Genomic DNA, 285,127 nt, shown 5'->3' on the forward strand with positions numbered 1-285,127 from the left:
TCCACCGAAGTATTTGAAAATACCATGATATGACTTTCTTTTTTTTCCAAAGTTTTTTTTTTAAATTATTAATACAGTGTTCTGCCCACATGTATGCCTGCCTACCACAAGAAGGCACCAGATCTCATTACAGGTGGTTGTGAGCCACCATGTGGTTGCTGGGAATGGAACTCAGGACCTTTGGAAGAGCAGACGGTGTTCTTAACCTCTGAGCCATCTCTCCAGCCCCAGATAAATGACTTTCTTAAAACAGCAAATACTCCACGAAACTGGGCAATATAGTTGTGGGAACTGATTTAGTGTTCTTGGACCATGATCACTATACTTAGTTCTGTAATAAACTCGGGGTGAGAGATGTGTGGTTTACGCTTTTTGTAAAGAAGTATGATTAAATTTGAAGATACAAGTAGAAAACGAAAAACTCTAAAGTAATGGGACTAACTAGTGTTTCCTGGCTGGGCTGGAGGAAATCCAGCGACTGTGGAGGCCTGGTTGAGGCTAAAAATAATTGCCACTCAAGTCAGAGCGACTTAAAACCATTACCCTCGGAAGAGCTGGGCGAGGACCGCTTCCGTTTGTGCTGTCAGGTGATGGGTTCTAGCTTTGCAGTCCCCAGCCCCCTGGGACGCGTGGCGGCGCAGCTGGACTACCTGCACTGAGCGGCGGTGTCACCGCCCCCCAACCCCGCCTACTCCCGCCAACCCGCGCCATTGCAGTGCGCGTGCGCACCTCTTCCTTCGATGCGCAGCTGCGCAGAGGTTCCGGTCATTTGCTTTCCGCCGTCTAGACAACCCCTCCTTCCCCGCGCGCAGGCGCCTGCGCAGACGGCGGCGTCCGCTCCGTCACCATGGCAGCGCGCGCTGGAGGCCCGGGTAAGTGTGAAGAGTTAGACGGGCACCTTCCATTGCTTTCCTTGTTCTGGTATTCGGGTTGTAAATGTGTGTGCCTGCCGGGTGTGGAGGGTTCAAGTATGCTCAAGGCGTTAAGGAGGCCTGGTGGCTGAATTTACAAAGGCCAGAGTGAATATCTCTTTAGGATAATTTGCTTGTTTCAACACAAAATGAAAACTAACCCTTAAAAACTAACCCAAAATTAACGCTTAATATGAAGAGCTCAAAATGGTCCAGGAGGGTCTATGCATTTCCCCCGCAGGCTGCGTGTTCCTCGGTGGGTCCTGGAAACGTCTTATGTACATACCACATACACTACTACCATCGCTTTCCCTTTCCCTTTTTAACACACGCTAAATGTGTGTGTGTGTGTGTGTGTGTGTGTGTGTGCATTAACTGTTATAATTAAAGATTAAAGGTAATGATAGATGGAAGAAGCCGGGCAGCAGATGTTATGTTGTATGGAGTTTATTAAATGAGCATGGGTGGGGGGTACCGGGGGGGGGGAGGGAGAGAGAGAGAGAGAGAGAGAGAGAGAGAGAAAGAGAGAGAGAGAGAGAGAGAAGAGAGGGGGAGGGAGAGAGACCATGTGGAGGTGCTGTCTTTTATAAGGTCCTGGCCAGGGCCACGCCCTCCCCCCCCCTCCGTGGCAGGGCAGCTGACTGAAGCAGAATCCTAACATTAACCTTTTGAGGATTTTATACAATGGATTTTGATCATATTTCTCCTTGCCCCTCTCCCATCTCACAGATCCAACCAAACCTCTCTCCAACTTTGTGTCTGTCTCTTTTGTGTGTGTGTGTGTGTGTGTGTGTGTGTGTGTGTGTGTGTGTGTGTGTGTGTTTTCAAGACAGTGTTTCTCTTGTAGCCCTGGCTGTCCTGGACTTGCTTTGTAGAACAGGCTGGCCTCGAACTCACAGAGATCCGCCTGCTTCTGCCCCCGAGTGATGGGATTAAAGGTGTGCGCCACCACGTCCAGGTATTCACATATTTTTATCAAGCCTCAAAGAGGGAATAAAGTAGGCTACACCGAGGCTGGGCGCCTCCCTCTGGTTTTACACTGCAGATTTTAAGGGCGTTTTTGTGAATGCAACCGTGAGAGCCAGAGTTCTATCCACAGAACATATGTGAAAACCAGCAACCCGGCCACTGTCCACTCTGGGGAAATGGAGACAGGTGGATCCCTGGGGTTAGCCTGCAAGTCAGCCAGACTTGTCTACTTGGTGAGCCCCAGGCCAGCAAACCTCTCTTTCTCAAAACACAAGGTGGGCGTTCCCAAAGAATGGCATCTGAGGTTGTCCTCTGGCCTCCACATTCAGGTGCACACACAGGCACGCCACGATACAACATGGTGATTGACATTGGGTCTTTGGAGGATGCAGACCCTTCCCTAGTGCACAAGCGCCCTGATGTCTCTTAGTTTCTGATACAAAGGAAACAGCCTAACATAAAACCACAAGAGGGACATTCTGACAGGAAACACAGCTACTACACGTACATGCATGTACATGCAGTGTTCCAGTTCCGTCCATGTGGCATCAGAAGTCTGAACCAGATCTCACAGGGCTAAACACACCAGGCTTCCTGAACTGTGTTTCTCGAGGCGTGGGTAACAGCGTACTTGCCTTTCTGGCTCCTTGACTGACAGACTCTCTTCCTGCACCTCTCAAGCCAGAAATGCCTTGTTGAGTTCCTCTCACTACATCACCCCAACTTTTACTGGCCTTCCTATAGATGTATAAGGACTTTGTTATTAAATTTTGCACCACAGGGCTGGAGAGATGGCTCAGAGGTTAAGAGCACTGGCTGCTCCTCCAAAGGTCCTGAGTTCAATTCCCAGCAACCACATGGTGGTTCACAACCATCTATAATGTGATCTGGTGCCCTCTTCTGGCTTGCAGGTGTACATGCAGGCAGAACACTGTATACATAACAAATAAGTAAATATTTAAAGAAAAAAGTTTTTTGCACATATAAACAAACATGCTCCTGTCTCAACGTCCTTTGATTGGCAACACTAATGCCAGTTGGAATTAAGATATCGCATGCCCTCACTTATATTAAATCTAAGAATGAAAACGTGAGTTTGCAAAGATGCTGAAGGCATCTGGCTAGCTGACTTAATTGCTTCTTTGCTGTGTAAGGTGTTGACAGGACCCCATTATTCCTCCTGCTAGAGAAGCCCCATTGCTCTCCACGCTCCCTTCATTCCTACCTCCCAAACTCAATGTATGTATGTGCGTACAGTTGCTTCGTTCATTTTAAGGGGTCCACGATTGTCCATATTTAGTGTTGACAGACACTTGAAGTTTCACTCTTCTGCTACTACAGACAGTGCGTTACATTTCTTGAATGGAATGTATTCTCCCAAATGAGCTTCTCTGTCTATGGAATAAATCAACAGAAATAGAATTTCTCAGCCAAAGGACAGCTGTCCTTTGTGGTGGTTTGAATGAGGATGCCCCTGGACCATTCTCCTACGTTCCAGTGCTTGGTCCCTAGTTGGTGGAATGGTTTGAGAAGGATTAGGAGGCGTGGCCTTGTTAGAGCAGCCCCATGACAGGCTCAACCCCCCACGTTGCCTTCAAGTTTAAATAAGATGTAAGCTCTTAGCTACTGCCCCAGTACCGTGCCTGCCTTCCTGCCTGCCTGCCTTCTCCCTGCTGTGAGGGTTATGGGCTCACCCCCTGAAACTATAAGCAAGCCCCTAGTTAAATGCTTGCCTTTAGAAGTTTCCTTGGTCATTACAAACATTTTAAAGTAGACTGTGGTGAGCTGTGATGCTTAGTAGGTGTGTTGGATGTAGCGTGAGGTGGAATATTTTATAAGTCACTAAGTACAGAGCAGCAGTCTGCACGAGGAGAATGTGTTGGCATGCCCAAAGGGGCTGCGTCACTGCGTCTTGTTACAAATCTGTAAGGCGCCTTTATAGAGACTCCGGATGCAGATTGAAGACAGCTGAATGGTTGCCATGGCAAAACCTAATATGTTTCACCGTTTATAAATACCCAGGTTAGTATTCAGGGGGAGGAGGTCCCCCACAACCACAGTCATAGGGAAGGGGGATTGGGGTGAAAGTGGGAGGGAGGGAGGAATGGGAGGATGCATGGGATGGGATAGAAAATGAGATGTAATATGAATTATTTTATTTTTCAACAAAAATGTGTTATTAAAAAAATAAATAAATACCCAGGTTAGTCCTGTCAACGTACGTGCCAGGAAAGAATGTCACTTTTCTAAGTCATTTGATCTCTGTCTATCTGTCCTTCCTCATCTCATTTTAGGCAGAGTTCTGCTGTGTAGTCTAGGCTGGATTTGAACTCATAATCTTCCTGTCTTGAGCTTCTTAGCTGTGAGATTCATGTGTCCAAAGACACATTTATTATGTGTTCTATCATGAAAGTGTCCTATGATTTGATTGCTTTTTAATTTGGCATTTGTCATAACTAAGAATTAATGTTCCATCTAAAATGAGTAACTTGAATGTTTAAAAAATATGATTTTGCATACACTTGCACATATGAACAGGGCCCTGTGTTTCGTGGGGGCACTGCTAGTGGGCAGTGGGTCTTCAGCCAAGTCTCCCTCCTTTAGGCAGAGGGCTTCCTAAACCACAGGATATCAGACATTATATTTGTTGTCCCTCTATTTTCTGACTAAAGGAGTGGTTTATAATTTGGTATGTACAATATACCCACATGCTGGGGTGGAAAGACTTCTTGGTGGTTACAACCACTTGCAGAGGACCTGGGTTCAGTTCCCAGCACCCAATTGGCAGCTCACAGCTGTCTGTGGCTCCAGTTGCAGGATCCAAGGCTGTCTTCTGGCCTCTGCAGACAATACACACACACATGGTTGACATACAAATAGACAAAACACTCAGACACATAAATAAATCTTAAAAAATAAATCCTTGTTTATGAGAGATACATGTAGTTGGATCAAAATAAACAGACGTAGTTCAAAATGAAAGTTCGGGGTTTTTGTGTGTTTGTGTTTTTTTTTCTGACCAAAGATTACTTCCCCATATAAGATTTGTTTACTTTTTACTTGTATTTTATCTGTGTGAGTGTTTGCTTGCATGTGAGTCTGTGCTTCACATGCACGCAGGGCCCGTGAAGGCTAGAAGAGGGAGTTGTTCCCCCTGGGGAACTGGAGTTAAAGATTATGAAGCATTTATGGAGGTGCTGGGAATCAAACCTGGGTCCTCTGAAAGAGCAGGCAGTGCTGCTAACCACAGAGTCATCTCTCCAGCCTCCTACTTTTCCTAATATTTTACTGGCAGTGTGTGATAGCCTCTTTTAAGGCTTTTAACTGTTGTCAGGAAGATCTAAGCCAACAGTTGGCAGAGGGCAGACTCCGATGCATGCAACGTGGGTAGGCACTGCACCACATAACAAGACTTAGGGAAATCTGCTATGCCCTAAGCAACTGGCGGATATATGCGTTGCTTGAAACTGTGCGTGCCAGCTGAACCTGTGACTGCTGCCCTGAGTTCAAGTGCTCAGCTGCGTGGCGTCATGGTCTGAAGGCAGGCATGTCATGAAGGAGATGGAACCACCCTCAGTGTTTTCATACGGCTGTGACTCTATGCAGAGGACCTGGGTTCTCAGAGGACATGATACCGAGCTCAGTCTTCTGAGTGCCTGATTCGTAACAATTGTGCTCTCTTCCTACATGCCTTTAACACTTCAGATCTCTAGACCGCACCGCATGGCTACTAATTATAGCAAGATGTATGTTTATATGCATTGCCGACCAACATATCACATACACGTTCCGTTTTCTAAATCAGTTTTGCCCAATTACTTGGTTTTCCTCCTTGAATATATCTTTTTTTTTTCTTTTTTCTTTTTCTCTCTTTTTCTTTTTTCTTTTATTTTTTGATTTTGGTTTTTTGAGACAGGGTTTCTCTGTGTAGCCTTGACTGTCCTTGACTCACATTGTAGACTAGGCTGGCCTCGAACTTACAGAGATCCGCCTGCCTCTACCTCCCGAGTGCTGGGAAGAAAGGTGTGCACCACCACCACCTGGCACTCAATATATCTTTTACCCCTTTATATAAAACATTTTGACTCTATAACCCTCGCAGTTACCCCACCCCCAGCCCTGCACATACCCATGGAAGGGAAACTACCTTGTAAATGAATGTCTGTGAACATTATTCACAACAGCTGAGGCACGGAAGTCACCCAAGTCTACAATGACAGACTAACAGATCAAGAAGATGTGGTATGTGTTGTCAGTAAATAGTATTCCACTCTAACAAAGGCCCTGCTGGTAGCCACACATATAAGCCTGGAAGAGATTATTATGCTTAGTGAAGTAAGCCAGCCACAGAAAGAAAAACTTGCATGGCTTCGTGTATTTGTAGAATTTGAAAAGTTTCAATTATGTAGAAATAGAGAACATGGCACTGGCTGTTCACAGGAGAGAAGAGAAGTGTTGATCAAAGGATGACGAGCAGATATGTAGGATGAGTGAATCTAGAGATCAGATGTGCGTCCTGAGGACTATTGGTAGTGGAAATGTACTGTATATGAGATGCATGCTAGTGAGATTCTAGCTGTTATACATGCACATGGGAGCACGCGTGCACGCGCACACACATACACACACGCACGCGCACACACACACACACACACCCCAAAACCAAGAAATGATTACCAATGGGATGATGGGTATGTTTATCTGCCTCCACATAGAACTATCTTCTTGCCGTGTGTCTCACAACACGGGCCAGAGTGAGCCCGATGGGATCTCTACTGTTCAACTCAGGGTGTTGAAATCCCACTACCAGTCCTTAAGACCCACTCAAGGACTTGAGATGGAACAATGCTCAAGGGGGGAATGGGAGGGCCGGACATTGCCAAAATGCTCTTCGCTGGAGTCATGTGGCCTCCACAGACACCAGCCAGTCCCAGCTGGAGTCATGTAGCCACAGACAGGGTTCCCCTAGAAGCCTTTAAAAGAAGCTGCCAGCGCCTCCTCAGGGTCCCCGCCATTTTGTGTGGTTGGCTGACCCGTGCATGCGGGCTGGTTTTGTACAATAAACACTCTTTGTTTTTATATACTGTTTGAGTGATTTTTTGGGCCCTTATACCTTAACCATATGCCTCATCAAAAACAATCTTCTTTTCATGGAAATATTGTTATCTTAGGATCCTGGAGTGAAAATATACTGGACTATTTTCTGAGAAACAACCAGATCACGACAGAAGATGGCGCCGAGATCGTCTGGTATCACGCAGCCAACCACAAGTCCCAGATGCACGAGGCGCTGAAGAGTAAGCGGCTTTGACAGCTTCTACAAAAAAAGCATTGTCTTATTTCCATTCATTTATTTTATCTTATTTTTGAAGCAGTCTTTGACAATGTAGCCCAGGCTGTCCTCAAACTTGTGATCCTCCTGCCTCAGCCTTCCAAGTGCTGGGATTCCAGATATGAGTTGCCACACCTGACCACTGCAATTTACTTTGGGAAATGTATTGACTGAGTACGTGTTTTGAAATCCAAGCAAAATGCCGTGAGCAGTGAGTGGCTGGCTCAGGAGCCGGTCAGGCAGAGGGCGCACGGTTCCCCCTGGGGGAGGGGCAGCAGCTGTGCGGATGCTCTGGAGCTTGGCTCTGGGGACAGACTCTGTTCCAGAGCTTGGACCCGAGATGATTGCTGCAATTAGAAATTATCGGGGCCCATTTCACTCTCAGCTACGCCGTGCCATTTGTCCTAGCTTCATGCTGATGCAAGTAGGTAGTTTGGCAGCCACCTGCCACACTGCTGCTTTGCTCCTTAGCGTTCGTGTGAAGGGTGGGGGCCATTTCTTGGAGCCTCCAAACCATCTTACTGACCTGCAAACCTCACCCAAGCTCGCTAATATCTTATGTTCACCTGGCATGGTTCTGATAGTCCTCTTTGCTGGCTTTCCAGCTCCTCGTACTGCTGTGTATCTGCTGGCCTCACACTGACTGCCTTCTTTCTAGGGATATGTGGTTTGCTGGTGTTGACCACAGGCCCTCGAACATCTTGGGCAAGCACTAACGCCAAGCTATGTCCCAGCATTCTTTTTACTTTAGTTTTCTTTTCTTTTCTTTTTTTCTTTCTTTCTTTCTTTTTTTTTTTTTTTTGCATTTTTCAATTTTAAATTCATTTATTTTATGTGTATGAGTGTTTTGCTTGCATGTATGTCTATGTACCATGGGTACACTTGGTGTCTAGCATCTGGAACAAGGTGCTGGGAATTCCCTGGGACTGGAGTTACAGACAATTATGAGCCACCATGTGGGTGCTTGGAATTAGACACAAGTTCGTTTGAAAGAGAAGTGAGAACTCTTAACTGCTCCAGCCCATCTTTATATTTTTCATGAAACATTCTCTGTAGTCTAAGCCAGTTGTGATTGAACTGTCTCTTGCCTCAGGCTCCTAGGCAGTGCGAATTACAGAGTAGCATCACCAGGCCAGGCCTGATTAACACCCCATACTAACTTTAGCATCAGTTGAATTGCCATTTCTTAAAAGTAAGCAGCAGTTTCTGAGCCCAGAATCAAACCCTTGGCCCCATGGCCCTGCATGCATCTCCTTGCCTCCTAGCTTCTGTGTCGCTGCTTTTGGTGAGTGTGTTTCTGAGGTTTGCTGATGTTCTGGGAAGGATCTCTGCTGCATTGTTTGTTTCTTTGTTTTGTTTTTTGGCACACAAAGGACTGCATTGTATCCACAGAGCACAATTGATCTGCTCAGTTACTCCAAAGTTAAACCTTTAAGTTACTCCATTGTTTGCTACTGTAAAGACTGTTACTGTCTGCCTTGTGAACTGGCACACAGGAGGCCAGCAGCACATGTGCTAGAAAGAAATTAGCAGACATGAACAGACAAGGAGAAACGTTATTGAAATACACCAAGGAAAAGCAGTGGGTGAATTCCCAGAGATGGGATGGCACTCTGTGTGTGTGTGTGTGTGTGTGTGTGTGTGTGTGTGTGTGTGTGTGTGTAAAACCCTCTTTAAAGGCAAGAGTGAGGAGGAACAGTGTCACTGTAGGATGCCTGAGCAGGCTTGAACCTGATGGCACAGGCTCTCATTATATTGTTAAGGAGTAAACTTTACAGTGCAAGTTGGTTCTCTCAAGGCTGACCATTTGAGGAAGCTTCTGTGAGCCATAAGAGGTTAGTCTCCAGATGTCTGTGTAAGATGTCACAAGTTACTAGGAGCCAAGCCACAAGAGCATAAGGCTGGGCAGTGGTGATGCACGCCTTTAATCCCAGTACTTGGGAGGCAGAGACAGGCAGATTACTGTGAGTTCGAGGCCAGCCTGGTCTACAAAGCGAGTCCAGGACAGTCAAGGCTACACAGAGAGACCCTGTCTCGAAAAACAAAAAAACAAAAACAAAAACAAAAAAAGCTTATGGGGACATGACTTTTCTGGGGGAGCTATTGTCTTTGCACATCAACATTCATCTATAAGTTTTGAGGGGTGTGCTTTTCGCTGTATTGTATGGCAAGCACAGGAATGACTAATCTGAATTTTGCAACATTTTAGGGAAACGTCTGCATTTCCAAATGTCTTGTCCTCTTTTCTATTCCCACTGCTAGTGAGGGTAGAGTTCTAGTGTCCTCACATCTCTGGCCAGCACCCAGTGGGGTACAAATCAGTATATGTCACTGCAGCTTAGATTTGTGCTTCCTAAGAGGCTAAATGCCCTGGATGGGCTGGCAGAGTGGCCCAAAGGATAAAGGTGGTTGCCACCAAGCCTGACAGTGTGAGTGAGACCCCAGGGACACACGTGGTGATGAAAGGAGAGAAGCAACTTCCACAGTGTTCACTGCCCTCCACGTGTGTGCTGTGGCATGCCCACGACCCCATAAACAAATGAGATATGTAATAATTTTTGAAAGGGAAGTATCCCTGATATTTCTGGGGGTACGCCTTGGGGGAAGTGGCCCATGTCTGCAGCTGATTCTGTTTCCCAGACCAATGCCTGATTGCGAAATTTGGGGAACCACAAACTTCTCTCTTGTGCATGTATCTCCCATCAACATGTGGGCTTCGTTTTCACGATTTATTTAATAACTGTCTGTGTCTGAGTGTTCTGTCTGTCTGTCTGTCTGTCAAGTGCTAGTGTATTGGCTGCAGAGGCCAGAAGGGCATTGGGTCTCCTGGAACCAGAGTTAGAAATAGCTGTGAGCTGGCCATCTGGGTGCTGCTGGGAACTGAGCCCAGAGGCTCAGCAAGGTCAGCCAGGGCTGCTAACCACTGAGCCGTCTCTCTAGGCCCAGCTTGCGGGTTTATTGCATACCAAATTATAAACCACTCCTTTAGTCAAAAGCCACAAACGCAGGCTGCTTGGTGGTGGTCTCCACTCCGGGTTGGTTGACTCGGGTTTGGTTCCTGTGGAGGAGATACGCTCTTTGCCTTCTAAATTCTCTCCACCCAGTTGTGTGGGGGCAGCTTTCCTCCTGGGGTTTCATAAGGGGCCTTGCAGCTGCCATGTTGCCTGTGTTGGCGCTGAAGTTATACTTTGTTGTACTTTGATTCGAAAGTGTGTCTTCTCCAAACTCATATTTAAATGTCATTTCTAACGGAGCTGTATGGAAGGTGAGGTCTCTAGGGAGGTATTTGGGTCTAAGCCGGAAACATTCCTTACTATGCTACTAAAAGGCCCAGCAGTTAATTACTTATCTTCTTTCTTCTCATTATTATCAGAGGCTGTTAAAAGAATCCAGTAGACACTTTGAGTAGCCCCTAGGAACCACCTGCAGCAGCTCCACAAATTCATTCCGCGTTCTCTCCATCCTCTCCCCTTATGCAAGTAACAGTGTTGCCAGTTTTACTCTTGCATGAAACAGATGCGGCCACCCAGATTGCTCAGAGGGTACAGATGCTCGCTACCAAGCCTGACAAGTTAAGTGCAATAACCCAGACCCTCGTGGTAGGAGAAAACCAACGCTTGTACCTGGTCTTCTGCCTTCCACGTGCGCCCCGTGCCATACATGCCCATGCACACAGACACATATACACGCAAAAATAACTAAATAAATATAAAAGTAAGACAGATGTCTGTTATTGGGCTACAGATAATTCCCATGCTGTTTGTCCTTGAACGGTTCTCTCCTTACCTTTTTAAGGCTTTCTTGGGTCTCAATGCTATATTTCAGGGTTTTGTTAGGACAACATCCACTTCCAGATGTCTGTTTCTGTTTATCTCCTGGTAGCAGATGTCCAGAGCTGAGGGCGGCAGTGCATACCTGTAATCCCAGCTGGAGGCCGGAGTAACACAGGTGCAAGTTAGAGCCCAGCCTGGACTAGGTGGTCATAGCCTGTCCCACAAAACAAGTCACTTTTGGAAAGTTTCACTGGCTATTCTTCTAGAGGTCTTGAGTTCAGTTCCCAGCAACCTCATAGTGGTTCATAACCATCTATAATGAGATCTGGTGCCCTCTTCTGGCCCATAGGAGTGCATGCAGGCAGAACATTGTATACATAATAAATAAATACATCTTTTAAAAACGAACAAGTTTCCAAGCTTCTAATCAAAGACATTAATTTTTATGTAGAGTTTCAGACATGAACAATGAATGTCCACAAATTTAATTTAAATGTCAAAAGATAATACAAGCATGTGTCTGTGTATCTCTCCCTCTTCTCTGTGTATCAGTGTGTGTGTCTGTGTGTGTCTGTGTATCTGGGTGTGTGCCTGTGTGTGTGTGTGTGTGTGTGTGTGTGTGTGTGTGTATCTCTGTGTGTGCTGATGTGTATGTATCTGGGTGTGTGGTACTAGAGGTAGAACCAAGCCTTGTCCATACTACGAGGCAAGCACCTCCTTTGAGGGGCGTTCTCTGCTCTAATATACTAATTTTTTTGTTACTAGAAAACTCCCAGGAACACTTAGTAGGCCTTCCTTCCTTTCCATACTCGCTTCGCTATTTACTAGAAAGGATCCGTAGGCAGGATACTGGCGTAGGAGCTGTGTGATGCAAGGATAGCGTGTGCGCCTCGTACAGTGCCTGGCATCCAGCAGTTACGTGGGAAACGTAGTGACATAAGCTCTCTTCCTCGGGCAGGTGCTGCCCACATGATAGAGGCTGATGTCCTTCTCCCTAGCGACGGCTCAGAGCATGGCCAGCCAATCATGGCCCATCCTCCCGAGACAAGCAGTGATAACACTCTGCAGGAGTGGCTGGCTGAGGTCCTGCAGAGCAACAAGGGCATCAAGTTGGACTTCAAGAGGTAATTTTACAAATGTGCTTCTTTTATTGTTACAGAGTTCACTTTCAGGAAAAACGTTAGCGCATGCATCTCTGCCTTTGGCTACCTATTCTTATACCTTCTCCAAGCTGAAAAATGACATTTTAGGCCAGCACCCGCATATTCAATCTGATTTTGTTTTACGTTAATAAAGAGGCTTGTCTGAAAGTCTTCAATAATCAAAGCACACTTTAAAATACGATTTTGTAGGAATTGACTGTGTGAGCGGCAATGAGTGTAGTCTCCCGCCCAGTGGGCTGTCACAGGGGATTTTCCTCTTCGGGCACCTGCCATGTACAAGGGGTTTTACCACAAGCTCTCAGCAGCCACTGCCATTCACACCCAGAATCGGTGCCAACCCCACCCCATCTCTAAATCCTCAGTGTGAAGTTATCTTGAGCTAGAGAGGCAGCTCAGCAGTTAAGAGCTTGCTGCTCTTCCAGAGGACCCAGCAGCCTCCTTCAGACACCTGCACCCATGCAGCACACACACATAAATAAAGATTAAAGGCGTGTAATAAGGAAGGATTTGAAAAGCCTGTAGGATTATTAAGATGACCTAACCGTTTGTAGGTTAATGCCCCGCAAGCTTTATCACTTTGCTGTGACAAATAGCTCTGTAGAACTCGGATGTACAGGCATCTGGGTTGACAAGGGCTATGAGTTAATGAATCATTTAAAGACCAGACAGCTGTATGGGCAGTGAGTGGTTCATCTGTTTTACTGGCAGTCTTAGTCCCAGAGTGGCTAAGGTTCACCTGAGGATGACTGCTGAGCCTCCTCGGCTCCCATGACTCCTGGGGCCAGGGCAGTCTTCTCGGTACACGAAACACTAAGCTCTCCTCTTCCGTGTGTGCAGTGTTTTGAGTGTTTGCTGTTGTTTACCATGCCACCTTTGGCCCTTCCTCACAGATTAGCTTGTGCATTTGTAAGTTCTAGCTGCTAATTTAGTGATTCAGGCTACTTTAATAGGCCATAGAAGGGCCAGGCCACTAAAAAATGTATTTTATAAGCATTAATTTTTTCAATGTGTGATGGTCACCTTGTGATGGACATACTGTGGTAGCCACTTTGTGCTGGTGACACTGTGGTGGTCCTTTTATAGTGGCTGTCGTGTGAGTACCACTGTGTGTAATGCCCACTGTGCTGGTAACTTTCTTGTGGATACTGTGTTATGATCACTGTGATGCCCACCATTTATCTGCCACTATGCAACGGCCACTGCGGGCTGGCCATATCACAATGGCCCCTGTGGGATGGCCAACGGTGTGATGCTCACTGAAAAATGTTCACTACGTATGGCCACAAAGTGATGGACCTTGTGTTATGGATACGTGTGATGGCCAGTGTGATTGCAACAATTTGATGGCCACTGTATACTGCTCGCTGTGTGATGGCCCCTTCTGTGTTAGCCACCGTGGTGGACACTGTGTGATGGCCATTGTATAATGACCACTGAGTGATGGCCACTGTGTGACTGTAAGTGTGCAGCGCCACTGTGAGATGAAATCTGTGTGACGGGTAGTATACAGCCATCGCTTTGTTATGGCCACAGTGCGATTGCTACTAAGGAATGGCCACTGTGTGCAGGCCATGGTTTGATGGCCACCGTGTGTGATAACTACTGTCCTCACTCCTACATTATGGGGAACATGAGATGGCCACTATGAGCTGGCCATGCTGTGATGGCCACCGTGTGATGACCATTGTGTAGAGGCCTCCATGTTACGGCCACAATGTGATGGCCATAATTTGAGGGCCACAGTCCTATGTATCCTGTGTGATGATCTTTAGGCGGGTTGGGTGGAGGCTGAGTCTGGAGGGGAAGTCTTTTTATCTCAGAGGAACACTGGGAGCTAATTGTATGTAAATGCTCCTGTGATTGCTGGCAGGTGTCATTCCCATAACGCAGAGAGAAGGGTCACCTAGGAGACAAGTTCTCATACAGACCATCATTAATTGCAGAATATACATTATTACATATAGAATAGGGCATTAGTTTTGTCCTTACATTAACAGTGTCACAGCATGGGCCCTGAGCTCTCAGCATGAGCCTCTCAGGAGCACTCAGAGTCTGACCTTACATACTGTGCTGCCATATTTACTGTTATGTCAGAAATTGTCGCTCAGAGACCACCACTCACACATACAATCGTGGCAAGAGTGTTTTTATCTCTCAAAAGTAAGAATCCTGCATGCAGGAATCAGCCACTTATAAAATGGTGGCACTGGATGTTAGCTCACAGGCCTTTTTATGGGTAAAGAGGGGGAATTCCAGAAAAAGTGAGGTAATCTAAAATCTGATCAGTGGGCAACAAGGCAGTTACATGGGTCAGTTTTTGATTGGCTCCGGCTGGACCAGGTTGCCAGCAGACCTCATTCTTTTGTTGTTGTTGTTGTTTGGAACAGGGCTTCTCTATTACACAGAGCCCTGGCTGTCTCTTTGTAGACTAGGCTGGCCTCAAACTCACAGAGATCCTCCTACCTCTGCCTCCTGAGTATTGAGATTAAAGGCGTGCACCACTACGCCCAGCTTAGATCGAGCTTTTGTGTCATGAATGTTTAACCACAAGATGAAATACCAAACCATATAAGGGTGCCAAGCACAGATGGCTAGGCTTGGGATAAGATTTCTCCATCCTTTTATGAGTATTGCCTAGCTGCTCCTTTCTCTGATTGGCTGCCTCTTGGGTGAGGGATGACTTTTGGATGGAACTGATGACTTTTCAGGATCCAGCCTAGGTCAGGCCTGGTCCTATAATGGAGACAAAGCTCCAAATGGAGTCAAAATTCTCCTTTTATTTACTATAGTAAATAGTAAACACTTTGTAGTATTTGTTGCTGTTGTCCATTTGTTTAGTTTTGGTTTTTGGGTCAAGATCTTGAGCTGATTCATACAGACCAGGCTGGCTCCAACTCATGGCACCAGCCTCCCTTTTGCTAGGATTACAGGCATGTGCCACCTCTCTCCAACTGTATGCTTTGAGATCAGGTGTTGTAATGCATCTGGCTTTGCTCTTCATTTTGTTTTGGTTTTGATCTTTAAGATAGGGTTTCCTTGTGTAGCCCTGGCTGCCCTAGAACTCACTTTGTAGTCCAGGCTGGCCTTGAATTCAGAGATCCACCTATCTCTGCCTCCAAGGGGGGGAGGCTTTGTTTTATTGTCCTTAGGATTTCTGCTGATTTGGGGTCTTTTGTGGTTCCCTATGGATTTTAGAAGGCAGGAAGCATTACAGAGAAATAAAAGCATCTAAATTAGAACCTGCAGAGTCCTGTCTAAGGTGTAGTTATTCATCCACTAAAATCTAGGATGTCCACTTCAGGGACAGGATATGCAAGGTAAAGGAGACGGGAGGCCAAGGGCCACATGTCTCTGGTTTCAGCGCATGATTTAATAACATTTCTCTCCTTAAAGTAGGAGGTATAGGAGAGAAGCACAGATGGACACACCCATCCTTAGGAAGAGCAGATGTCTGTCCCATGCCCACGGTTCTCAGCCTACATCACAGTAGCGCAGGAGCTGTTCTTCTTGGTGAACTTTTCTAAAGGGGCAGAAGGGTTCATCTTAAAGGTTGAAAGACACTTTAGAAGTAGTGAAGTTTTCCAGTTAAGATGTATGTGCATGTATGTATGTGCACATGCGTACATGCTTATGTCTGAAACAGTAAGACAGACAGACAGACAGACAGACAGACACACACACACACACACACACACACACACACACACACATGTACAAACTGATATAACTAACCCTACTGGTTTGCAAACTGGGCGTGGTGTTGCATACCTTTAACCAGGGCTCGGAGGCAGAAGCAGGGTGATTTCTGAGTTTGAGGCCAGTCTGCACTACATAGCAAGTTTCAGGCCAGTCAAAGAAAGGTACATAGTGAGACCTTGTCTCAAAAAACAACAGACAAACAAACAACAATAGCAAAAGCCTTTACCGTCTTGAAATCTGTGGGTGTAAAAGTCATAGGGTAGACAGTCCACTCTTCAAGCAGGACTAAAATATCCACAGAAGTGCTGACAATACGGGAGGAATCTGAGCTTGTACTAGCTTTAGGAAATATATTTTTTAAATTTATTTTTATTTCATGTTCATTGCTGTTTTGCCTGCATGTGTGTCTGCATGAGGGTGTCAGATCCCCTAGAACTGGAGTTCTGGACGGCTGTGAGCTGCCAGGTGGGTGCTGGGAACTGAACCTGTGTCCTCTGGAAGAGCAGCCAAAGCTCTTACCTGCTGAGCTGTCTCTCCAGCCCCAAGGAAATGTGTTTTTATGTTTTCCGGCACTTAAAGAAATTTGTTTAGGCTCCAAAGTCACTGAATCATGCATGAAGGAAAAGAGACCTTTTCTCCCCCAAAAGACTGAGTGTTAGAGTCAATGTTATCAAAGGCTGATGGTGGCATGGACTCTCAGACCATGCCTGCTTGCTCCTGTTACTTCCTGAGTGTGGCTGGAACTCCTTTTATGAAAAAGAAGAGTGCGTTCATCTCCCCGTCTGGTCCCATATGACTTTTTATTTTTAATTTGAGAGCAGGCCCACTCCCAGGCCACAAACTCTTTTTTTCAGTCTGGCGGCCGTCCGAGCGTCCATGCCGTTCCTGGAAGACCTGAAGCAGGACCTTCAGCGTCCTGTGTGGATGAACGCGGACATCCTCCCCGGGCCGAATGGGAGCAGCAAAGTAGTGGATGCCGGAGCCTTCCTAGACACCGTGACAGCCTTCTTTCCAGATGTGACCTTCTCCTTGGGTTGGACAACAGGATGGCATCCTGAGAAAGTCAACGAAGGTGGTAATTCTAGTCACATGTTTACCGTTGGTTAAATTAAAATATCCAGCTGTTGTAATACAGAGCTTTAAAAAAATAATCCCCAAACTATTGCACTAACCAAGGACAATACAATAGTAAACATCGAACCGCTACTCTGATCTACCCAATGGACAGGACATTCTCCACAGTTATGTGGAGAGTGGGGACTGACTATGACATGAACTCTGGTGCTCTGTATTTGACCACCTCCCCTTGGTGGGGAGGCCTGGTGGCACTCAAAGGAAGAATAAGCAGGCTACCAAGATGAGACTTGATAGCCTATGACCATATAGTGGGGGAGGAGGTCCCCCTCAGTCATAGACCTTGGGGAGGGGAATAGGGTGAAAGCAGGAGGAATGGGAGGATACAAGTGATCAGACACCAATTGAGTTATAATCTGAATAAATTAATAAAATTTAAAAATCATCCCACATAGTCTGAAGGCCTAAAGGAAGGACCTGACCCTCTGGGTGTGTGTGCCCTCCCTTGTGTTACTCCACCCAGACCCTGATGACATCTGTCCACAAGCTTCCATGGGAATTGTTTATTTGCAAGATGCCGAACTAAAGTTGTGTCTTTACCGGCTTTGAGTGAAACCCACGTTGGTCTTTGCAAATATGTGAAACGTTCTAGGCTCATTTTTCTGTAGTGTATAGAGCAAATTAATGTCAGCTGAAGCTCATACGAGCTTTTCAGGAAGAGGCCAGAGGAGTGAATGTGGCTGCAAACTACAGCTCTGTCCCTAACATTTCATTGTCGCTGGGTGGTGTCTTAGTTAGGGCTTTTATTGCTGTGAAGAGGCATCATGACCTCGTTAACTCTTATAAAAGAAAACATTTAACTGGGGCTGGCTTACAGTTCAGAGGTTTAGTCCATTATCATCATGGCAGGAAGCATGGCGGCGTGCAGGCAGACATGGGGCTGGAGAAGGAGCTGAGAGTTCTGCATCTTGATCTGCAGGCAGCAGCAGGAGACTGTGAGCCACACTGGGTGGAGCTTGAGCATTGGAGACCTCAGAGCCCGCCCCCACAGTGACGCACTTCCTCCAACCAGGCCACACCTCCTAATAGTGCCTCTCCCTATAGGTCAAGCTTTCAAACGCATGAGTCTATGGGGCCAAACCTGTTCAAACCACCACAGGTGGCTTAGTGATGGAGTCCTTACTTGGCATGCCCAAGACCTTGGGCTCCAGCCAGCACCACTGAAAGCAAAAACCAAAGTAACCTTCCTTGTACTGTGATTCACACCGAACTCGGTGGCAAGTTCTTGACCTTTCCAGGCTCATCTGTAAGTTGCTGACAGAGTTGCCTTTTCCTGGGTGATCTGTGTTTTTAGTTCATTGATCGCCAAGGTTCCAATCAGAAACTTACATTCCTTTCTTCTCACCCCAGGCTACAGTTGGTCGATGGTGAAAGAGATGGAGTACGTGTGCAGTGGGCTAACCCAGCCGGTCACGTTCCCTGTCAGGGCAGCTTTAGTCAGACAGTCTTGCTCTCAGTTGCTCTGGCTATTGAAGAAGTCAAACAGGTATGAATCGTCAGCATGCCTGAGTGTGGCTGAGTGGACACGAAAGAGAGAGGGGATGTGACAATGTCTCAGGGCATGCCTGCAGTCCCAGCACTGGGGAGCAGAAACAGACGGGTTAGGAATCCAAGGTCATTCTCAGCTACACAGGGACTTGAAGTCTAGCCTGGACTACATGGGACTCTGTCTTTAAAAAGAAAAAAAAAAAGCCATGATATAATAATTACATTGGCTTTACCCAGCCCTCCACAGTGTCCGCACACAGCAGTTCAGAGGAAATGCTGTCATTTTAGTTATAAGTAGAAAAGGGAGTTTATCTTCGAATACTACCATTACAGAAATATTTTAATACAAAATTTTAATATTTTGATATACAGTGAAAAATTAACTGGGGCTGGCCAAGATGGCCTAGCAAGTCCATATGTCTTCCATGAAAGCCTGGTAACCTGCTCTCCTTCCCTGGGACCCATGTAAATATGAAAAGAGAGAACTGACTCCACATGGTGTCCTCTGACCTCCATACATGAGCCATGATACATGCATGCATGTGTGCATGAGTATACACACAAACAACAGCAACAACACACACAAAAAAAACACGTTTTGGGGCCTGGAGAGATGACGCAGTGTTAAGAGCATGTGCTCCTCTTGCAGAGGACCTGAGTTCAGTTCCCAGCACCCATGTCAGGTGGCTCTCAGCTGCCTGTAGCCTGAGCTCTGGGGGAGCCACACCTTGAAGGGCAAGTGCCTACACACACAAACACACGTACACATACTTCAAAGTAAAATATTTTTAAAAATAGTAAATTTTTATACCATATATTAAATGTTGAAGTGTACTCTAAAGGTACAATTATTAAAACAGTTTGGGTACTATTTTTGTAGGGCATTAGAAAGCCCAGAAGTCACAGAACTTAGAGAGGGTGTCAGCTGGCATTGCAGCTATCAAAGCAAAGTAACTATGCTGTGCTCATAGTTTTTTTTTTTTCAAATATATTCCCATTGAATTAACACTTGAATATCAAATTGTCAAAGCACGAAGAACAGACTAGGGTGGCTTTTTAGAAAAGATTTATATTATTTCTGTGTATGAGTGCTTGTATGTGTGGTGCTCACAGAGGTCAGAAGACGGTATCAGATCCCCTGGGATTAGAGGTACAGGGTGGTTTTGAGCCACCTGTGGGCGCTGGGAACCTGGGAACCGAGCCTATGTCCTCTGCAAGAGCAGCAAGTGTTCTTAGCCACAGAGCCATCTCTCCAGTCCCAAGGTCAGATTTTAACATAGTTTCAAAATAGAAGACTTTTCTTGGTGTTAAAGGCATCACTTCTAGAAGCCATGAAAGAAGATTTGCTACATTTGTAGATAAGAATCAGAAAGTCAGCCGGGCGTGGTGGCACTCGCCTTTAATCCCAGCACTTGGGAGGCAGAGACAGGCGGATCGCTGTGAGTTCGAGGCCAGCCTGGTCTACAAAGCAAGTCCAGGACAGCCAAGGCTACACAGAGAGACCCTGTCTCGAAAAACCAAAACAAACAAACAAAGAATCAGAAAGTCTGGTAAAAAATTATATTATGATACTTGTCAGAGAGATATAAAGAATTCTAGCCCCCCAAAATTTTACAGCATCTGGCAAAAGGCTCAGCTTAATAATTCACCAGGTTGGAGAGAGCAGAGGAAGCAGGCACGTTGAACGTTATAGATGTACACCGGCTGATTTCCTTAAAGAGAGATTTGGCATGTTCGTGGATTTTTGTCAGTAAGGGAGAAATTCGTGTAGCACAGAGAGGGTACTAGCAGAGCTTCAAAACATCGCTGGTAACTCTAAAGGACGTGAACTGTCCCAAACTGGCCAGGTATAGTATAGGATACACTCATGGTAAACTGTTAATACTAAGCATAGGTCATGCTATAGGCTTGCTGTCTTAGTGTGGACAAATCTCTGACATAACTCTGTTAAGTGGAAAACATTAAAGGGCAGAACGGTTTGTGTAGTACGATTGTGCTTGCATGGAGAAACTGAATTGTAAAGTATTTGGAAATGAATTAAGCCTCAAGTTGTTTGAGTAGTTGTAGCCACCACTATGGTGAAAGAGAGACACTAGATGTTACCAGACAGTACATGAGTCAGGCAAATAGCTGAATCCCATTCTGGCTAACAAGCAGGAAAGAGATCTGTCGAGCTAATGAGGAGATCATTATTTTTATAGTGTTCAGTGTTCTCTTGGGCAGGCATGTCATTTATTATCAACTCTTGTTATCATTAACACTGCTTCTAGTTTTGTTTGTTTTCATTAGTGTTGGAGAATTACTCTGATGCCAACTAGCTCACTATATTAATTTTTAAAGATTATTATTTATGTTATAGCACTGAATCAAATTATAAAAATTGGATTCTCATGCAGAACTCTAGCTTCTGAACCTATCTCCGTACAGCCCTGTTTGAGAGGCATTCGCGGTATACACAGATTCTTTTCATGGGTAGAGGCCATAGTGACCACATTTATAAGCAACGTGAGGTGAGAGCCGCAGCTGGGAGGAAGCCTGGCCAGTGCAGCACTTGGTCCATGTGCAGTTCACGGTATTTCCACTGACTTGTTACGATGTCCCATCCTGCAGAATATGCACCTCACAGAAGCACCTGCTAACCCAAGAGCCCACAGTCAGAAATAAGCCTTCCAAACGTAATCCTGGCGGGCCTTGTAATATGTGAGCTAGAAAGACCCACACACACGCCGGGCTGCTCTGTGCGATGACGTCTGAGAACTTTTGGGATGTTTTGTTGTTAAGCAGAAACTGCATATTTCTTAGTTTTTTAAACTAAAAGTGGTGGGTTACATATGAATGATGTTTTCTATGGTTTTACACAGGAGGTAGGTTGTGGCAAAAAGCTACTTCAATGATCTAGACAATTCTGTACAGTAAGTTAACAGTAAATTTTTAAAGGTTTTTTTGTTTTGTTTGGTTTGGTTTTTTGAAACAGGGTTTCTCTGTGTAGCCCTGACTGTCCTAGATTCTCTAGTAGACCAGGCTGGCCTTGAACTCAGAGATCCACCTGCCTCTGCCTCCTTGAGTGCTGTTATTAAAGGCGTATGCCACCATGCCCAGCTAAAGATAAATATTTTTAAGGACACTGAACAATTATTTTTATCCTTCCTCCTCAGTTTGTATCTCAACGTTAGAGAAATACCAACAGTTAATTTACCCATGACCCATCTTTTCACAGTAAGGACAATGCTGAGAAGTATTTTTCTAAGTTCTAGTGACATAAGCAGCAGAACCTACCAACATCTAAAATATTGCTCTTGAGTCATATGTAAATTAAGCTTATATACAAACAATCTTTTAAAAATGGTCAGGAAAAGTCAGGACTACGGTACACCTTAGGTTGTCATTGGAGATACCACTGGTCACATCATGTCTCATAAATGCTAAATTGCATTGTATTTCACTGTCTGTTCCTATTGATGGACTAAATGCTGTTTTCATTTTTTACCAAGGAGCTGTCTTAGCATGTATTTGTGTGTGTGATGGGCTTGTGTGTTAGGAAAACCCTTCCCTGAATGCAAGTGCTGTGTATAAAGTGGCCTGAGGCCTAGAAGACCGTGGGAGCTAGGGTCACTATTTAGTGATAGGACACAAACCTTCTAAAGATTAGGTGCGGGGAACACAGTGGGTGGGTCAGCTGTGAGCCCCTAGCCCCCTGCCTCCCTCTGGCTGCCATACCTCCCCACCAGCATGGAACCATGAGCCAAACTAAGTCACTCTTGATCCTGGTGCTGTATCCCAGTCACAGAACCATAATAACACAGGTGCGTCGGTGGATTTCATTGGTTGCTTTGTGTATGGTGGATGGATGAACAGTGTGGGATCTTCCAACCCCTAAGCAGGTCTATACACATCACCTTCAGTATCGCCTATTAGTCGGTGCTCTCTCTGCTGTGCAGGAACTTTCTCATTTTATTAATCCCTTTGTCAAATCTGGCTTTATTCCCATGCGATTACAGCTCTCTTTGAAAGGTCCTTGCCTGTGCCTGTGTTCCCTGTGGTTTTCTCTGGTGGTTTCAGGGGCTGCTTCCTGTTAGAACTGCCTTAGCTGTAGCCCAGGGTTTCAGGGAGTCATGGTGTCATGCTCGCTTGATTCTAGTTTTTTAAATTCCTCTCTGTTTTATTATTCAGTGGCTTGCTGTTCATTCAAAAGTGTGTTTCTCGGGCTGTGAATGTTGGCAGAGTGCTTGCCTATTGCACAGAAGTTATGGATTTGACCCTTAGAAGTGAATAAGTAAACTAAATAGCAAAGTGCATAATTCGTTCTGAATGTTGGCTTAGTTTCTGTGGTTTTTCTTGCTGTTGATTTATATTTTTAGTTCAGTATAATAAGATGCATTATTAGGAAGTATTTCAATTTTATTAAGGATGGCTTTGTGGCCTATAATTTGATTTTTAGAGAAGATTTCATCTGCCAACAAGCAATATTTGTTCTGCAGCTATTTCTTGATATCAGTGGCATAATTTAGCTCTGACATTTATTTGCTAATTTTTTTTTTTTTTTTTTTGGCCTGGAGGACGCACCTAAGAGTAAGAGTTGGATACTGAAGTCCCTCACTATTGCAGCCAGGGCCTGTCTTACTGCTCATGTCTGTCGTATAAAGCTGAGAGTCCTAAAATTCAGTGTATAAATGCTTCTAATTGTCTTCTCCTTTCTCTATGGTTTGTTCCTTCTGAACATGTAGAAGGCTTCTCCGTCTCCTCTGATGAGGTTTGGTTTCCAAGGCAGATAGGGCTGGGGACCATTCTCCTGTGTTGCAGTGACATGTCTTCCTCTTGTACTCACTGACTGTCACTGTCTGTGTCTACCCCCAGAAGCAGGTGAGGATGGGAAATGTGACTCTTGTTTATATAATTTTGTGTAGACAGAATGAAGGGGGGGAAAAGGTGGGGGCTTGAAAAATGCCACAGTTTCGTGTAGTGTTTAACTCTTGCCTTTTCATTTTCCCGTGGGTGACTTTAAATTTAATTTCTCTCTCTCTCTCTCTCTCTCTCTCTCTCTCTCTCTCTCTCTCTCTCTCTCTCTCTCTCTCTCTTTCTGAGACAGGGTTTCTCTGTGTAGCCTTGACTGTCCTAGACTCGCTTTTGTAGACCAGGCTGGCCTTGAACTCACAGCGATCCGCCTACCTCTGCCTCCCAAGTGCTGGGATTAAAGACACGTGCCACCACTGCCTGGCTTAAATTTAATTTCTCAATCATTGATGCATGAGTTCAAAAACCAAATGAAAGCAAAGGGTCGCTGTGGAAGCCTGCCTCTGCCCCTGCAGTCCTCCCCAACCATAGGCATGAATGTCTCATTAATGAGCTACCAGCTTCTTTATGTAAATATGAATAAAGATAAATGCCTTCCTCCTTTTTCATCCTTTTACGTGAAAACATTTGTTTTTGCATACCCTGCTTCCCAAAGTAAGAGGAAAAGAACAGGTGAGAAAACAGGGTCCAAGGACAAGCTATGACGATGCAGGGACACAGATTCCCCCCCTGGCCACCCACAGTTTCTTGCCTTGTGTTTTGGTTATACTGACATTCACTTTATAATAATTGCTTAGCAAATCTACATTTGTGATTTATATACCATCTGTGGTTTCTCACAAAAAAAATGTTTAAAAAAATATAGCCTGAGAGTTGATTTAAATGAATACAGTTTAAGATACCCTTTAACAACCTTATATATCCCATTTCAGTTTTAATAAAATAGAGAGCTATTTAATGAGGCAGAAATGACCTGGGAAGTTCCTGTTTCAACCTAAATGATCATATCTGTGCCTTGTTATAAGGGCCATTACCATAGTACCCAGATAAAGTAATTAACTTTATCTGAAAAAAACAAAACAAAGCAAAAAACAAACCATAGAGGTAAAAGCTAATATCCACTTTCTTCTTTTCTGTGACCTATACCATTGTTTAGAACTACTTTCCGGTGTGTCATGTGTCACCGCTGGGAGCTAAGTCTGAAGTCTGTCTCGCAGTTCTGTTTCTTTACGCTCACATCATCTCGTCAGGACAGGAGCGTCACAGGTCATGCTCCCTTACCTTGTGTCATCACTAGTAGCAGAAATGTTTTAGAAATGTCTTAGCTCTCCTGGCTTCTGACAAGTTCATGGGCAAAGTAGGACTGCTGAGAGTGTCGTGTTTCCCAGGCCTGGTGCCTGATACGGCCTTGCCAATAAAAAGGGAAATGGAACAAATCATCTTCAAATTCTGCTATGTTCATGCGTATGTAAAAATTTGCCTATATGCTTATTTTTAAAATTGATTGTTCGCCTTTAATCCCTGCACTCTGGAGGCAGAGGCAGGCGGATCTCTGTGAGTTTGGGGCCAGCCTGGTCTACAGAGTGAGGCCAGGACAATCAAGGCTACCTAGAGAAACCCTGTCTCGAAAAACAAAAAAACAAACAAACAAAATTGATCTTTTTTCTTTGTATTTATGTAGTTTATGTGTGGTGAAGGGCACACGCAGGCGCCTCGCAGTGTGCGTGCAGAGGCCAGAGGACAGCTTGCAAGAGCTGGGTCTCTCACCGTTGGGTCTCAGGATTGAGCTCAGCTCATCAAGCTCAGCAATGGGTGCTTTTGCCGGGCCTCTCACCAACCTGTTCGCTTCTTTTTTGGTTTTTCAAGACAAGGTTTCTCTGTGTAGCCCTGGCTGTCCTGGACTCACTTTGTATGGGGTTCTATCCGCGGCCAGGTCGGTTGTAGAATCTAGTTTTCCCTCAGCCTTCACTCTTCTGAGCTCTGGGGAGGCCAGCTGGGAAGGCTTGCCTGGCAAACAGGTAATGCAGAGGGCTGAGAATCAAAGGGAGGTGGGTGTGGCCACCAGGCCGCCCCAGGCGCTCTCAGAAGGAGGGAGTCCAGGTCCTCACCCTCCTCTGCAGGGACAGAGCTCTCCGCTCCAGTACCGAGGGCTTTAGAAAGCACAAGGTAGCTGCGCACTTAGCCGAAAATGAGACACCAGGAGTCTGTGTCTCTTTCAGGGGTGTGTCTCTCCATTTGGGGTGCATCTCTTTCAGCAGGGGGAAGGGAGCCCGGGACTTAAAAGAGGACCAGAAACCCGAGCACGCTTGCCGAAAGACGAAGAGCTCAGTTTTAATTCACGCACAGAGTCCTATATATCTCATCTAGAAACGAGCGTCCGAGCTAAGCTAACCAAAGCAAAGCTTCTAAGAATGGAGAAAGAGGCTTGGGGTCCGGAGGGCAGAGAGGAGGGGATGAGAGAGAGAGCCAGCCCTCAACGGAGACCTCTGGTTTTAAAGCCTCTGCCTTGTAAAAGGGACAGACAGCCCCAGGAAATCTGCGGGGCACCTGCCTCTGGGATGGATTTGAAGTGTCCTTTTGAAAAGAGCCAAGCCAATAATACCTTTTGGCCCAAGTTGGTGTTTTTTGTTTTTTGTTTTTTGTTTGTTTTTGGGTTTTTTTGGTCTGCTTTGAAATATGCCTCTGAAAGGAGCAGCCTTTTGGTCTGAGGCCCTTGTGAACTGCCACCAGCAGTGGCAGCTCTGGAAGCTGGCTTACCGGAAGGATATGTAGCTCTGGACCTCTGCTGACTGGCCACAGCCCACAGCTTTGTAGACCAGGCTGGCCTCGAACTTACTGAGATCCCCTGCCTCCTGAGAACCGGGATTTCAGGTGTGCACCACTACGCCCAGCTTTTGTTAATGACATGTCTTCGCACTCTGTCCTTCATAAGAAAACCTCAAAGGCATAGTGGGTCATCTTAGTGACTGCATGTTGGAAATGGCAGTGACACTTGGCCATTTCAGTCTCTTCCCATCATGCTTTTCGTTTCACTCTGTCCAGGCGACTAAGAAAACCCAGGTTTATAGTTGTAATTTTATTTGACAGGCGGAGTCTTTGATCTGCAGCAAAATCTTTCATCAGCTCCTTTTACAAACCGTGACTCGTTTCCAGTGCTGCCGTGTGGGTTTCTAAGCCTCTGAACATTCTTGTAATTGAAATATATTAGTTACAGGGTTTCCATGGCAGCAGTGGGGCTCCGATCTGCCTCTGGTCTTTGATGCCGATGAAGGACTGAGGCAGGGCCGTGGGGTGAGACCGCACAGCAGGCTTTGGGCAAGTTCCCTTCGGCTTCTTATATTTCCCTTTTACCTATAGACTTCTGTTTTAACACAGGTACACCCTGACTGTTTGGACTGGAAAAGATGACATTTATTCCACTGAAGATTTACTTTACATTCGAGACTACTTTAATAAAACCCAAGTTTTCTATGATGTTTTGGAACCACAAAACCACGAATTTAAACAAGCCGTTGGAATCCGAGCCACTCTCTAAGAATACAGTTCTTTTTTAAAAAAAGGATACAGTTCTTCTAAAGCATTTCCTTTTTGGTTTCATGATCCTTCTCTGCATGGCCTGAGTTAATGGCTGTGTTGGTTGTGATTTTTCGCTTATGCTAAATGTGTGGACTCAAGACAGCTTCTGTGCGTGTACCCTCACTTTACACTGTCTTATGGCGGCACACATCTGTAAAAGACTTTACCAACGGAAATAAAAGTGTTTTCAAATTAGAGAAAAACTGTTCAAGCTGGGTGTGGTGGCATGGGCTTATAACCATAGTGTTTGTGGGACTAAAATAGGAAGATCAAGAGTTCAAGGCTAGCCTGGACTACACTGTGACATTCTGTCTCAAAGGCAAATTTTTTATAACTTCCTTATAGTCATCATGCATTAATTTTATAAAGAAAACTTGACTTAATAAATGAACTACTTTTTGATGAAATTACAAGTACAATATATTTGTCGAGAACTAAGTTCTTCCTATTCAACCCTTCTTCTTGAAAAGCTTTTCTACATTAATTAATTAATTAATTTCTTTATTGTATGTGACTGTGCGATGGTGAGTGTGTAGAGGTCAGGAAAACATGGAGAAGTCTGTTTTTTCCTTCCACCGTGTGCATTCTGGAGATCAAACTCTGGCTCAACAGTCTTAAGACAATTGTGTATAATGATTAAGTGACATTCAAGAAGCTGCCACTTAGATTAATGTATAAAGGGACTTAAGCCATTCTAAGAAACAAAAGTACTTAGAACTGTGAGGTTTGTTCTTCTGCAAAGCACATTCTGACTGTGCCGCGAGCCATTGGCGTGGGGACATCCAGTAGGCACGTGGGCTTTCTGGAAGGTCGTCCAGGCCTTCTGTAAGGTCTGTGCCATACACAGGTCACCCCAGAACGGCTTCCACTCCCTGACAGCCCTTCGCCCCTCTGTGCTGCTGCTTCTCTCACTTCTGGCATGGTGCGAGCCCTCACTCTGTGGGTATTTACCCACTATGACTGAACAGACTTCCTATGGGATCTTTATGAAGATGCCCTGCTGTTCAGATGAACTAATTCCTGACGATGGGAGTCCTGGTTTGATTTAGACGATTTTAGAAGTTCAAAAGTTAACAGACACTTTGCGGCTGCCGTAAATACTCTTGTGGACCTCCAGATCCTCACTAGGAGACAGGCTTGAGACAGATTTGTGGCTTCAGATATGCTTTCACTCTAGTGATGGCACTGTGAATCCTGGTATGCACCGTACATATAGGCAAGTTGGCTTGAACTTACCATGAACCCAGAATATAATGGGGCTACCAAGAAAAGTCTGAATTAAACACAAACCTTATTATCAAAATATACAAACTGTTTCTTGTGATTCCTTATACCTTGTTAGCTTATGGCATAAAATACTGTCACTCTGAATTTACTTTGTGCCTTGGAATGAAAGACAGATAAAATTATTGTCCTGAACTCACTATAAACTAAGAGATATCTGGAAAATGTGTAGCCATATCAGTCCTAATTGAAAGGGCTTATATTCAAGCCATGTGCGGTGGCGCACGCCTTTAGTCCCAGCACTTGGGAGGCAGAGGCAGAGGCAGGCGGATTGCTGTGAGTTCGAGGCTATCCTGGTCTGCAAAGTGAGTCTAGGACAGCCAAGGCTACACAGAGCAACCCTGTCTCAAAAAACCAAAAAACAAACAAACAAACCCCTGCCCAAAGAAAGAAAGAAAGAGAGAGAAAGAGAGAGAAAAGGCATATATTCTTGTAACCTCTTGGACCCTGTTAACTTTTAGGCCTTGCCAACCTCTGTCATTCTGAACTCACTATGAACTTATGTAATGGATACATAGATAAGAAATGTTGAGTTTTAATGAAAAAAAAAAAAACCATGTAGCCTGTTGTATTTTTTAATTCATCTGTTTTTGTGATTAATTGCCCTTTTGACTATGAGATAATTTCTTTTATGATGTAGAGGGCTTTGTCTCAGAAGCATAAAATTGTGACCAGACAAGAAATGGGGTTGAAGTTTTTAACTTCATCCACCTTCTCTTGAATGCTTGTGTGTGAGTGGTCTAGTCTCATCTCCCTCCCTCCCTCTCTCCCTCCCTCTTCTCTCCTCCTCCTCCTTCCTTCTCCTCCTCCTCCTCCTCTTCTTCTTCTTCTTTTCTCCCCCCCCCCGCCCTAAGACCCAGCCATCCTACCCATAAGCACGAAGTCAAGGAGTCCCTGTGCTCACAGACACGTTTGGGGGAGAATGACAGTGGCAGTTATATCCTGGGCCCCTAATTAGAAACAACACTTTTCCATCCACAAGAGAACTGCGAAATATAATGATCTTACTACACAGCGCTAAAGAGTTTCACCCACCTGAGCTGTCACAGAGTCAGGATAATAGTAAACACAGTGCAGAAGGGACAGGGGCAAGTGAGCACGAAGTCCAAGGGCACCCGAAACTAATATGTGGCAACAGAGAATCAGAAAGATGGTTAATTGTGGTAGAGTACTGGATGAGCCATGGGACAACTTAGAGAAGTGATGAAAACACCCTTGGCTGTGCCAACATGCACATGTGTCATAAGTTAAACATATCAGTCTTTGATAGTCTTTTCACAGACTTTGCTATATAAAAATACATAGGATGCTAACAGCTTTCGTTAATGTGGAAAGATGTGGTGGGTTGCAAAACAGCATTGTGGGACAGAATTCTATGCAAAGTTGTATGCATTCACACGCACAGAAAAATTCTGGAAAGAAGTTCAAACACCAAATCCTTGACTTTTCCACGTTCCCAAGCCTAAGTTGTCAGTGTTGCCATCCCATAGCATTGGAGTTCTGCTCCCTGTGACTTACAAGACCCTTCCATTGACAAGAGATTTGATTGTTCCAAAATTCACAGCCTTTCAAATGTGCAATCGCTGTGGTCCTGTGAGAGTGCTGTAACTGCTCATTAGCTGTTCTGTGGTGATTTCTCCAGTGGGAAATTATTAAAAGTAATTTGGAACAGTTTGTGATTTGCTTGGTATCTTAGTTTTCCGGCTTTTTACTCCCTGTAATCAGCATCTAGTGGATTCATGGCAAGGTACTGTACCTCTCGCCTTGTTATTGTCAATGTGAGCCTGCCTATGAGGAGCTTTCAAGTTCATGAACAAAGGCAACAATAGTTGAGTGTTAAAAAAGAAAGGTACAGAGCTGGGCGTGGTGGTGCCTACCTTTAATCCCAGCACTCAGGGAGGTAGAGGCAGGCGGATCTCTGTGAGTTGGAGGGCAGCCTGGTCAGCCAAGGCTACACAAAGAAACCTCTCTCAAAAAAGAAAAGAAGAAAGAGAGAGAGAGAGAGAGAGAGAGAGAGAGAGAGAGAGAGAGAGAAAGAGAGAAAGAGAGAGAGAGGGAAGTGCTGAAGTTCTTTCTGTAGAAAATGGGATTGACTGAGTCCGCCAGCCCAATAGAGAGGCCTGCAGAGGAACAGGGGCTACTGTTCTGGTGGCTACATTAATGTTGCTCTTCTACTTGGCACCTCATCACCTCTCTCCTCTTTATACCCATCAGCCTTGTGCCTGGGACCACAATTTGACCTGCCACATGGTTTTTGAAGAAGCCCATGAAGTTTCCTGGGGCTCGGAGAAGAAGCAATGGAACACACATCTGATCACCATGTGCTGCGACTCTGCAGGCATTTCCCTGTGACCCCCCATGTCAAGACTCCATCCGGGTTATGCTGAGGGCCCCAGGCGGCTGAGAGGAAACCTTGAGGTAACCGTTGGGGGGGGGGGGGTGGGTTCTCCAGGGACCATAGCCCATCTGTAAGCAGAGAGGCGTTACGGCCAGTTTGGAGTGTTAGGAAGGCAGGGAGAGCCAACCGGGAGACTGGGGATTTCTTCTCAAAAAGAAGGCCCAAAGTCAGGGTGATGGGAGGGAAAGAGGCTCAAGAAACAGGAGACACGGTCCACAGGGCTGCAGTTCTGATACTAGCCCCTGAAGGAGCAGAGAGAAGCCTCGATGACTGACAGGGAGCATGGCTGATGGGGGCGGGACAGGAAAGACGCCAGCTACAGCTTCATTTCCCAGAGGGTCGCCGATGTGACTTCATACCAGTGTGGAAGGAAGAATAAAAACCTCCGTTAATTCTGGACTTAGTTTCCACCCCAAGAAAGACATTCTTTAAGTAACACTGTTTTCTACACACTCCACCTCATCCACCTCCACAGGGATTTCCTGTGGAGCGTGAGAGCAGGGGGTGTGGGTGGTTATCCAGTCTCCAGGAGCTTCCCCACTGCCGTTGTTTCTGTGCCTGGGATGCTACTTGGTCCCTGAGCCATCTGGGGTTAATTGCTACTGTCCCCACTCACCCACCTCATTCCTTTCTTGGAGTGAAATAAAAGTCCTTTTTTTTTTTTTTTGAGACAGGGTTTCTCTGTGTAGCCTTGGCTGTCTCCCGAACTCACTTTGTAGACTAGGCTGGCCTGGAACTCACAGAGCTCTGCCTACCTCTGCCTCCCAGAGAACAAAAATCCAAATTTTTAATTAAGATATTTATTTGGCTATTGCTGCTATGTCAGCTCAGGGGCTAATTAAAAAAAGAACACAAGGGCTGGGCGTGGTGGTGCACACCTTTAATCCCAGCACTCGGGAGGCAGAGGCAGGTGGATCGTTGTGAGTTCGAGGCCAGCCTGGTCTACAAAGCGAGTCCATGACGGGCAAAGCTACATAGAGAAACCCTTTCTCAAGACAGAACAAAACAAAACAAAACCAAAGAAGAAGAAGAAGAAGAAGAAAGAACGAAAACTCTGGGGCCCAAGACAGAGCAATTGTCTAGTGTGTGTTGGTTACACTTCTGTTGCCTGATAAAGCACCGGGAACAAAGGCAACTTAAGGGGAATTTATTTTGGGGTACAGTTCCAAGGGACGAGTCTAACATGGTGGCTCAGAGGCATGGTAGCGGGCAGCCTTCAACAGCAAACCAGAAGTATGCGCAGCAAGCTAGAAGCAGATCTCAAAACTCCTTCAGGCATGCACACAGGCGTGCAGACCACACACACGCACACACGCATGCACACAGAGTTCCTATTGTACCCCCAACTTGCACTCTTCGGTGTCTGGTGGCCTTGGAGGTCCTACCTGTATAGGACTGTAATAACTTACTTTACCACTGGCCACGGTAATTTAAGAGCTTCACCCAGCCAGCCCTTTGTGTTCCAGCACCTTCTTTCCAGCTGCTTTTGTCTGCCTGCTATAGGAAAAGCTCACATCTGCACTGGCTAGCATGTTACCTAACTTGAGGCAGCTTCCACACGTCCCGCGGCCGGAAGTGATTCTTTTCCTTTATTCCAAGTTCTCAGTACCAGGAAGGACCCACAGTTGCGGGAGTCAACTAGTAAGTGGTTTTCAGTTGGAGAAAATGGAATGGCAATATTTTGCTAGGCAATCAAAACCTGTACCGTCCCAACCAACACCGACTGAACGCGGAAACAAAACGAAAATATGTGCGCGTGATTGAAATTCCAGTCTGCTTTCACTTTGTCCTAGTTAGTCTAGAACTGTTAACAAGACAATCTCAAAGAACCTTCTGGCTGAAACAATTTCAAAGATCGTCAAGTAGGAGGCGCTCTTGTTCAATGGCTGATCAACAGCCACCCCTTTGTGCATTTTCCAGGAGTGGCACCCTAGTGGCTCCCTAGGTCAAGCTTCTCCACAGATTGACAGCCCTAGTGGAAATACTGAAGTAGCTTCGTTTTCTAGTCATGTTTGACTTCGTCACAGAGACTCTGGGCTAAGTCATATCATCATTCATTTCGGCATTTAAGGTCGGCCATCCAAATCTCACTTGACTCTTCTTCAGCTAAACACTATTTCTTTTACATACTTTTAAATATCGTTTTTCCAGAACCTTTATCATCTTTTTTTTCATCTCCTTGCAGTGATTAATTTTGAATCAGTGTGACAGAACATCTTAAGGAGAGAAAGCTTTATTTGGGGGCATGGTTTCAGAGGTTTTCAGTCAGTCCACCATGGGATGGGATGCTCGGCAGTGGAAGCATATGTGACAGGGGCTGCTCGCTGCACAGCAAACGGTGTTAAAAACTGGCCCAGAACCAGGAGTCATATGATAGCCTGCAAAAGCACACACCAAGTGACTTCAAAAGGTTCCAGCCTCACAAAAATAGTGTGTCACCAGCCTGGGGAACAAGTGTTCAGGACAGGAGCCTACGGGGGACATTTTCAACTCAAACCTCAACTCCTTCTCCTCCTCCTCCTCCTCCTCCTCCCCTTCCTCTTCCTCCTCCTCCTTCTTAGATTTATTTATTATGTATACAGTGTTTTACCTGCTTATTCCCCTGCACGCCAGAAGAGGGCACCAGATCTCATTCTAGATGCTTGTGAGCCACCACAATTGGGAATTGAACTCAGGACCTCTGGAAGGGCAGACAGGGCTCTTAACCCTATGAGCCATCACCCCCAGCCCCACCACAGCTCTGTGTACATTCTGGTTTAAATGCCATCCCCAGAACCAGATTTTCACAGCTGATCAAGGAGTGTGGAATCAGTAGACGCAGATCATGTGATCTAGCCCCAGCAGCAGTTCCAGAACACAGACTCATTGACCAGCCTATGCCTATGCAACTGTGTTCCTAACTGCTAAGTTCCTCATTACGGACTTGGTTTCCGTATCATGGCAGACTGGAGTCCTTCTGCGCTTTCTGTTATCTGCAGTGCCTCTTTCCCAGCCTTCCTTTTCCTTTCCTTCCCTTTAATTATAGACTTTTAGAAAAGGTTTACAATGACAGGGTGTCAACTTGGGAAGCTAGCAGGTGAGCCTACCATATCTGACAGATTTGCTATGCTCTGGCCCTCCCAGAAACTTGGACACGTGATCAAAAGCCAGCTGTGGGTGGGTAAGATACACTGTATATATGCATGAAATCATCAAAGAATAGTAGCCAGCTGTGGTTGTACATACCTGTTATTCCAGCATTCCAGAGGCTGATACAAGACAGTTTCCAGTCCAAGGCCAGCCTGAGCTATACAGTGAGACACTTCCTCATCAAAATAAAGTAAATGTGATCTAAAGAATGCTGGTAGTAAACAAGGCTATATAGACACAATTATAAATCTATTAAGAATCATGGCTTCTGACTGGACTAAGCCTTGTATTAAAATAGGTTTTAAGCCAAGCACAGAGTATTGCCTGCAGGCCCAGCTCCTTGGTAGTCTGAGACAGGTGGATCACTTGAGTCCAGAAGTTCTGGGTCAACCTAGAAAATGTAGGGAGACTCCAGGAGAGTGTGGAGAGAGAGAGAAGGAGAGTTGGAGAAATAGAGAGAGAGAGAGAGAGAGAGAGAGAGAGAGAGAGAGAGAGAGGGAGAGGGAGGGAGGAAGGAAGGAATGGAGAGTTGATTTTGAAAAGCATTGCTGAGTGTGGTGGCAGACCCCTTTAATCCCAGCACTCAGGACACAGAGGCAGGCAAGTGAGTTCAAGGCTAGCTGGTCTACAAAGCTAGTTTCAGGGCAACCAGAGCTACACAGAGAAATCCTGTCTCAAAATAAAACAAAACCCTCCAAACTGTCATTTCCTAAAAGTAGGTGGGGTAACCCACACCATTAGCACCACCCAGGGCAGCTAGGGTTGCCCGGGAGGCAGAGAAAGAAAAGGGACGAGATGGTAAAAGATGCTCTTCAAATGTATTTTTATTTTGAATAATTAATTAGCATATATCTATCATACAAAATGATGTGTGTCATTACGTAACTGGCCCGGAGACCTTAGCACAACTGACGCCATGTTAAAGGTGCCGTTCTGACCTTACAGCCGGGCACAGAGGCCCCTACAACTGCCAAAATGGGAAGAAACTAATCCATCAAATAACCACCTAGTCCGTAGTTCAGGGTTGGGGAAGGCCCCTAAATGTACTGACCTTGATATTTTGGTTTCGTAGTTTCGCTTCTCGCTAACTGTTCTTGCTAACTAAAGTGCATCAACCAGCATGTGGTTTTTGTGCATAAAAGTTGAAAGAATGCTGAGGCTGAGGGCTGCATGATGTGGGCCAGAATACAGACTTTCTAAATTCGGCTTTAGGGTATCCATGCGTTCCTTGGTGGAATCACCTTGCAGTAATTATAACAGCTATTTGTATGTTTGTATGTACGTACGTACGTGTGTACGTGCGCACATGCATGGGTATACACAAGCCAGAGGTCAACCTTGCATGTCGTCCTTTATTGCTCTCTATTTGATTTTTTGAGACAAAGTCTCTCACTAAACTTGGAACTTGTGTGGCAGCCTAGCCACAAGCCCCCGGGCTTTTGCCTCTGCCTCACTAGTACTGGGATTACAGATGCTCATAGCCACGCTTAGCTTTTATATGAGTGCTGGAGATCCGAACTCACGTCTCCATGCTTGTGCACCAAGTGTTTATCCACCAAACCATCACTCTAGCTTCGCTTTAATATATTCATGCAGGAAATCATATCTTTGCTCATATCTAACCCTCTCCCCAGTACCGATTATGTTTCTGTAACATAGCCATATTAAAATATATATTTAAATGTAGATTCCACATGACAAAGTATGTGTTTATCTCAGTCCAGTATGTTTTGCTTAACACGATGGTATCTATTTCTATTAGTTTTCCTGCAAATGATACAATCGTATTCTTTGCTGTGGGACCCTACTGGAAGGTCTAGGCCTGGCATGTCTGGTTAGCCTCTGAGCTGGCACAATGGGGACAGACTCCCTCTCTCAGTGGAGTCCCCTCTTCGCCTAGATCCCCTAAGGAGTGTCACACAGCCCTCGGGGAAGATTTCAGGCCCTAAGAAACCTGTACAGCAAGCACCTGGGGATTCCTGGAGATGCCCACACTATGCTAATGAGATGTCTTGGTGTCTTGGCTTTGAACCATTGACCTTTAACCTTACCTGGAGATTCTCCCCCTCTCAGAGGTTAATGAAGTACTGCATTTCGCTCTTATGATAGGGCTGTTTTGTTACACGTAGATTAAGTATCCCTGGCACCTCTAGCCCCAGCGAATCAAGCACGTTCACCCTCAACCCCCTCCCCACTGCTGAAGGTTTATACATCCCTGATTCACTAGTAAAGGTAGTTTGGCTTGTTCTCTCGCTCTATCCCCCACCATGACCATCCAAGCCTCATCATTTATTCTGGGGAAGAACGGTTGCTGGACACCCAGGGCTTGGACAGTGATGGCGGAACTGCCGTGGCAGCCAATGAAGCCCGCTCTATTGTGGCAAAATCAGATCAGTGCTGACCATGGGTGAAGCACCTGCCAGGCCTGAGTCTCACCACACCTGCCTTCTGCTTGGTTTTGGGCATCTGCCCGCCACATCCTCTGTCTTGCTTAGCAGTACAGCTTTACAAAGGGCTTTAACACCTTTGGTATCACGGTGGAGTTTTGCAACTCTCGAGTTTCCACTGCCATCTGTTGCCAGCAATTTCCATGCCTGGCTAGCAGTCTCATTTCAAAAGAACCAGCTGGCCTGGTGGTGGTGGCGCACGCCTTTAATCCCAGCACTTGGGAGGCAGAGGTAGGCGGATCGCTGTGAGTTCAAGGCCAGGCTGGTCTCCAAAGCGAGTCCAGGACAGTCAAGGCTACACAGAGAAACCCTGTCTGGAAAAACTAAAATAAATAAATAAATAAAAGAGTCAAGTGTCACACCCAGTGGAAAAGTCATTTCCACCTCCCCCAGTGAGACCTCCTAGCTCATAGGCCTTGCCCTGAGCTCTAAGCTGCCCAAATGAGAAACAGGATCTTTGATCTCAAGGTCCCCCTGTTGCTGTCCAGAAGCAAACAGTGCCTGGACAGGCCACAGCGGGATGCAGAGCAACACTTTGTGACTGACTGACTGGCCTGTGCGTGTTGAAGCTGGTGGGCAAGACTGGGACAGCTGACTAATTGGCTCCCTCTGGCATTCCTAGACACTCTTTCATCACCTGCAGAAATGCAGACTCTCTGGAAAGCAAATGCAGGGATCAAATTATTAGGGAACAGAATGAGCTTGGCAATGGGGTCTGTTCCTCACTGCCTGACTGCACATGTCCACCAAGGACACACTGTGCAAGGGTCACGGCCTTCTCTGGATAGCAATGTCAAACCCATCTTAGTAACGAGGCCTGTCCTGTCGCCTCTAAATGACTCTGTCCCTGAGTCTGTAGTAACTATTCTAGGAAACTAAGGAACTGGGACTAAGAATGGGACCTGTAAAGCCCATAAGCCAAGTATTATTTAACCTTTAAGTTAAAGTTAAATCAAACTCTACGTGAAGTTCAAGTATAAATGTAACACACACACACACACACACACACACACACACAGTCCTGTAGGTAACACTGGACATTCATCATGAGCGCCCAGTGTCAACATGCCACCTGGTGCACTAAAAAGCCTGGTGGAATTGGCTTTGCAACTAGACTCTAACAACCTGGGTATCTAAAATGTGCTTAGGACTTCCAGAAGGTTAAAAATTCTGATGATGGTCAACAAAATTTTAATCATGTTAAACTATGTTTTCATGTTGGGAAGACAATAGGTTATTCTTATTTTTTTGTTGTTGTTGTTGTTACTTAAAGCACACCTGTGGCACAATTCCTCTTAGAACTATGTTGAAGTATTTACTATTAGTATTTGAGGGAGAAATAAAACAGTCAAAATGATACTTTAAATCTTTATTGATACCATCTTAATAATGAATTACTCTATTTACATGTCCTTCCAAACTGTGTCCTTACCGTGTGAGGTCAAGTACTTTTTGCGATATTAAAACTTGTGAAAGGAATTCAGCTACTTATAAACAGCAATACAATTTTAATTTCTCAATAAAAAATATTTCTAATGTAGTTAACATTTTCTTCAAAATATTAAATGGAAAAACCTGCAATTAGTGTCTTAAAATAAAAGCCACAGATAAGTAAATAATTTCTATGTACATTTTTAAAGTGCTTATATCAAATTACCAAGAAAGGCATTGTGCCACCTGTTGGGCAAAGAAATAAAGCTGTGGATGATGTCATTAGATTCAGACCCATGGGTTTTCTAGAGTTTCAATTAGTCTTTACTTCATAACTGCTAGAGTGAAGAAGTCTTTGAACACTGTACTTTGAAGTCATGTAGGTAATATTGTCATTTCTTAAAACATCTTATAATAATGTGTATTTTGTTAAAAGTTATTCATAGACCCTAAAATACTAGATGGTTCAGTGTCACACCAAGGACGTTATCTTTATGTATCCTTATATGACTGTCTAAAAACTACATATCAGAAATAAAGAGATTGCTTAGTAGTGACCCAGCAATACATTTTATGATTAAGTTTCTACTTGGCTTGTGTAATTTTAGCTAAACTAAACTAATCTATTAATCAATTTTTTTTAAAAGATGAAGCAAGCATTTAATTTCCATTTAATACCAAACTTTTTGCCTCCCCCACCTCATTTTGGGTGTTTCTTTGGGGAAGACAATAATAATAATAAGTCAAGATGAATCTTTTTTAATTTTTATATTATTCTGATATTGGGAACATATGGATTAAATACTCAAAAGTAACAGGAGGAGTACTTCCATAAGACAACATGATTGGTAAATTCGTCAGAAAGCAACATACAGTGCAAAACCAACAGGATTTGGCATATGGCTTGCTGCCCTGCCCTGCCAGTCTGGAGGGTGGGGAGTCTGGCTGTCAGAGGACCTCCATTGGTGGTAGTCATCCCTTGCCCCATTGTTTGAGACAGGATCTCTTAACCTTAGTGTAGACAAGCCATCTGAGTCAGGAGCATCTGAGGAGTCTAGCCCTGCTGCTCATCTCCCTACAGGGAATGCTGGGATTACAGACACTTGCACTACTGGGTCTAGTTGACATATGGATTCTGGGAATCCAAACTCAGGTATTCAGGCTCACACAGCCAGTGAGTTCCCTCCTCAGCCCCTCAGCTGCCATTACAAACCGTGATTGCTCAGCCTAACTCGTTTTTCATGTTTTAAAATTCTAAATAAGACCTTTACCTTCCTGAGTCAACATTTCTGCAGAATCTGTTTATTTTTCCTTTCTAGTGTAGCTTCACTGATGTCGGTGTTTTCTCTGGTGATTTTGGCAACATGGGAAATTACAACCTGCTTGACATAAAGTGTTGGCCAAAATTACTGACGTGAGAGCATTGTTTCATAACAGAACTTGAAGCCAAGCTAAAGTTTTAAGACCCGTTTCAAAACAGGCCACTTTCTTTCTTGGAGACTTGCTGTTTAGATGGAAAACTTGGACCACATGTAAGTTGATAAGTATTGGACATTTTGAGAACAGCTTTCCTTTTGTTAGAATTCCCTCAGAAGCTACATATTAAGGTGTGGTCACAGTACCTAATACAAAATACACTATATTTTGATCTGCCTAGCCGCAATGCACTAGCTAAGACTTAAAAGGATACAGTTAAGATTTCTTCTCTAAGTCTATGTGTTTCTGAGACAGACATTTGGACATAATGTGTTTTCTAATCGCCTCTTAAAAATTTACTAATTGCTTAATTTGTTCTGTCTGCAGTGACTGCCTCCTTAGCAGCATCTTTTTGCTTTTGAATTCTTTCGGGAAAATAGGGCCCGTTGGCATAAGCATTTTTTGGCCACATGAAAGCAGGCTGCACAGCTTGTTGTTGACGCCGACGACGTCTGTGGTGGGAGGGTGAGGAGGATTCACATTTAAGGGTGGCAGAAACCCAGGTCTGCTCTGCATGAGACTGTGCTCTATGGGGAAAGCTCCAGAGCCACGCCTTTCCAAAATCGCATGGTTTCTCCTGCTCAGAGGACCCGGAGGGACAGTCTCCACTAATTCTTTGGAACTTGATGGCAAGGAAGGTGATGGCGCGAAGAGCCTTTTCTTTGCAGGTTTGCCCTCTTCTGGGGTTGGAGGGGTAACACTGTCAGAGAGCTGCGAATCAGAGCTATAATGATTGGCCCCCGAGTTTTGCTTTTGAACTATACTTTTTAAAGTGGAGGCAAAGATCTGGTTAGAATCTGGGTCCTGGTCAGTGGGAGTTTCCATGCACGGCTGGTTTCCTTCAGGAAACAAAGAATGGTAATTTATTTCATCATATGACATCTTCCTTGAGTTGACCTGGTCAAAGGCCCTGAGCAAGTGTGCAGTGTCTTTTACATCAATGCTCTGGTGCCTAGTAATGAAGCGCTTAGAAAGCGCCAGCGCGCTGGTTTTGTAGGCTATTTCTTCTTCTGGAGTGATATCTTGGAGCTCCTCTTGCAAGGAGGCCACCCTGGCCTGGTGCTTTAATGATGGGGCACTCTTGATCCAGGCTGGAGCCTGAGAGAGCTTGGGCCCGTTAGTGGTCATCACAGGCTTCATCCGAGGAGAGTCTAGGTCCCACGCATTATCACTGCTTCCAGACAACTCCTTATCTTTAAAGCCAAAAAGCGTCAGGTCCGACTCCGAAGAGTAAGAGAGCGGCAACGAGGCTGTTTTGATGTCGATTTCTGAAGGCGTGGCCGGCGGGTGGCTCTCATCCAAGTCTGCCGGAGGCATGTTTAGATACTGCTGGGTGGTGTGCCTCCCAGAGGGCGATTTTGCTGTCGTTATGATGATGACCTCTTTCCCTTTTGCCTGGCAAGCACTAAGGAGGACTTTGAGCGTGTCTCTGTCTTCTGCGTTTATAGCATAAACCAGAGCTGAGTAACCAGAGTGGTCCTGCAAGCTGAGGTCCGCCCCGCTCTTGAGGAGCAAGGAGACCACCTCCGGGCCGGCTCTTTCTAAGCATGCGTGCATCAGAGCGCTTTTCCCAGATTTGTCCTGTATGTTCGGGTCGGCGCTGTTCTCTAGAAGGTATTTAACCATCTTGGCTCTACCGACGCTCTGCGGGTCTACGTGTTTGGTCTTACAGGCAATCATTAAAGGTGTTTCCCCACGGTCGTTGCTCTCGTTGATGTAGGCACCACCTTCTAGCAAAAGTCTCGTGAGGCGAAGCCGGCTTTGATGGACCGCTTTGATCAAAGAATTTCCATCAGTCGAAACCTCTGTGCCTTCATCCATCTTGAAAAGTCAGAAATCAATACCTGGTAATCAAAGAAATTGAAGATCAGTCAGAATCGATGTCCAACTTGTATTCATTTTGTCATTTTGTCTATTTCTTAATTACATATAAAGGGAATCTAAATTGCAAAAATAAAAATTTTAGAATAATAGTGACCTTTATGGAATTGTGGGTTAAAACGTTTCTTTAAAGTCTTCCTCGAAGAATGAAGTACCAACTTAGAATTTTCCTAAATCTCACATTTAACAATAATCTACTTATTTTCTGCTCTTAAAGAAATATTTTAGCTGGGCATGGTGGTGCATGCCTTTAATCCCAGCACTCGGGAGGCAGAGGCAGGCAGATTGCTGTGAGTTCGAGGTCAGCCTGGTCTACAGAGTGAGTCCAGGACAGCCAAGGCTACACAGAGAAACCCTGTCTTGGGGGAAAAAGAAAAGAAAAGATTTTAAATATTAATATGAAAAAAGCAAATCTGGGTTAGAGAAATGGCTCAGCAGGTAAGGGAGCTTGCTATGGAGGCATGAGAATTTGAGTTTGACTCTGTAGCACCCCTGTAAAAGCCAGGTATGGGCCTGTAATTCAACGGTCGGAGAGGCGGATACGTAGGCAATATTTTTTGGTCTATTTGGAAGGAGTGTGTTCCTTAATACCTCTACCTCCCTTCCAACGCCCTGACCCTCGGTAGGTGAGAAAGAAGGTTAGAAGGGACAAGGAGTGTAGCCCTCTTTAGACTTACTTCCCGATGGTTAGGGTCGTTGGGTTCTTTGGGAAAATACCAATCTCAGTCGCCAGGATATCGAGGAGTGCAGCAATGGCAAATGGCAAACACAGCAGGACAAAGAAGCAGCCTTCTTCCTCCCCTGTCTGTCTCCTCAAAGCCCCCTCCTCTCTCTCTCTCTCTGGGCTCTGATATTTATACCCTCCCAGAGTCCTCAGAATTCCACTAACTCCAGCTGCCATAGACCACGGCCTGCATGAGGTAATTATCAGCCGGGGACAAACTAAAGCAGTCCAATAGCTCAGACTTGGTATTAAAACAAAAACATATTTGCATAATATAACTTGAGTTTTAAAAGAAACCAAAACTCCCACTACACAGGTAGATTCCAGGAGCTAGCCCAGCTGCAAAGGTGAGTTTTAGGTTTAGTGAGAGACCTTGTGTCAACGGTACAAGGCAGAAAGCAATAGTTAGAGGCCCTCTAGTCACCTTGTGTGGTTGTAGTAGTGCAAGTCTGGGCATCTCCCCAGCCACACACATGTGCACATGCACAAACACCCACCTAAATAAAAATAAATCCTAAGGAAAAATGATTTTAAAAAACAAAACAAAACTGGAGAGATGGCTCAGTCATTAAGAGCACTGGCTGTTCTTCCAGAGGATCCAGGTTCAATTCTCAGTGCCCTCCTGGTAGCTCAAAGCTGTAACTTCCGTTCCAGTGGGTGTGATACCTTTTTCTGGTCTCCTCAGGAACCATCCAAATCGTACTCAGACATACAAGCAGGAAAAACATGCAAATATACACATATATACATATAAAATAATATTAAGAAAATAGAAAGTAACTCCAAAAGGAGCCATGCAGGCTTTGTAAACACTTAATTTTTACCATTGACACTAAAAGTACTTGTTTAGTTTATTTAAATATATCTGATTCAGACTTCCTCAATAGACCATTTCATTAGGAGTAATAATTATCACTTCATATTGAGCTAAGAGTAAAATCTGCCTGTCAATACTGCTTACAGTAGGAGATAAGGATCAGATAAGTATTATAAATATGGTATGTATTACATGTAGATATAATTTGCATTGTTTTTGAAAAGTATTGTTTCTCCTAGTCACAGTTTTTTCATTATTTAGAGCATATTTTATTAGTTGCTGAGGTCAATCCTACATAGATAAGACTCCGTATTTCATACAGAGCATTACCCTTGTACAAATGAAAACTACAAATTATTTCTGGGCCATTATAGTTGTTCATTTCTATTCATTGCCAACCTAGCACAGTAAACTGGCTAATCGTCGATTTTAAAATGTAAGATTATGACCCCCAGCATGGTGGATCGCTCCTGTAATCCTGACCTGAGAGGTTCAGGCAAGAGGATCACCATGAGTTGGAGGTCAGTCTGATCTTCATAATTAAGATATTTAAGGCCAGTGTGGGAGCTACAGGGTGAGACCTCAAAATTAAATAAATAAAAGGGGTAAAGACTTGCGGGGCATGGACCTCTGTTGATAATAGGATGGGTGGGTAAAACACTAGTCTCCTACTAGAAGTAAAACATGCACGCAGAGCGCAGAAAGGGGGAGGGGAAAGACAAAGGCGGCATGCCCAGAAATGAATTCATCGTTGACATATGTAAGTGCCTCATAGGGTCCGGGCAGAGCTGCCAAGATACCAGCCTGTCCCAAGGAACTCACAGAGACTTCGGAAGATTGTGTATAGAGCCGGTTACAGTAAAAGTCAGGAAATTTAAACAGCTTTAGTATTTTAGGGACAAAAAAAAAAGGGCTTTGCATAAGCCAGACATTTGGAGCTTCTTTCTGAAGATTGTGTAAGAATTTAGCTGGGCGTGGTGGCGCACGCCTTTAATCCCAGCACTTGGGAGGCAGAGGCAGGTGGATCGCTGTGAGTTCGAGGCCAGCCTGGTCTACAGAGTGAGTCCAGAACAGCCAGGGCTACACAGAGAGACCCTGTTTTTAAACCCTACCCCACCCCCAAAAAAAGGAATTTAGAAGGCTGGGCTAAGAGTGTGGTTCACTGGTAGAGCGTTTGCCTAGCACATGAAAGGCCCTCGGTTCTGTCCCCAGAACCAACCAACAAACAAATACAATTAAGGGGCCAATGAGAAGCCTAGGTAAATAAAGGCGCTTGCTCTGCAGCCCAATGACCTGGGTTTGACTCCTAGGCCCTATATAAAGGGGGGAAAAGAAAACCAACTGCAGGAACTTGTCCTCCAACCTTACATGCGCACCATGGCATGCATCTACTCGTACATCACACTGCAATAATAAAAAAAAATATTTGGGGGCTGGAGAGATGGCTCAGAGGTTAAGAGCACTGTCTGTTCTAACAGAGGTCCTGAGTTCAATTCCCAGCAACCATATGGTGGCTCAGAACCATCTGTAATGTGATCTGATACCCGCTTCTGGCCTGCAGGTGTACATGGAGCCAGAGCGCTGTATATATAAAAATAAATCAATAAATCTTTTTAAAAATTTTTAAAAATTAACATTAAATTTTTTTTACAAAGACTTTTACAGGCAGACAAAAGAGGAAGGGAGACGCTGAAGCCTAAAGTGCAATTATATGGGATGACAGGCTCTGTTTATAGGGGCAGAACCAAACTCGCAAAATATCATGGTAGATGGCTAGGGTTAGGGCTTATAAGGCAAAATGCACACGACTTATTTTGCTCCCTCTGGAAACCGCCCCAAAATAAATAGCTTTAAAAAAAAAAAAACATTCATTCACAAAGCCAGAGAAAAAACCAGGAAAGACAGCAGCATCCTGGGAGCCCCAGAGCAGAGGAACCAGCTCAAGAAAGCTAAGCCCCAACCCCATGTTCAACAAGGAATCTTTAAAGCAGGCAGTTTTAGAACTGGGGTCTCAAAATAAGGAGGGGCAGGTCAAAAAGTGCTCGGAGGTGGGGTGGGGTGGGAGGGCAAAGCCTTTGCTGCTCGGGTAAACACATACCCTGAGTTTGAGAATTTATCCCCAGCCATTATATCAGCCCAACCTTTGCCCAGATCCCTGAGCAACGCTGGTACGTGAAAGCTTGGGAAATGTGAACAACGGATGGTCCCTTGAGCTCCAGGCCTCCAGGAAGAGTGAGTTCCTGTTTCCACCCTGGGACCACCCAGGGGTCTGTTCTCTGAAAGTGGTCTTTGGACTGAAGATTGCTTAATGACCACTGTTTGAGAAAAGCTGAAGTCTACCCCACCTTTCACGACAGCTGCATAAAGGTTGACAGTGAAACCCGACCCCTTGGGTGTAAGCTGCTCAGGTGTGCGTTCAGCAGCTGGGCCTGCCTGCGAGAATACCACAGGATTCACAGGCCACCAGAGTTCCTCAGTGAGGCTCACAGGTGACAAAGTGTCACCCATGTGCTCCAGCCATCTCTCTGGTCTTTTTTCATCTAGTCCTTTAGTCTTGAGCCTAGTCAACACAAAACCCTGAAAGCAAATAAAAAAAAATCTCCCTGCATTGAAGACAGAGGCCAGGACGAACAGAGAAAGGCAAACGGGAGGGGAAAGACGGTAGTCAGGAAAATAAAAACCTAAAAGCTCAGTATCTTCCAAGGAATAAGAAAATGTAATAAGCATGAAATAAGAGCAAGAGTGAGTCCGAAGAAGACTATTCGGAGACCGTGGACTCTCAGCACGAAAGAAGCCCGCATAATGCAATAGAAAATATGGATGTTGCTGGTGATGAGACTCTCAAACACAGTGAAGGAAAAAGGAAAGAAAAAAGCTGGGCTTCGTGGCATCTGCCTGTAATCCCAGAACTTGGGAAGTAGAAGCCAGAAGTTCAAAGTCAGCCTCACAGAGAGACCCTTCCCACAAATCAGAAATAAGTGACAACAGAAAAACGAACAAACAAACAAACAAACCAAAATCTATTCCAGGAACTCCAGCAGTCAATATTTCTACTAAGAAAAAATGATAGACTAGTCCTGGTCAACATCAACCGTCACCCTGACAGCCTAGAGTCACCTGAGAAGAAAGACTTGATTTAGAAACTGCCGAGATCAGGCTGGTCTGTGGGCAAATGTCTGGATTAGTAACTGAGGCAGAGGGGCCCAGCCCACTGTGGACCGCGCCATTGCTAAGCAGGTGCTCCTGGGGCGTATAAGAAAGCTAGTCCACATGAACCTGTGAGGAAGGCAGAGAGTGAGCCAGCAGGCCATTCCTCCAGGCTACCTCCATGCTTCCTGCCCCGACTTCCCTCAGCGGCTATGAGCTGGAAAGTGGAAGCCACGTATAGCCTCTCTCCTCCAAGTTCCTCTCAGCCAGAGGATTTTATCACTGCGTCGTCGGCAAGGAAACCATATCAAAGCGGGGAGCAGGAGAAGCAATCTTCAATGAAAGCAGGGATGTCCCAGCCCTGGAGATTAAAGAGTTATCAAATGGAGGAGGGCCCAATCAGAGCATGGCACTATGAGTGAAACAGTGCACGCCCATAACATGCCAGTCAGTTTCCAGCACAAAGCCCAGAAGATTCCACTGTCTTGATGGGATAGCAAGGAGGGGGGGCAGAGGGCGGAGGGAAGTGGCCCTTGGGTGTGGGGAATAAGTCATATACCAAGGGATCAAAAAATGAGTATAGATTCAGGCACATCAACAATAGCAACAAGACACGATGCAGAAGTGTCCTCAAGTACCTGGAGGAGAAATGACCCTCTGCTTAGAATTCTATATTTAGCCAAACCTTCAGGCAAGAATTGGGACACGGTCTCCAGGATTAACCAAAGGATGGAATCTACCAAGATGAAACGGCAAACGACGAACAGAGCAGGTGGAAGACGGAGGCTGAAGATCACGGAAGAGAGGCACCCCAAGCCCCCAGGAAAACGCTGGAGGGACCTTCCAGGTTAATGGATATACACAGACATCCTCAATACTGCTACCCCACCACACTGCATCTGTCAACTGAAGACCAAAGCACACAGCAGCCTGCCTTCAGCTCTTGTCTCTACTTGCTATGTCCTGGCGTTCCTCTCTCTTCCCCTCCGGCCCTGCTTCTGTGGTCCCAAGCAGTGCTCATTTTAGCTCTGGCCCCTCACTCAGCTCTGACACCCTGAGGTTAAGTCCTGGTGGGTTTGAGGGAGAAATGCTCAACAGCCCTGCTCCCTTTGGGTACTGGTCACTTCTCTGCACCAGGTCCAGGCCAGAGGCCATGTTGCCATGAACCAGATGGATCCTAGGACTCAAACCCGACCCTGCCTAGAGGCCTTCATGAAGGCTTCATAAACCCTGGCCCCGCTTACCTCCCGAGACTTTTACCACACACAGTCACTGTCTCTCTTCATGTGTCTAGCTTTGTGCTTGTTATCTAGTTATAAGTCATTTTTTTTCTTAGGAGTCAGTTATAAATGGGGGACAACAATGAAAACAAAAGGGATAACTGACAAGCATCCAAAGGGACACTGGCTGTGAGTGGAGGAGGCCTCGAAAGTCCCAGTGAGGCTCCATTTTTCAACTGGGTGTTGTATTTAGAGGTACCTATTATTTTTTTCCCATTTTTAAAATTAATTCAGTCATATTACATCTCAATAGTTATCCCATCCCTTGTATCCTCCCATTCCTCCCTCCCTCCCTCTTGCTTTCCCCCTACTCCCTCCTCTATAACTGTGACTGAGGGGGACCTCCTCCCCCTGTATATGCTCATAGGGTATCAAGTCTCTTGGTAGCTTGCTGAGTGCCACCAGGCCTCCCCATCCAGGGGACATGGTCAAATATGGGGCACCAGAGTACGTGTGAAAGTCAGACCCCACTCTTCACTCAACTGTGGAGAATGTCCTGTCCAGTGGCCAGATCTGGGTAGGGGTTTGAAGTTCACTGCACTCCGTCTGCACACGCTCTTCCTTACAGCACTGTTCTCAGTATCATAGAACCCTGTGCACAGAAAAGGTCAGGGTATGCAAAGGTGGCTCGTACGAGGCCTTCCTTCCGCAACACGGCTCAGTTCGCATGGCACTGTTGATAGCATCTGTTGTCAAGCGTTCCATTGGCATTGCCGTGAATAAGCTCATAAAGGCAGTACTCCAAATTGAACTGCCTCCATTTTTACATCATCCGTGATGCACAGCCAAGCACTCCGGGGATGCATTTATAACCTGAAGGAAAGCGGATGCTTTGATTTTATGTCCCTATGGTCATAGCCTAGAAAAGGCATCAAAACATACCTGAAACTTAGGGTGCAGGAGTTAAGATGACAGTGCTGGTCCCAGCTGGGGCAGGTCTACCCTGGAAGGAAAGTATTTGAAAGTTCACATGTAAACACCAAAGAAACCACTTCTTTGCAGTTTTCATATTCAATTTGGTTTAATATGAGAGGAAATGAGGAGGCTTTGGAACATTGTATCAAATACAGAAAGCATTGAGTAAGCCCAGCCAAGAAATGATACAGTAGCAATCACAAAAAAACAAAATAAAACAAACAAACAAAACACACAAGTCCTCAAGCCATGCTTGAGAAACAGACACTGAAATAAAAACTAGTTACCATGTACTGACTGCCTTTTTTTGTTTGTTTGTTTGTTTTTTCTAAGACAAGGTCTATATGTATGTAGCTCTGGCTGTCCTGGAACTCACAATGTAGATCAGGCCGGGCCTTGAACTCATAGAGATCCAATGGCCTCTGCCCCCAGTACTGGGACTCAAGGCTCATGCCACCATGCCCTACTCTGACTTTCAATATTACACTTTTCCATGGTTTCTAGAACTTGAACTCTTATTTGGTTGGTCTCATTCTTAAGTCTAAGAACCTTGAAGTGTGGAAAGACGGAAAGACATTAGGTTAAACACAACACAACACACACACACACATACACACACACACACACACACACACACACACACACACACACACACACACACACACACCGCCCTTCTCTACAACATTAAACCTGAGCACTTATGAGCACAACTTTTCTCTCACCCAGGCTGGGATCAGGAGGCTCTAAGAGAGTGAATTGGCAGTGAACTAGAGACTGCGGTATATGAGAGGGGCAGTGGCCTCTTCTCCATCCTACAGAAATGGAGATGCTGTGGATTGCAGGGTACCAATTGGCTGTCTCCTCTGTTTGTTATGTATCAGATGGGGAACCTCCCCAGAGGCCTGGAGATTTACGAGAGAAAAAAAAAAGAGTCCAGGAGGCTTACTTTTTCTGTTTCTAGATCACTGTTACATGTAGGTGCATGTTCACTGGGGTGGGGGCACACTTGTGTGTAGCCCGAGGTCAATCTCCAGTGTCCTTCAGGAGTTGCCCACCTTGTTATCTAAGACAGTCTCTTACCAGGACCTAGGGCATCTCTGATAAGACTAAGTTTAGCTGGGCAAGGAGCCCATGGCTCTGGCTGACGCTGCTTCCCAGTGCTGAGATTAAAAGTGTGCACCATCTATGTGGCCTGGAGAGCAAGCTCAAGTCCTCACAGTTGCATGGTAAGCATTTCACTGAAGGAGCTAGCCCCCAGCCCTTCAAATTACACTAGGACGCTCAGACTGGCCTGACTACCTGGGCTCCAGCTATCTATCCGTGTGCCTCAGTTTCCAGAGACTCTATGGCCATAGGCACGTGCTTGCACATCGAGCTAAAATGGCTTCTGACTCTGCTACCATTTTAATATGTCATGGGTTCATTCTGGTACTGGTGATACTTGGATGTTTTAGAAGAGGATTGTCAGAAACTTCGTTTCCCGGGGGCTCCCAGCACCTCACTTTGTAGTCGCTGCCTTACCATAACAATCATGTTTTTAGGCCTCCACCCTCTTTGGGGAGTTCTTTCATCCTGCCAGAGCGCTCTGTGAACCACAAATCCTGATGTCTGAATCTGATTTACTTTTTGCAGAGTATTTGGTGAAGACTGCTTCTCTCACCTGAAATGACCTTTCCTCCTGTGGGAAGCACCCTGAGAACCCAGGGCTGGTACCACATGGGCACTCGGTCAGCCCCTTTGCTAGTCTACTTTCCTGATACGTTCTCAATGTTGCTGTGCCTTCCATGCAGGTCACAGTTCAACTGGAACAGGTTCAGACTCACACAGACCCAGAATTCAATCTTAATTTTCTGATGTGTTAGCTGTTACTCCCTAGTCAAGCCCCGGCCTCTTGAAGTGTTGGTGCCCTCAGCTGTGGAATGCCAGTCTTAACAATCCTTACAAAATCAAATCATACTTGAAGGAAGCTTTCCTATTGTGCCTTCGGCTTGATTTACTCTTCTTCTCAATTTTATCTCAGAATTTAACCTTCTCTTTCTATCACATCCTACGTCAAAAGCCTTTTACAGAGCTGGGAAGAGGGCTTGGTGGGTAAAGCACCCACATTGTAAGCATGAGACCCAGAAACCATGCTAAAAAAAAAACCCTATGGACATGGTGGTGCATGCCTGGATCCCCATCACTCAAGAAGCAGAAACAGGTAGATCTCTGGGCCTCACTGGCCACTTAGCCTAGCCTACTCAGTGAGTTCCTAGTTAGTGAAGGACATTAAAAAAAAAAAATGGTAAAAGCTAGGGAGGTGTCTTAGTCCGTGAAGCCATTACCATGCAAGGGTGAGGACCAGAATTCAGACTCCAGCATCTACATAAATGTGGGTGTGACAGCCAGTCTGTAATTCCAGAACATGGAAAGTGAAGACAGACCAGCTGAATCGGTGAGCTCTAAGCTAAGGGAGAGACCCCGCCTCAATAAAAAACAAAAAGGTGGAGAGCAACTGAGGAAGACGTTCAACCTCAACTTCTGGCCATCATGCATGTGTGCTCACATGGCACACGTGTGCACACACATACACATGTATACACACCTACCTGTAAACCTACATGTGCTCACACAAGAGCAGTGTGCATATATATATATATACATAAACAGCATGCGCATGCGCGCGCGCGCGCGCACACACACACACACACACACACACACACACAACCAGACAGACTGCCTGAGAATAAAGGCAAGGTTGTACCCCAGCCACCATATACATAAAAGTACGTGCATCTGCACACACATGAACACATACAAGTGTACACTAAATAAATAACTTTAGGTTACAGATAGACTATTGGAATTGATTTTTTTTTTTACTCCATAAATAACGATTCATCCTCTTGAGTGGAATCTAGTAAGAATTTACTAGATTTTCCTTATGGGTCTCTATATTATTAGAAGATTTTAATGATTAAATAGCTGTATAAACCCTCTGTCTATTTTATTTCTTTTTAAGTTTTAGTTTATGTGTATGAATGCTTGCCTGCATGTATGTCTGTGCTGGTGCCCTCAGGCACCCGAAAAGGACATCAGATCCCTTGGAACCAGAGTTACAGGTGGTTGTAAGGGGCCAGGTGGGTGCTGGGAATTGAACCTCAGTCCAACTGGAAGAGAAGCCAGTGCTCTTAATAGCTGAGCCATCGCTCCAGCCCCAGTCCGCGTTGAAATTAGAAGTCTTTAACTTTAGTTAGAGTGCATCACTGTGCACTTTTCCCACTGGTAAGCCTCCACTCAATTTATTTACTCCTCTTCCCTGCCTTTTTAGGCTTAAGTGTACTTCCAAGAACAAAAAAACAACTGAAGAAAAGACGTTATCAAATGAACAATGTCAAATAAGCTTTGGAGGGAGAGGAGAGCAGTAAGAGTGGTGAATGCCACTGGTGTATATGACCCTTGACCTGCAGGCCCAAGTAGTCCCAGGCACCACACAAAATGGTAATGAGGTGCAGGGCAGGAAAACAGGTGCGGCTTGAAAATCTGTGGACAGATCATCTGCATCTCCAATGCTGCCCTCACCCCAAGCAGCTGACAAGCAGTTTCTTGGGAAAGAGACCCAAGACCGAGCGTCCGAATAAATTGCTCGGAAAGAACGCAGAGAGTGGGGGCAGCAGATAGTGAGGAGCGAGGGACAGTTTGCAGGCTCACACTGGGACCCCCCAGGTCTCTACTGTGCTACCAGGAAAATAGAAGACAGAGGCAAAGCATGGCATGCTTAGAATCAGGAGCCCTTGGGAAAAAATATCTGTTGACAAATGGAGCAAAACATACCTACACTCGCCCTCCCAGACACCCACTCTGAATGGAAATAGAAGTTACCTGAAAACATTATTCCTAATGTCATACTTGATTTTTGTCTTGTCTCTCCCCGGGTGAGTTTTCTGTCAGCCAGCTGTCAGCGCCTACCAAAAGAAATCAAAGCTATTCAGAAGCACATAAACACTGACGGTTTGTTGTCTGCATCTCTGCTATTTGGAGTTGAGTTTTTTTAATTCCTTGTTTAGAAATCCCTACAGTGTTCGGTTTATCACATTTCACTGACTACGAGTTTGTAAATGAGTCTGGAATGGATCCCACGCACAGCAACCTAGCTCAAGTCTGTCTGCAGGCGGGCGAGCCCACCCCACGAGGCCTGCCAGAGTTGATGGGGGGGGGGCTTGGTGTTCATCTGCTTCTGTCCACACTTTGTACAGGAGAATGGGAAAGGCAGCTGGACCCTCCCAAAGTCATTCCTCTTATCTGCCTGCCTGGAGCTAAATTCTAACTTCTGTGTACTCTATCTCAATACCTCTTAGACTTCCCAAGGCAGGGCCCAGTTGAGGGGTGGGGGGCTTCCTGATTTGTGTGGTAACCAACGTGGCAGTTTGGTAAGACTAAGATGCTTAGAAAGGCATCTTAGAGATGATGGTCCCCCTATTCCCTCTGTCCTCTTACCATGCCCAGCTTTCTGTTCATTAGGACAGGTCAGTGATTTTCCTTTGTGCTGCCTCTTATTAAACAGTTGTCTGACTATGGGGCCAAAAAAAAGTGGGTATATGACTCTAAAGCTCAGAACAGTCCTTTCTCTTGTCTTGGTTCCGGCCCTAATGTGGAAGAGGTGGCAGGAAACCTGTGTGTGTGTGTGTGTGTGTGTGTGTGTGTGTGTGTGTGTGTGTCTCGGGCGAGGTGGGGGGGGGGGCGGAGCACAATATCTACACTGCAGCAGATGACCGTGAGGAGTTTAAGAATCGGGATGCATTTACTGCTTAGGAATTCAGCATTAGGTCCCACACATGCATCACCCGATACAGGTCCTGTATATGAGTCCCCCTAGGCTGGCGGGACCTGGCGGAGAGATGCCATGTTTCATGCACCAATGGCACCTCAATCTTTTCTTAGTTCCAGAATCATGGCGGCCTTTAAGAAAGACTCCTCACTCCTTTTTGTTTCCTGGCTGCTTCCAAGCCCTGCATTGAGCTGCCTCCTCCACCCATCGTCCCCAAGCGGGTTTGACGATCAGATCAATTTCCTTGCAGGGGTGAAGGGCAGAGGTAGTTGCCACAGCCCAGAAGAGGATTAGGGAGCCCACAGATACCAGAGAACAGTACTATCCTGAGCTTGAATCAAGCAGAACCAGAGACTTGCAGCCTTTCCCTTCCCAATCAGGTCTTAAAAACCATAGTCCTGACGGGCCGTGCAAGAGAGCAGACAGCAATTGGAATGAGGCCAGCCAGAGGTCAGAAGCAAAATGTGGCTCTTCCAGCAAGGAGAGTCTGAGCCAAGCAAAAGATGCAATGGCTGGCCAGGAAAAGTCGGCTTGGTTGAGTCTCCTCCAGTCTTCCAAGAAATATACTCAGAAACTGCCCAAGGGAAGGAGTTAATTGATAAGATCTGCTTTTTCCTCACACAGAGCTACAAAGCTGGGATGTCTTTTTAGTTACCTATGAGCTCCTCCCTGGGCTCTGGGGCTAGGTTATGGGTTACCTAGATTCCAACTTCTCTCCTAAGACTCCCCTTCCTCAGCAAAGACAGAGACGGGGGATGGGGGTAGAAACGGCAAACCTGCCCCTCCAAAGTGTCTGGGAAGCAGCGAGGTACCAAGGTGACTGGATTTCCAGCTTGTTGAGTATGCAGGCGGCGTTCTCCAAGGTCCCTGCCCGGTTCCCTCAGATTTTCCCCAGTTCAGGAGAGAGAGCAAGTCCAAGGTGCTGTCGGAGAAGGGCAAAGGAAGGTGACTGGGGCGACAGCGCTGGGGCGCGGATGGGGGCGGGGTGCTCAATTCGTCGCCACCACTCCAAGCCAGGGCAGGCAGCTGTCCACGAAAAGGGCTTGTGCCAGGAGGCCCTAGGCAGTGGTCCCAGCGTAGCCGGCCAGCCTAGCACGCGGCCCTCACTGGGGAGATGGCGCGCCAGAGAGCGGGCAGCACTAGTCAATCCCCCCCAGTACCCACCTCGCTCCCAGGCAGGCGCCACTCTGCAGCCCACTCTCCGCTGAGGGGGTCTGGGTGCCTGGTGCCAAGGATGTGCGCACTAGGGAGCCGCAGGGACCGGACTGCCCACCCGGCGACCCTGATTTCTGCAACCCGAGCTTGCAATCGGCTGCGCGGCCCCAGCCGGCGCTCCGCACCTCCACTGCCCAGCGGCCACGGGCACCTGCGGCCACGCGCTCCAGCCGGACCCCGCGACCCGCGCGCTCCACCGGTCGAGCGCGCGCCGCTCCCGCCGCGGGGCCGCCACCCCGCAGCCTGGGCCCTGGGCCGCTCCGCACACGCCGCGAGGCCCGAAGGCGGCGAATCCGCAGCCCCGCGGGGTCCGGGAGCGAGCCGCCAACGGGGGTTAGAGACCTGCGGGGACCCGGAGGCGCGCGGCGGGGCACGGAAGGGCGGGAGGCTCTCGGGAGGCCCCTGAAGCCCGTTGGCTCTCGGTGGCCCGCAGTGGTCCGCGGTAACAAGGTCTCGGTTCCCGCCCTGGCAGCTGCGGTGTCAGATGCGTGGCAGGTGCCGGTTCACGGGGCGCACCGAGGCCACACGGCCTCGCGACCCTCGGTGCTGTCCTCTTGCGGCCGTCACCGCATCCCAAAGTTTCCCCAAGTGCAGCGGGCGGACTGACCTGGGACGCGCTGTCGGATCCGTAGTGGTCCTTCCCTCACCTTCGCGATCGGCTCCTGCTCGGACGCGCCGTCCGAGCTGAGTGACTGTCCACGATTCCGCGACGACTTCGAGCTCAGTCCCCGGTCGGTGCCGCCGGGCCCCCGCCCCGGCTCTGCAGATACAGGCGGGCCACGAAGCGCTGGAGCGGGAGCCGCGAGGCGCGCACCTCGCCAGACGCCGGGCTGGCGCTTCCGCTGGGAGTGACGCGCCCGCGCTCCGCCGCGCTGCAGGTGGGGGCGGCGGGCCAGTCCAGGCCCGGGGGGCCAGAAGATGCTCTCCGAGGCTCCGCCTTCGCTCCTAAGCCCCGCCCCGTCTCCCCTCCAGGCCCCTGAGCTTTGACAGCTGCGACTGGTGCGGAGGAAAAGGGACAGAAGCTTAGCGTGGACAGATAAAGACGACCCCCGAGTGCCCTTGGTCCTAGTCTGTGTCCTCATTCCCTTCCATCTCATAACCATCTTGTTGGTCTGAGATTCAGCTTTCACAGGTCCCTTTGCCCACTGTTCCTTCCCCCACTTTAGGTAAAGGCAGAACCACACATCAGGATTGATCGTTTATGGGAGCAACCAGTTTGTTTTTATTTTTATGAACTTATAACGTCATTATACTCTAATTAAGACTTAATAGAATGGCTAACAAAATTTCGCAAAATAAATTTGAGTTATTGAGCTCCAATGAGATACTAAGAAAAAAAAGGAAATTAAGTTGATGAAAGGGTTTCAGCTCTTCACATATCTTGAAGGATGTCAACCAAATGTCAAGGATGCAAACCAAAACTAGTTTGCAGGGGGCCAGGCTGGTGACACTCACTTGCAATCCTAGCACTGGGAAGGAGTCGAGAATTCAAGGCCAAACTGTGAACCATTCTTGCCTAAAAGCAAATTAGTTTGTAGTTTTGACATCTCCAAAGGGGAAGAGAATATACCCTTGGGCAGGTTTCCTTTATTTAAACAAAATCCCTGTGATATGGTCCCCTAAGTAAATATTTGTCACACATTCACAGGGCATGTCGCACCAGAGGCAGCGCCCTAAGAAGGTAGACTCCCTGGGGTGGGTCACCGTTTGTTTACACACATTCATTTGGAGGGTCCCAGAAAGGACAGAACAAACTTCTCCCAAGGCATGGGTCTTCTCCCCTTCATCCCTCTCTTTTTTTAAAAAACAGTATTTAAAACAGTTTTATTAATGCATACATAGCATACATATTAAAAGGTGTGGACCACAAGTTCAGCGGTTTTTGTGCAAACTGAGGCATCGTGAAGATCAAGAGACAAAAATGTATTACCAGCATCCCCAAAGGTCCCCTGTATCTCCACCTTGGGAGGACTGGTGGCTTTTGTCAGCACAGAACTGTTTTGCTGTTTGTGTGTTTTCTAACATCATGTTGCCTGGCTTCCCACCCTCCCCCACTGAACCCCCAGCCCCGCTCAGTGTTACATTTCAGACAATATGCTGTGTATGGCTGTGGTTTTCTCATCCTTTTAGAAGTGTAGTATTCCACTGTGTCTCCGTTTATTTTGCTCCTAGTAGACACTGGGCTATTCTCAGGCTTGGGAAAGTCCAAAGATGCTTCTATGAACCCAGCAGGAGACATCTCGGGTCCACCTACCTATACGCACATTTCTGTGGGATACATACCCGGGAGTGGAGCCATGACTCATGAGGTCAGCGTGTGTGTGCAGCTTCTGTGGAGGCTACCAAACTTCAAAGTTATCCAGTTTTCACTCTTACCTTATTACCTTCCATATCGATTGTTGTCGCAAAGAAACCACGGCAATGAGATCTTAAAACAGTGGGAATGTATTTACTGATTATAGTTATGGAGGCCAGAAGTCCAAACGTTGCTTTAATGCTTCTAAAATCAGCAGCGTTGTGGGGCTGTGTTTGTTCTGGAGGGCTGTAGGAGAGAATCTGTTTTCCCTGCTTCCTGTGGCCTTCAGGGGATCCCTCAAATTCCTTGGCTAGTGGTTTCTTCCATCACATTCAGATGCCTCTGTGCCTGCCTGTCGCCCTGTGTGGCTCTGCTATCTCTGTCTGTCTCTGTCTCTTCCTCTGTGTTTTTGTCTCTGTCTATCTCTGTCTCTGTCTGTCTCTCTGTCTCTACCCCTGTCTGTGTTTTTATCTCTGTCTCTGTCTGCCTCTCTGTCTGCGTCTCTGCCTCCCTGTGTACCTCTGTTCCTCTCTGTCTCCGTCTCTCCTTTCTTTTCCTTTACTCCTCTGCCCTTGACTTTTTCTCCGTGTGCCCCGCTGCTTCTCTCTAGCCCTCTGGCCACCCTGCCTCATTTTGTGATTGCACCGGGTTCCCTTGGATCGTCTGCCCTCTCAAGATTCATAATTTCCTCACACTTACAAAGTTCGTTTTACCACATAGCATAACATATTCATAGGCTCCAGAAACGCGGCTGTGAACTTCTGTGGCAGGCTATCATTTGGCTTGCTACACCCACCACTGAAACCTTGGAAGCATGTTCCCTAAGAGACAAGAGACGCTTGGGGTGGGGGGATGGAGACGACAAAGCCTGGAGGGTTTTCCTGTCGGCTTGGTCCTTGCCAGGTCAGGAGAGGGGGATGGTGATGGGGTCACTTCCGGCTACCAACTCCCAGGGGCTTTTATAGAATGAGAGTCCAGGCTGCTTTGGGCTGAGTGAAAGGTTAGACAAGGCAGGCCTGCTTCATCCGAGTGTTGGGATGCTGTGGTCTGGATGTGCTCGCCCCCGCCCCCCACCGGTGATGTGTTGAAATGCAATTGCATTTCTTCATCCGCATCTCTTTAGAGGTGGAGTGCTCGGGAGCTGATGAGTCAATCAGCTCAATCAACAACCCACCCTTAGGATGGGTTAGCAGCCTAGAGAAAGGACTCAAGCAGGTAAGTTGGTGTCTGTGTACCCTCCGCCATGTGAAGGTCAGTGCTCATACTCTCCAAAAGATGGCCCAGCAGCATCACTTGAAACCACAAGAGTGGGGCTGGAGAGATGGCTCAGAGGTTAAGAGCATGGTCTGCTCTTCCAAAGGTCCTGAGTTCAATTCCCAGCAACCGCATGGTGGCTCACAACCATCCAATACTGAGACTTGGTGCCCTCTTCTGGCCTGCAGGTGTACATGCAGGTGAAACACTGTATCCATAATAAATAAATAAATAAATCTTAAAAGAAAAGAAAAGAAACCACAAGAAAGGCTGCCCTGTCTAGATACTGAGCTACTGGACTTGGTGGCCTTTAGAACCCTGAGAAGGTATTTTCAATTGTCCCCAAGCTCCCCAGTCTGTGGTGTTTTGCTAGTGCAGTGTTAATAAACATTAATAAACACCGGGACACTGGGCTAGGGACAGTAAGCAAACAGTGGCTAATACATCCCATTTGCACCTTGGGCAAGGTCCTGTAGGCAGTGGGAAGTGCCCCTGCACCGGGCTGTGCCACTTCTCATGGGTCCAGCTCTTGGTTTCAGGACCCATGGAGGAATCATGGGGACTGACTTGCCACAGTAGCCAAGGTGAGGTAAGGGCAGGAAGAGATGATCTCTGTCCTACTGGTCCCCAAAGACACATAGCTTGAGTTTCTAGATTAAACCCAGTTACAGCAGCCAAAGCTAAGATGGGGGTAGGTTGGATGCTGTAGCTCTGTCGTCTTCCAGCGAGACCACCAGGGCCCCAGGGTAGTCTTAGGAGGGGACTTTGGAACAGGAAGATCTTTGTGACTCTTCCTGATGTCCTTTGTGCCACCCTATGTGGTAAGGAGGCTCCCCAAGACCCGAAGGAAGGAGATCCGAGGAGGTGGGACAGGGCGAGGGCTGAAAAGCTTACTGAAGGCATCATACACTGTGAGTGACAACGTGGGTCATTTAGAATGCAAGCCTCCCTGGCCTCATGGTTTCATGCCATTCAAAGTGTGTCTTAACACAGATGTAAGTGGCGGACAGCTCGGTCATTATGGGGGTCCCCCAATAAGGGGGATGTGGGCTGACTCTGACGTGGACTCTGTTGCCTGCTTTTTGATCACTTCACCCTGGTGAGGCCGAGCCACAGGGGATGAGGATAAGCTCAGTCCTAATGGACTTGATATTCTGGGGTGGGGGTGGGGCTGCCCTTCTCTGAGGAGTAGAGAAAGGGGAGATAGGGGAAACAGGGAGGGAGGATGGGACCAGGAGGAGAGAGGGAGGGGGCTATGACCGGGATGTAAGTGGATAGTTAACAAAATAAAAAAATAAGAAAAGTAAAGGAAGCCGGGCGTGGTGGCGCACGCCTTTAATCCCAGGACTTGGGAGGCAGAGGCAGGTTGAAGGCCAGCCTGGTCTACAAAGCGAGTCCAGGACAGCCAAGGCTACACAGAGAAACCCTGTCTCAAAAAACAAAAACAAAAACAACAAAAAAAGAAAAGTAAAGGTAGATGTTTGGTTCTGGTGAGCATCTTTATCATAAATTCCTCAATCTACTTCTGTCTTCTAGAGATAAATTGGGAATATTGGTGTGTTGATAGGAGGACTAGCTGGGCGTGGTGGCACACAACGTTAATCCCAGCACTTGGGAGGCAGAGGCTGGTAGATCGCTGTGAGTTCGAGGCCAGCCTGGTCTACAAAGCGAGTCCAGGACAGCTATGGCTATTACATAGAGAAACCCTGTCTTGAAAAACCAAAATAAATAAATAAAATAAAATAAAATAGGGGGAATGCCACAAGTTTGTGGTCAGGCTAGGCTACACAGCAAGATTCTGTCTCATAGCAGAACAAAACCCCAAAAGCAATCAGAGTAAATGGGACAAAAGTTCCAGAAAGGTTAGTAGTGAAAGCTTATGCCACGTTCCAAAGGTTGTACTTAAAGCCAGAGCCCAGGTCAGTTAACAAAGCATCTACCTGGTGTGTGTGAAGCCCTGGATTCCATGCCCAGCACTGACCCCACACGCCTACCCACAAATCCCAAGCCAGCATTGCTCTGTCTCCCCAAGCCACAGCGTCCTGTACACTCTGCTGAGGTGCCCACCACTCTGTTGTGGAAAAGAAAGGTGTCCAGAAAAAACAAGCTGGCTTCATAACAGCCTTTGGAGCTTTCCCAAACAGCTTCTTCCTTTCTTCCCAAACAGCAACGAGATACAAATTTTATGTCCAATCCTTGGTCCACGGGCCAAGAATTGTTTGGCTTAGGTATGTCGCTGGGTCTCTGTGATGCAGTGTTGCCAGCAGGTGAGTGGTATTGTGGCTCTTGGGGCTTGAAAACTGTTCTTCAGAAGCTAGAGGTCCAGATATTTCTTTTTTCTGCTAGTACATGGCTTGGTTCTGTTTGTTTGTTTGTTTGATTTTTCAAGATAGGGTTTCTCTGTGTAGCCTTGGCTGTCCTAGACTCGCTTTGTAGACCAGGCTGGCCTCGAACTCACAGGAATTCACCTGCCTCTGCCTCCAGAGTGCTGGGATTAAAGGCGTGCGCCACCACGCCAGGCCTGTTTGACTGTATTAAAAAGCTCTCATTTCCCAACATTTGAATGCTTCCTTTCTTGGTCTTTATAAGTTGCTGAGATGGTAAGCTGAAGGTATCTGATTTCACACACGTCTTTGTTTTGACCCCGCTCCTTCAGGCCTGCGCTGTGGATATGATACCAAAAAGTTAAGCAACCATTTTGTGAACATGAGACCTAAGCTACTAAGGATGTGGAGACTCCAGGCTGTGTTTTCAGATTGGTGAGTTGATGGGTGGAGAGGTTGGGAGGAGGACAGGCAGGCTTAAGGACGGAGAGGGTGACCCTGAAGAGGGGCAACTGACCTAAAAATTCTGCAATTTCTAGGAGCAGACCCTATTAAATATCAGTTAAAGGGGCTGGAGACATGGCTCAGAGGTTAAGCACACTGACTGCTCTTCCGGAGGTCCTGAGTTCAATTCCCAGCAACCACATGGTGGCTCACAACCATCTCTAATGTGATCTGGTGCCCTCTTCTGGCCTGCAGGTGTACATGCAGGCAGAACACTGTATACATAATAAATAAATAAATCTTTAAAAAGATATCAGTTAAAATAGGTTTAAACCCCCTCTGTAAGTCTGGGGTGGATGCAGCTAGCTTCTTCCTTTCTTCCATTCTTTCCGGGTTGGATGCAGTTTCCTTCCTTCCTTCCTTCCTTCCTTCCTTCCTTCCTTCCTTCCTTCCTTCCTTCCTTCCTCTTTTTAAAAAAGATTTATTAGCCGAGTGATGCACACCTTTAATCCCAGCACTTGAGAGGCAGAGGCAGGCAGATCTTTGTGAGTTCGAGGCCAGCCTAGTCTACAAAGCAAGTCCAGGACAGCCAAGGCTACATAGAGAAACTGTCTCAAAAACAGGGGGGGAGGGGGCTGGAGAGATGGCTCAGGGGTTAAGAGCACTGGCTATTCTTCCAAAGGTCCTGAGTTCAATTCCCAGCAACCACATGGTGGATCATAACCATTTGTAATGAGATCTGGTGCACTCTGAATACTGTATAAATAATGAATAAATATTTTTTTTAAAACGGGGGGGGGGGGAGGATGTGTTTATTTATTATGTACATATGCCTGTGTGTCACAAGAGGGACCCAGATGTGGTCGCTGGGAATTGAACTCAGGACCTTTTGACCTCTGAGCCATCTCTGCAGGGCATCCCAACTGGCTTCTTTTTCAATCATATTTAGTAGCTTAGGTCTCATGTTCACAAAATGGTTGCTTAACTTCTTGGTATCATATCCACAGCGCAGGCCTGAAGGGGCCGGGTCAAAACGAAGAAAATGAACGGCAATGGTATCTCCGTTGTTTAATCAGAAAAGCGGTACATTTCCTGGGTTCCTGCCTTGCTTGTGGTTTCTACTCACAGGGACTGGGCTCATCTGGGCCAGACTGTCTCTACCTTTAATAGAAGCAAAAATGATTTTCTCTTCCTTCTCTCTGTTTTTTTTTTTTTCTTCTTCTTTTCTTTGCAAACAGAATTTGTGGACAAAAAGGGCAGAATAGCATATGTTGCCCACTGTGACCCAGGACAACTATCTAACCTCTCTTTGCTGTTTTCTCACCAGTTCATAGTAGTTCCTAAACCAGAGGGTTACTTTGACTATTGATGCGTTCATTTTCACGACGCACAGTAGCACTAGGGAAGGATTTGTTAAGTCCATCAGTGAAGCGGAGCCTACATCCACGGTTCTGCAGTAAGTATGGCCAGTCACTAAACATGGCTGCGCCGATGGTGTTTCTCTTTTCCAAGTGTGCGCCTGTAAACACTATAATCTGATAGTTGCTGTGCCTGTGAGGATTTGGAGCAGAGCTGGGGCTTTTGGGTGACAGAGCATGCGGCAGAAGCGTGGGACGGATTCCCACAGTGCCTTGCGTCTTGGTCTGCGGTTCCTGGGACTGAGTCCCACAATGCCTTGCGTCTTGGTCTGGGGTTCCTGGGACTGAGTCCCACAATGCCTTGCGTCTTGGTCTGGGGTTCCTGGGACTGAGTCCCACAGTGCCTTGCGTCTTGGTCTCGGCTTAAGAATCTTCCTGGTTGTGCTAGATAAACTGCCAGAGGAGGAACAGAGAGAGAAAGCGCGGCCATGGTTTATTTCTCAGCTACCCCAGCATTAATTACTGTGCCTCGTGCTTAAGATCGTATCCATAGATGGCGGTGCACGGGGAAACCTGCACCTTCTCCCCTTCTCGCCTCTGATGGCAGGAGCGGTGGTAACAGAAGCATCTCTGAGACTGTGGCAAAACAGTAAGAGAGGCCTGACTCCTGGGTGACTTGGTGGTACGGAGCTGAGCACTGATCCCGTACACCTACCCTAGACTTAAAGGGGAAAGATCTCCATATGCGGTCTTTCCGGTCTAGCACTTTCCATTCTACCCTTTTATCTCAACTAATATAACCAGATTCATAATTTAAAAAAAAACACATTTGCTTATAACATGTGTGAAGTATTTCCAAAAATAAGCATAGAAAATTTAATTATAGGCTCTATATGGCGATGGGAACTGAAGGGAGTGAGGCATGCTTTTTTGTTTGTTTATATTCCGTATCTATTTAGACTCATTTAGGTTTGAACAATGTAAATGTAACGCTTATTTAAGAAATGAACAGTAATTCAAAGTGCCGACCTAGCACCGCGTAGCTTGGGCGTCTTCATGCTGGTGAGCGGTTGGCCTGCCTTGGAGTCCCGTATCTCCTGATCCCACGGCCTGCAGAAGGAGAAAGGTGACGGATAAGGCTGGAAGAGGTGGGAGTAGGCCGGCGCAAGGCTGAATGACGCAGGCCTGCAGTGCCCTGCCCGGCACAGCTCCTCTGGGCGCTGGCATCTGCATGGCTCATATCCCATCAGACTCCTGCGTCTGCTTGCGGGAGATGATCATTGCATGCAGATTAATGGCCCTCCCGTTTCCTGAGCATCCCGCGGTCCAAGATGCTTATCTTTTAATAATAACGCACTCTGGAGCAATTCGCCCTGAATTTTTGATCGAGCCACACAGCGTTCTGCAGCCACCTGACGAAAATTCAGTGTCCGTCCTTGAAACATGAGTAGATGTTCTTGCCCCTTATGTTGAAATGAGTGATTTATTATTTTCCTGCTCATGATTTTCAAAAAGACTTCCACTTCAAGGCCAAACGTATAATCTTCAGTTATTTTCTCCTGAAGCACAGAACGGAGGTTTTTTATTTAATGTGGATAGAGGGATGCATTGGGAGAGGGATAGGAGTCCCAAATCTAATGAATATTGAAATGGTTCCCTTATTCTTGCTTCCATGCGATGGCTCGTTTTGTATGCCAGGAATCCTGGGAAGCACAGAACCGCTTTGCTGGAATACACCACAACACGTGCCCCTCTTAGAAGTCCTTGGGTCCCGTTTTCTTTGCCACCAGTGGTTGCGATGTGGACCGTTTGGTAAATTAGAGAGAGAGAGAAAAAAAAAAAGATCTCGAGTGCTTCAGAGGGACCATTTTTTATTGATTTCCAAGTTGAACCATCCAGGAATGATGCATTAACATAAACTCCTACGAGCTGATGACATCAAAGCAGAAACAAAACTGGGGAGCAAAAGGGGCAGATGGGAGGGACAGGGGGAAAGAGGGAAGGTGGTGAGATATGAGGGGAGATGCTCCAAGAATATTATATTCTTACCTGAAGATGTTCTGTGTAACACTCTATAGTAATAGTGAGAAACTTAGGTGTCATTGGCATTACTCATTTGAATTATCCCTGAGGTCTTGGCTGCCCACCACACTGGAATTTATGGTGGCCCCTGCTACAGCCTGGCCAGACCTTCCTAGCCATCCTATGGCACTGTGACATTCATCCTAGGATGAATTTATGGAGCGGGACTAGATGCTGATCCCTGGGTGTGTCCAGCACTTGCATGTTTCATGCCTCCCGAATACCAGGTGTTATTATGAACTATATCCGCGTCCCCTAACCCAGAGGCTGCCATTGCTGGGTGCTCATTCCCTGAGGAACGCACCACTGCCAGTCCTGTGCTGAAGTTATGAGAAGCCATGCCACAGGAACCCAGGGCTTAGCTACTTCCGCCATCTGGCCCACTGCCGGCACACAGTAGGGTCTTGTGGCTACAGATTGCATCAAATATGCTAAAGGGGAAAAAAAATGAATGAACTAAAGAGGAGGATTCGTCTTTGTAAAAAATGGCTCTCTGACAGAGATTGGCAAACTATAGCCCAGGAGCCAAGGTTAGACCATGGACCAAATCCAGTCTAATTTTGTAAGGCCTGTCATTAAGCTTGCATTTGTATCTTTAAATAATTGTAGAAAAATGAGTATAATATGGCACATGGAGATTATATAAAATTGAAATTTCAATGACTATGAGTAAACTTGTACTTAAGTAGCCTATACTCATTAGTTTACATAAAGCTTATTTTTACTTTTGGACTATCAGGAAGGGTTGAGTAACAAATTCTCTTTTTCTTTTCTTTTTTAGTTTATTCATTCATTTATTTGGGTTTTTTTCCCCTTTGCTTGTTTATTTATTGACACTATCCACATAGCCCAGCATTGAACTCTTCCCCCTCACTCTCCTAAATCCTGAGATTACAAGTGTGTCACCCACTATGCCTAGGGCAAAGCATTTATTATTTTTATCACTTTACAGAAAATGTTTTGTTGACCCCTCCCTACCAGCCGAGTTTCTCCCAGTGGAGATGTTTGTCCTTGTTCAGTTCTAGATGCTAGTAGAAAGAGTGGCCGCCATTTCTCTTTGTTGCTTTTGATTCAATCTAATCTCTGAGCGTCAGTTATGAATATGTTCCTGTTACTTGTGAGCAACTCAACACATCCAGTGCCTGTGACATGTGGGTGACGGAGATGCTGTCTGGGCACGTGGTGTGGAGAAACACAAACACAGGCTCCACCCCGTGGGCTAACTCTGATGTGGGGGGACAAGGACCCCAGAGAGCTGAGAAGATGCCCAGGGGACAGCAGAGCAGTCTCAGCTCGTCCAGGGGGCATCGGGGGGGGGGGGGGAGAGACTTCTCATAAGAGGCAGAGCTTTCTGTGACGTCTGAAGGGCAGTAGGTGTCCTGGCAGTGACAGATGGGGAGATGTTTACATGTAACAAAACACACTTCTATCTTAACTAGGCCACTGAAGAGTCTGTTACACACAGTCTAACCTGTACGATCAGTCATAGCATAAAAAAGCCCAGTGTATTCTTAGCAGGGAAACACCATGTCTTCCCTTGACCCCGGGATGTGGGAGTGGGGTGTGTGATGAGAAACTGGGGCCTGAGGTAGAGGACCCGATTGTTGGCTGTGCGCTTCTCTGCTTTGGTGGATCCCTGAATTTTCTTAGGAAACAAAATAGGCCTTCTGTGTGAAGCTACAGCACCATTCAGCGAGTCCCTCTGTCAGGTTAACATTTCCTATGGAGACCATCTCTTCAGTAAGAGAGACTTAGACATTTTTGAGCTACCTTTCAGGTAAGCTGGACTTTATGCCTCATGTCATGTGACACCCTATTGACACATCTAGACTGTTGCAGCAGAGAGGCCGGCTCCCAGTGCAACCCCTTGACAGAACTGAGAGCCAGATAAATTTCTTTTCTTTATTATTAAAAAAAAAAGGCAAAAGAATTCTAGGTATCTCGGCTATCTAACTGTATTAGTCTGGATTCTCTATAGGTTCATAGCCAGTAGGATGCGTGTGTGCTATAAATGAGTGGTTACATGTGATTGCTGATTGTCCAGAGACCCAGGTTCGATTCCTAGCTCTCATATGGAAGGCAGCTCACAATCTTCTGTTAATTCCAGTTAGAGGGGACCTGACATCTTCTTCTGCCTCTCCAGGCACCAGGCATGCACGTGGTTCATAGACAATCCTAGCAGGAAGGACAGCCATATACATAAAATGAGATTTTTCTAAAAACTATAAAAATGAATATGTAGAGAACAAATATTTATTGTATTTTGTATGTTCGTAACATACGGAGACATATGATATAGCATGTGTGTGGAGCTCAGAGAGCAACTTTCAGGAGTTGACTATCTCCTTATGTAAGTCTTGGGGATTGAACTCAGGACACCAGGCTTGATGGTAAGCATCTATACCCACTGAGCCATCTCTATGGCCCTCCAGTGTTTGGTTGTTTTTTTAAAGATTTATTTATTTATTATGTATACAGTGTTCTGCCTGCATGTACACCTGCTCGCCAGAAGAGGGACCAGATCTCATTATAGATGGTTGTGAGCCACCATGTGGCTGCTGGGAGTTGAACTCAGGACCTTTGGAGGAGAAGCCAGTGCTCTTAACCTCTGAGCCATTGCTCCAGTCCCTGGCCCTCCAGTGTTTATTGGATTGGCTTCTGAGATACGATGCTGAGTGTGGCTTTTGCACTGTCATAGGGCCAACAATGGCTCCACAGAGCCTGAAAGCCAAGAGGTGCTCAGACCATCTGGAAGCCTCAGAGGTCTCAGTATGACCCAGAGAAGGATGGCAGCAACAGGAGCAGCGACAGGGTAGACACAGTCAGCAGCAAGGAGTGACCGCAGGCAGGCCACACTTCTTTCCCACCAGAAGATGCTGCCCAGTCTATGGGGGGAGCTTCCCTCTCAGTTAATTCTTTCTGGAAATGCCCATGAGGCATGTCTCTTAGTTCACCCCAGAACCAATCAAACTGACAATCCAGATAAGCCACCACACCTACAGATACCTAAATCACAGTGCACTGTCATGGGAGAGTAATATCAGCTTAGCTCAGGACTGGGTACCGGGTAGAGTCAAGGGCAACCTGTACTCAGAAGACGGTTTCCCCCCTTCTTCTGATGACTCATTATTTATTCTAAATATTCATCTTGTCATGCAGAGGATGCATGTAATGCTGGCCTGATAAATTAGTCACTATACTGATGGATATGTTTTCACTAGCCAGAGCACCTAGCGATCCGGTGAGTCAATGAGGAGATGAAGGAGGCTGGGATAACTGCTCAGCCACAAGCCTGCTTGTGATGTCATTAAAGCTCCATGGTGAGTGAAATTTTGCAATCATAAGTGAGGAAGCTGTGAAGCGAGCAGTTGTCAGTTCTGGCCGCCCAGCACCCAAACTTCTTTTCTGTTTTGGCAAATTCAAGACGAGGAGAAGCCAGGATGCTGCCCCTGTGTGAATGTGCCTGCTCCAACGGCTGCTGATTCCTCATGGCGAGTACTTTGAGCTAAGGGAGAACACAAAGCCTTAAAAGCAGATCTCCTCGTTGGCCTCCTCTTCCCACCTTTCACTCTCCTCTCCCCCTCAGAGCAGGTCACAGAAACCAGAATTCTTCTCTTCCAAGATGAGTAAGAGAAACTAGAACCTTTCTCTATCAGACTGAGCCATAAAACCCAGGAAGGGCCCTCGCTTATCCTGCGGAGACCCTCGCTCCATACAGGTCCTGCCCTATGCCTAGGAGGAAGGGAAGACACAAAGGGAAGCCAACAGGGTCTGAGCAGGCAAATACTGGTGACTTCTCCTCAGGCTATTCCTGGTGGGTTTTCATTTTTATGCTTGCGTGTGTGCATGCATGCGTGCGTGTTCATGTGGAGGTCCAAGATTGGTGTTAGGGATTTCTCACTACCATTCCTACACTTACTCACTGAGGCAGGGTCTCTCAGTCTAAGCCCCCACCATGGCAATACGGCTACTCTTGTTAGCCAGTTTGCTCCAGAGACCCCATTATCTCCACCTTCTGAGGATGAGGCCACCACACCCTTGCACCCGTGGCATTTTCTGTGGATCCCAGGGAGCCAAACTCCTGTTCTTACACTGTGCTGCAGACCCAGGCTTTCCTGCTTATCCAATCCTATTGTTACACAGCTGTGGATGCTTCCAGACAATTTCTGGGGGAGATGATTGCCCTGGGGTCTCTGGGTCTTCACTTCCAAAGGTGCTTATGTCAGGTAGAGCTTTTGAATAAATCTGTCATGCCGTTTGTATATTAGCCTGTCTTGTGTTACGGGACACCATTCATGAGTTTCTGCTAAGTGAGAAAAGCTAGCATGCCTTTCTGCTTTCACCTTCCTGATCCTGGAGCTGAAGCAGAGAAAAATACTCCTCCATCTCAGGAGCCTTTAACACGTGCAGTTAGACACCCTTTCCTGGACTCTCAGATCTTCAGGAAGTGGCTCAAAGGACAGAGGTGGCCAGAAATCCCTTGGTGTGGCTGGGAGGAGCTGAGACCTCTTGGAGAGTGGTGAGCGTCTGGCTGTGGCTGGAGAAGTTGAGGCCAGCATTCCGCAGTGACTGTGCCTCTGATAAAAACTATCTGACTGCTGCGGGCACTGGAGCTAATTCTCTCGTCTGCTGAAGATTTTTTTTTAGGCCCTGGTATTCTCTCTCTTTCTTTAATTCTTTTTTTTTCTTTCTTTCCCTCCCTCCTTTACTTCTTTCTCTTTCTTTCTTTCTTTCTTTCTTTCTTTCTTTCTTTCTTTCTTTCTTTCTTTTTGTCTTTCTGTGTAAGTTATTCAGTGCTGGCTTTTTTGTTTGGGGAAACAGAACCTGTTTCACACTCTATGAGAACATGAGTGTGGTATTACGTGAGAAGAAAAGAGTTGATTCTGGATTTGGCTCAGTTCTAGATCATTCTTTTGGTCTGAGTGTGATGTGTGTCTGTTATGGTTATTTTTAATAAAACAGTGTTTATTTCTCTTAGCTGATTTCTTAACCTGGATATCACACAAATAATTGAGACTCTTTGATAATACAAGGCCTCACAACACAATCGTAAGCAGTTTAAGTCTGTTTTTAATCCTCTACGCTATGCTTACTCCCAGCAAACATCCCAGCAACACTTGCACTCTGTAGCTTTCCTTGGCTCCAGCTCCTGCCTCCTGATCTTCCTTGGCCCTCCACCCCTGGCTGAATCCCCTACTTCCTCTCCTAACTGCCCCTCCCCCCACTTGCTGGCAGGAAGTCCAGCCCTTTCCTCTCCCCTGCTCATCAAGTGGCTGTAAGCTGCTTAACTGACATATCAGGAGGATAATTCGGGAGCAGAGTTTACACATCTAAATAGATAGGAAATCAGAATTTCAGCTACATAGCAACTGTATTCCTACATGTATCCTTGAGGCCTGTGTGCTCCAACACTTGATCACCATCTAATGACACTTCTGAAAGACTGTGGAACCTTTAAGAGGTGGGGCCTTCCTAGAGGAAGTGAATCTCTGGGGCTCAGGTTCTAAGACTATGGCCCTGCTGGACACTCAGCTGAGCCCTCTCTGCTCCCTGACTGCTAAAGCCTTGTAACGAGCCACCTGGCACTAGGGCTGCTCTGACTGTGAGCACCTCCTGGCTCCATGATGAACTGACTACTCTGAACCATCAGTCAGAATAAACCCTTCCTGTTTCTTTTAGGTGTTTTTTCCCCACAGTGAAAAGAAAAGAAATAACATAGCCAGGAAGGACTATTTTGAACCTGTAGTTACTGTACGAGTCTAACTGACATGAAAGCATGAGATTATTCAGCCCATCCAATTGTTAGTTGCCCTTCTGTGGACCATGGACCAATCACAGACAGGCTGTAGCCTCCAAGGACCAATCAGGGACAGGCCACAGTCTCCAAGATTCAGAGTGCAGTAATATTTTCTAATTCAATGAGACCGGTGAAAGCATTTCATCCAAACTTTTCATTTTACAAACCGGAAAACTGGGCACAGCTAGCCCGTCAGAGAATAAGGAGACGATAGCCAGTCTCTTGTGGGAACGAGGGTTGGCAAGAAAAGCAGGGTAGGAACCGGAGGTGAGGGGCAAGAAAACCGCCTACTTAGCAGAAATGAAGTCATGAAGTGTCTGGTCAGCTGGGCACGGTAGCACAGATCCATATTCAACCCCAGCTACATGGGAGGCCGAGGCAAGAGAACTAAAAATGGGCCAGCCTGGGCAAATTTAGTGAGACTCTGCCTCAAAAATTAAAACGGGGGTGGGGTGGGGGTGGGGACTGAAGTGTTGTTAGGAACAAGTAAAAGAAACTTATTCTAAGCACTACCATTTCATTTTCAAACACCATTTAATCATATGGAGAAACTAAATTCAAGGTCCTAGGCTCTAGGGGAGCTGGGAACTTCCCAATATCTGAACAGCTTCTCTTCTAAACAGCTGTCTGAGTCCAGGCATCTCAGGGACAATTCCTAAGGAGACAATTGTCTGAGTCCAGCCTTTTCAAGGACAACATCTCCATCTTGCTGGTAGGGTCACCTAAATTTACCTTCCTAGGCCCAGGAACCTACTCCTATCCTGATTGGTGGAAACTCCCTTGCCTAACTCCTTAAGTCAACATATGATTGGATAGAGCCACAGCCCACCCTGCCCCCTCTTGCTTTATAGCTGCATCCTGTAAATTTTCTGTACAATGTCCCTTCTGGGTCACAGTTCAGCACCCAAGTCTGTTCGGTGGCTCTGACTGACCAGTAGCAGCTTGATTATAATAATTTTTTATCACCTGCATTGACCTGCTGCTTGAGTTCTGTTGGATTTAAGTGGACCCCACTGCAGTGGAACTCATTGGTATAGCATGTTTCTAGTGTTCATGAAGTCTTAGATTCAGTTCATAACACCAGAACCAAAATGAAACCAACCAACAACCACACAGGAGGCCAAGGAAGTCACAGAAACAAGTCCTGGGGTCAGAGTGCAGCCATAAAAAAGGGCTAAGCAGGTGCTCAGCTGGGATGCATGATCAGAGAAACAGGGTGGTGTCAAAGGCAGGGACAAATGGAATTCCTTGTCTCCACATATGTGTGGATAAGAGCCTTAGAATTTATCTCATTCACTGTGTGTGTGTGTGTTGTATCTATTTTTGTGTACAGGTGTGTGTGAAGGTACCTATACAAATTTGTGTGTGTTTGTGTGTGTGTTCAGAAGATGATACCAAGTCAGTCTCCCTCCCTCCCTCCCTCTCTCTCTCTCTCTCTCTCTCTCTCTCTCTCTCTCTCTCTCTCTCTCTCCCTCTCTCTCTCTCCCTCCCTCCCTCCCTCCCTCCCTCCCTCCCTTCCTCCAGGGTCTCTCACCGAGTCTGGAGTTCCCTGGTTTGGCTAGGCTGCTTGGCCAGAGAGCTCTAGGGCCATCGTCTCCCAAGAGCTGGTATCAAAGATGCACACTGCCGTGTGTGGCTTCTTTTTACGTGTGTGCTAGGTTTCTGAGCTCAGATCTTCTTCGTGTTTGTACAGCAACAACTTCCCTGAGTGAGCTATCATCTCTCAAGCCTGTCTGACTTTGCAGGAGTAGCTTGTTTTTCTAAAACTTGGAAGAACTCAACTGAGTCTTAGGGAACTTTGACCCTCTTCCTCTACTTCGGTTGCAACTGGGCACATCAGGGGAGAGTACCACACTCCGGCCATCAGATGAACACATCCTACAGTTTGAAGGCCATACACAGGTCTAGATGGTGTGTACATGGATCCCTCTAGAGAACTAAAACAATTATTTGGAAGGAGGGTACTTAACTTATTTAGACACAAAAAGAGAAGTTTTTAAACAAAACCACTTAAAAAAAATAAATCTCTTTTTGGTTTATTTATTATGTATACAGTGCACATCAGATCATATTATAGGTGGTTGTGAGCCACCATGTGGTTGCTGGGAATTGAACTCAGGACCTCTGAAAGAATAGCCAGTTGAAGATTTGTTTATTTATTATTATGTATACAGTGCTCGGTCTGCATGTACACCTTCAGGCCTGAAGAGGGCATCTGATCACATTATAGATGCCTGTGAACCACCATGTGGTTGCTGGGAATTGAACTCAGGACCTTTGGAAGAGCAGTCAGTGCTCTTAACCTCTGAGCCATCTCTCTAGCCCCTTGAAATGGGTCTTAATGGAGAAGTTCAACATCTTATTCCAGGATTAAGGGTTCATGTGGGAATCATTCCTATGAGTCATAGCTTCTACTTAGTAGGATGGAGAAGAAGAAAAAAGAAAAAGTTAAGAAGTGGTAAGTGCACGGAGCTGTGGTGTTAATGTGGCTGTGATAAACACAGGCCTTTCATCTCAGCACTTGGGGGCCTGACTGAGGCAGGAGGATGATGAGTTTGAGGCCAGTCTGGAATGCCTAGTCATACTTGGTCTCAAAGCAAACAGAACATAATATTTATAGATTGTGTTTTCAAGACTTTGAAAGATTTGGAGAGTGTTTACATCATAGTACGATGAAAAGGTATAATTAGTGCAATCCGTATTACTATAATATTTAGCTTATGATAATTCATCACTGTATGATAGGATAATTTAATGTTTTAAAGGTTTAGAGGAATGTTTTACTTATTGGGGATTGGGGAAAATAAGAATTAGAAATTAATTAATAATTGATGTAACTTGTAATTTTGCTCCTAACACAAAGGAAATCATTTTATGCATGAAATGCAAAAAAAATATAAAAAAGGATTATAAGGACTTCATATTATGTAATATGATATGTGTTTCTAAAGTTTGTGGAAATATCTGTGTGGCTAGGGTTCTTTGAAAAAACAAAAACCGGGGGCTGGAGAGATGGCTCAGTGGTTAAGAGCACTGCCTGCTCTTCCAAAGGACCCGGGTTCAATTCCCAGCACCCACATGGCGGCTCACAACTGTCTGTAACTCCAAGATCTGACACCCCCACACCAATGCACATAAACTAAAATTAAAATAAAATATTAAAAAACAAACAACAACAACAACAACAAAAAACCCAAAAACCACCCTTTTGTCTCCCTTCCCCCATTAGAGATCCTGACTGGTAGCTGACTTCATTTGATTTTCGAACCTTCTGGAGACTGCTAACAATCTCCCTATTCCCCTCCCCTGTGATTGTGACTGAGGGGGACCTCCTCCCCCTCTATATGGTCATAGGCTATCAAGTCTCATCTTGGTAGCCTGCTATCCTTCCTCTGAGTGCCACCGCAATGTGTAAATTATAATACGCAAACCCGCATTCTGGTTTGTGAGCTTTCACTCAGGTTGGTAATCCTAGCACTCAGGGGAGCTGAGACAGGAGGTCTGCCTGGATTACAGAGTGAGTTCTAGGCTAGTCTGGGTACTTTAGCAAGACCATGTCTCAAAACAAAAAAAGGAAAGTCCTGGGGGAGTATGGCTTAGTAGTAGAATGCTTGCTTAGCTCAGCCTCCAGAACAGCAAGAACAGACCCCAGGAGCCAAAAAGCCACAGCCTACCATTTCAAGCACACAAAAGCAAAGGTGTTGGTCCAGCCTCGACCCCCTACCTGTACCATTTCAGCCATCGTTTATGTTCATGCGGATTTCCTGGGGAGGGGGCCCACCTGCTCTTCTCTAAAGCAGCCCCACATTCATCCTCTGCTTCTCTCTCTCTCTCTCTCTCTCTCTCTCTCTCTCTCTCTCTCTCTCTCTCTCTCTCTCCACCCTGTCTCGGGATTTGCTTAAGAGACCAGCCATGCGATCATGGTAGCCTCTGAAGGCAGCATTAGAGAGGGTGGCTGGGTTTCTGGGACCACAAACCCAACTCAAGACAGCTTAGGCAGGAAGGGGCGGTTCCTGGTTCATAGAGATTTTGAAGGACAGGATGCAAATGGATGCAAATGGCCCTCTGCGGTGTCTATATCCAGGAGCTCCACGCCCCTTCTCCATTTCTCATCCCTGTTTTCTGTCGCATGATGACTCTTGGGGGGCGGGGAGAGAACAGACAGAAGAAACCACATGGAGAACGGGGACACTTTCATGTTTCTGCTTCCAGATCCAGTCTGAGGCTCTTTTCTGCATTTCTTGAGATAACTTTAGGCCCTCCAAAAGAGCTCCTCAGTTTCTTTTGGTATGGGGTGGCTTCTGTCACAGGGTGCAAACACACACACACACACACACACACACACACACACACAATGAGATGAGGCCTTCAGATGTAATTAGAATAGAAAAATGACAATGATTTCTTGATACCAGGAATGGAGCCTGAGGCTTGAGGGGCCTCCGGGTTGGCTCACGTGGCTTGGGAAGCTTTTACAAGACCCACTAGGACGGAGGGAGGTTCTAGGTGTGTGGACCTAGCATATACCTGAGGAGGCTCGTGTCTCATTCCCCTGGCTGCCTCCGGTGGTTTCAGCCAGTCTCCTATGACCTAACAGCCATTTGAGAATGTACCCTTTAAAGGGCCTTTTCCTCCCCTCCTCCTCTTCCTCCTCCTCCCTCCCTCCCTCCCTTGCCCCTCTTCCCCCCTCCACCCCCCCCCCTTTGCTTTTCTCCACCACTTCTGATGTTTTGCATCCCAGGATAGCATCCCCAATACGTTATCTACTTCCTGGCCTTGTTTTGGTCCTGTCTGGTAGGAACCTCAAGCTAAGAGTCATATTCTTCACAAGATAGGATGTTTCCCATAAGGACCTTATGTGTTTACAGAGTATTTGGACAAATATTCTCGGAAATCAGTAAGACGAAAATAAAAAATAGGTTCTAGTTAATCCATACAAGAAAAGCACAGATTCCAGTTGAAATGGATTTGACTACATTTTAGTTACAAGTCTAATCAGTAAAATTTGATCCTTCTAAAATTACTATTTCTCCTTCTATTTGATTAGTCTCCTATCTCGCCGAGGCACCCTGTTCTCTGCTAAGCAGGAAGAGGTGGGGTTGAGTACACTTTGTGCCATATCCTGAGTGATCTCTAATTATATTCTGTCACTCAAGTGCTCCCCTATTCAACTCTACACAGCTTAAGCATCCCTTAGCATTTTACACCCTCCTAATACCACATGGAACAGTTAGGTCCTCATAACATTGTATGGTAAAATGTCAGGAGGGTAAACAAAATGAATTAAGGCTGTGATTTTTTTTTTTTTTAAACTCGGTGCCTAGTATCTTAAAGGAAATAATTTCATTTTAAAATTGTAAAACCATCCAATAGAAACAGACCACCGAACACTTTAATTTTAGGATTATTGCGACTGGCTGCTTAATAGTTACATTTGTGTGTATGAAATTGTAAACTTGGCAAAATTTATCAACGGGGGATAGTTTGAACTTTAGAGCTTCATCATGAAAAAATCCACTAGTTCTATGTAGTATTCTCAAAGTATATGCAGCCAATTGATACCATGGCTTAAATGTGCCTCCCTTAGAATGCAGATTCTGCCTGGGTAATGGTGTTAGAGTCTCGATCTAAAATGTCTCCTTTAGGCTCATGTCTTAAATTCGTACTTCTCAGTTGATGATGTTGTTTCGGCATGTTCTGGGAAATTTGAGATACGGGACCAATCTGATGGAAATGCTATGCCGAGATTACTCAGATTGCGAGACCCCCAAAAAAGACCACCAGGGCTCGATTCTGATGCAATATACACAGAGTCCTTTATTACGGGCTCAGAGCTTCGGATCACAATCCTTCCTGACGCAACAGGATAGGAGAGTGATACCGGAGCTTCAAGGGCAATGGGTTTATAAGGGAAAAACTGTAATTGGGGGTTGGGAGGTCACAGGGAAGTAAGGAAAAAACCATAAGCGAGGGTCGTGAGTCTCAGGAATGTCAACCTTCAGGCAGGTTGGGTGGAGGCTGGCTCTCCAGGGAAGTTGTTTTATCTCAGAGGATCACTGGGTGTTGATTGTATCTGATTGTTCCGGTGGAGTTTCTGGAGAGTGCTGGCAGGTGTCATTCCCAGCACACAGGGAGGAGTGGGGTCACCTGGAGGACAACTTCTCACAGACCACGGCATTAATTGTAGAATATACATTACATATAGGATGTGGCATTAATTTTGCCCCTACAGAAATAGGTCACTGGGATAGGTCATGCCCCCCCCCATACTTCTTGGTCATTGTGGTGCAAAACAAATATTTTCTGGCACATATTCCTGCCACAATGCCTTTATTCCTTTATTGCTAGGATAAGATGAAACCCTCCCCAACAGTGAGCCAAAATAAACCCTTTCCTCTCCTAAGCTCCGGTCAGGCACTTTGTAACAGTGACTCAAAAATAACAGCTACTCATGTTATTAAGAGGCAAGTCCTTAAGAGGGAGGTGGGGCACCGTGGGCTCTTTCTTATCCACGAAATTGGAATTTAGATGAAAGAGGTATCATGCAGCGATGAGAGAGCTTGTGCCCCTACTTTCCACCATGTGAGCTTGTACCAGGGAAGCCTTGTTAAAACAAGCCAGGCTCCTGGACTTCACCTCCAGAACAGAGAGAGATGCATTTCTGTCCCTTACAAATCACTCAGAGTCCAGGGAGCTGGCCTTTATCTACTACTAGGAAGAGTCACGAGGGTTGGGGGGGGCATGGATGGGGGATGGGGGGTGGGGGATGGGGGGGTGGGGGATGGAGGGTGGGGAGTGGGGGCAGGGCACCTTGTCCTCTTGATCACCTTTCTCCACTCCCCTGGTTTCCGAGGTCTGCTTAAATCAGAGGTTGTTAATTGCCATGCTTATAAAAGACATAACTACATACTTTCTTAAAATACTAAGCTGTTTTCGACAGTTTAATAATTTTTTCCTTAAATATTAATTGAAGAGTAGTTAGTGTGTGTCAGGAAAGTGGGACATCATTTGTATTATTTCAGAGTCTGAGATCCTTTTTGAGATCTATGTTTTGATTTTTATTTCCTTCTAAGCCCTACAAATAATATACATTTTTCCTCAGAGACAATGAAGATTTACCTTTTGATTTACCTTGTGCTTTCTGTTGTGCTTTCAGTGATAGGACCTTTTATGAAGAATGTTCTTGTTTTATAATTCTAAGAATTTTTCTTGTGTCTTTTCTGGGTAATTAAATTTTTTTCATTTACTGTTTTTTTCTTGAATTTTCTACTTTGGCATGTTAATATTTTAATCATATGCACAATATGATTTTTCCCATTATTCATGGATGAGGTGTTTATGTTTTTCTACTTTTAGTAAGATTGCATCAGACTTACTTTTCAACTGCATAAAGGATTTACTAAAATGTTATATTTCTTAATTTCTAAGACCTCTTTGTTGGCGTCAGAATATTTGTGTGTGGCATAATCCACTCCTTTCACAGATACAAAGTTTTCTTTGATCTCTTTGAGACTATCAATAAAATCATGTGAGGCAGAACATATACCTACAATGCTAACACCCACAAGCTAGAGGCAGGAAGACCCTGAGTTTCAGGCAGGCTTAGGCTTCCTGGCAAGAACCTACATAAGCTTAATTGGAACAAGTCTCCTCTTGTTCTCATTACGTTTGAATCCATAGTTTCTGTGTCATAGTCTCAAAATCTCAAACCTATTGGAAGACGAACTCTTCAAAAAATTAAGTGTTAAGTTTGGTGTGGTGGGGCCGGGCGTGGTAGCGCATGCCTTTAATCCCAGCACTCAGGAGACAGAGGCAGGCGGATCGCTGTGAGTTCGAGGCCAGCCTGGTCTACAAAGTGAGTCCAGGACAGCCAAGGCTACACAGAGAGACTCTGTCTCGAAAAACAAAACAAAACAAAAAAAAAAGTTTGGTGTGGTGGCACGTGTCTTCAATTCTAGGACTTGTTAGGCAAAGGCAGGTGGACCTCTGTCAGTTCAAGACCAACCTGATCTACATAATGAGTTCCAAGCTCTGTCTTAACATTTTTTAAAAGTAATAATCGAGTATTTAATTCCACGGACTGATTGGCTTAACATCCTTGAAGCAGGCACTGCACAGGGAAACCACAGTTGCCATGGTTTTCTTGTTGGTTTGGAGCAGATTGTCATTCTCCTGTGACACTGACTGAGGAGGCAACCCCACTAGGACTGTCCGAAAAGACAAACCTTTCAAAATAAATTAAGACACTGTCAGTAAACAAATCCCAAGATGCACGTCCTAAGAAGAACATACATAACTTGACATAGGACCTGGTACAAAGATTTCATCTGGCTGATTTCAAGCCAGTGTTTAAATGCTGATAGTACCTCCTAGTTACTCACAAGGTCAAAGCACCCACATATATTCCAAGGCAACATGGCTTCTTTGAAAAGATAAAAAAGACTCATTTATTTTATGTGTATATTTGCCTGTATATTTGTATATACACCATGTGTGTTCCTAGTGCCCATGGAGGCCAAAAGACAGCACTGGGTCCCCTAGAGTGACAGCTGGTTGTGAGCTGCCTCTTTGGCTTCTAAGATTATTTACTAAGTCACATCAGAAACAGCAAGCTGGACAAAAAGCTACTTGGTGGCTGTGGTGATTTGAGTGAAAAAACGGGGCTCATAGGGAATGACGCTAGTAGGAGGCGTGGCCTTTTGGAGTAGGTGTGGCCTTGCTGTAGGAAGTGTGTCACAAGGGGTGGGCTTTGAAGTTTTAAATATTCAAGCCAGGCCCAGTGTCGTTCTCTCTTTTTGCCGTCTGCTGATTTGGATGGAGCACTCTCAGCTACCTCTCCAGCACCAGTCTCTCTGTGTGAAGCCATGCTTTCTGCCATGATGATAATTAATTAAACCTCTCAACTGTAATCCAGTCCCAATCCAATGCTTTCCTTTGTAAGAGTTGCCTTGGGTCGTGGCTTCTCATGACAGCTATAGAAACCCTAACTAAGACAGGAGTTTTTAGAGGTTATATTAATAGTAGGTGACACCTCACTTTTATATAATTGCCCGGGAAGCCAGTTTGGAGTCCATTTAATGGATGTCACACAACATGTAGAGTGTCCTGTGTCCTGTGGGGACACCAGAAAAGTATCTTGAAATGATTTCCAGTTGAAAAAGTTGTGGTCTTTTATGATTGCAGATCAGAGGCCGTCCGTGGAGCTGCCATGGAGTTTTTTTGAAAAGCCTACACTGGCGCTGACATTTGTTTTTATAATGCAGCAGTGGAAAAACTAGGAAACATTTACAGAACAAAGGTTAAGGCTGAACTTTATCAGGGCAGTGTTTATAGAGCATAAATCTGTACTGTAAGAGATTTATCATTACGCTCAAGGGCAGCATCTGTTGTGTGTGTTTAAACCCCAATGTAAAAGAAAATGGATTCACTGAGAAGGAAGGGAGAGAGAGGGGAAGAGGGGGGCCAGTGACCCTTCTTTGGAGCTTATTTTTTGTTTTGATTTTGCGTCTTGAGGCCGGGACTCACCCCCTAGCTCTAGCTGCCTTCAAGCACAGGAGCCTCCTGCTTCAGCCCCTTTTGTGTTGGGATCACCATGTGCTCCCACACCTGGCTGAGGGAAGTTCTTCTTCTGTGCCCTGGCACTTGCTGGCTCCAGACCGTGTTCGCCTGTTTTCATTGTGAATATTTGCAGACATGAAGAAAAGCTTGCAGAACAGGGTGGCGGCATTTGTATATCCTCGGTATTCATTTCTCCAAAGCGACAGAACCAATAATGTGACCTGAGACCTGACTGGTGGTTGGATTTGAATTGGTTCATTGAATCGCAGAGTCTGTCAGAGTGTGAAGACCACCACAGGCAGCCATCAAGCTGGAGAGCTCAGATAACCTTTGAGTTCTGTTTAGTCTGAGCTCAAAGGCTCAAGAACTGGGAGAAGGTCAGACTTCTCTATTCTGGCTGCCAGCTGGTTGGACAAAGCCCGCTCACGTTGGCATGGACAACTTGTTTTACCCAGCATTCTGATCTACATGTTAATGTCATTCAAAAACATCCTTACATGAGTGCTCAGAATTTTTACTGAGCCTCTGCACCCCCGTGACCGGAGTTGTCACATAATAATAACCGCCACATTGGTTATTAGTTGGGTATTGCTGCACAGCAATATAACTAAAAATGCTGCAGCCTAGAGACGATGCACATTTATTATTTCACAAGGGTTTGTGTGTCAGGATTCTGGTATGGCTTAGCTACATTCTGTTCTTGGGACCTCACAGGACTGCACAAGGTATCGTCCTGGTCTGTGGTCCATCTCTGGCTAGGCAGGGGAAGGAGCATCATGATTCACTCCTTCATGTTGGTGGAATGGAAGGTTTTGATGTCTTTCTGGCTGACAGCTAGTCAGCAAGGATTGGTCCACAGTCCTTGGAGGACATTTGTACTCTCTAAGAGAGACACGCCATGGACACAGTCGCTATGGTCCTCCTAGGTGACCTCATCACACAGTCCTGTGCACATAGTGAGTTTGAGGCCAGATGAGATACAGAGTAAAACGCTGTCTCAAAACAAAACAAAACGCAGCCCAAGGAACAACCCATACGCAAACAAGCAAACAACAACCCTGCACTTGTTTGCTGAAACCACAACCATTGTGTATTCTTAGTACACTATTCTGGGTTTATCACAGGAGAAACCATGGTGCTGCCTGGGTATTTTTTTCTACAAAAACACTGGGATGTACGTGGGTTGTTTTTTTCAGTGCTGGAGATAAGAACCCGGGATCACCCACATGGCAGACAAGTCCTTTGCCACTGAGTCACAGCCCCAGGCCAATTTACCAATTATTTTTGTACCAAATATTCACACGTTGACTGGCATACTCTGTACATGTTACTGTTAAATATGTGCTGGTCTGTCCTTCATGTGTCCGTGGCCCCTGGGCAGCTCTGTATGATCGTTGCTGATTCCGAAGCTCACGTCTTTTCAGGCATGTGCTCCTCCTCTTCCTCCTCCTCCTCCTCAAATAACTTTGCCCTATGCCTCTCTATTCACAGGGATTTAAACTCCACATACAAACTACATCATCTGGGTCTAGATACGTCTTCTCTTCCTTCACCCACTGAGAGAGCAGGTCACCATTCAGGCAGCCCCATTGCCTTTCACTGCAGCCCTCAGGGTTTCTCCTCTCTTTCTCTTATGTACTTCCATCTTCTGCCCCCCCCCCCAAAAAAACTCCCTTTTAGCCAATCTACAAATACAAATGGTTTTTTGTTTTTGTTTTTGGTTCTGGTTTTTGGTTTAGGCATAGAAGAGCTGTTTCTCCAGACAGTCTCTTTAGAGACCAGCAAGAATACGAGGAAGCAAAGGGAATTACAGACCCTGCAGAAACCTCACAGATCCTAAGAGGGACGGCCTGGAATTGGTGTTTTCAAGGAATAGCCACCGCTCAGGGGATGGACATGCCCGCGCAGGAGAGAGAGAGAGAGAGAGAGAGAGAGAGAGAGAGAGAGAGAGAGAGAGAGAGAGAGAGAGTGAGTGCACAAGGGGACTCTGAAATATTGAAACTACAGTATCTTAAGCCTGCGCTGATAAATTGTTAGTAAGATAAGCACCAGCCATCGTTCTTGGGAAGAGTGACTTTTCCTGTCTCTGACTGAGTACACTCCCAAATGGGAGGAATGAGGCTGACCCGCTAGTCTTAGGGGTGGCAGGTTTTGCCTTGCATTTTCAGCACGTCTCTCTGCCATGCCCCTAGTCCCCAGCTGGGCTCCCTCGCCCTCTGATAGATCTCTCCATTGCCGTGCTCCTCTCCCCTTGACCTGTGCTCGGCTGCTCCCACGACCTGATGACAGCATGGCTGCCAGCCTCCTAGACTGAGCAACATGCCTGTGCACCCCACTGCAGAGCCAGAGAAGCTCTGCCCAGACCAGGTGCACAGCAGATGCCGCCTGTTCGAGGGGGTGGGGAAGCAGGGCAGCTCTCACCTTCCCTCTTGCTTGTGCCCTGAGCTCCTTTGCTGGGATTCAGAAGCTCTCTCTTCAGTGTCTGAACCAGGGACCTGGGTGTGAAGTAGCCTCTCTGGCACCAACCCCCCGCTCCCGCTCCCGCTGGCCCCCGGAGACCTTCACCTTCCAATTTGGGTCTGCATCTGCATTGCCAATGCTGACCTGCAAAGTCATGAGCTCCTGATTGTAGTGTTTGTCACTTACAACTAAAGATTTTAGCAAAGTACTCCAAGGATGGAGCCAAGATGGGAACCCATGCCTTTGCTTCTATTTCTTGCCTTCTGGGTTACTCACTCTCTCTCTCTCCCTCTGTCTCTGGTTTCATCCCTTTCCCATCCAGCCCTGCCTTGCTCTATCTTGTTATCAAGAATGCCTTTTTGTTGTTGTTAAAGATTTATTTATTTATTATGCATACAATGCTCTGCCTGCATGTACACCTGCTTGCCAGATGAGGGCACCAGATCTCATTATAGATGGTTGTGAACTGCCACGTGGTTGCTGGGACTTGAACTCAGGACCTCTGGAAGAGCAGGCAGTGCTCTTAACCTCTGAGCCATCTCTCCAGCCCCAGAATGCTTATTCTTTTTGTTTGTTTGTTTGTTTTTGTTTTTGTTTTTTGAGACAGGGTTTCTCTGTGTAGCCTTGGCTGTCCTGGACCTGCTTTGTAGAATGCTTATTCTTAAAAGTAAATTTGAAAGCGTTTACTAACTGTAATTAGTTGAGTCCTGCAAAGTCTTCATGGAATCCTATGGGACTCCTTGCAAGGCTTCAGGACTCTCTAGGACATGTCTAACTTCTCTTTCCTATATTCCTGTTTAAGCCTCCTGTTGTAGAGATTCTATAGTGTCCCTTTCTGCTTCCCAGGATTCACCATCACCTCTCCAATTTCCGTGCTTTGCATCTTCTTAGCTCAGAAGCCCCAGCTCTTCCCGACCCTGCTGTCTTCTGTGGGTTGAGCTTGACAAACTCCTTAACTTCCAAGTTGGCCTCAGTCGTAAGCTCCCCTGGGAGTCCTTCCTCTGACTGCCCCAGCCAAGCAGAGGTCCCATTTCCAATACCAGGCTCCCCGTGCCCTAATGTCTCCCACTACCGCCAGCTCGGAAGCTAGTCAGCTAGCTTTACTTACTCAGCGTAAGGTAGGAAACGTTGTCTTATCTAGCTTGGTTGTCTAGTGCTGGTATGACTTGCAGTACATCATCAACAGATGCTCAGTCAATGACAGAACACGCTTAACATGGACTCTCTGGGTAGGAAGTTTACAAACTGATCTTGTTTAATCTTGCCCTGTCAAATCCACCAATCAGGGCAGACAGCGATCACTTGTGTGCACCTCCGTTATCCTTGTTGCCGAACGCCTGGAAAAAGAGCAGTAGATGCTGTATAGCCTTAGCTGCTGATGTAGAATGCCTTGGGCAGAGTGGCTGCGACCCTTAGGTTATTTCCTGAGAATTTCAGCTAAGAGAGAGAACATGTTGGTAAGATGCTGAACACATGCTTGGAGGCAGAAGGCTGCAGCGGCAATGCGGCATGGGGGGGGGGGAGCCATCTGGGAGATCTTAGCTGACTCCTGCAGCACCCCACCCCCCACTCACCCCCCAACTCAGCTTCCAAAGCCCTTCGCCTGTAGGTTCCAGTTTAAGCATCATCAGCACTGGCAATGCTCTGCCCTCCAAACCTGAAAGCTGATGGTGCCAGTGTCGGTCTCTAGCAATAGAAAGTTTTGAAGCACACTCCAAGATGGACCCAGGAAACCTATGCCTTCTGTCTGATCCCACAGCCCTTTCTGCTGACTCGGGGGCTGTGGACATTGCCTTGATAGAGATTTCAACAGCAAGCCATACCCATCCCCCCAACATGTACACATTTAATGTATTTTAATGACAACAAAGAAAGCTGTAATTGTGAATTGAGTGGGAAGAATCAGCCAGTGAGGCAAACCAAATCCCCTCTCAATTTAAGCTAAGCCAGTAGGAGGGTCCCAAGACACCAAAAATAGGTCCTGATAGGGTGCTTATTTGCACAGTCCTTTGTCTTCAGTGTTCTTGAGTCCGTAGGAGTCTGGCTATCTCCTCCCACCATTTTCCCCTGTTGTCCTGTTAGCCAGGGAGGGCTGGAGAGGGAGAGGCAGGTAGTCACACAGCACGTGGCTTTCTGCACCTCAAGTCTCAAGGCTGCTAGGTTACCGAGAATGCAAAGATAATGGCGTCTATCTGCATGTGGCCTTTTGACACGCAAGCTAATGAATATATTCCAGGTACAAATTGTTCTTCGCCACGAGCTGTTCCGCAGGTCTCCAGGCAGACAATTACTCCGTTCCACTCAGAATGGCTCAAGGACAGAGTGGAAGGCTGGCTTGCTTCAAAGCCTGTCTGTTTTCCTGATTTTGCTTGCTCCCCCCCCCCCTCTCTCTCTTGCATTTGTGTTGAAAGGTAAGCTACAAAACCACCTAAGCTCCCCTGCTAGCCTACCCCACACACCTGACTGCGGGGGCTGCCTGTGTTCCTGCTTTTGGAAGATCAGGCGATGCTTTCATGTGCCAAACAGGCAGGTTCAGTCCGCACAGGAACAATGGCCAGCCCAGAGGGTTCACCACCCCTCACCTCTCTGAAAGAAGGTTCTGCTTGACAGCATACTATCTGGGGGTCAACTTCAAAATCCACTGGAAGTACCTTGTAATCAGCGTTTCCCAGAAATCACTCACAAGTCACAGTCCATGGAAAGAAACAGATTCTGACAGACTGCATTCAGTGGACATGATTGTTCCAAGCTCACAGCGCTAAAGGCCAGCCATTTGATTCTGTCCAGATGTGATCTTTGAGAGAAATGCTGAGGAAAAGGTAAGAGCCAGATATGCTATTTGAGTTGGAATTTCAAAGGCATAGGAGGGACTGTCTTAAAAGTTAGATGTCACAGCCCTGCATGGTGGCACACACCTTTAATCCCAGCCCTCAGGAGACAGAGGCAGATGGATCTCTGAGTTTGAGGCCAGCCTAGTCTACAAAGTGAGTTCCAGGACAGTTAGAGCTACACAGAGAAACCCTGTCTGGAAAAACAACACACACACACACACACACACACACACACACACACACACACAAATGTAGACTTTACTTTTCATCTGTGACCCCTGCTTGAAGAAAATCAGTGAAAAATGGAGAAGGAGGTGACTTTTACGGTCCAGTTATAAACCAGAAAGCTCCAGGATATGGTTGTCATTCGGTTTAGATTGGAGCACGGCATCCATCTTTGCAAGAAGTATCCTGTAGGCTGGGGAAAGCGGCTCAGCAGGCAGGGTGCTTGTTTAGGGTGATTGAAGCCCAGGCTTCAACCTTCAGCACTGTGCAAAAGGGGAGTGGTGTCTGCACCTGTAATCCTAACACTTGGGAGATGGAAGGCATGAAGAGCATGAATTCGAGGCCAGCCTGGCCTACATAGAAGACCCTATATCAAAAAACAAGCAAGCACTTCCCTCTGTTTGTTTTGAGACAGGCTCTTTCCATGAAGCCCTGGCTAGCCTGGAACTCACTATGTAAACCAGGCTGGCCTTGAACTCACACAGTGATCATTTGCTTCTGCCTCCTGAGTTCTGGGATCAAAGGCATGCACCTCTACATATAGCTGGTTTTCATATTTCATATCAGTTCCTGGGTGAGTTTCCAGGCTGCTGGCCTGCTGTACGCATGTCACGCTTGCCAGCCTGCACAACTGTATGTGCTAGTTCTTTAAAAAAAAAACATGTCACGCCGGGCAGTGGTGGAGCATTGCCTTTAATCCCAGCACTCAGGAGGCAGAGGCAGGCAGATTGCTGTGAGTTCGAGGCCAGCCTGGTCTACAAAGTGAGTCCAGGACAGCCAAGGCTACACAGAGAAACCCTATCTCAAAAAAACAAAACAAAACAAAAAACCAAAAAAACAAAAACAAAAACAAAAAAAACTCACCAAACAACAACAACAACAAACCCAAACATGTCACATTGGTTCTGTTTCCATAGAAAATTACGACCAGTGCAATGATATTTATGTACCAGAGTCTTTTTAATTTGTTCCCCTCCCCCAGGGCTAGAGATTGAACCCAGGGCCTTGAATGTGCTAGCTGAGGGCTTGACTGTTGAGTTCTCGCTATGTTGGTTTGTTTATCTTGCTTGTAGCTCTCTGCTCTAGAACCTACTCTGAAGACCAGGCTGGCCTCCAACTTACAGAGCTCTACCTACCTCTGTCTCTTGAGTGCTGGGACTAAGGATGTGCACTGCCCCTCCTGGCTCCCCTTGTTTATTATTAGGATTTTAAAGTGAAAATTTAGAACTGTTCAATAGCAGCGAGCCAGCTTACTGTCCCTCTGTGAGTTTGAACTTGGTAGGTGGAAAGCAAGCATAATTTTAATCCCTGTTTCCCCAAATGTTGGAAAAGTGATGGCCTGAGGATGTTCACAGAAGCACGTGGGTGACGGCGTTGACTATGAGCATACACACTGTGTAACCTGTAAGCCCAAAGCAAATGTTTAATGGTATACAATGGTTTGTTCATTTGGTTCTTCCTTCTTCCCCTCCCCTCCCCTTCCTCTTCTCCCTCTTCTCTTCGTTCTCCTCTCTCTCTCTCTCTCTCTCTCTCTCTCTCTCTCTCTCTCTCTCTGAATCAATGCCTTACTCTGTAGCCCAGGCTGTCTAGAAATCACTATGTAATCTAGGCTGGCCTGGAACTGTGAAGGAAGCCTTTCAGTCCCTAATGCTGGGTGTGCAGTCAGGAGCTCACCATAACACACACACACACACACACATACACACACACACACACACACACAGGCACACTTTTAAATTAAAACTCACTGTATCTTTAATCAAATGCACATGTGTGAGTCTGTGTGTGAATAGCTGTAAAAAAAGGGTGCTGGGAATTGAACTCAGGTCCTCTGAAAGAGTGGTATGTGCTTTTAACCAAAGAGCCATCTTTCTAGCCCTTACATATATATATTTTTTTAAATGCTCTACATAATGAAATTATTTCTCTGTGGCAAGCACAAGACTACATGTTCTGTGCTTTGTAAGAGAGATCTCATCTGCACGGAAGTGCAGACCAGATGTGGAATTCTTTCCTCGGGAGCTGGAACTCTGCCTGTACTCCTCACACCCGTTAGAGAGCAATTAGCATTGCTTTTAAATACCTCGCGGACCATCGCTGCAAGCAAGATGAATTCCAAGAGCGTCAAAACTCTTCATCTCCCAGCAAAGAGTCAAGAAGTTGTAGATGAATTGTAGGCCAGGCCAGGGCACTTTCTCCTTGTGGCTGTGACGGAACCTGGCTAGCTGTTCACGCCTCCTGGTTTCAGCTTTTCCTGCCCCACGGCTGGACTGCCTTTCCCAGCCTCTGGCAATCGGCGTGGTTGTGTGACACAGGTTTGGCCCCAGTCTTCCCACCACGTCAGCGCGCCCATGTACGCTCCTCCACGGTTTCCTCTGGGAGGAATAGCCTGGGGCATTCCTTGTTGAGGGGCAGATTCCACAACATGGAAGACACCTGGGTCTCTCAATTGCCACCTTGGAAGGGTTGTGTCGGAGAGAAGCAGAGAGGGCTTGTGGGAAAGGTGCAATTAAGATTTAGGTAAGGTTTTGAGGGCCAGGTAGACTTTCAGTTGAAGGAAGCAGGAGTCAGGACTTATTGCAGAGAGAAGGGCTTAAGGAAGGGTGTTGACATGGCCTGTCCACTGCTGAAAAGCTAAGGTGGTTTATGTGAAATGCACAGGGCATAGGGATGGGACATGGCAGAGCTAGAGATAGTGGAGCCTCTCGAGGCCAAAGTGAAGGTTAGCCTGATCTGGTTGAGCATTGAGGAGTCAAGACAGTGGTAGAATCAGAGTACAGTTCAGAAAGACCGTCTTTGTGGTTAATTAGTGTGGATTGTTAAGGAGGAGATCAGAGACTGAAAACCCACAAGCTAGGCTACACCACAGTCTCAGTGAGAGAAGGCAATGCCGTGACTATGCGTGCTTATAAAAGAGAACAGTTCAAAGATGTATTAAAAGTGATGGGAGTGCTTGGCATTTGATGGAGAGCCCTGGTAACAACACTCCAACTTGGTTAGAATTTGTGCTGGCTTCGGAATCTGAGACAAGGCTCATGGCTGTAGAGCAAATAGTTCTCCCATGGTCTCCTGAGTAAACCGCAAGATTCTCAGCCATTATGTAACAAGTATTACACTGATCCCTCATCCATTTTGTCAAGCGTACTCTTCGCTTGAGATGAAAATGTTCTCTCTGTGCTGGCAAGTCTTGAACTCCTGCGTTCAAGTGATCCCATTTCACTTGATGGTGTGTCAGCCGGCAGGACAACAGCCACATGATGCCATGCATGGCTCTTGAGCATACCTTAAAGCAGTTCAAAGTCACTTACAACGCCGACAGTAACAAATGCTGTGGGAGCGGCTGTCATAGCAATGGCAGCATTCTACAGGAATGACAAGAACAGTGCTGCCTCACCCTTAGGATACGTGCAGCCACTGTGGGGCTAAGCACACAGCACGTTGTCTGCCGTTGCTTAGATTAGCAGACGTGGAGTCCATGGATATGTATCTGCTTTGCCCTGACCGTTAGGTACCACCTCTTTAGCGGGGTTCAAATCTCACCTCAACAGAGTTCATGGGTCCATCAAGAAGAGAAGGGATAAACAACTGGCACAGCTGTTTAGTGAAATATTACTACTTAAGTAAAATGACGTGGAGACTAGATGTTTAAATTCTCTGAACAGTGAAGTTAGTGAAACCATGGTTACAGCCTTGATCTTCCTTGATTTGCAAGCAGAATCTAGACTTAAGGGGAGCTATTCCTTATAAATAGCCACATTAAAGAAAAGGGAAGTTGAGAGTCAACTAGTGAGAAGCCACTAATTAACTTATATAACAAAGAATGTTCCATGGGATAGACCACACAAAGCAACCAGAGCATGTAGCCAAGTGGCATTAACCTATCAAAGAGTCTTCCAATTATTTTTTCGTTGCTGGGCTTTGGTTATTGATTAACACTAAGAAAATAAAATAGGAACAAATTATCGGTAAAGCAACAATGGGTAGAAAATAAATCACCCCGGGGTGAAGTGAGCACAACCTGTTTGATTCCGGTCACAGGAAGATCAGAGCAAGAAAGTGACCCTGACCTGATAGTAAGAAACCAAAACAACTCCAAATAGGACTTTCTCTGAGAGGTAGAGGTGAGTGGGACTGGACCAGAGAAAGAGGCTGGAAAGGGAAATGAGCCGAAAGACAGAGGCTTGGACTATGAAGATGTATGCTTCTGTCAAGATTTGTGGAAATAAACTTAAGATGTGTATTTTCTTTTCCAAGACAGGGTTCTTGGTTGTCCTGGTCTCACTTTGTAGACCAGGTTGGCCTCGAACTCACCACAGTGATCCACCTGCCTCTGCCTCCCAAATGCTGAGATTAAAGGTGTGTGCCACCACGCCCTGTTAAAATGTGCATTTTGTTAAGTAAATATCTTCCAAAAAGCAAACAAGAGTGAACGGCAGTTAATAATATGCAGGAATAAATGATGCCTAGAGAAAACTTTGAAATGAAGCAAAATATCAGATGGGCTGGGTGGGCGTGGTGGCGCACGCCTTTAATCTCAGCACTTAGGAGGCAGAGGCAGTAGAGCTTTGTGAGTTTGAGGCCATCCCGGTCTACTTAGCAACTTCAGGACAGCCAAAACTACATAATAGAGAAACCCTGTCTATACACACACACACACACACACACACACACACACACACACACAGAGAGAGAGAGAGAGAGAGAGAGAGAGAGAGAGAATATGTATGTATATGTTATATACACATGTAATAAATATTGTATATCTATTATAGTATTATTATATACATATACTAGGTTTAATACATATTATGATAAGTATCATATATAACGGATGGAGGCAAATGTGTGATAAGGCGGTGAGAGGAAGGGGTCACTGGTAGAATCTAGTTGCTGGATAAACAAGCACTCATATAAACCCTTCAATTGTTATTAAATGCTAGAAAGACTTTTCCCAGTCTTAGCAAGAGTTAGAGCCGGCAGGGGCAGGCTACTGGCTGTAGTTTCTCCATGTCAGGTTGAGTTCTTTTCCCCTTTGAAGCAGATTATGACCATGTTCTGTAGAAGTAGCTGGCTCACGCAGGCTCTCTTCCCTAAATGATTTTGCTGTGGGTGCTGTAGGAAATCTCTTCTTCCCCCAGCTTTTCCTGAGGTCAGAATCCTCTTTACTCCTTCCTGTTCCTTCAGGGTCCTAGTGAGGTGTCCTATGGCTCAGGGATGGACGACAGCAATAGCACCTAAAACCCCGCCTCTGATCATTTTGCTTTGTGTTACTAAGTACCAGGTTATTTGAAATACCACATACCGATCTAATTTGTTCTCCATTTTTGTTCCAAGAAGAAAGCGGTTTAACAGAAATGTCAATGTATTATCAGAGAAACACGTGCCGTCTCCAGGGGAACAGAAAGGGCAGGAGTGGATCCACAGAGCTCTCTAGTGTGCCTCAGGAATAGAGCAACACGGGGCAACCGCAGGTGTCTCTCCTGTTTGGCCAGACGCTCCATTGAGAGTAAAAAGCATTTTTACCATAAAGTCTCAAGTTCTATTCCTGGTAACTCATTCAATTATGCATTTGTTTTCTCCTCCATGACCCAGCTGGAACATCCTTAGTCACAAGGTTCAAGCTTTCAGAGGTAATTATTTTTTAAAAATCGTTCCAGCAGCTCGCCAGCCACATGTAACCTCACAAAGTCACACACTTAATCAGGCTATGTGCTTAGTTGATTTTTATTTATTAACAAGTAATTAATCAATTTATTTATCTAAATCTATCTATCTAAATCTCTACCTATCATCTATCTGTGTGCCTGTAAATATTATTTATTTAATTAAAATTTTTTTGGTGTATGCCACGCGTGTATGGGTACCTGCTAAGGCCAGAGGATGTTATCAGATTCTGTGGGAAGATGTGACCTCCAGACTGCTGGAAAAGCACTTGGGTTGTCTGGAAGAGCAGCACATGCTCTTGACCACCAAGCCTTCTCTCCAACCCATCATTTACATAATTAATAAATGAGTGATTAGAATGCATTTTGCTACAGGACATCTATCATTAGTTTTTACTATGTATATGAGTTACTCATCAAAAATACTTTTATGTATATTTTATTATATATTTATGAAGTGAAAGGTCTTTAGGTTCAAAATCAGCAATATGTAAATCTAATCTGCGCAACTTTATCTTCTTCCGTATTACACTGTGGCTTGTACTTTGCATGATTTTCTGTATTGCTTCCTTTGAAAGTCCTGGGAATGGGAAACAGTTGTGTTGGGCCCCATGGCCGAATCTGTCAGCCCTCTGAGGCCTTGAGGACAGAACCGAACCTGGCTCGAGTTTCAGCAACAGTCTGGTAAATACTTCCGCATAGGAATGACTCAGCATGGTCCATCCGGGTACATTTCTGGTGCTAACCCTGCCTACCAACAGCCACGTAAGACAAACCAATTGGTCCCACAATATCAGGCCACTTTACGTCATATCCCCCTGACACCTTATGCCCCGCCCACTCCCTCTATATATAAGAGGAAACCCGCCATAATAAAGTAGGAGGAGGATGGGTCGACGCTCACCATCCGGGTAAGCCCCCAAAGAGAGGACCCCCTCCCGTTCCAGCCCTACCTGCTGGCGTAAAAGACCCGGCAACCTTTTCTTCTTCCATATGACACAGTGGCTTGTACTTTCCATGATTTTCTGTATTGCTTCCTTTGAAAGTCCTAGGAATGGGAAACAGTGACAGTTCCTCTAACCCCTTTGAGGGGGGGCAACCACCTTCTAAATCAGTAGCAAGAAACCCAGGCAGCGTCTAGGTGCCCGGCGTCGCCCCCAGCCTTGCTTCTCTGTCAGTCCTTGGCATTCTAGCTTCCGAATCTTCTGGGGGTGTTTATTTAAAAGGCAGATTCCAGGACCCATCCCTGCTGCAGGTGTAATGGGAACATTTTGGCGAATGGCTTACGAGGAAGTGGGTATTACATAATTCTAACCCGACAGAAGCATATAATGCGCTACCCGTGTGTGTTTAGAACATACGAAGTTTGTCACTTTCATCTTTGCTTTAAGTCCTCATCTTACTGTGATAGTTCGGAGGTCATCCTGGAAAAAGGAGGCTGCATTCCTACGGAAGAGCAGGGCAGGTGCTGCAGGAAAAAGCCCAGTGTTTTCCTGACAGTCTGTGAGCTTTTGTGTGACCACAGCTAGTTGTTTTTTTCAGCTGACTATAGACTAATAAGGAATAAGGCCTTCAATGTTTCCATGGGCAAAGAGTAGCAGGTTCTTCCTGCAGTATGTAGCTTATTTTATTCATGTGTAATAATATAAATGTATATGCTAAAATTAAAAAAATAAGAGTAACAGGCTAGCCCTTGTGAAGAAGTGCAGCTTCTTACTAAGAAAAATGAAAGGAAAATGTCCTGAGGCTAGGGAGGAGACTTGTAAAATGCTTTGTCAGTCAGTGTGAGCACTGACTTCAGATCTTCAGAAACCACCTGCATGGCACAACATGCCAACCGTCCCATCAGTGGGAGGCAGGGACAGGAGGATCCCTGGAGCTTGCTGGCCAGTGAGCACAGCCTTTTTGGGGAGCCTCAGGTCTGGGAGCCCCCATCTAACCCTCCCCAATTGTCTAAAGTGCCAACTTGTAACCTTTAGAAGCTTTTCCTGTTTGTTTTTCTCAGATAATTGACATTTTCTTGATTGTTTTGTCTTAGACAAGCTTCCAGCTGCTATGGGCCAAGGAGCTACTCAGCCCACTGTGTCCGTATAGTTCACTGCTGAGAAACAGCCTTTAAATTTCCTTTCTTGTATTCCATTCCCCAAAATTGATTGCCAAATTGTGTGACTGCCAGCCTTTCTATATTTGCTTTGTCTTGAGAGAACTCTCCAAATGCTCCAGATCTGTCATCCACCCATTATTATTTTTTACTGTTTTGTTTCCTAAGCCAGCTACAGAGCAGGCTTCCCATCTTTTGAGTCATATTTCCTAGATCCTAGCTACCATTTCTTTTTCTTTCTTGGTTTTTTGTTTTTTGTTTTTTGTTTTTTTTGCTTGGGCACCTCCTCTAGCAGCTTTCTAAGAAGTGATACATGAAGAGGACCCACGCTCATTTTGTCTCTGAGTGAGGGTAGGTTTATTAGTTGAAAATAATTTCCTTTTCAGAATTTTGAAGGTGCATTTCTATTGTTTTTCTTTTATTTCTTTCTTACTTTCTTAAGCTCAGTGAGTCTAAAATCGAATTCAAAGTCCACCAGAAACCTCTACTTCTATTTTTTTGAAATAAAGATTTATTTATTACATATACAGTGTTCTGCCTGCTTGTACACCTGTACACCAGAAGAGGGAACCAGATCTCATGATAGATGGTTGTGAGCCACCATGTGGTTGCTGGGAATTGAACTCAGGATCTCTGGGAGAGCAGACGGTGCTCATAAGCCCTGAGCCATCTCTCCAGCCCTGAAACCTCTACTTCTAATGTTAAAACAGATCATGTTTCTCAATATGCACGATGCTCTGGTGTAAGCTATCACATTTTTACCCCAGCCTCTGACTTATATTCCAAATAAATTGCTGGGCTGTCCACATTTTTTTAAATGTAGAATGTGGCAGAAACATGTGTTGAATATTTTTTTCACTCATGTTAGCCGCTTTTTGTTGCAAACACTTGGGACGTTGGCAGCTGGAGTGTGTTCAGTTTACACAGAACAAAAGCTGGCAACTTGGAACATCCCTCAGCTGATGACTGGAGCCCTATGTACTGCAACTTTCTTCCCTCAATTTCCCAGGCTTATCAGCTCGCCAATGAGAACTTTCTTACTGACCTTGAACCAGGTCTCTTGCTTTCCTGGTGCTTTCTGGTACGACCCACTACACAGACCACTTCTACTGAAATGTTTCAGAGTACGCTTTGGAGAGAACTCATCCTAAAACAGTAGTACACTAATTCCCTTGCCTCTAGATTTCCAGGCTGCTTTTAGCTTCTCATTGTCACATGTGTGAGGTTTTCTCCTGGCCTTTGTCCACTGTGAAACTGCTGTGTTCATGAGTGTTCACACCCTCATCCTTAGGAAGTATCAGTATCACTGAAGTCTGACAACGGCGAGAAAGTCACGTGGAATTTCCCCGTGTTCCCCTCCTTTCTAGTGGAAGGTTTAACCTCTGTATGTATTTATTGGCCACTTCGATTTCTTCTTTAAACAACTTTCTTTTTGGGTTGAGCAGAAGCTACTATTTGAATGATAGTTGCTTGGCTCTCCTCCCCTCAGATCCTTACCAGCAAATTCTCACGTGTTCAAAATGACATGGTGTAAACCTTCCCTCCCCAATTGACCCTGATTGGCAAATAAAGTTGCCTGCTCCTGGGCTGGGCAGGAGAGAGGTAGGCGGAGCCAAGGTTCCCAGGCTTGTGGGTTACAGAAGACCACAAGGAGAGGAGAGGCTGCCCTGGGTTAGATTAACTTGAAACACTGGCGGAGACCAGCTTGCTCCGAGTACTGCCCTGATGGGGAGACACGGCCCAAACGGAGACCATGTGCAAGCCCACTGGGGCTTATTAAAGATCTAGCGGGTTTCTGTGTCTTTTATGTAATAGCACGTTAAGGAATAACTGCCACCTTAATAATTGTGTGAATCAATATTAGATATTAAAATCATTCAACACAACTTGTTTCTTTTCCTGTTCTAATCACAGAGGCCCTCACATTCTGGATACTGGCAGTTTTCAGGTTATAGTCACTGCAAGAAACACCATTATTCCTGTAGCTGATCCCTTTCCTCTGTGCAGTCTGGCCCCTCTCCCCTGATGGAAGACTTTTGATGCTCTGTACCCTCATTTCCTGTTGAAAACAAAGGCTGTGACTTAACAGCTTAAATAATTTTGCTTAAAATATAGTTTCCAAAAATCCTAATCATGGAAGACAAACTGAAACAGAAAATTGCACTATTGTCAACTATTTATAATATATATTATTCAGAGACATGCTAATACTAGATTATTTCGTGTGTGTGTGTGTGTGTGTGTGTGTGTGTGTGTGTTTCATTATACTTTGTTTCTTTTACTTAAGCATTTCCTGCTAGGGCCACATCCTTTGCAAGTGCTGCAATATATTGTATTTTATAGACATAGTAACTATTCATTTCTTTGACATTTAGGCTTCTGCAAATTTAAAAGATAATGCTGTAACAACTTTCCTTTGGATTCTCTTCGTGTGTGATGTGTATTATTGGGGTGTGTGCATATGTGCTTGACTATGGAGGTTAATGTGAGGTGTCTTCTATTACTCTCTAAGTTTCCAAGTTAGTGTTTCTCACTGTACTGGGTACTTACTAATTAGGTCGCCTGGGTTGCCAATAAACTGCCCATCTCTCCCCTACTGCACCGTTGCTGGGGTCACACACATATGCCACTGTACTTGGCTTCTTACATGGGCATCAACGATCTAAATCATTGTATAACACTTCCTGGAGAGACATGAGCCAAGTATCTACTGATCCCAGACATGGAAGCCCAAAGGAACAATGCCATCAGCTTGGTGAACCAATGCATTTTATTGGGGTTATTACAGGAGCAGAAATGACTCAACGACAGTTTTATCACCAAAAGCCTATGCTAGCATGGCTCAACAGGTTGGAGTGCACTTTCCAGGTGGTTCCGAGGGCCCAAGCCTCTTCTGGATAGCTCAGCTTGTCTCGGAGTCCTTTAGTAATCATTGGTTATATATGCTTGGGGAGGGAGGAGTCTACATCAGGTCAGTTTTAAGAACTTTCTAAAGCCTCTTGAGTTGTGCACGTCCTGAGCTTAAGGAACTTCCCTTCAGGATGGAGTGCTTCGCCTCCCCTTAGAATATCCTGTTGTACCTCCTCTCTAACATCTTGTGTGAGAACAGCTTCCTTCCAAGACAGAGCTTAATGTTAGAGATAACCGCTATACAACAGAAACTCAGGTTTTCACGCTTTATAGGGAACGAACTCAGCTGTCTCCCTGGCTCCTTGAGTCCATATCTCTGTTCAAGATTATCAGGTAGTATTTCTGGATCCCAACCTAGAATATTGTGAGTTTAAACTGACTATTAACTTACATTCAAAAGACTGTATCTACAGTATGGGTTATCCAAAACTAAGAATGTATGAGAAAACAAAATAGCCCACTGCTTTGTAAGGTAATTGTAACTAAAGAAAAAAGTTTGAATGGAGGTACTCTATACATTGGTTAATGATGGTTATTAAATATAGACACACATTGGTCTTGGTTGCCCGCTATAGGTAGAAGGCACAACACATTTTTGGTTGCAAGACATAGAGAAATCAATCTGGAACTGACTTGCAAATTTCCTCCTTACCTGCTAGCTTTCACAGTGCCAGAAGGTGCTTTGCGTATCACCAGGGGAGAAAGATCATGAATGGACTTGCCTAGTGGTGGGTCCTGCATTGATATTGAGAGATATTTCTCTACCGGTACAAGAGTGGCACGGCAGCTACCGTGGCAACCAACTGCTTTCTAATTAGCTCTGAAGCCTGCTCCACAGGTGAGGATTTGTGTGCAGTGTAAAACCGGTCAAATGCCCAGGACTACCACAGCCATGGGGAGCTCTAAAGGGGAACACACTACTGTTGTTTTGCTAAATGGATAGGTTTTCAAAGTGCCTTCTAAAAATCTGTATTTATACTTTGGATTAGTACTGCTCTCAATGCCAGTCAGAGAAGAAGTTCCTTTTTGCAGTGGACAGCAGTCAGTGTAAAGACTCATAACTGATAAAAATCAGAGAAATCAGTGACTGTGTGTAACATCCAGCTCTGATTTTATCTTATGCCAGCACCCTTGTCAAAGGCTCAGGGAGCAGCGAGGAAGAAGTGGTGGGAAGAAGGTAAGGTCTGAAGGATAGCAAAGAGTGCTGTAGATAGAAGGCTGTCTTCAGCACATAACACGGCACTGCACTCACAAGCCCACAGCAGCTATGGTTACATGCGGATCAAGCCAGGCAGTTTTCCAGCATGGATGGAAGAGCTTCGCATGGCTGTACCCATAGTTGAAGGGTTATTGGCAACTGATGGCTGCCGGATGTGTGTGGCCACTGGTAGGCTGCCCGTACTCGAGTGGGTGGCCCACACCTAGGAACATGTAGAAAGCATTAACTGCTTTCAGTGGGTTATGAAAAATAAAAAAGATATGAAGGTGGCAGAGGGAGTAGGAGGGGGGGTTTGGATCTGCTGTGCCTAAGATACATTGTAAATACATATAAAATTGTAAAGAAAAAAAAAAAGAAAGATCATATGGGGGTGGTGGTACTGGAGAGATGGCTTAGTGGTTAAGAGCACTAACTGTTCTTCCAGAGGACCTGAGTTCAATTCCCAGCACTCACATGGCAGCTCACAAGTGTCTGCAACTCTAAGATTTGACACCCTCACACAGACAGATATGCAGACAAACCACAAATGCACATTAAATAAAAACAAATAAAAATTGTATTAATTTACAAGGCATGGCAGAAAATACTTTTTTTTTTGACCTAATGATATAAACCCTGCTGAGATGATAGGAAAAATATTTGAATTCTCATTTTTTTCATTGTTATAAAGTTTAGTTTCTAACTTATTAATTTTTCATTCCAAGTACTACCCATCCTCGATTCATTATCTCTGAGTTCTTAACAGTAGCTATTATCCTTGCTATTACTTAAGTTTTTTTCCTTGCAGAAAGCAGCCTATTCTTGTCCTGTCGCTGCAATATCCCCTGGAATCTCACTGAAGATGAGAAACAGAAAATTTAAATGTTTCAGGCCTTACATAATCTTCCACCTGCCCCATCTCTATGGAACACAATGGAGTTTTCAATATACTGATTTTCTGTCTGAGTGAACAGAACTTTGCTGAGAGTGTGATGTGCACAGAATAATTGAGTCTCTACTTTGATCTAATTTTCTTTTAAAGTCTGAGTTCCAGCTCTGCTGTTTAAAACCTATTTCCACTCTTTGGAGTTATCTGTCTATTCCTTTCTCTGTGAGGCCCATACCAGTTCATGCTCCCACAGGCCCTATGCTTTTTTTGGGGTGTGTGTGTCTCTGTATACCCACAGTTCTGTGCATCTGCTGGGAAGCCAGTTGAGGCCTCACGGGAGGGGCATTGAGACCTTTACATCAAGCGATATTTCTTAAAGCATATTTAATATAACTTAGATTAATGGGGAATGAAAACATACTGTTTAGCGTTATGTAGGGGCTGGAGGTGGGGGATGACTCAGCAGTACAGCCTTTGCCCAGCATGCACAGGGCATCTGGGCTTCCATCTCCAGAACCATAGAACAAACACTTGCTCCCAACTACCCCTCCCTAAGGAAATAATTACTCATGAAATGCAAAATTTTAGGAGGAAAGCAGTAGAACTTGAAGGCAACCAGAAAGCATCTTCCCATTAGTCTTTCTTCTCATACACTTCAAACTTATACTTGATGCCCTCTTCCTCCTGGACCTCAGAAAGGACACCTGGGTACCTGGAAAAGAGAAAGAATCACAATTCGATTCAGCATCCACTGAAAACAGAATGGCTTCCTTGACTTCTCAGCCAAGGGCATTAATACCGTGGCAAGTGAGAAAGGTGCCACCTCCTGGTTTTTTTCTTCAAAGTGGCTCCTAGCGTCATACACATAACACAAGGTGACAGAAGGAAAACAGCACACTATATAAAGCTAGAAAATGCAAAGTCCTATATCTTCTTTATTTTTGGTCCCTATTTTTTCCTCAAAAATGAACCCCAGCTCCCTATTCCTCTTCTATCTTCCCACTCTACCGATGAGCTAGTTGGCAATTTCTTAGGAAAGGAAAACCAAATTATCTGTAGCTGCTTAGAACTGAAGGCGTGTGCCTGGACCTTGGCAGATTCTTGGTTGCTGTTGGCTTATCGACACGGTATGGCTCTACTGGCCTGGCAACATGTGGCATTCTGTGACTGCTGTGTTAGAACTACAGTACACCTGATCTCTCCAGCCCCTAAGTCTCACTTAGGGCTCTGCTCAGGCGCTCTGGCCACTCAGATAGATCCCACTGAGCATGCCCACACCCCTACAATTGCCCCTCAGAAGTTGATAATGCCTCACTATTGTGCAGGCCTCATGGCAGCCTACAAGAGAGGGCCCAGGAGCTGCTGTTTTCATCTTTGGTTCTCCTGTGTATACCTGCCTGTCTGACATGGTAAGTATTCCACAAACACTCCTTTCTAGTGTTAGGTATTACTCTAAGTTCACTGTTGGCAAAGATGCTTCAGAAAACTTTAAAATGTCTTGTGACACATAATGCACTGATGAGAAATAACAGACGTTAGTTACAATATGGAAACATTCATGTCAAAATAAGCTCTCCTATTTGCTAACCATTTTCTAGCCTCTCTAGTGCTTCTGCCTTTAAACAACTGATTTTATTAGGCTAATTTTCAACTACAATATTTTTTTTGGAATGAGTTAAGAAAAGCCACATTTGCATAATGTGTGTGTGTGCATAAAATTTAGCATCAGGACTGCCAGTCACTAAGACAAAGCAGGGCACCAAGGGCTTCTTCCTAAAGCCAAGAACAATAACATCTGATAACGACCTGCTCAGTAGCCAGGGTTTTAATGACAATTTTGCTGTGAAACTAAAACCGAACTTTCCTTAAATCCAGTTTCTTTTCTTCTACTATCATTTGGTGTTTTTAATAATGGCTATAATTATAGCTACAATTCTAAGCTTTTTTGGTTTTGGCATAGGCTCTCATTCTGTATTTCAGTCTGGCTTTGAACTTGCAGACTCCTGAGTGCTGAGATTACAGTTGTGAACTACCACCCCAACTTAATTCCAAACAAACACTATACTTAGGCTGTGTGTGCCTGTGTGTGGCCTATGTACATGTTCCTGTGAGTGCACTCACCTGGGGGTCACAGTCGGTTCCCCGACTCTATCTGCCAACACTGCAGGTACTTTTAAGTAAACCATCTTCCCAGGCCAGGACTTGGATCCTAGAGCTCAAGGCCCACAGGAATTGGTGTACTACCTATTCTTAGGCTTCACCCACACTTCCTCCTATTTAGGATCTTGAAGCATTAAGAGTCAGAATAAACAGCTCTGAAATAATAAAAGACTATAGCAATCCGGAGATGATTTGGTAGAAGCTCTCAGAGACAAACAGAATTTGAAACAGTTTTCCGTAAGAGAACGAACTGCAACTAAAATAAAATGGGTATTGTATCAGAAGAGGAGGCTCTAGTGGAAGGTCTGGGCAAGCATGGCGGCATCCTGAAAAGTCAAAGAGAAGGCACAGGGCCTCGAACATCTACCCTGTGGTGTTCCCCGATGGGTCCTGGCTTTGGAACCAACTACCAACTCTGCTGTGGTGTGGGAGGGTTTGTCTTCTAAGGTATTATGTGTTCAAAGCCTCGTTCTGTGCGATGCCGTGGGAGGCTGTGGCGGACCTTTAAGCGGGACCTAGGTTAATGGGAAGTGTGCCCTGAGAAGGGCCCAGGAGACTCCAGTCTCTCTGTCTTCCTGATCCCAAGTGTGATTGCTCCTAGGCATGCTCGTCATTGTGAGCCACCTGCTATGAGGTCTTCACCAGGAGCAGTGCTGAGGCGTGTAGCACACCTTTGAGGCTCCAGAGCTCTGCCTCTTTTCTAAAGTTCTATTACAGTGATGAAAAACACAGACTAGCACAGCTTCTAATGCCCTCCCCCCCCCCTTTTTTTTTTAGCTCATTAAACAGAATACTACTGATCTAAAACTTTTGGGCCTGCTGGTTTGGTTAAGATCTCATGAAATTTGAGACAGAAAAATTTCTTCCAAGCAAGATGAATGAGAACAGAGCTGTATGGGATGGGCTGTCTCGGTGCTGCTGAAGGAACAATTGCATAGGCAAGGACTTTAAAGGAAGAAAGGCCCCAGGACCACCTGCCCATGAGGACCACCACCCACAATGGGCTGGGTCCACTCATGTCAATTACCACACAGATAATACGGGCCAATTTGATGGGAACATTTTCTTGATAAGATTCTTCGTTTCCAGTGGGGGAAAACCACTGTTTCATTCATATGAACTTCTGATCTTAGGCTCTTGGGATGTGATGCTTCATCCATTTTCTAACGCATTCTCTACTCACAGCAGTCCGTGCTTTTATCTTTATTTCATTACAGTAGTGATAAAAAGAGAAAAAAAGAGGGAAAGAAAGAACAAAAGAAAGAAAGGAAAAACGCCCAAAATCTATGTAGTGTCATGTCAATGAGTGTTTGAAAGGAAACGTGTATGAACCTAAGAGTAATAGCCAGCTAATGGAGACAATGGGGCTCAAAACGAGTGCTAATGAGCTCGTCACTCATCCACATAAAAACATCAGCTGTGGTGCCAAGGACATGCGTCAATGCTGTGGTGGTAGAGACAGGAGGTGCTTGGGATCTGCTGGCCAGACTGAGTGAATTCCAGGCAAGGAGACCAGTCTCCAAGAGGACAGTCCTCCTGAGGAAGGTGGAATAAATCCATTCCTCCCCAAGTTGCTCTTTTGGTCATTATGTTTTAGCACAGGGTAGGAATCCCAACTAAGACACTAACTGTCTAGAGGAAGACAGACCTGCTTAATGTCCTGCCCCCCCAATTAGGAGATTCCCCCTACTCTGAGTTAAGGAGGCTACTGTGATGTTAATGCAGGTCAGAGAACAGGTGGCTACTAACTGCTGCAATGGAACAGGCATTCTGTTTGTGTGGAGTGTCGTTTAGAATGTCCATGTCACAGCAACGGTCTTTTCCTGTCTAGGTCCACTCACCGCAAACGCCTGTGATGGGGAAGGACCAGCGCCCGCTCCTTAGCTTTTCTAACAAGCAGGAGACAGCACTTCCTGACTCCCCCTGCAAGTCAGCACAGCCTGATTCCACGACCAGCTGAACATTGATTGGTAAGTCATATATCAATGTCTCTTAGGGATACAAATGCAAAAATCTTTAATAAAACGTAGCACGCTGACTCTGCCAACATATGAAAAATATCACATACAATCACCATGTAGAACTGACCTCAGAAATGCAAGTTTAGTTTAATAGAAAAAAACCCGCTCAAACTAAGGCACCAGCCAAGGACAATACAGGAGGTAAACATTAAACCCCTACCCAGATCTAGCCAATGGACAGAACATTATCCACAGCAGAGTGGAGAGTGGGATATTACTTTCTCACATACTTTGGTGCCTCACCTTTGACCATGTCCCCTGGAGGGGGAGAGCTGGTGGCACTCAGAGGAAGGACAGCAGGTTACCAAGAAGAGACTTGATACCCTATGAGCATATACAGGGGGAGGTAATCCCCCTCAGGAACAGTCATAGGGGAGGGGAATAAGGGGAAAAGAGGAGGGAGGGAAGAATGGGAGGATACAAGGGATGGGATAACCATTGAGATGTAACAAGAATAAATTAATAAAGGGGAAAAAAAAAGAGAGTAACAAGGATCATGTAGACATGAAAACGGAAAATAAAGTCCCTGGGCTGAGAGAATCAGGAAAAAAAAAAAAAAAAAAAAAAAAAAGAAAAAAAAGAAAAGAAAAAAGAAAAACAAACCACGTAAAATACAGTATTAATAGTGCCAAATGGGTCAGAAAGATTATGTAGCAAAATCCAACAGTCTTTCATGATCAAAGCACTTAGTGAACTAAAAGTTGAAGGGACCGTCCTCAGTGTGATAAAGTCACGTGCTTTTCTACTAGGGCCACGAACAAGACAAGTAAGATCTTTGCTCTAACTTCCTAGTCACCCTGCTGGAGATTCTGGAGCAGATAATTAGGTAAGAGAAAGTAATAGCAGACATCTGACCAAAAGGAGGAAGTAAAGCGGGAGACGACTCTAAGCATGGGACAGTTCTTACTTTCATCTTTATTTTGCTATACTACTGCTAAGAGTGTACTATAGCTATTAATTCTAGCTTTAATTAATTTATTAAATTAAATTGATAATTTAATTAATGTAATTATCACTATTAATTCTAGCTTTAGAGTTACAGGCTACCAGATGAGTATGTTGCATAACTGTCAACAAATATAGACAATAATTGTCTATATAAGCTCCAACTGTGAGGTCACAGGGCATCAGATACAGTGATTTGTAGTTTTATACACTGGCACGAACAGTCTGCAAACAAAACAATACCATCAAAATGAATGAAATAACTCAGTGCGGCACAAGACACTGGGTGCTGTTAAGCATTACTTAGCACAAGAGAGTAACCATCTCCCTAGGTGAAAACCTCCGCCATGCTCAGGGCTTAGGACTTCATGCTGTTTAGAGACGGCCACTCTTCAGAGCGCTCTGTGGGCACAACACCTATGAGAATCCCAGCTTGCTTTCTATCAGAAACTGGCCTGTGATATAAAATCCATAGAAATCCAAGGCACCCAGAGCAGTAAAAAGCAATCCTGCAACAGAACAGAGCCTCAAGGTTTATGCTTCCTGATTACGAGTTAGAATTCTTGATGGTTATATGCAGTCAGCCAAATGAAGGAGCTACGTAATTCTAGCCCCTGGGAAATGGAAGCAGGCGGCCATCCTTGGCTCGCTAGCCAGTCCCAGGCCAGCCTGGGCTTCACGGGACTCAGTCAAAAGCAAGCAAGGTGGTGCAGCAGTGGCAGAATGATACACACAGACCAGTGGAAAAGAAATGAGAGTGCAGAAAAAGACCTTCCCACTTAGAATCAGCTGAAATTGTGATGATGTATGGATAAACGTTAGCAAGAGTCACTCAGTCTCAACAGGTGAATGCGGGCCTATGTCAGCAAAGGGGGTTTGTCTTTTAAGTCAGAGATGCACATTTATTTTAAGTTGTCAAGGAGCATCAAGGGTCAGTGCCTTGGAAAAGTTCTGATTAGAACCAGTAAGCCTTAGAAAGGTATTTAAATGAAGCTGATTATAAGCAGTCTGTTCCTATTGTTAGTAGCAGAAAAAGAAACAAGAACGGAGAGCCAAGGCTTATGCTCACATAATGTGAGAACTCACAATTTATGTAGAATAAAAAATACACAGGGTGTGCTTTTTACATAAGCATTTTATCAAATGACCAACTGTGGTCTTCATCTGTCACTTTAGGAGCCTAAGCAAAGCCTGTACTTTCGCTGCTACTGGCTCTTGTGATTTTCTGTTTGTTTAGAATTAGGAGCCCAAGGAAAATGCTGGAGTTATGTGATCTAAGACTGTCATTCCATAGGGTAACAAGACTGTTACTCTAAAGCTTGACAACCCATTTACCCAGACTAAGTTGTTATGTTTCTTTAGGGAATGTGTAAGAAACAAAATCACACTCAAAGGATAATTACTGAACACAGTTGAGACTATCTGGAAAAAACGTAAGAAGTGGTCTAAAAGTGCTGATATAATTCACTTTCCATAGCGAACAGTTTCAAGTGTCTATAGGCTAAGATGCTCTAAGGTTTCCTAACTAGGGAGCTTCCCGCTGGAATCACAAGGGAAGCCTTTCTTCTGCCTCTTCACCACTGTGGCCACCTTAACCTATGACCCCTCTTCCTTCGTCCACACCACACTCCTCTGGTTCTTCTCTAGTGCATTTGCCGCAGCAGCCGGGACAATGTCCCCACTTGAGAATTCTCTAAGCCAGCACTTGGTCTGAGTCATTGGCCTCCTCCTGGCTCACAGAACAGGCACCCTCATCTTTGCCTCAGGCTCCCCACTCCTGCTTCTGGATTGCCCTTCCTGCTCTTGTGTGGCTGTTCCTTGTCATCTTGATCTCAGTGTAGATGGCTCTCTGCGTAGAGGACCTCTCACACTCAACATCCAGACCCCACGGTCTCATGCTTGTCACTTACCCCCTAGCCCAACCTCACTTTAAAAAAGCTGTCTCCAGGGTGGGCAGGCAGAATCAGCACCATATTTACAGTGCCGAAGACAGGCCTGATTCCCCGAGAGTGAACTGGTGACAACTGCTGGCTGCCACTAAGATCATTAAAGCCTGCATATTTCCAAGTCTATTAAAGTAGATTTCAAACCTCTATTCCAGATAGGGCACTGGCAACAGAACAAAAGCTGCATCCCTGGAGCCCTGTGCACAGCTGGCAGGCAGCTCAGCTGGCCAGTCTCTTCTCCCCAGCAGCTGTCATCACTCGTATAACCTCTAGGGAGGGCCTTGTCACTCCTAAGCACGAGGAGCTCCCGGTAGCTTGTAAACTGAATTTACTTCCTAAGTCTTAAACCTTTTCTCCTTCCCCTAGGAGGGGATGTTTCAGTTCAGAAGAAAAAGCCACATTACACCAGCTGAAGAAAGTTTTCTTAAAGACATGAATATTGGCAAGCCCTGTAACTCATCTGTGTAGTTTATGTTAAGCCCCTGAGCATAAAATTAATTAAGCATACATTATGTGAAAAAAAGGCATGATATTCTTATGCCGTAGGACACGGAGAAATCTTAGCTGGCACTCAAGTTAGAAGCTTCATTCCTGTTGGCTAGCATTCACCAGTCTCACCTACTTTGAACTCTGTGAGCTACAATAGCAACTTGCCTGCAAGATATGCTCAGTGGCTTAACAGTGGCATGCATGTATGGGAGCAACTAGCTGCTCAACTTCTGTCTCTCTTCTCTCTCTCTCTCTCTCTCAACCTACTACGGTTATGCTGCTAACTTAACACAGCAATAAAATGAACCTCAATAATATGTTGCTATCCTCATAGATGCTCAACTCTCACCAGAGACTGTTCTTCTTGCAGTTGATGGCTACTAACACGGAAACACACAAATGGTCAACATGTTGGGATCGCAGCTCTAAGTGTGATGTCTACATTGCACACACTCTTTCCCTTAAGGCTCAGTGATCTACATAGAAAAGGAGTAGAAAAAATTTAAGAGCCAAAGGTGGTGGGTGACTTCAAGGAAACAGTGTTTTCCAGATACAATATGGGGGATGCACCGATGCGCCCACAGTGACTGTATGCACAAGAGCTGCATAAGCTCAAGCCAAATCAACTCCTGGCATGACGAGTGGGGAGTGGGTACAAATCCCACCTTAACCAAGGAGCTGCTGGTAACTGACAGCTGCCAGGAGAGGGAAGGTTAGTTTTCTTCAATAGAGTCCCACTGTCCAGTCAACAGCCAGCGCAGACTGAGATCCATGATTTTTGTTTTTGTTCTTAAAGAGAGAGAGAAAACATGACCTGGAAGAATGTGGGGAAGTGGAATGACTGTGATCCAAATACAGGGTATGAAATAAAACAAAAACTTTTATAAAGTATCTTTCTATATAACACACTATCACTTCAAGTCTGAGGAAAGTTACTTTTCTCTATAATTCTTTCCCCTCTTTTTTTTTTTTATTAGTTTCTTTTATTTAATAGCCATGGGTTCTGTTGTGACATGTTTATTTTCATAATATGTCATTATTCTTTCTTCTTATTAGCTCCCACCACTTTTTTCCTGTCCATAAAGTGCTTCTGAATAATTGATAATTTTATACTTACTCTGGGAGAAGTTTATATTTCTCCAAATCAATTTCTGGGAAAAATGTGTCACTTTCAAATTCCTGCATGATCCTTGTCACAAAGAGTCTGAGATGGCCTGGCTGATTCATGGCTTCCTTTAAAACAAAACAAAACAAGAAGTGTTATTCTCCTTTACCTGTGTTCAAAGACAGAGACTAGAAGATTCTTTCTTTAGTTAAGTTTATGCCAAGCATTAAATGCATGTTTACTGCTGTTCAAACTTACTATATATAAACTATTTTGAAAAAAGATTCATTTATATTATTTTAAATGACGTGTGTATGTAACTCCTCTTTGTGTGGGTCTGGTTATATGAGGACAGGTACCTGTGGAGGCCAGAGGAGCTGTAGTTACAGGCGGTTGTGAGCCACCTGATGTGGATGCTGCACGCTGAACTCAAGTCCTCTGAAAAAGCATCAAGTGCTTTCTCTTAATCACTGGCCCACCTCTCCAGCACCCTCAAACTACTATATAAACCCCGTACTCTAAAACCTCAGCTACCCTGAGGATAGCACTAGCCATAATTAGCAATTATGAAAATATATTCTGCCTCTAGTTTATTAAAATAATTCTTTTTAATGTAAGCATTTGGTTAGGCTGTTTTTCTTAGGTTGTTCTTTTCAGGGCTCATCCCTCATTACCCAGTTGCTTTTCCAAAGAGAAGTTTGCGTCTGCACACGTGAACGAGAGTATTTCTGTGAGATCGTCAAGGTTGAAAACACCAGAGGAACACACAGTTCACCATTTCTACGAAAGGGTTTATTTACTTATTTGTGTGCCTCTGTGGGTGAGTGTGCCTGTGTGCACAGGCCAGAGGAGATGACTGAATTGCTCAGAGTTGGAGCTGTGGGAGTTTACAGGATGCCTGCTTGCTGTGTGGGTGCCGGGATCTGAACCCTGGTGCTCATGATTGTGCAGCGAGAGCTAACTGCTGAGCCATGGCTCCAGCCCCATCAGCGTACTTTCATTACTGCCTCTACCTAAAAATGGCCCCATTGCTCTGTAGCCAGGGCATTTCCCGAATGGCATTCACTCACTGGTTAGACACTTTTCTAACCAGTGTCTATAATGTTAATTGGACAGTTTTTATAGACAAAATTGCCTTGGAAGAAACAGCTTATTTTTTTTAATGGAAAGAATGACCCTTAAGTGCAGATCCAAGAAAGCATTGATAACTATCAATCTTTAAACACATATAGGAAGAAAAAAATACATACATATATATAATTTCAAGTTGCTATTCTAAAATTCCAAATGCAAGCATGGAGCACGTTTTCCTTTCAGTATTTCAGCTTATGTTAAATCATTTATTATCACTGTTGCAATCAAATAAATATTCTACTAACCACTCTGCACCTGTGGCTCTCCATCAAGGCAGGGTGAGCTTTCCATAAAGGGAGTATACTGACATATAGTGAGTATTTCAGGCTTGAAGGGCCACAGGCTTCTTGCTCTTATGGTACAAAAGTGAGCACCGGAATTCTCCACTTCAGCACCTGGCCCAGGACACAGGCCGAAAGCACTACCACATGCTGCCTGTTACCTGTAGGCCTGTACATCCTTAATGTAGAGCCAATTATAAGTGCATTCAGTCCTTAGTGTCTACAGAATATGCTTCAATGAGACAATGTTACAGAAACAGGAGTGTGAGATACAGAGGGCTTATGATCAGCTTAGGAAGCCGCAGTGCTCCTTTCTCAAAGCATTTCTGTGCATATATGTTAACATATGCCTCAAAGGGGTAGGAGTAATTTTTCTTCCTCATAAACGTTAATCTTTCCAAAGAATATCCAAACAAACAAACAAACAAACAAACACACAGACTGGAAGTGATTGGTACCAAATGACAGCAGAATAGAAATAGCTTTTGCTTTACACACTTTTTCCCACTGTAATACGAAACCATGCCACTCTCCCCTGCTGCCCTCATGCTGCACGGTGGTGGCTGAGGAAAAGTTTCCAATGTTTGCCTGTGCTCACTGAACCTTCTCAGCACGGCCTTCATCCTGGAGGCAAAGGTACAACACACCCAGGGCACACCTGAGGAGTCAAATGCCATACCATGTCAGCACTGTGCTCAAGAAATCAGACCGATTCTGAAACTGGAAATAAGTAGCACTTTGAACTGAAAATGACTGGCACGTGGGAAGAACACAAGATCCCAGTCACACAGGAAGAGTAAGATCTCAGGACCTTACTCTTACTACCGCTGCATGGTGGCTGTGGCTAGGGCGAGTATCCTACTGCGCTTCTGCCATTGCTGGGCGTTGACTTTAAGTGTTCTCATCACAAAAAAGAAGCAGGTGACATATCTCAGCTGAGCCACTCTGCAAATGAACACGCTTCAGGCCCTCTGAGTATTTGCCAGCTTACAAACAGACTTAGAAATAAGGCACCGGAAGTTGATGGGACAGGGTGAGCTGGGGTGTGTGGGAAGGGGGAGTGGACAGTGGGAGCAGTGAATATGAATAAAGCACATGAAATATGTAGCAACACCATAATGAAACACGATTTTATACATAGAACATATAAATAAAAAGAGCAGATTGCTATAAACGATGATTTTGACATTGACCTTAGTATGTGCTTTGCACGACAGTGTAAGTTACTTTGACCCGTGTTTAGTTTGCAGTAGGGATGGATGCTGCTGCTTCCCAAGCTTAGGGCTGAAAGCAGGGAAGGACATTTCTTCCTATTTACAAATAATTCTACTTACCTTATAAACAGAACTGCCCCCAACTATCCAAACCATGTCTGTTGTATTTGCTAACTCGGGCTGTTCAATAAGTTTTAAGGCATCATCCAGACTTTTAGCAAGAAAATGAGCTCCTTGTGGTGGTTCCCTGAGGTTGAAAAAAAAAAAAAATTTAAGGTTTTTGTAAAAGCCTTCCCACACTAGTCAAATAATCTGACTCAGAAGCAAACTATGAAACTAACTATGAAGCTAAGAAATAAACTATGAAAACCAATTCTTTTAACACAAAGTACTTAGTATGTATGGCCAGTGTTCAACATCCACTCCACATTTTGTGACTGCATGGTACTTGCAAATCAAAACACTGAGCCGTATGTGATACCTCATGGTATCTATAGTGGAAAACAACCTGAACATTAGCTGTCTCTGCTGTGGTGGTGTGAAGGTTACCTAGGGGAGACTGGGGGACTCTCAGGAGGTTTAGTAGGGTTACATAGGCAAAAATCTTTGTCAACACTTGGCTAATGTGCATCTCATTGCGTGAGCATCTACCACAGCAACACAGGACCCTGGCTAACGACACACTGGAAATGTGCTCGCTCTGCCCTTTATTTCAAAATGTGCCAACAAACAACACCAACCAGATAGATGACAATGGTGGCAAAACCAGCACCGTTAACATTGATGGCGGAATCTAGGTGGTGGGTACGCAGCTGTTTATGCACAGCTCTTTCTGTCAGTCTGCAAACTGTCACGCTTAAACATGAGACAGAGAACATGCAGGTGACCAGAAACATTTGAGCAGCACGCAGACTGTAAATGTACGTGGAGAAAGAACGTGCATATTTCGAACAGTACAGAAAGGAGAGAAAGTATTTGACAATGAGCTTGTTATCAGTTACATAATTAATACTCAGGAAAATGTTAAATAAGCTTACTGCCTATGTCAACTAGCTCAAATTTCGGGTCTCTTATTTTTTGATGGTTAGGGGAGTTGCAATTCCCTTTATAAATGAAAAGATTGAAACAACTAGGCTTTCACAGTGATCAGAGGCAGAACAGAAATTATTAATTAATTCAATGTCAAGTTCTTGGCTGGTGCTTTAAAAGGATTGCTTACATAATTGTCTTTGAACTGGTAGTTGAAACAATGATTAATCAGGAACTAATGGGGACAATTCACTTTCTTTGTGGCATTCTCCCTCTCTTCTGATTTCTATTTTACTTTTCCACTCTTTGTCCTATGTAAGGGAATTAGGATAGAACAAAGCATATATCTGGACTTATGCTGGGAAAATCAAACCAACAACGCAGGCCAAGGTGAGTTAAATGACGTGATATATCACCAGAGGTCATCAGGGTAACTGCAGGGACGAGACTGGCTATGACAGTGTTCAAGGACAGACTATGAGCTAGAAGTAATAAAGACTTAGAGCAATGGAGATGATTTAGCTGATGGTCAGTGGTTCCAGTGATAGAAGCTGGAGTGAGGATGGTGGTGAAGCATAGAAGATGGCGACCAAGGAGCTGATACACACAATCTGAAAGTAGGAACCCTAGAGAAAGAAAATGTGGTGCCATCCAGTAATATTTGTGTACTTGATTAGTTAATTTACCCTGTTGAGCAAACTCAACTCCTTTACTTCCCAAACAACTCCTCCATAACTGCTCGAAGGCACAGTAGCTCTGATGCCTTCCTGGTACCTTGTGCTTTTCCAGGAGGTTCCAAGTAACTGTTGCTTGACATTCTTATGCACAGGCAGGTGTCTTAACCACAACCGACCTATCCAGGTTACCACAGTCAGTTCTTCATCTAACGAGGGGCTCTTTTCTATCTGTGGGTCAATCTGGCTCTTTATTTTAGAACATGTTCTTGGTCATAGTAACTCTTAAGGCAAGTTTTCAGGATAAAATGAACCTAATTGTAATTAAATGATAGTCTTGTCATAGATTGGAAGACAATGAAAAGAAACAACACATGTGCAATATTGAATTAGATTCTAAAATAATAGAAGAGCAATGGAAGAACTAGTGAAATTAGAACAAACTCTTTGGTTTACTTAAAAAACCAAAACATAACAAAACAAAAACATGAAAATAAACAGTTGGTGTGGGCTTGAAAAAAAAGGGGGGGCAATCATACACATTCTGTGTCAAGAATTGTGTGGACATGGTTGGTATTATGTTTCTCATCCTCCGAGAATTCAGAGGATTAAAAGAAACAATGTGTTTAAATAGGTACTCCATTTAGAAACAATGTGTAAGTAAGAAGTCCATTTAGTAGAACCCGTGTAGCTATTAAACTAATTTAGTTTCTAGTATACCAAGTGGGGAAATGCAGACTATTTTATAATTTCTAATGTACAAAATAGTTGTCAGGAGGATGTTCCTATCTTTAGGAAACCCAAAGACCACTTATTCTGTGAAGAGCTCTCAACTTCTAGGCTGGCAGTAAAGGTTAAAAACCAACAGTCCTTCCACCTAACAGGGTAAGATGGTAATCAGCGACATACTCCAGGGATGGCCAAAAAGCATGAAGGCAGAACATGAAGATGTGCAAGGATCTGAGTCCAGACATGGTGATGCTTTGTGGTGGGGCAATGTCAGACATTCCTTGGCTGAGTGTCAAGAGAGGTAAAACATGCCGAAAAACGCGGAAAGGGTATACTTCCTGAGAGGTTGCTGTAGGCTACAGTCAAGTTACTTAACACATGGAAGCTCAGAGGAAGTTGAAGGTAGGAAAAAAAAAGAACTTAAGGCGAGGTTCAAAATATGAATGAGGACAATAGGGCGGTCTTTAGTCACCTGGAATAAAGGAGAGAGTACAAATTTGTTTAGGTAGGAGAGACTTACTCATGTCTTAGTATTCAAGAAAAAAAAAAAAGTGATTTGCTAAGGTGAAAAGTGAGCATCCTGGGCTGGGTGTGGTGGCGCATGCTTTAATCCCAGCATGCGGGAGGCAGAGGCAGGCGGATCACTGTGAGTTCGAGGCCAGCCTGGTCTACAAAGAGAGTTCCAGGACAGCCAGGGCTATTACACAGAGAAACCCTGTCTTGAATCATCCCCTCCCAAAAGAGTGAGACCATAAGCTTATTCACCGTCATCCCATTAATGTTAAAAGGTAAGATTTATGTACTACAAAGAGAAATCAAATACCACAAATGTCTATTTTTATGGTGCTAGGGCACAAACCCAGGGCCTTACACTATGCTCCTCCCCCTGCTCCTAATATTAATATTTTCTGTAAGCTACAAGGCAGTGAGGTGGTGTCTATGAGTACTGTGTTGGGTTATTTCTTCTAGCTGTGACAAAAAACTTGAGCAAATCAACTTAGGGCTGGAGAGAGTTAGTTTGGCCCACTACTTTGCGCTATGCTTTACTAGCTCCATTGCTTTGGGCCTGAGGTAAAGAAGAGCAGCCATGCTAGCAAACAAGTGGTAGAGCCAAGAGGCTCACCTCATAGTAGATAGGAAGCAGATTTCGTTCCAAAGCTATGCTCTAAATACCCATTTCCCTGAATCAGACACCATCTACTAATATACATTCAACTGTGAACTTATCTATCAATCCACCGATAAAGTTAGTTTGAACTATCATAATCACCCCTAAAAAGTCCATCCGCTGGTAGCTAAGCTTTTTACACAGGAGCTTTCTGGGGACATTTAAAAGTGCAAACCATAACAAGTACATCTCTAAAAGTCAGAAACTTAACATACAAAATTCAATGAATCCTGAAAAATCATCCTAAGAGCTGCTCTTATCAATCTCAATTAGTAGATAATACAGTTGAGGCTCAGCAAGCTTTACTCATGACCTTGCCAAATCCCAAAGCTACCTGGAGCCAGGGCAGGAAGGAGAGGCCCAGTAACCGAGTCCTTAATGGGCTGCGTGTGTGGATCAGAGGGAAAGGCTTTAAGAAGAGGAAACTGTCTTCAGTAGAAAAAATGTGGTAGAGGAATCATAAAAAAAATCACTGCACCATGAAACTTGGAATGACTGTTCTGGAGATGATGTGCAGTGTGTTATGTCACGGGGACAACTGGGATGTCCCAGTGATAATCTCACAGATACAGCATTGATGTGAACCTTTATTTAATTTTTGGATACCAAAGGCATTCATTGATTCATACATATATTTTTTGTTGCTGTTATTTGAGATAGTCTCACTCTATAGCCCAGCATGATATTAATCTCAAGAGCTTCATGACAAAGCCTTGTAGGTGATAGTATTATGTGTCTGTGCCCTTATGTCCCATGCTACTCCCCTCAAGTAAATCAATGCATCCTTCTGAAGTACAGAAATCAGTGACTTCTGGTGTGCTCTGAGTCATGCAACTATTATCACCACCTCATAACTGTCAGCAGGTCTCACTATCCCCACTTCAGTTCTGCTAAGTTTGACTGCCTAGAAAAGCTTTACAAGAAGTATCTCTTCTCCACACCTTAGTGACTTTTGGGGTTACCTTAAGGAGTTATGTTGCAGGATAATTAATCACATTGTGAACCCCGAGATTGTGAACTAGGAAAGCTTGTTTCTTGTTGTGGTGTGGCTCAGCCCTAGCACATACTTTTAACCTAAGAGCTTTCTGTAAACAAGGGCTCAATAAAGCCAACCATGGGCCAATAGGAAGAACAAGCAGGCAATTGACAGGGCGAGGACTAAGAAAACACAGGAAGGAGCGACATTGAGTTGAAGGGTATTTAGACAGCAATGAGGAGAAGGGTTTTCCTTCTGGGATAGCAGGCTGCATTGGAAGGTCAGCTAGATGCTTTCTCTGCCTCTCTGAGCTCCCAGGCTTTCACCCCAGCATCTGGCTCCTGAGTCTTTATTAGTAAAATTGAACATTTGGAATTTTGTTTTTTAAAAAACAACAGGGTTAGAGGCTAAAAACCAAGTTCTAGTAAAAGCCTGCATAAGCAATACTGACTGCCGTGTGTAATGCCTATCCTGTGATACAGGACCCAGTTCTGACTATCTGTAAGGTGACAATTGAGTGGAGAAGCTGGAAACAGAAGAAAAAAATGAACCTTACTAAAATCTTTTGCTAATTGACATTCCAACTTCTCTAGCATGCCCAATAATAAAGACTTTAAAAATTTTCAGCCTTAAAAACAAAAACAAAGCATTCCACTCAATGTTATATATAAATACACGTAAAGCAACAAAATCCAATTACATACTCCGTAGGGGGGTCATAAAGAAGAAATTAGACTCATCATTTGAGAAGCAGTGTTGGTTCAACCTCATATCTCCCCCACTGAGATTCCTTTATGTTTATTTTAGCTCAAGCTGGCCATAAATAAATTTGAGTAGTATTCAAGAATATGTTATTAAAAAGTTCCTGGGAATGGGAATATAGCCTGTGAACGCTGATTTTTTTTTTCCCAAGGAGAGTGATATTCAGAATATCCTAGCAACCAAGAAGGGAGCAGCGTGAAGATGGAGGCAGATGGTGAGAGGTATGTCACATATTCCCCATCACCAGAGGCAACCAATGTTGTAAAACCTTCTAGTTTTTAACCTATGCCATCGTAGGAGGGGTGTGGGAGAAACCCTACATGAGACTCTCTTAGCATGCAGCTATGGAAAGTGTTTTCTCTCCCTCCCAGGGCTGTTCCAACTTCCCTTCACTCAGATACTTGTGGATGTAATGACATCTATGAGGACTTTGGTGCAAACCACTGAAAGGCCCTAAGAGTAGAGCTGAGATTTCCCAGAAGCAACTGGGGCACCTACTGGAAAGTTCCAGCCTGCTCCCCTGACAGTGTGCTCGCCACTGTAACCACACCTCAGAACTGCGAGAACCAATCCTCACCATGAAGCTATTTCACGACTATGGCTTCTTGCCGCTGCCTCTCTGGGTGGATCGTGAATAAACACATGGGGATGACATTCTTGACTACTGTTCAACCATGCAGTGCCGGTGCTGCAGGGCGCTGCATTGTTTCTGGTGACTACGCATTAATTTAATGAATAATAGTCAATATCCTGAACCCTAACTTTCTAGTAGGCTGTAATCATCTGCCGACCCAAAAATCCAAAGTAAAACAGACCCCTGTAAGACTCAGGAAGTTATTTTAGTAAGTAAAGATTAGTAACGACAATATCAAAGTCACGGTCAAGGTCAAGCTACTGGATTTGACTTCTAGACAATCTTATCCACCTACTCCGCCACCTCCAGTTCTTTAAAACTATTATTGATTTTATGTGCTTAAGTGTTTGCATAGATGAGTGTCTATGCACCATGCACATGCATGCCTGGTGCTTTGGAAGCCAGAACGCATTGGATTCCTAGCAGTTGGTTGTGAGCTGCCATGTGGGTGTTGGGAATGAAACTCAGGTCCTGTGGAAGAGCAGGTAGCTTTCTTAACTAACCACTGAGCCATCTCTCCAGCCCCAACCACCTCAGGTTCTTAAGACATTTCCAGTCACAAGGAAGGAACTATTTATTCAAATGTTAGTTTGGGGGACAAGAAAAATCTTAGCAGAAGCCCAATTACAGATATTTCTGCCTCTAGAAGCTTCCTGGGCCACTTCAATACTTTGAAATATTTTACTTTCTGACACACTGTATAAAGAACCCAAAGTGTCTGGGTGCTGTGGCTAGCTAGAGATAACAGAGTTCTTGACCATGACCAGTTTCTGAATGTCCTTCAGGTCTTATTGTATTTAGAGTTGATTCCAAAAATGGAACAACCACTTAAATTTGCTGAAACTCAAAACATAGGCTTTTTTTTTTTTTTTTTTTTTTTTGGTGAAACCAGAAACAAGTTATCAATCACATTATATAACTGAGGAGGCTGGCTAGGTCTATAAAAGAATGGCTTAAGGGACCTTGTAGAACTGTTACCATATTTTTTCCTCTAATTCTTAAGGTGATAAAATCAACTACTTAAGGGACAGAATTAAGTCACCACATGGTATAACTGCCCATTCAGCTTCTGTTGCCCCTCTGACAGTACAATATTCAGTTCGGCAGTGTGGCTGCGTGGCCTAAGTTGGTAGAGTAAGGCTCTAGTATTTTTAGGGTGTTGGGTTGAATTCTGATGGGGACAGCCTGTGTGGATTGTGAGTCATTTATTAGGGGTCAGGGAGATAGCACAGTAAAGTATCTGCTGTGCAGGAGTGAGGACTTGAGTTTGATTCCTAGCACGTGGTTGGAAAAGAAAAAAGCTTGGCTTGAGTATGTACTTGTAACGCCATCAGTGGATCAGCAGGGACAGAAGGATTCTAGGATCTTACTGGTCAACTAACCTCGCCTTACAGTCCTGGATCCCAGTGAGAGACCCTGTCTCAAGAAAATAAGGTAGAGAGATCCTCAGGGAGGACAATGTTCACCTTTGTATGCATGGCTGCACACATGTGTGCGTGCATACACACAAACACACACACACACACACACACCAACTTGACTTTATACTGCCTCGTTTTACTATGTACTCATTTGTGCCCTGGGAAAGATACCACAGTTTTCTTGTGGTGGGCTCAGCACTTACTTGAGTTCTCTACTGAGAACTATATTAATTCTGTCCTTCAGAGGTCGATTCTTCTCAGGAATGGAGAACCAGGTTTTCTTACCCATAATTACCAGATTCTGTTTACCTATAAAATCAAGCAGAAAGGACAGCTTTGAAAATACACACATATTTTCAGTGACATATACACAGGCAAGATGATTGTCACAGTGACATCTAGTGGATATCCTTTAGAAAGATTAAGACAAATGGCTTTATCCAAAATTCAGATTAAGTAAGTACTCATTAACTAAATATAGCACGGTTTCAGTTCAAAGTGCTCAGGTTGATTGGATTTTTCATCCACTAGACAACCATTTATGCTTTAATAAACCTAAGATGGAGAAAAGAACAGTTTCTACTCCTAGAATTCTTGAGATGAAAGACTCAGAACATTTCTGTGTTCACCATCGAGAACACCTGCACTCTGGGTCATCTGTACCAGAGCAATCTAGACCTATGTTCAGAGGTCAGGGACCATTGCGGAAGATGGGGCGGATAGCATGTATGAGTTGGTAGAAGGGGAAGAAAGACGGGAAAGGCCGACCTCTGGCCAAGACGCGGCCGATGTATGTATAGATCTGCTCATAGCAGCATTGGGACCTGCACACGATCAAGCCAGTCAAAATGGCAGCATGGAGGAGGGGTTCCTGAGGCCCCACCCATAGTGGATCACTACTGGCAGTTGATGGCCTCTGGGAGGGAAGTCAGTCATTGTTTGGGGTCTGGGTTGACTGTACTTTGCTCACACTCCAGTTGATGGCCACATGCGGCGTTATTAATAATAAGTAGAACATGAATTCGGGAGGGAGAAGGGCGCACAAGGAGGAGCGAGAAGGTAAATGGATGCGTTCAACATATGCTGCATAAATATATAAAACATTTTTTCCCCCAGAGACAGGGTTGCTCTGTGTAGCCGTGGCTGTCCTGGACTTGCTTTGTAGACCAGGCTGGTCTCGAACTCATAGCTATCCGCCCGCCTCTGCCTTCCAAGTGCTGGGATTAGAGGCGTGTCCTACCACACCCTCTTTTAAAGAATAAAAAATACATTTAAAAAGTACTGTTATGGACGCCGGGCATGGTAGTGCACACCTTTAATCCCAGTACTCAGGAGGCAGATGGCTGTGAGTTCAAGGCCAGGCTGGTCTACAAAGTGAGTCCAGGATAGCCAAGGCTACACAGAGAGACCCTGTCTCAAAAACCAAACCAAAGTACTGTTATGGAAACTTTATTCATATAGCTTCTATCTTTTATTTAATTAGTTGGGGAAAAAAACCTTGAATTTCAGACATGTAGATCAAAGGAATAGTAACAATTACCATGTTATATTTAGGGTTCCCTAAAAAAATGATTTGGGGTGGCTAGAGAGATGGTTTAGCTGTTAAAAGCACAGTAGAGGTCCTGTGCTTGGTTCTCACCTCCACATGCAGAGGCTCACAGTTGCTTTTTACTCTAGTTTTAGGGAACTGACACCCTTTTCTGGCCTCTGTGGGGACCAACACACACGTTTTGTACCTACAGGTATACAGGCACTCTTAAAACACAAGTTTAAAATAAAAATAAATACAACTTGAAAAAATTATTTTTTATTGTGTGCATACTGTGCACCCATATGCACAGGCCAGGCCACACAGTGAGTGAAGCTGGTGTCTTCACCTTATTTTCTTGAGACAAGGTTCCTCACTGAACCTGGAGCCTGCAAATCTGACTAGAGAACACGCCCCAGGGATCTTCCTGTCTCTGCCTACAGATGTGTGCCACTGTGTCCAGCTTTTTATTTGGGGTGCTGGGATTTGAACTCGGGACCTCAGAGCCATTTTCCCCAGCCCTGACACTTAGATTCTTGAGAGCTGACTGTTAGGACGGCGTTTGCCAACTTGTCTACCAGTGACCTACTAACGTTGTTCAACGCCTGCACTGCTGCTGACTTCTGTTTCCCGTCTGCTCTGCCATTCCCCTCCTACCATGATAAGCAGACACGTCTGTTAGGGAGAAATTACACCGAATGTCCTCCGGGCAACTGGAAACGGCCTTATTGTTAGTGCCCAGTGTTTCCCGTTCTCTGACTTCAAGTCAGTCACCCCGACTGCCCCACCGAAGACTATAACCTTCATCTCACCAAGCCTTCCTGCCTCCAGAAATCCAACAGGGTATCATATCACAGAAATGTGTTCTAGTCTCTTCTCGCCTGCATTCTTCTCCATTTATTCAAGTCTTATGTCTCCCAGCAACAATTCTGCCCAGTTATATTCGTGTTATATGCGCTTGCTAACACATTTTCAAATTTGTGTATTTAAAAAGGATGTTTAAGCCGGGCGTGGTGCGTCAACGCCTTTAATTCTAGCACTTAGATGGCAGAGACAGCCTGGTCTACAAACTGAGCCCAGGACAGCCAGGACTACAAGAGAAACCCTGTCTCGAAAAGCAAAACAAACAAAACAACAAAAAAGGGGGTTTAATAAAGTTTGGGAGTCGTACAAAAAGTTTCTGGCAAGACACAAATGCCCCAGAATCCCAAGGGAGACTTCCCACTTACACGTCTACATTGGAAATCTTGCTTCAAGCAAGCACGACTTAATAACCCCGTTACCTTCCACGGAAGAGGTTGTGGTCATTCTTTGGAAGTACTTGAACTCCTTCCTGAAAGTTAAGAGAAACACTGCTTTAACCCCTGTCACGTGTTTTCAGGCTCCAGCGAGGCCACGAACAGTGCAAACCCCGGGGTGGGGGTGGGGTGCTGCCCAGTGGCCAGACTTTGCTCCCGGCTAGGGCGCCTCAGGGCAAAGGCTGGCACGGCAGGGGATCGCCGCGGGCATCGGCAGCTTGGCCTCTCGCTGAGGCTCGCAGTGCCTACCGGCTCACCGATGTATAAACAGGTCGGCCTGCGCGTCCCTGCCAGGTACCCGACCCTACTCAAAAGAAACCCCTGGGTTTCCCGAACCCAGCCTGGCCAGTACCTGAGCGGAGGCCAGGGCAGGTCTCCGTTCTTGCCGATGCCCATATTCTGGGAAACCGCGACGATGCAGTTCAGCGGTCGAACCATGACGGCAGCGGCGATCACCTCTCTGGCAGCCCGCACACTGAGAATCTGGTCAAGTTTGGCGCGAAATTGCGGCCACTAGGAGCTGCGTACCACTTGTGCAGCAGAGCTCCCGCCCCAAGCCACGCCCCCTACCCTATCTGTGCAGCAGAGACCCCGCCCCCAAGTCGCGCCACGCCCCTTGTCTTATTTGTGCAGCAGAGACCTCGCCCCCTAGGCCCCGTCCCTTATCCTATTTGTGCAGCAGAGGCCCCGCCCCCACAGGCCGCGACGTGCGCACGTGTGCGCAGGCGCGGGGAAGTGCGGCCGCGCGCTCCCGGCGGTCCGGCTCTTCTGCACCCCGTTATGCCCCGCACGAAATCCGCGTCGGGAGAGTCTAATGGCGCCGGCCCAGTCCCGGGGAGGCAAGCGGTTCTGAGTCGGTTCTTCAGGTCTGCGGGAAGCCTGAAAGCCACCACATCCCCCACGGAGCCTGCGGAGAAGGTAGAGGACGGCTCTGCAGCGCCCCCAGCGCTCACTGTCCCGCCTTGACGGCGGCCGCCCGGGGCGGGTTCTGTCCGCGACGGGGCGGGGCCAAGTGGCGGGGCGGGACCAGGCGGTCAGGGGCGGGGCCAGGGCGGGGTTAGGGCGGGCGCGTTGGTGTCGCGGCCGGAAGCAGAGGCTGTCCAGAGAAGCCTGCGTGTAGTGGGAAGGACTAAGAAGAGGCGGAGCCGGGGAAGGAGGTGGTTGTGACTACTGTGGGTCCTTGTTTTAGTAGAAAGACTTTATAACTAGGTTAGAAGTTAGAGATTTGAGGGCTTGGTGCCTCCAGGACATTAGCCGTAACCTGAGGCGGAAACTTCTATTTTGGTGAGTGGCCCCGGCTGGCAGGTCCAGGATGCGTGTTTTAATGTCAGTCGTCCCTACTTTCCTTTACATTTTCCCTACTAGATTGAGGATTGACGAACTGTGTATGCACTTGCTTGGCTGGCTGAAAGAGAACTGTCTTTAAGGCTAGTTTCTCAGAATTCAAAAGCATTGCTCTGTATTTTAGATCACTCGTCAGAATCCCGTTCTACTGTGCCCCTTCTCAGTGTAAGCATTTGGGTGGATGAAGCTTCTGTAGACGCTGATAGTTGGTTACTTTCTGTTGCTTGCAGCCCTTCAACAAGTACAAAGCAAAACAACTCCCAAGCCCGTAGTGATATTGCCGCAATTGCAGCCCCAAGTGTGAGCTAGGTCCCTGGGGTTCCCCTTTATATTTCCCACACAAGCTGGGGATGTGTCACGCTTGCCCAAGGTGCGTTAAAGACTTGGTCACTTCCCAGCTGGAGGGTGTAGAAGGTGATTATAACTGGCTCTAGTTATCTACCATATTTTTATGCAGGTGCAAATCGGTTTAAGAATCTTATCCTCACCAGGCGTGGTGGCTCAAGCCTTTCGTCCCAGCACTTGGGAGGCAGAGGCAGGTGGATCGCTTTGAGTTCGAGGCCAGCCTGGTCTACAAAGTGAGTCCAGGACAGTCAAGGCCACACAGAGAAACCCTGTCTCGAAAACACACACACACACACACACACACACACACACAGAATCATATCCTCTTTTATTTATATTCCTCCCCTTTCCTGATTGATACTGTCATTCCTCTTTTCTTGAGGATGATTTACATTTTCATGAGTTTACCAAGATTTTTTTTCACTCACCACTGAGAGAGTATTGGGCAAAAGTTTTAATATTTTTCAGATTACCTGCCAACAAATAGTCCTAGGACATCTTTTAATAGTGGAATTTAAGCTTCAAAACAGGAAATACATTGTTTATTATCTCCTTTACCCCCATAATTTTATATTTTGAAAATAGGTTATTTTTGTTTCTCTTGTGAAGGGCTTTTATTTAACATAGGAGAATAGGAAAGATGGAGAGCGCCCCTTAATTTCAGCAGGATGTGCCAGGATAAGAGATTGCTTTTGCCAGGTTCTGTCTCTGATGGCAAAAACATGACCCTCAAAGCCTTTCCGCAGTCAAAGTAGATGACTTTTACTTGAAGAGTGGAAGGCAAAGAGCCTAACTGTCATTCTGATGCAAGGCTAAATGACTTCAGAGACTTCAGCCTTAGAGTAGCGTCAACACCATTTCCCTCCTTCCCGATACAGGTGACAGATGGTGACAGCAGGAAGAGATCACTGGGGAATGATGGGCCCATTAAGAAGAAAGCGAAGAAAGTTCCAGAGAAGGAAGGAGAAAATACCCCAGTAACATCTGGCAACCCTGGTAAGTGCTAGGGAATGCTTTTCTCAGCTTGGGTTCCCCAGAAGGCAGAGGAGACCTTTGGAGCAGTGAGCCTTGGTTTCCTGTGTGTGTAGAGGGGAGGCTCTCCGATGTGTCTGAGCTGGTGTTGGGAGGCTAGCATCACAGTGGAGCTGAGTCCTCTAATTTGGCTGTAGTTCTTCCAACTTTCTCTTTGTTCACTTTTGGGGTGTGTGTGTGCATGTGTGTGTGTGTGTTATGAATATAGATGCCTGCAGAGGCATGAGGCATGGAATCTTCCTGGAGCTGGAGCCACAGGTGGTTATAAGCCATCTGATGTGGTGGCTGGGAATTGAACCCAGGTTCTCTGATGAAAGAGCAGTGTGTGCACTTAACCGCCGAGCCATCTCTCCAGCCTCGTTATCTGTCTCAGATCTTGGTTATAAAGATGAAACATTTGCTAATGCTTTATTATTTATTTGTCTGTGTGCATGCATCATTGTCCATGGGTAGAAGAGGTCAGGGGTCAGTTGGCAGGAATTAGTTCTCTCCCTCCATTGCATGGGTTTAGGCTTTGAACTTGGTTATAAGGCTTGATGGCTGGTGTCCTTACCCAGGGAGACATCTTACAGCTCCCAGATGCACCCTTTTGTTATCCATCCCAAGTCTTTCATGTTTCACTTCTTTTTTTTTTTTTTTTTTTCCGAGACAAGGTTTCTCTGTGTAGCCTTGGCTGTCGTAGACTTGCTTTGTAGACCAGGCTGGCCTCGAACTCACAGCGATCCGCCTGCCTCTGTCTCCCAAGTGCTGGGATTAAAGGTGTGCGCCACCACGCCTGGCTTCATGTTTCACTTCTAAAACACTGTACTGGTCAGTGGAAGGCCTCCATTTCCCATAGCTCCAGCCCTTGGCCACCTTGTCTTCTGCGTCTACCACTGTGCCTTCTCTAGAGTCATCCCTTTTATTTCTGGCAGTGCTCCATTACGTAGATTTACCTTGTTTCTAGACTCATCCACTTCCAAGTTCTTTCTTTTTTTTTCTTTTTCCTTTTTTTATACCTGGGATACGGAACAGAAGGAGAGTCTTAACACTCACAAGGAAACCTATATGTACATTTAAAAAAGGGGTAAAATATGCACTGTAAAAGATAATTCAAAATTCATTTTCAGAATAAGATAAGCACACTAAATACAGTGAATTATATTGGGACAAGTCAGAAATTAAGAAGAGAGTTTTTCTTCAAGAATTCTTAGTCATGGGTGGGAGATGTAGCTTTGTTAGTGGAGTTTGTCTAGGGTCCGTGAAGACCCGGGTTGGCATAAACTGGGAGTGATGACCCATGCCTGTAATTCCAGCATGCAGTAAGTGGAGACAGGAACATGAGGAGTTCTGGGTCATCCTCAGCAACGTAGTGAGTTCACATACTGGAGGCCTTGGCTCACGAACACAGAACGAACGAGCGCACAGACAGGTATCTTAGCCACTGTTATCAGATCAAGTATTGGCGGTGGTTGGTTTAGTTATAGACTGTGGGGAGCGGGGGGCGAGGGGACTTTAAGATTATTCTTTCTCTTACTCACCGTCTCATACATTTCTGGGCCTTCCCCTAGTTTTTAAGTTAGTGAGTTAGTTTTTTAGTCCTAGTTGGGACTTGTTTAGAACTTTTTGGATCGGTGAGATTTTTGTTCTTGTAAAGTTTAGAAACCTCTCTCTTGTCCAGTCATTTCTCAAATGCTTTGTGTGTGCTCTCCCTCCCCTGCCCCTCCTCCTCATTCTTCTCATCCTCATCCTCCTTGCCCTTCTCATCCTCATCCTCGTCCTCGGCCTCCTCAGAGTTCCTTAGAGCATTGCTGTTGACTGTCCCTCAAGTCACAGAAGCGCTCCTTCGTTTTCACTCTCACTTGTCCTTGCGCTGTACTTTGGATAGGTTGTGTGGCCCTATTTCCTACTTCAGTGCTCTTTCTTTTACACTGTCAACGTTGCTGTAAGTCTCCGGGAAATGTTCATTTTACATTTTTATACAGATCTTTTCTAGAAGTTTCATTTTTTGACTTTTTTTCTTTTTTTAAAACTAACTCTTTTTCTCTCTCTCATACACACACACACACACACACACACACACACACACACACACACACAAACCCCAAATGAATTATATCTTACTAAAATTGTTAATAGAAAAACTGTTTAACCTTCAATCAGATACTTAAAAGATTTGAACACACATTTTCCCAGCTGTGAGACTCATGAGAGACATGATGAACTATATACCCTTAAAGCTTTTATGGAAGCCTGACCACAGATTAACAAAGCCCAACTCTTGCCCTCTGCGTTTCTGCTTTAACAAAGAAGGTAAAGACAGAGATGACCATGGATGTAAACCCCAGCTCTCCTGTACTAGCAGCAGCTGCCTAATGGTATTGCTAAGGGATGAAATACTGTGTCCTAACACATAGCAGAATGTGTAGATGACAGTCTCTTTTCATACTAAGTGCTTGCTTATAAATACCAGATAATGAACAATTGCTTAAAGTCACTGCTCATAATGGTGAGAGGCGCTGGAGAGAGTTATGGTCTTGTAGGAACACAGGGAGAGAGGGAGAGACTATGAAGATGGAGCATACACTCAGGGGTTTATGGGAAAGGTAGTTTTGTGATGGGTTCATGGGAAGGGTAGTTTTGGGATGGGGCTTGAGAAAGAATACGTTTCAGATGTTGCATGGGAAAGCTTGAGAGGCAAGAAAGCGAGTACGTCTGACCTGGGTGACTCCTTCAAGCTGGTAAGATTGCCCAGCCAAGAGTCATCTGGCTTACATCTTAGAAGAGGGCTCTGGGTACCTGAGTCTTTTCAAGGTCAAGGTCTCAGCATCCAGCCAGCTTTGGCTCCTGTCATTTTCCTGGGAGAGTTTATAACCATATCACACCCTTCTAGGGAAATCTCTAGTCTGTGCCGAGTGAGAGAAAGGCCCTCAGAGCTTAAAGGATGGGAAGAATATAGGCTCAGTCCACTTTGAATCAGTCCTTTTTATTTCAGAACTTTCCAGACTCAATGCTGCCCCAATTCCAGAGTCTTGAGCATTTTGTGTTGCAAATGGAGTTGGTCCTTACTTTTCTGAGGACTGGGTGTGAACCTCCTGAGCTGAGTTAGCGGCTGAGCGCAGCTTTGTTTAGCTTCAGGTACCTCAGCTGCAGCTGTCATCACCCCTGCCCAGTCCGTCATTATACCCAAAGAAAGAGAAGCAAGGCTCCACTGTAGTGCTGTTTTGACACATTAAAATGCCATCGTTTGTTTGCTTATTTGTTGTGTGTGTCTGTGTATCTGTGCTCGGGGTGCATATGTGTGTGTAGGTCAGAGGACTGCTTGAGGGAGCTGGTTCTCTCCAACCTTGCTGTATCTGGGCACTGAGCTTATGTCACCGACTTGGCGGCAGCAGTAGTCCTGCCGAGCCGTCCTTCGCTGTAGTTCTCAGTGGATTCATCTGCGAACAGAAGTATATGTACCTTTACCTTGAACACCGTGTTCTTTATCACATCATAGCTAGGGTCAGTGCTCTACTGGGAATGTCCTGAAAAATTCTAAGCAGGTTATGAATTGACATAACAAAGCCGAAATACTATTGGTGTGTTTTCTTCTTATTTTCCAAGAGGCAAAGAAATGCATGAGGCCCAGGATTGTTTTAAAGTCCCTGGAAAAGTTGAAGGAATTCTGCTGTGATTCTGCCCTCCCTCAAAACAGAGTCCAGTCTGAACCTCTTCGGGAGAGACTTGCAGTTCTGCCAAAATGTACTGATTTTGAAGACATCACTCTGCAACGAGCGAAGAATGCACTTTTGTCTGAAGACTCCAAATCTCAGGCTAATCAGAAAGTATGTAACTGCTGGGCTCTGAAGTACTTTGGGGGCCTAGTCAGGGAAATAAGTGGTTTCCACATGTAGCTGACCATCCCTGCTAGCTGAAGGAATATTTGTTTTTTAGATATTTTTTCTTTTTAATATTTAAGAGTTTTACTATTTATTTGGGAGAGATTAGTTGGTTTGTATTAAAACAAGACATAATACCCACAGGCAATCCTGCTGTACTTATGTAGGTTAGGAGCATTGACTTGGGGGTGTTTCTTTTTCTTTTTCTTTCTTTCTTTCTTTCTTTCTTTTTTTTTTTTTTTAAGAATTATTTATTTTTATTTTATGTGCAGTGATGTTTTGTCTGTGTAAGGGTGTTGGATCCCCTGGAATTGGAGTTACAGTCATATGGGTGCTGGGAATTGAAGTCAGGTCCTCTTGAAGATCAGCCAGTGCTCTTAACTGCTAGGCCATCTCTCCAGCCCAGGGGTGTTTCTCATTAATAGTTTTATAATTTGCATGGGAAATCCTGGTGGGCAGGATATGGATGTGGGGTTTTTCCGCTGAAATCTTGGCAGGAAGAATCAGTTTAGAGGTAGAGTGAGTGAGTACAGGTTTCTATTTCTTCGGCTGTGAACTTTGTGACTCAGTAGTGTTTTTATTATTGCAAAAACATGGAAATTTACGTTTTGTTCCACCACCTAAATCCATTCATAGATAACCAAAATAATCTGTAGAACTTTTGAAAAAGCCCTAAACTGGCGTTCAGAACCTTTCTTCAGAATTATATTTAGTTGCTTGTCACAGAGAATTGGGAGTGGACAATTTGTTTGTTTGTTTATCCATTTATGTTTTTCGAGACAGAGCTTCTCTGTGTAACAGTCCTGGCTGTCCTGGAACTCGATTTGTAGACCAGGCTGTCCGCGAACTTACAGAGATCCAGCCTTCCAAGTGCTGAATTAAAGGAGTGCACCACCAAGGGAATGGACAGTGTTAAAAAGCTTTCTCTTTAATATGTAGATATGATTAATGCCATTGAGTTAGAGAGATGGTTACACACACCACACACAATTTCTTTAGACATGGAAACTCTAATGTATTTTTCCTAGAAAAATGCTCAGGACAATAAAGTTTTAGCCAGTGGTTTTGGAAGTTCACACCTCCTCCCACAAAGTCTAGATTCTTGAGCTCTCTCAGCCAGAGACAGAGAGTTGGTTGACTTGTCAAATATAAACTGAAAACATTTTGCTTTTTGTGTTTTAATACTCAGAGGCAGTTAGTTCATCTAGGTACAATGACTATAGTGTACGGAAATGACAAAAATCAGTTGATTCAAGTTCACTTCTCATGGGGCATGTTAACACCGGCTCCTCTATGGAGCCCACTTTCTGTTGCTTATACAGACAGTGACCAGCCCTGTATTGCTACAGTGTTGGGTCCCGGCCCACTGGAAAAATCAAATCAGGGTTCACTTGAAAGAGGGAGTGGGGATTGAAAGTAGGATACAGAGACGCGAGAAATAACGAATCAAGTCAGGAAATTTCTGATCAAGATTCACTTTAATGCCAAGTAGCAGGAACATATACAGGGCAAGGTCAATAGGATCTATTCTAATCTCACTCACCCTCGCCCCTGGGCAAGAATGCAGTAGCCTAAATAGCTCCCTGTAAAACTTTCTAGTTCTCTGGGTAACTCTCTGTAAGAACTTCTTTGATCCTCTGGGCGGTTCCAAGCTGGACTTCCCTACTTCTTTCAAAGGTAAATAGTCCAAGGATGGCCTAGAACACAAGACCTCTTGAGGTAAAGGTCAGCAACTTGAAGGTCACAACATACAGCCTAAATACAGGATTTCTGACATGGAAGAATTTGACATGGGTCCCCACACTACAGTGTTGGGAACTAGAGCTGACGAGACAGAAGGGTTCCCTGGAAGCAGTAAGTGGACGGTGTTACAGGTGGCAAGTCATCGCTGTTGTAGTTTCTTTGAGACAGGGTCTCACATGCTGCCCTGGCTGCCCTTGAGCTAACAGAGGTCTGTTGATCTCTGTCTCCTAAGTGCTGGGGTTAAAGGTGTGGGTCACCATGCCCGTGGTGATAGTCTGTTTGAAGTCACAGGACTCACAGGAGTGGTAAAATGTCCTCAAGTTGTGGGCCTGTCAGTGCAGAGCCAGTTCCACCAGGACTCGTGAGAGGCTTCTGCATTCACAGTTGAGTCCACTGGATACAAAAGAGAGCATTAGCAGCCTGAGGAATATTTCTACCTTCACAGTTTTTAAAACTGCTTAATATCAGTTTGTTAGTATCACATATAGTTAAATTTTTTCCCCTTGAAGTCTGTCTTATTCCATAAATGAATAAAGGAATAATTCTTTTTCCAGAAAATGTAATTTTATGAATGTGAATTAAATTTCACATTATATTATATACAGATTTATATAAAACCATAGAAACAAAAGGGAAAAATCTCATAAAAATTAAAGATAATTGCATTTTCCGACCTGATACAATAAGCCACATTTCTCTTGCCACAAGTCTGCTCTCCTTCACTCTGTAGGCTTTTGTGTGGACTAACGGCATTTCTTGTTGCTGAGATAAACTGACAAAATCAGCTTAGGAAAGAGTTTACTTTTGCTCACAGTCTGAGGGTGTGAGCCATCAGCAGGGAAGGCAGGTGGCTGGGTGCGAGCCACCTGGGTGAGCTGAATCTACAGTCCTCTGGGATCAGGAGCAGGGCAAATCCTGGTGCTTGCCTGGCTCTCCTCCTTCTTTTATTTAGCACATGGGATGGTGCTGCTCACGTCCAAGGCTGGTTAGATGTCAGCAAGTTTCCTAACTGCCCGACATACATGCCCTGTGCTCTTTCCTGCCCAACACTCCTGGGAATAAACAATAAGATATTAGTAGATTTATGAAATTAAAGATGTAAAAACACACAGAACATTAAAGTATTTAGACTCTCAGTATACTTATTTACATAGCTTATTTTGGCTTTCTACTTGTATTTATTTATTTATGGTTTTTTGAGACAGGGTTTCTTTGTGTAGCCTTGATTGTCCTAGACTCACTTTGCAGTCTAGGCTGGCCTCCAACTCACAGCAATCTGCCTGCCTCTGCCTCCCTAGTACTGGGTCTAAAGGTGTGTGCCACCTTCTTTATTTAAATTTTAAAGTTAGCATACGGAGCAATTGTTCCCTTTTCATCTTGATGGCACGTGTCATTATGCTTCATTCTCACTTGTATCCCTCCCCCCACTCCTCTCTCCTGTGTCTTAAATTTCATTTTGAAAAAAAAAAAAGTGAAACCCACGATAGCTTGGCCTCAGTATCCCCTTAGAATATGCAGTCTGTCCTCAGAAAACTCCCATGTGGAGTCACCAGGTGTTAGCTTTTTGCTGGACTTGCCTTGCCACTGAGAGCTCAGCAGTTCAGCCGGTGCTTTCTAAAGTGGGTAAATCTTTGAGTTTCCAGGACAGTGAGTTTGAACCATGCCCTGAACATCTCCAGAAGGCGTCCAGCTCCAAGGCTCTTAAACGATCCAAAAGCGTGTATACACCCCTGGAGCAGCAGTACCTGGACGTGAAGCTACAGCACAAGGATGCGGTCCTGTGTGTGGAGTGTGGATACAAGTACAGATTCTTTGGGGAAGATGCAGAGGTAAGGTGTTTCCTTGTCCTTCTTCCTTCCCCTTTCTTTAAGCACAGGCTCATGCTGTGCTGTCTAGACGGCCTTTGAACTTGTGAACTACTTTAGCCACCCCTCACCCCCAAATTCTGGGATTACAGATGTTCACCACCAGGTCTGCTTCTAAGTTGTGTCTTCAAATACTAACTGATATTTTTGTTATCTAGCCATAGACTCTTACTCTTTTAATATGTTTTATTTTCTGTCTTAAAATATTTTGTTTTAAAAATGTATTTATTTAATCCGTGTGTATATATGTGCGCGCTCTCTCTCTCTCTCTCTCTCTCTCTCTCTCTCTCTCTCTCTCTCTCTCTCTCTCTGTGTGTGTGTGTGTGTGTGTGTGTGTGTGGACAGCTTTGAGGAGTTAGTTTTCTTCCACCATATGGGTCTGTGCTGGCTAATTTAATATCAATTTGACACAAACTAGAGTCATTGGAAAGGAGAGAGCCTCAAATGAGAAAAATGCCTCCATAAGATCAGTCTGTAGGCAAGCTTGTAGGGCATTAAAAAAAAACAAAAACAAAAACATATTAGCTGGGTGGTGGTGGCACATGCCTTTAATCCCAGCACTCAGGAGGTAGAGGTAGGTAGATCTTTGAATTCAAGGCCAGCCTGATCTACAGAGCAAGTTCCAGGACAGCCAGTGCTACAGAGAAACCGTGTCTTGAAACTCCCCCTGCCCCACCCCCCAGTTTTTAAAATCAATTTCATAATTGATGGGGGAGAGCTCCTTGTAGGTGGGACCACTCCTGAGGTGGAGGTCCCGGGTTTGTAGGAAGGTAGGCTGAGTGAGGTGTCCCGGCCCATGGGACGAATCGAACCAGAGTTCACCTGAAAGAGGGAGTAGGGATTGAAAGTGGGGTACAGAGACTCGAGAAATTGTCTGGAAATTTCTGATCAAGATTCACCTTAATGCGGACAAGTAAGACTTTATATAGTGAGGTCAATAGGATCTATTCTGATCCCTCTCTCCCTAGCTCCCAGGCAAGAAGAACACAATAGCCGGAATAGCTCCCTGTAAGAACTTTTTGTTACTGACTAGCTCTCTGAAAGGATTTCCTTAACCCTCTGGGTGTTTCTCAGTAGGGACTTCCCTACTTTGAAAGCATTAAGTTGAGGCTGCCTTAACAGTTTCAGAGGTTCACGCCATTGTCCTCATGGTGGGAAGCGTGGCAGCATGCAGCAGACATGATGCTGGAGAGGAGCCGAGAGTTCTGCATCCTCATCTGCAGGCAGCGGGAAGGCAGAGTGATATTGGTCTTGGCTTGAACATCTGAAACCTTAAAGCCCACCCCACGTGACACACTTCTTAGTCCTTCCCAAACACTTCTGTCAACTAGGGACCAAGCACTCAAACACGAGTTCCTCTGAGCCTTTCTTACTCAAACCGCTGCAGTGACCAAGCTGAGGAAGAGTATTGCTGGTGTTGCTGTTGTTGGGACTTGCGGGTGATGCTGTTGCTTTAGACTTGCTTGGGTCATAGGCTGTCACCAAGAGATAAGGCAGTACACATGTTGTTGCCGGAGGAATGGAAAACAGAGTCTCTACTAACCCCCTTTCTTTCCGGTTTCTAAAGCCTGTTTTTGCAGCAAAGTGAAATTCCTCTGGTGACATTATAGTGTTTCGTGTTATGAAATTTTACTCTGACATAACACTGGCATGTTTTCTGAGGGAAGGAACAGGTACATACTTGCACCCTATAGGAGAAAAGGAAAGAGGATGTCTAAGGTAAAGGGGAAATTCCGATTTGACCACAGTAAGGACTGAGCTTTCCTTGACACTAATGATGGAGCAAGGCAGTTCAGAGATGGGCGAGATCGGGCAGTGTCGGGATGAGGTTGGGTGGCTTTGATGGACATTGCCTAAGCTGTGGTATTTCCTAGAAACATGCAAGAAATCAGTTCAGTTATTGCTTCCTGCTTTCACATTTCTTTCAATAACATGAGCTTAGCTAACAGGGCCAGTCAGGAAGGTACATTTCCTCTCTGTAAATGGGCTCATCCTTGAAGCCACTCTGTGTTGGCGCCTTGTACTTGTCAGTCATCTACCTGGGCCATTTGCATATCAATGCTTTGTTCCATTACAGTCTCAGGCTCTCACTGTAGAGAAGACTGAACATTTTAAGGTTTTTGGGTAACATTTGTGTATTTGTAAGGACATTGAGGAAACTCTGCTGTGTTTGGGATTTAGAGACACAGATGTTGGCTCTGAGGTCATCCTGCTGGAGGTGCCTAAAGTAGATGAGACAACACATGTTTTTGTTTTTTGTTTTTTAAACAGGGAGTGTCCGTTACACATTTAATTGATGATATACATACTTAGAGAAAGGTCAGATCCTAAGTACAAGTATGTAACATGGTGAATTATTAACAAAGGGAAGAAACTGTAGCTAGGGAATCCTAACTAAGCACGACTGACATTCCCTGTGTCTACACTCTTCAGATTGCTGCCCGGGAACTCAATATTTATTGCCACTTAGACCACAACTTTATGACGGCAAGCATACCCACTCACAGACTGTTTGTTCACGTCCGCCGACTTGTGGCCAAAGGATACAAGGTCAGCTTTGCCTTTGATTTGTGGGAGAGGAATTGGGATTCCCTCCTAGAGAGCGGAAGCATGTCCTACAGGGTGGGAGAAAGGCTTTCGTTGGCTTTAGAATTTGGAATCATGGGAAATTAAAATGTGTTATAGTTATTAGCGTTGTATCTTATAGTGCATTCTGTTTTCTAAGTTGTAAAGCCCAGGATGGACTTGAACTTACATAAACTTCCAGTCCCACCCTATCTCTCCCTCAGCCTCCCGAGTGCTGGGCATGTAGGAATGCACTACGCTGCCAGCCTAGAGTGGCCTCCGCTGCAGCAGCGAGGGTTTTTTCCTCCTTTGCCCACCCCACCTGCCAGTTCCTTGGGCTTCTTTCTGCTCTGCATCTGGACATCCAAGGTTGTTCTACTTATTTTCAGTGCTTCAGAATAAACCTTTTAACACTTTGTAACAATTTTCTTCCAAAACACTGATTCACTAAGATTTGGTTCTAAGTGTGTTTGTTTTTGTTGAAGGTTGGAGTTGTGAAGCAAACTGAAACTGCAGCTTTAAAGGCAGTGGGAGACAACAAAAGCTCTGTCTTTTCCCGGAAACTGACCGCTCTTTACACGAAATCCACACTCATTGGAGAGGATATCCTTTCAGGCTGGGGTGGTCCTCTTTCTTGGAGGGGGGTTTGCTTTAAAATGACAAGTTTAACTAAACACTGTTTCCTTTTCCTCATGAGAATGTGTTGGATGAAGTCTCAGCCACTATCCATCTTGTCACTTCTATCATGAGGGGTGTGTCACTGAGGGGGGGGTGGGCGGTGGCCGGGTACAGTATGTGTCCCTTGTCATAGTGAGAGCAGAGTTCATCCTACTTCAGTAGCAAGAGGCGGGAAAATGATCCTAGTAGAGCACACCATCTGTGGGGCAGTGTCAGCTCTCCCGGCCTTGCCGGTTCCTCCGAGTCTTGCTAAAGTGAGACCGGCAAAGACCTTACCTAACTCCCATGAAAAGAACTTCAGAGACAAAATTACGACTCAGTTAAATGTGAGGCCGTCTTCATTAATTGTTGACTCCATAAACCAGCTATTGAAATGGGTAGTAGGTTGAAATTTTCTCTTGCGGCTTCAGTGTGCCCAGTCCTCCCGAAGTTTATCATCACCATCATTTTCTTTATGTTACTTGCAACAAAATAATTCAAAAGCATAGTCATGCAATTCTTAGCTTTTTGTTTTGAGATGGAGACTCACTGTGGAACACAGACTGGCCTTGAATTTCTTCCTCAGCCTTCCTGATACGTGGGATTATACGTACTTGGCCATCATAACTGACTTGTCATTTAAAAAAGTGAGATAGTTGTTCATAAGATAGGAGCAGGGAACAAATAAAAAATATTTACTAGATAGTGGGCCAAGTCTCTCTTTTTTAAACTTTTTAAAAATTGAAAACAGATTTTTTTCATACAATATATCCTGATTACAGTTTTCCCTCTCCCACTCCTCCCAGTTGCTCCCCACTTCTCCTCATATCTGAATCTACACCCCTTCTCTTTCTGTTAGAAAAGCAAACAGACGTCTAATGAATAATAATAAAATACAAATGATAAAGCAAAAACCAAAAATTTGGAATAGGACAAAACCAAGAAAAAGAGCTAATGGAAAAGCACAAGAAACACATACAGACTCAGAAATACATACCTTTTGTACACTCAAGAATCCCAAACACCTGAAACTGGAAGCTATAATATATACTCAAAATCTGTTAAAAAAAAAATGCCCTGTCTTAACATTATGAGACAAAGAGCTTCCAAAGTACAGTTGAGTTCACTTTGTGTTGGCGTCTACTGCTGGGCATGGGGCCTACCCTTAAGAACGATTTGTTTCCCCAATGATAGTCCTCGGAGGAAACAGGGTCACTTTGTCCGGAACTAGCTTTTATCCTTGAGAATTTTGATGAATGGGATTCACTTTATACATGTGTGTGCATACATGTTCATATTTGTAAGTGTGTGTTTTCGTGTAATTAAAATGTCTTCAAAGTTGTAGGTGCCTTAGAGGGGGAACTCACTCATGCTATTTGGCATGTGTCGTGCTTTGTGGCGTTGCTAGTTGTCTGATTGTTAAGGCGTCCCAGCGTCACTTCAGGAAGGCAGGCTCACTTTTGGGCCCCCACAGGGTTGCAGGTGTACTGCTCGGCCCTTTGGAAGCGAGAGGATGAGAGTTGCCTGTCCCCGTGCCTCTTACAGTTCAGGGAAGAGACGACTTGCAGCTATGATCATAATAGGAAGAAAGCTGCCTGAGAAGAACAAACCTTCATCAGCTAACGGGAACTAAGCGGGTGGTTTTCTTTAATCATCGTTACATGTGAATCCTCTAATCAGGCTGGATGACTGTGTGAACATTGATGAGGTAACAGCGGACTCTTGTACCAACTATCTCCTGTGTATCTACGAAGAAAAGGAGAACACTAAGGACAAAAAGAAGGGGAATGTTTCTGTTGGTGTCGTGGTAAGTCCTGTGGAGGTGAGCAAGAGCAGTCAGGCGAGGCCGATGAGCATCCTGAAGCGCTTTCAGAGCGTTTACTAGGGAAACGCTTTCCTCACAGCAGTACCTGCCAAGTAATTTGTTAGGATTTTATTTTCGGCACTCTGTGCTGTAGAAAGATCCAGATCGTTTCAGACTATATGCCATTGCTAAGAGTTGAAAATGGTGGCAGTGACAGCCATGCATGTAGACAGGGAGCTGGAAGCACAATAAAATGCTCTGCCAAGCACGTGCATGGCTAGCAAGGGCTCTAGAGATTTCCTCTTTGGTGTGTAATCCAATGGGAGTGATTATGTGGCTCTCCTAATCCGGAGGAAGGGAGAATTAAAGGCAGAAGTTAAGTGGCCAATGCAAGATAGCATACTAAGTACTAGAAATACGTCTACTCTGTCTTGTAGACAAAGATAACTCAGTAGCTATAGTTGTATTGATTTTACCTTCTGCCAGCTGGTGAGCAAATTCACCCACTTACAGAAACACTAGACTCCCTGTAACCACTCTCTGTTTCTTCTAGCATGTATAGTCAGTGACCAACCAGCATTAACAAACATTCCTGAAGCATTAACATTAATACATTATTCATACCTCGTAACTGTGCTAACTTGACATTTGCTTAGCCAATAAGCCCTTCTCTCAGGGAGTTACAATACTGTGGGTGTTGGGGAACTCAAATGAATTTTCCTCCCTGAGAAGCGCTTTTTATCTAGTCGCAGACAGTTGGTCCCATCTACAAACAGTAAGGCTGTTTGCTCATCAGCTTTAGCATATGTAGTGCGCTGCTTCATATTTACCTGGAGATCAGAGTAAAGAGCAGCATTGACAGTGCATGAGAACACACAGGTCCCACTCAGGGCGATAGCATCCTGCCACTGCCATGGCTGACTATAGCGGATGAGCGGGGATAGGAAAAGATGAACAGTGGCTATTGACCTGACGACGTGGTTTTGGGCTCCCGTCTTTCACCTCAGCAGTCTCCTGGCTGGCGGCATCCTTAGCTCCAGGCCAAGGCTGCACTTTTTCCTTGAGCTCTGGAGTCCTCCAGATTTGCACGGGGCCGCTTGGGATGTGTTCCAGCTCCTCTGAGTCAGTGTGGCTCAATGGAGTCCCTTTCCCTTTCCCCTCAGCGCTGTTCTCCCTGGGTATTCTCCCACTGCAATGAGCATCTTTTATTTTGCAGTCGCCATCTGAGAGTCTGCAGAGTAGTTAGTCTGAAATTGGAAGCCTTGCTGTTGAGAGCCACCACAAGCATGCCTTATGCCTCCATTTTGGGCCACGCAGTGTTGTTGGGACTGTGGGTCTCTTACCATCATACATCTCTTGGAGTAGCACACTGTTGGCGTACTTTTATGTTCTATTTTTATTTTGTGTTCCTTCAGTCTCTTTCTCCCAACTCCCAACACCAGGTAGGGGAGAAAGAAGGTTAGTGGGGAGAAAGGGCATAGTTTTCTTTGGCTGCTTCCTGCTGTTTAGGGTTGTCCAGTGCCTTGGGGCAAGTCCAGTCTTCCTTACAGGATATCTACAACTTCTTCTCATCCAACTGCATCAACAGCAACCAGGAAGAGCAGGGGGAAAGCCCCAGCAAGACACGGTGCAGGCATCACCATTAGGCTAGTTCTTTGATTCAAGCAACAGAGAAGTTGGCGGGCTGGTGACTCTGTCCTAGTGTCTGTGAGCAGCTTGTGCAAATGCGTGGTTTGTGGACTGGGACATGAACTTACATAGGTAACCTATGTAACTGGTGCCCACAGCTGGGCCACAGAGGATGCCTCTGTAACCTGTGTAACTGGTGCCCACAGCTGGGCCACAGAAGATGCCTCTGTAACCTATGTAACCGGTGCCCACAGCCATGGCCACAGAGGATGCCTCTGTAATCTATGTAACCGGTGCCCACAGCCATGGCCACAGAGGATGCCTCTGTAACCTATGTAACCGGTGCCCACAGCTGGGCCAGAGGATGCCTCTGTAACCTATGTAACTGGTGCTCATAGCCATGGCCATAGAGGATGCCTCTGTAACCTATGTAACTGGTGCCCACAGCTGGGCCACAGAGGATGCCTCTGTAACCTATGTAACCGGTGCCCACAGCTGGGCCACAGAGGATGCCTCTGTAACCTATGTAACCGGTGCCCACAGCCATGGCCACAGAGGATGCCTCTGTAACCTATGTAACTGGTGCCCACAGCTGGGCCAGAGGATGCCTCTGTAACCTATGTAACCGGTGCCCACAGCCATGGCCACAGAGGATGCCTCTGTAACCTATGTAACCGGTACTCACAGCTGGGCCAGAGGATGCCTCTGTAACCTATGTAACTGGTGCCCACAGCCATGGCCACAGAGGATGCCTCTGTAACCTATGTAACCGGTGCCCACAGCTATGGCCACAGAGGATGCCTCTGTAACCTATGTAACCGGTGCCCACAGCCATGGCCACAGAGGATGCCTCTGTAACCTATGTAACCGGTGCCCACAGCCATGGCCACAGAGGATGCCTCTGTAACCTATGTAACCGGTACCCACAGCTGGGCCACAGAGGATGCCTCTGTAACTTATGTAACCGGTACCCACAGCTGGGCCACAGAGGATGCCTCTGTAACCTATGTAACTGGTGCCCACAGCCATGGCCACAGAGGATGCCTCTGTAACCTATGTAACTAGTGCCCACAGCCATGGCCACAGAGGATGCCTCTGTAACCTATGTAATCGGTACCCACAGCTGGGCCACAGAGGATGCCTCTGTAACTTATGTAACCGGTACCCACAGCCATGGCCACAGAGGATGCCTCTGTAACATATGTAACTGGTGCCCACAGCCATGGCCACAGAGGATGCCTCTGAACCTATGTAACCAGTGCCCACAGCTGGGCCAGAGGATGCCTCTGTAACCTATGTAACCGGTGCCCACAGCTGGGCCAGAGGATGCCTCTGTAACCTATGTAACCGGTGCCCACAGCTGGGCCAGAGGATGCCTCTGTAACCTATGTAACCGGTGCCCACAGCCATGGCTACAGAGGATGCCTCTGTAACCTATGTAACTGGTGCCCACAGCCATGGCCACAGAGGATGCCTCTGTAATCTATGTAACCGGTGCCCACAGCTGGGCCAGAGGATGCCTCTGTAACCTATGTAACCGGTGCTCATAGCCATGGCCACAGAGGATGCCTCTGTAACCTATGTAACTGGTGCCCACAGCCATGGCCACAGAGGATGCCTCTGTAACCTATGTAACCGGTGCCCACAGCCGTGGCCACAGAGGATGCCTCTGTAACCTATGTAACCGGTGCCCACAGCTGGGCCAGAGGATGCCTCTGGGCTGGAATTAAGAATATCCCTTGGCTACCCAGGAAGGATTTAAACAAATTGTACAATATTCAAGTGGGCAAAACTTAGCAGAGGGTCTGAGACAGTCACTCAGGTCGGTAACTCTAAGGCTACCTAGAATCCTCAAGTTTCCCAGGTCCCTTTCTTTCTATAGTAACTGTAATCCAGATTTGGGGTGGTAATATTCTTTTCTTTTAGTTCTGTTTTAACCACCTTCAACTTTGTGTGCAAAGTAAACACACCGTAATAGTGTCCTGACTTGTGGACGTTAGAGGACACTTCTGAGAATCAGTTCTTTCTACCATATGAGGATCAAACAGAGGTCACTAGGCTTGGCAGCAAGCCCCTTTATCTGCTGGGTCATCTTGCTGGCCTGAAGTGACATTATTTTACATGCTGTAGATCTTTGGTGGCAGTGCTCTCTTTAATTTTATCTCTCACATGCACTCATTCCTCTGTTGCTGGACACACGGGGGTTTTGGTTGCTTTTGCCTCCATAAAGAATACTTTTTGTGTGTCTTACACACATACCTGAGTCTCATGAGTGCGTATCTGGGGACAGGATGCTGAGGTCAACACTGCAGGCATCTTCTCCTTTCCTAGATAAAGGCTGGCTCTTGTTGACCGTGACTGTCCCTTAGTTGTGCATCAACAGTATAAAGATTTGTAACCCTTCTGGCCTTTTACTAGTGCAAGCTGTCTCGACCTGTCCGTCTCTGAATCTCTCAAGTGTCAGTAGTAGAGACAGAGCAGCCGGGGTGGGCAATGTTGATGTGGCTCCACCATTTTATTGCTCTGAGAGCTCTGTTGAGTACTTCACTAAGTTCTTTAAGTCTTCCAAGCCTTGGCGCTCCTCAGGCTGCTTTCCCGTTACTACCCTGGGTGACAGGCGATGGCTTTAAGTCGTCTTGGCTGTTTCACTGGAGGCTAGTGGGTTTCACCCATCGTGTCATGTTGCAGTTTTGCCCTGCAAGAATTAGACTGTGTTGCTAGTCTGCGATCAGGTGTGTTCATTGCACTGGTGTGACCACGTCCTCTCTGTACTGGGAAAATCTTTGACACACTAGTCTGATTTTGATCCTTGTAACAACCTGATGAGGGAAGCTGGTAGCATATTTCCATGTGTAGAAGAGGAAGCTGATGCCCAGCAGGCCTCGGTGCCTTGTTATAGCACTTGGTCAAGTGTGCTGTACATCAGGTCCCAACGTGTACTCAGTGTGTCTCATGAAACTCCCACTTAGGCTTACTGTAGTGTGTGTGTATGTGTGTGTACATGTGTGTGTGTGCGTGTGTGCCATGGCAAATGTGTGGAGGTCAGAGGACAACTTAGGGAATAGGTTTTCTCCTTCCAACATGTGAATCCTGTGGGGATCAAGCTCAGGGCCTCAGGCGTGACCTGTTTAGCCATCTCCCCGGCCCCCAGCCTGCTTTAGACGCCCGCAAGTGTGACGTAGGTAGGTAGATTTTCACTGGAGAAGTTGAGACTCACCAGAAGCATGCTTGCCCTGTGTCAGCGTAGCTGGGACAGTATGCTCTGTGCCTGACGGTTACCTCTGCTTCCAGGGAGTGCAGCCTGCCACAGGAGAGGTAGTGTTTGACTGCTTCCAGGACTCTGCTTCCAGACTGGAGCTGGAGACTCGCATATCAAGCCTGCAGCCCGTGGAACTGCTGCTTCCCTCGGACCTGTCTGAGCCAACGGAGATGCTCATCCACAGGGCCACCGCCGTCAGGTGAGCAGAGACTATTCTCAAACTAGAGTGACTCCCAGGCCTGGACTTGTCCTTACAGAAATGACTTAGGGTAATCATATCCTAATAGTAGAGGGGTTTTTGTTGTTGTTTGCTTTTTTTGTTTTTTGCTTTTGTTTTTGTTTGTTTGTTTTTTTTTTTTGAGATAAGGTCTCTCTGTGTAGCCCTGGCTGTCCTGCAACTCCCTATGTACACCAGGTCGACCTTGAACTCACAAAGATCCACCTGCCTCTGCCTCCCGAGTGCTGGTATTACAGGCATGTGCTACCATTGCCTGGCTCCAATAAGAGGAAAGAAAGAAAAAAGGGCTAGGGGCTGGGGGTAGGACTATAGATGAAAATCATTTTAAAGGGATTTATTATAATATTTAATTATATTGTTTGATGACTTATGTATATATTCTAGAGGTGATTTGGAATTTATTTCTTTAAATGTCTATATCATTTCTATGCTGCATGTTTCTCTCCAGGGTGGGTGGGGCCATTTTATTTACTAGCCCTCTTATTACAACACTCATTAAAAGCAAGGTATGGATATTGCAGCAAGTGGAGGAGAAGATGCCCGTGTGAGTCAGTGCTCATGTCTTGCTGGATTCTCAAGGCATGCAGTGTTAACTGCACTACAGGAAGGTGCCTCTGTGGGAGAGAGTGGCTGGGAAGGGCAGGGAGGCAGGACTGGGCAGGAGTGCAGAGGGCTGCCTACATGAAGGGATGGCTGAGGGGCTTGACAGCCAGAGGGGCTGACAAGTCAGTGAGAACACAGTGATTGATAGTGAGGCCTTGTTTGTCTTTGTCTTTGGAGTTTAGAGTATTCATTTTCATATATATATATATATATATATATATATATATATACATACATACATATATACACACACACACACACACACACACATTTTTTTTTCTTTTTGTCAAGGTAGCTTTTAGTTTGTTTCTTAGGTGATAGCACTAATACACGTTCATTTAGAAGAATTAAGACACAAAAAGAAAAATCCAGTTCCACAAATATAGAAATAACTGCACTTCTTAAAAATGCTATTACTTTTTTATTTATAAACTTGCATTCATGTAGCAAATATAGCTTTGTGCCTGTTTTTTAACTTAAAATTTTCCTCTCTATTTTCTTATGGGAAATTTTGGGCACGTGGAATTACTCAGAATAGTGTGGTGAGGGCCACAGGTGCATCAGCCAGTGTCGCTGTGCCCCAGTCTCATCCATCCTCCCCCTTCTTTCTCTTTTTGATGCAAATTTTAGTGAACATCATTTCCCTGCTAATAGTTCAGTCAAGGATGGAAAACCACGATGCCACATGACGTTCATCGTGCATGAATGTGATGCATGCATTTGTTTTTTGTGTGGGTTTGGCGGTGTCTGTTGTCAATGCTGATGTGTGGTTGGTTTCCTGTTTCTCACACCTAGAGTGTCTCTATGCCTCCATCTTTTTCTGTGCCAAATCAGAAAGTAAAAGCCCTAGTTTTTGTCATGTACTTGTGGGTATTTTATTAATATTGAAGATATTTTATATTAATACTATGTGAAAAATATAAAAATTGCCTGGAATTATGGAAGAACTAATGTGGATTTAAAAACAGGTTTTTTTCCTTCTTTCCTTTCTTCCTTCCTTCCTTTCTCTCTTTGCCCCTTTCCTTCAGAACAGTTTTTAAAAATTTAACTTTTTATTCTTGATTTTAGCCACAAGAGGTCTCCAAAGGATCTTATATTTTATGAGTTAAGGTTTTTTTTTTTTAGGTTATGAAACCCTTCCCATTTATGTCCCAAGCTAGATATATTTTTCACATATCTTTTTTAGATGATAGCTGAATTACATATTCCTGAGCAGTGATGAGCTGTTTCTCTCAGGTTGTTTGTCTTTGTCGACATGTGTTGTTGAATGTGTTTGTCAGGTGCGACCAGCCATCCTGCCCTGTATCCTTCTGTTTATAGTCGAAAGAAAAGCTATGGAAAGCACTACATTAACTTGATAATAATTGTTACTAATGTTTACTAGTTGTCACACTGAGTTTTGAGGCAAGCATGGCGACATTGCAGGTGGTGCTCACCTCTGAGTTCATGGAGAAGGGCGTACCCTGGGCATGGTCATGGCCGAGGGAAGCTTTGTGGAGGAGGCGTGTGTGTGTGTGTGTGTGTGTGTGTGTGTGTGTGTGTGTGTGTGTGCGCGCGCGCGCGCACGCACGCGCGCGTGGGACATGTGCAAGATGGAAGACTTTGACTGGGTTGAAGAGAAGAGAGAAGTGCAGAGTGTGTAAAATGAAGAGATTCCACCCTGGGCACACAGCTGGAAAGATTAGAGACTCTCCTGATCAGATGACATGTTCATTCTGAGGACTGAGGGGAAAGTGCAGAATATTAACCAAGAAATCCAAGGAAGGGACACAAACACATGGTGTGAGTCAGCGAGGCTTCTGGCCAAGCAGAGAAGAGGGTACTCTCAGGACAGACACTTGAAGTAAGTGAAAACAGAATAATCCTTCACATGGGGAAAACCCATAGGAGAAGAGTAAGATTAAGGAGTTTGGAGAAAGTCAATAGTTGAAAGTATGAAGAAGAGAAGCAGCAGAAAGGGAGGATTTAGAGTCAGGTAGAGCTAGGGTGAGTAGGTGGTGGGCTGTGGTCATCTGCAGGGTGAGTAGGTGATGGGCTGTGGTCATCTGCAGGGTGAGTAGGTGGTGGGCTGTGGTCATCCATAGGGTGAGTAGGTGGTGGGTTGTGGTCATCTGCAGGGTGAGTAGGTGGTGGGCTGTGGTCATCTGCAGGGTGAGTAGGTGGTGGGCTGTGGTCATCTGCAGGGTGAGTAGGTGGTGGGTTGTGGTCATCTGCAGGGTGAGTAGGTGGTGGGTTGTGGTCATCTGCAGGGTGAGTAGGTGGTGGGTTGTGGTCATCTGCAGGGTGAGTAGGTGGTGGGCTGTGGTCATCTGCAGGGTGAGTAGGTGGTGGCTGTGGTCATCTGCAGGGTGAGTAGGTGGTGGGCTGTGGTCATCTGCAGGGTGAGTAGGTGGTGGGCTTGGTCATCTGCAGGGTGAGTAGGTGGTAGGCTGTGGTCATCTGCAGTGTGTGATATACTGAGTCTCGGGGTTCAGCTGTTAAAGTATTGATGAGACTCTGACATTCGTGAAGATGCCTGGATTAAGAAATAGCCCTCAGTAGGTGATATAACATACTGAGGGTCTGTGAAAGAATGCGCTAAGTGCCCAGTGACTTAGCAGTCTGACCTTTGAAACAAATGCTTAAATGTTGCATTTGGTTTTTTATGCTGCAAATGTAAAGAAAATGAAGTCTAGTGTTATGGTAGAAAGATTTATATTGTTATTATTATTACTTATTTTCATCTGCTGTTCTTTAAACAAACTATTTTCTGACCTGAGTATTGTATCCTGAAGATGGATACTAAATGCCATTTACAGTGACAGGTGTTTGAAATAAGCATCAGAGCTTTTGGTTTAGTTAATTAGTTTTTAGAGGCTGTTCAACATTTTGAGCTGGTGTACTTTGATTGCCAATATTTTTTTGGAAACTGTTTATAGTATTAGTGTCTAAATGAAGTTAGTTTTGAGTCTGTGTAGCATAGGTGTCTGTTAGGGTTAAGGTCCAACTTCTCCCTAATGTCATTATTTCAAGCTGGATGTGGGGGTGCTGAGTTGAGAATACAGACGGCCACATGCACAAAACTAACGGAGTGTGAATGGACAGCGGTTTGATGTAAAGGAAGATGTTCTGCTTAAAGCGAACTTTCCAGTCAGGTGGGGAGGGCTACATACTATTTTTTCTTAAGAGCCTCCCCTCCCCCTTTCTGTAAATAACAGTTGTAAATCCACAGCAAAATCAAGAGGAAGGTAGTAGTTTTTCATATGTCTTTCCCTCATATTCTATATTATTCAAAGCGAGACTAGTACTTTAATGTAAGGACACAATGTTTCTTGACATTTTTTGTTTGTTTATTTTTAAATATTGATTGTCCTTTATTTTGTGTGTATGAGTGTTTTGCTTGTATGTACCAATGGTGGTCAGAAGAGAATATAGGATCCTCTGGAACTGGGGTGAGCCATCATGTGGGTACTGGGAACTGAACCCAGGTCCTCCTCATGAACAAGTGCTCTTAACCACTGAGCCATCTCTAGCACCTCAAAAATGTTCAAGAAACTCATACACAAGTGCTGTAATTACATCATTTTCACTGCTGCATCTCCCTCCTCTAACTCCTCTTTTCTTGCCAAATTTGTGGGTTTTTTTTCCCACTCATTATTACTATTTTTCAGCTTACCTTCTTCTTCCAGGGTTCTGATAAGAGCCATGTTTAACTCATGTATTTGTCAGTCTATTTTCTGTGTTGTCCAGATTGAGTCCTATCTGTCGTTTCTAGTTCGCTGATAGTTTCCTCTGTCTTCTTCTCGCAACTGATCATGTGTGCATGTGTGTGGGCACACGTGCCGTAGAGCGCCTGTGAAGTTCAGGCGACAACTACCATGTGCTTGCAGGGGGTCAGACTAAGGTCATGAGGCTTGGCAGCGGGTACTTTTGCTTGTTGACCTGTCTTGCTGGCTCTTAAAACATTAAACACACACACACACACACACACACACACACACACACCCCTTTCTCTATTTTTGGCCATGTCATACATTGCATATACAGTGCGTTGTGATCATAGTCACGCCCATTACCCTGTTTCATCCCACTCATCCTCCTGCTGACCTCTCCTTCCTCCCAACCAGGCTTCTACGCAAGGTGGGGAGACACACGAGTGTTCCCTCTGCAGCCTGTGTGTGTGTGTGTGTGTGTGTGTGTGTGTGTGTGTGTTTATGTGTCTGTCTGTCTGTGTATACACACATGCATGTGGGTGCTCATAGAGGCTAAAAGAGAGTGCAGCTCCCTTGGAGCTGGAGTTACTGGTGGTTGTGTGTCACCCAGTGTAGGTGCTGGAAATCAAAGTCTGGTCCTCTCCTCTGCGAGAGCAGCAAGTGCTTGTAACTGCTGAGTCGTGTCTCCAGCCCCCAGTTCAATGCTTTTAAATAATAGTTTATGCAAAAAAGACTAAACTGGTCCATTCAAGTATGGTTCGCAGGCCCGTTGCTTGCATAAGTTCCTGTATATGTGAGGCCAGGCCTACTTTCCCAGTTTGATTCCTTTTCCTTCATGCTGAGATCTGGACACCAGACCAACCTGTCATCTACACATGCCAGATAACTTGTTAACTTTTTTGAAGTTGCTCTTGGATTAGTATGAGAATTAGGGTTTCTGGAGAAAAAAATGAATTTAGATAAGTACTTTAGTCCCCTGGACACAGTCCAAATGGGTTTGTTCATTAGCCTCTGGACTTGAGGCTTACCACCTGAGAGAAATGACCTTGTGTTGTTTGCTGAGAAATTGCTTTTAATGGATGGAAGAGACTTTTAAGATAATTTTCTAGCTGAGACTCTTTTGCTGTTGTGTTTCTTCACAATTATGTAAAATGGAGGGTTTTTTTTTTTTTTTTTTTTAGAAAAAAATGTTTTCTTTTTCTCAGAGACTAGCATAATAATATGCATGGCTTTGTGGTTTTAAAACTGACATATTTTCGACCTCAGGGAGGAACTTTTTTATGTGTATATTTTTTATTGTGATATTTTTAATGTGCTATGTATATACATTTGTATAAGTTCTGGATGACATTTAGAATATCTCAAACTGTGTAGATGTGAAATGTACTTTAAAATAAATACACACACACACACACACACACACACACTTTTTTGAGACAGGGTATTTTAAAAACTCTGGCTCTGGCTGTCGTAGAACTCACTATTTAGTCCAGGCTGTCCTTAAACTCACAGAGCTCTGCTGGCCTCTGCTTCCAGACTGCTGGGATTAAAGGTGTGTGCTAGCTTGCCTACTGTAGAATGTACATTTTGAAGTTCAGTATTTTTGCTTCAAAGTTAAGGATGTGTTTTGCTGGATAAATACTGGGATCAGAATCTTACTTAGATGTGGAGTATACAATTGCCTGGGAATTCAGTCATGTGAGTTTTAGACATAAAATTAAAATATCTTTAGCTTAAACTTGTATGCAGCAGTTTCAAAAGTTTTATTTTTAGTCAGCTTTAATCAGATGTGAGTTAATGTAATAAGCTTTGAACATTTTAAGTGTGTATCAATCAAAGTCCGTATAAACATTCTGAAGCCCTCATTCCAGTTAAGATCCATACTTCCTCTTACCCAGAGTTCCCTCTGCCTCTTTGCAGTGATTTTTTTTTTCTCCTTTGTCTCCAACTTTCACTCCAAGGAACAACTGATCTGATTGCTGTAGTTAGAGGGCAGTTCAGGCTATTTCAGGCTTTCACATAGATAGAATTATTGTGAGTATATGCTTTGGTGGCTACTTTCTTACCCTGGCACAATGAAATGTGTCTTTGTTGTTGAGTGTATGGGAGGTTTGTTCTCTTTAATTGCTATATAGTTTTGTGTTATATGAATATTCCAAAGTTTGCTGGTCATTCGCTTGCCAAATCCTTGGGTTGTTCCCCCTTTTGTCTATTTTCAATAAAGGTGTTAAGAACACTTCTCAATTTTCCATCTTTTCATAGACATACTTGTTTTGCATATGCCTAGCAGTGGAATTGCTAGGTCAGGTATGTTATGTTTGTATATGAGAAACAATGAAAATATTTTTCACAGTACTTCCACAATTTTACTTCTCTGCTGCTGTTATGTGAGAACTGTAGCTCTTCTCTGTCCGTTTCATCTTCCACCCAGCTAGTCTTCTCACGTTGAACCACTGTGATGAACAAATGTGCTTCCATTTGGGTTTTAATTTGCTTCTTTCTGAGTGGAGCTGTTCTGTGTGTTTATTGGGCGTTCACGCCTGTGTCTTCTCTGTCTCTTTTAGTTCTTGGTTTGCTTGTGTTGAGCTGTAGGGATTGTCGTGGGTTTCCTTCGCTCTGATGTTTTCTCCAAGCTCTCTGTTCACCTTTCAATTTTCTAATGAACTCAGCAGAACTAAAGGTTTGAATGTGAAACACAGTTTTCTCTTCAGTGACCAGTGGCTTCCTTATTTTAAGTGTTCTGCCTGTTCTGGAAGCATGAACACGTTTGTATTTTCTTTTCTAGAGGTTTATATAGCTTGGGCTTACAGTTTAGGTCTGGTAGGTGTTTAAGTTCTGATGGTCTGAGCTGGGGTCAAGGTTCACTTTTCTCCTTACATTTACTAGCTGTTTCTATGCTGTGCGAGAGAAGATGGTTCACACACATTCAGTTTTAGGTGCCAAGGTTTTTTTCGAATTTGACTTTGAAAAGTGAGCTAGGATTTTATATCCCTGAAGTGGACATTGTAGAAATTGACTTTTTAGTATATCAGTTTAAAGGATTTTAAAGATGTTTTTTTGTTTTGCTTGTTTCATATTAAATATATAAATAAATGGCAAGATGGAAACTCCAAAAGCTCACGAAGCCAGCTTCTCCCTCCTGTGCTTTACTGAGGATGAGTATAAAATGGATGGCGTGTATGTGTGTGTGTGTGTGTGTGAATGGATGGAGTTTGGAACATTGAGAAAGCATACACATAGAATAGTAAACAACAGGTACCATCTTAGGTCATCAGTTTTAGACATTTAATGACTTTTATTACTTTGTCTTAGGTTTAACAATAACTTTAGTGTAGATGCACTTTTCTATTCCTTTGGTTTTCTCATATTTGAATGCTGCTACTTAAATAACCTATGAGTTACTCTTTTGCTTCTACTTATGAAGTGAAATGCTTTGTACCCATCAAGAGGAGTCCCTCGAGGGGAAGCTGTGTCTGTAGGGACTGATTGGCTGCCTAGAAGTGGAAGTGAGGAGGTAGGAATGTTGCAAGTTCAGAGGCTAGGCCACTCCTTATCTTGGGCTAGCTTTAGCGCCCTGCCCCCCCCCCCCCCCAGCCAATAGCCATTTCTAGCCCATCCCTGTGTCAGAACTAACATCCTGTGACTAGTAGATAAAAGCCTTTTAGAATCTATTAATTTAGCAGACTCACTAGTTTCTGCCAACCCCAAAGCCGAGGGTGTCACCAGATAGCATCCGAGGCTTATTGAAAGCCTTCCCCTTCTGGCTGCTACTGCCTCTCTGATGTATTTTAAACCTCTCTGATTGATGACCTTCTTTGACCTATAAAGTTATAAAATGCTGTCAAACTGCTTCCACGCAGGAACATGAAGCTTACAGTGACCCGAATCTATGTTCCTTCATCACGGTCCCTCAGATATACACATCTTCTTCCACGGCCTCTTGGGAAAGCCACTGTCCCCTCCTTTCACTTCCGCTCTGGACTTCGGATGAAGTCATTTTTTCACACAGTAGACATTGCTCCCATTAATGTGCTTTGTGGTGGCGTAAATAAAAATGGCCGCATCACTGTTTGTGTCGGTGCCTTTGATGGGCTTCACTCTGGTTCTGATACGGTGGTGTTTCAGCCATGCCACCGTGCCTGTCTTCAGATGCCTAGTTCACTGTGTGAGAGGGGAGCACTACTTACTCAGTTAGGAAGCTTGGAACCCAGTGAGGATTATGATGACAAATATGTTTTTCCAGGGTGCACTGTGAGCTTGACAAGGGTCTTTCTGTTTTTCAAAAACATTTATTCCTCAAGTCAGTAATGACCATCAAGCTGCCTTTTGCTTTTTCACAAGCGAGCGTCTGTTATTTGACCAGAGTCCCTGACTTTGTATCTGCCGGCCACTAAGTGAACTGTTGGCTCTGAGGTTGTCTGGTTTGAGTGTGGCCCTGTGCTGGGGGAGCGTTTGATACCATTTCATCTTCCACATGTGACAATTCATCTGTGAAAAGAAAGGCAAGTTCTGTGTTAAGGGGTTGTTAAGTTAGAAGTTCAGTTTTAGGGTCTGGTGGCATGCTGGATCTGCCCATGGGCCCACTTTCCCCCATCTGCTGTCTCATCCTCCTCACAGACGACTTGCCACTCTCCATCCCAGGAGGAGACCGTGGTCTCTATCCAGCCTCCTCTTCCTTCTGAGGCTTGGGCCGTTGGTGGCTTCTGTAAAGCGTGGCAAAGACAATGTGGCTTGTAATTGCCTAGATGCACATCAGTCAAATGGCCACTGGACAAAGTCCCGAGTTTGTCTTTGGCGTATGGTGTTTGCTTCAGGAGTCTCAGCAGTAGCTGTATCAGATGCCACCCCACGCACGCACCTGTCTGGAGAGTAGCCCTGCTTCCGGCCGGCTCCAGTCCTACTATGGCTGCATCTGTGCTGTCTGTGTGACTTGAGCAAGAAGCCTATTAAGGTGAACATGGGGCTGCTTCAGAAAACTAAAGACAGAACTACCACGTAACCCACCTGCATCCTCCTGGGCCTGTGTGCAAAGGAGCTCAAGTCAGAACTACCCATGTGCCCGTGTGTATTGTAGCAGTGTTTGCAATAGCCAAATTAAGGGGGTCAGCCTAACACCCATCCACTGGTGAGCAGACAAGGAGACGGTGATGTGCTTGTACACGTATACACTAAATGGAGTTTTATTCAGCTATAAAATTATTGAATGGATGAAATTCTTTCCAGAAAAATGAATGGAACCGGAGATCATTATATTAAAAGCATAAATCAGACTCAGACAAATAATTCATGTTTTCTTTTTTAGGTGGAACTTAAGTCTCGTGTGCTCAGATAGACAAGAGGAGGACTCCTTAGGAGGAGGGGGATTCGCAGGAGTTGGAGAGAGGACGTGGGGGATAATGGGGTGAACGTGATCGAAGTTCATGCTATACTTGAAATTCATGATGAAGCCTGCCATGTTGTACAGTGCCCTTGATCGCCCCTCATCTAAGGCGGGGCCTTGTGCATCCGTCACACTGGTCGTGTCATTATGGAGGTCTTGTTTAGGAGCCATCTAGCTGAAGTCTTATGGGTGCACGTCCCAGTCATGTCTAAAGGACGCTCTCTAGCAACTGGAGACTTTGTCTTCTGGCTCTTATAGGCTTTCCCCCTATCTCTTTTGTGGTGTTTTCAAAACGCAGGCAAAAAGCAAAATAGAAATAAAACCCCACATGCTTTTGTAAGAATATAACAAGACAGGCTGCAGGCCGGTCCCCAATAGTCTGTATTTACTTGTGGAAGCTCCCAAAGTCTTTACTGTATACGTTCCTCTTGGCCTTCTGTTTTCTGGAGCTCTCAGCTTATGTCCTGTGAGTTCAGCTTACAGCATTGCAGGCCTCTCTGGCCACAACTCCAAACTCTTCAACACTGTTCTTCCCACAGAGAATTGAGAAGGCCTGTGTGCTATGCGGGCAGAGTGGTCACTGCAAAGGCCCCATTTCTGATAGTAATTTTCTGTTAGTTACTTTTCTCATCACTGTGACAGACTGTCTGACAGAAAGTGTAAGGAAGGTTTGTTCTTGTCACAATTCAGGAGACAGAGAAAACTTGGAGGCAGGGGAAGCTGCTTACTACTTACTGTTAACAGGAAGCAGAGACCTGACTAGGAAGGGGGCTGGGCCTGCTTTCAGCAACCCATTTCCTCCAGCAAAGCTCCACTTCCTAAAAGTCCCCCCACCCTACCCCCCAAACAGCACTGCCAGCGTGGGATCACATGTTTAAAGGCAGGAAAGAGCCTTGGCCTGCAGAGCTGACTCAGTGGGTAAGAACATTTGATGCTCTGTCTGAGGAACCAGACTTGATTTCTAGTAGCCACAGGCAGCTTTACAATCCTCTGTAAACTCTAGTTCTGTTGACTTGATGCCCTCTTTTGCCTTCCATGGGCACTTCTTGTGTATGTGTGTGTGTGTGTGCACAGGCACAACACCCATACATAAAACAAAAGCAATCTGATCCTGTGGGGGCCGTTTTCCATTCATTCCATGGTTTGTGCTTATATACCCCTCCCCCACCCCTTCCTCCTGAGTCTGCTTTAGCATATTTGGGCTATGACACCTATACCTGTCTGCCACAGTCATGCAATTCTGAAACAGGCTTAACATAGACTACAGTCTGAGGAAATGAGGATTGACACTCCTGGGAAAGACAGGTTTATCATCATTCATCTCTTACAAATTTCATTTGTTAGCAGTGGGGTGTGGCACATGAGAAAAAAAAAGGAAATATTATTAAAATAAAATCTGACATGTTCCTGCTAGGACGCTGCTCCTGTGGGCAGAGTTTCAACTTGTCTCAGAGACAGTGGCTTTGTCTGACACCTGAGGAACCTGGGAAGATATAAAAGTGAGGCTTTTTAACAAACCGTTCGGAGAACGGGATGTTTGCAGGAGGATGTTTAATGCACATATGGCCAAATGATGGGCTGAGCATTCTTCATGCCTCAGGAGACCCTCGAGGATAGCCGACAAATTCATTTTTATCAAATTTAACAGGTTTCTAAAGCCTTACCTGCTTACCAAACAAAGCCCTAATTAGAGCAATGATTGGTAACCAGCTGCCTCTGCTTTACTCCGAGCACTTGTCTGGAACAGCGAGCTCAGGAAGGTCAGTCACTGCTTCTCCGATGGATAAATAATTACCACTGCGAGACGGGCTGCTCTCCCAGAAGAGCTGGGTTCAATTCCCAGCTTACAACTGTAACTCCCAAGATCTGACACCTTCACACAGACATGCAGGCATTCAAAACACCGACCAATGCTCATAAAATAAAAATAAATAAGTTGGGCTGGAGAGATGGCTCAGAGGTTAAGAGCACTGACTGTTCTTCCGAAGGTCTTGAGTTCAATTCCCAGCAACCACATGGTGGCTTATAACCATCTATAATGTAACCTGATGCCCTCTGCTGGCCTGAAGATGTACATGTAGACCAGTATATAAATAATAAATAAATCCTTTAAAAAAGTTATAATGCTGCTACACTTTAATATAGTTCCTAATGCTGTGGTGACCCCCTAACTATAAAGTGATTTTGTCGCTACTTCATAACTGTAATTTTACTATTGTAATGAGTCATAATGTAGGTGTCTGATATGCAGGATATCTGATATGCTACTACTGAGGGGGTCACGGCCCACAGGTTGAGAACCACTGGTCTACAGGAAGAAACCCAATAAGGGCCCAGTGTTAGGCTGCTCTGCTTTCCAATAGAGTGAGAGAGAAGAAAATCCTTTCTCATCAGCAGAGGCGGGAGGAGATCTCGCTTTGGTTTCTCCTGAGTCTCCTTAGGCCTGTGTGGGCCAGCAGGCGAGCTGGGAAAGCCTTCACGTTAGGTGCTCTGGGTAGGGTGTCTTGCTCTGTCGCCTATTTTGCTTAGCATAATAATATTCAGTTGCATCTATTTTCTGGTGAATGCCATTGATTTTATCTTTCTTGACAGTTGAATAAAATCCCATTACATACACAGACCACATTTTATTTATCCGTTCATCTGTTGATAAATGTGTAGGCTGGCTTCATTTCTTAACTAGTGAACGGTGTAGCAGTAAACATGGATGTGCAGGTGCTCGTGTGGTAGGGCTTTAGCTTTCCCCAGGAGTGCTATAGCAGGTACATGGTCACTCATTCTTAGAAACCCCGTACTTATTCCACCGTGGCTGCCGCAGGTTGCCCACCCACCACCAGCATCTGAGCGGTCCCCTTCCCCCACACCTTTGCTAGCATTTGTTGTCATTATTTTCTAGATGTTAGGTATTATGCTGGAATCGCAAAGCAGTGCTTTTGTTTTTTTTTTTTTCTGATGCCTAGGGCTGTTGAAAGGTTTCCTTTTTTTAGAGTTGTGAGTTCAGTTTATTAGCCATCTAGTGATTGTAAGATTTGCTTTGTTTGGTGTCCTTGTATATCCTAGATAGTAAGGCACAGTCTGAGGTGAAGTCGGCTGAAGATTAGGCTGAAGATTAGTTCTTATCAACTCGGCATGAACGAAAGGGACCCAGGAGGAAGGAATCGTGACTGAGGAAGTGGGGCCATCCGACTGACCTGTGGGCATGCCTTGTGATTAGTGATGGTGCGGAGAGGATGCAACCCATTGTGGGTAGTGCTACCCATGGGCAGATGGGCAGCCGAGCCAGCCAGGGGAAGGCGGCCAATAAGCGGTATTCCTCCATGGTCTGTGCTGCAGTTCCTGCCTGTGACCTCCTGCCTTGACTTCCTTTAGTGATGGGCATAGCCCACACCGACGTAAACCCTTTTCTCATCAAGCTGCTCTTCAGCATTTTGCTGCAGCAACAGACAGCAAATCAGGGCAGTTGGCAGACTTTCTCTCTCTTCACTTTGGTGCTTGTTTCCTTGGCTGTGCAGAAGCATTTCAGTTTCACGTCATACCACTTGTGTGTGGCTTCTTTCACTCAATGTAGTACTTTCAGGGGTTCCCTCTTCTGATATGTGTAAGTTTGTGATTACTTTTTATTAGCAGTAATGATCTATTATATACTGCATTCTGTTTATCCATTCACCTTGTGATAGACTCAGATTTTTGTTGTTTTTTATTATAAATGATGTGGATATGTATCGTCTTTTCGTTTAGGTAAAGAGCTAGAAATGGAAGTCGTGGGCCACTGTAATTTTATGTTTTGCTATTGGAAGAACTGTCAGCCTTCATGAAAGGGTCTAATGCTGTCCTCAGCATCAGGCACCCACTGTGGGTCTTGCCACTACTGTCAACGGCTAAAGGGAGCTACTGTGTCCTAAACTATTTGTTATGCTGAAGCTTCTTCTTAACAATATTCTGAACACAATTCAGGGCTTAGGCCTCCTCCAGTCTCTGTGTGTCTGACTCATGTTAACCCTTGAAGCGCTTGCTCTGCCCCCCTACTCTGAGACTCAGTGTAATCCTGGTCTAGACATAATCAATTTAGTTACCCCCCTCCGCCTGAGTGCCAGCGCGTGTCCCCCCCCCCCCCCACCAAGTTTTTGGATTCTGTCATCACCTTTATTTCGGGCTATGTTTTTACACACTCCTTAGCCTTCTTCATTTCATGTTGACAGATTCATTTCAGGAAGATGAAGTGTCACACCCACATCTGTCTATAAACCAGTACAGCTGTTGAAGGAGGAGGGCTTCCAAATATACACCGCCACTCAGTCCTCTTTTTGGTTTATTGATGTATTTGACAGGAAACAAAGTGTTTATCTTTATGATGTGTAGCACAGCATGTTGATACATTGTGAAGTGATTACAACAATGACAACACATGGCCACATCCATCATTTCACAGGATCACCTGTTTGATGCCATGTAACTGTGGTTGTTGTGCAGGACATTAGATCTGCAGAACATGTTCATATTTTGAAACGGAACCAATGTTTGTTTAACCATTTAGCTATCACCTCCCTCTTCAGCCTGTCCCCTCTGACAGCCACCATCATAGTCTTGGCTTTTCTAGGTTCAGCCCTTATAGTTAGACTACACGGTGCTGTCTTCCTGCCTGGCTCCATCCACTTATATGGCATATGGGGAATACTTTGTGCTGGTTTCCCCTCATTACTCTTCTGTTGGCGAGTGCAGATTAGTGCCTTGGCTGTTGGGAACGGTGCTACCATGAACGTGGAAGTGCGGAAGTATCTTCAAGACACCGGCTTCATTTCCTAGCATGTACGTCCGGAAGTGGGGCTGCTAGATCAGAGCGTAATTCTGGTTTTTGGTTTTTGAAGACCCTCCATCCTGTTCTCCATGGTGTCGGCATGGACTTTCCTCCCTGTCTTTGTCGAGTGCCTCTTTTCCTAGATCTCCACTGACATTTAAAAAAATTAATTAATTAATTCACTTTACATTCCAGTCATAGCCCTTCCTCTCCTCTCGGTTGCCCCCTTCCTTGCTCTTCCCTGTGTCTCCCCTCCCCTGCCTCTCTGAAAAGGGGAGCTTTCCTCCACCTACCCACCCCAGCACATCAAGTCGCATCAGGACTGAGTGTATCCTCTACCCAGGGGCCTGGCAAGGCATCTTCTCCAGAAGGAAGTGATTGAAAAGCAGGCAAGAGAGTCTGTCAGAGACAGCCCCACTCCCCTTACTAGGGGACTCACATGAACACCAAGCTGCCCATCTGGGACCTCTGTGTAGGGAGCCTGGCTCCAGTCCATTCGTGGTCCTTGGATGGGGTGTCAGTCCCGTAAGCCCCCTGAGCCCAGGTTACTTGGCTCTGTTGATAGGACTCCTGTTCCCTCCCCGTCCTTCTGTCCTTCCTCCTCCTCCACAAGGCTCCAATTGCTCTGTCCAGTGATTGGCTGTGAGTCTCAGCATCTGTTTCGATCCGTTGCTGTGTGGAGCTTCTCAGAGACAGCTATGCCGGGCTCCACTCTGTGGCTATAGCAGAGTATATTTTTTAAAAATTATTTTTATCAATAGCTATTTTAACAAGTGTTATGGTTTTGACTTGTTAAAAGTCAAACACTTTTGCCCGTTCACTTCCCTGATGATCAGTGATGCTGAGAATGTTTTCATGCATTGTTGGCCATTTGTATTTTGGGTGTTAGGAAATAACTGTTATGATTCTTTTTTTTTTTTTTAAGATTTTATTTATTTATTGCATGTATGACTGTCTATCTGCATGTAGCCTACATGAGAAAAGAGGGCATCAGATTCCAGTACAGTTGGTTGTGAATTGAACTCAGGACCTCTGGAAGAGAAGTCAGTTTTCTTATCTGCTGAGCCATCTCTCCAGCCTCCTATTCTGGTTCTTTGTTGATGTTAAGAAGTCTGGTTACTAACGACATACTAGCATTTTCTTGCTCTTGAGTTATTTGAGTGCTTTATATCAGAATACTTCTAAATTTTGAAAGATGATGAACATTGGTAGTTAGGAGATAAGAAAGGATTCTGAGGCCAGGTGTGGTGGCACACTCCTGTAATCCCTGCACTCTGGAGGCAGAGGCAGGTGGATCTCTGAGTTTGAAGCCGGCCTGGTCTACAAATGAGTCCAAGATACCCAAGACTACACAGAGAAACCCTGTCTCTGGGGAATAAAAAAGGATAAAAAGATGGTTTCAGATTGGGGTTATTTTAGAAAAACTCAGTAAACTTGGAAATATATATGTTTTATTTGAAAGAAACTTAAAATGTGTTTCAAATATAGAAAGCAAGATAGTACCACAAAAGAGGAAGGCCCGAGAGCCAGGTCCATGCGTGTGAGCAATGCCAACAGTCCTTCCAGAAGGTCAGGCACAGCCCTCAGGGTAACCACAGTCCTTGTGGACTAGCTTTGTAGACCAGGCTGGCCTTGAACTCACAGAGATCCACCTGCCTCTGCCTCCTGTGTGCTGGGATTACAGGCACACACCACTGCACTGCTGCGCCCAGCTAGATCAGTAACATTTTTGGTTAAGAAAAGTAACAAAATTATTTTTTGAAGTTGGAAAACAGTTTGTCATTTCTACTCGTATACTGAAGGGAGTGTCTTTTCTGTGCCTCTCATTATGACTGTTGCATTGTTCTCTGTCATTTTAGATCATAAACTAAGAGTGAGAAGCTGAGTGATAGATGCCATATGTCTATTTGTGAGATTTTGTTTGAAGAGTAGCAATAAGTATAAATAAACTCTCAGCCATGAGTTTTCCTTTCAGGATTTTTCCTCATCTGCTCAGCAGTGTGTATTGAATGTCAGATTGTTGTTTAATTGGCCTTCATAGTGGAACTTTTAAACCAGATCATTGACTTTCCTTAATCAGAAGAAAAAATAATATATGTATATTTATATTATATATATTTGTATTGTGTATAAAAATAATATATGTATATGTATAATATATGTATATATATTGTGTGTGTGAAGAATAATCTTAAATTTGAATTCTACACCAGTGTATGAAAATTAAACTTATTTTGCATCAATATACAAAATTCTATACCAGTGAATTAAAAATAACCTGTGAGTAACAATTAAGGCATTAAGTTGAGGAGTAGATTCAATAATCTACTTTTTGTCCTATTATCTCTATATATTTCTATATTCTCCCTTTTTTTTTTCAACCCCTATCTCCAAACTTAAGAAAGAAAGATAAATGAAAAGAGAGACATCCCTGAGTCCAACCTTGTTTTCTTTCTGACTAAGACCAATAATAATTTATTACCAACTCCCATCGAAAATAAACATATATAGCCCAAGAAAGCAACGAAAACCCTACACAACCCCTATAAGGGAAATAGGGTGTCATTCTCTTAAGGTTTCTTCTGGCTGATTTGGGACAAATAATACCTTTGTAGGGTCCCAAATAAAATTTGAGGAAATAGTTAGACAAGCTATGAATAGCATTTGTGGTCCAGTTTCTAAATGTTGAGAAATTCCAGGCTTAATTAATGTCCTGGGTGGGATGGTCCGACAACTATCAATTTGAGTAGAAAATATATGAATTAATGGACTACTTAGAAGCAAGTAAATAAAACACTCCTTTGTGAATCTTAGAAGTATAGTCTTGTGTCTCAAAGCACATGTTGCAGATGTAGTTAGATGGCACTCGGGAAGGTGGAGCATGCACCAGTACAGCACCCTGCAGAGCATAAGAACACACTGAACTCACGATTGTGTCTGTATCCTAAGGTGCTAGATAAATGTGACTAGAAAATGTGATGGGGGCCACAGCTGCATCTGATACTTTATTATTTATTTTGAAATAAAAGTGTTTGAACATAATATGCAATGAGCTGATAGCACCAAGTGAGTTTCAAGTAATGAGGAAAAGATTGAATAAATTGCTGTACTTAACATACTGTGATATATTTTCCACCATTGAAAAGAATGTTATAGACAAGTCATTATATATGGAAAGATTAAAAAAAAAAATCCTACATTGGAAAGCAAGATGGGTTATAGAGTCCTCCCATCTGCTTATACTACAGTGAAGACTGGATTGTGTAAGTCTGTGGTATGTGTTTATGTCAGATAAACAGTAAAGACTGCGCAACAGTCTGTCTGGGCTGTCGGGTGAGAGTGGCCGTCCAGTGATGGGAGGAAGGAGGAAGACAAGCAGGGAGTCAGGGAAAATGGCAAATGTACTATGCAGCGTAGAGGATGGGAGTTTGTTTATTTATGAAAACTTTTCCCCCCTGAAACAAGGTTTCTTTGTATAACCACCCTGGCTGTCCTGGAACTTGTTTTGTAGACCAGGCTGGTCTTGAACTCGCAGAGATCTACCTGCCTCTGCCTCCTGAGTAGTAGTATTAAAGGCATGCACTACGATGCCCAGCTTATTTATGAAACTTTTCTTCATATTTTTAAAGGTTACATAGTACTCTATTTAAGAGCAAGAAGTGACCTAAGGGGAATTGACTGTATAGTTCACCAGGGGCTGTGGTGAAACTGACTTTGTACAAAGTCAGCCAGGCAGGACATCCTCCTCAAAAGATGAGACACTCAATGCTTTATTTGCTATAATTTCTAAGCAACTCATGTGATCAAATTAAAATGCTTTAGAATTTTTCCCTTAATATAGTTCAGTTGCTTCTAATTCCAATAAGTTCTTTTTGATAATCAATATGAAGTTGTCAGTAGTGTGCTAGGTGCTGTAAAATGTAAAAAAGTAACGGTTGAGACACCTTACGAAATGGGAACTCTCCCCTGGGGAGGTTAGAGCCTTAGTCTCACCCTGTTCTCAGTGTGCGCGGAAGACAATAAAGTAGTCTCCCTTTTGTTGTTGTTGTTCAAGACTAATGCCTTAACATAGCAATTCAAGATAATGAGTAATCTTGTGAAATTTCAAATTTTTTTTTCTTTTCAGTGTGCGGGATGACAGAATTCGAGTAGAAAGGATGAGTAACACTTACTTTGAATACAGCCATGCTTTCCAGACAGTTACAGAGTTTTATGCCAGAGACGTAGCTGACTGCAAGGGTGAGTATTTCATAGTCATGTTAGCCGTGTGTCTTCAATTGCACTGATACCGGATGTGGGTAAAGGCCCCTTTCAGTTTAGTGAAAGGTAGGAAAAAAATAGAAATATGTGGGAGCATCCAGAGGGACAACTCCTGATGTGGCCTGTGGAGCACACCACTGCAACTCCTGATGTGGCCTGTGGAGCACCCACCACTGCAACTCCTGATGTGGCCTGTGGAGCACACCACTGCAACTCCTGATGTGGCCTGTGGAGCACACCACTGCAACTCCTGATGTGGCCTGTGGAGCACACCACTGCAACTCCTGATGTGGCCTGTGGAGCACACCACTGCAACTCCTGATGTGGCCTGTGGAGCACACCACTGCAACTCCTGATGTGGCCTGTGGAGCACACCACTGCAACTCCTGATGTGGGTCAGTGGAGAACACTGCAACTCCTGATGTGGCCTGTGGAGCACACCACTGCAACTCGCCCTGTTTGTCACACGTCTCTTCACCCAGCACTGGGAAGCTTGAGGCAGGAAGTTTCCTAGTGTTAGCCCAGCCTGGTTCAGTGAGCAAACCTGTCCCAGCAGAAAAGAACAAAACAAAACAGCCACAAGAAAACCACCGAATAGCGTGAGAACAGCACTGTGGTGTCTCCCCTTTCTGCTGGCTCACACCAGTGCCTTTTAATGAAGGTGTAGTTGACCACCTCCTCTTCATCTTTAAAGATAGCTCATGTCATCGCTAATAGAATGTGTGACAAATATTGTGGTAAAATCTAGCATTTTAGAAGGCTGGAGAGCAGACTTGTATGTGTGGTGAGCATTTCGTGTTTAATTCACAGTTGCTGTCACATAGTAGGGCAGAATTTTGTACACACTTGTTCCCATCAGTCTAAGTTGTGTCAGCATCACTAACGAGGCTGGCAAGGTGAAAAGGCACTTCCTGTTCTCTCAGGACAAAGTTGTCCTCTCTCTACCCTTATCATACCCTATGGGGAGGAAATCTGTCTGTCCATGCCACACGCTGGAAAGCACTTGCCGCCAGCCCTTTCCCCAGCGTCTGCTTAAGCCTCACTATCTTGCCATGCTGTCACCTCTGCATCATTGTTTGGTTTCATACGCCTTTAAATCAAATTTAATGCAGGTCTGAGACTGTGTCCCACTTCTGAAAGCAGCATGAGCTAGCATCAAGGGTTTGTCTTCCATTCAGTTAAACACATTGTAAAACACCACAATCCTTTCTGGGCCTCAGATTGACTGAAAGGTTGTGGGGTGGAAAGCAGCCTGCTCACAAGATGCGTGTGCCCTCCTAGTGTGAGCTGTGGTCACAGCAGCCTTTAAGGAAGTCCATGGCGTCACTGGAGCTTATGTTTTCTCTCCCCAGGTGACAGCTTGTGTGTGAGGGACACAGGCTCATCTGCGGGTATGCGTTGCCCTGGTTTAGAAGTTCAGTGTCCTTCAGGGATCTTGTGGCGGAGTCTCTGAAGGAACATGCCAGGTTGTAAGAGTCAGCACACTCAGGGAGGGTCAGCACTCTGGCTTTGAGCGTGCTTTTTCTAAACCAGATGTAACTCACTGACTTGAAGGGATTCTCACTGGAGATGGTGCTGTCTTCTAACACTCTGCCTTTACTGTTTCCAGGGAAACAGAACTAGAAGGTTAAGGCAAGTTTTCAGTTGGAGAAGGGCTGTTCTTTAGTTTTTACAGCCTAGGTCAGTGGTTCTCAACCTTCCTAACACTGTGACCGTTTAATATAGTTCCTCATGTTGTGGTGACCCCCAATCACACATTTTTTTGTTGCTACCTCATAACTGTAATTTTGCTGCTGTTATAAATCATAATGTAAATATCTATGTTTTCTGATGGTCTTAGGCGACCTCTGTGAAAAGATCGTTCAACCCTCAAAGGGGTCATGACCCACAGGTTGAGAACTACTGCCTTAGGTTTGTGAACAGCTTTAGTTAAGTGATAAAGCATTACATTACCGATGTACAAAGCGCATTTTGTAATACTTTCTAATTTCTGTTTAAAAAAAAAGTAAAAAAGTTATGTATAAAGAAAAATGAAGAGGTTTCTGCCCTTGTCTCGATGCTAGCACAGGGTGATTGCTGACAGTTGGGTATCATCCTTAAGGACTGTCATATATATCAGTGTGTGCCCATGGAACATTCATAGTGTGTTAGGTGGAACAAACACTAAGCAGAAAGTAAGGCAGAGAGGAGAGTTAACGTGGGAAAGCCTTGCTGGGGTGACATGTGGCCAGAGAAGAAGGAATTGGGAGGGAAACCCAGCCAGACACGCAGGGCGATGGTATTTCCCAAGGCAGTGTGAGTGCAAAGCTCACAGGGCACAACACTGGGTTGGGTAAGGGGTATCAGGAGTCCACACATTGGACAGGGTGACTGAGGGGGGGAAGATGAGAGATAGGCATATCATCAGAAGACATGGAAGATAGCTGCTGTGGGGGTGTCGGAGGGCCCTGAGTGAAGGTGTCTAATGATCTCATAGCCATGGTAAAAAGAATTCTGTGGCTGTGCTAAGAATGCCCGAGAGGTGCAGGGTAGAGCGGGTGACTGGGTGGGATGTTGCTCTGATATTTTCCTGAGGAGGAAGGAACGAGGGCAGCTGCAGACTTCTCTGCCCAAGCCTGTAGCCGTGTGCTGTGGGCAGCCTTTGTGTTAGCTGAGACAGCTATCAGTCACTCTTACAAAGTACGCGTATCACAAACAATTTGGATGTACCAAAATTTATTTCATCATTGCCCTGTGGGTGTTTATTTAGGTTGATTGTAAGTTTTTTCACTATTAATATTTGTGAATCCACCTTCTTGCATATACATCCTTGACATATAGTTTAGAGGATTTATAGTGGAAGTATGAACATTTTTCTGATTTAAAAAATGTTATTTTTCAAAAAGTGATCCAGCCTTTCAAGAAATGTCTTTTTCCTCTTGCCGTAAGTTTTTTTTTTTTTTTTAAATCATAGTTTGGTTCCCAAATTCAAGGTTGGTATGTATGATAAATTGTTTTTATAGATGAATTTTGCTTAAATGTATTTTTATTAATAGTAATAATATTGAGAGTACATATCCTGTTTTTAGGCTCTCAGAATTTCTCTGGCATCATTAACTTGGAGAAGCCTGTAGTCTGTTCCTTGGCCGCCATAATAAGGTACCTCAAGGAATTTAACCTGGAAAAGATACTGTCCAAACCAGAGTAAGTAATGTCTCAAAAGCTTAAAATCCAATCAAAACAAAACAAAACAAAAAACCCACAAAAATCAGAAAACAAAACACTAGAGGAGAATTGTAGTCAAGATATTTTATAGGACACATTTGGTAGCTGCCTTGGTTGTTGTTCTATTGCTGTGCATTTAATTGGGGGTTTTTATACAGTTTCTTAGGATTTGCACAATGTCATGGCAGGAACATGACAGGACACAGGCAGGCACCGTGCTGGAGAGGGAGCTGACCGCTTTGCTTCCTGACCCATGGGCAGAGAGAGACACTGGGGTCTCCGGTGGGCTTTTCAAACCTCAGAGCCTCCACCCTAGTGACACACTTCCGTCAACAAGGGCACACCTCTCATCCTTCTAATCCTCGGAGTTCTGCTCCCTGGTGACCGAGTATGTGAGCATATGAGGCCATGTTCATTAAAACCATCACAGTAGCATTGTATTCACTAGGGTACAAAAGTGAATTGTGTGGTGTTGTTGCTGGAATAATAATTACGATTAAACTGCCACCTTGTTCTTATTTTAGATACACAATACATTATTCTCACTATAAGACTTAGATTAAGAACTAATATTACAAAGGATGCATAACTGTTTTGTCACAGTAATATAAAACTGTCCAACACAGTAACGGCAGAATTAAATAGATTACTAAATTATGGAATTCTGGAGGAAAATTGGCTTTTTTATTGTTGGAAATGTATTTGTTTCCATTTTTGATAGCTCTTACTAAGATTTGCTTGGCTAGAATACAAATGAATGTAACAACAAGCAAAGTCTAAATTCTGAATCCTATAAAGATTGTTGAAAAGAATGGAAGAGCACCCAGATACAGTGGAAAAGCACCTCAGGTTTACTGACCGCAAGACAGTACCACGGAGACCAGCTCCCAGTGACCTATAAACTCACTGCAGTCGGGGTCAAAGTCCATGCTCCCTGAAGACTCTCCACGCCGATTTCCTTGTGGCTGTAGACGTTTGCACTCCCACAAGCAGTGGAGGAGGACTTCTCCCCATCTTCGCCAGCATTTGTTGTCACTTGTTTTCTCAATCCCAGGCATTCTGAATGGGGTATGATGAAATCTCAAAGTAGTTTTAATTTACATTGTCCTGATTGCTAAGCATGTTGAACACTTTAAAAGGCATTTCCTTCTCTCTCTCTCTCTCTCTCTCTCTCTCTCTCTCTCTCTCTCTCTCTTTCTCTCTCTCTGACACAGGGTTTCTCTGTGTAGCCTTGGCTGTCCTAGAACTCTCTCTGTAGACCAGGCTGGACTCAAACTCAGAGATCCACCTGCCCCTGCCTCCCAAATGCTGGGACAAAAGGTATGGGGCTAAAAGGTATTTTTTAACCCTCTTCTTTTCTTCTTCTTTTGAGAATGCTGTTTCCATCTAACCTTTGCCCCTTTTTGATTGAGATGTCTGTCTTCTCGATTCTTTGATTTTGAGTTCTTGGTGCGTTCTGGTTAGCGATCCTGTATGTGCTGTGCAGCTGGCAGTGGTTTTCCCTCTGTGGGCTTGCTCAGTGAACCTGGTGGGGCTCTCCGTAGCTGGACATCTGCCTTTATTCTCCTCTTTGATAGGTTTATTGGTGGCATCACAAGGTGTTAGAATTAGTTGTTTGCTTAATTCTGAATCAAGTAGGAATGCATACACAATAAACAGGTTTTATTCTACCATGCAACTTAAAATCCATAAATTATTCATTCCCCCAAAGCTCGATAAATGATGAATCAATTCATTCTAAAAACCACAGGCATGTTCTGTTCTTTCACATGTTATATGTGGAGGGTTTTGATTTTCATTTCTATTTTAAAGTAGTATTTGAATAGGTTCTCTGTAGTGGGTTGATGGTTCAGGGAAAGTATGTGTATTTTTTAGAAAATACTCTTTAGAAAGATGGGCTTCTCTGTGTCTCTGTCTCTGTCTCTGTCTCTGTCTCTGTCTCTGTCTCTGTCTCTGTCTCTCTCTCTCTCTCTCTCTCTCTTTCTCTCTCTCACTGTCTCTGTCTAATCCAGAAAGTAGAGTGGGAATAATGAAGCCCCTCACATTTCCTTGGCAAGTTTTATCAAGATTATTTCTCCCCTCATAACACTTGAGAACAGTGAACACCTTTTCACATACAGAGAACAGTATTTTTTGTTGCTGAAATATTAATGACGTCTTCTCCCACATGTCTCAATAGGATTCCTGTCCAGATTTTCACAGCAGGAGCTCTGCCCAGGCATTGCTTATGAGGTTCATATTGAAGTATACAAACTTTGGCGTCCTCCATGAGTATAAATAATAAATAATTCAGAACTACTTCAATATTTTAGACCAGGGATCATATACTATATACCGTTAGTACCCGAGGATGCCAGCAGATAGAATCTTCAATTCAAAATGTATAGAATTCCCCACGGAGACAGGCAGTGGCAAGAAGGAAATTTCTTTTGTATTTGGAAGGAAGATTCCAAGCCCCACTCCCAAGTTCTTACCAGGCCTACATTCGGGAAGCTCCCAGAGCAATGCTACTTAATATTTACATCCTTTAGGAGACAGTCTACTTGAGGACTGTCCACTGGTTTTGTTATTTAAAAATAAATATCTTATTTAAGTCGGTAGAGATGTCAGATTCAAAAAACACCTCTTTATTGCATTCAATTTGAAATTTAGATTTCTTGTTCAGTTAAGATATAAAGAAAAACAGTGACAAAGAGCCCATGGCCAACCAACCAACCACAATTGTACTTTTGCTTAACGCAAGGAGCCCAAGACTTTGCTCTGTGAAGGTCTAGTATTGTGACACAGGCAATTTGGTGATTCACCTACTGGTTTCTTTTTTCATATTGTTGGCATTGAAATCCTCCAGACCCCCTTCCTCATCCCGTGTTCAAGGTAGTATATTGGTCCAGACCAAAGTCTGCCACATTCTTAGATACTTCTTGGCAAGTAGGCACCTAGAAAGCGCTACAAGCTATCAATTCTTTACATTAAAAAAAAATTCTGGCAACACTTTACTTAAGTGGTTATTTTGTATGTCAGATGGTAGGAGCAGCATTTCACTGTTAGTGTCTGGATAGCTGGCAGACCATGTTGTTTTTAAACAAAATCCCAAATGTTCAATTTTACTAATAAAGGCTCAGGAACCAGATGCTGGGGTGAAAGCCTGGGAGCTCAGAGAGGCAGAGAAAGCATCTAGCTAACCTTCCTACTCAGCTGACATCCCAGAAGGAAAAAGCCCTTTCTCCTCATTTCTCTTAAAAAACACTTTACACTGGATGTGCTTCCTTTCTACTTTCTGTGTGTCTTACTATCTGTTGTCCTGACTTCCTCTCATTCTCCATGGTTTTTTCCTGTGTTTATTCTCTGTCAACTGGTTGCTTGTTCACCTCTTGACCTAAGGTTAACTTTATTTAATCTTGTTTATGGAAACTTCTTGGATTAAAGGTGTGTGCTATGGCTGGGCCACACCACAGCTACCTGTTTACAAGAAACAGAAAGTTCTTGGATTAAAGGCATGTGCTAGGGCTGAGCCACACCACAACAAGAATGAGTTTTTCCAGTTCACAATCTCAGGGTTCACAATATGATCACATATTCTGCAGCAAGACCAGAGGATACTTCTAGATGCATAAGCCTCAAAGATCATCTCTAGGGGTATAGACTCTAGCCTCATGAGATTATTATGTTTATTACTATTATTATATTACAGTTACTATTTTACCATGTTATTAATTATGTAGGATTAGTATTATTACTCCTCATGTGCAACTGAGGAATATTTTTGAATCATCTATACATTTTCTTTCAACTTTTTCCCATCAGTATAGAATTATTTGTTGCACTTTGTGTTGAAGCTACCTGAGATGCTGCATTATGGCTTCTTTCATTGTCTTTCTTATGCCAGCTACATAACCTTATATTCAGATTATCAATCTCTTCCTCATTAGTGCGGTGGTATTGACAGGCAAGGCTCTCAGGAGGTGATGATGCCATTTATTGCCTTTGTAAAAGGCTCCTGGACCCACTGACAGTTCTATCTGAGGAACAGGCCCGTGCAGACTCTAGATTTGTTGGATCCTTGATCTTTAAGTTCCAGGTCCCAGAACAGTAAATTTCTCTTGTGTATGGGTTGCCCAGCCTAAGGTGTTTTGTTATAGCAGCTCATATGACTAAGGTGATAGCTAAGTACCTGTTTTGGGTCTGTGTCTGATTCAGGTCCCACATGTTAACTGGCCATTGTTAGAACACTATGTTAGTTCAGCCTGTCAGGAACAGGAAGCATCAAAGCTCTGTTTCTAAACAAATGAGTAGCTGGTTAAATACAACTCAGAATCCAGGCTGCCAGCCCTTCTGACGTGGATCCTTGACCGTGAACTTGGGTGAATACCAGTTAGCTATACAGTCAGACACTGCCTACTTGACTCTTCCTGTGAATGAGATTTTTGTTTGTTTGTTTTTGAGACAGGGTTTCTCTGTGTAGCCGTGGCTGACCTAGACGCACTTTGTAGACCAGGCTGGCCTCGAACTCACAGTCATCAGCCTGCCTCTGCGAGTGCTGGGATTAGAGGCGTGGACCACCACCACTCCTGGCTGTGAATGAGGTTTTATACTTTATAACTGTGCTTGGGTGCTTAACATACATTTTTTTTGGGACGTTCTGACTCAAGGAAAACAAACCTGAAACCGGTTTCCTTTAGGGAGGTGTTGTGCATTCGTTAAGCGTCTGTGGTCTGCTGCACAGCTTGGGTGTGAGAAGATGAGTGGGGATTAAATTGCTAATCCTTGCCGTCACGGAGCTTAGATCCATTAAGGGAAATGCACTTGCAATCCAAGTTATTGTATCTTAAGAAAATAACAGCTATGAGGAGGAGGAAAGGCTGCACGCATGTGCTGTCAGTTTTGCGGTTGTCACCCTCTAGTCACCAACGAATTAATCATCCTTTGAAAGTCAAAGGAAGCCTATCATAGGAAAATGGCTCCTAGTTGCTTTTCTTTTCTAGGCTCTTGGCTTTGCCTGGGAGAGTCTTCTGGAAACAAGGAGCTCTACTACCTTGGGCTCTAGTTTGACGTTCTCTGGGTGGCTGGGTGTATGATTGTTTCTATACATGGTCTGGGAAACTGGAGTTTGACGTAGCTCTCCTCACCCCTCAGTGCTGGGGGATGTGGCGGGAACCCAAACTTCTATGTAGTTTAATAGCCCAGCATTTGAGTCCAGGTTGGGCTATATAGTGAGATTGATAAAACAAACAAACAAGGCAGGCAAATCACCAATTCTATCTAATGCTGTTGGATTAGCTGATATGGGAAATTAGTAATGTGTTGATAAATACTTCTTTATGTGAATGAGAATTGTACATGTGTTTTAAAATCAACTCTCAGGGATAACTTAAAATTATTAGATTTCTCTGGGAGTTGCAGGAACATAAGGAGTGTATGAATCCATTACCACTGTTTAAAGAAGTCACTTTTGCTGCTTTCTGTTTTACACTCACTGAACATTGGCCATGTTAACGTGTTTCATTAATTAAGGAGTTGGAATGTTGGGTAAAAGATTTTAAAGTTATTGCCAAGATGACCCCATGCTAGAGAATCTGGGAGGACTTCCGTATGCTGACAGATTTTCATAGCTAGTTCCTTAATTTTGCTTGAAGATACCACCATGTCATCTGCCCATGGCAAGAGTCTATTTGGTTCTGTTCTTGGAGATGTGAATGAACGTGAAACACAGACCCCTTTCCTTTCTCTTCTGTGTTCTTGCCTTTGGTGCCACAGCAGCGGCAGCAAAGGAGGACCCAGTCCTGCGGCTTCTTATTTCTTTTTGGCTGATTTCCTATCAAAATGCTAATTTTTGTCATAGTATTCCTGGTTTGTTTCTAGTCCCCAGTTTTGTAAAATGTGTGTGCTCACTTGTGGGCTTATCAAATTTTATCTTTTTCAGGAACTTTAAACAGCTGTCAAGTGGAATGGAATTTATGAGAATTAACGGAACAACGTTAAGGAATCTGGAAATCCTACAGAATCAGGTCAGGCTGGCACAGTGGCTAGTTGGTCCAAAACGGTTTGCAGTAGGTAAATAACAAGCAGAGACTGGAGTGAGGTAGCAGGAGTGCATAAGGAGAACACGGCCTGTCTGTCGCCTGGGTATTACAGATGACCATAGCACCACTTGCTGCTGCCACTTGGGGTGGCAGACTAGAGGGCTATTGAGGTTTTTCATCTGTTTGTTTGGTTTTGGTCTTTCGAGTCAGGGTTTCTCTGGAGCTCACTCTGTAGACCAGCTGGCCTTGAACTCAGAGATCCCTGCCCGCTCTGCCTCCCAGAGTGCTGGGTTTAAGTCACACACCACCACTTCCCTGCAGCTATGTAATAGCCAGAGGACATAGCATCCTACTGGTTCTATATCAGATATAGTGTAGAACTCGTCTTTGAAACTTACTAGGAAGTGATTGTCTTCATCTAGTTGATAAGTGTTTTCCCTGCACATAGTTACCTTCTTGAGTCTGCACTCATTTCACTATTTGCATATGGAACAAGCTTCTGTGATGCTCAGTCTGACTGTAAGATAAATGGTATCTCATCCCATGGCCTTCATCGGTGCATATTTGGCCTTTCCCAAAAATTAAGACCATAATGGAAAACATTCAGAGTACTGCTTTCATTTTTAAATTATTACTAGGAAAACTGGAATATAGTGTTCTAGCCAAGTCATAAAGAAATAAATGTAATTCCATATAAGACAAAACACTGATTCCAGATCGTTTGGTGAAGTAGTGGAGAACCTTCTCCGTGGAGTTCGTCCACATCCATGTAGATACTGGTTTAGTTTCTTGATTCTTGAATGGGGAGTTTTATCTTGTTTTGTTGTCTGCTAATCTGTCCCCTGGAGTCCAGCTGGGTTTTTTTTTTTTTTTTGTCTGTCTGTCTGCCCTTCTGTAATGGAGGGTCTGTGACTCCTGAATCTGTCTGAAGTGTCTCTCCCCTACTCACCCTGGATAGGAACCGGGGAGCAGGCACAAGAGCTCCTTCCTTGGCTGCAGGATTTCCCACAGAGCCTGTGATCACAGACCTGCATTCTCCTTGTTCCTGTCACGTCTCAGATCCAGTTCCCGAGGCACCTAACCAGCAACATAAGTGCAGCCCTGTCCTGTCCTGTAATCTATACCTGTCTCAGTGGTAAAACTTGTTTTCTGATCTTTTTCAGACTGATATGAAGACCAAAGGAAGTTTGCTTTGGGTTTTAGACCACACCAAAACCTCATTTGGGAGAAGGAAGCTAAAGAAGTGGGTGACCCAGCCACTGCTTAAATTAAGGTGACAGGACTTCTTTGTGTGTGTGTTTAACCCTGGGATATAAAATTGTGAACTTAAAGGTATATTGCCCTCTTTAAAAGTAAAGTTACCATGCCTAATAGGATCACAGACTTAAATTGGCGAGAATTCTACCTTATAACTGTCAGTGGACTGTCTAATAGTACACAGAGCCAGCCCCCATACCCGACACCAGTCAAGATCAAGGCTGCTTGCGGGTCAGAGGCTGTGGGCATTGTTGGCGATAGTGGGTTGTGTAGTTGGTTTGGCAGTGTAAAGGAGAGAAGCTGTCAGGGTCTTCTGTGGAGGGCTTTGAAGGTGAGGCTTAGAAGCTGGTCGCTGGAGAGAGTTAATTTAGCAGTTCTAAGCCTAGCGAAGCTGTGATCACAGCTGGCCTTGCTGTAGGAGGGGACTACATGGCCGTGCTGGGAAAGCTCCTAAGACCATGGAGAAGTGTCGAGGGCCTGGGCTGAAGCAGGGACAGTTTTACTGCTGGAATACAAATATTTCTGAAAGGAGAGTTCTCAGATGTGAAGGCCCATCTGGGAAGGCACCTGAATCTAGTGCCTGCAAGAGTGGAGTCCCTGGGGTGTGTGCGCTTCCCAGCGTGTCTAACCCACAGGTTGTGATCCGCTTAGCCTGTGGTTGGGGAGCCGGTTCCTAGGTCAGTGCGCCAGTGTTAAATATTAAAAAGGAGATGGCACACAACAGATATAAGTATGGAGAGATTTATTTGGGGAGAAGGGAAATAGAGAGGGGGAGGGGCGCCCCAGGCGAGAGACAGACAGCTGGCTGGGATGAGGCCTCAGTTAGTTGCCTCTGTTGGTCTTCTTGTGGAGTTCTTGTCCCCTCTGGGTCCCTCAATTCTCCCCCCCCCCCCTGACCCTTCCACAAGATGCCATGAGCTCCACCTAGTGTTAGGTTGTGGGTTTCAGCATCTGTTTCAATCCACTGCTGAGTGGAGCTTCTCAGAGGACAGTTCTGCTAGGCTCCTGTCTGCAAGCACAGCAGAGTATCATTAATAGTGTGCTGTTGGCTCTCTCTCTCTCGTGAGGTAGGTCTCAAGTTGGGCCAGTCATTGGTTGGCCATTCCTCAACCTTTTCTCCATCTTTATCCCTGCACATCTTGTAGGCAGGGTAAATTTTGGGTTGAAGGTTTTGTTTATTTAATGAGCTAAGCTAGGGTAAGTCCTGAGGTTTTAAGAAACTGAATGTTATTTTTGTGTTGACTACATATATGTCAACTTATCTTTTAACAGTAAAAGTATTATGTTTAGAGAAGCCAGCTGCTAACAGAAGGACCCACAAAATTCAAAGGTTCTAATAGAGTAAAAGGTATGCATTTATGTATTCATTATATTAAAAAAAATTGTGAGCCAAGCATGGTGGTGCAGGCCTATTATCCTAGCACTTGGAGAGGCAGAGGCAGGCAGATCTCTGTGAGTTCGAGACCAATGTGGTCTACAAAGCGAGTCCAGGACAGCCAAGGCTACACAGAGAAAAAAACCAAACTGACCAAAAAAGTTGTGGTGTTTCTGGATTACAGTGGGATAGTCATGGCCACACAGATGTTCAGGAGTGCCACGTGACTCCCACGTCATCCTGGACGGTGCCATCAAGCCAGGGGGAAGGCAAGAAGGGAACATGTGTGCACACACCTCACTGGCCAGAGCCCTTTTTGATAGTCACATCTTTGCAAGGAGCGCCAATAGGTCCACTTGTTTGTCCATGGGGATAAGTCCTGAACACCTAGCAGTCCACAAAGACAGTTCCCACCCCTGCCCCACTGTGTTTAAAACATCAACCTAAAGCTTTGAATCTTCTCATATATTTTAGTTTAAAAATAGGAGTCCACACAGTGAAACATTTGCCTCTTGTGCCCGCCCCTGCTGTCCCAGGCCTCATTGCATTACCCCAATAATTACTATGTTCTCCTTCCTAAAGATGTTTTATTTTACCAAACGAACAAGCATGACTCTGTCTTTTATTTTCGTGACACAGCCAGGGCCTGGGCTGAGACACACAGCACCCTTTGCACCTTGTTTCAGTGAGACGAGATGCTCATCTGCATTAGTGTTGTTCGGTAGTGTTCCAGTTGTTACGGAGTTTCTGACCTGCTAACAAGGAGAGGGAAGTGCAGGTGACAGAGCCTTTGAGTTCAGTGCCGCTCCTGTCTTCATACACTGAATGGCTCAGTTCACAGAAGAAGGGAAGGATGCTTTACAATTTAAAGTCGGTGTCTTAGGAAACTGTGGGGCCTAGCTAAGCGTGTTAAGTTTATGGGGTAAAATTACATAGATAAATAATTAAAATTAAGGGAATGGAAACCGTTAGGATTTGCTCCTTGGCTACATTTCTGTGTGGTTTTCCTAAAGTAGAGAGTACATTTTCATGGTAGTTAATTCTTTTGAATAATTAAGTGGCTTTTATTTTGGCAAGCTCATGTGTCTGGAGTATTAATCACTGTATGTCTAGTTTATTACCCTGGCTTAAATGACGAGGTAATAGAATGTTAAATATTTCTGTTCATTTAATATTAAGTTTATATTAATAGAACTAAATGTCACTTTTAACTCTCTAGAACGACTTAAAATTGACATCACCAGGAGTCTTTATTAATTCTCCATGGTTTCCTCCACTCCATGCCAACACCACTTTCGCTGGGCTGAGTGTCAGTTGTTCTCATATACTGGAGGGAGGCATGTGGGGGGCTGTGGGTGATTGCTAGGGACCTCACACCTGTGCCCTTTGAAGATGAATGCACAGTGTGACAGCTGCTGCCAAGACAAAAGTGAACCTTGGGGGGGGTGTGGCTAGTGTCTGTCCCACTGGTGCATGGGTGTTTCCAGCCCCTCTGGCTTGCACAGGTCCAGGAACGTGGGGTTCTCTTCTGTGTTGTTCAGAATCAGTGCCCTAGTGAGATGCGGACCAATTGTGATGACGCAGCATAGGCAGCAGAAAAGCCAAGATGGGCAGAATATTTTTCTGTTTCTTGGTCCTCTGGGGATTTATCTTTCTTCATTCTTATTGATAGGTTATTTCAACCTATCAATGAGCCAATGAAATGCCATGAAATGAGCCAATTCAAGCCAAATTAGAGTATATCAATGCAGGTTTATTGGGGGCAGCTCTTGGGTGGGCTCACCAGTCCCAAGGGAGGGGGCCAGGGAAGTCACCATTGCAGAGGGAGACAGAAAAGCAGAGAGAGAAAGCATGCCCACAGAGAAGGAGGAGATAAGAAAAGTAGAAAGAGAGAGGGGAGGGAAGCACCCCTGGGCTGGGAGGAAAGCCCAGGGCTGGAAAGTTCAGGGTAGAGGGCTGGGTATGCCAGCCACGCCCTGTAGCAGGGAGGGACTGTGGGATGCTGGGAGAACCTGGAGGCCTGGTCTGCTTTGGTTAAAAAGGCACCTCAGCCGGGACCCCAACAGTTTATGCTTTTACTGGTGGGGATTTTCCTCAAAGTGCTAGAGGTGGACTTCCTGGTTTGTGGCTTTTGTAAAGGGGCTTCTCTGTGTGAGAGAACTACTGCTTTATTATAACAACTGCTACTAGTTACTGAAACTGTCCGCTTCTCTCCATCCCATAGCTGCCTCCTCAGGCTCTGTCCTTCGCTAGTGCTTGCCTTGGATTCTGGAGCAGCTTTCTAACTGATCCTCAGCCACCAGCCTGGCTTCTCAATTTAGTGTCACAGCTGCTGTGTGGCCTGCCTTGCTTTTATTTTAGGCTACAGAGCTGCTCTGGCCTGCCTCCGGCCACACTTCCCAGGTCACTTCCCACTAGTCCTTTATGGTTCTTCATCTAGAACAGTGGTAACCCCAGGAAGTCCTCCCTGACCCCTGAAAGGAATTCTACTTAAAAAACGACAACAAGGGAGACAGAGAGGGGGAGGCAGGGGTGGAGAAGAGGGTAAAAACAATAGCCCAATTCTTTCTTTTTCACAACGGACTCCTAAAACTAGATGCCCCTCTGTGTGTTCCATTGTACCTGGATCATAACACATTTATAATTCATTTTTATTCCTATCATTGTTAATTTAAAAAAAATGGTTTCCTTTTCTTTTTACTAATATGGTGTAAGTTCATTATGGACAAGGTTTGAAAAGCATATACTTAACAGTTACAGCCCTGACACCTTCCACCTTCTACATTGGTATTTTCCAAGCACTTCATGATCATTCATTAGCTGACTGATAGGGTGTGTGAAAGGACTACATGTTCCTAGAACATGGCTACTTAAAAAATTATTTATTTTACTTTGTATATTAATAGTGTGTATGTGTGTGTGTGTGTGTGTGTGTGCGCGCGTGTGTGTGTGTGTGTATGTATGTGTGCACGCGCTCGTGTGTGTGTGTGCATGCGTGTGTGAGTGCGTACGTGCGTGTGAGACCTAGCTACTGTGGGTGCCACCGTTCCCTAGCTTTGGGTTCTGAATGCTGTATGACTGGAGACAGAGAGCAGGGCAGAGGCATGCATAGCCGTCTTCTCGCTCAGCTCCTCACTGTGGGTGTGACGAGCCGCCTCAAGTTCCTGCCACCTTGGTTTCCCACACTGCTGCAGGGTCACCTGGAGTTGTCTGCCCCATGAGGTTTTCTCCCCTGTCTTGCTTTTGTCAGGGTGGCTTATCACAATGACAGCAAAGAAAACTAAGACATCTTTATCAGTTATCTGTCTGGAAATGTGCTTCCTGCCGATTGTCACACTTACCCAGCCGCTCTCATTGATTGAACACAGAATGATTCCCATGGCTTTCGTACTGCTTTATTATAATTTCTTGAAAGGTCTTATAATTACTTCAATTAAAAAAAATCTCCAAATTATGTGAATTATTTTATTTTTAAGACTTTGAAGTCACTCTTTGTCATTGGCCTTTTCATCTGCACACAGGGGATACAATGGAATTATTGCTACTTAGTGTTGACAGATCTAGGCTAAGCAGCACCACACACCCGTTTACTGTCTCCCTGCCCACACAGGCATCTGTAATTGCTAGTAGCATATGTTCTCACCACAGCTCCTCCCCAGTCTCAGCACAATACTTCAGGTCACGGCTAGCTGCCATTCTTCGTGTTGGACACCCCAAGTCTGGCTCTTCTTCTTTCCTCCCTTACTTTACAGGAAATACATGTTTTTGTAGGTAGTCCTTAAGGTCTGTCTGTAATTATTCCCAAATTTTCTTTTAGGATTCCGTTTCTCCCACCCCCACCCCTACCCCCACTACCCCACCCCCAACTTGGTTTTTCAAGACAGGGTTTTTCTGTGCAGCCCTGGATGGCCCAGAACTTTCTCTGTAAGCCAGGCTGGCCTCAAGCTCAGAGCTCTGCCTGCCTCTGCCTCCCGAGTGCTGGGATTAAAGACGTGCGCCACCACTCCTGACCCACATGCTATTCTCTGTGTAGCTAATGAGAAGGACTGATTATAGCATCAGTTGGTACTAAGCGACTGGTTATTTTGTAGCAGGCACGGCCCTAAGTACTTAGCTTATAGTACTCAATTCTTTCGATAGCACTAAATGTTAGAGCCATTGCTGGTCCACATTTTATAGCTGGAAAAACTAGGGCCAGGCTAACAATAAATGGCAGGGCCTGGATGAGACCCAAGCTACTTTCCTCTGACTTCAGATTCTCACGCTCCGAGCTGGAAGAGGCCGGGTTAATACCACAGAGATTCTCAATGAGCATTGTGCTTTCCTTGTGCTGACACCAGGCTAGACCAAAAGCTGCTTGCTGTGTGGGTTTTTCGGATTGAAACCAACATAGTGTAATATTTCTAGTCTCTTAAGGAATTTATGGTCTTGTGTCTCTTAATGTTTTCCTGGCAGGATTCATAAAGCTGGCTTGCATTTTTACTGAAGTCATTTGCTATTATCTTTCTATATTCATAAAAACCTTTAATTTTGAGATAGTAGCTATCTGTGTGGGCTGTCTTATACGCTCACAGATGGCATTCTTTTATCTGCCCTCAGACCATCTGTAGCATCAACCTCATCTGATCCAATTGGTGTCATCTTTCATTTTTGCAGGGATGAGTTATTGAAGTAAAACTTCATATTTATGTAGCATTTTGGGTAAATGTTAGAGTAAAACATTGATTTATTTTATCACAACAGCCCTCTGCAAAACAGCTTTAATTTTTTTTTTCCAGCTCATTTTGACTTACTTGTATGTAGCCTTGGGAATCAAGTAGAATTGAAATAAATAACTGTTTATTGCTCACCCCATGGTATTCTGTGACCCTGGAGTTGTGAGGTGCTAGTGTAGTGGCACCATGGAAAGGCATGACTTTGCAGGGTGGGTGGGTGGGCGATGACAAAGGTAATTAAGCTAAGCTGCAAACTCGTCCAGGCAGGACTCTGAGGTCAGGTACGCCCTTCATATCAGTGTGTGGGGTAGCCGTGTAGCCCAGCCGCTAACTCAGTATTATTATTAAGTTTATTTTATTTTATGTACATGAGTGTCTTGCTTGCATGTATATGTGCCTGGTGCCTGCAAAGATCAAAAGAGATCCCCTGGCACTGTGTGCGACACAGAGGTCCTTTCCCTCACAGATCAGTACTGAGGAAACATGCAAGGTAATCTCTTCAAAGGAAGAGATTGATGTGTAACCTATTTTTTGACCAGAAGGCTGGGAACGGATGTGGTTCACAGCCTGGGTGGCCTGTGCTATCTGTAGGGACAGGCCACGTCTATCTCCCCCAGGTGCTTATGTTTATCTCAGTCATCCTTTCCAGACCCTTAACCTGAGCAGTTTTTTCCCCCTTAGTCAGTATATAGACCTCACTATTATGGGAAATGTCACATGTGCTTTATAAACAGAAGCAGAGGTGGTTTGTAGCCTGGTGACCTTTGCACTATCTGTGTGACTGAGACCACAGCAGGTCCTTCCCCAGACCCTTAAGATGTCACATGGAGTCAGTCTGTAGAACCCATCTTTATGACGCAGGACACAAGCACGGTACACAAGAGCTTTGCGGAGTTGAGTTAGTTATCACCAAGATTTCCCCCAAACTGTGTTCTACCTAAATATACCGAAAATAAACTGCCTGGTGTCAGACTAAATTTGCATCACCACTGGTTACTGAGTTGTGTTGAACCAGACTTCCTTCTTGCCTCATGTGAATCGACATCCTGCTGGCCTTGATGGTTGCAGAGACACCCCCCCCCCCTACACACACAAAACACACACCTGGGGCTGAAGTTAGGAACAGTTGTGAGCCAGCGTATGAGTGCTGGGAAGAGAACCCAATCTTCTGTCAGATCAGAAAGTGCTTTTAGACACAGAGCCATCTATCTCTAGTCCCTTACCATGTGTATTTAGTGCCTGATGCCTTGGATCCACTAAAATCTTTCATTCCTTTATCCACTGGCTTATTCATTTAAATTGTACTATATGCACCAGACATGTGCACTTGCCACTGTCTTCAGTATCACGGATGGCCTTTATATCCAGTTTAGCCCTGCAGCCTATAGGGACTATAGGGACTCGGTGGGCCACAGTTCATTGAGGGTACATTTAGCCAATCAGTTCTCCATTTTAAGTTGACGTGGCCGTCACACATCTTCCCAAGTGACTTACATCACTCAGGGTCCGTCACCATTGATAAAGTCCTGCAACCTTACTTTCCCGTGTCTTCTGATGCCACAGTCTCCACACTTTATATTGCTGCTCCTCCATCTTTGATTAGGCTCAGTTTCTGCCAACACATGTCCCATTCAACAGCACCACCACCATAACCGAGTCATCTTACTGCTCCGGGAGGCCTGTGAGCCATGATAGCAAACACGTCCCAAGTCCCAGTGCCTCAACTTATTTGGCAGCATATGTGGAAGTGGAGCATATTGCGTTCTAGTCATGAACCCAGGCAGATGGAGTCATCTTGTGGCTAGTAGCAGGGCTTTAAGGCAAGTCAGACAGACTAATAAGAAAGGTTGCACAGGAGGGTTTTCATCAGCCAGGCCAAGGTGGTGGCACGTGTCATTCTGTCCTCATTTCACAGAGTATAACTGGGGTACATGGTCAGGCTGGAGATCAGGTCAGAGGAGACTTGTTGGGGTACAGAGTCCTCGGACTCACAGAGAAGAACCACGAATGTTCATCCTGCAGGGGCGTCTCCCCAACAGAGGAGATGGAACCAAACACCTGCGTTCCACCCAGGAAGCCGACAGTGGGTTTTACGAATGACCTGGTGACCTTCCTGCTACCCGTGGAGGCAGCCCCTACTCACCTTTTGTTATAGAAGCAGACCTCACCCGATTCCCCAGAATAATTATTGCAGACTCTTCCCTCCCTAGACCACCCCCCCCTTAGGGGAGATGCCACATGTACTTTATGGCCTGCTGACCTCTATGTCACTGGACAGAGACCACACTAGAGTCCAGGCCTTTTAGCTATAGAGCCCACCGTCACTGTCACACGTATTCTGTGAAAGAGTTTCTGTGCAGTCACACCTCACCTGGAAGTGGACTGATCAGGCTGACTGTTGCCTGGACACCTTTTCCCAAATTGTACAGTGTTTTAAATGTGCTGACAATGAACCGCCTGGCATTAGACTCCCTGAAGTCTGATCCAGGCTGACAAAGTCAGTCTGCATTGGGCTTTAGATCTTACCTCTTTGTGGGGTTTGCATCCCTGTCTGACTCCAGCAGGGAGTCTCCCTCAGAGACAGGAAGCTACACTCTGTTTATCTGCCGCCTGAGCCATGTGTCACACTTCACTAGTGCCTTTCCATGTAAGGTACCTGTGTGTTGAGCCAGTTAGGAGGAGGAAACAGGCAAGGATGGGATGAAAGCATCTTCCTTGGACTCTCATAGTCTTCGGCGTTAAAGTGGGCGATGTCCATCCTCTGAATCCCTAACAACCGCTCACTGCTGTTACTCTGTTTTCACAGGGACATAAATGCCCGACTTGATGCAATATCTGATATTCTCCATTCAGAATCCAGTGTGTTTGATCAGATAGAAAGCCATCTGCGTAAGTTACCTGACGTCGAGAGAGGACTCTGTAGCATCTATCACAAGAAAGTAAGTGGTGAAAATCCGACCTCCCGAGACTCGCAGTATTCCTTAACATAAGGACGCTATGTCCTGAAGGAAATTGTGTGAGAAATCAGCAGTAGCCCCAGGGATTTTAATTGTACAGATTAAGTTGTTTGCATTCCAGTATTTGTGTTTACAAAAAGTTTTCTCACTTCTTGAAACTACAGCACCATAATTCGGAAGTCCTTCTATTAAAAGCCAAGATGCTGTGGTATATCTTGCAAGTGCAGACCATTGTCAGAATGAGAAACTTCGATCTGTGACTTTGAAAAAGAGAAACCTTAATTTAAAATTTATTATTATTATTATTATTATTATTATTATTATTATTATTATTATTATTATTAGTTTTTTGAGACAGGGTTTCTCTGTGTAGTCTTGGCTGTCCTGGACTCACTTTGTAGACCAGGCTGGCCTTGAACTCACAGCCATCTTCCTGCCTCTGCCTCCCAAGTGCTGGGATTAAAGGTGTATGCTACCACGCTTGGCACTTAAATTGGTTTTTTTTTGTTTGTTTGTTTTTTTTTTTTTTTTAATTTTCCTAATCTTTGACCTAAGCAGAGGGAAAATCTTTTTCCATCTTTTCACCCTGAGATGATGTTTATCCTTGATGCTGAGATGTATTCCTTGGATGGAGCAGAAGGATAGATCTTGTTTTAAAATCCTTTCTGGTAGTCTGTGTCTTTTTACTGGGGGAATTGAAGCATTTATATTGAGAGTTAACAGTGAGCATTGTTTGTGGACTCGTGGTATTTTGTTATGATAGTGTATCATCCCCACCCTTTTGACTTGCTGGTTTTGCTTTGTTTTTGCTGGTTTTATATTATTCATAACTTGTGTTTTCTTGCATGTGGTTAGCCCCTTCAGTTGAAACTTTCCTTCTAGTGCCTTGTTGGGCTGGACTTGTAGATAGACACTGCTTAAATTTGGTTTTATCATTTAATGTCTTTTCCATTTATTATGATTAAAAGTTTTGCTGAGTATAGTAGTCTGGGCTGGTATCTGTGATATCTTAAATTCTAAGAAAACATGTCTAGGCCCTTCTGGCTTTAGAGGCTCAGTTGAGAAGTCAGGTGTTATTCTAATATGTCTGCCTTTATTTGTTATTTGGTCTTTTCCTCTTGAATTTTTAAATATTCTTTCTTTGTTCTCTATGCTTAGTGCTTTATTATATGCCAAGGGGATTTTATTTTCCGGTATATTTGGTGTTGTGTGTGCTTCTTGTGCCTTGATAGGCACCTTCTTTAGATTGGGGAGACTTTCTTCTGTGACTTTTTGAAAATATTTTTTGTGCCTTTGAGCTGTAGTAGGATGGCTGTACTTTAGTACTTTACTGTGTTTCCATGCTGTCATCCGCACATCTGGGTTTGGGATGACTGTAAATCTAGGTGTTGACATCTGGTTGTCTTTGTTAGGTGGGTGTTTTGTTCCTTGGCTTCTGTTGCCCTCTCTGATTCTTAGGAGAGTGTGTCAGCTGTGGGCTGCCTTGTAGGGAGTGCTTTTGAGATCCTGTCAGTGTGGCACTGTGATCTAGGTATTGGGAGCCGACACTTAAGGATGAAGATGAGGTAGAAGGGGGTGCTGAGGTTGGCCACTGGAAGGAGGAAAGCAGAGTGTGCCACCAGGAGCTGCGCAGTTCCCTGGGAATAGGGGCAGAGGGGAAGGAGAAACCACATGAGGCAGTCTTCTCCAGTACTGCGACATGAGGCTGGGAGGTTGGATTTGGAGGAGGAGAGGGAGTGTGACATCATCCCCCCGCTTCCCTGGCCTGCTGGGCTCCCAGGAAATGCCTGTGGGAGTTTGCTGGTGAGGAAGGCTGTAGGAGGTCTGTGTGGTCCTCTGGAGGTGGGAACCTCTGAAGCGGAGGTTGCAGCAAGGAGTCTGCTGCAGAGCCGGGATGAGACAAGGGGATTGGATTTGGAGCAGAGGAGTGACGTCTGAAGCAGGCCTGCTTGCTTCCCTCTTGGTGTGGCAGGAGTGGTTGGAGGGGCTGGAGGCTTCTCAGAGAATGCCTGAGGGAGTTGGAGGCTGAGGCAGAGGGCTAGTGTGGTGAGAGGGGCTGAAGGAGGAGTTGGGAGTGCTCTGCTGGAGATGGGGCCAGAGGGAAGACTGGTGTAATTGTATTCACTTTCCTCCATCTCCCCTCAGACCTACCCTTCCCTAGCCACACAGCTTTGTGTGTGCATATGTGTGTGTGTATGTGTGTGTGTGTGTGAGTGTATGTGTCTGTGTGTGTGTGTGTATGTATGTATGTATGTATGTATGTATGTATGTATGTATACCCATCAAGTCCAATTTGAGCTGCCCATCTGCTTTGCAATATGTGGGAATCCCCTGGGGTTTGGTTGACCTAACAAGAGTCACACCCTTAAAGAAAAGGACCCCTAACTCTTTTAGCAGCTAACAGTGGCCAATAGCTCCTCAATTAGGGGTGGGACTTCCTGCCTATTTTCCTTCTCTACGCTGGCACTTATGTCTGGCTTGAGTCTCCTCAGGTCTTGTATGTGTTATCACAAATACCATTAATATTACGTAGGTATTGATCAAGGCAATGTGGAAATAAAAGAGAGAATAAACAGACCTTCTATGGGAATAGATCATCTCTTAATAAGAACAGTGAGGGCTGGGGTCTTTCTGAGGGAACAGGGACCGTGCATGTGCTCAGGGAGTAGGGTGTCTAGGGTCTTGTGGCCAAAGGGAGTTTTTGAGGTGGCAGTGTTCATCTATAAGTATGTCCTCTTGCAATCTCAAAGTTGTAATTACCAGCCAAGGCTGGTGTGACGTTATCAGGAGGATGGGTGCGCCTCTTGGGTGGTGCTGGAGTGGGCATTTCTTAGTTGCTGAGACCACACCATCTTATGGGCTCCCTTGTCAGGGGCTTTCCTGTTCTTAGAGTACTGTCAGCCCGGCTTGATTTGGGAGGCTACATTGTTTCTTTCCTCTTGCTCAGTAGTTTCCTGGACTTTGGCAGCCTGCTGGTGTTAGTAGTGAATCAATGTTTCTGTTAGAGTTGCTTAGCCACCTTTGACTTGTGGGCCGTTAGCCTTTGATGAGTTCATCTGTACAGTTTAGCCTGTTATATCTGAGAATATTGTCCCAGTTTAGCCATCTACCACCTCTGGCTCTTACAGACTTTCCGCCTCCTGTTCTGAAATGATCCCGAGCCTCGGGAGGAGAGGTGTGATGTCGCTTTCCTACTGCGAGGAGAGTATATATAATGTACTGCGTGGCCCTGCTCTGATTGCGTAATGTTGTATAATACAATGCTGTTTAAAGAAAGTGTCTCTGGCTTTCCATTGCTGTGGAGAGACACTGTGACCACAGCAACTCTTATGGGAAAGCATTAATTGGGGCTGGCTTACAGTTCAGAGTGCCACTGGGCCTGCCTTGAGTTTCTGAAACCCCCAAGCCCATCCACAGTGACACACCTACTCCAACAAAGTCACATATGCCAATAGTCCATTCGCTATGAACCTCTGGGGGTCATTTTCATTCAAACCACCACAGAGGGCTGGTAACTTACTAGCATATGGCAGAATTTGTTCTTACATCCAGCATCATGTCTATGTTTTAGTCACTGCGTCTTTTGAATGCTACCACGTTTAATGTATTTTTCCCAACTGCCATTGCAATTTTTTTTTTCTGGTTGGCTCTTCACAAACAAACTTTATTTACATTTTACTTTTTTTCCAAATGGAAATTTATTATATACTTAATATGAATTAATAAGTAGGACAGCTTTTATATGTCCAAATTTTAGTGTGGCCAATTTTCATTTTTAATACTTTTCTTTCCTGGGAAATTTTACCAGAATGATAAGTACTGCCTTTGAGGATATTTGCGGTACCCAGGAGGACTTACATAATTGTTCCCAGTGCTTCAGTTAAATTAGAAACAGAATACAAACCAGATTTGGTAATTGCAGTCCTGGGGAGGGAGGTACATGCGTTGGTTGTGCTCAGTAGAGTCAGCCATAGCACGGCGCACTGTGCGTCCCTTTGCTGGCAGTGGTAGAGGCGGTGCTGATCCTGGGGGACTGTGTGATTGGCTCTTCCATACTGCAGAGAGGTGCAACACCAGGTGTTATTTTGTATCCTTGGCCGGATGCCTGGCGGTCAGTGCTGATCCCCTTCTCCAGTCAGCTCATCTCCAGGCACCTTGCCGTAACTATTTTGAAAGGGTTCATAGACAGATGTCAGAAGTTTGTTCTTTCTTTTTCTCTCAAGAAAAACGAAAGTAGAGTGGATTTTGTTAATCAAAAGAGCAAGGTCGAAGTGTCGGTGGCATGAAGAGGGCAACAGCTTGCCAGGCTGTGCTGATTTCTTGGCCATTTCACTCTGCCTCCCCGAGTGCTGGGATTACAGGTGTGCACCATAGCGCTGGGCTAATAATTCTTTTTATATTAAAACTTCACATTCAAATCTGAGAAAATTGGGCTATAGGAGCCCATATTAGGTTTTGTAATACATTTAAGGATAAGGATGTTCCACTGATGTTGAGGGAAGAGGGTTTGCAGTCTTGTGTGTGAACGGTTTCTTAGCCAGGCTGAGGTCAAGCCACATGCTGCACATGGGCCTTAGGCTCTGACCTTCCAGTGCTGAGTCTTGTGCTGGGGTCTGTTCTCTGAAGCATAAGAGACACACTTTTTATTAACCTTTTTTCTTTAGTTCACTTCTTCTTGTACCCACTTGCTTCCAATGTCTAACACGGGTGGAATTTTTAACTTGGTTGTTTTTGTTTGGTTATTAGATTGGTCTCTCCTGTCTCCAACTTTTCTTCCTGAAAAATAGGCTGATAATGACTGTGGCAAGTACAAGTGACCTGTCTTTTGTACATCTCAGGAGTAAGAAGATAATAATTTCTTTCCTATTAAGAGGTTCAGGCAGCCAGGCGCCATGGAGCACACCTGTAATCCCAGCACTAGGGAGGCAGAGGCAGGTGAATCTCTGTGAATTCAAGGCCAGCCTGGTCTACAAAGCAAGTCCAGGACAGCCAAGGCTACACAGAGAAACCCTGTCTTGAAAAACCAAAACCAAGCCGGGCGTGGTGGCGCACACCTTTAATCTCAGCACTCGGGAGGCAGAGGCAGGAGGATTGATGTGAGTTCGAGGCCAGCCTGGTCTACAAAGTGAGTCCAGGACAGCCAAGGCTACACAGGGAAACCCTATCTCAAAAAAAAAAAACAAAACAAAAAACAAAAAACAAAAACCAAAAAAAAAAAAACAAAAAAGAAAAACCAAAACCAAAACCAAAACCAAAATAAAAAAAGAACCTTATCAATAGCTATGAGAACTGCCCATTAGATCTTCAAAAAAGCTATGCTTCTACTGCTAGTCTAAGGTATCTGTTTTACATCTTGGGTGACATGGTTATTAACATACAGGTCTTTGACATTTTAACAAATGACTAATACTGCCTTGTCGGTGTGTGTGTGTGTCTGTGTGTGTGTTGGTGGCCACAATTATTAGGCTTGCTCCAAAATGGAGTCACTTAGGACACTAAGATGGACTCAGCCCCGCAGGGGAAATGGGAACTGGGTGTTCTGTGCTCCTCAGAAGCCTGCTTCTCCCTTATCCAAGCAGAGCAGTTTGACTGCAGCCTCCTGCCATCCCAACAGGCAGAGCCTCCAGCACCCCTTGTAAATCACTTACACCCCCACCGCCCCACCCCCACCCCCTTCTGCCTGTAGATCCTTTTCCTTAACAGTCTCCTGCCCAACTAAAACCACCCTATAAAACCCAAGCTGTCCCTTCAGGCAGAGCTTCTCTCCCCTCTCCTGGAGTAGCCCTCTTCATCTGCCTCTCTCCTGAAAACACACAACAGTCTGTGCCCCAAAGTCATGCCTGGCCTCCTGGCCTCAGTGAGCCAGGATTAAACAGCTGGTTTAAAGTGACCTGCAGAAAAGGAGTCTGTCTCTTTTCTCTCTAATCTGGACTCTTTCCGATGCTTCTGGGTGTTCTCTTTATCTACAATAAAAACCTGCCCCCTAAAGTCAGAGTGGCCATTTCAGTGGTTTCTTTACTGCCCCCTGGTTTAGAGGCTTGGACTCTATTCAGCTCACACTGACCTTGAGCTTACCGAGACCTTCCATGCCAGTCTCTGACTGTTGGGATCACAGATGTGAGCCACCACATCTAGCTCTTTATGCTGTTTAGAGTAAAAACTATTTCTGTCTCTAGTGTTCTACCCAGGAGTTCTTCTTGATTGTCAAAAGCCTGTGTCACCTGAAGTCGGAGCTTCAGGCATTAATGCCTGCTGTTAATTCCCACGTCCAGTCAGACTTACTCCGAACACTCGTCTTGGAGATTCCCGAGCTCCTTGGTCCAGTGGAACAGTACTTAAAGATTCTGAATGAACAAGCTGCCAAGTAAGTACAGACCTCCACTTCTGCCCGCCAGCAACCGCCAGCCAGTGTGTCTGCTATTTGGTGTGTGAAGTTGCTTGAGTTTATGCTATTGGAAGTAATTTTAGTCGTTTAAACTCAGGAAGTTCACAGTCTGGGACAAATGAAGTACTTCCCCAGGTATCAGGTGATAAAGGATGAAGCTCTCCTAGGGCGAGGCAGTGGCAGTTTATAACTGAGGAGCAGGTGGCTTCTGGCCTCATCTGTCAGGTACGCAGAGGTGATTGTTCCTGTATTTAGAATCTGCTGGGGTCCTTCTAATGGTGTCTAGTTTTATGGAGTATCTCACAGGGCCCTGAGTTTACATCTGTTGTATTTCCTGACTAGGCAAATGACACATCAGTTTTATCTCTTGCTTTCACCATATGAATTGTGAATAAAGTAAAAAGGATTGTGTCAGTCCTCACACGTTAAGGAATGTTCCCATAAATATTCATTGGCAAAGCTGGAGTCAGGAACACATTTTCCTGAGTTCCAGTCTGTTGGTGTTTCAGCATGCCACCGAGTGGATAACTGGTCTAATTAATATGCTTCAATATATGTATCTGCATTTTTCATATTTTCAGAGTTGGTGATAAAACTGAATTATTCAAAGACCTTTCTGACTTCCCTTTAATAAAAAAGAGGAAAAATGAAATTCAAGAAGTCATTCAGAGCATCCAAATGCATTTACAAGAATTACGAAAAATATTAAGACTTCCTTCTTTACAATATGTGACTGTATCAGGACAAGAGGTAATGTCAAACATACTTTTACTTTACATCTGCTTGTCTGGAGTGCAAAAGCTATTTTATAATTAATAAAATCTGTGGGTAGGTCGTTGTAAGCAAGAATACAGAGAAACTCCCGATCTAGACTGCTCCATGGGCAGAAAGAAAGACTTATTGGCACTCAAACTACCTAGGTCAGTTCTCAGGGCAGAGCAAAGAACAGAACGATGGAAAAGCAGCAGACATGACAGCAGGGTGGGGATCTGAGCCGGAACAGGTGTCCTGGTCCATCCAGGACCTCGTGCCCTTGCTGAGGGTGACCTTTGGGGAAAGGTTACGGGAGGTTATTGGAGGATAAAAGGTGGTTCCTGGACCACTTGTTTACCTGACAACAATCCTTCTGTTTACTTGGGCAGAGGGCAGAGTCCTTCTGTTTAGGACAGTGCCACCAGCACTGCCATTGGAGGCAGAGGAAGGCTTTGGACTTGACATTTGTACTTTTTACCTTTGCAAACCCTCTACTGACTTGAGGCCACCTCTTTACTCTTGTAGTCACAGGAGTAAGTTCCTAAAGCTGGGTCTGTGTGTACAATAAACTTCAAATTCACAAAGAGCTTCTTCTGGTCACCTCTTGGGTGAGAATAGCCTGGCTACATTTTCAAATCTTAATATTTTCATTGATTTGTGTCTTTTAGCAGATGATTGACAATTATGTAGCTATGTGAAATAAGAAATTACAATGAGCAATACTGTGCTTACCAAAATGCTCAAGACTGTAACCTTTAGCAGATTTAACCATTGACTTAAGTTAGCCCATCCGTCTCTGGCTCTCCGCAGACATCTCACAAAGCCTGTTTCCCTCAGAGCTCTGCACAACAGAACAAAATATTTTTAAGTATTTATACGGACATTGACTATTTAATTGTATCACTTGTTTCCACCATGTGCTTATGATTACTTGGAATGTAAATGCCACTATTCTGGTTCATTGGTGAAATTCAAGTGCTTGCAATTATTTTAATACAATTATTAAGATACATAGTAGAAGAGTTGCTTTCAGGTGTTATGGTGGGAAAGCTGAGTGTAAATGCCAGTTTGACCACATACATGGTCATGATTATGAAGAGCCTCTGTGTTGTGAGACTATTGAGAGGAACATATACATGAAATACATGCACATACCTTCTCCTCATACCATTATTTACCAATGTCATCCATGAGGTAGGGGGGGAAAACTCCTGTTTAATGTGATTTTATACCCTCCCGCTCTGTCTCTATATTTCTGTACACATGGCCTTTACACTAAGTTTTTAAAAACTCACTGACATAGACCATATAGAACATGAATTTTGTTACTAAGGATGGACAAATAAATGTGCCAGCGTTTGAACAACATTCTTTTTACCTCTGCTCCTGGATTTTACATACACACTAGCATGCTAAGCCTTGTTATATGTTGCCTCTTTAAATATTAGTTTGCAAGAAAGTCATGAAAGAAGAAGCTTACTGCTGTGGTGGTCATATTTCATGACATCAGTGAACTACCTCTTAACCTTAATCAGGTATGGGTATGGCGTGATAATTAGAATTCAGGCAGCATTGTCAGTATTATTATTCTTAAAAGAAAAGGGAGACAATACTGAGAATAATCTTTAGGAAAACCTTCATTATCCTCAGCATATATCTTATCCAGATAACTATTTTGTATGTGTTAGGTCCAAAGGGAAACCCCTCAAGCACCCCAAAAGGGCAGGCCCGCTGCTTTGGTCTGTAGTGAGAATCTTGGCTCAGCTCAAGCCGGACTGTGGGGATTCTGGCAGAGATAAAGTTCTCTTTCATCATTCCACAGGAACCTGTGAAGTGTGTTTGTCTGCCAAGAAGAGCCTTTTCCCTTATTGACAAGTACCTGTGGTGCATATCCCCACCCTACCCCACCCCGCCCCGCCCCACCCTCACCCCAACCCTAAACTTCCAGCCCAGTTCACAGGATCCCCTCCCTAACCCTGCAGCAACTGGCTCCCGCTCTTCTCCCTGCCCTGCCCCTTGCCTGTGTGCCCTCTACTCCCTGCTCCAGAAAGGTGGCCATGGCTGCTTACACTTCCCTAGAGCCCTCTGGCTGTTCTTTCTCCCACCCACGAGCTTGTCAGATTGGTGACTTCTCTGTGCCTTTGTTTGCAGTATGTCTATCTCTCTGTTAAGTTTTCTAAGTAAGAAACATGTGATGTTATTAAAGGAAAGTGATAAGAAAGCTACGGAGAGGATAAATGGGCTACATGTGATGCTAAGGAAGCAGGAGCCAGTTGAAGGGCTGCAGCCAGCCTGGCAGTGATGATATGACTGCAGCTTAGCAACTAGGAGGTAGGAGAGTCAAATTCAGTGTTACCAGTGGCTATTCCAAGAGTTCGAGACCAGCCTGGATTACATCTACACAAAATCAAAACAAACAGTGGGAAAGATTATCAGTAAACCTGATACTAGCCTAGGCAGGCTGTAATATAGTCTGACATTTAACCAAGACAGAAGTAGGTCCTGGGAGAGTAATATAAACCTATACTAAATGACTCAAGGCAGAACTCTTGTGTTAACATCTGGGTGGTGGAGTTGGCCCCTGCAGAGCACGGCATTGCTCTGAGAACTCACAGAGCTTTCTAGGATGTGCATTATTTTTTTCCAGTGCCTTTTCTTTAGCAGTAGAACTCATAAACAACATCTTAGGATGTTTGGAAAAGGAAATAACTGGAAAGAAGATTTCCTATCCTGGGTCTAGTGCAGCAGCGTGTAGTGCGAGGCTGTGCTGAAGAACTTATACTAAAACCCTGACTCCTGTCGCGCCTCCCGTTCTCCGCCCTGTAAACACATTGACTGGGTGGAGCAGTGGAGGTCCCTAGGTGGGCCTTAGATAGCTGCACACTGGTTCTCGTGGCCGACCTTGGGGTTTTCTTTTTTTTTTTTTAAATGAGCTTTTCAAATGTTCACTGTCCCCATGCCACAAACTCCCACGGGCTAAGATGTTTTCTTCCTGTAGCCTTGAAATTTGATATTTGCCTTTGACATAGCTCCTCTTGGAATTATTTCATAAAATGCCAATGTGGCTTCTCAGAGCATTTTAAACCCAAGAATTACTTAGTATAGTTAGTAATTTTTATTTTTTCAATTAATAATATGTAAGTTTTGGCTTGTTTCTAGTTAATTTGTATAACTGCAGGGGCATTTTTAGACTGCTAATTTTTTTTAAAGACACATTTTATTTTTTAATGATTGTATCTTTATTTTATGTGCATTGGTGTTTTCCCTGCATGTATGTCTGTGTGAGGGTGCCGGGTCCTCTGGAACTGGAGTTACAGACAGTTGTGAGCTATCATGTGGGTATTGGGAATTGAACCTAGGTCTGCTGGAAGAGCAGCCAATGTTCTTAGCCACTGACCCATCTCTCTAGCTCTAGACTGTTAATTCTTAACTGTAGAATTGAGTATGGCAGATTTGAAACTGTATTAATCAATTTTTATATATGAAGATATCATTAGCTTCAAAATTTGTGTTTGGTATGGAAACGAATAAATATTAACCATTAATGTGCAAACTACAGTATTTTTCATTGTAAAAAAATAAAGACATGACAGATATAAAGTTATATGCATATTATAAAACAGACAAATGAAAAACTCTATGAAACCATCACAGAATTAATTAACTCAAGAGGTTTTGGGTTTTAATTGTATACAGTGTAGGTTTTTTGAAAACGTAGCTGAACAGAACACAGATTTGTGCATGTATGCATTCGTGTGTGTGTGATAATATGTGCTGGGGAGTACACTGAGAGGACACATCTTTGACTCCAGCTACAAGTGGGGTGTGGTAGAAATTAACTTCCTTTACTTCCGGTTCATGTCAGAGAGGCTCATATGCAGAGGGAGCATGGCTGGGTATATGAAGGAAGCCTTACTTTCAGGCTCAGGGAATATTGCAGAAAGAGGGAGTGGAAAGAATATAAGAGCCTAAAAATAAGAAGGGCTGCAGTGCTGTCTTCTGGGTAGCGGAGCTCATAAGGCCCCTAGCCTTCTTACTGAACCGTGGAAGGTGATGGCTTCTGTGAGAGGGACCGAACAGCAAACCCTTCATGCTCTCAAGTGTAGTTCCAAACATGTGGCCAAACAGACGGTCTTGGTTAAAACCACTAGTCACAAAACAAAACAAAACAAAACAAAAGATTATAGGAAGAGGACCTGTAAGGAGGATTGGAAGATGACAGGTGAGAGAGAGAGAAAGGGGTGTGGAGTAGTAAACAGAATGTATCAAATATATGTGTGAAATTGTCAAAGAACAAATTTAATCAATAAAACCCAGTGATTTTTGAAAAGGTAGAATTCCTATAAAGGAAAACATATGTTCTCATAAGAAAAGAAATATCTTCATGTTGCAGAAGTCAGAGCTGTCTTCCTGTCTTATATGAAAACTATTCCAAAAGCCCTATTCTTTTTAGGTTTCGGGAACATGTATCTCAAACTAGTAGAACAGAATAATTGAACATTTTATATAGTCTTTGTATGTACAATCAGGAGTTGACTCTGGGCATAAGAGCCCTCCCTGCACAAGCAGGAGGACCTCAGTTCTGATCCGGGCACCTATGCAGAAAGCCAAAGGATGGCTGCCTTTATATGCACCTGTAACTTCTGCCCTGAAGCAGGGGGAGGGGAGGAAACAGCAGACCTCCAAGGCTCGCTGCTAGCCAGTCTAACTGAAAGTGTCCCAGGTCCAGTGAGAGACCCAGGAAGTAGGACAGAGAGAGTGACAGGGCAGGATACCCAACCAGTGCTCTCCTCTGCCTCCAGAGTTGTATGCTTGTGCGGTGCCCCCCTCCCCCGCCCCTGTCTGTCTCTGTCTCTCTCTCACACACACACACAAAACACACACACTACACACTTTAAACTTAATCTTACTGAGTAACAGAATTCTTAAAAATACATGGATAGTAATGAATGAAAGAGATTATTAGAAAACACCAACATTCCCCAAGAATAATACTGGTTTTATTTTAAATGTTTACTAACAATAATGTTTACTAAAGTGTCAGAGCACAGATTGCAAGAAGCCTATACCGTGGTTGGCTGCCTGTTTAAATAGCTCACTGTTCATTTGCATTTATTTTAGTTTATGATTGAAATAAAGAACTCGGCTGTATCTTGCATCCCCACTGATTGGGTGAAGGTTGGAAGGTAAGTTTAAGGCCGTTTGCACTTGTAGCGTGAATTGTGGCACGTGTGTCTGTGCTCACAGGCCAGTGCCAGCCACACTCTCGAAGCAAGAGTAGTTCTCTTCCTTTGATTTTCTTATGGACTTTGAATCTCAGAGATGATTTTCTTTAGCTGTTTTTGTCTTTCATTTAAAAACACTTTTGAAGAACATGTTTTAATATGTCTAATATGTTGTCAGTTACACTCTTGCCCCATGGCTGTGGATACACAGGGAGAAATTAAGAAGCCTTCAACTGGAAGGTGAATGCGGTTGTTTGAGCGTTTTGATGAACGATTCACCTGACATTTCTTCTAGGAAGCTGAAATTTCATTTTCTACTTCACTGAGCTTTATGTTTTTTTTTCCTCAATGTTTTCCTTGGCACGTGGCTATAATGGTTACTTCTTCTTGTAGCTTATATATTGAACTGATGGATAGAACCGATAATGTGAGAGAATGTTTTGTCCTTGGCTAGTATGAGTCCCTTGCAGCCAGCCCCGGAGGACTTGGGCAGAGTGTGCACTTTGGCTCCTGTGCTGGCTGGAGTGTTTGTTACTGCTTATCTTTCTCCTCTTCTGTGTGACTGGGGACGAGAACACCAAGGTTTGCCCAAGACAATGTTAGGGAGACTTCTGGCTGGTGGTGAGATGAAGGAATTCTTATGTTAAGGATAAAGGGAAATTTTAACCTGATGACAATGGCTATTAGTTTATGTTAATTAAATAATGTAATTACTATCTATTGCCATGGCAACAGCTACTTTAGGCACAAACATGGGTTTCTTGAAATCAAATACCTCGTTTTTCCCCCTTATGCCACCAAAGCTGTAGATGTTGCCTTGGAGGATGTTTTTATCCTTAGAGCATTCTTCTCTGTATTGACTTTTGTCCCGTATGAAAGATAACGAATGAAAATGTGCTTTATAAAGAGACATTACTAATGCCATATTGGTCTGTAGAACAGTAACTGGGCGTCTCACTGAATTGCTCTAGAAGAAAAAGCTGTGCTAAAACATTTGCTTACAACTCTCAGTCATGTAACTGGAGAGCAACAAACACAGCAGACGTTGATAGTAGCGTCTTTTGAACTTGCAGGGGTAGCGTTCTAATGAGTACATAAGACACTCTGGTGTTTGGCTGCTGGAGCCTTGATATCAGGGTGAGTCAGGGTCTCGTTAGATGATGACTGTCCAACAGGTGAGTGAAGGATGATTGTAGCAGTGCGATGTAGGAGCCGAGGAGCACAGACTGGAGCACCCGCAGTTTCGAGGAGCTCTTCTCAAGCATGTTCCTTCCCTTGGTTAGCTGTCAACAGAAGCAGCTTCCACTCCCTGTGTCCCCATAACTAGGTGTTGTACTAAACACACCCATGGGGGCCACACTCACAGCACTCGCTCTACTGGAGTTCATATAAAGCCTGTTCTGTTTGGACAAGTCATTGCCGCGGGTACATGACTTGGTCGAGGTCTTGGTCTAGCATCTCTAACTGGGGACACCAGCTCCTGATGCAGATGGTGGCTTACGCTCAAGCCTGGAGGTGCTCCTGGGAGAGGGCCTCAAGAACTGTTGTTTTTACATTCTGGATTTATGCACCGACCTTCTTTGTGATTATTTTTCTTTTTGCACTGAATTATGCCAAACAGGAAAGTATAAAATTTCAAGAGTTATGCAGCCTTCACCAATGTGTCCACCTTTCTTTGTCACATCTTTTTTTTTTAAATTGCATTTGCTTCTGATATTTTTAAGCAAGGATTTTCATATAGCATAACAGAAAGAAAAAAAAGCCTTTGCCAATGAAGCAAGTTTCAACTCTGACTTTTTCGTATGGATATAATTTTAAGAACATTGTAAAAGCTTCCTGAGTGGAGTCATATTGTTTAAGAGTCAACTCCGGGACCACAAGTAAAGAATGCTCTCTGTTTATGTTCAAGGTTCATGAGTGAATAACAACCGCTTTAATATTCTGAAATGATGGCAGCATTGATTCTTATAACCTTGGTTTCTTCTCTCCCCCTTCCTCTTGTAGCACAAAAGCTGTGAGCCGCTTTCACTCCCCTTTTATTGTGGAAAACTACAGACGTCTGAATCAGCTCCGGGAGCAGCTAGTCCTTGACTGCAGCGCTGAATGGCTTGGGTTTCTAGAGTGAGTTCACAGAGAACAGTAAGCTGAGTCTGGGCTCCAAGAAGTAGACCGGAAATTTTTACATTAAAAAAAAAAAGAGTAGAGATTGCTTGTGTGACCTGCTAGAAGAGAGTGGGGTATTGTGCTCCTGGGTTTTATTTTCAGCCCATTGGGATGTAAGCCCATCACAGTCTGATGTGTGAGAGACCCAATATACTTTATTGTTGCTGTGCCAATATTTTATGGCTAATGATGCTTCTTGCATGGTAGATCCCATTTTTAAAAGAAATTCCTCCTTGGAATGTACTCTTCTCAGCTTGCCTCTCTGTGCTGGATAGGTAAGAGTTAGTTGTTTTGACTTCATTATCTTTGCTTTTCTTTTCTGAATTTTTAAATTTTTTTTGTATTTTTCTCTAGGTTTCTAATTTTTTTTAGAAAAACTGAATGACCATCTCTATGCACCCTCATCTAGAATTAGCAAATATTAAATTTTGCTTCATTTGGTTTTTGTTTCTAGTGTGTGCATATATATATATGTGTGTGTGTATATGTATATATATATATTTGTATGAAAGTACATATACACACATAGTTTTGTTCCTGAATTATTTGGAAGCTTTCCTTAATTTCATCCCCGAGTGTTTATGAATTAATGTTCAAAATAACAACCCCCTGCCAGGGAATTTTAACACTGTTATTACATCAAAGAAAGTTTAATTTTAATTTAGGACTATATTTGATGCATGTAGGTGGTGCACATGCATACAAGCAGACAAATACTCATACACATAAAGTAAAAATAATTATGTTTGAAAATGAATACATTTGAGTTCCTCCAGTGGCCCCTGCCCCAATTTTTAAAAAAAGATTTAATTAACTCTTACACATTGCATTTGGTCATGCTTCTTTACTCAGTTTTAATCTAGAATGATCTGCCACGCTTTTCATTTTTATGATAAAGGATTTCTTTTGGATTGTACTGACTGACAGTGTTGGGCACTGGTGTGCTGCTGTGTGTCTGCTCTCGGGGATGCAGTGGCGTTTGTAGTTTGCCATTTCCTATGTTGTAAACACATCTAGCCCAGCTCATTTCCACCGACTGCTCTGAAGCTGGGAGGGATGTGCACCCTGTGAAACCACGGGACTTTATATGTCCTCACCTTTCCTGAGCCCTGTGGTGTTAAATAGCTGTACTGCACACAATTTATAAGAGCATAAAGCAAGATGCACATGTGAGAAGGCGGTGTCCCACAGCATGAGGGAGGGTCGCCGTGCAGAACGGACACTCGAGCGTGCGTCCTGACCCATCAGCCTGGAGCTGAGCCCACAGTGCCGTTCAACAGAAAGCTGGTAGTCACTGTCTAAAACTTAAATGGTAAAGGTTCAGTGAGGGCACTGGGGAGCTTGTTAGAGTGACAGAAGACAAAAAGGTGCGGACTTTTTGGGAGCTAGCAAGTAGATACCAGTCTCCTTTGTTCAGAGGCACCCAAGTATAAGACCAGGAAGAGAGACCAAGCTTTTCCTTCATTTGCCCTGAATCTTTTGAGAAAGAAGTTTGCCTGTTCATTTTCTTTTTCCAGGTAACTTTCAATCTTTCATTTTAGGGGCTCTTAAATCTTTTAAGTTTTTCTCTTTGCCATAGTAGAATCATGGAGGACATGAAAATTAAACTAAACTTAAGCATTTCACACTCAAAGAGTCACATTTGAAGGGTCTAAGAAGGTGTTTAGGTAATTTCATGTTTCTGTGTGCGGACTTAGAATAGTAGCTAGTTCTGGTTGGATTGACTTACATTCCTTCATCTTGGGAACATGATTTCAGAGTGTGTGCATATACATATATTTCTTTCTTCCTACATCTTTACTTGGGCAAGGGAAACAGTTCAGTAGTTAAGAGCATAAAAGAAATAAAAAGGGGGGAGGGGCTGTAGAGAAGGCTCAGTGGTTAAGAGCAAAGTCTGCTCTTCCAGAGGTCCTGAGTTCAATTCCCAGCAACCACATGGTGGCACACACACAACCATCTATCATGAGATCTGGTGCCCTCTTCTGGCACGCAGGAGTACATGCAGGCAGAATACTGTATGTGTAATAAATATATAAAATTCTTAAAAAAAAAAAAAAAAAGAAAGAAAAAGGGAAACTGTGAGTCAGGTATGTTGGGATCCTAAGGCCACCTTAGGCTACGTAGCAAGACCCTCTTCCACAGTAAGTAAGGAAAGACAGAACTAAGACTCATATTGAAGTTCCCGATTTAAAAACTGGCTGAGCTGTATCTAGACCATTTTCAGTTAAGAGCCCCGCTTGAGAGCATCATTGGTTCTTTTTTCACTTTTTTCACCTTTACTGAGGTGCCAGAGGCTGTGAACATGATGTCATAAAGAGATGATTAACCTCAATGAAGCTGGCATCCGAGGGCTGAATACCAGCCGCCCCGGCATGTGTGTCTCTCACTGAGGTTCTGTTGTGCATTAGTCATATGACTTTTGGCCGAAATGTTGCAAAGGAAAAGAAAAAATCAAGGCAATGAACACTCCTGGAGTGAAATCATTTCTCAAAATATGTCTCAAGTTTTGGGATATAGGCTGTGAAGACTGAACACTTTTCTTCTAAATTCTTTAAAAATTGAATTATATTACCTCCCATATAATAGTTGATTAGAATATATCAGAAATGCATTTTCAAATAAGACAAAATCTTTTCCATTCTTTTTAACCACCCACATTGTTGAGCGCCATTTACTAGTCAACTTCTGGTCTTCATAACAGCTTTACAACTGAGATGTCCTCATCTGCTTCCCGTGGGCCCCCAACCAAAGTCATTGTGCTTGGATTTCAGCCTTGAGCTGTCTGATGACACAGCGATGAGGTTGCATCTTGCTGGCACATAGTCTTTCCAAGTGTATCTGTTTTCTCGTTGTTGTTTCTTTTCCTTGTGAGCTAGCCTTCCACTATGGCCCAGGCTGGCATCAAAGGTACCATGCTTTTGAGGCTGATCTTAAAACTCCAGAACCCCCTGCCTTTACTTCACGGATAATGGGATGACGGGAGTGCTCCGCCCACCATGCCTGGCTCCACTTGGTACCTGACTTGCCCAAGTTTGGCTTGTTGTTTTAAAAAGTATGAATGGTCGCTTTGAGATTTGGTGAGGTGTACAGCAGTATGCCCAAAGGCTAAACAGGGCGTGTTTGGTAGCTGTAGTATTTACAGTTTAATAGTGGTTCTCCTCATTGACATGTCTTATATCATCGGCATGAGAAAGAGCAGAGTAGACTGTATCTAAATAATCTTTTCCCCATTTATTTATTTAATCACTTTGCAGTCTGATCCAAGCCCTTTCTTAACTCTCCTCCCAGCCCCACCCTCAGGCCCTCTCCCCGCCTAATCCTCCTTATCCTTAGCCTCTGAGAAGGGGAGGCCCCCAAGGGTACCAGCCCACCCTGATACCTCATGCCCCAGTAGGAGTAAGTCCGTCTCCTCCCACTGAGGCCAAACCAGGCAGCCCAGCCAGGGGGAAAGGGATCCAGAGGTAGGCAACAGAGACAAAGGCAGACACAGCCTCTTCTCCCATTGTTAGGGACCCACATGAAGAACCAGGTGCACGTCTGCGACATATGTGTAGGAGGTGTAGGTCCAGCTCACGTGTGCTCTTTGGAAAGTGCTTCAGTCAGGACTCAGTGGGAGAGGCACTGAGACCCCAGGCTTGGGTGTTGCTATAAGGAAGAGTGCGTGGGGGAGCTGTCCTGCCCACCTGAGTAGTTCTTGAAGCTATGGAAGGAAGCAGACTGAATCTAATTTCTACACTGAAGTGAGATGTCCTGAAGTAAATGTCACAGTCAGATGAAATGTGAATATAGTGCGCGCACACACCACACACACACACACACACACACACACACACACACACACAGACCCCACACACACACACCCCACACCCACACACACCCCCCCCACACCCCCCCACATACACACCCACACACCCCCCACACACACGGTATACTATGTCTACTTCATTATACAGAAGCTGCTTTAGGTTTATATAAGTGTCCCAAACAGAGTGGATGAAGTCTCAGTAACCAGTTACTTTAAGTAAAAGCTAGTGCAGTGCGCTGCTGCCCTCCTTCTCCCTTACCCCTTGGATATACCTGCTTATCTCATTTGTGCTTCTGTTGCTGGCAGACACATTGCTTGTTGCACAGCTGTTGTAGGTCAATAAATCAGCCTGCTCACCTTGTTGCTGTTTCTATAGGAATTTTGGTGAACATTACCACACTCTGTGTAAGGCCGTCAATCACCTAGCAACTGTTGACTGCATTTTCTCCCTGGCCAAGGTCGCTAAGCAAGGAAACTACTGCAGGTAATACAGTTCTTCAGTTCGCTCATTTACCATGGGTTTAGATAAAATGAGACTATCCAATTAAATTTTCTATTGCTGGTATAAAATATTACAGTTGTTCAGATGTGTTGCACTCTTGGTAAAGCTGCTTATCACACATGTATGGCTTAATTGGAAAAATAAACTCCTTTCTTCCTTGTCCTGTGACTGAGTCAAACGCAGGCGCCTGGCATAGCTCTGGAAGTGAATGCTACCCTGGAGCTTTTAGGCTTCCGTGACGTTTTTAAATGAAGCTTGAGGTCTCTTTTTGCTGTTAGCTTTGACTTGGGAATGTAATAGCATGTTTCACGTTAGTTTTGAGAACTGCAGTTAGAGAGAAGCTTGTGTCTGAACAAAGGGCTGGGACTGTGGGTGTTCTGTCAGGGTTCTGTGAGCTTTCCTCATCATCCTGTGGGGAGCCAGCATCATATCCCTGTTCCTCACCGGCCTCTGAGCACCCCAATATCCCTTGCTCTCCTTTTCTTAAAGGATGCTAGAATTAAATAGACCTAACTTTAAGTAGTAATTCTATCTTTTTCAATACATTGTCTCTCAGAAGCATTTTTAAATGAAGCTGAATATTTCAGAAAAACCAAGAGCCTGATTAGCTGCCTGGCTTATTGTGAGAACTAACAGAAAAGCCCGTGAAGGCATTGCCAGGCCGTGTCTGTGGCCTGAAGTTGCTGGTGGACAGTCTCGCTGTTTTTATTCCTTTCTTATCTTTGTTTCTTCTTTGTATTGTGTCTGTTTTTAAAATATATATATTCAATCATTCTATGATCTCCAGTACATAGAGGGTATTAAAGCAAGGTTGTTGAGTGTGAAGTATTTCTGTATTTATGAGAGAGAGAGTTGGAGGAATTGGTATACAGCTTATACCACTAGATGTAGTGTATTATTTTATTTTATTGCCCATTTATGGTGAATCTATCTACACCGTTAGTGATAGCAGTCATGTCAGTTACTACCTCTTTATCAAACCACAGGGATTGCAGCTGTACACAGGGTTGCCTTATAGCTGAGTCCTCACTGCAGCAAACTAGAGAAATGTGTATTCTGCTTATCAAGTATTATTATAAAACTTAGAATCTGCAGGCCGTCCACGTGACTTCTGCCTTACACATTTGTGGCGTCAATAGGAGTTTCTGAGAAGCAAACACATTTTTCTTAAATTTTCAGCTCTTTTTGGATAGTGCTTGTGAGCCACGATCTTTAGCTCCAACAGGTTACTTAGCTTCACAATTGCAATCCTCTCTTCCTAATGCTGTTAAGATGCAGTTATGTTCTTATCGACTGTCCTGTAACCTTCACATCACCTGTATGGAATCTTTATTTAACCCTTCCTGTCTAATTTCTATTGTGTTTACTCATTTCACTAACACCATTTATATTCTGTCCCAGAGGGACAGTTAAAAGAGAAAACTGTAATTAAAAAAAATTTTTTACACACACACACACACACACACACACACACACACACACACACACACAATTTTTAGTAGCCAAATCTGTTCATGTTCAGATGGTTCACTCTTCCCACAAGACATCGCGATGTCCTCAGTCATTGCCTGCAGTGCCATATGATCCTGTGGCATGTCCTGCCTACCTTCCCTGCTGTAGCTGTTCTGTCCTGGAATAGCATCTCAGAGCTGTGAATTTTCCTTTGCTTCTTACCCTCCCGAGATGTGTTTTGTCATTATATAATTTTGATAGCAACAGAATAAGTCATTGTCAATTTTAGTTTAGAGCTGAAAAAATCTCTCTCAGTGTGGCCGCACTGGAAATCTCAGAGAGGTAAGCCCAGTGCCAGAGCGCTGATACCCTGCCTTCACTTGTAGACCGCCTGGGGTTTGATTTTTAAAATGTCTATCTCTTACATGTTCCTTAATCTTTCTCTCTTACAACAAACCCATAAGCTTCCTACATAAAAATCTGTAGTGTTATACTCCAAACACCCAAACTATTCTTTTCTTGTCATTTCAAATGTTCCTCTGTTCTAATTTCTTTTCTGTTGGTGTGGGGGGAAAAAAAACAAAAACACTGATTAAATGCAGCTAGGGGAGGAAAGGGTCTTCTTGTGGTTAATTGTAGGTTTTTAAATGTCTTCCGGAAGACAAATAAAAATTTTAGTATTTTTGTTGGTTAAAAAGTAAATTCTACCTTTTATTTTCCACAGAGGTCCGCTGGACCTTGTTATTACTCTGAGGAAGACTTGGGGGTCTTGAGTGATCTGAGTTGTCTGAGACCCTTACTGTTTATCACCTAGGAACTATGTCAGCATTCTTTATCTGTTTACTCCAGTGCAGTATGTAGTGCTTAAAAAACAAAAACAAAAACAAAAACAAACTCACTTTATTTGGGGTGGTTAGGCCCCAAACTCCTAACCCTACATAGGAGAGAGAAGGTTGGTGGGGAGAGGGGGCCCCTTTACTTCCCCTGGCTGTTTAGGTTGAAGGGTCTTTGGGGCTATACCAATCTCCGGCAGCAGCAGACGCAGCCAGCAGTCTCCTCCAAGCTGCTGCGCCCCGCAGCGTTCCTCTGTGTCTGTCTGCTCTAAACCACAATCTCTTCAAACTGTGACACGCCTCATGCCAACATGCCACGCCACGCCACGCCACGCTCTCTCTGAGCTCTCATTTATATCCTCAGAGCTCTAGACCACGCCCCTCTCCATGCTGCAGGAGGAAAGCCCCTTACCAGCCAGCAAAAGCCACGCCCAACTAGGGACTAGGGAATGATGACACAAGTGTGACAGGAAAAATCCCCGTCACACTATCTTACTGTTTTAGTTGTCTTTCCCAAACTGCTAAAACATCTTTCCAGAAGGTATGAAAAGAGCAGAGGCACCACTGCTGAAGTCTGCTTCTCACTCTGACGGGGTGTGTTGAGAGTGTTCACTGTTTACCCACAGTAGCCAGGGGGACATAGTTACCAGAAGACAGTTCACAGCCACTCGCTTCAGCTACAGCTGGTAATGTGTTACAGCTGTTGATGCGTCAAGAATTGGTTGTAAATGATTTTGTACAGTAAAATGAAACGTGTTCTTCTGGCCTGGTTATCACACATGGGGACCACTCATCATTTAATATTTGCTGATGAGAACCTGACTCTTCTGTTTTGTTAAAATACATGGTTTTCCATGTTTCTGTGTCTGTTCAGCAAAGTTTACTTAGGAAGGGCAAGAAATTGGAAGGAAACAAATGACGTTCAGTGAAAGGATTCATTTGATTGATTATTCAACTTAGTATTTATGAATCTAAAAATGAAAGTGATTTGCGTTATGGTTGAAGGTAGCTGTGCCTCCTTAAGACAATTACGAGCTTCGACTGTCTCAGGAATTATCCAACTATTCCGTTTTTGTTGTTGTGTACGTAAGAACCAGAACTGTGAGCTGTAGCCTCCTAGAAATAAATTAGAACTTGCGGGTTGTATTTATGGATGAGCATCTTATGTTCTGCGTGTTACCCATTCCAGGTATGTGTGCCTTGAAGACCAAGTAAAAATGAAAAAACCTGTGGTTTGCCACGCTCGTTAGACTATAGATCAGTGGTGTAGCACTTACCTGAGATGAGTGGGGCCAGATCCTCAATCCCAGCAGTGTAAAAGTTAATAATAACAACAACAACAACAACAACAACAACAACAACAATAATAATAATAGTAATAATAATAGTAATAGTAATAATAGCTATTTTTTTCTGAGGTTGAATTTTTAAAACTATTCTATTAGTCTTCTGTAAAGTTACCTTTAAATTAGATTTGAAAAATTAAAAAAAAGGATTCACTAGGCTCAGGTAGTAGATGGTGAAATACATTTAATGATTATTTAAATAATTAAATTATTGTTTAAATAAGCTATTGAGTTAAAGTGGTTGTGGGATGATGTGTTGAAATATTCAAGTAGAACACAACCAGTGCAGTATGTGTCTGAGCATAATTGTGCTGATGAAGGCCAGGAAGGCAGACACCAAACTGATCTCAGTGTTAGCATCTGAGCCAGTGTCCTGACCTCGGAGGCTTTGATAAGCAGAGTAAAGCTGCACTTAGAAATGGATAAGCTGGGCTGGAGAGATGGCGCAGTGGTTGGCAGCACTGGGTGCTTTAACAGAGGACCTGCATTCAAATCGCAGCACCAGCAACATGGCTGCCCACAGCTGGCCATAACTCCCAGGCCCTCACATGGTGCACATCTATACACATAAATAAATCTAAAAATAAATAAATAAATAAATAAAACTGATAAGATATAAAGACTTAAGACAAATGGTGGAAATTTACATGTTAGATGAAAAGCAAAAGATACTACAGAAGCACCTTTCACGAAAACATTAGATTTTTTTCAGTCTCTTAACCCAAACCCAGTGCCGTTTATATTAGGGTGATAACTTAACCTTTACAGGACTAATGAAGTGCTGTACAGTGATCCAAATGTGTTCAGTGATGCGGGTCCTGATTGATGTCAGATAGTGGCAGGCAAGTGAAAACCAGAATCACATGAAGATGGACTTGCTAAGGCCTTCTGAGGCCTGTCCTCCGGTGTGCTGTCATCCGGGCTGCTGATATTGAGTTTATTCATTAATTTAAGTCCTATTCTCAAAGTCTTATTCTGCACGTGTGTTTTTGAGGGTTTTGTTGTTCATACTGTATCAGTGTATCCAGGCTGGCCTCGAACTCACAGATGTCTCCCTGCCTCTGCCTCCCTAGTGCTGAGATTAAAGGTGTGTCACCATGTCACCTAGTCAGTGCTTCTTGTAAAAAGCTCCTTTCGTGTCTACAAGTTGATGAATTTATTTTCCAGGCCAACTTTACAAGAAGAAAAGAAAATCATCATAAAAAATGGAAGACACCCTATGATTGACGTGTTGCTGGGTGAACAGGATCAGTTTGTGCCCAACAGTACGAGTTTATCAGTAAGTATCACATGATACCCAAAACCAGTAGGTACCACTCAACAGCAGAAATCAGTGTGTGGTAAGGACCTTGACTTCGCCCTTGTAAGAATCAAATATTTTCCTAAGTTAGCCAGCTTTCAGCTTTCAATAGACCAATCCCACAAATAGTTTTATTGTCACCACCAATTGTGGAATTCATATAATTCCCAATGGAAATTTTTCTGTAGATGCAAAGATTTAACAACTAAAGATGATTATCTTATTTCTTCTATGTAAGCCAAAAAAAAACCATGGTGTATTCACAAGTATGCTAATGATGCTAGAATTATACAATGCTTTTTCCATTAGCATACAGCATAAGCATGCTCTGTCCTGTGTTGCACTATTTTCAAATACTCTGAAAGAATGTAAGTGATTATCTGGTCCAGGCCGGAGGTCTCTTACAGAACAATGGTGATGTTAATTAATTTAACATATACTTAGCCCCCTGCCCCCATGATAAAGCAAGATTTCAGAGGTATTGGTGTTATCACTGATGCCAAGATTTAGGAAGTGGGTGGCACTGCTTTGGAAATGAGATCATGAAACAAGAGTTTGAGAAAGAAAAGTTAGAGGGGGCTGGAGAGATGGTTCAGAGGTTAAGAGCACTGGCTGTTCTTCCAGAGGTTCTGAGTTCAATTCCCAGCAACCACATGGTGGCTCAGAATAATAAGATCTGGTGCCCTCTTCTGGCGGGCAGGCAGGATGTTGTATACATAATAAATAAATAAATCCTAAAAAGAGAAAAAAGAAAATGAAAAGTGAGAGAGCTGCCCACATGACTTTTGAAGTTGTCTAAAATGACAGTGGGATTTGTTGTGAAGGATGATAGTGGTCCAGACAGCAGAGACGTCGAGGAATGGGATGTGTGCAGTGAGGGCAAGCAGCTATGGGAGGGCCCCGAAGAATCAAAAATTTATAGACCCTGAATGGAAACATGCGGCAAGATAGCAGCACATGCGTGACAGAAGCGACACGCAGAGTGGCTAGAAACAAAGTATTAGCACATCTTCTAAGTCAGTGGGAGAACTGAGATGTGTGAGAGCAGCCAGAGAGAGGTCAGCACGGAGCTGGCACAGTAGCAGTATTCCATGTGGGGCCTCCATCAAGGATGTGTGGCACGGTCAGTTTGTCCAGCCCTAAGGAGTAAGATGAACAGCTTTGCATTCTGTCTACTTTAGTGTTATATATAAAGTCATATGGGATTGGTAGTCATAATGTGCATCATCACTGGGCCTGTTGTATGTCTACGATATAGTTACAGTGAAGTGCCGTAGACGAGGTGGTTCACAGACAACCTTTCATGGTTCTGGGGTCTGAATTCAAGATCAAGGTGTCAGTGCCTTGTGTGAGCTGGCTTTGTGCCTTATGTGTGGCACCTGTCACTGTGTCCTCAGTTTGTGGGAGAAGGGGAGGTCCCTCTCAGTCCCTGAATATCAAATTATCCCCTAAAGGCCCTTCGATGCTGTTATAGAGGGACTTGGAATTCCATTTGAACTGGGGAGGTCAGGCAGACCACAGCAACCAGAGACACAGTGTCTGAGAAGTTGTTCATTCTTGCTAGATGTGTATACTATCAATTGGCATGTAAGCTAGCAAATGCTAATTTTATTGTCTATATGAGAATGAGGCCTCTGTTTTCAGTTTCTATGCCAGTAGACCATAGCTCCTCTAGAGAAAGTAGTGTAATTCTAATATCGAATAGCTTGGATTATGTTTAACTGATAAGCCCCTCAGGAAACATGCTCATTACTGCCCATGCCCATCCACTTGACCCAAGAATGTTATCTTGGCATTGGTGTTTTGTTTCTTATTTCTCTTTTATGTTCTTATTTTCCTCTTAAAAAAAATAATGTACTATGTTATTAATAGTCTGATTTGAAGAATTGAAGTGCCTTCTAATTATTAGGACATATAAACAAATCATTAACTCGTGTATTTAAATCTTTACAAATTAAATGGAGTATTTTTTTTTCTAGTAGGCAACTTAGAATGTTCCAGAATATTCATTTCTTTTACATATGCTTCTCCTAACTTGAGTAGGAGTTGATACAGAGTGTTGCTATGGTGAAGCCCATTCTGTTTTTCAGGGTATATATTTATATACAGGAATAGTTAGAGAAAGAACTTACTATGTAAAATTCAATCTAAAATGTACTCTGCCTATTAATTTATACACTATACCCTGACAGAAATGTCCTCAAAGTTAGGTAGCATTGCTACTTCCAATTATTACACAGTTTGGAAAATTAATTTTTCTTACATCTAAATTCCTCTAGCTTTCCTGGGTTCTGGGTTATATGAAATCCTTATAGTTCTTGTAAGCAAAGTAGCTGTTTGATTACTCTCCCTCTCCCAGGGTTAGGAACATTTTCTGTCCCTGCTTTGTCCTTTAATTTCTACCTCCTCCGACCTGTGCACCTCCACTCACTTTCCCGAAGCCTCTTCTGACCTTGCAAACTGCACTCCTGTGTGAATTCATCTGTGCGTTCCAGCTGTTTGGCCCTCTTAGAGTCCTCACTAAACTGGACCTTTGGCCTTGCAGATGGCATTCCGTCTGCTAAGAATGCCATCCTTCCCCAGCTCACCCCCTCCTGCCTCTCTCACACCCACAGCCCACTTCTCCATTCCAGGCTCTGCCTCTTCTCCCTCTTAGATGTCTTCTGGCTTGAAGCCTTCCTTCACCAACGCTCTGATGATAGATCCCACACCCCACACCTACCATCTCTGTACTTATCCTACTAAGCCACGCTGTTTTTTTTTTTTAATACTGTTTATTTTTATGTACATTTGGTGTTTGGTGTACATGAATATCTGTGTGAGGGAGTTGAGTCCACTGGAACTTGAGTTACAGACAGCTGTGAGCTGCCATGTGGTTGCTGGGAATTGAACCTGGGTCCTCTGAAAGAACAACCAATGCTCTTAACCACTAAGCCATCTCTCCAGCCCCCGCCATGGTGTGTGTGTGTGTGTGTGTGTGTGTGTTTCCCAAAGTGTTTTGCCTTGACAAGGACAGGGAATATACATTCCTATATTGATGTCATAGCAGTATCTATAACATGCCGCTGACACACAACTGGCTCTATTGATGTCAAACCAGTGTCTATAGTGCCACTGACACACAGCAGGCTCTATTGATGTCATGGCAGTGTCCATAGCATGTCGCTGACACACAGCAGGCTCTATTGATGTCATGGCAGTGTCCATAGCATGTCGCTGACACACAGCAGGCTCTATTGATGTCATGGCAGTGTCCATAGCATGTCGCTGACACACAGCAGGCTCTATTGATGTCATGGCACTGGCCATAGCATGTTGCTGACACACAGCAGGCTCTATTGATGTCATGGCAGTGTCCATAGCATGTCGCTGACTACAGCTGGCTCTGTTGATGTCATGGCAGTGTCCATAGCATGCTGTTGACACACAGCAGGCTCTATTGATGTCATGGCAGTGTCCATAGCATGCCGCTGACACACAGCAGGCTCTATTGATGTCATGGCACTGGCCATAGCATGCTGCTGACACACAGCAGGCTCTATTGATGTCATGGCAGTGTCCAGAGCATGCTGTTGACACACAGCAGGCTCTATTGATGTCATGGCAGTGTCCATAGCATGTCGCTGACACACAACTGGCTCTATTGATGTCAAACCAGTGTCTATAGTGCCACTGACACACAGCAGGCTCTATTGATGTCATGGCAGTGTCCAGAGCATGCTGTTGACACACAGCAGGCTCTATTGATGTCATGGCACTGTCCATAGCATGCCGCTGACACACAGCAGGCTCTATTGATGTCATGGCACTGTCCATAGCATGCCGCTGACACACAGCAGGCTCTATTGATGTCATGGCACTGGCCATAGCATGTCGCTGACTATAGCTGGCTCTGTTGATGTCATGGCACTGGCCATAGCATGCCGTTGACACACAGCAGGCTCTATTGATGTCATGGCACTGTCCATAGCATGCCGCTGACACACAGCTGGATCTCCTACTTGGGTTTGTTACTGAGGGTTAACTGAGACACCTTCAGCAGTCCTCAAATCTCTCTTTCAAGTTTTGCCTCTTTTTCTTCCATAAAATGTTACTTTTTCAGGATGACATTTCTCAGTTTACAGAATATTGCACTGAAGAAATAGAAGGAAATGAGCTACTACAGTGTAACACCTCTTTATACTTGTGAGAAACTAATTCCCAGAATGGGAAAGCAATGTAGAGCCTGCCCAAGATGAGTCTTAGACACTTTCTGGAAACATAGGCCTAGTCTAGGGCAAGTGGTGCCTTCCCAGCCATGCTCCCTGCCTGGAACACATAGGAAATGATGCCACTTTAACAGCACGCTGCCATAAAGAGAGGGTTGCTGTGGCCTAGAGGGTGTTGGCTGTCTCATGAGGGTTCAGAGGTCAATACCTTATATCCTTATGGCCCTGTGAAACCTAAGGACACACTGCTTGGAGTAGTCCATAATATGACATGGCAGCTTTAACTGTCCTGTGGCTGTCTGCTCATTAAGCCACATGGCTATCTGGTGGGTGGGCTTTTGTGATAAGTAATATAAATTCAACTGTGTTGCTTTAGGAAGCACAGTTGGAATAGGTTGCGGGGCAGGGGGGGGGGGTTGAGTCTAGTGTGCAGGAAGCCCCTGAACTATGTGGGTCTCTAGGTTGTGGGACATCCACTACCCAGCTGCCTAAGAGGCAAGTACGGGCTCCAGGCTAATAAGCAGCCTTAGGCTCTTTAGTCCCCCGTACTGTGTGTGGTGTGTAGTAGACAGGCACTGCTTTGTACATATGGATGTTTGAAGCTGGTAAGGGTGAGGGCCTACTTCCCAGTTTCCTCTTCCTCCCACTACAAGTCCTTTTAGATCCCCAGCAATGCTTGCTTTGGCTGTATAGCAACTAAATATAACACTAATTGTAGGAATGGTCTGTAGCCGTTGACTGTGCATCTCCAGTTACCATATGGACTGATGATGCCTAACGTGAAATGTCTGAGCTTAGCTTCATTTCCTGGATGGTTACATAAATAGTACCACTACCGATGTGTTTTTCATACAGCATGGTGATTAGATAAGTGAACCCAGGTGTGAAAATGAAGAAGGATGATTTAAAGATGTGTTTTTAATTACGTGTGCACGACAGTCCATGTATGAGTATTTACACATGAGTGTAGGTGCTTTTGGGGGCCAAAAGGGGTAATCAGATCTGGAGTTACAGGTGCTTGTGGGGTGCCTGAAATGGATGCTGGGAACTGAGCTCAGATCCTCTGCAAGAGCTGTGTGGCCACTTAACCACTGGGCCATCCCTACAGCCCCAGGGGAAGTGAGCATGGTACTTACGTTGTTTCCTGTGACTTTTATCCTGTGTTGTTCTTCTCTCCTGCTCCTGAAACAGGAGAAGACATTTGTTAGATACCAACTTAAAAAGGTTTATTTATTTGCTTTCATGTGTATGTGTGTTTCCACGTGAGTGCACGGTGTGTGTATGGATACTCTTCAGGGGCCAAAGAGGACACTGGATCCCCCAGAACAGGGTTCTGGGTGGTCATGTACCACCTGATGTCGGTGCTGGGATACGAACTCAGGTCCTCTGGAAGAACACAAACCTCTTAGCTGCCCAGCCATCTCTCCAGCTGATGCTGGTTTTCTTGTCTTCAAAACATGTGTGCAGGTATCTTCCAGAGTGATCCTTTCTCTTCCTCTCTCTAACCCATGCCCAACAATTGAACTCTTGCTCATTCCTCAAGACCCCAAACAAGTATTTACTTCGTGTAGAGCCTTTATCATGACACGAGCCAGAAACAATCTGTCCATGGTCGTATGTCTTTCTGTCTTACGATTCCTCCCATGTATCACATTTTGTTATGCAGGCATAGAGAGCACTATGTGGTGATAGCAGATAAAGTTTCAAATTCTGTTCTACCATTATGTTACTGTCGCCTGGGGCAGGCCACCATATATATTCACTAGTTATTCTCATCTGTAGGTGAAAAGCTGGGCACCATCCTTGCTTCTGCTACCCTATTGAATGGAACTGGGTAGGACCCAGGATCAAACAGGTTTAGACCACTACCCTGGCATCTCAGTTGTGAGCTTCACTGCCCCCTCCCTGTTTATCATTCACCTTGGCTTAAGAGCGCAGAGATTTGACCGAGAGCTTACGTAGAGACAGTTTTTGTCTATAACTCACCATTGATTGACATTTTTCAGGAAATAAAGCACTTTAAAACTGACATTTTTCCTGGTGGCCCGCAGCTACTATAAAAATAATTCTATTGCGTTTTTTAAAGATAGATTTTAGTATCTGGGCCTGTCAAGAAAGAGACCATGGTTTGTGAAGAATTAGCTCTTACCTGGGCCTTCGAAATGAACATGTGACAGTTTTGGATTCTTCTCTGGTGTTGACTTTGGGCTTACAGTCATCCTAATATGTCCAGTGGCAGAGTCAAGGGCACCAAGCTGAAGCCTCTCCCCTGAGTCATTGAGCAGCAGTCCCTTGTCTGCCATCAGTCTGGCTGCTGGTAGCTCTGCACTACTGAGCACGCTCCCTAGCTTTCCAAGCCTTTGCGCTTCTTCACTTGTTACATGGGAGCTTAGGGACCGTGCTGCACACCTGTCACACTGGATCGAGGCAGGAGGACTGCAAGTGTGAGCCCAGGATGGGCTATAATAAGACTTTTCCTCTATGAAACTGTTGCAAGAACTAAAGGAGATGAAGCCCATGAGCTCTCGTGTGTGTGTGTGTGTGTGTGTGTGTGTGTGTGTGTGTGTGTGTGTGTAAGGCAGAGTGTTGACACTGGGTGTCTCTCTCAGTCACTCTCTACCTTATTTTGTTAGCCAGGCTCTCTCACTGAACCCGGAACTTGCTGTTTCAACTTGGCTGCCTGGCCAGCAAGACCCAGGGCTTTTGCCGTCTCTGGCGTTACAGGCACGCTCCACTTTGCCTGGCTTTATTTGTGAGTGGTAGGGATCCAAACTCAGGTCCTGGGGCTTGCACAGCACTTAGCTAACTAAGTTTTTCCCAGCCCTGTCTGACTTTGTTATGCTGTTGATTTTTCTGTCTTTCCCAGAGCAGATAGTGTTTAAGTTTGTGGGTACCTGGGCATTTCAGGTTCTAGTCAGCAGTTTGACTCTTGAATTTTGAACTCTGTTCAGATAGATGCCTTCCTGCAGATGGCAGATTCTTGAGGGAAGTGCCCATCCTGCGGAGGAACTCCACAGCTTCCCCCTTTCTGTGCATGTGTGGGTGAAACTCTGAGTGCAGTTTTGTACCTATGCCTTGGGTTCCAGTAGGGCCTCTACCACCTCCCACCGGCTCATCCGGTAGCACTCTGATGAGCCTCCTGCTATGGTACTTACAGCTTTTGTTTGCCTCAGTTCATTCTTTAATCCATTCTGCAGTTTCTTCAGGCTTTCTCAGTGTGCGACCTTATCCTGGGTCCAGTTGCACACACTCCTGTTCACTTCACCAGGCCCCATGGGAACAGAGGGAGCTCTAGCCGAGTTTTGGCTTTGTTCAATCCTGATAGGATGTTTAGTCATGCCAACAGTGGCCTCTGACTGTTCTCTCAGGGAATGCTCACTCACCCTGACTGCTTTTCTGAGCAGATTTAATGTCTGGTATGGATGTATCTGGAAGCCTTCAAAGGATGTGTGGTCTCTCAGGTACCAGTCCCACCAGAAGATAAATGAGCACATTGAATGGGGGGGGGTCCTTGCTCATTATCTTTCATATGATGCCATCTTGGGATGGGAGAAAAGGACTCATATCTTCCCAATTTCTATAGGCAGCACAGACATTGCTTTTAAAATGGAAATGTGGTAGATAACTACTTTGTGATACATTTGACTATCAAACTCATCTATCATGGGAACTTTCTAGCAGGGAGATGTGTAATAACAAGCAAGCAAAATAAGGTGACCTCAGAGAGGAGACGAAGAAAGTGGGATGGCCAAGGGCGATAGAGTGGCAGGTGGCGGGCTCAGCACACAGCCTGGTGAAGGGAGGTATGTGCAGCTCAGACCTGTGGAAAAGCCTTAAGGCAGGACTGAGCCTAGAGCCAGCCTCCTGGCTGGTCACTGAAAAGCAAAAATCAAGCCTTCTGACACCAAAGGAACTTGATAGAGGTATAGATCAGCTAAGAAAGTCAGGCTGAAGAGACCAGGAATGCCTGCTGCAACTACACTGTGTCTGGGCTAAGTTCTGAAAAGGGACTGTCAGCTGCACAAGCAGCAGTGGGCCAAAGCAGCTTCCACGATTAGCTCAGGCTTCTGGGAAGATCTGCTGCGTGGCCAGTATGGCTCTGTTCCCTCCAAAGCGAAAAGCCTAAGCACCAAGGTGATGGTGTTAAGAGGTGTCTCTAATTACTGGGCTTGATTGGATCTTCAGAGTGGAATCCCCCTGGGTGGGATTAGTGCCCTTAAGAAAGCCTGAGAAGACTCAGTTATCCTGTTAGCCATGGGAGCACCCAGCCAGAAGTTGGCTGTGTGCCACGTACACGAAGACCCTCACTGGATCCCAGCAATGCTAGAACCCCGATCCTGGGCTTCTCTGGTACACACAATTACATACTGGAAATAGATGTTAGAGTTCCGAAAGACAGACAGTTCACACAGTGAGTGCGTTCTGAGTCTTCCCAGTTTCTTGAAACACATAGGACATCACCAGTTCCTGTAGTCACCCTGCTGTGCAACAGCACCAAAGCTTCTTGTCCACTGGTAACTGCCCCCCCCCCCATCTCTCTGCGTCCTCACCTTCTGGTTCCAGTCCCTCCCAAATGAGAACAGGAGATTTATATTCTACATGTGAATTTGGTCACGTGCCTGGCTTATTGAACTTAGCATCATGGTCTTTAGTTTTATTTTTTTGACCACAAATAACAGAATTTATCACCTGTTTTATGGCCGAATAACATTCCATTGTATGTAGCTATCATCTTTGTCTTTTTGCCTGTTGATAGGCCCTCTGATGTTGAGGAGCTGTTCCCCACCCCCACGCCCCCCTTTTCTCTTTTTTCTTTTTGGTTTTTCGAGACAGGGTTTCTCTGTGTAGCCTTGGGTGTCTTGGACTCACTTTGTAGACCAGGCTGGCCTGGAACTCCCAGAGTGCTGTGATTAAAGGTGTGTGCCACCACGCCTACTTTGTTTCCAGTTCTTGGATGCTGTAAATCTTGCTGCAATGAACACAGGAGTACAACTGTCTCTGCAACGTACATATTCCATTTTCCTTGGATATTTACCGCCTATTCTTTTAGATAAATGTTAGGAATACCTTGCAGATCCCCTGTACTAGACTTCTGGTTGCACTTTCTGCTGATATGTTTTTAGATCTTGTGTGTTTCTTTCGCTACAAATAGGCTATTTATATCCTTTGCCTGTCTCCACTACTTCAGTGTTGATACGAGGCAGGAGTTATGTAACATGGCTGCTTTGTCATGCTTTGTTTGGTGATTTAACAGCTTCCTTTTGATGATTTATATCTTTGTGTTCCTCCTTGTCATTCCTGTCTCTGTGCAGCTATATCATAGTTTATCTATTCTAAACATTTGAGCAGTTTGCAGTTGTTGCGAGCAATTGTTTACTTATGTTTTGGTGCACATCGCATACAATTATGTTTGGCCTGGGCAGAATTGTTTTATGTTTCCACTAAGTAACTCATTTTCTACCTTACCTCCAACGCTTTCTTCTAGAAGTGGTGGGATTTGCTTCTCGCAGTTCATTCCTTCATCCGCCTAGATTACGTTTCCTGAGATTTGGGGCCACACTTGCTTTCATCCAGCTAGCCATTTCCCCGCCATTGTTTAAGGACAGCTATGTCTGTGTTTCCTGCCATGGCCCCCAGGTTACTGCTGCATGGTTGACCTGCTCCTGCAGCTGTGCACATTCTTACCCCATGCTTCCTCCATCTATGTGTGCCAGGATGGGTAAACACATGAGATGCTCCAGCTCGGGGCGGTCAGCAAGGCAAGGCAGCACTGTGAATAGTCTTTTCTATGTCTTTTGGTATATAGTGCGCTCGTTTCTATTTAGTGTGTACATGGGACCAGAATTGTTTGGCTTTGTCTGCTTCAACTTTAGCAACTATTACTGAAGTTTTTCAAAATGTTGTGCTGTGTTTTTCTCCCACAGCAGAATAAAAATTCCAGCCTCCCTCACCAAAACTTGACATTAACAACCATGACAGGCTTTCTCCTCTTTCTTTCTTCCTTCCTTCCTTTCTTTCTTCCTCTCTTTCTTTCTTTCTTTCTTTCTTTCTTTCTTTCTTTCTTTCTTTCTTTCTTTCATGTAATTATCATGCTGGTGTCTCTTGATGGTGTCTTTCCCTTATTGAAATCGGGCACCTCTTCATATTCTTGCTGACATCTGTGTTTCTTTTGTCATCCCCGCCCCCCCCCCCCCCCCCCCGGGGAAATGTAACCAAGTAGAAGATAATTAAGTCATTGGGGTGCTGCCCTCAGAATGGATTAGTGCTGGTCTTCTGGGATGAGTTATTTCTCATAGTAATGGGCCTTTATAAAAGGAGCAAGACTGGCCCCTCTCCAGCCTCTTAGTTCCTGTCTGCGAAATGAATCCCTTGACGCCATCCACTGTGAAACCGTTAGCAGGCCTGAGAAAAAGTCAACAGCATACTCTTGAATAGCTAGAACTTTGACCTTAGTGAACCTTTTTCTTTAACAAATTACCTAACCCTAGCCATTTTGTTACAGGAATGGAAAATGAATTAATTCAGTGATATGTAAATACTCCACAAAGCAGTGCTTTGCCTAATGAAGTCCCATTTGTGGGATGAATTGCAGATACCACAAGAAGATCAACAGAAAAACCTTTCCAAGCCAAACATGGTAGTGGACACCTGTAATTTCAGTTCTTGGCAGGTGGAGACAGGATTAAGTCATGAGGCCAACCTGGTCTACATAGTGAGCTAAGGGCCAGCCTGGGTTATATAATTAGACTCTCTATCAAGATGCACACCCCACATAAAAGCCAGTCGTTCTAATGCTCTTCTGGTGCACTTTGTGAGAGTCCGTTTTGTTGTTGCTGTTCCCAGCAGGACTCGGAGAGAGTGATGATAATCACTGGACCAAACATGGGTGGGAAGAGCTCCTACATAAAGCAGGTTGCGCTGCTTACGATCCTGGCCCAGATCGGCTCCTACGTCCCTGCAGAGGAGGCGACCATTGGGATCGTGGATGGCGTTTTCACAAGGTAGAAGTGTTCCTTCTCTTTGAATGTATCCCTCAAGATAAGCCAAGGCCACGTCACTACACAAACTCTTTATGTCCGTGGTTGGATGAGTGGGCTTGCACTGAAAACTCTCACTGTTCAGGAGCAGAAATCATTTGTCATCACACACGTGAATGTGGAAGAGACCTAGGTGTCCTTTTCCCGCAGCAAGTCTTTCTATGAGTCCTTTAAATAAAACCTCAGGGAGGAAATCAATATCTACACTCAGGCTTAGCCGAAAGGCTGTGAAGAAATGGAAATCAATATTTAAAGGGAGCAAGGACATTCTGCTGTGCCTTTCAGCACGGGAGATGAAACTTGCCCCCTCTCCATTGCTGAGGTGCAAGGACCGAGCAAGGTTGCTTAATTCACATTTTTTTTTTCCTGCATGTAACTGGCCAGGGCTTACTAACTGCAATATGTAAACATAATTTCACACTTTCTTAACAATACTAGTGGAATATTCTGGCTTTACTAATAAGAATTTATAGTTTATCCACTTCATAGCTCCCAGTTTATCAGTTCTTGAATGGTCCATATATCTTAAAGTAAATATAGTATATGTAAGCGTGCCACTGCTCGATAGCCATGCTCTCTCTGTGCACGTCTGTGACTGCCCAGCGTCACGGTGAGACTCTTGCCTCTTGAATCATGCCGGGACTTATCTTATCACCAGTATTATCAACTTGGGCAGATACTGAAATGCCTTAAAATCTGCACCTTGAAGGAATTTTTCTTTTAGCTTTTGAGGGCTTCGCTGAAGTTCACTAGCTCACTAGTCAAAGGAGGAAGGAAGGAGATGTGCAGGCATCTGCATGAGTAGACGGTGAGAAAAGGAAGGGAAGGGAGTCCCTCCAGGGGAGCCACACGTAAGTCAGGCCCTGGCGAGAGGTGGGTGCAGGGGCTGAGGTAAGATGATTGTCAGAGAGAGCGGTGGTATGCATCCGGGTGGAGAATCCTGGTACCTATTGAAAGCAGAGCGGGGAGGGTATATTTTAATTTCTTTGCTGCTGCTGAAGCAGAATACTACAGACTGGAGGTGAGAGAGGAGAGAAAGGGGGCAGAAGGGGGGATGTCCCTGTGTGCACACGCACATTGAAGCCAGAGGTCAACTTTGGGTGTTTGTTAGGAATCAGGAGCTCTTTGTCTCGTTTCTCTCTTAATCGAGGTCTTTCAGTGGGACCTGGGGTTTGCTAAGCTAAGCTGACTGACCAGTGAACCCCAAGATGCTGACTGGCCAACTCCCCAAGTGCTGGGCTACAAGCTTGCACCATTATGCCTGGTTTTTTCCTATGTGGATTCTTGTAGGCAAGAGATGGTCAGCAATGCTGAAAGGCCCAGCAAGACGAAGCCTGAAAGTCACTTTTGTTCTTAGCAAAGCGATGCCACTGGCAACGTTAGCAGAAGTGTCAGGTCCAGGTTCCATGAGGAGGGAGACTGAAATAAGGGGCCAGGAAGAGGGAGACAGGGGCCTATGGGGACTTGTTTGTTCTGCATTTTGTTTGTGAGCGTAGGTTTATGCATGTTTTAGTGGCTTTCCGGAAGAGAGCTTATGTCCAGCTGTCTGTGATCCTAACAAACCAAGGCAGAATAATGTCTTGCTTGCCTTTGTGGGGTGGTGTTGGAATGACTCCTATTGATGCCTAAACCAAAGATAATCATGAGGTACTTCGGAAGGAAAAAAAAATCTGAATGGGAAGATCGAAGTAGGTCCCTGACTTAAGGGCAGGTATTTCTTATAAAAAACTTTGTAACTTATTAGGAGTTAGGTTGTGATGGATTAGAGCAGGGTCTCTAAGGTGCTTAGAGATCTGGGTGATAGTTAGAAACGGCTCGCCTCAACAGAAGAGGGACAAGCAGACACCCGGTACAGGTTTAAAACAGGCTATGATGTCTCCTGGCCAAAACACCAAACCTATATCCATTCAGCTCTTTAGCTCTGTCCCCAGGGTACAGGAGGAACATGGTCACAGGACACAGGACACAGACATGGGAAGCAGTGGCAGAAACGATGGGCGTCCGGTCTGATACCTGAGACTGGCTAATAATAAAGAGCAGGGGCGTGTTCGGCTTAGTTGTTCGATTATAAAAATAACAGATGCGCTAAGGCAGATAGATACCTAATAGAGTCATGGGATGCAAAGTGAAACAAAAGCATCCTCCTCGCCACAGTGTGTGTCCTCGGTCTCTTCATCCCATGCCCTTCTCTGTACTTTTGCCCTGTGGATGTTCTTTGAAACAATCTATAATGGCCTTTGGCATAGTTTTAAATTGCATGCGTATTGTACCATACTAATCTTCTACGACTGGCTTTCTCCGCTCACTCTATTTCTAAATCCATCTGTGTGGATATGTATGTTTCTAGCCCCCCTCCCCCAGTCACTATGCTGTGTTGTAGACATGTGCCACACATTCCTCGGCAGGTGTTTAGCAGGATTTCAATGTCGCACAAATGTAAACAAGGTTGGTACTTGTGTTACTTGAGCACAGGAGCTCTGGCTCCTGAAGCCCCAGTGGCCTGGGCTCAGCCACCCACCCACCCCAGTGCAACAGCAAAAGGCAGAGGAGGGAGTGAAGCAGATAGAGGGGCTCAGCGACCCCACAAGCCCATCTCCGGGGACTGACTTGAGCTTTAGGTTTCAGTAGAGGAGAGTTGAAGGCTCGGGGGGGGGGGGGGTCACGTGATGAAGTGGTCTTGGTCCAAGTGTGGTCTGCTTGATCATTTTTCTCAGTTCTGGTGGCTGGAGGAAGTTGTTCCTGTCTGGTTCACAGCCGATGGTTGCACTTGCTGTAAGCTTTGGCCTCTGTAGCATAGGTCATCCCCGTGGTGGCTCTCCTGGAGGCTCCTGTTACTTGGTGGTGGGCTTCTGTTGCTTAGATATAGGATGAAGGCAGAGGTGGCAGGCTTTCATCCTGTTCTGCTACATTGTGGGTCCCAGTAAGGAATTAATGTTTTTGAGCAAAAGTGGCTCCTAAGTGACCCTTACTTACACATCCTGTACCCCACACAAATGAACGTTCCCCCTCTAGTCTGTTAAATTCGAATAAGAAATGCCCATTTGGTGCCATTTCTGTGTACTACAGATTGCGTGTAGGAATGTGCTCGTTTGTGTTATTTAATGTCCTTTGTAAGATGTGCCATATGGGAGATCGTCGCTGTTTTGGATGCTAGGGAAGTTTATTCCCCTCCCCCAGGTACACATTGTGCTTACTTACAAAAAGATTCAGAGTAGGCCTTGCCCTCCCTCTGCCAGGCCTCCCGTTATAATCCAATGGCTGCTGCCTCCTTTGTCCCTTTTGGCTTGGCCACCCAGACCTCAGAATCTAAAGTCAAGGCTCAGGTGTGGCAGCAAGTCTGATCTGGTGTCCCTTCTGTTCTCATACAAGAGGGTTCCTCTACTGTGGTTCTTGAGGAGCTGCTTGTTTAAAATGCTACTGTCTAAGCCTAGTCCTTAATGATTTCTAACTTGAATCTTTGAGGGCACACCTAAACATCAACATTTTAAAAGTTCATGTCAGAACAGCCTCGAGTTAGAAAATTACCACATGCTTTATAATCTTTATTTAATATGTACTGCAATTCTTCCAGTAAAAGTAAATGGTTATTCAAATTGCATCATTGTTACTCAAAAATCCTTTTTGTATCCATTGAGAAATACACTGTAGCTAAACTGAGTGAGATGTTTGCATAGGGTTTGGCTCCACATTTTAAGCTGCTTGGTTTCGTATTATTTTGGACATCTGGAACCTTGGGCTTCAATTTGTATATTCCATAATTGTCAGTGCCATGTCCACTGTGGCTCGTGAGTGTGCCATAGGAAGTAGATGGAGGGAAAGCTGCCGTCATACGGATGGTTGGGGGTCTTTCTTCTTGAATATCGTAAGGTCATATGAGTGCTACCCTGAGTCATTACAGATCTAATTTTTAAGTAGGTTTTTGACCAACATCTCTATTTGGCTCTAAGTACTTAAATGATGTATATTGGGATGTATGTGTTTCTAAGGACCATTAGCATCTGAGCGCATCGCTGAGATCAGATCTGTTGTTTGTCTTCCTGAAGTATGAGTGCAAGTTTGAGAAAAGCAATGAGTTATTAAATGTGCAAATAGTATGCAGCCTTCTTGCTCTGTAGGAAGTCATGTGAGAAAAGCAAAACAATTGTCCTCTCCTCTCATCATTGTTTTTGTTTGTGCCAACAAAATGCGTGTGGACAGAGGCGTTTACGTTAAGTGGCCCCTGGTGAATAATATGATGGCGTGCTGCCCACGCACTCCCTCCAAGGCACCTAATGTTGAGAGGAGCCGAAATCAGGATGGTGCGGGTGTGTTTGTCCTGAAATAGAATTAAAAGGTAATGGGTGCTTGGTGTTTATATTATTTCAGATGTTCGCTTTGAGCAGAGAGCCAATTCATTCATCCAATTTAGTTTAATGCTGCAAACATTGGTTGGACACAAGCTGTGAAGGGGCAGAAAGAAGACTCTCAAGGGAGCATATGTCTTCTCAGTTGCAAGCACCCACACTAAAGACCATGTGACAGGTGGCACTTAACTAAAGGAGCAAATTCTTCTTTCTTCGGCAGCCTTGCTTTGGGAAGGCCTCCGGTGTGCTTAGCTGTGTAGCGAGCATGAGATGCCTTCCTCCTATTTTTTGGTGGGAAGCGTGAATTTAATGCCTCTACTTGGGTCAAAGTCTCCTGAAGGTTTCATGTGGTTTGTAGCTCCCCAACATACTGTTCAGGTTTGTATGGTAGAGGGAACCCTTAAGCTCTGGTTTCCTTTTTTAAAGATTTTACCTAGTTGAGAGCAGCTTTAAGTTCATATCAAATTAAGAGGCAGTGGTGGAGATTTTCCTGAGAGTCCTGCCTTGTGCGCTCAGAGCCTGCCATCGTGTCGGCCTCTCCTCACAGAGTGGTCCAAGGAATGAAGCTGTGCTGCTGTATCTCCATCACCCAGAGCTGTACAGGAAGGCTCATCTTGGTTTGGACAGTCATCATCCTGAAAGTCCTCTGTGCTTTGGTTATTCATTCTTCACTCTCCCCATCTGCTGGTGCTCATGGGCCATTTCACTCTGCGTCTGTAGCTTTGTCTTTTCTTGGAGTATCTTGTAGCAAATAATGTGCAGCCCTCTGGCTCTGTAGGCTTCCTTCTCTTGGTATTATGCATTGAAGTTTTCTCTAGGTCTTCTGGGGCTTGATAACTCATTTCTTTTTACTGTTGGTGATAGTCCATTGTCTGGATTACCACAGTGTATATTCACTTAACATTTTCACATGAAGAGACACCTGAATTGCTTGGAAGATTTAACAATGGTGAATAAAGTTGTAAATGTCCATGTGTGGGTTTTTATATAGACATATGTTTTTAACTCCTTTGGTAAAGATCAAAAAGCATACTTGATCAGTCATGAGGCACTATATGTATGTTTGGCTTTGTATGGAGTATTTGCCCCATATGTACAAAGCCCTGGGTTTGACCCCTACCACTATAAGTGAACAAACTAAACCTAAGAAATCTTTTGATGATGATGATGATGATGATTTGTTTGAAATACTCTGTTATTTATTTATTTATTCCCAGATCTCACCATGTAGCCCAAGTTCGCCTAAAACTCACCATCTTCCTGCCTCAGGCTCCCAAATGCACATGTAGGCATGTGTTACCACGCCCACCACACTTATGGGTTGTTAACTGACGCCTTGTAAGTATACTGAGCTATTGGACACAAAATAATATCCTGACTTATGAGTACAGTATGTGATAATAATTGACAGGCCATGAGTTCAAGAATGTGATGTTGGTTGTGGTAGGAATACTTCACTTTTATTCCTTTAGTCTTGAAGTGCACAGCAGTCTGCACTCGACACTGTGCACTGAAATGCTAAAGAAAGTCCAACTTCTTGTTTAAGATCTTGTGCTCTTTATTATTTCCCCACCCTTCCACACCTCAGCCTCTGTGACCCCCATCCGTCCACACCCCAGCCTCTGTGACCTCTCCACTGCTGTCACACTCCAGCCTCTGTGACCCCCCCATTGCTCTCACATCCCAGCCTCTGTGACCCCCCCATTGCTCTCACATCCCAGCCTCTGTGACCCCCCCATTGCTCTCACACCCCAGCCTCTGTGACCCCCCATTGCTCTCACACCCCAGCCTCTGTGACCCCCCCATTGCTCTCACACCCCAGCCTCTGTGACCCCCCATTGCTCTCACATCCCAGCCTCTGTGACCCCCCCATTGCTCTCACACCCCAGCCTCTGTGACCCCCCATTGCTCTCACACCCCAGCCTCTGTGACCCCCCCATTGCTCTCACACCCCAGCCTCTGTGACCCCCCCATTGCTCTCACACCCCAGCCTCTGTGACCCCCCCATTGCTCTCACACCCCAGCCTCTGTGACCCCCCCATTGCTCTCACATCCCAGCCTCTGTGACCCCCCCATTGCTCTCACACCCCAGCCTCTGTGACCCCCCCATTGCTCTCACACCCCAGCCTCTGTGACCCCCCCATTGCTCTCACACCCCAGCCTCTGTGACCCCCCCATTGCTTTCACATCCCAGCCTCTGTGACCCCCCCATTGCTCTCACATCCCAGCCTCTGTGACCCCCCCATTGCTGTCACACCCCAGCCTCTGTGACCCCCCCATTGCTCTCACACCCCAGCCTCTGTGACCCCCCCATTGCTCTCACACCCCAGCCTCTGTGACCCCCCCATTGCTTTCACATCCCAGCCTCTGTGACCCCCCCATTGCTCTCACACCCCAGCCTCTGTGACCCCCCCATTGCTCTCACATCCCAGCCTCTGTGAGCCCCCACCATTGCTGTCACACCCTAGCCTGTGTCCCCTCCATTGCTGTCACACCCTAACCTGTGTGTGTGTGTTTGTGTGTGTGTGTGTGTGTGTGTGTGTGTGTGTGTGTGTGTGTGTGTGTGTGTAGTCTGTCTGTCTCTGACTCCATTGCCTCCTCTTCCCATCCCTATTCCAAACAACGTTCTGATGCTCTAGCATAGACTGGTCCTGTATGTCCAATCCTGTCTCAGCTTCCTGCATGCCGGTGTTGCAGATATAATTCAGCCAGCCTGTTTCTTTCTATATTTAAGTGTGTGTGGACCTGGAGGTCAAAGGTCAGATAGATACCTGTTTCCGTCCTCTGTTTCCCTCCAACTTGCTTTTTGAACAAGCTCTCTCACTGAACCCGGAGCTTCCAGCTTTGTGTCCTCTGGCTCTGCCTGGGCATTGGGCTCTGAACTCAGGTCTCCTGGTTGCACAGTGAGTGCCTTACCTACTGAGTCACTCCCCGCCCCAGCCTTATAGGCAGATCCTCCTGCCCTGGTCCTGGGGTGATCGGTGTGTGCCACAGTGTCCTGCGGTAGGTGTCACAGATGTTTGTAATTTCATCCCCCGCTGCAGGAATGTTTATTATGTTCCACTCATGCGAGGAGATGGGCTTTTTCTTTACATTTTTATGCCTTTTAAATACCATTTGGTATCTTTTTCCCATTTGGTATCTTCACATTTTTAAATAATTCTAAGAAGACTTTATGTTTTTGGATTCTTTTCTCTCTTTCATCAGCCATTATTCCTTAAAAAAACAAATAATCAAAGTATGGGCCAAGCATGGTGGCACACACCTTTAATCCAAGCATTTGGAAGGCAGAGGCAGGTGTATAACGTGATTGCAAGGCCAGCCTGGGCTACCTAAGACTTTCAGGACAGCCAAAGCTACAGAAAATTGTGGAGTATTTTATTACAGAGTAGGTTTCTTACCTTTTGTTCAAGTGAGACTATCCAGAAAACAAGAAACTTAGATCCCCCTACCGTACAGAATTCCGCAAATATTTTAGCAAAGTAAAGTGAATGAGAACGAATACAAAATGCTTAAACATTTTTGAAAAGCCTCCTAAGTAAAGGATACAACGAGCAATTGTTTTCTAATTCTACTTATCTGAGAGCCTGAAATGTGCAAATTCATAGAGTCAGAAAACAGAATGTAGGTCATCTGGTCTGGCAGGACAGATTGTCAGTGGGTGCAGACAGAGTCTTCCTGTGAGTGCTGTAAAGTTCTAGAAAAGGGCAGTGGACATGGCAGCCCAACCTGGGAACACCTGCCTTACCTCAGAACCAGGCACTGCCCAGACATTAAAACTGTAAATTTTGTTACTTGCTTTATTGATACCTTTTTAAAGTGCCTGATGCCGAGAATCTCATTGTAACAAGTAACTAATGTTTGGTTTGATGGCTGACTGTTTAAGCCCTGTTTGTACACACATCTCCCCACCACAAGCATGTCCTTGCAAAGGTCAGCTCAGTAGCTCAAACTATCAATATGTCATTAAAATGAGTCTGTCAGAATTTCCTGGAAGCAGTCTTGATTATTGAGACTGGTTCAAAGAAGTAATCATTTCTTTCTGTAGTTATGTTTTATGAAGCTTTGTTGACCTATATACGGGTTATGGGATAGGAGGGGGGGGACGGGGATTAGAAAGATTAGTCAGCTGCCACTCCTAAAAATATCAGTTGATTTCGTCTTCTTAATCACGTAACTGTAACCTTCTGTCTGCTCAGGGCAGACGGACTCCAGGAAGAGTGCTAAAGAGTGTATTTCCCATTTTTACTACACTTGAATGTGAGCCAGACAAGCTTGCACACACGTATTCTAGAATCCCTTCTATCTGCAGCACACTTTAATGCCAGAAGAACTTCAGAATCATCATCCAGTAATGTGTCTTGTGATTACTGCTTTAATACCAAGTAATAAACTTTTGGGTTTTTTTTTTCTTTATACATCTTGCTTTGTTGCAAACGTTATTTTAGGCTAAAATTATGACTAAGATATGACATAGGAAGAGAACAGGGTTGACTAATGGTAGTGGATCAGAGAGGAAGAAGTGTAAGATAACAACAGATCTACTGATTGTTAAGGCCAACAGCAAAGGTCTTCTCAGTAAACAGCTCTCATCTAACAGACTGAGCCCATGTGACACACGGTCCCATGTAACACACGGTCCCATGTAACACACAGTCCCATGTAACACACGGTCCCATGTAACACACAGTTCCCATGTAACACACGGTCCCATGTAACACACAGTTCCCATGTAACACACTGTCCCATGTAACACACGGTCCCATGTAACACACAGTCCCATGTAACACACGGTCCCATGTAACACACAGTTCCCATGTAACACACGGTCCCATGTAACACACGGTCCCATGTAACACATAGTTCCCATGTAATACACAGTTCCCACGTAACACACGTTCCCATGTAACACACAGGCCCCACGAACAGCAGTCCCCACAGAACTCGCAGCATCAGTGACTGGCTAGTGAGCCATCATCTGTGTGTCTGGTCAGCAGCATTAGGTTCTATAGAAAAGCAGACTTGTGATTGAATGGTGCAGGCTCGTAGGGCAGCAGCCTTGAGACCATTCAGTGGGGAGCAGTGTCTTTGCTTATAAGAAAGGAGCTAATCATAGCTAAAAAGGTATTTGTAGCCACTAACCAGCCTAATGGTAGAAGCATAATAAAATTGCATCCAGGCATCCCTGAAATCTTGTCTGACTTTCTTCAGGACAGGAAGCTTACAGGATGTGAAGCTGTCTGGGTGGCTCAAACACCTCTCACCTCAAGTGGGAAAGCCTGCGTGCTCCTCTTGTCTGCCATAGCTCAGCCTGCCGCCTAAGGGATGGCGTGCCCTCTCAGTGTCTCCTTCTGTGAAAGAGAACACGTGAGGCAGTTGCCCAGAGCTTGCCCAGCACTGTTTGGCTCCTTCCTTGTTGTGAGGAGGACAAGTTCTCGCTCTCAAAGAAGAGCTATTGAAGAAAGCAGTGTCTCTGTTGCCTATAGAAACATGGGCCCAGAAGGAAACGATCAGAAGAGAAGTGTGGCGCCTGTTGGCCGCAGTCACCTTTTGTTGTTCAGGGTTTGTGTAGGTCAGGCAGTCTTGAGGGAAAGAAATACTGAGAACAATTTTTTTTTTTTTTGATAAAAAGTAACTAGGAGGCATTCACGCTTCAGTTGGGATTTCCAGAAGCATCTACAGCCGTGATAGTCCTTAGTATAAAGCACAGTCTTACTTGAGGTAAGGAGGTAGTGGGACGTCTCCTGAGGGAGGAAACGGGACTTTAGCTAAGCAGAAGTTAAAAGAACAGGCAGTAGAATTTTGACAAGTTTTGCTCCGTTGGCAGGGGTTTAATGTTACCACTTACAAAGTAGCATGGAAAAGGCAGTTTTTACATTAATTGGGTCATTGTAAAAATATAAATTTTAAAAGTAGTTCTTAACTGAATGGAAAATGGGGCTGTTCCTCAAGATAGGTGTGAAGTTTTAATTACCAACTCTCTCATTGTTATAATAAGCTTTCCACAGGAGCTTTAAAATTACTTCCAATGCTCATTGAAAGTACTTCATCTTCCGTGTTTCTTACAGTTAGGCAGTAATGCTCTGGGGTTTAGGTGTGGGGCTAGTCTGGTAGGGTTTATGTTATATTCATGTGGAACCATGGACTTGAGCTGCAGGCATTAGAGAGGTTTGCTTTGCTTTGTCTGGTTTTATGGGGTGACGCCCCTGTTTACAAATGAGGGAGCTACACTCACACACACGCTAGCCAACTCGTGTAAGGTGACTTAGGTCTGAGTGGCAGCCAGAGCAGTGGCACTAGTGTCTTTGCTTAGGGTTCTGTCTTTTTCTTTATCTAGCTGTGTGCATGGTGCGTGCATGCATCCGTGTCCACGCTCTTGTTTTGAGTATAAGGTCTTGCTGAGTTGCCGAGGCTGGTCTTCAACTCGTTCTATTTCCCAAGCAGACCACCCTACTGCCTCTGCCTCCCACAGAGGTCGGATGACAGAGTGTACCATGTCTACCTACACACGTTGTTAGTAACATAATCTTGAACATTTCGTCCCACTTTAGACTCAAGCTTCTGAGCCAGATGACAGCTGGCTTTTTTAATGTCAAAGAAGCAGAGCAAAGCTTAGTGTCTTTGACCTCAAACAAGAGCTGCAAAGCTTGGAGGTGGGGTTTGCTGGCTGGGGGTGTACCTAGCATCTGTGAGGCCCTGGCTAATCCCCAGAACCAGATGAGAAGTGGGGGTGGGCAGGGCAAGGGAAGAGAAAGACGATTGTAAATGTCTTCTCTCAAGCTCAGTCTTCCTAAAAATCTGCATTAATGTTTTAGTACTAACACTATGCTAAGCTGGCCACGTCCTGTGTGTATGCATAATGTCTGTTTGCTTTATGTATTTCATTTCAACAAATCCCTAAAGGCACCACAGTCAGATCTCTAAAGGTACCCCAGTGATAGTCATGAGGAGAACACTTAGAATTCTGTTAGCCACCATGTTGAGGTAGGATTTCCTCTATGTTTTAATCCACTGGAATTGAGAAAGAAGGCTTTCCTCCATGGCTTTTATTTAATGAACACATCCATCTCCATCTTTGTGCCAGGAAGTTTGCAAGACACTTAGAGGAGGAGAAAGTGTCATGAAATAACCAGCAATGTTCCCATCCAGAGATAATGTCCACCCACTCTTATAACCTGGATTCAGCACAAGTCAGGTTTTCTTTTTTTTTTATTTAAAATTTTTTAATTTGTTCACTTTACATCCTGATTGTAGCTCCATCCCTCCTTGCCTCCTGATAACCTCATCCCTTCTCCATCCCTCCCCCAGTCCTCAGAAAGGGGAGCCCTCCTCCCCTAACATCTGACCTCAGACTGTCAAGTCTCATCTTTACTACCTGTATCCTCTTCCCCTGTGGCCTGGCAAGGCTGCCCAGCCACAGGGGAAGTGATCAATGTGGGGGGTGGGGCCCAGAGTTCATATCAGAATTAGTCAGTCCCTGCTTCCTATATTGTGGGACCCACAAGGAGACTGCACTGCCTATCTACTGTATCTGAGCAGAGGGTCTAGGTCCTCACCATGCATGATCCTTAGTTGCTGCATCAGTCTCTATTGTAGTGTGGTTATCCTGTATTATGTGGCTAATATCTGCTTATGAATGAGTATATATCATGCGTGTCTTTCTGGGTCTGGGTTATGTAACTCAGGATGATCATTTCTAGTTTCATCCATTTGCCCGCAAGGAAATTTCAAGATTTCCTTGTTTTTAATAGCTGATTAGTATTCCATTGTGTAAATGTACCACAATTTCTTTATCCATTCTTCAGTTGAGGGACATCTAGGTTGTTTCCAGATTCTTGCTATTACAAATAGAGCTGTTATGAACATAGTTGAGCAGATGTCCCTTGTTGTATGGTGGAGCATCTTTTGGGTATATGCCCAGGAAGGATATGGCTGGATATTGAGGTAGAATTATTCCCAATTTTTTGAGAAAGCACCAGATTGATTTCCAAAGTGGTTGTACAAGTTTGCATTGCCACCAGCCATGAGGAGTGTTTCCTTTTCTCCACATCCTCACCAGCATGTGCTGTCACTTGAATGTTTGATCTTAACTATTCAGATAGGTGTAAGATGGAATCTCAGAGTCGTTTTGAGTTGCATTTCTCTGATGGCTAGAAACTTTGAGTATTTCTTTAAGTGCTTCTCAGCCATTTGATATTCTTCTGTTGAAAATTCTGTTTAGTTCTGTGCCCCATTTTAAAAATTGGATTATTTGGTTGGTGGTGTTTTATTTCTTGAGTTCTTTATTTATTTTGGATATTAGCCCTTTGTCGAATGTAGGGCTAGTGAAGATCTTTTCCCAATCTGTAGGCTGTTGTTTTGTTCTGTTGACGGTGTCTTTTACCTTATAGAAGCTTTTCAGTTTCATGAGGTTCCATTTATTAATTGTTGATCTTAGAGCCTGAGCTGTTGGTGTTCTGTTTAGGAAGTTGTCTGCTGTGCCAATGAGGTCAAGGCTCTTCCCCACTTTTTCTTCTAACAGATTTAGTGTATCTAGTTTTATGTTAGGATCTTTAATCTACTTGAAGTTTAGTTTTGCAGCACAAGTCATTTTTAATAAGAGTGGCACAAAGTAAAATGCATTTCACACATTGTAATCACAGAAGCAGTGTGTGTCATGGTGGGAAATGCAAAGCTGTAATGGTGACTGCGGAATGGCATGGGAAGGATTCCCGAGCCTTGTGCACATCCAGCCCCAGCCTTCACCACTGGAGGCTGCCTCAGAGCCTTCCTGGGTTGACTCCTCTCACAGTGAACAATGTAACTTCTTAGAATGGTAACTCTAAGCTTAAATGTATCGGCTGGTTCTAATGTATTTGACCTCTAGCTACAGAATCTGAAGGGACCAGCTATTCTGAACTTTTCTTCTCTCCTTCCAGTTTTGAAAACTTGTACCCTGACATGCTCTCTAGCATTGCTGTTGCTGTAATGATCTCTTGTGTGGGGCTTGGATTTGGGACACTGAGGGGTTTGAGATAAGGGCTCACTAAATAGCTCAGACCTACCACTTGCCATAAGCCTTCTGCTGTGATGCCCAGTTCCCATGTTGCTTCTTAGACCATTTCATAGGCTAGGTTTAAGATACAAAGATATAATCAGTTTGTATTGTTACAATACAGTACATGCACATTCATGTTACATTTACATAAATTATGAATGCATGTAGTGCATGAATATGCATCAGTGCATATGTAACATTTTAAGATACAAAGGGGAATCTGTAAGCATCCTAATCTAAAGTGCTTCTTCTTTCTTTCTTTCTTTCTTTCTTTCTTTCTTTCTTTCTTTCTTTTTTTCTTTTTTCTTTTTTTGAGACAGGGTTTCTCTGTGTAGCCTTGGCTGTACCGCACTCATTCTGTAGACCTACTGGGTTCAAACTCAAAGATCCACATGCCTCTGCCTCCCAAGTACTAGGATAAAGATATGCGCCATCACAGTCTGGTTCCTCTTCCTTCTCCTTCTTCATTTTAATAAAAGATTTTTTTGTTTTGTTTTTTGAGACAGGGTTTCTCTGTGTAGCCTTGGCTGTCCTAGACTCACTTTGTAGACCAGGCTGGCCTCAAACCCACAGTGATCTGCCTGCCTCTGCCTCCGAGTGCTGGGATTAAAGACGTGCACCGCCACGCCCAGTCAATAAAAGATTTTTTTTTAAATGAATACTTTTGCTTAACACGAGAAAAGAATTGATTATCCAAAATAAAGTCCTGAAAGTTCTAAAACAAAAAGAAGCAAACACACCCAAGAGGAATAGATGGCAGGAAATAATCAAACCCAGGGTTGAAATCGATAAATTTGAAACAAAGAGAACAGTAGAAAGAACCAACAAAACCAGGGGCAGATTCTTTGACAATCAACATGATAGACAAAGCCTTAGCCAAACCAACTAAAAGGCAGAAAGACAGTATCCAAAATAACACAATCGGAAATGGAAAGGAGGATATAGCAACAGACACTGAGGAAATCCAAAGACTCATTAGTCTTATTTCAAAATCCTGTACACCACAAAATTGGAAAATCTAAGTGAAATGGACAATTTTCTCGACAGATACCACTTACCAAAGTTAAATCTGAGATCAGGTAAACTATTTAAATAGTCCTATAACCCCTAAGGAAATAGAAGCTATCAATAAAAGTCTCCCAACCGCACCCCCCCAAAAAAGCCCAAGGCCAGACTATTTTAGTGGAGAATTCTACCAGACTTTCAAAGAAGAGCTAATACCGATACTCCTAAAAACTATTCTACAAAGTAGAAACAGAGGGAACATTGCCAAACTCATTCTATGAGGCCACAGTCACCCTGATACCAAAACCACACAAAGACCCAACAAAGAAAGAGAATTTCAGACCAATCTCCCTTATGAACATTGATACAAAAACACTCAGTAAAATACTTGTAAACTGAATCCAAGAACACATCAAAAATATCATCCACCATGATCAAGTAGGCTCTATCCCAGTGATGCAGGCATGGTTCAACATACAAAAATACACCAATGTAATCCTCCATATAAACAAACTGAAAGAAAGAAAAGAAAACATGGCCATCTCATTAAATGCTGAAAAATCCATTTATAAAATCCAACATCCCTTCATGATAAAAGTCTTGGAGAGATCAAGGATACAAGGTGCACAACTAAACATAATAAAGGCAATGTACAGCAAACCAATAGCCAACATGAAACTAAATGGAGAGAAACTTAAATTAGTTCCCCTAAAATCAGGGACAAGACAAGGCTGCCCACTCTCTCCATATCTATTCAATATAGTTCTTGAATTTCTAGCTAGAGCAATAAGACAACTAAAGGTGATCAGAGGGAAACAGATTTGAAAGGAAGAAGTCAAAGTATCACTTGCAGCTGATATGGTAGTATGTATCAGTGACCCCGAAAATTCTACCAGGGAATGCCTACAACTGATAAAGACCTTCAGCAAAGTGGCCGGGTACAAAATTAACTCCAAACAATTAGGAGTCCTCCTGTACACAATAGAAGGAGAAAGAAATTAGAGAAGCCACACCCTTCACAATAGCCACAAATAATATATCTTGGTGTAACCCTAACCAAGCAAGGGAGAGACCTGTATGATAAAAACTTCAAGTTCTGAAGAAAGAAGTTGAAGAAGATAGAAGATGAAAGATCTCCCATGCTCATGGATCGGTAGGACTAACATGGTGAAAATGGCCATCTCACCAAAAGCAATCTACAGAGTCAGTGCAGTTCCCATCAGAATGCCAACACAGTTCTCTGCAGACATTGAAAGAGTAATCCTGAACTTCATATGGAAAAATTAAAAATCTAGGATAGCTAAAACAATCCTATGTAATAAAAAGACTTCTAGAGATATCACCATCCCTGATTTCCAAGTTGACTACAAAACAATAGTAATAAAAAGCCACATGGTACTGGCATAAAAACAGGCAGGTTGATCAGTTGAATCGAATTGAAGACCTAGAAGTAAGCCCACACACCGACAGACACTTGACTTTGACCACGATGCCAAAACCATACAACGGAGAAAAGAAAGCATTTTCAACAAATGGTGCTGCTCTAACGTGCTTTTTTCTTAAATACTATTTTCTCTTTCCCTGTCTGTCTCTAGTGTTTTTTCTTGTAAGGATCATAGCGGCCAATTTTCTGAAGTCTAGAAACCCTAAAATACCTTTCTTTGTCTTCATACCCATTTTGTAAATTTGGGTAAAGTAAATATCCAGATTTTTAAGTCTCAAGGCATTTTTTCTGCTCTTCTAATGTGGCTTTCATTGTAAATGAAATTCAGGCCACAGTGTAAGTCTTCTCCCTTCAGTCCCAATGAGATGTTTCTTTGAGATGTTTAGGATTTTCCTAAGCTCCTAAATGTCATACATTGGAAATTTGATACAGTTTTCACGAAATTGTACCAAAACATAATCTAATCATTTTGCGGGATCCTTGCTTGAAGCAAGCCTTCTCGTGCCTTTGAAGCGCCCTTCATCCTCCGGCTTAGTTCACTGTGTCTGTCCTCTGCGCCTGTCTGCAAGACCCGGTCTCAGGTTCAGGCCACTTGTGTGTGCTCTTCACTCCTAGACTTGTCCCTTGACACCGTCAGAGGCTTCTTTGTCCATGGTCTTCTACAGCATCTAATTTTTTTCAGTGATCATTTCTTTATTTTTAGTTTCCAGGGCTTTTGTGTTTTGCTCCTGTTTCTTTTTAATGGACTTTTGCTTTAACTCTTTCCTTCTCACTCTTAAGACATGGAGTTCTTATTGTCTTAATGTCATCCAGGAGGTTTATTTATTTATTTTTTGGCGTGGATCTTAAAAGCTCTTAACATACTAATTTTTATTTTATTTTTTTTAATTTTTAGATTTTTAAAAAATTTGTTCACTTTATATCCTGAATGTAGCCCCTTCCCCCATTGCCTCGAGGAAGTTGAATTTTTACCTTTTCTTCCCCCTGTGGTGTTTGTCATCCCTTTTCTTTCTTAGTCTCATTTCTTTTCTATGTGGCTCCAGCCCATAAAAGTCTCGATGCACAGGGTAGCAGATCAGACCTTCAACAGGTGGCCTTTGGAGACATTTAAAAATCCAAATTGTGACACTAATCATTGCAAAACTGGGGTAGATAATAATATATGAACTTTGAAAATGTGGCTGGACTGTTGCTAAATTAGCAGCGTTTCAGATGATGTTTTCCATTTATTGATCTAAAAATGGATAACATTGACAGCACTTTGTTTCCAAATGCCACCGTTGGAGCTTTGGCGTCAGGCTTCACATACCTTGCAGGTCCCCGCTGCAGCTCTGCTGCCAGGACTCGGCGTGCTATGAATTTCTGCAGCGTGCAGGCTACGCTGAAGGGCTGGAGGTTAGCTGTCAGGTGTGTGCCTGGTTTGTGACCTGTTGGTGCAGAACTAAGTTGCTAAGGCGTTTTGTAGATGGAGCAGTTATTAGCATCCCCCACAGCCAGCTTTTCTCTATTTTCCAGTTACTCCTTTTCTGCTTTTCAGGCTCCCTTTACACTGAACAAATGTTTTCCCAAGTAAACGTGGCATAGAACATTCCAGTCCCTAGTGCTCTCGAAGAAATTTCAGGGAGCCATGGTTTCATGTCTTAGGAAACGCCTGTGCTAGCACCGTTTCTGAGACATGCACAGTGCACAGCTCATAGTCAAGGCTCCAGGAGAATGCTCTGTGGGAAGACGGTCTGGAGACTTTTGGGCTCTGATGTGTGGGAGTTATGTTTATACAGGAACATCTGCAAGCTGCTGTCTAAGGCCACTAAACATCTGTAAGTTAGTTCTAGGACAAAGTTTCACTGCGTGAAAATAAATTATTTTATACGTAGTAACTTACTTTTTAATTACCCCGGGGCTTTCCTATGAGAAGATGAAAAACTTCCCTAATTGTACAACCCTACTGCTAATAGATTTTTAAACCCAGCAACACAGACCACCAAGATGTTGGTTTGGAATTTGATGTTAAACTGTCTATGACCCTAGACTCTGTGTTAGCTATTCTTTATATCCAGCATATGTCTATTTAATATAATTTTAATTACGGCTCACTTATGCACATAGGCACACACATTAAACTTACTGTTTATAAGACAATATTTGGCCTCCTAGGAAGACAACTTGGGGAACTCAGGTGTTTACGTCTTGTTTGCAGGATGGGTGCTGCAGACAATATATATAAAGGCCAGAGTACTTTTATGGAAGAGCTGGCGGACACGGCAGAAATAATCAGGAAAGCAACACCACAGTCCTTGGTCATCCTGGACGAACTGGGAAGAGGGACGAGCACCCATGATGGGATCGCCATCGCCTATGCTACGCTGGAGTATTTCATCAGAGACGTAAGCCTCCGTCACCCCGCTGAACACCGCTACTAGCTAATATTGTTGGAAGCTGGCACATTGTAGTAGCTAACATTTAAATACAAGGCAGTTGAATTAAGCTGATTAACAAACCTGTCGCCTCACTTTGTGCTGAGTTATGAAATCTGTTCTGATGGTTATTGATTAACTATGGTCGTGATGCCTTTAGTAATACCTTCCTGCCCTTTCTCCCATTTGTATGTACTTGTGCAAGGAATGTGCATTCTTGTGGGGGTGCACGTGGGCACATACACATGTGGAAGCTAGAGGTCAGCCTTGGGTGGTGTTCTATGGAAGCTGCCCACCTTGTGTTTGAGACGGGGTCTCACCTGGGACCTGGAGCTGGCCTAATAAGCGAGGCTGGCAGGCCAATGGGCCCCACTCCCTGGGAATGAGACTACAAACTCACACCACCACACCCAGCTTTCTACGTATGTGGCAAGCCCTTCATTGCTTTTGTCACCCAATTAAATAGCCAGGTGAGGCTCTGGGTTTTGTTCAAACGTTTATTAGGATGCCATAGATAATAATAACATGTGGTTTCCCCTCTTTAAAATAAATACTTTTCATTAAAAAAAATCTTATTTGAAAAAAGATGCATCTTGATACACATGGTAATAGTTTGGTAAAGTTCCCTTTTGCATCAGCAACACGTTTTAACATCTGCTTAACCTTCAGGAAGAAGTAATGGCAGAACTGTTTGCCATCCTGAGATCTAGTTCATAATTTCTTCTGTTGTGGTGTGACTGCTTAATGAGCGATTGTCATTGTTGACCCAGGGTTTGGTAGTGACATGGCTGAGTGGTGCTTGAGTCAGTCTTTGCCTTAGCAGTGGTGAGGCTGCCAGTGGGAGCAGCTGTCACCTGACGTCTGGACAATGCTGCAGGGTCCCCTGCTGATGGGGCTCACACATAAGATTCCCCAGGGGTGCTGGCAGTTAGCTGGGCCTCCCGTTCCTTCTCTGGGTCCACTGGGTGTCCTCAACAGAGTGACACCAGCCTTCCGCACAGGAGAGCAGTGCAGGAGACCCGGAGAGAACAGTATCCAGTGACTCACCTCATGGCTGCACACTGCCACTGCAGCAGGTCCCGTCCACTGGCTAGCAGGTCCAGTGTTCCGGTGACTCACCTCATGGCTGCACACTGCCACTGCAGCAGGTCCCGTCCACTGGCTAGCAGGTCCAGTGTTCCGGTGACTCATCTCCAGATCAAGTGACCGTTTGACAACACTGACTCTTTTTTGATGTCTCGGTTACATAGTTACATAGTCTTTGTTGGGTGCATTTTAAAATATTTTTGTTAAGTTTATGGCCAAGTATTTAATTTGAGTGGTGCTTGTATAGATGATACTTAGTTTTGTTTGTCAAATTCTACTTTTTAATTCTGGCATACAGGAAAGCTGTTGACTTTTGTGTGTTAATCACATGTTAATGCCATAAAAAACTAAAAAAGAGGGAAATGCATTTTTGATACTTAAGAGAACATATAAATCATATCTATGATAATTAACTTCTTATGTATAAATTTTATTTTAGTTGTATAGGAAACTGTGTCTGCCTGCAGAGGAAAGGAATGTGAAAAAATATTAACTGGTTGTCTAAATCAAGAATATATGGTGTTTTTGTTCTTTTCTTGCAGCTTTTATGAAGACTTGGATTTATAAAATTGAGACATTTCATTAAAACAACACTATATGTCTTTTGTTCTTTTCTTACAGCTTTTATGAAGACTTGGATTTGTAAAGTTGAGACATTTTTATTAAAACAACACTATATGTCTTACTATTTTAGGTGAAATCCTTAACCCTGTTCGTCACCCACTATCCACCAGTGTGTGAACTAGAGAAATGTTACCCAGAGCAGGTGGGGAATTACCACATGGGCTTCTTGGTCAATGAGGACGAATGCGAACAGGACTCAGGTATGAGACTCTTTACAGCAGCAGCAGCAAGGAGAATATTCCTGGCTTTCAGTTTGGTAACTCAAAGTTTATAGGGATATGAGCTTACTGCTTATTAATAATAGAAACTGCGTGTCTGTTATAAGAACATTTGCCAAAGTGCATTTGCTCTAAGTTCTGAGTCATGTCAAGCGTCCGTCTGCCTGGTTGCTAACACAAGGTCCTCTGTTCTTCCCTCATCTCTGTGCGGACAGTAACTCTTTCTCCAGAGGGAGGAGCTCTCAGAATGTCTCCCACACTGTCCTCGCTTCTTATCCTAGGACAAGATAGCCAGGTGCAGAGGTTCTGTCGTCACCTTTAACACGTTCACCTCCTCCCCCGATGTCATTACGCACTGTTTACTTACTACAGGCCATGTCCTACAGTGGACATGTGTTTTGTCTTATTATGATAACGGTGAATCTCGGATAAGTAAAGTGGCTTGCCCATGTCGGCCCCTTGGGCAGAAGATCCACATATTCTGCCTCTCGGTCCTGCCTCCCCAGCTTTTCCAGTGCTGCCGGCATCAGAGGATGAGATCTTCCCCTGAAAAGAACACTACTAGCCAACAGGAATAAATTCAAGTCCCATAAAAACCTAGTAAGCTCTAGAATACGCCCCCCTCCCCCCCAACTTGGTAGTAGTTTTTTTAAGCTACCAGCCTGTGGTAGTTTGCACAGTTGGTATGCTGTAATGGAAAATCCATTATCCAAGACACTCTAGACTCCAAATTTAAAATGTAAAATCTAGTAAGGACAGAACTTAAAAAGAAACCAGGCAGATGGCCCAAATAAAGCTAAGTGTTGGACCTGAGATAAGTGCAGTGTGGGGCAATCACTGCCTTACCACCCCGAGCCCTGAAGACACATAATAAATTCTCTCTTGAGCCTTATTAATCTGCATCAGTGTGACCGGAAAAGGCTTGCACTGAAACTGCTGCAGGGAGGCCCTGATGGGGTGCTGCTCTGAGCTTGTGAGCCCCCTGCCAACCAGAGCAGAGCCCCATCCCTCGGAGGGTCTGGCATTTTATTATAGTGATTTAAACTTTACTCGTGAACGTTAAGTCTTAGACTTGAACGATGCTAAAACCCCCTGCTAACAAGCTCCCGTCCCTTCCCCGTCTCCCCCCCGCCCCCCAAAGCCTTGAGGCGGGCTTGGGCTCTCCCTGCACTTCTGTCATGCTTCTGAACGAGCCTGTAGCTCCCATTTCGCAGCACCTTGTATTAGCGATCTTGGGGCCTCAGCCTTCTTTTCCATTGCCCTCCTGACGTCACCGGTGATGTCGTTTTCCCCCTTGTGCATGCCTGGTTTCCCTACCACTGTAGTGACAGTAGTGCCCATTCTGCAGATAACACATAACTATTCTGTGCTCTGACAACCAAAACTACCTAGTTCTTATTTTTGCATTTTGTTGTTTGCTTTGAGTCTGTAGCCGAAGCCTGCTTTGCCTCCTGAGAGCTTTGAAAACAGTGCCAACGTAACTGGCCCTGTTGTTCCCGCCAGACTCCTTCCTGCTGGAGCCCTTTGTCATTCTCCTCTGGAACTGACAGCTGCACATCTGCAGCCCTGAGGCCACCTTTGTGGTCCCCAAGGGCTTCTCTTACTTTCTCTTCTAAGTGTTTGATTTCCAGTAACAGCACTTGGGCACAGCGGATCCAGTTAAACCTCTCAGTACAGTCCCGTCTCTACTCTTTACAGTTGGACCGGCTCTGTCTTCCTGCCTTGCTGCCTCCCTCCGCAGGCCCGTGGGAAGATGGGTATAGCGCTTTCAGATATCATAGACTGGGCGCCTGGCAGTGTCCAAAGCTAGAATAGGAGCTAGCACTCTCTGAGTCTTTTCCCATTTTTTTCCTGATTTTACTTTCAGCACAGGCTGTTGAACTCAGGGCTCTATTTATGCTAAGCATGTACTCAGCACTGAGCTAAGTCTCTGTTTCTTCCTTCAGCTTTCTTAGGAGCAAGGAAACTCCCCCCCCCTTTCCCCCCCTCCCCAGGTGCCTTCTTGTATCTCAGGATCATTTCAACCTCACTTTCAGAACTGAGTTGCATCTACGTGAGAATGGCAAAAATGACTCCGTCACAAATCAGGGTTCCCTCTTAGAGCTAGACGTGAGGACCTGGTGAGATGGTTGGGAGCTAATTCCTTAAAACACGGAAGTTTTCTTAAGAAGTGGAATGAATTTTGGCTAGGTCACTACCAATATCAATGAAACAAGGTAAAATGTTCTAGGCCTGTGTGTCAAGGGGTGTGTGGTTGCTGAAGCAAAGGGTCAGCAGCCAGGAAACCAGCCGTGAAATCCAGACTGGGTATTGTATCGGATGCCCATGCCCTGGGTGCAGAGGGGAAGGCGTGAAGGTCATTTCAATGTCCTCCTTAGCTACTTGGCCAGTTAAAAGCCTGTTTGGGGTGCATGAGACCCTGTGGCAAGGGGGTAAAACAGACTTGCCATCTAACTTTATCCATCTCTAAGCTAAACAGACACCAGTGGCAACCTGAGAAATAACTTAATCAGGACCTGCTGCCACAACTCAGTGGCTAAAGGCACACGCTGCCAAGCCTGGTCCTGAGCTATCCCTGAGACACGGATATGCACAGAAAGAACTGACTTCTAGAAGTTGTCCTCTGACAACCCCCACCCCCACCCCATCTGCTGTGCATGCAGTGTCCCCTCAGCAAAATTAAAAAGTGTAAAAAATTTTTTTGGAAAAATTATTTGATCAGATACATCTCTTTAATAATATTCCTGAGAAATTTGGCCTTAACAAAATAGATTGTGCTAATTTTCTTGTAATAGGATTATTATATTTATAGACTAACAGTGATTAGTTTTTAAAATATCCCTTAAGAAAGGTATGAGGACTGACTGAGAGCCTTTGTGGTGAGGATATAGAACAATAGGCTGGTTTTATCCTGCTCTCCGCCCACCTGCCTCTTCCTGTCTCTGTGTCTCCGTCATAGACACACACTTGTGCATACAGCCCACCAAGAAGGCGCAGGCTTGAGGCAGAACATAACTGCAAAAAGAGAGACCCCTAGGTAGCTGTGGAGAGTGACCTTGTTGGCCTTTTGTGTGTGTGTGTGTGTGTGTGTGTGTGTGTGTGTGTGTGTGTGTGTGTGTGTGTGTGTGTGATTTTTGGAGACAGGGTTTCTCTGTGTAGCCTTGGCTGTCCTGGGCTCACTTTATAGTACAGGCTGGTCTTGAACTCACAGAGAAGAGATCCGCTTGCCTCCCTAGTGCTAGGATTATAGGCGTGCGCCACTGTGCCCAGGGAGTGACCATGTTCTTTATGTTGAAGTCATGAAAACAGTCATAATGCTGAAGGCGAGTCCAGGATATGATATTAGACTCCCACTGTTTCCACTAACGTAGGACAATAAGATGCTCAGGGTTCAGGGTAATATCATACATTATGCAGTTAAACTATAGTTTATCTCAGCATATGCCGCATATTATATGTAGAGTGAAAGCTAACAACTCTTGGAAAGTGTATCAGCAGATCCAGTTCTAAGGGAGGAGCTCTGCTACTTACAGGCTGTCAGCTCATGCTGGCCAGATGGATGCACACACACATGAATGGATTTTGCCTTGCTCGAGAAAGACCAGCGTGGAAGCTAGGCTAGCCTGGGGTGAGCCAGGGCAATTTTCTGTTTTAAGATGAGGGGTTTGCATCTTTAATGTTCACTTGCCTCTTCATCGTGTGCACATGGCAGAGTACTAACAAGCCACTGGGGCTTGTAGATGCTGTCTTCCCTGATCTGTGCTCGCCCACTTGTCACCTGCTCTTTGTGGTCCCTCTTGCCTTGGGAGGTAGAAGGTATTCTTACCATCGTGTCAAAGCGAGGCTGAGTCTGTGGCATTCTTCTCACCTCCTACTCCAGCAAACACCCCGGAACGCTATTGTTTGTCTGCTGCTGACTTCTTAGGGGAGGTAAATTCCATTGTCCCCTTCAGCTGTTGCACTCAGTCTCTTGGCTTTTATCACCAGGAGCACACAGTAGCAAAGCAGGCACACTTGACAAACAAAAGAATGTGTGAGTGCAGGCTCCTGGTAAACTTGTGAGGTCACGATCCCATGCTTAGCTTTTGTTTTAAAGCTGCATGACTCTGGTGTTTTAGGTTCTGAGAAATGGACCTGTATGTAGCTCTGTCTTTGTACTGGATCTGAGGGTTTTCCAGTTCTTATTCAAGTGTGTGTGTGTGTGTGTGTGTGTGTGTGTGTGTGTGTGTGTGTGAGAGAGAGAGAGAGAGAGAGAGAGAGAGAGAGAGAGAGAGAGAGAGAGAGAGAGAGAGAGAGCTTGGAGGCTGGGATGGTCCTTTAGAATTACCTCCACTGGGAGTTAGAGGGCAAGTTCTCTATATTTTTATTTTTTATCACTATTAGCTTTCAGTACTTTGCAAACAGTATGTAGTAGCTTACTGTCTCAATATATCAGCTTAAAAATTTTTTAAATTCCATTTCTGTGTGTCAGCCATCAGGGGAACTTGGTTGAGCACCTCTGATAGCGTTGGCTGGAAGGCAGGCAGTTGGCGGCTCAGCCAGGGTAACCTGCTCCCTAACCCATCTCGTGGCTTTGCACAGCCCTCAGGGTATAGCATTGGCTTGGGGCTGGCAAGCCACGGTCCTCCACTGACTGTTGATGAGTGACAGGCTTCCACATGAGGCTTTGCATGTGGCAGCTGGCTTTCTTCAGAGCAAGCAAGAAAGTAAGGGTGTCCAAGATGGTGGATGCAGTGTTTTCTGGTTTTTCTGGTGTTCCTCTCTACAGTGTCACATTTTGTCCATTAGAAATGAGTCACTGGATCCATCCCACACTCAAGGGAGGCAGTGGCGCAGGGCACGAGCACCCTCTGATGGTTTCAGGCCACTGACCTTCCTAACAGCTGTGGACATAAACCCTATGCACAGTTCCTCTATTGACCCTGTTACCTGAACCGTGGGACATGGAATGACCCCTTCCCTGTTTTCAGGAGAACCATCACACACACTCCTTGACCCATTCTCCTTTAATACAGAAGAAGCTGAGCTCAGGCTTTACTGTCACTCAGTCTTCAAGTCTATGCTAAGCAACCATGCCTCCTAAGAGCTTGGCATCTCCAAAATTTTATCTCTTTCCTAAATCAATAAAATCAGTAAAGAAAGCTCCCGGTGGATAGAAATGGGGAGCAGAGGCCAGATGTAAGGGCTTTTGTCTTCTTTAGTGGTCTGTTTGACTTACCTTGCAGGTGTGGTTTTGATCCCCTTCTTCCCCCGTTTATTTCATAGGTGACACGGAGCAGGTGCCGGATTCTGTCACTTTTCTCTACCAGATAACCAGAGGAATTGCAGCAAGGAGTTACGGGCTGAATGTGGCGAAACTAGCAGACGTGCCTAGAGAAATCTTAAAGAACGCGGCTCATAAGTCTAAAGAGTTGGAAGGCTTGGTCAACCTGAGGAGGTCAGGCTGCCTCTGTTTTGTTCTTTGTTTTCCACTGTCTAAAGAAGAGGGTGGGCTGTGAGTGAACACCAATCGAGCCTCTTTGGAATGCAGCTCCTGCCAGGTTTCCTTTTGGCCAGAGGAGAGCAGCTTGGGGCAAGCACAGATGAGTTTGGGTCTTTATTAGGTGGCAAAAAACCTTTTTGGTCTTTTTTTTTTTTTTTTTAAGAATTAACTCCATGCATGCCAATACTTAAGCTGCTGAAGAATCAGTTATAAGTTGCTGAGATCTGTATCAGTACTTGGGGGTGCGCAGAGCTTTGCTTACCCACACAAGCCTCAGCAGTGACAAGCAGCTTTCAGAATGAAGAATTCCGTCAGGTTTCCAGGGCTGATTACTGTTCAGATCTAGCCGGTGTACAGCTCATTCTCCACGGGTTGTGGGGAGAGTGGGGCCTCTCTCTGACATGAACTCTGGTGTCCTCAATTTGATCACTTCTGCTTGGTGGGGAGGCCTGATGGCACACAGAGGAAGGGGAAGCAGGCTATCTGGATGAAACCTGATAGGCTGTGGTCATATGTTGGGGGAGGAGTTCTCCTGTCAGAGGTCTAGGAGAGGGGAATAGGGTGAAAAAGGAAGGGAGGGTGAGAACAGAAAGATAAAAGTGAGGGGATAACAATCAGGATGTAATCTGAATAAGTTATAATAAGAAATTAAAAAAAAAATCCACCAGGGACCAATAAAAATGCCTCCGAGGGTGAAGGAGTTTGCCACCAGGCCTGACTGATCCTGGGGACTCACAAGTTGTCCTCCGACCTCCATGTGTATTCTGTGGCATGTTCCCATCCCTTAAATAAATAAACGTAATGAAAAACAAAAACAAAAACAAAAAACCCTCAAAGAATTCTGTCAGCACATGGGGACTAGAGATGTGGCTCCAAATGCTTGCTGCTTCTCCAGGGGACCCAAGTTCAGTTCCCAGCACCTGTGTCAGGCGCTCACGAGCATCTGTAACTCCAGCCCTGGGGGAGCCAATGTTTCCGACCCCAGTGGACACCTTCACGGATATGATGTACAGAAACTCATGCAGACACACACTCATATACATAAATATAAACCAAATTCTCTCAGGGTATGAATAATTTAAAATTTGTACTATGTAGCCATGGCATTATCTTACCCATTTGTCGCGTATTTCCGAATTGTGTGTGACGACTTTCTACCTTCTCTCTGTACTCCCCTCTCCTCCACTGTTTGTGTGAATGCTTTCCAGCCTTGACAGCAAGTCAGTATGTAGTCAACTCATGAGCCAATCTCAGTATACTCCTGGAATATACGTAAAGGGAGATTCCGCTGGGAAGGCATCCTGTGAACACATCACAAGTTGTGACCTTTTCTTTCTTAAATAATTAGGAAATAGCCTGAGTTCCCTCGGAGAACTGTGGCCCTGGATGATAGCCACCTGACCATAAATAAACCCAGTTTTTAAAATCAAATTGAAGGTCGCAGCTGATTATCAGTAGTTCCTGGACATGCTAAGGATAATACTTAGTTTTGAGAACCATTGCCAAGTTTCAGTATTAAAATGTTGCTGAGCATAGTGGTGCACGCCTTTAATCCCAGTACTCAGGAGGCAGAGGCAGGCTGAACACTGTAAGTTCAAGGCCAGCCTCATTTGTTAAGTGAATTCCAGGATAGCTAGGGCTACGTAGTAAGACCCTGTCTTGGAAAACAAACAAAAAAACCTCAAATCAAACAAAATGTTAATATCTATGGGTATGGAGAGATGGCCTGGTCATTTTCCAGCACCCACAGTTGCCTATAACTCTGATGTTGTCTTCCAACTTGTATGCATACAGAGAGCTACACACACACACACACACACACACACACACACACACACACACACAGACGAAATAAAGATCTCACTGTCTGTAACATGTGAAGTGAAGCCTTCAGCTTGAGCTCTGTGGAGCGTGCATACAGCTTCTCTGCCTCAGTTTCCCTCCACAGCACTTCCTCACGGATGCCAAGCATGGAATGGTGTGCTGCAGTGATTAACCAAACTCCAGTACTCTAGTGCCATAGGCGAGGCATGGCGTCCTCTGTTGGCACTGTCCTCTAGGTCACTTCTGCAGTGTCACGCCAGAGGCAAGGGCAGTGTAACTAGTTTCAGCCTTTTTCTGTTACAAGACAAATTAATATAAAAAAATTTCCAGACAAGATTATTGATAGGAGCTCAGAATCTAAATCATAACCCTTTGTAAAGTCCAAAGACAAATGTAATCTTTGTTGTCATCTAATCATCTTTCCCCGGAAGCAACAAGTAGAAACCACTAAGCCAGCTCAAGGATTTTGCTGGTTGTGGTAGTCTACCCATTTAATCCCAGCTCTCTAGATGCAGAGGCAGGGAGATCTCTGTGAGGCTAACCTAGTCTACATTCTGAGTTCCAGGCCAGCCAGGGCTACATACTGAAACTTTGTCAAAGAAACAAAGGGGGGGGGTACGGGGAGGGGGAAGGGTACACAACACACAAGCTGGCAATAAAATAATTCATACATGTCATACATATTACTACTGTAACCTTGAATGCTAAAGTGAAAAGATTAGAAAGCTCACAGATTATTATAGACATTCATTTTTTTCAGCTAATATGTGGCATTTAAAAATCTGCAGAGTTACCTTGTTAAGGTGGGATATTACATTAAGATGGGCTATTTCAGATCCGAAGACAGGCTCAGTGGTGAAGAGCGCTGGCTGCTCTTTCAGAGGACCCAGGTCCAATTCCCAGCACCTACATGGCAGCGCACAACCATCTGTAACTCCAGTTCCAGAAGATCTGACCCTCTCTTCTGTCCTCATGCACATGCCAGCAAAACACTCATGCACAAAAATAAAACTCCCCCCAATTTTTTTTTGAAGATGGACTATTTCATGGTATATTAGAACATTGTATACACTTTCCCTATTCATTTAAGGTGTTCTTCACATCCGTTCTCTTTGACAGATCAAAGAAAGAAACCGATTCTATATGTGTGGGTATGCTACAACAGTTAAGAACAAATTACACACGCCCCACATACAGAACAGATTTTGTACAGGTGCCTGTAGCCTCCTGGGCTGCTTTAGACACAGGTAGCTAGCGACACCACCAACCCCTGTCAGAATTAAGAAGTCATGTGCCCCTTTCTGCAGGCAGGACTTTAGAAGGCAGCAGGAAGACAATTGTGGCCGTCAATAACCTGGCTCTTTAATGCAGCGTAGCCCTGGGCTGCATGACACTGCCAGAACTTCCTGTTTGCACAGCCAGGACTTCCTGTCCATACTGCCTCTGCTTCCTGTCCACACTGCCTCCACTTCCTGTTCATAAAGCCATAACTTCCTGTCTACACTGCCTCAGCCTCCTGTCCATAAAGCCAGAACTTCTTATCCATACTGTCCCAGCTTACTGTCCACAGAGCCAGTGCCATCCAACTGAGTAGGCTTTCCATTGCTTCTGTGAGACATCCCCATCAATCCCATTTCCAGAACAACTAATAAAAACTTTATTTATTTTTTTCTCCAGGAGAAGGCTTAAGTATTTTGCAGACTTATGGATAACACATAATGTAAAGGACCTGCACGCATGGGCAGATGATCTGGAAACAGAGGAAATGCAGACTTCTCTCTCATGTTAAAATACAAACTACATTTTTAAGCATAATGTGGAGAACTGAAGATACAAATGACAAAAGAGCCGTGTTGTAGCAGCCCAGCTTTGTGATGGAAGCATAGATGATGACCATGGTGTTTCTGTTCAACCAGACCTTGCCCTCTGGGAAGGGAGAGCTTTCAGGCACACGCCTTGCCTTCAAAAGAACAAATACTTTGGAATGTAAAGGCTTCCCTGAATAATCAGAAAGTCTCCTGGGCAGTAAGTTCTGTATAAGAGCAGACTCTAAGTAAAGCCCAAAATGGTGGAGCTTGGTGCCTGCACAGTCGGAGGGGCGGTGGCTATTTTGTCTCAGTTGGCAGCAGGGCAACCTGACGGGGTCTACTTTTGTGAGAGAACCAAGGAGTTTTATGGTGCCAGCTGTTTGTTAAACCGTGGATATAAACATTTTTATGAGAAATAGAATCATGGAGCTTCTGGAAGCCAGAACACAGGAAGAACAAGGCCATATGAAACATGAAAAGCCACATGTGGGGTCATCATTTTAATCAGCTGAAAGGTTGTATAAAATTATTTTGTCATTTAAATAAAAAAATATGGAGTGAATACTTGCTCAGAATTATGGTGTGGCTTATTGAATTTTGTTTTCCAGATATCAGATAGTTGTATTTTTCATGTTTGCTGCTTCTCCTCCTCCTTCTCCTCCTCCTCCTCCTTCTTTTCCTCCTCCCCCTTCTCCTCTTCCTCCTCCCTCTCCTTCTTTTTCTTCTTTTTGAGACAAGGTCTTGCTATACAGCTCCAGCTGACCTGGAACTCACTATGTAGACCAGGCTGACCCCAAACTCCCAGACATCCACCTGCCTCTGCCTCCCAAGCTCTGGGATTACAGACCTGTGCCACCACAGCACTGACCTCAGAGCTGACCTCAGTGGTTCTGACTGCTCTGTTACGCACAGTTGTTCTGACTGCTCTGTTACCCAGCATAGCACCTCTGTCATTATAGAGCTGAGCTCGAGGCTTTTTGGAATCACAGACACCCTCTTTCCTTGTAAGTTTCCAGGAACGGACACCCAACTGTGTCCCTGGGTTTTTTACAGCCCTTCCAATCTGGCTCCTCACATCCATGTGCTCTTTCTGTTTCTAAGTATGTCATCCTGCAGAAGGTTCTTCCTTGTGCACCCATTTGTTGTTCCTGCTCAGTTAAATTTCTTTCCTATAACAGAGACATAGTTTTAGCATCTTCGTCTAGATTATTACCTACAGTGGCCGCACAGTGGCCCACATTGATAAAGAACAGGCTGTTGCTTAGTACTGCTGAATGGCTCCCTTAATGATGTTATTTGCATGCAATTCCACTTTGCCCTCTTAGAGTGTGAGCTCAGTGGATGTTTCTTTCTTCATCAAAGTTGTACAGCTGTCATTGTTGCCGGTTCTCATCACCCCAAGTGGGAGGGATCCTTGTGCCCACGTACAGTCATTCTCCGTTTCTACCCAGAACCCCAGCACAAGGTGACCACTAATGTATACTCTGCCCTACAGATTTGCCTACCGGGTACATCATCTAAATGGACTTTTGTGGTCTTTTGTGTCTGCTACCTTTCACTCACCTTAATGTTTTCGTACTTCAGCCATGTCACAGCACGCGCCAGGAAGTCATCCCTGGTCACTAGGGGAGCATTTCTCATTCTGTTTCAAACCCGTGTTTCCTTTAACCATTCACTGGCTGATGTACATTTGGAATACTCCATTCTGCCTTTTGGAATAGTCCTAGGAACAGCTTTGTGTGTGACAAAACATAGTATATTTTAGAATTCCCCACCCCACCACCACTACCTGTTTTACCAACAATTAGTCTCAATGGTTACAGGGGACTTTACATTTACAATGACCTGTTCCATCTTTTGTCTGCTTTACAAGTTAGGAGAAGACAAGATGCACTGAGATTCCTAATAGATACCGTTAAACTAGAAAATAATATAAAATAGTTTCAGATCAGAAGCTCAGTAAGAAGAATTCTACCATCATCAAGGTACCCGCTCACTGATGACTTGAGATCCTTACAGGAGTGAGCTGTATTTTAAAAGAAGACAGAATCTTTTCATCTGACAGTTTGTCCAAGTTTGAGCTTGTGGTCATGGGGGGCGGGGGTTGTGGGCTGGTGAAACCGTACCTACTGTGTGAATTCCTGAGAAAGACTAGATCAAGTCTAATATGGCCTACCAATGGATGCTGGCCTTTAATGAGTCCCAAGATCAATTGTCGTTACTGCTGTGTTGTGAAGGGGAGATAAACCTGTTTCCGTTTTGATCCCAAGAGTGGGGTGGAGAAGAGGGCAGGGTGTTTACCACTTAAATGTGAGAAAACAAGATGTTTTTCCACTTAGAAGTCGAACTACTTTGTGGGAGAGCTTGGTGAAAAACATCCTTGAACAGACGGAGAAAATATATGTGTGTGTGTGTATGTGTGTGTGTGTGTGCCCAAAACAGGAGAGGAGGCTTTTTGGTTGGACTTGGTTTTTGGCTGTTCAACGCTGCACTTCAAGAGACTCCTAAAGAGAACTGCTCCAGGGAAAGTTTCATCACTTTGGACTCCAGCTGAGGCTTGCTCCAGGTTCCAGCAGCAACTTTGGTGGAATTGTTTGTCTGCTGAAACCCTGCTGACTACGCTAGGGACTGATATCCTTAAGGTTTCATTGTAGTGTTCTTTAATATCCTTTTCTGATTGTTTGGATTAGTCAGGTTATTAGGGAAGTAGGCTCATTTAATAAGTTCATAACAAAATATACTTGATAAGAAAGGCGTGGTGGCGCACGCCTTTAATCCCAGCACTCAGGAGGCAGAGGCAGGCGGATCGCTGTGAGTTCGAGGCCAGCCTGGTCTACAAAGTGAGTCAAGGCCAGCCAAAGCTACACAGAGAAACCCTGTCTCGAAAAACAAAAAAAAACAAAAAACAAAAAAAAAAAAGAAAGAAAGAAAGAAAAAGAAAATTGAGCCTACAGTGTTAAGTATAAAAATGCCATGTGGTGCTTCCCATGGGGAGCATGGAGTGTATGAGCACTCTCTGTGGTTCCTAACTTTGTGAGCTAAGTCGGTCCCTTCCCAGGACATAGTCAACCAGTGCATATGAGGACTTTACTGACCCAGGGAAATGGTAGGGGCAGGGCTTTGTCAGGAAGATGATCACTCTGGCTTGCCTCCTTAACTCAGAAGCGCTCTGTTTGGAATCACAAATTGTGAGGTAACTCCATTTCCAGTTGACACTTTGTGGCATAGCCATTGACACAACAAGTTTCAAATGCCATCTTTAAGAATCTATTGTCCCCTTACTCACTGAGTGAGCTCGGGTTCATCACAAAGTCCCGCCTGCCAGTTGCCTCTGCCCGTCCTGGAGAAGTACTTAATATTGTGGCATTTAGAAACTGCAAGTTTGCTAATTGTCACCTGGTCCATTTTAAAAACTAAACCCCAAAGATAACTTGTCTTCTGCCCCATTTCCATGAAGTCACGGTGAAGACTATGCACATACATGACGTCATGAGACACATGGCAAGGCTGCCTGAACGCAGAAGTAGTTTAGCTTGTGAGAAGGAATTCTTTCATCTGGTTGTTTTGCCTTTTATTCAGCTCAGCTCCTCTTCGCTGCCTTTACTGATCTCATCCACTTCTTCTCTTCCTCCTTCTCCTGCCTCTCCTCTTACAGTTACAAGATATTTTTATTAATAATTGCTTCTTAGATAATTTCATATGTGTATATCATACATTCTAATTTCTCTCACTCTCTCACCTCTTATCTCCCTCCGCTCCCAGTCAAACCTCCACTTCTCACAAATCTTTTTGCTGCATTAGCTTTTGATTTTTCATTGTGGCCCACTGAGCTTTTTAAAAAATTCATATACTATATTTTAACCATTTTCCTTTCCCCATTTCTCCCAGATCCTCCCTACCTCCACAACTCTATATTTTCTCTCTCCCTCTTTAAAACAACAAAAATAAAGAAAACAAAATAAAAAGAAACACATACAAAAACGGAAATCAAAATTTAAAAGTTTGTTTTGTGTTGGCCAACTACGCATGGGCATGAGGCATACCTGCAAGTGTTGTTAGTCTATCCAGTGGCACTCTCCATGTGGCTTGAATCTGTGCAGGCCTTGTGTGTGGCGCCACAGCCTCACCTGTTCATACATGCATCAGCCCTGTTGTATCTGGAAGATACTGTTTCCTTGACATCATCCATCACCTCTGGCTCTTACAGTCTTTCTGCCTCTCTTTCTCATAGCTCTCTGAGCCTTGAGGGGAGGGGTTTGATGAAGACATCCCATTTAGGACTGAGTGCTCCAAGGTCTCTCATTTTCTGCATGTTGTCCAGTTATGGGTCTTTGTGTTAGTTTCCTATTTACTACAAGAAGATACCTTTTTGATGAGGGCTGAGCAAAGCACTGATCCACGACCACTGGGTTTTACCACGTTCTTTTGTGTGACTATGGAATTACACTGTAGCTTGATGGGCTTGCCAGTAGGTACACAACTGAAGACAGTGACTGCCTCTCCTAGCATCCATCAACAGCTGATAACTCAGCAGGGAGAAGTAGGACCCTATGAGCACTCACCCGCCCATGATTGACAGTAGGCAGGACCAGTGTTGTGCAAGTGAGTGCAGCCACTGTGGACTCAGGATTGCAGTCACCATATGATGGCCAGAAGATGGCATTTAACGGGCCTTCCCTGCCTCTCTCAGCTCTTACATTTCTTCTGTCCATCTTCCTTGATGTTTCTGGAGAGTATCTGAAGTACTGTCATTGTTACCTCCTTCTCAAGTCCCCTTTTCTGTGTCTTACTTCACGAAGCCCCAATGAGGGGTAGAGAATTCTACCTTCCGTCAGAGTTAGATGAGGAAGATTTGAAAGCTAATCCCTCCCTGACTTCAGATCTGAATATTTGAGGTTGGGAGACAGTCAGTGTTACTATCTATCTTTATAACTTCTCCACTTTAATCTGCTTTTTTTTTTCATTTCTCTTTTCATAGTTTATCATCTAGTCTACGAGGAAATGTGTGCCTGTCCCTTCCTCACTCTTCCTCAAGAGTCTGCGTGATAGAGGAGGTCTTCTGTGGTACCCAAGGGATGTCATCTTTTTTAATAAATTATTTCTTAGGGCAGTTTCAGATTCAGTGAAAATTGAGTAGCAGCCAAGTTGCCATATCCTTTCTGCCCCAGCCTTCTCAGCGCTGACATCCGGTGCACTTGTTAGAACGGAGGAACTGACCTTGACACCTCAGTATCACTCAGAGTCATGACTTATACTTGCGTATACGCTTGTACATTGGTGTTGGGCAATAACATCTTCCTACCACATAGTATTATACAAAGCAGTTTAATCGCCCTAAAAGTTCACACTATCTGGTCAGCCCTCCCTTCGTCTCCTCAAATTCCTGGAAACCTCTAACTCTTTCATTGTCCCCATAGTTTTGGCATTTACAAAATGCCACATAGTTGGAATCAGAAATTGTAGCATGTTTAGACTGGCCCTTTTCACTTAGTAATGTACTTTTCAGATCACTCCATGCCCAATGAGTATGCGCTGATAAAAATATTGTTACAAGATCTTTCCATTCTTTTCTTGGCTTGACAACCCATCTCTTCTGGTGATGAGTGGTATTCCATTGTCTAGCTCTGTCACAGTTCGGCTCCCCAAAGACATCTTGGTTGCTTCTAAGCTTTGAAAACCGTGACTAAAGCTGTTATAAACATCCTTACACGGGTTTTTGTTTGTTCACAACTTTTCAACTCAACTGTATGAAAACTAAGGGTTATGGTTTCTGGATTGTGTGGCAAGAGTGTATTTAGTTCTACATGAAATTGCTAACCTGCCCTCCAGACTGGCAAGCAATTTTGGGCATGAACAATTAACGAGAGTTCCTGTCCTTGGTAACATTAGGCATGTAAGTGTTCCAGACTCGAGCCATTATAACACTGTGGATGACATCATGTTGCTATTTATCATTGTCATTCCTGGTAACGTGATAGGGGGCGTCGTTTCCTATGCTCATGAAGCAGCCTCATGTCTTTGTTATGGTTCATGTCTTTTTCTTATTTTCTACCTGATTGCTATTGTGTTGTTGGGCATTTTTTGTGTATGTTGGGTAACAAAATATCTAGGTCAGAGTTCTTTTTTTTTAATTAATTTATTCAGATTACACCTTAATTGTTATCCCATCCCTTGTATCCTCCTGTTTAGGTCAGTGTTCTTTTGCTATGAAGGGACACCATAGCCATGGCAACTCACTTATTGACTGATTGATTGATTTTTGGAGACAGAGTTTCTCTATATAGCCTTGGCTGTCCTGGACTCATTTTGTAAACCACACTGGTGTCATCCACTTGCCTCTGCCTCCCTGAGTGCTGGGATTACAGGCGTGCTCCACTGTGCCCAGCTATGGCAACTCTTATAAAAGAAGGATTTTAATTAGGGCTGGCTTACAGTTTCATAGGTTTAGACCATTTTCATCATGGTGGGAAGTATAGCAGCAGGCAGGCAGGCATGATGCTGGAGAAGGAGCTGAGGGTGCTACATCTAGATCCACAGGCAGCAGGAAGAGAGACACTAGGACTTTTGAAACCCCAAAACTCATCCCCCAGTGACACGGGCCACACCTATTCCAACAAGGCCACACCTCCTAATCCCTCCCAAGTAGTACCACTCCCTAAGAAGTAAGCATTATAAGTGAGTATATACCATTTGAGTCTTTCTGTTTCTGGGTTAACTCACTCATTATGATCATTTCTAGTTCAATCCATTTGTCCACAAATTTCGGGAATTCCTTGTTTTTAATAGCTGAGTAGTATTCCATAGTGTAAATGTACCACAGTTTCTTTATCCATTCTTCTACTGAGAGACACTTAGGCTGTTTCCATATTCTGGCTATTATGAATAAGGCTGCTATGAACATGGTTGAGCATATGTCCTTGTTGTGTGGTGGAGCATCTTCTGGGTATATTCCAAGGAGTGGAATAGCTGGGTCTTGAGGAAGCCCTATTCCCATTTTTCTGAGATAGCGCCAGATAGATTTCCAAAGTGGTTGTACTAGTTTGTGTTCCCACCAGCAATGAAGGACTATTCCTCTTTCTCCACATCCTCACCAGCATGTGGTGTCGCTTGAATTTTTGATCTTCGCCATCACTTCTAACTAGACACTAGCCCAAGGGACATGTCCCATGAAAGTCTTCACCTACCAGGGATAGATGTGAGGACATCCTTTTGGGACTCTAGGTGAGAGAAGTATGGGCAAATGGGGAGACAGCAGGATCCAGAGGGTCCTAGAAACCTACAAGTAGAACATTATGACAGATTGATCTGGGCCCAGGGGTTCTGCACAAACTATGGCACCAACCAAGGACAATATGTGCAGTAAACATTGAACCCCTACCCAGATCTAGCCAAGGGACAGGTCCTTCACTACAGATGAGTGAAGAGTGGGGACTGACTTTCACATGAACTCTGGTGCCCCATATTTGACCATGTCTCCTGGATGGGGAGTCCCGGTGGCACTCGGGAAGGATAGCAGGCTACCAAGAAGAGACTTGATACCCTGTGAGCATATACAGGGTGAGGAGGTCCCCCTCAGTCACAGTCATAGGGGAGGGGAGTAGGGTGAAAGTGGGAGAGAGGGAGGAATGGGAGGATAGAAGGGATGGGATAACAATTGAGATGTAATATGAATGAATAAATACATTTTAAAAAAGAAGTAAGCTTTCAAACATATGGACCTATGGGGACCATTCTTGTTCAAACCATCACACAATCCTTTAATCACACATACTTTTTTCCCCAAACATTTCCTTCCCATCTGAGGCTTATTTCTCATTCTCTTGACAGAGCCTTTCATAGAGCAGAAATTAATTTTAATAAAGTCCAGCACTGATTCTTTCACGGATCATGCCTTTGATGTAACAAAAATGTCATTTTTGTGCCCAAGGCTATTCACATTTTCTGCTGTAGTTATCTCTGGAGAATTTCATAGTGTGCATGTTTACACCAACTAATTTTGAGTTAGCTTTTCCATAAGGTTTGAGGTTTATATTCATCTAAATTCTTTGTTTTGTCCTCGTTAGATGTATTTATTTTATGTGCATGAGTGTTTTGCCTGCCTGTATATTTGTGTACCACGTATGTGCCTGGTGCCCAAAGGGTCAGGAGAGGGTGTCAGATCCTCTAGAAGTGGAGTTATGGATGTTTCTGAGCCAACATAGGGATTCTGGGAAATGAACCAAGGGCCTCTGCAAGAGCAACACCTGTTCTCAACTTCTGAGCCATCTCTCCAGCCCCATTGGGCTTTTTCAAAGTACTTTTAGGTTCACAGTAAATCTGAACAGAAAATACAGAGAGGACGCAGCAGATAAAGAGTAGAGATTCAGGGCGCCTCCCCCTACCCCTGTGTCTTTAGCTTCTTTATTGCAAGCACCAGCTTTTATGAGTCACACCTTTTAATTGTTTTAAAGTTGGGAATCCTTTTTAGCAGACTATTAGGCAAGAGCAAACATTTTTTTTTTTCCGAGACAGGGTTTCTCTGTGTAACCTAAGCTGTCCTGGACTCACTTTGTAGACCAGGCTGGCCTCGAACTCACAGCAATCTGCCTGCCTCTGCCTCCTAAGTGCTGGGATTAAAGACATGCACCACCATACCCAGCAAGAGCAAACATTTAAAAGTTCATTTTTTGGTGAGTGTTCATAGGGGCATGTGTATTGTCCCAAATCATTCCGAAGTTTTCTGGCACCTTAACTCTGAATATTAATAGCATTCATATCAATGTGTAACATTGTCAGGAAAGAAGATAAGAATATTCCTAGGCACTAACTCAAAAACATCTTGGTTTTCCAGCAGGCGACAGCCTTGCTATGTGAACACAAGCTCAGTTCCAGTTCACTGGAAGCACAAACACATCATGGCCTGAAAGAGTTGCTGGTGGGGCCAGGGACTAACTCACTCTTTGTAATCACTAGGCAAACAAACCAGTTCTGCATAAATGACCACCAAACAGCAATGTGTTAGCCGCCACTGCAATGCTAGATTCTTCTACAGCCATTAATCATTCCAGTGTCAGGAACTTTACAGGAAGGAACAAGTTGAAAATACTGGCTTGTCTGTAAAAGTAAGTATCCACAGGCTTCAAGGGCTCTGATTCTAATCTTAAAAATAGATTTATAAGTGGCAGGCAGGTGAGTGTAGGTGATCAATCTCAAGACACCTAATTATATCCAGGCAATCTGTGACAAGCTATACAAAATGTGTTATATAAATGTCCAACTCCAGCTCAGACCTTGTTAAACCAAAATGATCCCTTCAGTGGCAATTTGTTAGTTCACTGGTCTGTGTGTAAGTGAATAGTTGCAAACTTAGTTAATAGTGATGGATTCGATTAAATTGCAAGAACAGGCAGACACTAGGGGATTCACTGAAATGGAAAACAGAAACAACAGCTTTGGGCTTATGAAAACAGAAAAGAATGAAGTCTTTTCAGTCTAGAGTCTAACTTGGTTTCTTTTTCTTGTCACCTCATGGGCTTTTAATTTCTCCTGTTTTTCAAAAATTCCCTATTAATGATGCTTTCCACATTGTAATAAGCCGGTGTCTCTGTGATCTCTCTCTCTCTCTCTCTCTCTCTCTCTCTCTCTCTCTCTCTCTCTCTCTCTCTGTGTGTGTGTGTGTGTGTGTGTGTGTGCATGTGTGCATGTTAGCTCATGTACCAGCACACACTGTAGGTCAGATTAAATTTAAGCTGTCAGGATGGTAACAAGTACCTTTACCCACTGAGGCCCATTGCTGGCCCTTTCCATTTTTAAAATTTATATTAAACACTTTAATTTTTTTATTGCGTAGCCATAAAAGAGGATCCTAATAGAACACACATAGGAGACTGTGCTTTAAAAAAAGTATTAATGTTCTCTTGCTCACTCCCACCCCGAGGCACATACACACCACTCTGGCAGGTGGGCTGAGTGCTCCTAGGTACAAGCATAAGGGAAACACTATGACACACTGTCACTCTTTGGTTCTAAACTGATATCTAAATCGTTACATCCAGACACCAGCGCAAAAGCAGAGCGGATCGAACACTGATCTGCAAGCCGTGGCAGTTATGTTTCTTAAAAGTAGCACCTACTAGACAGATACCTTCCTACACTGTGATCGCTAGCCAGTAGGGGTGAAACTTCTAGTCCAGTCACTGCTTGTACTCTCCATGTTTTGTGACCCAAGTACGTGGCCTCTCCAGCAAGGGTCTGACCTTCAAGGTCTGGAGATCAGTGGCAATAGTCATGATGTCTGGGCATTGTGCTGGCTAGTTGTGTGGCAGTGTGACACACTAAGCTTAGAGCCATTGTAAAAGAGGGAACCTCAGTTGAGAAACATGTTCCCACCAGATTGGCCTGCAGGCAAGCCAGTGGTGCATTCTCTTGATTGATGATGGTTGGTGGGGAAGGTCCCACCTCACTGTGTGCAGTGCGACTCCTGAGCTGATGCTCCTGGGTGCTACAAGAAGGCAGGCTGAGCAAACCACGAGGGGCAAGGTGGTAAGCAGCCCTGGCCATGGCTTCTGACTCAGTGCCTGCCTCCAGATGCCTGTCTTCATTTCTTCAATGATAGACTGTTACCTGCAATGTGAGAAGGAATAAAGTCTTTCCTTCCCAAGTCACTTTCGATGTTTTCCACAGCAATAGAAAGGTTCCTGAGATAGGGAGGGACTATGACACCCCTCTGGATAACAACTCTAAAAATAAAAATAAAAAGGATGGAGATTTTTATTTGCTAGCATGTAATGTCTGCTTGGGTTATTGTCCCTTATTATAGGGTACCTCCATTTAAACTTTGTATATATGCGTATGCCTATACTTTAGGAAGTTTCTATACCAGTAGGTTTTCATACAGATTACCCCCTCCCTCCTTTCTTCCTTTCCTTTCCTTCCTTCTTTCCTTCTTTCCTTCTTTCCATCCTTTCTTCCTTGTTTCTTTGTTTGTTTTATAAGACAAGGTTTTTCTGTGTAACCCTGGCTGACCTGGAACTCCCTCTGCAGGCCAGGTTGACCTCGAACCCAGAGACTTCCTCTGCCTCCCAAGTGCTGGGATTAAAGGTGTGCGCTACCACCCAGCTGGCTCTATGTGGATTTCACACCACTTTACAGACAGTTATCCCTCCCCATCGTCTGCCCTCTATGCTCCCCCCCATGCCCCACTCCAGTTAATTTTTCCTGTTCCAGTTTCCCCTCTGTGCCACTGTATTCTATCTGCCCTTTCTTGAAAGATCCTTGTGTCCCCTCATGCCCCCTTACTAGTTATCTAGCCTCTATGGGTATCCCAAATGAAATGTACACATCAAAGTATCTGGAAGCTACGTTATGCTTCCAGCTATGTTAGAACACGTACGATGTTTGTCTTTTTGCATCTGCATTACGTCACTCAGATGACTGTTTCTGGTTCCATCCGCTCACCTACAATTTTCATCTTTCTTAACAGTTGAATAATATCACGTTGTTTTTGGAAATGTACCAGTTTTTAAAAATCTATTGATCATCTGATGGACACACAGGCTGCTGCTTCCATTTCTTGGCTATTGCGAACGGAGCAGCAATGAACATGAATGCGCAAGTGTCTCTGTAGTAAGATCGAGTCCTTGGAGTACGTGCCCAAGAGTGGGAGAGCTGGATCACGCGGCAGCCTTATTTCCAGCCGTGAGAAACCGCCACATTCACTTCCATCGTGGCTACACCATTTTGCACCCCCACCAGCAATGAACTAGTGCTCTCCTCTCCCCACACCTACACCAGCACTGTTTGTTGTTTAAATTTTTTTTTTTTTTAATCGTGGCCATTCTGACTGGGCAAAGATGAAGCCTCGAAGAAGTTCTCATTCATGTCCCCTTGATGTCAGGTGTAGAGCTGGTGAGGATATTTTCCCATTCTATGGCCTGCCTCTTTTCTTGAATGATGTGTCCTTTTAGTTTCACGTGGACGCACTTGCCAGTGTTGGTCTTAGTTCCTGTGCTGTAGAGATTCTCTGTAAAATCCTTTGCTGTGCCTATATGTCCAAGTGTACTCTTCCCTCTCTCCTCTCTTTGATGTACGGTCTCAGCCTCCCATGGGGTCCTTGATCCACTTGGGGTTCTGCTTTGTGCAGTGTGAGAAATAAGAATCTGGATCCATCCTTCTACATGCAGCCATCCAGTGCGCCTAGAACCAGGTGTTGAAAACCTGTTTGTTTTTTTTTTTCTCCAGTGTGTTGTTTTTGACTCTGTAAAAAATGTTTGTTTTTTGGGACAAAGTCTCCTGTAGCCAAGTCCGTACTGCTCTGGGCATTCTTAACCCATAACCCATTCAATTGCTATTAAGTTAACCACCACAATTCCTTCTTGTTTGCCTATTGTCTCAACAGCTCTGTTTAGATTGGCTGTATAGGTGAAATGTGTAAGTTTAATTTTCCGTGTAACATCATAGAAGAGAGTCTGGAATCAGCTTCCTTAACACCACTTTCTCCCTTTCTCCATCTCATTCGCTTCTGCACGGGTACAGCCAGTCATTTTCTCTAGTCTAATACCATAAGTTCTCGTCTTTCTAAATGCCCATTAACTTCTCAGAAATGTTTTAGCTATAGTATTCTGTTCGTATTTGCACTTCCTACATATGCATCTTTGGTTTAAGGAACTTTGCCTTTATTGCCAGCTTTCCCATGTCAGAGCAGTCTGAGAGCTCCTTTTTGTTAGCATGCATCTTCAGCAGTATATTTTGGGAGCGAATCATGGCTGCTATGTTTCCTGAATCCTGGAATACATGAACCAGACTTTCCTTGGCATTTACATATGAATGGGGCCACCTCAAACTTGGCTACCTTGACCTCTGCCAGAACGCCGCTAGGGAGGAACGTGGGTCCAGTCTGATATGTTTCCTCTCACATCTGTTGGTTTTTCTGTATTCTCGAAGTGCAGGAGGACTGCCAGAGTTCGCTTCAGTCACAACATTCTGTTCACTTCTGTAAAAGATGCGACCCTGGCTCTCCATACTCTGGTTTTGCTCTCATGCTGAGAAGCTCTCACACCGCGTAGTTAGGCACAGTGCTTTGTACTTTCCTCATTTAGAAGATTGTTGCCTTGTGTTGGCTCTGAACTCTGTGTGGTGTTATTGTTGGTGGTGACATCCATCTCTGTGGTCCCAGCCGTTATATTCTAGCCCTCCATTGCTGTCCTTTCCTCTGTTTGTTCTCTTTAACATATCCTGCATGCATTTCATACGGCTGTTTCTTATCTTTGAATGGGACAGTTCCTCCTAGACCTGCTGTCCGCCCGGGTAGTGACTGTGCCCTCCACTGCTTCTTTCCTCATGTGATCTTGATACAGTCATTCCGTCTATCCAGGGCAGGCGGGCAGGGAACAGTGATGGGGAGCTCTAGAAACCACCCAGGCCACTTTAGGAATGCCTTCACCAAGCACAGAACCATCCCGTCGCCTTCATCTTCAACCACCGAGATGTTCTATGGTGGTGTGTGGGGGGGGGGGCAGTAGAGTGGACAACTCCAGGCTTCTCATGTGAACCCCGCTTTCTTCTCAGGACAATTTTGAGAGCCTATGGCTCATGGCCCATTTATTTAAGGTTTGATCCTATTTCTTTTAGTTCATTCATCTGTGCGTTGTAGTAAGCCATGGTTACTCTATCTCTCTACTCACCTCCTGGAGTCTCTTCCTACTTAGGACCCAGATAGAGAAAATAAAAATAATATGCCCAATAGGCATTACCATTCATATTGTGTACATGAAGTAAGCAAATAATAATAAGGGAAAAAACAAAATAAACGTACTGTTAAAAAGCTTCATTGGTGGAAGAGAAGTGGCTGTGATGGTATTTTGTCCTACGAGACGATGTTGGTTGTGCCGCTGTGCCCATGTGTTTTTACACTCATTATACGTCATAGGAAGGTTTTGTTCTAAAACTGGGTTGATAACACACCCTTCTAACATGCTTTCTCTTCAAGCTGTGACTAGAAGTGAACCTCACTATACCCAGCGGAAGTGTTGTGAAGAGGGATCATCACCCCGTCTCCCACCCTGCCTGTGGCTATCTTGTCTAAGGTAAGATGACAAGTATGTGAAGTATCCCGTCTTCCTTTCACGCTTTTGTCTCCATCTCATTGCACGTAACATGCTTTTTAGAATCCATTCAATTGAATTGCGGGTCCTCAAAGCTTGGCAGGGCTTGTAATTCCTGTTGCAGATGGGGCGAGCGGAGTGATTCCACTTATGTCTCTCCCGTATTTCCTGGAACATGCTTTTCCTCTTAAGAATAGTGAATTTGGAACACATTTTCAACAACCCGTTTTTAACCACCATGTTTGGCATGAGCTCATTTAATATAAGATGTTCACTACTACTCCCGCTGTTATCTTTAAGATAAGAACTTCGAGAAGCTTTCGAAGGCTGTCAGGACAGTTTCCCTTCTGAAGCCTCTTTTTGTCCTTTGCTGATTTTCAGTGGCTGTGCCTTGCCCAGTAGAGAAGGACGCCCTGAGATTTTCTGTGAATATAAAATTTGCAGCTAGCTTCTGCAGCCTTACACATTAAAATGGTTGTCTTGGTCAAGCTCCAAGATATGCTCATCATGAGAGCTGTGAGTTACCCGTGAAGTAGACTATATGATTTGGTGGCATACACCTATAATTACAGCCCTTAACCATTGGCTTTTTACTAAGTTTACAGCACTAGGCATGAATTGCCTTTTGCGGAGCAGGCCTTTGGCACACTGGAAAGCAGTTGGCTACCCACAGAACACGTATGCCGCTACTGCACCAGAGGATACATTATTTTTTTCACATTCTATTCCTCAACATTTCACAATGGAAATAGAGTAAGTCCTAGAAAGAATACCACAAAGGGAAGGGAAATAAAATCTTAAATATCCACTTTTCTAGACAGGCCACTAGGAAAAGACCTCTTGGCAGCAAGAAGGTATGAATGAAATTACGTAATTTGAGAAGAGCCTATGAAGTTCTTGGTCTGACTCAAAGCTGCTTGTGCATAGATCTGACCCAAAACAACATAATACAGACTTTAATAATCAGGTACAAGGTGGACCACCATCAGACTGACTTCCTGGATGATGCTGACATTAGGTGACTCCAAACAGTAGTCAAGGCTTTGCAAATGGAAATTACATTAAAGCTGCAGCCTCCTGCAGGTATGTCAGATATGTGCCCGAATCCTCCATGTTGATCTATAGCAAAAGCAACAAGATGAAAATCAAGTATTTAACAAAATTGAGAGACTTATGGTAGGTAGAATCCTGAGAAATAAATCTAGAGTTTCTCAGCATATAAAGAATCAATTCACCAGAAAGAAACCCATCCCCAAGCGGCTCAAAAGGCATTCATATCCACGCCCCAAGATACTTATACTACTAAACTGTATCATTGAAACGGTTAACACGATGAATTTTACTCCAATTCAAATCATATATTAAATTGTTATAGACTTGCCTAGAAGGATGCTTATAACATCTTTCCAGGGAGGGAGGAAAGAAGGAAGGAACAACAGAAATAGAACAACAAATTGCCGAAGGGAAATTTCACTGGATAGGCTCAGTTGCAGGGTAGAGATGGTAGAAGTGTCGGAATTCTCAGTTCCTTGAAGGTACCCCTCATGTAAAGGACACAGTGTGCAAATACTGATTAAAAGTGACCTGCAGTGATTGTGTTAAATAAAAGGATTCTCCAGAGCAACACAAGCTTAAAGAGGCAACTTAAATAAGAATTGGACAATGAAGTCACTAAAAAGACATACCAGTGACGATTTGTATATACAGATAACAATAAAACTTCAAAAAGCAGATATGCCTGAAGAGAGCAACAGGGAGACATATAACTTTAGGAGTAAAATTCAACCTGAACTTAGCAATTGATAGGACACGCAGACAAACACCAATTAGAAGACAGAAAACTGAAACTCCGTGAGCCAACATGATTTAATTGACCTTTTCAGAAATCCCACCCAAGAAGAGACAAATAAATTCCACCACAAAAGAGATAAATATTGATTATTTTCTATTTCAAATGTAATATTGTCCGTAGTTGACTACATCCTTAGCCATAAAACTACTCTAAAATCAAGAAAGCTTACAATACCAAATGCAGATTTATGCTAGAAATCAAGACCAGGTATCTGGAAATCTGTTCCTTACACATACATACTAAAGATCTATCCAAATCAACGAGAGAAAGAGAAAAGAAAGAAATATTCTGAGAAAAATAAAGACACAAAGCATCAAAGCAATGCCTTCTGGGAAACAGATACCACCACATGCTCATTAGGAAGGAATACACGCTTCTGCCATGGGAAACTAAAAAGGAGCAGGCTGGTAGCATGGCTCAGGCAGGAGAGTGCATGCCATACAAGCACTTTATAGACCTGCACCAGAACCACAGCACCCAAGAGAAAAGCTGTGCCTGCTTGCAGCCCCAGTACCAGCGAGGTGGAAACAATTGGATCTCTGGGGCTCATTGGTCAGTCTAACCAAGTTGGTGAGCTGTAGGCTCAGTGAGAGGTCCTGTCTCAAAATATAAGATGGAGAGTGGCTGAGGAAGACCCCTGATAGTTGCTTCTGATCGCACTTACCTGTAGAAGTTGTTTATGCAGCTGCATGTATGCACTGGCACACACATGGACGTGTACACACATAAAATAAAGAATCAAGGAAAAATGAAAATAAATATAAATAAACTTAAAGCAAGCAGTTAAAAAACTAGTAAAATCAAAGGAGAATTATTTATAAAAAAAAAATCAATAAACCAAATAGCAAGAAAATTGCAAATATAAGTCTAGGAATGTAAGATGCAAAACTAGCATTAGGACCGGGAAGAAAGGAAATGTATCCTGTCAACATTCCTATTCAGTAGCGTACTAGACATCCTAACCAGTGTAGTGAGGAGAAGAGTAATGACAAACAGGCTGGAAAGCAGGAAATGAGACTCTCTCTATTTAGAAGTAATAGGCCTGTCTTAGCGGTCTAGACAACTCTTATAAAAGCATTTCATTCGGACTGGCCATTATCATGGTGGGAAGCATGGGGGCATGATGCTGGAGAAGTAGACTCATAGGCAGAGGGAGGAAGGGAGGGAGGGAGGGAGGGAGAGGGGGGAGGGAGGGAGGGAGAGAGAGAGAGAAAGGGAGGGAGGGAGGGAGGGAGGGAAAGAGAAAGAGAGAGAGAGACTGGGCCTGCCTTGAGCTTTTGAAACTTCAAATCTCATCCACAGTGGCACCCTTCCTCCAACAAGGCCACACCTACGAGTCTTCCTCAAGTTCTACCACTCCCTGATGACTAAGCTTCCAAATACATGAGGCTGTGAGGACCTTTCTTATTCAGACCACCACCTGGGTAGAAAACCTACAAAAACACAAAGTCAGTTTCCTGTGGTCAGCATGATACCCTGTAATATAAAATCAGTACACTTATGTATGCTTTACTATGCTTGTACACAGCGGTGAGCTTTTAAAGGTCAGTTTTTAAAAAGCAGTATAATTTACTTCCTCCAAAATGCAATAGTTTGGTTTAAATATGCGGGATCCATATGGTAAAAACTAGAGACATAACCTACAGAAATCAATGAAGTTCTAAATATAAGTGAAGAGGTACCATTCATTCGCAGATGGGAGAATTCCTGGAGCGAAGATGTAAAATGTCCCAATTTATCTAAAGTATTAGAGTTCTAACCAAAATCCCAGCAAGGCTTTTTGTAGCTACAAACAAGACATTTAAATTTTTCTAAGGAAATGCAAATGGATTTTGAAACGGTGGGATAGCACTAATTGCTTGGTTTGTAGATTTACTATAAATGCACAGTAGCTGAGATGTTGTGGCATTGCCTGGAGTTACCACCTGGACCCACAAAACAACACTGGCCAGAAGCAGACACACCTGAACGTGGCGACTGATTAGTTTTTGTCCCTGTTCTTGTCTGCGTAAGGCCTGGTCTTCCTACGCAGGCCTGACTTCCCCAGTGCTCACTGTGTAGCCCAGGCTCACCCTGAACTTCGGACTCTCTCCACTCACAGGTGCTGGGGTTACAAGTCTGTGCCACTTTGCATAGCTGCTCAGTTGTCTTTTGACGGTGAAACAAAGGCATTTCTCCACAGAAAGGGTAGTCTTTTGAACAAACAGTATTGTGACCACTGGACATCTGCACCTTTTCATATGAACCTGAACTATACCTGACTCCTTACTCAGAGACTGAGTCCAAATGGACTGGGAACATGAATATACAATCTAAAACCAAACCCACCGAAAGAAAACAAACACCTTCACGACCTGGAGTTAGGCAGAGTTTTAAAGTCGAGCTGCCAAAAGTAATCTATTTTATTTTATTTTATTTTATTTTTAAGTAATCTATTTTAAAAATGAATGTGTCTCTTCCTCAAAGTTAAAAGCTCAAATGAGCTGCAAAATACATTGTTAAGGGATTGCAAAGATCAGTTATACAGAGACTAGGAAATATTTGTAAATCATACGTCCAAAAAAGAGCCTGTAGCTACGCCATATGAGAAACTCTCAAAACCTAACCATAAGAACATATAAAACACTGGGCAGAGGCCAGAGATGGTGCATGTGATAATCCCAGCACTTGGAAGTCAGAGACAGGAGATTCTCTGTGAATTGGAGGCCAGCCTGGTCTATGTGGTGAGTTCCAGTACAGCCAGGGCTCCATATATAATATACTGGGCTAAAAAAAAGGATAGTTCATCAGGAGGATGTGTAGATGTCAAGGAAGAGCACAAGAAGATGCCGAACATCATTAGCTGTCCGAGATAGCAAATTCCAAGAGCAGCAGAAAGGCCACACACACACAAATAAGTGACAACACCAAGTGTCCGTGGGGATGTGGAGCCACTGGCCACTGGAGCTCATCCGTGGCTGGTGGGTGTGAAAACAGTATTGCCACTTTAGGAAACAGTTTGGGAACCAACCTAAAAGTGAAATGTACAGTCGCCAATGGTCTGGCATCTATACGCCTGGGCAGTTACCCTAGATGGAGAAATTTAAAAAAAAAATGCATTCACATAAAAACCTGTACTTGATTCATAACGGGACATAACTGGAAACAACAAAAACACCTTTCAACTGTTAAATGGTAAGCTGTGATATTACCATGCAATCAATGGAGAGAGAGAGAGAGAGAGAGAGAGAGAGAGAGAGCGAGCACAATGCATGTGAGGGCCAGGGTTGCTTTCCTCAGTTGTGCTGTGTTGTGCTGTGCCTTATTGTATGAGACAGTGTCCCTCACTGAACCTAAAGATCCTCAGTTCTGCTAGCTAGGCCGGCCGGCAAGCTGCAGGGATCCCCCTGCCTCCACCTCCCCAGTAGTAGAATTGTAGGTGCATACTGCTGCATCCAGCATTTATGAGGGTGCTCATGGTCAAACTCAGGGCCTCATGCTTGCACAGGACACACTATTGACTAAGCTATCTATCAGGCCCCAAAATGAAACACATTTCAGCAACAAAAAGAAAAAAAAGTTCCTGATACAGTGACACCCTTAAATATCACCCATGTCATGGCAAGTGAAAGAAATCTTTGCTAAAAGGTTACTTCCTCCATGGTTGGTTTTTTTTTTTTTTTGACATTCTAGAAATGGCAAACTGTATATAAAGAAGTGATCCGTGGATGCTTTGGGTTAGAATTTAGGGGACAGTATAAGGGAGAAGCTTTAGGGTTTCTGCATCCTGGTTGTGCTTGCATGAGCTATGCATGTGGCAGACACAGCTGGGGCTGGAGAGATGGCTCTGCACGTCAGCTCACAAGCTGATCTAGAGGCCCCAGGCTCAGTTCCCAGCACCACATGGTGGCTCATAATCATGTTACTCCAGCTCTGGCCCTCTCTTCTGGCTCCCATGGGCACCAGGCATGCATGAAGTGCATAAACATATATTCAGGCAAAGCACCCACACACCTAAAAAGTTTTTTTTTTTAACGAAAAGGAAGGAAATTCTGATACATGCTCCAACATAGACAGACCTTGAAAATATGTGAAAACGACAGTTACCATAAAAAACCAAACCAAACCAAAACAAACAAACAAACAAAAACCATGCTTCCACTGAGTGAGGTGTCTAGAATATTGAAGTCCACAGGACAGAGGGAGGGTGGCAGGAGGACAGGAAGGACAGGAATTGTGTTCAGTGGCTTCCACTCTGAAGATGGCTGTGCTGGTCCTTGCACAATGAGAACGCACTTAACAATGTGAGCAGAAGCTAACAAGTGCTCAGGAGGTCAGCTTGATTATGCCTCCTCACAGGTCAAAGTTACTGAATCTCAGTGTTGGTTATGCGTGGGTCTCCTTAGAAAGGCAGGGAGAAAGTATTTTTTCTTGTCTCCTCCTTTGCCTTCTTTGATCAGAAAGCCAGCAATAATTAACTGTTTCAAAAAAGCATACATGACTTCTGTGTCATATGTTGCCATAAAATTTCATTAGTTACAGAATTAGCCAAACGATTTAGTATGCTCAACAAAACTCATTTCAAAGGCTCCTGCAAAGTCAGAGTGAGGAAGCCAGAGTTCCCTCCCTGGATCACTGCAAGGAACTCACAGGCAGTTTCATAACTGCCTAGTTCCCATCTCACACACAAGAATGTGCCAGAAGACGGCTCTGGGAAAGAGTTATTTGCCACAACATTCCCAAGCTGTGTCCAAGGAAGAGTAAAATAGAGTTTTAGAAAAGATGGGTTTTGCCATCAGGCTAAATGACCTTTTTAACAGTAAAAACGTGTTATGCTTTTCCCAGCTAGTCCAGGTCTGAATGGGGAAGGCTAGGCTGTGGGAGTGAGTGTGGCAGGGCTATCCCAGGACCCAGTGCAACCGTACACAAAAAGAGGAGGAGGCATTGGGATTGTGGGATCGTCAAATGTCATTTCTACACAAGGGCATACATCGAAGGGACAGAGAGGGAGTTAGAGACAGGGAACGAGAATTTTAAATGGCCCCTTTAAGTAGGGTTTAATATCATTGTGTGATCTATCTTAGTGCAAACCAGGCATGGTGGCACACACCTTTAATCCCAGCACTTGAGAGGCAGAGGGAGGCGGATCGCTGTGAGTTCTATAGGTCAGCCTGGTCTACAAAGTGAGTCCAGGACATCCAGGGCTACACAGAGAAACCCTGTCTTGAAAAACAAACAAACAAACAAAAACTTAATATTAGAGGAAACAACCACGCTGTTGTCCTTCGGCTCTGTTCCTTTGGGAGATCATTATCCGGGGACCCATGGTGAGGTCCACCTGTTGGGCTTTCAGGGACAACGAAATATCATCAGCAAGGCCAAGGTCGCCAAAGGTCCATTGCTGTGTCCCAGCTTCATGACCTGCTGAGGAATGACTAAAAGACACTTTTCGCCAAAGGTCCATTGCTGTGTCCCAGCTTCATGACCTGCTGAGGAATGACTAAAAGACACTTTCGCCGCACAGCAGGGCGCACAGCCGTTCAAAACGCTGATGCCTGCCTTTGACTTTGCCTTCCTGTAGGTGGACAGTACCTCCTGGCTGTTCAGCTCTGCAATGCCAAGTGACTTGGCCTAGGTAACAAGTCATAAGAGCTGAAAAGTATCACCCTGGAGGAAAAAAAATTGTTCAGACCAAATACCTGGCTCACATGTCCCCAAGATGTGCAATATTCCCCAATAAAACCTGTTTTATGAACTTGGGTCTATATGCGGATTAGAGTTGTAACCGATCTATGTAGACTCGGCATGAATGGGAGATAAGACTGTGTGGTCTGGTGGTTTGAATGAGAATGCGCCCCTCCCCCCCCCCCATGAGCTCATATATGCGAATCTTTGGTCTGCAGTTGGTGGAACTGTTTGGGAAGGATTAGGAGGTGTGGCCTTGTGGGAGGAGGCATGCCACTGGGGGTGGGCTTTGAGGTCTCCCAAGGCCGAGTCCTGGCTGGTTAGCTTCCTCTTTTTTCTCTGCTTCCTACTTGTGGATCAGATAGATGTAAGCTCTCAGTTGCTGCTCCAGTATCATGCCTGCCTGCCTTTCTGTTGCCACGCTCCCTACCATGATGGTCATGGACTCGCCCTCGGAAACTGTGAGCCCCTCCCCTAGAAACAGTTTCTTCTATAAGATGCCTTGGTTGTGATCTCTTCTCACCAATAGAAAAGTAACTAAAGCAGCCTGCTTACTTGGGGTTAGTTGTTTTACCATAGGGCTTCACCTATCCTGACTACTGAATATTTCCCCACTCACAAAAGACCAGGGTTATAAACACTTATGTAATTTATACAAAGCTTTCCTATACTTGCTTTTTCATTAGTTTGTCTTCTTTTTGAGGCAAGGTCTTAGTAGTTGGCCCAGAGTAGCCTTGAACTCCTGCTGCAGCCTCTAGAGTACCGGGATGACAGGCATGTGCCACCAGGCCCAGCCTTAGTTTTCATCCCGTGCCTGGGACCAAATTTACTCTGTTCCCCTTCCAAACAGAATCTCAGCCTCATCCTAGCTGCGTCTTCCGCAGTGCGCCCAGCTACAGGTCAAAACTTCTAAGCCAACCAGAAGCGGCTCGCTCTCCAGTTAGGAATTAGTCAAGGGGTGCGTGTGACCTGTCTCTGAGTGGAAGTCAAGCCACTCGGGTATCTTCTCAAGGGTGTCTTCCTGTCTGGTAAGTGTAGCACACAAAGAGAATATGCCTTTTTGGAGTTTTGCCTGGTCTGTGTATTTGGTTGATCAGGGGGAGTTTTGTTTTTGTTTTTGTTTTTGTTTTTGTTTTCATACTCTTTCCTCCACCTACATCTTTTCTGGCCATCTTGTTTGAATGTGGAACATGAACTGTCCCACTGATGTGCGCCCAAGCGCCAACAGCAGCGCACTGACAACTGGGAGATGCTGAGGTGCAACAGAACCATTAAGCCACCGTGGCGCTGCCCACCTGGGCTTCTTCCTGGAACTTTCGTGTCCTTGGGGCTTCGGCTGTGTGTCTGCGTCGCATGCCAAAGGACTCCTGGCTGCTGTGTCCCATGGGAACACCCATTATTCACTTAGCTTATTTCACAAGTGATCATTTCTTATGACTAAATATAACCCAACCTCACCAGCTCTTTAAATGACCGCGGTGAGAGCCAAGGAGTTTTGGTGTCTCTTTAACCACTGCAGTTCGGTTTAGACCCACCCCCCAACAAAGTCTATTTTGGGATGGGCAATGGATGAACCCCTCAGTCTGTTGCAGTTGTTGGCTTATTCTTGCATCTCTAGGTGGTTCTAGAAGCTCCCTGACCCTAGGTTTTCTCCCCAGGTCTTTGTCACCGAACTCAACAAAAGGTAACCATGTCAGAAAAAAATGTCCAAGACCCTGTGTCAGTCGAGCCCTCTGACGTATTATATCCTAATGCCGGGCCACATGAGCGTGAGGGATTCAGGCTTAAGCTCCAGAGACTGACTCTTCTGATGCCAGAATATCTGCCTATTCCAAGTCACTGCCGCAAGCCGCAAGGACCTCAGTGTGAGTAAATCATGAATTCAGATAAGAAGCTCTGCAAGAGACCCTGAGCACCACTTTGTTCCTGTCGTGGTTTCAGGGAGCAGTTTCACCTTGTCATTTTGTTATCATCCTTAATTTCCAAATGCCCTTAGCTTTTCTGGTTGGGTTTTATTTGGATTCCACAATTTATGTGTTGCTACTTTTAGTCTTTTTCTTATGTTTATGAACCCTATAATAGGCATCAGAAATACAATTATTTCGTAATTTCCCCCCTTTTTGTCATGGCAGACTGTCATTAACACAGGAGCATGAATTTCAGGTTCTTGGGAATTCATAGCAAATATCTCAATTGTTCTAGCGTAACTTTTTTTTTCTGAGACAAGGTTTCCCTGAATAGCCTTGGTTGCCCTGGACTCACTTTGTAGACCAGGCTGGCCTTGAACTCACAGATATCTGCTTGCCTCAGCCTCTTGAGTGCTGGGATTACAGGTGTGGGCCACCACATCCAGCTTCTAGCATGACTTTTTAAAGATCTTTTTTTTTTTTAATTTCATTTTTTGCTAAAAAGCTTTTTGTTATTTGGTACCCCCCCCTTTTATCATAATGTCTTTTTTTTACTTTAATAATAAGGAAAAAATATAAAGCTGTTTTGCCTAGTTACTTGAATCAACTTTAGTAGCTGTGTCAGAAGATTCTTCCAAGATCAGTTAAGCTGATGTTTGAGAAAACATGCTGTTTTCTAAATTATCTGAATTAATTTTCACCAGAAGAACTTCCTATTTTTTATTTGTGCTACCTTACTTTAATTTGTTTAACATAAAATCTGTAGTAACTGGTTTTTAAGACATTTTTCTCTACTTTGTACATTCCTTGTATTATAGTTGGAGTCTGCCTCGGTCTAGGTTTTTGACACTCAGGAACAGAGTCCTTAGCGTTCGTTCACAGATTAAATTAGAAAATCTTTACTCCCCCTAAACAAACAAACAAACAATCAAACAACCCTCACAAGTCTGTTTCTGCCGATTGCCCCACGTTATCCTCTTGGGATGGACCATTAAGAGCTCTGTGCTGTCTACCTTGCTGACCGGTCACGGGTTTTTTTCTTGTTGTTGTTGCTATTTTTTACTGGAGCACTTCCTTTCTTCCATCACTTTGCAAAACCTGGAAACACTGGTGCTTGAGAGAAGGGTAGGCACAGGCACGTGGAAGGCAACACTCAACTGCTTTGTTACTGTGCATCAGGTGACAAATAAAAGTCACAGGCCCTCCAGGTCCCAGGGAGCCATCCTATACAGATTGCCTGCACTCCAGCAGTCAAAGCTGTTGAAATGTGTTTTCCCCATGGAAACAAGGTTAAGAAAAGCTCTTGGGTTTCTAGGTTAGTTCACAATAGCTTATTTCAGCTAGACTATAACTGAAATTCCGCATACTGCACCAACTAGGCGCAGAGCATGGACGTAATGCTCTTACGTAGCCAAAACAAACAAGCAAATGAATGACTAAGAAACAGGCTTTGAATGCTAACTCTCAAGAGAAAACAAAAACAAAAAACAAAAAAAGAAAGACAAGATTGCGGGGTGAGAGGTGACTCCGAACTGGGACATTGGGAGTCAAGTGGCACCGGTTCTTTATTTCTTTTGAAAATAAAGATAAAACAGCCAGTCAGAATGTCAGAATATTCTCAAATAAGTGGTGCTTTTTAAAAAATTATCAGCTAAAGATGCTAAATGTTAATTTAAGAGATGAAAATGCCATGGTTCTTCTTGCTTGAGACAGTGGGATCGGAAGCGCTTGCTGTTTGCTTTCAGCAGGCGTGGGGCCGGTCTCAGCGATCCCTTCATTAATTGAATAGACGGGTATTGATTGTGAGTGGCAGGTGCTGCGCCAAGCTCCAGGTGGGGAATAGCAGCAAACCAGAGAGATGAATCCGACTGCTGAGTCAATAGAGAAAACGGGCATATGTGGGAGAGGCTTTCTTGTGGAAAAGGGGGGGGGGGACATGAGAGCGGAAGGAGGAAGGGAATGGCTGCAGAGGTGCCGGGGGTGGGGGTGGGATGGGGGGGTGCGAGGGGGGGGGTGAGAGGGGAATGGTGGTTCTAGGATGCAGCTTTGCTGTGGGGAAGAAAAGAAAGGCAAAAGCAGGAGAGAGAGAGAGAGAGAGAGAGAGAGAGAGAGAGAGAGAGAGAGAGAGAGAGAGAGAGAGAGAGAATTCAGATCAAGCAGTGCCCACCCCAGCCAAGGGCGACACTGCCCACCTGGAAACAACTGACGAAAATCACACAGAGCCGATTTCAGCGTAAGGGGCTATTTTAAAGGTAAATGTAAGATACGCTAGGGCATGAAACACCCAGAAAAGATGACACCGAGTTGGCTTCCCGCAAAATGCCATACTTTCAGAGATTAAATGATAAGGGACCATCTGAGATATATTCCAGGAGTTCAAAGCGGGTCTTTTGCGGTTTTCATAAAAGATGCGAAAGCGCTAAATAATATTTGTCGTGATGCGGTAATGCGCGACTGTAGGTTGTTTCATCTATTTGCGGGGACAGAGTTAAGGAATGGCAAGTTGCCAGGCCCCCAGGAGAAGTGTTCGTCCTGCAGGGCAGGTGAGAGGCCAGGTCACTAAGCCGTGCTTTGGCCCTCCTCTTCCTAGCTTTTTGAGTCGGATGGATGTGTGGTGACTTTCACTCATTCTCACTTTTATAAAGCCTTGGCATTTGTGACGTGAGTATTTAAAGGACTGCAGACTCACCTCAATAGACCTGAACTAGACTCTGCTCCCCTAGGATGATAGAAATTGATCGGGTTAACCGAGACGAAGCGCTTAGAAAACTTCCTGGCTCCAAGAAGGGTGACGGTTCAGTGGTAAAAACTGCTTGCATAAGTTTGGAGCTCCAGTGCCCATGTCAAAGGCGGGTCTGGTGGAGTGGGGCGCTAACACCAGCCCAGGGTCTGTGAGGGGAGCAGGAGAGCAGCCCGAGCCTGGAGCTCATGCAGCCTATCCGAGCCAGTGAGATCCCGGCTCAGTGAGAGACTGTGTCTCAAAAGATCAAGCAGGAAAGAACAGAGGAAGACATGGGTGCCGAATCCACACCTCCACACAGAAGAGCACATGCATGCACACAGTATTAGAATGAAGAAAAGGTAGAAGGAAGGAGGGAGGGAGGGAGAGAGGAGGAGAGACAGAGGTGTCTGGCTTTGGCGAGTGTTAACTTTAAAAAGCAATCAGAAAAAAACAAAAAACAAAAAACAAAAAACAAAATAAAACGCCTAAAACTTCTTACTCTGCTGGCTCACAGTAACGAGACAATAACATATTGCAGTGCTTGTAGCCAGTCCCTTTCCCTCAGCACAGCTGTCATGGACGCGGTAGCTGGCTCACTCTTGGCCTCCACTGGTTAGTACTAAACCTCAACTCCCTTCAAAGTTCTTGCTTAGATCAAACTTGTTGGTTGCATTTTGTGATAAAACTGTTAGAAACTGCACGTGCAAGCCCTTCTGAGCCTTCAACTCAAAGATGGTTGTTGGAGCCCGGTTAATCCTCGCCCCTTGCCCCCCCCCCCCCAGGCAAGCTAAGAAACCTATTACAGCTGAATTTCTTTTTATGTAAGTTCATGGAAAGGAAAAGGGAACAAACAAAGAAAGAAATAAACTGTGGTGGCTTGAATATGTACTCCCTCATAGGTTTAGGAGGAAGTGTGTCACGTAGGGGCAGGCTTTGAAGTCTCCTATGCTCAAACTCTACCCAATGTGGTGGTCTCTCCTTGTTATCTGTGGATCAAGATGTAGAACTCTCAGCTCCTCCTCCAGCACCATGTCTGCCTGCATGCTGCCATGCTTCCCGCCATGATGATAATGGACCAGACCTCTAAACTGTAAGCCAGCCCCAATTAAATGTTTCTTTTGTGAGAGTTGTCCTGGTCACGTTGTCTCTTCACAGCAACAAAAACCTAAACTAAGACACAAAAGAAGACCCAACTCCCTCCCAGCCCTTTCTTCTTTGGGATGGCGTCTTCCCAGCAGCTTTTATGTGGAACAAAACTGTCATTCTAGTCAGTTCTGGCCCCCACACTACGGACATGACCGTGACCACCTCAGCACATCTCTCACCCGAGCATTTGACCCCTGGAGACATCTTTGTTTCTGTCCATAGGCAAAGCCACCCTGAACCTCAGCTCTGTCCTACAGACATGTTTGAAGTATTTGGCTCCTTCCGGGCCCAGTGTACAGCTCCCTCTGCCCTGTGCAGCCTGCCGCCCCTACCTCTTCTCCCCTCCCCTCTGGGATGCCAGGAAAACATTTCATAAAATTTATGTATTTGTTTGCTTTTTGTTCCCCCCCCCCCCACTTAAAACCATTTTAGGCCAAGTCTCACAAGGCCTGAACTGGTCTTGCATGCACCGCTGGGGAACATTTCTCATTCAAATTGCAAGTCTCTCCCTAAACCTGGAGCTCACCAATTTAGCCATGCTGGCTGGCCAGAAAGCTTCAAGGATCTGCCTATGCCCCCTTTTCCATCAGTGCTGAGTTTAGAGATGGTACCACTGCACCTGCCTTTTAACATGGTGCTGGGAATCCAAACTCAAGGTCTCATTTATGTGTCCCTGGCTAGCTTATTATTCACAGACAGGCCTTGAACTCACAGAGATCTGTCTGCCTGTTTTTTTTTTTTCCCTGAGTGCTGGGATTAAAGGAGTGTATCATCATGCTCAAATTTTTATTTGCAAAGAATTCCAAGTTAAAAAGACAGTTTGGAAAGTTGCAGAATACAAGTATGATATTCAAGCATCAGTATTTGCAGTCTTACACAGTACCAATAAAATTGAAAGTAAACTACATGTTGGGTACTTATATCACCATTCATACTAAAACTACCAAATATTGGTGAAAGAAATAAGACAAGGCGCAATCAGTTCATGGAAACTCTGGTCATTATTGAAAGATTCCCTTGTTTTGAGGTGTTCTCATGCCCCAAATTAATTAGTGACTCAATATTGTTCTTTAGAAACTGAGAGGCCGATTCTAAAATTAACATGAAAGGAGCTTAGAATTGCCAAAAGAAATCTAAGAAGAAAAACAAAGGTGATGTGACTTGACGTTTAGACCTTCAGTAAAACTGTAGTGTAAGCAAGATGGTAGCATTATCGAGAGAAGACTGACAGGTAGACGAATGGAACAGATACGAAGTCCAGACACAGGTTCCGCATGAATGCAGTCATTTGAGTTTTCAGGTGAAGGCAGACAAAGAGAATTTAATAGGAAAAAAAACCCATTTTCAACCATTAGTGATATAAACATGGACATTCTCTTATAAAAGAGAAAAGTGGTTTCACACATGCCTCACTTATGTCTTATATGAAAATCGACTCAATGTGAATCAGAGAACTAAGCACGAAAAGTTAAATGATAAAAGAACTAGAGGAAAACACAGGAAAAAAAATCTTGATAGCTTTGGGCTTGGCCAAGAGTCCTAACAAATGACTTCAGAGCATGGTCGGTCAGAGTCATCTCGTGAGTACGAATTGTATCTTATGACCGGATCTGCTCGACTGTGACTAGCAATGGCATTCTGATAACTTGAGCAAGTCTAAGAGTTTGGGCGTTATACCTCTGAAACTGAGACTGAGAAGCAGCTCAATGCTTTAGTATATAAAATCTTGGAGGAATGGAAGATTTATAGAAGACAGCAGGTAGGTAGATCAACACCACTGGATCAAATCCACCTCATAAACACAACAGCGTTGCTTTGCCCACCAGGCCTTCTGGTTTAAAAAGAGAGAGCACAGATTTAAGTGCACGTAGTGGCTCAGACTGGCGTCTCAATAGATCGCTGTGAACTTGACAAGGCTTTAGTTTATCTAGGTGTTTCTCAGTCCAATCAAACTGAAGATCGGGCTGTCCCATCACAGGACTGAAGCACTTCTGTGTCTCGGCAAAACATCCATTAACCTTTTTCTTTCCACTCTCATGTTATTCAAGGCTAGTCACCCAACCTCTGGATGTGTCAGTTTTATGCTTCAGAAAATGGAGCCATTCCACTGTGTCGTGAAATTTAAAACATTGAGTAGGGTACCAAACACAGGTTCTCACATCGCTCTTGAACTCCTTTTCATTTGCGTGTGGGTGTGTATGGGGTATTAGTTACTATTATAGCCAAATTTCAAAATACATTGCTGGCATGGAAAATAGACCGCCTGTCATGTCTCTGGGAGATAGTTACATTCTGGGTGGAGGTTGCTTGATAGTCACCAAGATAAGTGTTTATTGAGCATCTTCTATTGCATGCAAAGTTTGAGACACTGTTGGGAAATGAGGGGACAGTAAAGGTGAGTGCGGTGTGGCTCCCGCCCGTGCAAGAGAACAGGCGGACAGATGCAGAGCATTGTTGCTTTTGATCTGTTGCTTTGTTTTCTAATGTGGGTTGGGAAGTAGAGGAGGGCCAGACTTGCCATTTTATGCTCAGGACATCTTAAACCTTGTCTTCTATAATCGCTAGCATTTATATTAAAACAACATCTCAACTCCTAAAATTCAGAACAAGAGAAGATTCTTTAAATTTTAGTAAAAAAAAAATAATATCTGAGTTTGGTACAGTGTCAGACTTACTACATTAAAACCAATGACTGGCGAACTTCTTCTAAATGGCTTCCTAAATGTCATCCCTATAAGATGACATATGGCCACATGTTGGCAGATTTTGAAATTAAACTCTCCTGAAGAGAAGTGTTCTTGGCTCTAGTTGCTCTACCAATGATATAGGCCCGAGGATGAGCTTGGTATGGCTCACTGTTTACAGCGGGGTGTGGTCTATGAAAGGTTTCATTGATCTGAAGGTCCAGGTCAAAGATGAACAAAGCTATGCTTTTGATAAAGGACTTATTTTCCCCTTTTCTTGGCATATTAGGTAGGTAAATGCTTTAGGGGTAATGATACTATGTCATATAGAAAAAATTAACAATAACGATCTAAAGACATTCCCAATGCCTGGAAATTCAGAATTTCCAAACATTTCAACATCTGTTTAAATGTCTCAGTACTGGTGAGCAAGTCCCCTTTTTCAAACATACTAAGACTGCTCTCTTATCAAGAGTTCATAAGCACAGCTTTTCCTGCATCTTGGCATCAAAGTAATTGCAATATTAATTGTTATTCTCAATAAAGTATATCCTCGTATTGTGAAGATGGCTCAGTGGGTAAAAAGTTTGCTGCGCGAAAATGTAAAGACCTGAGTTCAAGTCCCATGCTGTCCTACTTTGCTTTCTGTTGCTTTGATGAAAGGCCGAACAAACCCTACTTGGAGGAGATCAGGATTGATTTGAGTTTACAGCTTACAGTGCACCATCTAGAAAACCAAAGCAGGAACCTAGAGACAGGAATGGAAACAGGCCAAGGAAGAGTGATGCTGACTGACTTTCTCTCCACTGCTTCCTGGGCTTGTTTTCTTATACGACACAGGGCTACCTGCCCAGGGGTGGCACCTCCATTGGTTAGACCCTCCCACATCAATCCTTAAGCAAGACATGCCCATAGGCAGTTCCAATGGCGGCACTTCATCGTCTGAGGAACCCTAGTCCCTGGTGACTGCAGTTGACAAGGACAGACTATCAGTGGAAACCTGTAACCATCTGTAATCCTAGCATTTGTGGAGTGGGGACAGGCAGACCCCAGGGGTTTGCTGGCCAGTCAGTATAGCCAAAACAGCAAGCTCCAGGTTCAGAGAGAGATGGGGGGGGGGGTGGAGGAGGAGAGAATATATCTCCCCATGCCTCTCTCTCTAAGGATAGCCTGCAGGTCATGGTGTTATGCATCTGCTATCTCAGAATTTCAGGAAGTAGAGATAGGAGAATTCAAAGTTCAAGGTTATCCTAGGCTACATGAAGCCAAGTCTCAAACAAACAGAAGAAGAAAAAAAAAAAAGACAGAAAGAAAGATGATGACCCGTGATATTTTAACCTTATTCCCACAGCAACCTGCCAAGCTATGGGAGTGCCATAGTGAATAAAGACAGAAAACCAAAAGACAAAATTCAAGTTTCTAGCAGAAGAGACAGAATTGGTGGTGGAATAGTTATCAGAGTTAGGCTATGGCGTCACTCAGTCCTGCTGCTACGACAACACCCACAAGACCGGAGAAATCACAAACAGAAACGCATTTCTCCCCCCGTTCTAGAAGCGGGGGCATCCAAACACCAAGGTGCTGATGGATCTGGTGTCCACCAGTGGATTTGGGGGGCACTGCTCTTTGCTCCTGGAGATGGATACCTTGTTGTTGGAGGAAGTGGATTCTGGGTCATCACACGGACAAAGGGACGAAGTGCAATGGTCATTTACCTTCCAAAAGCCCTGCCTTCCAATTCCATTGCCTGGGGTATATGTGCCAATATACACATTCTAGAGAGGTACATCAAACCGTGTAGGGCAATTGTTCACATTTCCCTCAAAGGCTAGTTAAAGGCAGTTTATGACACCATTAGGGCATTATTTTTTCCATAAAGACCATCTGAAAACTAGCTTCATTGTGTCTTCCACAGTCCCAGGGCTCGCTCACCAGCTTGTATCTCAAGTTCAATACAAATGAGATGTCCCCTGTTCTCCCATCAGGAGATTGTTTTGTCGTACACAGTGGTTGTGGCAGGGGCTGTCACCGTTAGAGACACACAGTTAACCTCACACAGCCGCACCAACAAAGAGGAGCAAAGGTGAGACTGTGTGTACTGCACAGCTTGTAAGTTATTTCCTGGAGCGAAACACGTGGGTTTCCAAAGCTTCCCTTCCAATCTCTCCGGCTCTCACTTCCTCCTTAATGAGATCACAGAATTTACAGACTGGGTCGAGGAGACCCAGAGATGGCTGCCACACAGAGATCACTGTTTTGTAAACGAGTGCACATTTCAGGCTCTGTGTTCTCATCTCACGCCGGCAGCAGAGGAGATCAGGGCTGTAATTTGGACGAAATATGGCTATTGGACTCCTGTAAGAGGAAATGAACCCACTCCAAGTGCCAACTGCCAGCCAGTGTTCTTGGCTCCAAAGGGCAGCCCTGGGCAAAGTCAGATGGCTCTTCCCAGGAAATTGAGCTTGTCTCCACACAGGGAGCTGGAATGACTCTGTCCCACAAGAGGCAGTTTATTGCCCATTATCATCAAATTGGTAAAGAGTAAGAATGAGGGCGGCAGTGCTGAAGATGGATCCCAGAAGAAATCTGCTGAGATTGATTTTCTTGGAATTTTGGCTAAGATCTGCAGTTGTGGATAGAATAGTGGTAGTTGGCTAATAAGCCCATTACATGCCCAGCCTTGTGCTAGAAACCTCGCAGGAGTCAGTCGGTCAGGGTAGCACGAATGATAATAACAATACTGGTGATATTATCGTTATTATTATTATTATTATTATTATTATTATTATTATTATTTATCAGCCTCATCAATTATCCATATTTATATATATGCAATCAGTGGGCACCTGTCCCTTGGAATCTTAGGTACCAGCTCGAACAGCTGCCTGAAGTCTTGCTTTACATGAACAACAGAGGCCCACTGTGAACCTGCTTGGCTTTCAGGTCTGAGAGTGATGCTGCCCACAGCACCATGGCCATCTCTAGCACTTACAGAAGGCAGTGCAGCTTCAGGTGTGGTATCTTCATCGCCTACCTGGCTCTGTTGTGGTTTGACATTGCTTAGACAGCATCTTCTAGAATGCTCTTCTAAGTCTTATTCTTTGCTCCTCAGATTCTTTCTGAGGTGTCTTCTTCAGGCTTTACCTCTATGGATGCATTTTATAAACAATTCTGCCTCCCCCCCATAAAGGTTCTGTGCCTCATCTTTCCTGGGTAATGTGTCAGAAGCACTATCTCCAGAACTCTCCATTCTAAATCAGTACCTACTTGACGTCTTCATGTCCTTTGACGTGTGTGTGTGTGTGTGTGTGTGTGTGTGTGTGTGTGTGTGTGTGTATGTGTGTGTGTGTGTATGAATGTATGTGATGTCTTTAGCAATAGGGTCCTACCATCAAGTTTTAGTGGGTAATCACGAGCTATTGCTTGTAGTGTTTGGAGGGGGAGAGCTCCTTTACTAACACTCAACGGGGGGGTATCCCATACCTGGCTCTGTTTTTTCTTTTTTTCTTTTTGGTCAATTTATGGCTTCTGGAAAAAAAAAGAGAGAAAAGGAAAGGCCTATCTTTGTATCTTCAAGTACATAACTTCAAGTGGAGTTGAAACAAAGAAATCTAGACTGCTGATTTGGGAAAACATGCTGAAGATCATCTCGAACATCTCTTCCAGGGAATGGCAAAGGCACTTGGTCCTAGGTACTCAAGGTGCACAGGCTGTGACAATTGACATCTATGTCCCGAAAGAAGTGAAAACATGGCCATACTTTGACTAACTTTCTTTTGAGTGCTACACAGTGACTAGGCACCAGCATGGGATATGTAACCAGAATATTAGATTCCTAAAATCTTCACAGCTTCTTTGTCATAATTATCTCCCTACCCAACTGACATAAAAATGACATGCGATTCAATACTATTTCATATGAACTTTCTAAGAATAACAAAATGTCATGAAATAGCTATTTAAATAAAAACACAGATGTTGTGGGTTGTGTATTTCTGCCCTCTGACTTTCCACCTCCCTGTTGGCCTGATATTCTAAAGTTTACTTTAGTTTTGAATCTTTAGTTCAAATGTTATGTTTTCTCTCTGGTCTTTGCTGACTGGAGGATTGTGTCTATCAGTTCTTAATAGCTTCAGGGGTAGCATTTCTCCTAATCTTAAATAGACTTTTCATTTCTATATTTCCACAAATGGGACACATATAGGCTTGGTGAAAATTAAAGCTAAAGTAAGCTAAACTTTACTAATTTTGATCTTGTCTGGCCAGTTGAATTCGTACCTAAACTCTGAGTGATGACAGTCAGGGTTACATTTATAACACAGCTCAATGTGTGGCCTGGAGTTGTAAGACCAAGGAGTTAAGAATCTTATTTTTTGGCCTCTCATAGGGCATGACCTTCTCCTTTGAAACATTCATGTCAAAGTCAAGATCCTTATTTTTATGGTCTAAGAGCTATGAACAACAAACTTTAGAAATTACTTAAGTGGGTCTGGAAAGGTGGTTCAATGGTTAAGAGCACTTGCTGCTCTTGCAAAGACATAGGTTCAGTTCCTAACACCTATACGATAGCTTACAGCCATTTGTAACTCTAGCTCCGGGGGATTTGATTCGCTCTTCTGGCCTTCTTGGACAATAAATACATGTAGCACCTGTACATACATGCAGCCAAAACACTCATAAAATAGAAATACATACATACATATACACATACATGCACAGATGCATATATATGTATACATACAACTGCTCTGGAATTAAGAGCATAAATGGGGAAAATAATAACTATAGGAAAAACATTTGATATAGTGGGCTAAACCTAAATAATGTTTACTACCATCTGGAAAGTTCTTTAATTCATAGCTCATAAGTTCAGAGATGGAACGTGGTTGTTTGAATGAGAATGACCCCACAGGCACATATTTGAATACTTGGTTCTCAGTTGGTGGAACTATTTGTGAAGGATTAGGAGGTGTGGCCTTGAAGGAGGTGGGTCATCAGGGGAAGGCAGCTCCACTTGTAGCTGTGCTTGGCAATGTCATCGATGTGGTTTTGACTTTAGGGTTATGAAGGACACGAGAGTAAAGGAGTCATGGAATCTTCCTCTGTGGTGATGGAGAGCAGCTAAGGACAGGCATATGACAGGGGAGTCTCTGCATGGAAGCCCAGAGAGACTATTGTGTGAATCCATTAAAGTGAAGGCTGAATTATGTTGGAGACTCTAATATGTTAGAGGTGGCAGAGTCATGGGATGTCTGCCATGGAGGGCTGTATACAGGGAGTGGAACCTTCCTAAGAGAAACAAATGAATTTTTGGCAGCAAAGCTGAAAAGGAAGAGCCACCTAAGCCCCTTGACATCAGACACAGCTACAGGATTTGGAGTTTGCCCTGTAGGGTTTTAGTCTTGCCTTGGTCCAGTATTTTCTTATTATGTCCCCGTTCCTCCATTTTGGAATGGTAATGTATATTCTGCATTACTGTAGGTTGGAAGTATGTGGCTCACTTTTTGATTTTACAGGGAGTTACAATTAAGAGACTGCCTGGGTTCTCAGAAAAGACTATGGATTTAGACTTTAAAATGGGATGAGACTCAAAGACTATGAAGACTTTTGAAGTTTGACTAAATACATTTTGTATTATGGTATGGCCACATGCCTATGGAGGCCAGGGTGTGGAATCTGTTGGTTTTAATGAGAATGATTCATATAGAACAGTTTGGGAAGGATTAGGAGGTGTGGCCTTGCTGGAGAAGATGTGTTACTGGGGCAGACTTGAGGTTTCAAAAGACTCATGTTATTTCTAATAGGTTCTCTGCCTTCTGCTTGGCTTTAGATGTGAACTCTCAGCTGTTTCTCCAGCCACCTGTCCCTGTGCCTTCACTCCACCATCATAGACTCTAACCCTTTGGAACCAAAAACCCAATTAAATTGCTTCTTTTATAAGTTGCCTTGGTCATAATGTCTTATACAGTAGTAGAAAATAAACTAAGATGTGGGAATTGAAATTGGAGCTTCAAGTATGAGGCCTCTGCCCAAATCCATGTGTCTGAAACTTGGCAAAGATTAGTATCCTGCTGAGGACCTGTATGATACCCCACAGGGACGATAGATCAGTAGCTTTAAAAAGCCCACTGTCTAGTTATAAGTATATGAAAGCACTTGACTTTAAAAACTGTTGTGTGTTGTTGTTATTAATTTACCAGTATTGTCTAGTAATTACCACACATTGGGTGTCACTTGTTGTTGGTAATTTGCCAGTATGGCCTAATAATGTTTATTATTAGGCCTATAATTATTATTATGGCAGTATAAGGCACTAGCAATCAATAAAGACCCAAACATCTGTTATATTTTAAAATAGCCTTAGTTAACCGGGGACAGGGTAGATATTAGTCCTCTAAACTACTTCCCATAGTGGGGCAGGTATCCTATACCTGCCCCGATCCCATACCATCTGCTTCTAATAATGTCTATTAAGCTACCTCCCATCCATAATCCCATATACTTGCCAATGTTCTTCATTTGGGCCAAATTTCCATCCACACCAGCCATGTGCTTCTCTTCCATCTAACCCATGGCGACCTTCTTTTTCCTCCCTTCTCCTCCGGTCTTCCCTTCTTCCCAAGATTCTCTCTGTCTCCTCATGCCCAGGGAGCTTAGCCATACCTATCGCATTAGTCCTGCCCAGATATGATGGCTTTTTATTAATTAGCATCAAAATACATCAGACCAACCCCCCAGCACACCTGTCCCACAGTGACTGGAATAGTTAGGTCGGAGCTAGAGTCCTGGGTGGTGTGTGAGCTCGGTCTCTGAGCCCCTTCCTCTGGAGCTGAGTAACCCTTCTTAGACTCAGTGAGGGAAAGGAGTTGTTGAACTGGGTTGCCTCAAGAAAACAGAGATGGGTAGGCAGCCTGATCTGGTGTGCAGCTTGGGGGCACACTGGCACTCTACATTGAATGGTAGAGGCAGAAGGGATCATAAAACCCACAAACGATCAAGGGATTAACTGTTTGTCCTTGTCTGTGCCAGTCTTGGGCTGTCTTGCTCACAGCTCCAGACTCCCTCTACTTTGCACACTCTTTCCCAGCCAGTGAGACAAATGCTATGTTCGCAGGCAGGTGTGAGCGATACCAGTTCTAGCCTCTGGTTCCTCCCCAATACTGTAGCTCGGGCTTTGAACGTTTCCCAAAGTTCCATGCACTACAGGCTTTGTACTACAGTCTTCTGGGAGGTGGTGGTACCCTGGAGCTTGAGTGAGGAAGTAAGGTCAGCTAAGGTAGTCCCTTGAAAGAGTTGTTGGCATCTCAGTTTCTTCCTTTCCTCCTCTCACTGTGCTGTCCTGAGGTGATATGTGGTCCATGATAATAAATGAAAGACAAAATAGAGAGTTTGAAGATTTAGGGAATAAGGGATGGATTGGGAGATGCATCATTCACAGAGCAGTAGAGGGAAAATATATACACAGACGTCTCATTCCCTTCTCACTACAAATTACCTCCATTTAGACCCAGAAACTCTCTATTGTTCTGCTTCTCTTGTGAGGAGAAACTAAAACTGATAAAAGCCACTCCCACAGGGATGCACATTTCTCGGGGTGGCGGGAGGGAGGAGTATGTACATTTAATGCTCAAGGGCACAGTGCTGTCGCACAGTGAACTCCACTGCCTTGCAGGTGGTGGCATTCTCAGTGCACTTCTCAGGCATGCGCTGCCTGCACACACCGCCATTCCTCATTTTATCCTCTGTGCAGAATGAACCCAGGGCCTTGAAATCCTAGACAAACGCTGTACCAGTGAGCTACACACCCCATTCCTGCCACTCCTAGAATGTTTTAAATGGAAAAGAAATTATTTTCATACAATATGTTCTAACCATGCTTCCCTCTCCCCCCTGCTCCTTCCAGATCCTCCCCATTGACACATCTCATCCCTTCTTTTTCTTTCTCTTTGGAAAACATAACAACAACAACAACAACAACAACAAACCCACAAACAAACCAGAAAAAAGAAAAAGCACAAAATGTGCACGCGCACACACACACACACACACACACACACACACACACACACACATAAAAACATAAAAGTGGAAACCATAATATATAAGCAAACGATGACCACACAAAACAACATGAGACAAAAAGTCTACAAACACATCACTGCATTCATTTTGTGTTGGCCATCTACTGCTGGGCCCGGGGCCCTCCCTTCAGTGTGGTTAATATTCCCAGTGAGACTCTGTAGGAGAAAACTAATTTTTCCTTTGCAAGCCATTGTCAGTTGGAGATAGCTTCTTGTCTAGGGGTAGGAGATCCTGTGCACTTCACTCTCAGGACTGAGATCCTGTATGGCTTGAACTTGGCCCCATCATCATGGTAGTGAGCATGGCATCAAGTAGGTAGGCGTGGTGCTGGAGCACTACCTGTTGTCATACGTTCTGATCCACAAGCATGAAGCAGAGAGAGCTAACTGGGAATGATGTAGGCTTTTGAAACCTCAAAGTCCATCCCAGTGACACCTCCTCCAAGAAGGCCACACCTTCCCCATAGTTATTATTATTATTATTATTATTATTATTATTATTATTATTATTATTATTATTATTATTAATTCACATTACATCCTGATTGTAATCCCCTCACTCTTTTTTTTTTTTTTTTTTTTTTTTTTGGTTTTTCGAGACAGGGTCTCTCTGTGTAGCCTTGGCCGTCCTGGACTCACTTTGTAGACCAGGCTCGAACTCACAGCGATCCGCCTACCTCTGCCTCCCGAGTGCTGGGATTAAAGGTGTGCGCCACCACGTCTGGCTCAATCCCCTCACTCTTATCTTCCTGTTCCCACTCTCACTCCATTTTCCATTCTATTTCCCTCCCCATGACCTCTGACAGGTGGGGTCCTCCTCCCCCACTGTTTGACCACAACCTATCAGGTTTCACCTGCATAGCCTGCATCCCCTTCTTCTGTGTTCCCACAGGGCCTCCCTTCTAAGGAGCAGTGAACAAAATCGAGGGCACCAGAGTTCTAGTCAGAGGCAGTGCCCGACTCTCCAACACCCCCAAGTGGAGAATGAGCTGTACATCGACCACATCTGATCAGAGAGTCTAGGTCCTTTGCTCGCCATGTCACTGGTTGGTGAATCACTTCGTTGCTGGCCCCCCTGGGCACAGATCCACCAGCCTTGACAATCTCCTTGTGGAGTTCCTGACAATCCCCCTGCCTCCCTCATCTTTCCGTTCCCCAACTCTTCCATACAATTCACAGCTCTTCACCCAATGTCGGCTGCATGTCCCAATATCTGTCTTGATACCCCACTGGGTGGAGTCTCTCAGAGGACGTCTATGTTGGGCTAATATCCACTTATAAGTGAGTAAATACCATGCCTATCTTTTTGGGTCTGGGTTACCTCACTCAGGATGCTCATTTCTAGTTCCATCCATTTGTCTGAAAATTTCACGATTTCCTTGTTTTTGATAGTGTAAATGTAGCACAGTTTCAGTTGAGGGACATCTAGGTTGTTTCCAGATTCTGGCTATTACAAATAAAGCTGCTGTGAACATAGTTGAGCAAATATCCCTGTTATATGGTAGAGCATCTTTCAGGTATATGCCCAGGAGTGGAATAGCTGGGTCTTTAGGTTGCACTATTCCCAATTTTTCTGAGAAAACACTAGATTGATTTCCAAAGTGGTTGTACAAGTTTTCATTCCCACCAGCAATGGAGGAGTGTTCCCCCTTTATCCATATCCTCACGAACATGTGCTCTCATTTGAGTTTTTATCTTAGCTATTCGGATAGGTTTAAGATGGAATCTCAGAGTCTTTTTGAGTTGCATTTCCCTGATAACTAGGGATATTGAACATCTCTTAAGTGATTCTCAGCCATTCAATATTCCTCTGTTGAGAATTCTCTCTTTAGTTCTGTACTCCATTTTTTAATTGGGTTATTTGGTTTTGGTGATCATGTGGGTTTTTTTCTTTCAGTTTCTTTATATGATGAATTACATTGATGAATTTCTGTATATTTATCTATCTTGTTGATTTTCTCAAAGAACCAGCTCTTGGTTTTGTTGATTCTTTGAATTGTTCCCTTTGATTTCTGCCCTGATTTTGATGATTTCCAGCTGTCTACTCCTCTTGGGTGTGTTTCCTTCTTTTTGTTCTAGACCTTTGAAGTGTGCTGTTAAGTTGCTAGTATGGGATCTCTCCAATTTCCTTATAAAGTCACTTGGTGCTGTGAACTTTCCTCTTAGCACTGCTTTCATTGTGTCCCATAAGTTTGCATATGTTGTGCCTTCAGCTTCTTTGAATTCTAGGAATCTTTTAATTTCTTTTTTTAAAATTTTCATCCCATACACAGAGGTCACTGAGTAGGGAGTTGTTAAGTTTCCGTGAGCTTGTAGGCTTTCTGTTGTTTCTGTTGTTGTTGAGGTCCAGCTTTAGTCCATGGTGGTCTGATATGATGCAAGGGATTATTTCAATCCTCTTGTATTTGTTGAGGTTTGCTTTGTGACCAAGTATATGGTCAATTTTGGAGAAGGTTCCATGAGGTGCTGAGAAGGTGTATTCTTTTGTGTTTGGGTGGAATGTTCTGTAGATATCAGTTAGGTCCATTTGATTCATTGTGTCTACTAGTTTTATTATTTCTCCATTTAGTTTCTGTCTTGATGATCTGTCTATTGGGCAAAGTGGGGTTTGAAGTCTCCCACTATTAATGTGTGGGGTTCAATGTGTGATTTAAGCTTTAGTAATGTTTCTTTTATGAAATGGGTGTTCCTGTATTTGGGGCATAGATGTTCAAAACTGAGATGTCCCCTTGATGTATTTTTCCTTTAATGAGTATGAAGTGTCCTTCCTCAACTCTTTTGATTAGTTTTGGTTGAAGGTTTGTTTTATTAGACACTGGAATGGTTACTCCAGCTTGCTTCTTGGGTCTGTTTGCTTGGAATACCATTTTCCAGTCCTTTATTCTAAGGTAATGTTTACCTTCATTGCTGAGGTGTGTTTCTCGTATATAGCAGAAACATGGGTCCCATTTTCCCATTCATGTGTTAGCCTGTGTCTCTTTATTGGGGAGTTGAGGCTATTGATGTTGAGATATTAATGACCAATGTTTGTTGGTTCCAATTTTTTTGATGTTGGTTATGGTGGAGTGTGTATGTGAGCTTCCTTTCTTTTGGTTTCTTTTTGGATGTGGGGTTATTTATTTTCTTTGTTTTCCTGGGAATAGTTACCCTCCTTGGGTTGGTGTTTTCCTTCTAGTATCTTCTGTAGGACTGGATTTGTGGCTAGGTATTGTTTAAACTTGGTTTTGTCATAGAATATCTTTTTTTTCTCCATCTTTGATGATTGAAAGTTTTTCTGGGTATAGTAGTTGGGGTTGGCATCCATGATCTCTTAGTGTCTGCATGACATCTTTCCAGGACCTTCTGGATTACATAGTTTCTGTTGAGAAGTCAAGTGTAATTCTGATAGGTTTTCTTTTATATGTGAGTTGGCCTTTTCACTTGTAGCTTTTAATATTCTTTCTCTGTTCTGTATGTTTAGTGTTTTGATTATTATGTGGTGGGCCCAATCTATTTGGAGTTCTGTAGGCTTCTTTCATGTTTATCAGCATTTCTTTCTTTAGGTTGAGGAAATTTTCTTCTATGATTTTGGATTTGGATTTGGATCTGGGAGTACTCTTTTTCTTTTATTCGTATTATTCTTAGGTTTGGTCTTTTCAGAGTGTCCCAGATTTCTTGGATGTTCTTTGTCAGGAACTTTTTAGATTTAACATTTTCTTTGACTGTTGTATTGATTTCTTCAGTTATATTTTCTTTCTATCCCTGAGATTCTTTATTCTATCTCTTGTATTCTGTTGGTGATGCTTGTGTCTGTAGATACTGTCCTCTTCCCTAGACTTTCCATTTCCTGTGTTGTCTCAGATTGTGTTTTCTTCATTGCTTCTATCTCCATTTTTAGGTTTTGAATCCTTTTATTCATTTCCTTCTCCTGTATGATTGTAGTTTCCTCTTTTTCACTAATTTATTTAAGAAATTTATTCAATTCTTTCATCTCTTTCTTTGTGTATTCCTGTTCTGGTTTGAGGTATTTATTTCCCTCCTTTAAGGCCTCTATCACTTTTCATAACCTCATATTTGAAATCTTTCTCCTGTGTGTAGGATGTGATATTATCTCTAGGGCTTGTTGTGGTGGTCGTGGGACTGTTGGTGTCTGGTGGTATCAAATGGTCCTGGGAGTTGTTGCTTGTGTTCTCATGCTGACCTCTTCCCATTGTGATGTCTCTGGTGTTAGCTGGTTTGGTTTTCTCTGATGGTCAGACAGTTTGGTGGTAGATATGGACAATAGGGATTCGCTCCTTGGCCTACTCACTTCTGCTGAGATCACTGTCTCTCTGGCTCCCTGTTTATGATCCAGGGAGGCCAGCCACCTCTGTTTAGTTCACTGTCTGTTGGCTCGCTGATTGTGAACCAGGTAGGGTGGGGAGCAGGTGGAAAGATATCGGAGCAGAGAGCTGCTTGAGTGGGCCTGCTTGCTTCCAGGGAGTGAAGGGCAATGTGCGACCCCAGAGCTTTAGCAGCCCACAGGTATCTCTGGGCCCTAGAAATTTCACTCCTACCAGGTGTATGCCACCAGTCCCTGGAGCATGCCAGTGCCTGCTGGGACCTGGGAACTTTCTGTGGGTTGGCCTGGAGACCTGAGGTCAGATCTGCTTGTTTTCTAGGCTGTGCAATCTCCAGTGGGCCACAGCGACAGAAGCTGGAGTTTCGGCTGTTCACCGCTCTCTCTAGGCTCTGGAGGTCAGAAATTGCACTTCTACCAGGCATGCAGCAGCTAGATCTTGGAGCAGGTGATGGCACCTGCAGGGACCCAGGGAATTTTCTTGGATTTGCTGGGTGGCCTGACAGGCCCACCCATGCTCCACACAGTTTACACCCTTCTCCCCTGGGGATCAACAGTACTGGTGTTTTGTATTTCTCAGTTCGGTCCTTAGGTTGCTGTATAGTGTCACTGCTGTCCTGCTGATCAAACAAGGTGTGTGTTCAGCTCTGCCATCTTGGGTCCCCCTCCCTCCCATATAGTTTTACTAACTGAGGACCAAGTATTAAAATATATGAGCCTATGGGAGCCATTTTTATACCACTACAATGATGAGTGGTTTTTTCCCCCCAAATAAAAAGTGTACACAGGGGACTGCAGCAATGGATCAGTGGTTAGAAGTATTGGTTGTTCTCCCTGAGGACCCAGGATTAATCCTCAGCACCCACGTGGCAGCTCCCAACCATACTCCAGTCTCAGGGGATCTGATATCCTTTTATGGCCTCCAGTGACACCATATGCGTATGGTGCATAGATATATGCAGCCACCCAGCCACGTGTAAAATGAAATAAAAATTAAAAGCACACATGTATTATAAACCTTGTATATGTCTTTCCTATTATAATTTACTATTATGTCTTTGTATATGTCTCTACTATTATTTGCTAGC

At 44.5% G+C, this 285,127-nt stretch overlaps 4 protein-coding genes and 1 long non-coding RNA gene across 13 annotated transcripts; 3 read left to right on the top strand and 2 right to left on the bottom strand.

Moving 5' to 3' along the window:
* Nucleotides 1–753: 753 nt before the first annotated feature.
* FAM151B (family with sequence similarity 151 member B) lies at nt 754–30,958 on the top strand. 4 transcript variants are annotated; one of them, XM_084802041.1, is made up of 6 exons: nt 754–872; nt 7,052–7,177; nt 11,944–12,109; nt 16,669–16,922; nt 18,332–18,467; nt 30,335–30,958. In XM_084802041.1, the coding sequence occupies exons 1-6, from the start codon at nt 848–850 to the stop codon at nt 30,357–30,359; spliced, it is 732 nt and encodes a 243-aa protein (XP_084658167.1). In that variant the 5' UTR covers nt 754–847; the 3' UTR covers nt 30,360–30,958. The 4 variants fall into 4 exon arrangements, with proteins under 4 accessions (XP_084658167.1, XP_084658164.1, XP_084658165.1 ...); XM_084802038.1 differs by lacking the exon at nt 30,335–30,958 and adding an exon at nt 26,636–29,810; XM_084802039.1 differs by lacking the exon at nt 30,335–30,958 and adding an exon at nt 26,636–29,810 and having other exon boundaries at nt 16,702–16,919.
* A 7,201-nt stretch (nt 30,959–38,159) lies between these two features.
* ANKRD34B (ankyrin repeat domain 34B) lies at nt 38,160–40,822 on the bottom strand (the record flags this gene model as incomplete). The annotated part of the gene is made up of 1 exon (XM_084800408.1): nt 38,160–40,822. One exon carries the CDS (start codon nt 40,820–40,822, stop codon nt 39,290–39,292), a length of 1,533 nt encoding a protein of 510 aa, XP_084656534.1. The 3' UTR covers nt 38,160–39,289.
* A 21,079-nt stretch (nt 40,823–61,901) lies between these two features.
* LOC311609194 lies at nt 61,902–105,519 on the top strand. 2 transcript variants are annotated; one of them, XR_014783311.1, is made up of 3 exons: nt 61,902–62,112; nt 101,169–101,307; nt 102,108–105,519. It is a non-coding gene; the product is annotated as an uncharacterized lncRNA (long non-coding RNA). The 2 variants fall into 2 exon arrangements; XR_014783312.1 differs by lacking the exon at nt 61,902–62,112 and having other exon boundaries at nt 101,044–101,307; nt 102,108–102,184; nt 104,616–105,519.
* On the bottom strand, nt 97,545–119,242 carry DHFR (dihydrofolate reductase). The gene is made up of 6 exons (XM_084802052.1): nt 119,044–119,242; nt 118,677–118,726; nt 116,069–116,174; nt 108,593–108,719; nt 105,856–105,971; nt 97,545–97,889 (listed from the first exon to the last, which is right to left on the bottom strand). Exons 1-6 carry the CDS (start codon nt 119,127–119,129, stop codon nt 97,811–97,813), a joined length of 564 nt encoding a protein of 187 aa, XP_084658178.1. The 5' UTR covers nt 119,130–119,242; the 3' UTR covers nt 97,545–97,810.
* Nucleotides 119,243–119,312: 70 nt separating this feature from the next.
* On the top strand, nt 119,313–242,159 carry MSH3 (mutS homolog 3). Of its 5 annotated transcripts, none has more exons than XM_084802047.1 (25): nt 119,313–119,609; nt 121,259–121,376; nt 124,998–125,218; nt 128,659–128,844; nt 131,314–131,430; nt 131,931–132,048; nt 133,764–133,909; nt 138,827–138,993; nt 148,630–148,728; nt 157,629–157,741; nt 160,831–160,945; nt 166,887–166,971; nt 168,150–168,259; nt 177,140–177,272; nt 183,467–183,654; nt 184,257–184,425; nt 189,550–189,614; nt 191,658–191,774; nt 195,998–196,105; nt 200,922–201,033; nt 212,106–212,263; nt 230,326–230,512; nt 232,323–232,452; nt 237,736–237,907; nt 241,454–242,159. In XM_084802047.1, exons 1-25 carry the CDS (start codon nt 119,472–119,474, stop codon nt 241,563–241,565), a joined length of 3,384 nt encoding a protein of 1,127 aa, XP_084658173.1. In that variant the 5' UTR covers nt 119,313–119,471; the 3' UTR covers nt 241,566–242,159. The 5 variants fall into 5 exon arrangements, with proteins under 5 accessions (XP_084658173.1, XP_084658174.1, XP_084658175.1 ...); XM_084802048.1 differs by having other exon boundaries at nt 212,109–212,263; XM_084802051.1 differs by lacking the exon at nt 119,313–119,609 and adding an exon at nt 119,825–119,975.
* Nucleotides 242,160–285,127: the final 42,968 nt, after the last annotated feature.

This window comes from Acomys minous, assembly GCF_964271855.1.
Source record: "Acomys minous genome assembly, chromosome: 11".
NCBI classification, from domain to species: domain Eukaryota; kingdom Metazoa; phylum Chordata; class Mammalia; order Rodentia; family Muridae; genus Acomys; species Acomys minous.

Coding starts and splice junctions, on each gene's coding strand:
- FAM151B (XM_084802038.1), top strand. CDS start 848: ATGGCAGCGCGCGCTGGAGGCCCGG. Junction 873..7,051: donor AGCGCGCGCTGGAGGCCCGG/GTAAGTGTGAAG, acceptor TTGTTATCTTAG/GATCCTGGAGTGAAAATATA. Junction 12,110..16,668: donor ATCAAGTTGGACTTCAAGAG/GTAATTTTACAA, acceptor ATTTGAGAGCAG/GCCCACTCCCAGGCCACAAA.
- DHFR (XM_084802052.1), bottom strand. CDS start 119,129: ATGGTTCGACCGCTGAACTGCATCGTCGCGGTTTCCCAGAATATGGGC. Junction 118,727..119,043: donor CTGCCCTGGCCTCCGCTCAG/GTACTGGCCAGG, acceptor CTTAACTTTCAG/GAAGGAGTTCAAGTACTTCC. Junction 108,720..116,068: donor GTTCTCAGTAGAGAACTCAA/GTAAGTGCTGAG, acceptor TTTCAACCTCAG/GGAACCACCACAAGGAGCTC.
- MSH3 (XM_084802047.1), top strand. CDS start 119,472: ATGCCCCGCACGAAATCCGCGTCGGGAGAGTCTAATGGCGCCGGCCCA. Junction 138,994..148,629: donor CACAGGGCCACCGCCGTCAG/GTGAGCAGAGAC, acceptor TTTCTTTTTTAG/GTGGAACTTAAGTCTCGTGT. Junction 168,260..177,139: donor CAGCCACTGCTTAAATTAAG/GTGACAGGACTT, acceptor CTGTTTTCACAG/GGACATAAATGCCCGACTTG.